The 212,179-nt window shown below is 44.3% G+C and overlaps 1 protein-coding gene across 1 annotated transcript; it reads right to left on the bottom strand.

Annotated features, from left to right (window-relative positions):
- Window positions 1-34,270: 34,270 nt before the first annotated feature.
- Window positions 34,271-147,506, bottom strand: ELOVL6 (ELOVL fatty acid elongase 6). The gene is made up of 4 exons (XM_060246932.1): window positions 147,208-147,506; window positions 48,404-48,535; window positions 39,990-40,141; window positions 34,271-35,064 (listed from the first exon to the last, which is right to left on the bottom strand). The coding sequence occupies exons 1-4, from the start codon at window positions 147,294-147,296 to the stop codon at window positions 34,640-34,642; spliced, it is 798 nt and encodes a 265-aa protein (XP_060102915.1). The 5' UTR covers window positions 147,297-147,506; the 3' UTR covers window positions 34,271-34,639.
- Between the last annotated feature and the right edge of the window lie 64,673 nt (window positions 147,507-212,179).

Here is a 212,179-nt window from a genome sequence, read left to right as displayed (position 1 = left end):
TAAACTTGCTTGAATTAAAAAAAAAGATTTTTTTTTTAATAATTACCAGATAAGAATTTCCAGATTACATTTTAACACAAAATTAAGACAAACTTCAGAAACTTCTGTATTCTGTATAGACAGTCTTTTGTCAGTTATTGGGATGGAATTATTTTTGCAGTGCTGTATTTTTTTAAAAAATACTTTTTACTAGGATCTTAATGTTTAGCCAGCTAGTTTTTCATCAACTAAATTAGATAGCAGATTTTAAAAAATAAATTTTGATTATGCACAAAATAGTGGAATAGCTGGAACCAACTTGGAAGACATTGTGAAAAGGCACAAAGCCATTTGCATTGATAATGGCAAAAAAAGACCATCCTTTTGTAAATACAAGATAACTACTATGAAAAATCCCAGAACAGAAAATATTGCAGTCCAAAACAATCAATGTGTAAACAGTATAAGCACAGTGCAAGCTGATAGTTCGTTGACTTTTTGTTCCATTTTGATATCTTCTTCAGAATGACTTTGCTATATCAAACATTCAGGCTTGTTAATCTGTAGAAATAGAAAACCAACAACTACTATGTACATGTTTCCACATTCCACCAATATGGAATGTGTCAGCTGTAACAGGAGATAATATACATAAACACGAATCTGTAACAAAAGTGAAATACAAACCAGTCAGTAGGATGACATGTACACAAAATGAAAAAATATATATATATTTTCTTTCCGACTGTCAGAGGTGTCTCCCTTTTCCTTTTTACCACTTCTTATTTTTAAATTGTGTCTTTTTTCCACAGTGCTCAAGATGACGTATGTGGTCTCTCCATTTCCTCATAACAAGTCCTCTGAGTAGATTAGGCTGCAAGTTGTTATCAATACTCAACAGAAGTCCAATGGTACCTTAAAGACAAATATTTTCCTAGCATGAGCTTTTTTGGGTGATAGCTCATTACCTCAGATACAAAAGAAAAGAAGATAACAATTTTCCTCATTTTTACTCAGGCAATTACAAAAGAGGGAAGGGAGATGAAACACCTTCCATTTCTGAATAAAAATTAGGAAAATGATTTTCCCCCGTTGCATCTGAAGAAGTGAGCTCTGATTCATGAAGGCTAATGCTAGAATAAATACTGATAATCTTTAAGGCCCCAATGGACTTCTGTTTTGTTTAGCTACAGTACTGCTCCACCTCTGAAATAACCAAGATTATAAAATCAGTTTTTATTTTAACCTTCATGCAGGAGAGACTGCCTGTTTTAAAACACATGCATGCATCAACTAAAATTAAAGTATACCTTTTCTTCTGGTATATTTTATTCATACACACATATATACAGTGTGTCTGTGTATGTTTGTGTGTGTGTATATACACACACACACACAGATATAATTCATTAATTTCTTTAAATGGGTGACAGCTCCACTTTTTATTATGTGAAATTACATTAATCTAACTTGTATCACACAATAAATTATAGTACAATTGTTTACTTAGAAGTAAGTTTCACCAGTTTTGGTGTAGCTTATTCCCAAGTATGTGTCTACCATAAGACTGATGCCTTATTTCTATTCTAGTTTCCTGTCTCACCAGCCATGTCCCCACTTCTTTCAAACTAGCACCTGATGATTATCGGAGATGCTCATAAACAGTCCCTCAGTGGTGGGACAGTCTCATCTATCACTAGTGAGGGACTCATTCAGTTCTAACCAGTGTGCTGTTTGTCACCAAGATACATTATGACTTCAGAACTGAAGCTGAAGACATTCACATTGATGTTCAAACTTTTATGCCATTTATCTTTAATATTTTATAAAAATGATATTGCTGCTCATTTACTAATTATCAGGGTCAGACGTTTCTGCAAATAAATGATATGGAAACTAATTGGATGTCTCTTCTCATTTTATAAACTTTGTCTGTAGAGAAAGTAGCTATGTGGACATCAAACATGTCAAGAAATGGCCAGAGATTTTTTTTTCTTTGTAGAAAAGGCTGTTGACCAACAAACAAACCATTGTAGTTTTGGCCTTCAGTTTCACTTCTACACATGCTGGGCACCAGTTTCCTTTAGTGTTATGACTCATGTACTAACTTCCAACAAATCTCACTATAATTATAATCAAGGCATCCGCAAAACTCCAGGTACCAAGAATTTAACATCCCATTTGAAGACCACTCATTTAGGCATCAGTGTCAACAGAGAGTGACTGTTATATCCCAGACAGACTGGGGACTTCCTTATGCTGAGCATGGGATGCATTTTTGGATTCAGATCCCTGTTCTGAAATAAAGGGAATGTAAGTTATTCTAAAACCACCCTGTTTGGTGAGGGGCCCTGGCTCAGCAGGACAGCACATTATTTCCAGGTTCTCTCTCTGGCATCTCCAGTCAAAAGGATTTCAGATAGCAGGTGCTGGAATGGAAAAGACCTTCTGCTGGTGAACAGCTGTGGAGTCAGACTAGGTACCCACTGAGTTAGATAGACCAATGGTCTTACAGCTGTATGTAGGTTCACTGTCAGCTGCATGTAAATTCACTATTGCAGAGAATTCCATCCCTTCTTGCTCTTCTCATTAAATGTGGTTTCTAGTGTGGTAGGTTTCACTGGAGCAATCTGCTTTTGCATGTTTTTAGCATTTTAGTTAGTTTTAGCTTGCCCCTCCTCATGGCTCGAACCATGATATAAGGGATTCAAGGCTTGGACTTTATATAAAATCTCTTCTTTGTATATGTACATGCCATTAAATCACAGCTGATTTATGGTAATCCCAGCAAGGGCTTTCAAGGCAAATGAGAAATAGAGGTGGTTTGCCATCTCCTTCTTCTGCAGAGCCTTCCTTGGTTGTCCCTTCTTTATTCATTATACAGTTTATTTTACAAAGCAGAATAAATTCAGCATCTGATAATAATGATGACAACAGCACAAGACAGTCATTTTTAGATAACACTTGTCAAACAGAAAGTTTTTGGCTCCTCAAAAGGACCCTGCTTGTTCGCCTGTGTGCATTGATGAGTTTAACATGGGAGAAGAAGAATTGCAGATTTATACCCTGCCCTTCTCTCCGAATCAGAGACTCAGAGCGGCTTACAATCTCCTTTATCTTCTCCCCTCACAACAGACACTCTATGAAGTGGGTGGGGCTGAGAGGGCTCTTACAGCAGCTGCCCTTTCAAGGACAACCTCTGCCAGAGCTAATGGCTAACCCAAGGCCATTCCAGCAGGTGCAAGTGGAGGAGTGGGGAATCAAACCCGGTTCTCCCTGATAAGAGTCCACACACTTAACCACTACACCAAACAAGGTTCCTTGAGATATATTAGGCAGCTTGATTGTATCACTAGTGTTTTGTAGTTTTTGCTGCGCTACCTATTAACAAGAATAGTTTGTATCAGCAGAATTGTTCTCTGTGCCAGCTCACTGGCAGGCCATTAAGTCATATAGCTGTGGATAATGGCTGCCAAAAATTGGCACAGTAACTAAAGTCTGCAACAGTGCTTTTATTGTGACTTATCAAAAGTATGTTCATCCTCACTACACCATTATATATATTAAAAGAGCTGCATGCAGAACCATTCTTTTTGTGTTTTTGTAGCCCTTTGTGCTATGTCAATCATACCATGGATGCTGCATAGGGTGCTGCAAGCATTGTGGGAAATCCATGAAGAGCATGAATTGCTGGGGCTCCCTGCTGTAAGCAGCATATGAAGCTGCCTTATCATAAGTCAACCCATTGGTCTAGCAAGGTTAATAACGTCTACTCAGACTGGCAGCGGCTTTCCAGGATTTCAGACAAAAAGTCTTTCATATGACCCACTGTCATAGCCTTTTAACTGGAGATGCCAAGGATTGAACTTGGGACCATCTGCATGCTAAGCAAATGCTCCGTCATTGAGCTCCATCCCAGCAATAAATTCCACTCTTGCAAGGGGACCTTTGGATTCAGCCCTTGAAGATTCTGGTGAGTCATCAGAAGGAGGAGGAAATCAGGAACATTGTTCACAGTCAGCAGTGCTAAGGTTTCTGACTGAACCTAATATAAGCATTTTTAAGGTCAAAAATACCCTCAGGAGCTAGAGAAGTGCAAACTTCACCCCCATGCCCCTGATGTGTGATGTCAGAATTGGAATGGCAGCTGTGATCACCCTGTAACAACTACATGCTGCCCAGGGTGATAAAAGTACTGAAAGAAAGGCACTGATTGTAAATCACTTCTCTAGCGAATAATTCATTCCAAAGAATGTAGGTAACAATACAGTAACTTTTCAACAAAAGAAAATGAAAAGACCAGTGAAGGGTTGGCAGATCAGTCCTTGGAATATAAAGCAACATGAAACAGAGATTTAAAATTTGTAGAATATGGGTAAATGGCAAGTTCTGGTCTTTTCCCATTAGAACTCTCTTTTCCTTCCTTACTGCATGTTCTAATGTCACTGCATCAAAAGGTCATTCAAACCTGGAAGAAGCAAAACCATTTGCTATACTTTTAAAAACCGTTAAAAACCGTTTCAAAACAGGCCTAGGGAGGCTTGGTTCAGTTAGAAGCTGCACTTGTTGCCACTGCAAAAACAGAAGTATTGAGGGTCTGCACAGGAATATTCTCCATGATACCCTCTTCTCCCATGCTCACCATTTCCCACCACCAATGCCAGAGTGTTCTTTGCTGACTTAAAAAGAATTAGTAGTACGTATATTGCTATAGTAATTTAATTACTATATTATGCCCTCATTATGCCCTCTACCATTTTTTTAAAGCTTGTAATTGTGATACATAAGATAGGAAAGATGCAATGTTCTTAGGGTTGCCAGCCTTCAGGTGGGGCCCGGAGATCTCCCACTTATACAACTGATCTCCAGAGATCAGCTCCCCTAGAGAAAATCAACTGATCAAAGCCACCAAGTATTACACTAACTTTCAGTTTACAAAAAATATATTATAAGTGTAGTGTACTGAGAGACGAGTCGTGGTGAAGGCATAAGTATTTAATAGCTAGCACACTACCGAACTGGTTAACACGCGGTCGGGTCCGCTAATATATACAAGCATCCCGGAACATCCCCCTTGCTGGCCAGCCCAATCCTGGCCAGTTGAACTTCCCGCCCTTGGAGCTGATTGGGGTGGCTTTCCCGCGCTGCGCAAGGCGACCCGCGGGCGGCTCGGGTTGCGCGGCGCTGTGCTGATTCCAATACTCTACACTCCTCCCCTCCTAGTTTAAACTACATAATCCTGTAGGTACGTTGGTGCCCTGCGTTCCCGGGTTGATCTCCTCGGGGTTGCTATTGGTGTGGGGCCCGACCCAGCTGCGGGTGGCTCCGTTTCTGGCGGTGGATGGTCCGGGTCGGGTAGCGGCTCTGGTACGGGTTCCGCGGCCCCGGGGACCTCGTATATGGGCTGTTCTTGAGTCGGCGGGGCCCCTTCTGGGGACTCCGTTTCCGGCAGTTCCCTGATCCCGGCTGCCTCCGGCTCTTCGGGCAGGGTGCGGCGGCGCAGCTGATCGATGTGTCGCCGCAGTACTTGGCCCCCTGCTGTGGTCACTTCGTAGGATCGGGAGCCGGTTACTCTCAGGACCCTCCCGGCTACCCACTCCGGGCCGCTTGCGAAGTTTTTCGCGTACACCGGGTCGCCCGGAAAGAATCCCCTTACTGCCTCGCGAACCTCGGGGGACCCGCGGACCTCCGGCGCCCTGTCCGGGTGGAGCCTATCTAACTGGGTGGTCAGTTTCCTCCCCATGAGCAGCTCGGCGGGGCTGAAACCAGTTGTGGGGTTTGGGGTGATCCTGTTGTGGAACAGGAACGCGGAGAGGCGGTGGTCCCAATCCCCCTGGACAATGCGCCCTAGGGCTTCCTTGGTGGTCCGCACCATCCGCTCCGCCTGGCCGTTGGTGGCTGGATGGAAGGGAGCGGATCTTATGTGCCTTATCAGGTACCTCTCGGTGAACTCTCGGAATTCCCGGGAGGTGAAGGCCGTGCCGTTGTCCGTCACTAGGGTGTCAGGGATCCCGTGTGTGCAGAGAACCCTTCTGAGTGCCCGGACGGCTGCTGCGGTGGAGGTCGAGGTGACCGGGATCACCTCCAACCATTTTGTGTGAGCATCTACCAGTATAAAGAAGAGTTGCCCCTGATGCGGCCCCGCGAAGTCTAAATGGAGGCGGGACCACGGCCGCCCGTTTGACTCCCACCTGTGGACCGGGGCGGACGGCGGATTGGGCCTGGACTCCTGGCAGGGTTGGCACCTCCTAACCCACCCCTCTATTTCCTCGTCCATACCTGGCCACCACACGTAACTCCGGGCCAGGGCTTTCATCCTCACGATGCCCGGGTGGGTCTCGTGGAGATCTTCCAACACCTGTCTGCGCAAGGGGGGGGGAACCACCACCCGGCTCCCCCAGAGTATGCACCCCTTGTGGGTCGATAGCTCGTCCTTCCTGGACGTGAATGGCCTGAATGCATCTTCCACCTTGCCCGCTGGCCACCCCCTTCCCACCCAGTCCCTGACCCGCGCTAGGATTCGGTCTCTGCCCGTAGCTCGAGCCACCTCTTCGGCGTGTAGTGGGCGCTCGGGGAGGGACTCTATAAGCATCACCCCGTGGGCCGGGGCGGGATCTGGGTCTGTGGCGGGCAGCGGCAGGCGGCTGAGGGCATCGGCGTGCCCCATTGCTTTCCCTGGGCGGTGGACCAACGTGTAGGTGTACGAGTTCAGGAACTGGTTCCACCGTAAAACCCTCTGTGAAAGGATTTGGGGGGTTTGCCGGTCGGGGGCTAGGAGGCCGAGGAGTGGCTTGTGGTCCGTGGCAATGGTGAAGCGCCTACCGTAGAGGTAGTCGTTGAACTTGTGGACTCCCGCCACGATCGCCAGGGCCTCTTTATCGATCTGGGCGTAGTTCCTCTCGGCTGGGGACAGAGTCCTGGAGTAATAGGCGACCGGCACTTCCCTCCCGTCCGGGAGTTGGTGCCCCAGGACCGCTCCCACCCCGTAGGGAGAGGCGTCGCAAGCCAGGATCAGGGGAAGGTTTTCATCGTAGTGATGAAGAACCGCGTTTGAGACTAAGAGGTCTTTGACCGCCTGGAACGCCGCGGCTTGGCGCTTTCCCCAGACCCATGGGGCTTGTTTATCGAGCAAACGGTGTAATGGTTCCGCCACCGCGGCTTTGTGCGGCAGGAATGAGTGGTAAAAATTCAACAATCCGAGAAAACTCTGTAGTTCTGCTTTGCATTTGGGGGCAGGGGCCTGGACAATGGCCTTGGTCTTGTCCGCGGTTGGGTGGATTCCCGCTGCGTCCACTGCGAAGCCCAGGAACTCCACTCGCGGAACACCCAACAAGCATTTTTCTTTTTTCACCTTCAGCCCCGCCGCCTGGAACCGTCTGAGGACCTCTCGCAGGCGGCGGCTGAACTCTCCTTCGGTGGGGGCGGCGATCAAAACGTCGTCAAAGAAGGGCTGGACTCCGGGGATCCCTTTAAGGAGAGAGTCCATTATGCTTTGGAAAATCCCCGGAGCCACGCTCACCCCGAACTGCAGCCGTTTAACCCTGAACGCCCCCCTGTGGGTCACGATTGTCTGTGCCTCTGCTGTCTTAGCGTCGACCGGCAGTTGCTGGTATGCCTGAGCTAAGTCCAGCTTCCCAAAAACCTTCGCCCCGGCTAGCGCTGCGAGGACATGGCTGACCACCGGGACTGGGTAGGGATTGTCCTGTAGAGCCTTGTTGATCGTGCACTTGTAATCAGCGCAGATCCTCACCTCCCCGTTGGGTTTTACGGGTGTCACTATAGGGGTCTCCCAGTCGGCGTATGTGACTGGCTCTAGGACGCCTTGGGCCGTGAGGCGGTCCAGTTCCGCCTCTATTTTCGGTTTTAGGGCGAACGGGACGCGTCTCGCCTTGAGCCTTATGGGCCGGACCGTTGGGTCGATCGGTAGGGTGATGGGCGGCCCCTTGTAGCTCCCCAGGGACCCGTCGAAGACCTCTGGGAACTCCCGGCAGACCCCGTCGAAATTGCTGGTCCGCATGTGGTCTACCCCCACTAGCTGGATTCCCAGAGGCTGGAACCAAGCCAGCCCTAGGAGTGTGGTCAGTTGGCGCTTGACCACCAGGATGTCTAGGGGTCCTCTAAAACTCCCTCGTTCCACATTCACCCGGGCCCACCCCACGATGTGTACCGGGTTTTTTTGAAAGTCCCTTAATACGAAGTCCGCTGGCCTCGTATGGAGGCGGCGGCGGGGGCATAGTCTCTTGAGGGTTTCCTCCGAAATGATCGAGATGGAGGAACCCGAGTCTACTTCCATGAGGCATGGGGCGCCCTCGATCAGGACCGACATTTTGACCTTGTCGGGGGCTGCAAGGGGCAGGTTCAGTACCTGTAGACTGGTGGAAGCCGTCGTGTAGGCATCCAAGGAGTCGTGATGCGCTGACGGTTGGCGGCGGCTGTTTTTGGCCCGGCAAGCCCGGGCGATGTGGCCCGTCTTCCCACAGCTGCGGCAGTCCAGGTGGCGGTACGGGCAGTCCCTTCGCTCGTGGGGGTCGCCGCAGCTGGCGCACCTGGAACCGGTGGTGGCGGTGGGCCTCTCCGTTGCTCGTGGCCTCGCGGGGGCCCGTGTGTCGGTTCTTTGCGGTCGTCGGAGCTGGAACGCGTCTCCCTCTGCTCGGACCTCTGGCTCTGCTTCACCCTGGTGTACTGCCTCCCCGCGTTGCTGGCCGTACGCCTTGGTGGCCCTCTCAAACGCCGTCGCCTCGTTGAAGGCTTGTTGTAGGGTGAGCTCTTCTTTTGCGAAGAGCTTCTGTTGCAGCCGTTCGTCTCGGAGGCCCCAGACGAAACGGTCCCTCAGGGCTTCGTCCCTCTTATCAAAACTGCAGTTCCCGGCGATTTGCCGAAGTGCCGCCAGGTAGACCGCCGCTGTCTCCCCCGACTTCTGGTCCCTCTTGTGGAAGAGGAATCGGCGGGCGACGATGGAGGGTTGGGGCGCAAAGTGGCCCGTGAGGAGTCTCACGATCTCCCCGTAGGATCTCTCGGTCAGCCTTTCTGGAGCGGAGAGGTTTCGTGCGATTTCGAAAGTCTCTTCCCCACAGACGCTCAGCAGGACGTCTCTCTTCCGGTCATCATCAGTGATCAAGTTCGCCCTCAGGTAGCACTCGACCCGTTCGGTGTAGGTCTCCCATCTCTCGGGGTGCTCTGGGTTGAATTCAGCCAGGTGGCCCGTCGTTACGCTAGAGTTCGCCATGGTGGCGGCGGGCTGCTCGGTCGTCGGTCTCTCGCCTTCCTCGTCTCCGGCCAGGGCTGGTTCCCCGCGGGGTGGCCTGGCCTAGCTAGATCCCACCTTCGTCGCCAGTGTAGTGTACTGAGAGACGAGTCGTGGTGAAGGCATAAGTATTTAATAGCTAGCACACTACCGAACTGGTTAACACGCGGTCGGGTCCGCTAATATATACAAGCATCCCGGAACATCCCCCTTGCTGGCCAGCCCAATCCTGGCCAGTTGAACTTCCCGCCCTTGGAGCTGATTGGGGTGGCTTTCCCGCGCTGCGCAAGGCGACCCGCGGGCGGCTCGGGTTGCGCGGCGCTGTGCTGATTCCAATACTCTACAATAAGGATATTATAAGGATTGTGTACAACACATAACACAATAATGATACAGGCTGGTGGTGCTAGAGCCTTTTAAAGTAACAGAAAACCCCAAGGGGCCAAAAAATCTCCAAATGAAAAGATATAAGTCCAAACTTGAAAATAGTCCAACTGAAATTCACAAGGTGGGTGTTCCTGAGGAGTGCAGCTTCAACGCAGCCGCTTTCTTAAAAAGATGTCTCTCTAGATTTTGATGACGTTTCAATTCTTCCTTCAGTTTGACGGCTTAATTATTTAGGAACCCTGTTCTACATTCTCTAATCACAGCATTAAGCTTCTCATTTCAGTGTGAACATCGGGCTCTATTATGTGTTGTACACAATCCTTATATATTTTTTCAAACTGAAAGACAGTGTAATACTTGGTGGCTTTGATCAGTTGACTAATTACACCAAATGCCCTTCAAGCAGCAGCCCCTGGAGAAAATGGCTGCTTTGAAGGGTGGACTCTGGCATTGTACCATGCTGAGGTCCCTCCCCTCCCCTCCCCAAACCCTGCCCTCTCCCAGATCCACCCCCAAAGTCTCCAGGTATTTTCCAACCCAGACCTGGCAACCCTGAATGTTCTCATTGCACCCAAATATTGGCTGTCTTTTTAACTGCTGTCCAGATGGGCCAGCCCTAGACTGTCTGGCACCCAGGCAAGGCTAACTTCTGGTGCCACTCCCCCAGCACTAATAACATCACCAAGTCACATAGGGGGGCACCCAATCTAGTACCCCCAGAAGGCCAGCACCCTATGCAATTGCCTAGTTTGCCTAGTGGCAGGGCTATGCATTTTACAGGCTGGTAATCAGGGCTTTTTTTTTTTTTTTTTTTTTAAAGCAGGAACGCACAGGAATGCAATTCCGGCTAGCTTGGCATCAGGGTGTGTGGCCTAATATGCAAATGAGTTCCTGCTGGGCCTCTTCTACAACAAACCCTGTATAAAACAATGGTGGCACCAGGAGGTGTGACCTAATATGAAAATGAGTTCCTGCTGGGCTTTTTCTACAACAAAAGCCCTGCCGGTAAGTATGATTATACCTATTTGATGCAGCAAGTAGGGTATTGTGCAGGCAGCTACATGTTTGTGAAACCAGTGACAAAAACTTTTTGAGCAGTAATCATTGGAATATGCAGGACACAATCCACATTGCTGAATCCAGGGTGATTAGCCATTCTTATGGCACCTAGCAGGAGGTTTAGGATGTCCCCCAAGGTTCCTCAGCATGATCATCCAGCTACATGAAGACCAGCGAGGCCAAGTCAGACACTGCAACGACCTCTCGGAGCCCTTCCCAATAGGCACAGGTGTAAAGCAAGGCTGCGTTCTTGCGCCAACTCTCTTTACGATCTTCTTTAGCGTGATGCTTCAAAGAGCCGCAGTAGATCTAGATGATGATGATGGTGTCTACATCTGCTATCGCACCGATGGCAGCCTGTTCAACCTGAGGCGACTAAAGGCTCACTCCAAGACAATGGAAAAACTTATCCGAGAGCTACTATTTGCTGATGATGCTGCACTCGTCTCCCACTCGGCATCAGCTTTGCAGCATATGACGTCCTGCTTTGCAGAGGCTGCCAAGCTATTCGGCCTAGAAGTTAGTCTGAAGAAGACAGAAGTTCTCCACCAGCCTGCACCCCAGGAAGATTATCACCCTCCCTGCATCACTGGGGGTGAATCAGTTCTGAAGACAGTCCAGCAGTTCAGCTACCTGGGGTGCATCATCTCCCCAGATGCCAAGATCGACAAGGAGATTGACAACAGGCTGGCAAAGGCAAACAGTGCATTTGGCCGACTGCACAAAAGAGTGTGGAGCAACAAGCATCTGAAAAAAGGCACAAAGATCAATGTTTACAAAGCGGTTGTGATGACAACCCTCATCTACAGCTCCGAATCGTGGGTTTTATACCATCATCACCTGCAACTCCTTGAGCGCTTTCATCAGCACTGCCTTCGCACCATCCTCAACATCCACTGGAGAGACTTTGTGACCAACACTGAAGTCCTCAAGCGGGCGGAGGTTACAAGCATCGAGGCACTGCTGTTGAAGACGCAGCTGCGCTGGGCAGGGCATATTTCTAGGATGGAAAACCACCGCCTTCCCAAGATTGCTCTGTATGGCGAACTTTCCACCGACCATCGAAATAGAGGGGCACCAAAGAAGAGGTACAAGGACTCCTTGAAGAAATCCCTTGGCACCTGTCACATCAACTATCACCAGTGGTCTGACCTAGCCTCAGATCGCAAAGCATGGAGGCACACCATCCACCAGGCTGTCTCTTCCTTTGAGAACGCACACATAGCTGGTCTTGAGGACAAAAGGAGATTGAGGAAGAATCGCACTGCTACAGCACCAACCCCAAATCAGACTTTTCCCTGCAGCCACTGTGGCCAGATCTGCCTGTCCCGCATTGGTCTTGTCAGCCACCAGCGAGCCTGCAGCAGACGTGGACTACTGCACCCTTCTTAAATCTTCGTTTGCGAAGTCAAGCCAAGAGAGAGAGAGAGAGAGAGAGAGAGAGAGCAGGAGGTTATGTGGATGAAGAGTTTACAGGTCTTTGCGTCCTGGTGGTTTTGACCCATCTGCTCCACTCTCAGCAGAATGCTTAATTTTTTTAAAAAATAATTGTAATTAAACTATAGCTCACCTTTTTCCAAGAAGATGATCTCTCAACCTTGCCTTTTATTACTTAAAAATCCAGTTTTTTCTTTAAAAGTATTTTTAAAATGTCACACTTTGCACACCCAGTTTAGTTTACCGTCTTCCCCCCCAAAAAAATGTATTTTGACTCTCTCTAAAAATATTGTAAATAGAATTGTCTAACTACAGTAGTACACATCTGGCTGTGCACAGGTTTGGATTCTTTATTTTAAAAAAAATTCCCTTCCATATTCATGATCAGCCCAATATGCAGAACACAAAGGAGAACACTATAAGTGGAAAAGTTACCTATGGCCGTTTTCGCACTAGCGTTTGCTCCGGCGTAGCGCCCCATTTACCTCCGGATCTTCTCTTGGATTTCGCACATGTTGCTCCGGCGCTGCGCTTTGCTCCGGCGCTTCAGGGATTTTACGCCGGAGTATGTTTTTCAGCAAGTTGCCGGAGTTTCCGAAAACCTCCGGATCCACTCCGGATCCACTCAGCGGAGTTTCCTGTGCGAAATCCATCCACGCCGGATCGACTGCTTTGGGGGCGTCACCCTCTCCCTTTCCGTCCTCCCACCCCATCCACCCGCTTGGCCAATCATCAGCCTTTCGCGGTGCTTCCCCAAAGTGCCGGCACGGCCATTTTTTTTTTAAAACTTCACAGTTTTGTGTAATAGCGATATTTCGAAATTAACAAATAGAAAAAAAAACCCTCCTGGAATAGCCTCAATTGGCACTTCAATTGGTTTCGTTAGAATTTTTTTTTATTATTGACTTTAGTTGCGTTATTCCGCTGTTGCGTTATCTCGATAATGCGAAAACGACCATTGCTGGGGGGGGGAATGTAGTGCCGGTGCGGGCCAAAGCGTCCATGTGTGTGTGTTTTAAGAAGGGAATGCCTCCCTCAGCTGTGCCACCAGGATTTCTGGACCTGCACAAAATCGCCATGTATAAAATGGGAAGTTGGAGTCCTGCATTCTTCTCCCTGGCTACATTCCGCTCGGTTAGAAAGTAGACGCGAGCGAGCTCCTCACACGCGCCACAGAAGGGGAAGGAGAGAATGGAGCGGGGGGGGGGAGCTCTGGCAGCAGGAATCAGTCAGGTCCCCGTTGCAAGCGCCAGCCGGGGAGGGGAAAGAGAGCGGAGGAAATTTGGGGGGGGGGATCTAGTGCTTCAGAATTTGTGGGGGGGGGAATCTAGTGCTAGGATTCTCCACTGTGAATGCTTCCGTTAATACATAAAGGGCTGTGGAGGATTCTACAGCTGCAGCCAATCCATAAGCAGCAGCAGCACACGTGATGCAGTTTGTCCAAGAAAAGAAGGGGAGGGAACAGCTCGATGTTACGTTAGTACGTTAGTACGTCATTACGCAACCAGACTTGCGCTTAAAAAAAAAATGATTGACAGGGCATCGGACTCAAGCCGATGCCAGTGGGAAAACGATTTGAGCCGGGGCTTCAGGGAAGGCGACTCCGCAAAGAGTCACTAGTGGGAAAATGAGAAAAATGATCCGGACATAATTGCGCCGCGGAAAAAGGGGAGCAAACGCTAAGTGCGAAAACGGCCTATGTGTTCGTAGCACAGGTTTTTTTTATTGCTGGAGAGAAAGAGATAACTTATTATGCTACCCTTTTTCCACCAGAGGGAGAACACTTTTTGCAAAAGCCACTGCCTCCAAATTGGACCTTTCTATTTCTCACAGAAGCTCAAGCTGGAATAAATGCTTTTGGATTTAAGTATGCCACTGGATTTCTTTTTACTTTTGCTACCATAGACCCATAGAGTCCCTCTGCAAGACTCTCTTTAGTCACCATGGCTAGTGACCATGAATCTGTCAATCTCTGTTTAAAACCATCTGTGCTCATGGCTATCACTGAATCCACTGGTGGAGAATTCCAATATTTTCTCACAGAGTAAAAAAGTGTTTCATTTTGTCTGCCCATTAGCATCATTGTGTGCCCCCTTTCTAGTGTTATGGGAGAGGGAGAAAACACTCTATCTGCTTTCTCCACTTCATGTATAATTTTCTAGGTTCTTCTGCCTTTTCTTACAAGATTTTAAAGGGTCTGGTAGTGGAACCAGTTTAAAAGCTGTCAGCTGGTGTACTGGGGAGGGGGTTAAGTCAAGGGTAGGAACAGACATCTCTCTACCTTTATCTTTGCCCTATTGAACAGAATAGAGCTAGCCAGTTACAAAGCCCTGAAAAGTCTAGAAAATCAGGAGATGAGAATGCATGGCATTTTCCATACTGAAATCAACATAATATGGGAAGAGAGGGCTTGAGGAGGCTAGAGAACGGAGCAGGGACTGGCAATGAATTCAGAGGAGGGCCTGCAATCTTCCCAGCATAATTTGAGAATTTCCTAGAGATTCCCTGTTCTTCCTCTGGGCACACTTCTCTGGTGGTGTGATGGCGGCTTATTATTTACACCTGAAGTACCTTGAGGGTGTGTGTGTGGGGGGAAGCCTTTGAAGGAGCTGGCATTGCAAACGCTAGTAGCTCAATTAGCCAAAGTACTTCTTGCATAATAGAAACCAACTCCCCCCCCCCCCCCAATATGGGGTTGGGTTTTTTTGCTCCCTCTTATGTTCACTTCCATTTTTCATAGCTGATCCTTGAAGATCCTTTGGATGCATTTTTCATAGCAGGAGAAGTGAGTAATTGGATTAGCACTGAAAGGTGAAACAAGCAAATAAAAACTATGGTGTGCATTTACCCCATATTTTAGATAACCTTGAATAGGCATGCTCATGGCAGAGCATCTACTTTGGGTCCAGGTTCCCTGGTGTCTCTAGCCAAAAGGAGCAGGTAGCAGGGGATGTGGAAGACCTCTGGTTTGAGGCCTTGGAGAACAGCTACCAGTCAGAGGACATGATATTGACTGTGATAGACTAACCAGTAGTCTAGCTCAATAGAAAGAAAAAACATTTGCACATGCTGATCCATGGATTGAAGATGGTCAATATGTTAAAGACCTAAAGACATGTTTATATCAGATTAATTATTCTATTTATATGAGAGTAGCTGTTCTTCAGAATCCTTGGCAGTCCTGCCTTCTGTGCTTCTGTTAAGTTATGCACTTTTGGAAAATATGGCCAAATGATCAGCTAAAGGAAAAGGTGCACCCAATGTCACATTAGAGCACTGAATAAATACCACATGGGGAAAAGTCCTCTATGGATCGGTACCAGGATGTTTGAAGGATCATCTTCTCCCATAAGTTCCAGCCTGGGAAAAGTTCACAGGGAGAAGCCTTCCTGACTGTCTCATCAATCAAAGAAGCTTGTTTGGAGGGCTTGATTTTCAGTAACAACCCCATAATTATGGAACAACCTCCCCAGGGAGGTGTACCTGGCCCCCTTGCTCTTGCTCTTTAGGAGCCAGTTGAAGACAGTTTTATGCAGGGCTGCATTTGATTCAGTTACTAGCAATCCAAAATGTGATGCTGAATTTTGGTTTTTATGTATTTCATATATTCTTTTATATATTTTACTATAAGCACCCCTACTGACTCAAAGGGATTAGAGTTGAACTATACGTCCCTTGCCAGAAGTTTCAGGGAACTTACCTAGCTGCTGCAGGGCTTCATTTGGACTGGTACCACAGTGCTGGGAGAAGAGGGGTTCCTGCCCCTGTTGCTTTCCTGAACTGAAACTTCCTGGGGGGTGCTTGTTGCCCCATTCTGCATGTGTAGCCCTGCAATGGGGCAAATGCTGCAGCTCCCTCCCCACACCCGGCAAGCAAACACCCTGCAGCTGCCACAGGGCTACAGGGAAAGCAAATCAAGCGGTGAGAACCCCCAGCCTGACCCAAGGCCAAACACACAGTGCTTTAGAGTTGTGGCTCACATTTGGACAAACAATGATAGCTTTGTGCTGTGTTTGAATGGATCCCTATGGTTCCATTCCCCCATTTTCTGTGGAGCTTTGATACCTTTTTGCAAAGCTCAGCGGAAGTTTCAAGGCTTGAACCCTGACCTGAACCCTTTCCTCAGCTGCCTCCCATCTATCTCACAACAAATGTAAGTAAAAATGCCCTTGTGACAGCAGCGGCCTCATAGTTCTTGGTATTTAGAATAATATTTATAAATTATTTAAAAACAAATATTTAATTCTAGGAGCTATTAATGAATAAAACAGGAGTTTTCTGTAGAAGTATTTGATCTGTTTCCCTTCCCCAACCCAATGAGAAAATCAGACTAATCATATTGATTTAGTTTTAGAGGGTAGCTGTGTTGGTCTTCAGTAGAACAGCTAGATTCAAGTCCAGGAGCATTTTAAGAGACCAACAGGAATTTTGGAGCGTACGTTGGATATCTGGCAATGGGAACTTTGACTCTTGAAAGCTTTTACTGCAAAATTCTTGTTGGTCTCCTCCTGGACTGAAATCTTGCATATTTATTTATGTACTTAATTATTCAACAAAGCGGGCGGGGGTGTAGAAAAAGCCAAGCAAGAACTCATTTGCATATTAGGCCACAGCCCCTGACATAGCCATTGTTTCATACAGGGCTTTTTTGCTTATTAGGCCACACCCCCTGATGCCAAGCCAGCTGGAACTGTGTTCTTGTGCGTTCCTGCTCAATAAAAGCCCTGCAACAAAGTACACCCAATCTATAGCTCCAAAGGTAATAGACAAATCTCCATTAACACAATTCAAGTTTTTTTAAAAACCAAGAATTACAAAACCATAGTGCCCAGAGTTACAGTCTTCTAAATTCATTGAAATTAATGGGCATAGAAGGATGTGATTCTATCTAGGATTGCAGTTAAAATTTTAAAAGTGTAAACAACTGGTATAGCAACAGGCCGCAGAAACAAATGACCAATAAATATTGCCAGTGGCTATAAAAGTAGTTCAAGATGCCATGGTAAATAGGATCCCCTGCCCTCAACTGGGGATTGGCAACCCTAGTTTGTGTATTGAACCACCAAGTCTTTTGTGGGGGAAACTAGTGGCCCTGCTGAATTTTTTAATTTTTTGCATGCTTTCAGTAAGTGGATGAATGTTTATTGGGTGGTGAAGTATGGAGTGCTCAGCCTTTGTAGAATTTTAAAACTCACAAGAGTGGATCAGTTGTCAAGGGCAGAGTGTGTAGTATTTCATAGTGATCTCATTGGGTCTATTCAGTGTGGGCCCATGACACTTGAACAACTTCCTTCCACAAAGTGTTAACAACAGCAATATTTTTTAATGAGGACAGTGGGCATCACACATGGAAGAAAAAACAAAGGTTTCAGTCCTGGGAGAATAGGATCTGCTGTTAGTGCTCAGTGCAACCTAGCCAGTAGAGCCAGAGACCATCTGGTTCCCATATACAAGATTGACAAAACTTGTCATATACAAGCTGACAAACTTGTAGGTTTTTTTCTGGCAAAATAAATAAATAAGCTTGTGTTGGAGGACCAAGAAGATGTTTGAGGATGTTCTCAAAGGATGTTGCCAGTGCAAGATCCACTTATAGATTGACAATAAGAGCCATGGCAGAAAATACTTCTCATCACACTATCAAGTATTCAGGTCAACATCCGTTTTTAGGTTTAGCTTGGCTGTTTCCCAGCTCGTACCCACCATTGCGTTGCCATCTACATCCCATTTGTAAAGCATGGTAGGAATTTGTTTTATTTTTCTCATCTGGCTTTCATGAAGGACAGATCTACCTGGCTGTTAGCCAGGGTTGTTAAATGGAACCTTTGTACTCAGAAGAAATATGATCCAAATACCAGTTGCTGTGGGAAGAGCAAACAGTGGGGGATAGCTATGGCCTTCATGACCGACTTGTGTGCTTCCTGGAGTGTTCTGGCTGGACTTTGCTGGTAACAGGATGCTGGACTACGTGGACTCTTGGTCTGCTCCAACAGGTCTGCTCTTCTGACCCTCTTATGGAATCTGTTCATTCATAGACACAGTGGACTTATTTTCTAACTGCATATAGGGGTTGATTATGTATAGCAAAACAGTAAAATATGTATGTAGTGTAAACAATTAATTGCAAAAAGAGTGTGTAGTACTCAGCAATTTGGCATCCAGGATTTGTTTAGTTCAGTACATAAACTATCATACACTAAGCACTCAATGGATGCAAGTGGGAACCCTGATCAAAGACAGGCAACATAAAATGTTTATAATTAATTAACTAACTATGTCCAGGAACGTGTGAGCTGTTTTAGCTGTGTTTCAAGAACACAGTCTGTGGAAGTGCAACAATATGACACAATGCACCATATATCTGTATGGGAGGACAGATACACTCCTCAGTCTTTCTTGTTAAGTCAGCATTGTCATCAGTGATATTCCTTTAAGCTACTCACACATACAAATATTTGTATCAGCAGAATTTAATCCAGCAATTGAGGACTGAGGATACAGGATATTAAGGATACAGGAGTTAATCTGGCAGCTCTTCTGAATAAAGTCATGGAGTGTTGGACACGGAAAGGATGGTGAAGATCACCACATTCAAACAACCACTCAATCCATGAATACATCACATCCAATTGCCCATTCAGTCTTTGCTTTATGACTGAAGGAGAGTCTAATACAACCCAAGGCTGTCTTTTCTACTGTGGAACAGCTCTTACCATTAAGGAATTTATTTTACCATTTAGTTCAAAGTGTTTCCTCATCATGCTTGCCTTTCGTTCTAGACCAGCCCTCTTTCATCATCCCAGTTTAAGATTTCAAATGAAACGAGCAATTCCTGTTGGGCACTTTTGAGATTTGGTGGTGAAAAGGCTGTCAAGTCACAACTGACTTATGGCAACCTCACAGGGTTTTCAAGGCAAGAGACGAACAGAAGTGGTTTGCCATTGCCTACCTCTGCACAGCAATCTTGGATGTTTTTGGTGACCTCCCATCCAAGTACTAATCAGGGCTGATCCTGCTTAGCTTCTGAGATCCAAAGAGGCTGGGCTAGTCTGAGTCATCCAGGTTTAGTCCTTGACAATTTGATATGTTTTAGTTTGTTGAGAGGGCAGTGGCGTTGCAACTGCAGAGGTTTCTGGATGATGCTTCCACCCTAGACCCTTGCCAGTCCAGCTTTCGCCCGGGCCATGGGACGGAGACAGTGCTGGTCGCCTTGGCGGATGACCTCCAACGGCAGCTGGATCGAGGCGGCGTGGCGGTGCTGATGTTGCTAGACCTGTCAGCTGCGTTTGACACGGTCGACCATCAGCTACTGACCCGCCGACTCGCCGACATAGGGGTTAGGGGGCTGGCCTTACAATGGCTTTCCTCCTTCCTCAAAGGTCGGGGACAAAGGGTGGCAATCGGGGGTGAGCTCTCCCTGAGGCGCACACTAGATTGTGGGGTGTCTCAGGGAGTGGTTCTCTCTCCGATGTTATTTAACGTCTACATGCGCCCCCTTGCCCAGATTGCCTGGAGGTTTGGGCTGGGTTGTCATCAATATGCAGATGACACCCAGCTCTATCTGCTAATGGATGGCCGGCCTGACTGCGTCCCAGGGAATTTGGACCAGGCACTGCAGGCCGTGGCAACCTGGCTTAGGCTGAGTGGGCTGAAGCTGAATCCGACAAAGACAGAGGTCCGTTGCATGGGCCGCGGTGCTCTGGGAGGGGAAATACCTCTCCTGGTTTTTGATGGTGCGCCGCTGAAAGCGGCGCACCAGGTCAAGAGCCTGGGAGTTCTACTGGAGCCTTCACTATTGATGGAGGCCCAGGTAGCTGCCACTGCCAAGTCGGCATTTTTTCATCTGAAGCGGGCAAGGCAGTTGGCCCGTTTCCTGGAGCGCCGGGACCTAGCAACAGTGATCCATGCGACGGTCACCTCAAGATTGGACTACTGTAATGCCCTCTACATGGGGCTGCCTTTGTGTCGAACCCAGAAGCTGCAGTTAGTGCAGAATGCAGCGGCCAGGCTGTTATTAGGACTCCCGAAATGGGAGCATATACAGCCAAGGCTGCGCGAACTGCACTGGCTACCAGTTATATACTGGATTTGCTACAAAGTGCTGGTTATTACCTTTAAAGCCCTATATGGCCGAGGACCTGCCTACCTGAAGGACCGTCTCTCCCCATACGAGCCCCAAAGAGCACTGAGGTCAGCAGGGAAGAACAAGCTGACTGTCCCTGGGCCAAGGGAGGCAAAATTACAGAGCACTCGGGCACGGGCTTTTTCCGTGGCAGCCCCGTGCCTGTGGAATCAACTCCCGGAGGAGGTGTGGGCCCTGCGGAGCTCAGACCAATTCCACAGGGCCTGCAAGACCATCCTCTTTAGGCAGGCCTTCCCAGACTGCTGACAGAGGATGGCCGAACGGAGGATCCAAAAAAGTAACTCTTTAATGATTCTTGCCATTATTTAAATATGTAAATGGATAAATAGCGCCCGGAACATCTCTGCTGCTGTTAAATTAAATTATAGATTATATATGCTGGATTAGTTATAAAATATGTATTAACTATGTATAATTTTAATGTTGTTTTAATTATTGTATTTTGTATAATGTTTTATTGAATGCTGTTAGCTGCCCTGAGCCTGCCTAGGTGGGGAGGGCGGGATACAAATAAAATTTAATAATAATAATAATTTGTTCAGCTCATCAAGACTTATCTTTTTTGGGTTTTCTGTTGAAATTCAACTGCCAACCTTACCTATTTTGGACAATGTAGACTAGCTAGTATGCTGCCTTGTTCTTTAACAGGATCAACTGACTTTTTACATTCTTGAGCATTATAGTAGATAGGGGGTGGCCATCTTTTTACAATAGCAATATACCAATATATGACACCTACGTGTGCAAAATGTGTATTCCAGGTTTTATGGAAGCGCACATTTAGAAGATAATATTTCAAGCATTTTTTGGCAGGGCATGCTCTCAAACCTTATGGAAATGGCTCAGTCATTTAATTTGCTTGCTATCAGTCTATAAATTCCTTGTTCACTTAACGTAAAATGTACAGGGTGTATCTGTTTTCCTCTCAAAAACGTTGGAGGGCATGCACTTGATGTTTTAGCCAAACCAAGATCTTTTCAACATGGTTTTCATTTGGTCTTAATGAATAATATTTAGAAGTATCACATCAGTCTTTAGTGCTGTCACAAAGCAGGAAATATTGAAGGTCTATTCATGCTCTTAAAGTTCAGTCATAATCCCTTTCATCTGGATTTCAATAAAAGTTGTAATAGGCTCTGATTCAGGCTGTGCGGTCCACAGGTCTATTTTGGACTTGCATGGTTCAATCCCCCTTGACAATGGCCATATTCATGGCCAGTGTGGCACAGTGGTTGAAAAGTCAGACACGGTTTTGGAAGACCCAGGTTCAAATTCCTGTTCTCCTATGGAAACACGTAGGGTGATCCTGGCCCGGTCATATACTTTTAGCAGGGTTCAACAGGTTATTAGGAGAACAACATTTTTTGCTTTGGATCCCCAATGGGGGAAAAGCAAAGTAATTAGTAAATTAGTAAATATTCAGTTACATTCATTATCGGTTCAATTCATTTGAAAATCTTAGTAGGTAGATTCTTGAGTACCCACGTTGTTAAGGAGAGATAGATTTGTATTTGTTATTTTACTCTTTCCTACCTGATACTTTCTGTGACAAGATTATTAGATTTGTGCTGAATGCTTCCTTGTTTGCTGGGAGTAGTTTTGTTGACTTTATGTGTGATAAGACTGGGCTTTTGACCAGGAAAATGACACCTGATTTGCTAAATAGGAGGATTCTCCTAATGACATACCAGAGATATAGAACTGGTTTTTTTTCTTGACTATGAAGAGTTTACCTGGGATTAAAACGAATCTTACTTTTCACCTCTGGCAGTGATTATACTGAATGAATAAAACAAAGGGTGGAATGAGGAATAGAAATATCTCCAACCTCTTGTGACTGACCCCCATTGGGGGCATGAAGAATATTCAGAGAGGTGGCTGAATAAGGCTTGCCCCTGCCTCTTGGCTCTGGTATTTCAAGAAGATCTCCCATTCAAATACTTGCCAGAGTTGACCCTGCTTAGTACTTTTAAGATCTGATGAGATTGGGCTTCCCTGGGCTATCCGGGCCCAGGCCCTGTGAATGACTCTATTAAGCTGAGCCAGTATAGTTCAGCACTGTTCTTGCTGGTATATACCACCAATGTAGTCAGCAGCTATGAATTATCAAACAGCACTGCGCTGCCTGCTTCACACCTTGTGCTTTTGAAATGCAGACTACTGAACGGAAGGACTTGATGGCTGGAAAAGAAATTGAGATAAATAACACACACTCGGTTCTCTCCTAATGTGTACAAAGAAAATCTTTCAGCAGAGGGTAATATTGGTATTAGTCTTTGTTTATTTATCAAATAAGCTGTTCCACTCTAGCAATTAGTCTAATTTCCTCAGTAATAGGGTAAATATCCTAGGCTGGTGATTTCAGTTTATCAAAAATGTTGATGGGAGGGAATAGCTGCCAGGGCACTGAGAAATGAAGGGCTTTTGGTGTTCCCTCGTGTTTAGTTACTTAAATATATAACCAGCTCTTTATCTAATGTTTGAACCTGGCACTATCATTGACAAATATTTCATAATATGAAAAAAAATCTAAAATATGGGTTGGATCCAACCAGCTTTTTTTTTTTTTGCTAGTGAAAATGGAAGGAAGTGTCCTCTTTGACCCCCAACTGTGGCTATGCTAGGGATTGTGGGACCTGCATTGAGAAAAGCCATGTGAGATAAGAAGGCAAATGGGCTTATATAGAGCAAAAAAGCTGGTGAGATCCAACCCTACATTGTATTGTATTGTGAGATACAATACAATTTACAATTTACATCTATGTACAAACAGTTCCTGAATATTCAATCAAATCAAGAGATTTCTCAGAGCTGAATATAGGACCTATATATAGGACCGGCTGAATATAGGACTTACAACAGATCCCAAAGTGGGATACATGATAGACATATTTCAAGTTCTTGGCCTGTATGAGAATTCAAAAAGGAGTGCCAAGTTCTGTGAGCAGCCAGTGAAAGCTCAGGAATACTTAAATGGATTAAATATGATAGACCCCCCCAGATCTACACATACATGTTTTTTCACATGATAACTGCTGAAGAATTTTCAGAACGATACTGGGGTGGTTGCTTAGACCCTTATGCCCAGATCTTCAGGCCTCTTTCTTCCTCTTTGCATGCTTCATAATGCTTGCTAATATATTTCAGTCTTGTCTGGCTCCAAGATCAGGGTCTAGTGATGTGTCCCTTTGAGACCACATCCCTCATCTTTTTCAGGCATACCTCCAGCTGCCACAAAGAAAATTCAGGCATGTGTGTGTGGCTATTAATGCATTTCCCCCCCATCAAATTGCAGCCAATGGTAGTTTGCCATTGCCTGCTTCAGTGTGGCAATTCTGGAATTCCTTGGTGGTCTCCCATCCAAATGCTAACTAGGGCTGACCCTGTTTAGCAGCCCAGATCTGATGATATTGGGCTAGCCTGGGCTATTGAGGTCAGGGCAACTATATAAGTACATAAGAGAAGCCGTGTTGGGCCAGGCTAATGTCCCATCCAGTTCAACTCTCTGTGTCACACAGTGGCCCAAACCCACGTGCCATCAGGAGGTCCACCAGTGGGGGTCTTTTACTTCACAGGATTCTTTCTTTGGTATTTTTTATCTTGTGTGTGTGTGTGCACATGTACACCTGGAAGTCTGGTGACTGGCCCCTACTGAGGGCCTGGAGGATATTCAGAGAGGTGGCTGAATGAAGCCTGCCCCTGTCCTCTTAACTGCTGGTATTCCAAGAAGATCTCCCAACCAAGTACTTGCCAGAGTAGACCTTGCTTAGCTTCTGAGATCTGATGAGATTGGGCTTGCCAGGTCAGAGCAACATGTACTGCTTCAGACCAACACGGCTGCCCACTTGGATCTATCTACACAGGATTGTTATGAGGATAAATTACCACAAGGGTTGTAGTGGTAGAAACCATGTTCACTGTCCTGAGTTCCTTGGAGGAAGAGCTCATTGCCTACATTTTGTTGCCCTGTCTTCTTTCCCAAGGCCAACTCTTTTCTGTCAGTCACCTGAAGCCCAGAAAAACAACTGGGGACCATCCACAGTACAAGTGATGTGAGCCCGCAAAGAAGGATAGTATCAGGATGTAATTCTGCGTTCACCAAGAATAAAAGCAGCCTCAGAAAAAAAGGAAATTCTCCTTTTGCCTAATTCCAGGCTATTAATCAGGTTCTCTCATGGTACAAAGAAAGGATCATGTTGTATTAATATTTCTGTCAACAAAGACCTGGACTTAGCATCTTTGACTGAAAGGTTTTCTTGTTATACTGCTTGACTGATGTGCTTTCCATAACTCCAAGCTAAGTGAAGTAACTAACATGCAATCCTAAGCAGCTATGGACTTTCTAAGTCCTCTGGCTGCCCCTAACATACCTCTTCCCTGCCCTCTTTACACCTTCTTCAGAAATGTTTCACGAGTAGCCCTCCTTTCTGCTTTCTACCAGTCAGGGAGCATGTCAGTCAGCATATCTGTATTCTCCCAGAAAAACTAAGCTTGTTTTAAAATTTAGATTTCAAGCTTCAAGAATGTTTCTCTAAAGGTTTCATGTATTTCTTCTGGTATCTCTTCTCCTGGCATGTGTTATATGCCTGCTCACTTCTCTTATGTACATTAGTGCTGTTAAGTCACAACCAACTTAAGGTTACCTCAGCAAGGGGCTTTCAAAGCAAGTGAGAGGCAGTGGTGCTTAGCTATTGCCTTCCTCTGAAGTGTCTTCTTTGGTGGTCTCCTATCTTGCTTAGCTTCTGAGATCCAACAAAACCAGGCTACACCATGCCTCCTTCCCTCGCCTTTAGTTCTTTATACTCTGCATATATGCTTGAATTGTCCCTCAGAACTTGGCAGAGTTCATTTCTGATAGGGTTGCCAGGTCCAACTCAACAAATATCTGGGGACTTTGGGGGTGGAGCCAGGAGACTTTGGGGGTGGAGCCAGGAGCAAGCATGATTGAACTCTGAAGGGAGTTCTAGGCAATCACATTTAAAGGGACCACACACCTTTTAAATGTCTTCCCTCCCTTTGGGGCTCATAGAATTGGACTTCCTGGTCCAATCTTTTTGAAACTTGGAGAGGTATCAGATGCTATACTGAAAATTTGGTGCCTCTACCTCAAAAAACAGCCCCCCTTGGAGCCCCACAGGTCATTTCTCCATTATACCCTATGAGAATTGGTCTCCATAGAGTATAATGGAGTGCCCAGCGGACATTTCCCTCCCTACCCCTGCTTTCTGATGACCCTGAAGTGGGGGGAGGGCCTCCAAACTGGGGGATCTCCTGCCCCCAGCTGGAGATTGGCAACCCTAACTTATGATCTGCTCCAAACCACCTGTGTTTGTACAGTAGCTCAAGTCTCCCATAAGATTAGCTGGACTTTGCCACTCTGGCTTTGAATTATCAGCTGCCCTGGTGTTTGAGGCCCTTGCCAGAAGATATAGATCTTTCCCTGGAACATCTCAGAGAAGTAACCAGAAGCCCCTGCTTCACTCTTTGGCCATCTTCAGTAAAACACTTTGTACAGTGCATGAGGACATTCAGGGCACTTGCATAGTTGTTCACTGCTTACCTGTGCTAATTATTCTACTCAGTAAAGCTACCAGTAATTTCCTATTCAAAGTCTTGGTACTTCTAAACTTGCACTAGCACCTTTGTTGCTTTGTCAAAAGGTCCCTTCATTGTTATTTGTGCTGGTGTGTCATTGCCTAGACTGAGTTGTGCCCTTAGCCAGCAGCTCATAGGAGTGAGGCAATTAATTTTATTAGACTTATAGCCCATCCTTCCCCATATAAGGCTCAGGGCAGGGAATACTTTGAAGCTGAGGCCAACTTTTTCAAGAATTTACAGGCCATGTTTACTTTAGACTGAGTTCTATAGCTGTCACAAATCCCATTTCGCCACATCCCATTGCTTTCAATGACATTCCCTATTTAGGAATTCTCTTGGCTTCAGGTGATGCAAGACATTTGATACAAATTTTTTGTAATTAATTCATGGATTATGGTGTGTTAAGGTTACTTTCCATTTGTCTTCCGCAGCGCAGAAACATGAGATATTAATTACATTTTTATCCTATCTGTCTCCCAAAAAACTCAAGATGATATACATGGTTTTTCCTTCCACCATTTTACTCTCCTAACAACTCTTTGAGATAGGTTTTGTCAAAATGGTTGCCTAAAGTCACCCAGTAATTCTTGAGTTTGGGTCTCCCATCATAGTCCAGTGGTATCTGCTCAAGAGAACTAGCTTGGTGTAGTGGTTGAGTGGTGGACTCTAATCTGGAGAACTGGGTTTGATTTCCTAGTCCTTCACATTAAGCCAGCTAGGTAACCTTGCACCCATCAGTTCTCTCAGAGCTGTCTTGGCTTCACCAACCTCACAGGGTGTCTGTTGTGGGGAAGGGAAGGTGATTGTAAGCCACTACCCTTTGGGTAGTGAAGAGTGGGGTATGAATCCAACTTTTCTTCTACTACAGCTCCCAATGTTAGTAACTACACCAAGAATAGAGTGTTAGGGAGACTCCAGTTTATGGTAATTAATTGCCCATATTACCAGCATCTGATGGGCCCAAAAAGATAAATGATCGTGCTGGCAGGTTTCTATGTAAGTGTATTAAGAAGTAGGACCTGAAAATGCTCATGAATTAAATACAGGGAGAAGAAGATTAAATGTAGTTTGATCAGTCTCTGGATCCCAAAGGCAGTCCTTCCAGACATCAGCCATATGCATATAGACAAGTACCTAGTCCCATGGAAGAAAAAACAACAACCCCCCCAAGTGCAAGTTAAGAAGACACAGGCATATCTATCATTTTAAACCAAAAATTATTTTATTTTGAATATTTATATACCAAAAATAAAATAAAATCAAAATTCCTTTTGTGTTGTGAAATATCAATTTGGAATGGGAAAATAAAGCTATCCTTAGTCATTATCTCATAGATATTATACAGAACTACTTGAATCTGAACATACAGCTAGTTCAAGCTTTAAGACACAGAAGAGCCTAAAGCACCCAAAAGGCTTCAGACAAAGCAGACAAGGTTAAGTGAACTGCATGTTTCGGCGAGAAGGCTTGTGTGTTGCTACCCAGCACTGGGGAACATGTAGGGCATTGCCAGAAGGATATGAGTCCATCTTTGACACCAACATAGACAGAGATTCTAGAAGAAATGAGCCACTTTAAACATCATGGAAATCTACTGCTGATAAGAGACACTTATCTCTCAGTCCCAGATGATATGTTGAGGCACTCTGCCCTCACCCTAACAAGAGGGCCAGTGCCACCATCTGAAGAGATTTGCTAGTACTCTAGGATAGCAAAACAAAAAAAACATACAATCTGAGCAACAGTCTTTTTTGGAGGCACCAAAGGTCCATGTAGCAATGGGAATGAAAAACAAGCAGGACAGTTCATGCCCTCTCCACACTATTGGCTACAGCTTCAGTCCCACTCAGTGCAAAACAGCATTTGTCTCACTAGAGCCAAAGCTGATCCTCAGGACCACTGAGCAAGTGTTTATTCCTCAGCAAAGCTGCTCAGAGTAAGCTGACATAGATGGCAGTACATATTAGGTGGTATTATCTGCTGTAGAAAAGATAACATAGCACTGTTTAGACACTACAACAAATATATATTATTTCTACACACACACACATAAATGGACCTATGTAACATAGACTTGGTCTGTCAAAACAGGGCTCCTTGAGCTATTGGATCCAGCATATTGACTGTTGAACCCTTCCATAACTAGTTGTGTAGGGCTCCAACCATCTGACTTGTGATATGTCTTCTGTAACACAGATGTGCATCCCCTTCTGCAACAACCACACCCATCGACTACAACAGATGTCGTATTGGGATGCACATCTACATTGGCCACCTGTTGGATGAGGATGACTGGCAATGAGAAAGAAGACTGAGTTGTTATGACATGCTGTACAATCTCGGCTCTCAAATAGGTCTCTGGAGAGTGAGTGTCCAATAATTTTCTAAATTTTCTTCCAGAAGACATGTTCACAAAGTGAAAATAACGGGGGCAAACTCACATCATCTGAGATTACTACATCAGCGGTGTTGTAAGATGTGAGCCACAGCAGAGTTTGGCATTGTCTACAGAAAAGCAAACGTCTGGATCTGAATTCAGTACATGGTAGAGAATTCTAAAGCTTAAACTAGAGACCATAGCAGCAGTTCTGTGTGTTTCAATATCAAATTTCACAAGCCCTAAAAACACTATGACGAGTTAACATTTTCCTAAAAACACTATGACGAGTTAACATTTTTAACAGCAACAGCAGTGGGCATTTGAGGTGATGAACTCTTCTTGCCTCCACTATTTTCTCCAAGATTCTGTCTTCTGGGTCTGATTTAAGAGAGATCCTGGGAAAATGTGCAGGCATCCATTCAACCCAGCATCACGATTAAAGGATGCTTGCTGATACATATGTACTGTTTACCGAACAGCAAGGCACTGATGTGCAGGCCCACAATGTATAGGAGATGGTGCTGGTGAAAAACACTATAAAATGCACTGCCAAGCTGTATATAACCCTGCACAGTTAAACATTTGGTGGATGACTGCAGTCTCATTTAAATTAGCTGCCAGAGACAGTAAAGCGCACAGAATTGGAATCACTAGACTTGGCTTCAAGGCATTTTCACTTTATAGGATTTGGCTTGAGCCAAGTCTTTTCACTGGTTTCAATAGGCTTTGCCTGAGATCCTTGTTGTGTCTCAATGTTTCCCATCTACTCATTTAGACGTCCCATCAAAGCCATTTTTACTTTATACAGAAACAGAAGTCCCTAACTTGGATAGCCCAGGCTAGCCCAATCTCATCAGATCTCAGAAGTTAAGCAGGGTCTGCTCTGCCTAATATTTGGAGACCTCCGAGGAATACCAGGGTTGTGATGCAGAGGCAGGCAACGGCAAACCACCCCTGAATGTCTCCTGCCTTGAAACTTGAAAACCCTGCAGGGTTGCCATCAGTCAGCTATAAATGGATGGCACTTTGCACTTCCTTATGATGCTGCCATTCAACAAAAAATATGTGCCTCATAGCGTGTACTGTGTTATATATATTTTTACATCACATGAGAAGGCTATTCTCTTGATTTTAGCTAACCATTTTCATTTTATAATAGCTGCAAAGACTAAGCTAAGCCTCCATGTTCAACAGCAATGCAATGTTTCTCAAAGCATTCTGAAGTAGAAAAGAAGTCAGCAGCAAAGGCAGTTTCCATTGTAGATGACTAAATACCATGGAATGTTGACTTGATCAGCAAATTAGCTACACCACCTGACAGAAAAAGTGCTCCCATAATGCACTGTTCTAATACTCATCACATCACCTCTTCTGCTACATACCAGCTATTGTGGAGTGATTTTTTAAAAAAAGATTTTTTTAAAATATCAATTCTTTTTTTTAAAAAAATCATAACCCCACATTTTACAGCCAGTTCAGATATTAATGTGCACTATTTTTACATTTGGAAGTCATTGATTTTCAAGCGCAACACTATAGATACTGCTGCTTGGTTTGAGATTTGTGAACATGTTTGTAAAAAAAAAAAGTTTTGTGAGGGAAAAATAGCAACTCAGCCTATGTGGGACAGAGTGATGAATAAAAGCAGACACATGCAAACCATTTTCTTAAAGTACTGGAATGAGTAGGATGCAACTGTTTTTTTGTGCCAGTACTGGACCCCCGATAAAGAAGAAGAGATTGGATTTATACTCTGCCCTTCACTTGGGAGTCTCAGAGCAGCTTACAATTTCCTTTCCCTTCCTCTCCCCACAACAGACTCACTATGAGGTATGTGGGACTGAGAGAGCTCTTTCAAGAACTGCTCTTAAGAGAACAGCATGAGAGAACCTGTGACTGACTCAAGGTCACACCAGCAGCTGTATGTGGAAAAGTGAGGGATCAAACCTCAGTCTCACAGATTAAGAGTCCGTGCACTTAACCACTACAGCAAACTGGCTTTTGCACTCAAAGGTTATGCTGGGGAATGATGGCAGCTGCCTTATGAAAAGCCATGGGGACCAGTGGCTATAGTAAAATGGGAATTGGAAAAGGGGGCTGGATCCAATGCCATGTGTTATTCCAGACGTGGTGCTGGCATAGTCTTTGTGTTTTTTGCTCATTTATGTAATATTTTTTTAAAAGCTGTGGCAACAGAGTCTATTTTTCACCCTGTAAGCATCTCTGAGTCGAGAGGCCAACATATACAGAATGCATTCACAAAGTCTTGCTGCCATAGAACAGCTAAGGAACATGTACTGCACCTGGATAGCACAGCTAAGAAATCCATATACATCTTTAACAGCAAAATCCCTTAAGGCGCTTTCCCTCAGAGTCCCACTGGTTTTCAGAAGATTCTTCAATATGAACAGAATATGTGGAATGCCACAAAATCTGTGGGATCAAAACCTGAAATCATTTACTAAACAAGCAATTCCACTGATTCTAGTATGATATTTGATAGACAAGTTGGTGCAGAAGCTTGCTGTTAAGCCCTACTTCACACAGCTTGGGAAGCAAAATGTGTTTTATAAAAAGTTGCCTGTTTGTCTGAAAGTACTGAACACCCAGGCAAATGAAACAGACAGAATTCAAGCCAAGCACTTAAAACCCCCAATTGGATTGGATCCGTGGGGTCGCGGGAGCATAGCTGAACCCAACCCCATTGATTTCAATGGGAAAGTTGTGCTTAAATTCTATTATTTAAACCAGTGGGATTGAAAATTTGGGGTATTGTGCCTTTTTTAAAAAAGAAAAAAGAATTACTTGCTAATATTTTCCCGTAATATTAATTTTGGAGCTCTGTATAAATTGCTGGTTTTAAACTTCCAAAATATAATTCAACAATGATTATCTGAATCAAGAAGAATTAAGACGTTTTCTTCACAAGGGATACTAAGAACACTTTTTATTTATGTCTCTGAAGTTGTGTCACTGCTATTAATGCAAGTCTCAAAGTGGGAGAATATTTTTTACAAACTAAACGTATGTTCAAATCAATGTAGTTTCTTCCTTTTGCTTACAGAAGCAAGAAATTATTAAGCAGTTCTTAGAGTCCTTTGTGAAACTTTCCCCCATTTGTTTGAAGATAGATTTGATGGAGAGAAATCTGTCTCTCAGCCTACGCAGAAAATTAAATGAAAAGTGAGAGATACAGACATGAATGGCACAACCGGAAAAAATGGATGCTTGCAGTTGCTTCCCAATTGCATTGCCCTTCTATACTACTTGATCTTGATTTATTTCAAATATGACAGGCTAGGAAAAATATTTAAGCATGAGATTGTTTTTAAAAAGACTTATTATGAAATATCATCTACTTCCAAAGCTGTAAAATAACATTGCTTACATTTCAATTGATATTTCCACTGATACAGGAGTCCTAAAGTTTAAGATCCTATAGTTTAAGACCATGTTATATTTTATATGGAATATAACATTCTGCTATTCTTTTTTAATGAATAACAATGTCAGAACATCAATAACTTAAATGACACAGATATATATTTTTTTCACAGTTATAACAGCTCTGGGGAGCCTCTGGATCCCTTGTTCTTTAAAAGACTATCCACATAATACAGAATGTAACGGGTTTTGTTCTGCACATAGTGAAACACTGAAAGCCCTTGTTATGTCTAACAAATATCACATCAGCTCTGTGTCATGAATGATGGACAGCACAGTTGAAGCAAAAAATATTTTGTATTGTACAGTCTCAGATTCAAGGAAGAAAGTTAATGGCAATCCTTAGCATTTGCCCCGGGGGTGGGCAGGTGAAGCTGATTCTTTCCCTCCCCTTCCAACTTCTTTGTGTTTTGACAGCTCACATAATGGGTGCTACAAGTATAGTTATAGGTGTGTATGCATTTTCTACATAGAACAGCAGTTCCTAATCTGTCCCTCTAAGTTCTGCTAATTGGAAAGTTCAACTACCAAACTGATACAACTGAGAATACTATGTCAACACACAGTTATAACATTAAGTTTACATACTTGTTTCTTTGAAGTACTAGGAATGCGTAACACATTTTATTTGGCTTTGTAAGGTCTGAAATCTTACAGATAATGCAATCTACTTTTTTTTTCTTGTAGAAAATATGGCTCTTTTCAGCTAATTCTCTGAGTTTCAGAGTGGAATAGTTTGTCCTTTTATCTGCAGCTGACCGAAGAACCAGATGTCTTTTTAAGTGATTAAGAATGCTACAGTATATTTTTCTACAGATTCTTTAAAAAGTAAAGATAGTTCTCTCTAGACCACACAGTTAATGTGTTGCAGCACAATCATTCTATTCAGTCCCTTCCCACCCCATGTAATAAAGCTTCCATATGACAATTCCAATACTTCCACTTGTAATATCTCCACATGACCAGAGGAGGGCACTTTAAACATCTTTGCACTGCAAATGCAAAAGCACAGTGTTACCTAAAGTCACATATAGTACTGTAGAATGTTATTAAGGTTGCAGATATCTATTCTTTGAAGTTCATAAAAATATAAAATATGTACCGTATCACAGGTTTCTTTATTCCTGAAATTCCTATCTATCCCCAACCACCACCTTCTAAAAGGCTGTCTTGATTTTCTTTTGTTTTTGCACTTTTCACTCAAATTGCACTTAAATGCTGTAATTTCAGGGCTATGCTGTGCTTGTGGCAGCTGTTGGCGTCTTCTGCCTGCGATGGCTCCTTGTTCATAGTTAATTGATTCTCTGATGTATTTCCTACATACCGAACCTGCAAATACTGCATGCCAGAACAAACCTCATCAAGTTTGGGCTGTAGAATAGGATACAAAAAAATGCAGGCTCATCTTTGTGTGTGTGTGTGTGTGTATGTATGTGTGGCAATAGCTATGAACTTGAAAACACAGGTGGAAGAAGAAAAAGTACAGCCGCTACAACTACAACAAGGGCACACTTGTGCGCTGGCTCCTGTTACCAAGACCACACCCACCCTCATATTTTGCATTCACAAAATGGCTTTTTGGGATGTTTCCCATGGCCACATGCACAGGAATACATTGTTCAGCAGAAGAGGTTATCCATTCAGCTTTCCAAAGATATCACATGAACCACACTGACTGAGCTGATGGAACTGACTTTGGACAAGAGAGATGGGCAATCTGTATTCCAGCTAAACTTATCCAACGGCATTCGTGATGAAAGACATTCTGCGCATCTAAGACAGAATGTTAGAACTGGCCCCGGGGGAACACTGCAATCCTCAAACTCTTGTTGACAGGATAGGACAAGGATCTGCAGAGTGCTTTGAGAAATGGCCAGCCCTGATGCATGGCTTCTTCCTCTTCCCTCACATTCCTTTCCCCTGCTCTACTCTACTTTAGACTCAGGTCATTCCACCAAGACTAATCAGCCACATAGTAGCCTGTTCTCCTTCCTGCCTTACTTTTGAGCAAGGAATGGACTTGAGCAAATTTTGCTGACAAATGCATCTTAACAGGACGTGTCAATGGTTGCATCAGTATCTCAAGGAATAAGGTCTTTGGCTGACCTCTCAGATCTGTTTACAACGTAGTGACACAGTATGAAAATTAACCAATTCTTCCCCATTTATTATCTTAATGGTATTTAAATGATTTTCAGCAGCAGTCAGCCTTTCATTAACACACTTGGGCTTTTAGGGGCCAACCCTTTCAATGGAAAAAAAGCCATTAAGCTTTGTAAGAAAACTGGTATCATTTGGGGAGGAGCCATAGCTCAGTGGCAGAGCAGATGCTTTGCATGCCGGAAGTCCCAGGTTTAATCCTGGAATTTCCAGTTTTAAAAGGATCTCAGGTTGCAGCACATATGCCTGAGACAGTGGCTGCCAATCAAACTATATCAGGCTGAGTGGACCAATGCTCTGACAGTACAAGGCAGCTTCATATGTTCACCTGACACAAACTATGTCTTTCCTCAGCTTAACCGTTGTTCAAGTGTTACATTTTTTAAAAAGTTTAGAAAGGATATAGAAATAATTAGGTTTTTAAAATAAAAGTCATCTGTTATTAGGGAAACAATTTATTTTTATATTTTTATTTTGCAAAATCATTATCTTCTTTTGCTTTTCTTTCCTTTTTTAAAATTTGCATTTTAAGAGCGGATAGATGCAAGAAGGAAGATGTCTTGTCAGCAGTCTTTTTGTGGGTTTTTTTTTTGCGATGCAAGATATTTCAGTGAGTCCTCACCCAGACGGATCATAAACTTACTGGTTTCAACAAGCCTAGCTGCCCCCCCCCCCAGCTGTGGAGTTTTAGTTGCACCATATACAAATATTTCCTTGTGCCATTTTTGTTTTTGTTTTCCTCAAAAATTCTATGTTGTTGTTTTTTTGGGTGACCTGAGCTGCAGCTTCCATCTTGCTTTTGTAGGTTCTACTCAGTCTTCCTTGCTTTTCTGGTTTTGCCGATGTATGCCTCGAAGAAGAAATGGCAGAAGAGCACAAAGTAGCTGACATACATGAGAGAACACCATACGACGTTGGAGACGTGTGAAGGGCATTGGCCCTGCTGCATCCAGGCAAAGACCAGGTAGTTGATGATGCAGCCCATGAACATCTGGGTGATCTGCGACAAAGTGATAAACATGGCGAACTTGCGGGACACTCTGAAGCCAGCAGCCCGCAAGGCATAGTAAGTGTACATGACAGCATGTACTCCATAGTTCATGGTCATAAACCAGCCGCCACCAGCCACCATGTCCTTGTAAGAGTACCAAGAATATAGTAGTACCGTAATGTGGTGGTACCAATGGAGGAAAATGAGCTTCTGTTTCCTAAGAATAATAAATATTGTATCACCTGTTAAAAAAAAAAGAAAAAGAAATTAGAATTGAAGCTTGAAGACAAGTACTGCACATTTTTAAGATGAGGATACAAGGTTATAAAGAATTAACATTGGTACATTACCCTATTGTCAAAACTTACAAAAATATTAGGATGTTTGGGGATTCTTATATTCAGTTTAGGGCTGAGAATGATTTGTGAAGCTATTGGAAAGAGATTTAGACTCCAGAGTCAACCTGTTTTGGGGGTTTTGTGAAATAAAGATAAGGAAAAGATAAGATTGTGCTTCAAAATTCCATGGTCACCACTGTTTAAGAAACGACTTGGACTCAAGACATTTTGATGATAGAATGTGACACATGACCTAAACATGGGTAATGATTATGTGTCTAACAGTGAGCCAGTGTGGTGTGGAGCTTAGAGCAGCAGCCTAGGACCTGGGAGACCCTCTACTTTGCCATGGAAGCTTGCTGGGTGACCTTAGGCCAGCAACACTCTCAGCCTAGCCTACCTCACAGTGTTGTTAGGCTAAAAACATGAGGAGAGGAAAATGATGCAAGCCACTGTGAGTCCTCACTGGAGGGAAAGGCTGGGTATAAACAAAGCAAATAAACAACAACAACAGTGTGGATCGCTCACAGGAGTCATCATGAGTGATCTCCTATGTCACTTATTTCAGTGCTTATAATGACATCTGCAGAGAGCAACTGAGACAGACCACTGCACTATATCAAAGTCAGTACTGTATACTTGGCTAGATTACTGGATCAAGCTGACTGGACCAGTATCCATGACAGTATCTTCCCAGTGTCTCTTTAAACTAAATTATAGCAATGCAAGGCCCTGATTAAGAATGGATCTGAATGGGGAGGGTTTAAAATTCTTCACACCCCTCCCCCACAGTTCCAGAAACGAAAACTGAGCTCTCCACTAATTTAAAGGGGGAAAACAAAGAAAAGCTATACATTGGTACCTGCCCCTCTTAGTTTAAAAGCTAACAGGATTTTTTTTTTAATTAGCAAAACCATGTGGGGATAAAAGGGTCCCTATTTCCCCTCCCTGATTCCAAATCTGACCCTTGTAATTTGTCATAAGAAACTGATACAGTTTCAGGATCTCCATGGCACCTGTTTTGACCTTCTGACCTATTAAAATAACATTCACTGGCCCAATGTGTAACTGCCCGCACACACCACTGTACCAGTTAAGCATTCATGAAAGGAGGTGATGCTATGAAATCTCCCCAATATGAATATCACATCCGCATCTAAGCTTACCACCAGCCTTCTTGCCAGTGATATATAGCATGAACAAGACATTTCAAACAAGGACTCTTCATTATGAGCCACACCCTACTCATACTGAGGAGCTAAAGTCCAATGACAGGACTGTAAGGCCTCAGGGTGTGACCACTTGAATTAGCCCTTCCTCTCAAAAAACAGCTGTAATACAAAGATCCAGGTGTTTTATTTATATTTTTACTCCAGCCGTTCCCTGCCAAACCACAGAACACCTTTTAAATAAAGCAGAATTTTACACACGGTTGTCTGTTTTTTGGGCTGTTAAAAAGTAAACAGAAGTCCCTGGCTCTGAATGTGCTAGTTTTGGCAAACACAGTAGGACTTTATGGATTGGTGCCAATGGACTAAAAGACTGCGAATGGCCTTGGAAATGGCTTGTGCTGGCACGACAGCGTTTTTAGCTTATTTTTCTTCAAACATCACTACCCTCCCAGAAATGTCATATCATAAAGTGCTTTTCAAACACCCCTCAATTTTGAAAAGCACTCTGCTATGTGGAATGGGCAGGAAAAAACACAACCCAATAGCTCCCAAGGGCTCACACAACTCATACATGGTTTTGTGAATCAGGTCAATGCGTTTAAGATGGAAGCGTTAGATTTTATTATATCCTGCATACCCTCCTTTTTCAATTGCAGAAATGTGCCTTTTATTCTGTTAACATCTCTCTCTCTCTCCATGTTCAAACCAGTCCCTGTTTTTACTACATCTCTTAGTACCTGCCTATTACATATCAATCAATGTAAAGCCACAGAGGTTTGGAGGAAGAAAAGAGCCCGGAGCAGACTCCAAGTCCCAGAATATATTTTTCTGCATGTGTATTCTTTGAAACTCAAATAAAGAATATCAATAAGGCATGGAATGAAAACTGGGCCTCAGTTACTAATATTTCAATCCTAAACACATTGTATTGAAAAAAAGTCAGTTGGGGGTTACTCCAACAGTATGAACGCCCTTAGTAGAACAACCTAAATCAGCAATAAAGCCCCCCCTCACCTCCTGACTGCTTCATTTGCTGCAGAAATGCTGTCACATTTCCATAAACTATCAGAGGGCTAATTTAACCAAATCTCAGTTGGTTTTCACATATAACAAACAGTAGGGAATTCAAAGACTCTTGACACATAAAGGCTGTATATTTTTCTCTTCCTTTGCTCTGTGATGAAGAAAAAAATCACTGAAACAACGTAATCTTAATATTCATCATTATGCAGTGAAGTCTGCAGCTCTAGGAGGTTTCCTTGTACAGTCTGCTGAATCATTGTTTCCTGTTTCTAATTAGAATCACATGGAAACCTCAGGATAAGCAAACACTAACGTGCATATTATGGCAAACCTGATGGCTTTGTTGCTTACAAGCTTTCTGAAAGGGCTGGTGAAGAAATGTCATAAAATAGAAACTAAAGTATGGCCCACACTTAGAGTTGCCAATGTCAGGTTGGGAAATACCTGGATATTTGAGAGATGAAGGGCAGGACGTGGGACTTGGGACCTCAGCAAGGCATAATGACCCTAAGGCCATCCTCAAAAGCAGCTGCTTTCTCCAGTGGAACTGATAGTTGAAGTCTGGAGATGCATTTTTCAGCTATCTCCAGTCTTCACCTGAAGGTTAACAACCCTACCCACAGCGTCCCTGGTATTTCTGCAGAAGAAAAGATTTCTCTCTTTTACGGTCTGATGTTATGCATGCATGCCCAAACCAGTTTCCAGTGCTTTCAGTGGGACTTACTGCCAGGGACATACATATGATTGCAGCAATAGATGCTTTACAGATCCAAATTTAGCAGGGGCGGGGCGAAGGAATGAAAACAGATCTTTGGAAGAATCAAGCCCCCCCCCCAGTTTTTTTTTTTTTTTGAGGAGTACTGGGTGTGGAGAAATAAATAAATGGAGAATTCTCTTCTGCTTGGATAGAAAGATACATTAGCCAGGTGTATGCTACATTTAACCACCTGCCTGGTGCAAATAACCTTACTGAGCCTGCTTTCGTGGGGAGGGGAGGATATAAATTGAATAAAATTAAATTTAAAAAATAAATAAATTTATTTCTCGATAAGTAACTTGTTAGACCTATTTTTAAGACTATGTTGTGATTTGGGGGTCTAACAAGAAAGATTTTTTTTGTATGAACCTATAGCACTGAAGCTCTCTTCTATGGTTAACACTTCCAGGACATTTCATGGAAAAGGTGAATACTAAAGATTCCGCAAAACACTTCTCTGAAATCCATTTAAACTGCCCTCAAAGTTTTCAATTTCAGCTGTCTCAGCAAGGTTCAAACTTTACTTGGCAATGTGAGGGAAGCTTTTAGGATGCACGCCAACAACAGAGAGCAACTAGGAGCCCAATTGGAGGTGGGCACCTAAATGTGTACAGGATGGGGCTGCTTGGCTCTTTTCTCTCCTAAACCAACAAGTCTTTCTTCTCTGTGAGAAGCTGTGAAGTTGCTTAATTTTAGACTCTGGACTTAATGGTCTTACACCATCCTTTGAGTGCTTTCATTCAGACCAGGTTCTCAAAATATATTTTTAGAAATAAAATTTAGAGCTCTCTCTAATGTCAAAACCCAAAAGCCAACCTGCAGTTACCTGGACTGCACAAACTTCCTTATTATGGAAGCTGAATACTTGCTTTGTATATATTTTTTTTCCTGTTCTGTCAGATGTTATATAACTTGCAGTTGACAACAGAAGGTGGTTCGCATTACTCATCTATGTGATTCTGGTGAGACTAGTCCAAAATAAATAACAGCAGAATGCAAAAGGCTATGGGAGACACAGAAGTATCCCTGCAGCAGTGAAAGCTTAAATTTGTGGTGGCATTGACTATTTGCTGGTTAGGCAAATGGCCACCATATTGCTGCCAGAATGCCACTTTCCAGATCAAGGACAAGACTAGAACACAGTGAAGCAACAGCAGTGCTAAAAGAATCCACAAGTCCTACTGATCCAAATCAAAATGGAATGGGCTAAGGATACAGGTGTATGGAGATGCCCTTTTTCATTTCTTTCTGTTGTTGTATGCAACATGAACACACATGAAGCTGCCTTATACTGAGTCAGATGGTTGGTCTATCAAGGTCAATATCATTCACTCAGACTAGCAGCAGCTGTCCAGGATCTCAGGCAGAGGTCTTTCACATCACCTACAACCTCCTGGTCCTTTTAATTGGAGATATCAAGGACTGAACCTAAAACAGATGTTCTTCCCCTGAGCCACGGCCCCTTCCCAATTGCAAGTCTTTTTGTTCTGCTCATTTTTATTGCAGGTTTTCTTGATTCCCTTGTTTATATATGGCTATTTGCACACTACTGATACATAAACAACACTGAACAGGCCTCAGATTCAGCGAGAGCTCACAGGAGCACATCTCCTGAAACTTTCTGATAGTTCACCTCCTCCTTCCCACCTTGTACATTGAATAGTGGGTGCAGCTGCATAACAATCCCTGGATGAGCTCCACCACCTATTTTTCTACAAAACAACCTCTGACTCTGAAAAGTGTGTACATATTATGGAGAAAATTAAGTGCAGGGAAACAGAAAAAAATTAATATATTCAAATAGTTTTGAGTTGCACAAGAGGGCAGCTAAAGCAAAAATACATCCCCAAGAAGAAGTCAATAGAAGAGGCACTCACCTAGTTCTGGTGCTTTGCTTAAAACAAATGCATACGCCCAGAATTTGCTGACTGGTCCATTGTAAAAACTCTGGTCACAAACTGACGTTTTTAACCCTTTGGTCATCAAAATGTATAGCATATAAGCACCCGTTCGAACAGCACCAAATATACTTCATCGCCATAAAGAGAAAGAATAGGTAGTGATTAGCATTCCAAAAAGCTAGACAGGTTCATAGAGACAAGGGAAGAGGTTCTAAGCAAAAAGATGGGTAGGGGTTTTATACACATGGACACATAGCATCTCTTTGGGTGCAGTCACACATCACATTAAAAGCGGGTGTATAGCGCTCAAATTTGAACCGCTGAATATTGATTTGATGCAGGGCCATTCACACGAGCATCCAAGAATGCGACTCATTCTGTTGTTGAGCAATCAGACATCCAATACTATCACGCTCTTTTCTTGGAACATGCATGATCAGATGGTGATTTCTGGGAGGGGGGTCCATTGAACATGCGCCCAACTGTTTGGAGGTGGGAAATCAAACGTTGTTTCAGAGGCGGGGGGGGGGGGGAAAGGGGGGAACATTTTTGGAATTAATGTTGCCGATTCAAACCAGAGAACTGCCAGGAATTACTTTCCTAGAAATTGGCAGTGACAATGATATATGGAAATCCTCCACATTGAAAAAAAAGATTTTTTTTCCTGTTCTGAATAGTGGGATAACGTTCCCCTCCCTCCCGATCCTGTGTTGATTGGAGAAGCAGAAGCGTCACCTCAGATTCCCGGATGATCTGGCAATGCGCATGTCTGCTGGGGCTTTTTTTTTTTTTAAAGGTGGGAGGGGCGGTAAACATTCCAAGGGGCAGTATCACATGTGAGCTGTCCAAACAGGAAAAAGCCGATCTTGTGTTGCTTTTTTGAAAAAGGGCCAGATTTTCTATGCTGTCAAATTAATGCGGCATTGAGGCGCAGAAAGCTGGGATGACCCTGGATGATGCTCGATTGCCAGATGTGGATGTCTGAAGGAACACATTTAATCCGTCAGCGAGACGGAGCTGTGTCACCACTAATGGTACGTCTGACTGCACCCTTTATGAGGCTAAATAATGCTGAGGATATTTACAGAAACTTGTTTCTCTGCATCTGTGACTTGTGCAGATCTTGTGAGATTGATTGGAACTGATAACCCTGGGCAGATAACCCAACCGTATATTGACTCACCACACAGGGAGGAAAAGAGAGCCCAAGTGCACCAGCCTTGCCCTCTTCCCCTGTGCATCTGCCAAGTTGTCAGAATGTGTGAAGAAAGAGCCCACAGGCATGCTTCCCTCCCTGTGATCAGTAGCATTTGGAAATCACTGTTGCTGATCACTGGGAGAGGGCATTCATAGGGTTACTTTCTCCATGAGCTCATTGTGCAGATGATTCAGCAATCCCATGAAGGAAGGGTTGGGCAGGTGTTCTCCTGCTGTCTTCCTCCCAACATGCTGAGTTCACACAAGCATCAGGTTTTCTGCATGGGGCCAGGGCTATTTTTGTAGGAAAAGCCCAACAGGAACTTATTTGCATATTAGGATGCACACCTCGACACCAAGCCAGCCGGAACTGACACCAAGCCAGCCGGAACTGCATTCCTTGTGTGTTCCTGCTAAAAAAAAAAAGAGCCCTGCATGGGGCTAATGAGAAGTAGTGTTAGAGCAGGACAAGGTGTCTATGGTGAGAACACAGAATATTGTCCCTGCCGTTCCCCACCCACCAAACAAAGATGTTAAAGACAGTACAGACAGATATAATTGTTTACATTTGTATACTATGCATTACCTTTTTATTATATTAATCTTGAGAATGACTACAAATAACATAAAGACATATTTCATTATCTTTTTCTTAAAGCAGACTTTCACTATCCAGACTTGCTTAAGCCCCCTTCAAGCAGTCTTTAAAAGAGAGTGACAAACGTAATATGACTCTTCTCTTTTCCTTCTTTTTTTGTTTTGCAGTTGCTCTGTGTTTTGGATAATTTTATCCCACCTTTCCTATGACACAGACTCATCATCAATAGGAAAAAGTTTTTTTTTGAGGCACAAATATGTTTCAGTTCAATTGGGACATGCCTTTACACACACATACATGCACACATGCACACACACTCTATTAGAAGGAGAACGACTAATATAAAATCATCTCACACAAGACAACAAATAGTTAAAGAGAAATACAGTCCCTGATTATTTTCCCCTCTCTTTGCACCTTAACTTTTCATTCATGGTGAGTGATCCCAGAGTGAACCTCAATAGCATTCCACAGAACAATCACTTTGCATTAGTTTTCCCTCCTTTGTTAGGAACAATAGATGTGTGGAAGACTGAACACTTTAAAAGGAATAGAACAATTAAACAGATTCGGCAATATGACATGCTATGCGGGATAGCACATTTTGTATTACTGAGCTGCTGTAAGGGAAAGATCCTATTGCACTTTTCCTTTCTTATTTAAAACAGGTGCATTTTAAACAAATCACTTCCATTTCCCAGAGTTGCATAACTCCCTTTCAATCAGTCTTTTACAGGAAGTACATGCATGTTTTTGTAAAGGAGGAGGGGAGATTACAGTAACAGGTCCAAACCCAATTTATGTACTTTCACTAGACTGTTGGGAAAGAATTCCTATATCATTTGAGTGCCAGTCAGGGGTGAATGACTGGGATATACATTTGTTAAATAAAATAAATGTATTTATTGAAAACATTTCTATCTTGCCTTTCCTTGGATTCAAGGCAACTTACAATAATGGTTAAAAAATTTTCAGTTAAAACCAAAATAAAATAACAAACCCCAGACCCCACCATCCCCTCCTCCTGGAAGTAACTGTATGCGTTCAGAAGTCTCTGTTCACGTTTAGGAAGAACAGGTTCCTGATCACAGGAGCAGAGCCTTGTGCATGTAGAATGATATGTATCAGTGTGTGTGTAGGAGGTCTATTCCAATAGTCAGGTAAAAGTGAGAACCTTTTCAAACTGCCTTTGTATTCCATTTTAGTAACTGGTGGCTAATGGATTTTTTCTGTCATTTCATACAGACCTATTTTAGTAACCAGATACTAGCAGAATTTATTTACTTGTTCATACAAATCCATTTGTGTCAGGTTAGCAGTGATGCTGAGCTGCTTTTGAGGGCCACTGTTTTCTTCCATTTTCCACCCCTTTGTTGCACTTCTGAATCATTGTGATGTGCTGTTTAAAATGTCCATAGTGCTTCCTACAATCCCCCTCCCGCCCTTTTTTGTCATGTGATCTTTCTCAGACTTTTTTTTAACGTTCTAAGTTGAGTGCTATAGTGCTAAACCAACAAAGTTCTTCAGAGTTATAGTGGAACCACTGAGATGTCTTCTCCATTAACTCAATGGAGTCATGGTATCTCAGTGGCGCTGTTATAGCGCTGAAGTGTTATGTTGGTTTAGTGGTATAGCACTCCATTTAGAGTGATTTAAAAAAGTCCAAGGAAGGTTGAATGGCAAAAAAATGCAAGGGAAAAAAGCAGCACAGTTTGTAATGACCATAGCACTTCAGCGATGGCTCATTAATGGGAGGAAACTTGGTGTATGAAACCCCCGTCCCTGTATTGCTTTACTCAAAATCAGGTCAACAACGAATTATATCCAGTTTAGAATGGTAATGTGAAAGAGGTCTGAATAGGTTGGCAGAAAAACTGTCATTCCCCCTGCCTGGTGCATATTCACTATCCTTAACTGTCCGAGAGGAGTATGATGTATTAGATGGTCCACCAATCTGTGTTTAAATGTCTGTTTGGTTCATTCTGAACCACTGGAACCTCTGTCAAACAGTTTGCATGTTTTTCTTCAAAACTGAGCATGTGCCCAAACACTGCCAATCTAAACAAACTGGTAGCTATTACCATTGCTAAGGACCGCCTAGACAAACATTGAACAGTATGATTTTTAAAAACACACAGCATTTATTTACAACTGATTTATATGCTTTTTGGCTGAATTAACTGTTTATGGCTGTATCCATGACAGCGAGCCCCCATTTCCCCTGTGCCCATCAGAGGACTTCCTTTGAAAACTGGTAACTACTAATGCCAAACGGTGTGCTAACATCCTAATGTTCTGATGCTGCAATCTCTGAATTCCCAGTTTTTATTTTAAAAAAAGCCTTGAACTCTTTTTCTTGTGTGCCACAATAGCAATTAATTTTTTTTTAAAAGTCCCTCCAAAATCCTCTGAGGTCCATGGCTGCATAAAAAGCTTCTTGTCCTGTCCTGTTAGGAAGGGATACAGTGAAGTGCCTGCTGTAGTTGAACCAATAATCAAAGAATCCCCTCCCCATTCACAGTCAGTGTATATGATGTGAACCAGTGGATGTCTCATAGTGCTAGAATGGCTCATAGTGCTAGAATGATATACCAGTATTCAATTTGTTGATATGCTCTGACTTCTTCTTAATAAGCGTTTTTTTGGACAGAGCATATCAACAAATTGAATGCAAGCATATTATTGGCCCCCACTTCACTGGATTGCCAGCTGGACATTGCTGTCACCTCCTCCCTCTCTTGTAGGCCTCGTTCCTTGGAAGGGTTGAAGTCTGTGCTGCTTCCGTTGCACTAAAGTGCTTCTCCTCCCACTTTTGCCCACTCACTAGATGGGTTCTTAGCTTTTACTACTTCCTCCTCTTCCCGCTGAGGCTGGCTCCTGTCGCTTAGTGGCTTCTATGGAAGCTGCTCAATCTCCTTTCACCTCAGGAAATTGGTTACTGCAAGGAAATAAAGTTCCCTAATAGGATCACCAGCAGGAGGAGGTGGCATTGTCCAGGGGGCTAGCCCAGTAGAGCTGTGACATTCCAGCATTAAATGTACAGGCATACTACAACACATTTACATTTTCTTTTCATTTCATCTGTTTGCTTCTTAAATGAACAGGTAAATCCCACCTATGTGTTTTCTGAAGGTCCTGACCTGGATAGCCCAGGCTAGCCTGATGTCATCAGAACTTGGGAACCAAGCAGGTTTAGCCCAGATTAGTATTTGGATAGGAGACCACCTCTGAACGTCTCTTGCCTTGAAAAGCTTGCAGAGTCGCCATAAGTCAGCTGTGACTTGACAGTTAAAAAAAAATTCTCTAGAATCTCACTATACGTAGATGTGTATGAGATTTTCCTCAGGCAGCCTAACAGAGCTTGAGTGTGCATGCACATAAAAGCTTTCAACTGGAATAAAACTTTGTTGGGCTCAAAGATGCCACCAGACTCAAACTTTGTTCTGCTGCTTCAGAGCAAACACGGCTACCCATCTAAATCTAAGGCAACCTAGTAATTCAGGACAAAGGTGATATTTAAACCAGATAATGAATTGTCTTGCTATATAAAAGAAAGACTATGCTTTCCTTGCATCATTTGTAGCTGCAACATTTGCTCATCCACTCCTGTTATATCAGGGTGGAATAAATGAAAGTTATAAATCAATGTATCAAAGCCAAGCATATTGTATACCCAGAGTTGTGGTTAGAAAAGGACCTGAGAGACCCAGATTCGAATCTCTGCTCTGTCCTGGTAGCTTGTTGGGTGACCTTGGGCTAGTCATTCTTTCCCAGCTTAACCTACCTCTCAGTATTGTTGTGTGGGAGGGAGAGAGGCATAATGTTGTAAGCTGCTTCAGGTTCCTTTCTGGGCAGAAAGCAGGGTATACATTGATAAAACAAATAAATACGACTTTAAAGCCAGGGGTCCCCAACTTTGTTGAGCCTGTGTGCACTTTAGTAATGCTGAAGAAGGGTAGTGGGCATTCCCATAAAATGGCTGCCGGGGCTGGGATCACAGAATTGCTGTTGTGAGAGGTGCAGACAATAACAAAACGTCTGTGATGGAGGTCGGGTAAAGACCAGCTCTTTGCTTTGGGGAGAGATGCTGTACAGTTTCAGGTTTCAAAGGAAGGGAAAGGTCTGTTCCCTGCATAGTCAAGAAGAGAGGGTACCAGCTCCAGAGGCATTAAAGTCTCTCTATAGCCAACCTGAGTGTGCAACTGATGCATACGGTTACCATCCTGTAGGTGGTGCTTGGAGATCTCCCAGAAATTACAACCCATCTCCAGATGCCAGAGATCAGTTCCCCTGGAGAAAATGGCAGCTGGAGAGGCAAACTCCATGGCATTATATACCAATGTGGTCTCTCCCCAAACCCTGCCCGCCTCAGGCTCTACCCTTAAATATCAGGTACTTCTCAACCTGGAGTTGGGAACCCTACTGATGCATCTGACTAGGATAAATTCAGTGGTTTGCTAGGTCAGAACTACCCGAGTTTTCTTTTCTCTTCCATTCAAGTCTATTTCAATGTTATCCTTGGGACTCAAGAATTGATATTCAGGAGAGCATTTTTATAGAGGAAATACTGACACAGAAAACCTAAACCTGCACAATCTAGAAAGGTAACTGGGTTCTGATTTTCAATGCCTGTACAAATATTAGGCAGTTTACTTCTCCTCTCCTCTCCTGTTATAGTTCATTGTTGGATATGCTATTCTGTCTTTATTGCAATGCTGTCTAATTGTGACATCCAGGTTATTGCATCAATGGTCTTGAATTCCAATTTATGGGATGTTACACATTTCCCCCCATCATTCTTTAATTACATAATCTAGTTTTATTGCATTGTTTGTATATATTATACCGGCCTTTACGGCACTGCCTTGAGGCGCAGCATGAAAAGTGGATGATGAATGAAACAAATAAATAATCAGGCAGCAAGAAACACACTGGCAGGCACTATGGTGCACAGAGGCACCACACTGGGGATTGCTGCTGTAAAGTAACACATTCAAAGGGAGAAGCAAACAGATTTATCTTTTTTACACACACAAGGATACACACACACCTCGGCAAGATTCGTTTTTTTATATTAAACACCATGTTTAGCAAGAAATATCCTAAGAATTAGTGAAGGCATTTAAGAACCTTTAAAAATTACCTCAGAGGAATTCACGCACATGATTATTTAAATAATCCTTAAAGGATTCTTTTGGGGGAATAGATGTATTATTACTGAAAAAGCCTTTGTTCCTAACAGTATTTCTTTGGAATAATGGCAGTAATCTGGAGATTTGAAGCATAATCCCCCTACTCGCTGGCAGCAGAATACCTGTTCTTAAGAGGAAACTTTTAAGGTTCTTACAAGATCAAAGTTGTTATAGCAACGATAATACTGGCAGCTTCAATATATTCTCAAACTGAAAATTATCTTAGGCAAATAATGTGAAAAATAAGAAAGTAAGAAGACAAGTCAACCTACTCAACAAGTCTAAAACTATAAAACAGAAAATAAATGAAACAGAAAATACTGAGAAGTTTGGGTGCAAGCAATTACAGTGAATTGACCACAGTCATAAAACAATTGGCAATTACAGTGCCTTAAACTAATAGATTTCCTTATGTCTTGCTTATCCTTGAGCCTGGTGAAATGGTCATTAGCAGTTCAGCTTGAATGAAAATCTGAAAAACTGGCCTTGTAACAGATCAGTAAGGAGAATTCTAAAATAACTGTTTCAGAATGTTTTAAAAGTACAAAATGGAATACTAAAAGTGCAAATATTCATTTATTTCAATGTATCTTACTTAACTGTACAGCCATAAAGCTCACTGGATAATCTTTGGGAAGTCACACTGTCACCCTAAACTACCTCATGGAGATATTGTGAAGACAAAATGGAGGAAGGACTTGATAGCAACATGAAAGATAAACCTGTGCCTATAAAGACTAGTGGTTTAGCAATCACCTCTGCTCTATAAGGTGGAGTTATACAACTGACAGGGAATTCTTTTTGTGATTTAAAGATCTATAGTCTTACCACATGGTGGTGCTTTCACCACATGAGAAATATGCTTCCTCAAGAAGACCCATTTATTTTGCTGGAGCTCTTGCCAGATTTATCCCCAGTGGAGCGTGGTCAGTATAGGCACATCTTTGATGCCAAAGTCTGCAATGTGTCTGATTTTTTTTTAAATTAGGTGGGGGAATTAGCACCCCAAATAATTCACCCAATAGGCCATCCATAGCTATAGTCTTGGGCAGTGCAATCATCAGTTAAAAAAAACAAACATCCAACTCAACCTTGAGAACATCAGCAAAGTTCAGTTCTTTCTTTTACTATAAAAGTGCACTTTTCAGAAAAATGTACAAGTTTATGTGGAAAGTTTATAATGTGAAGGACATCTGGCAGCTCAATCAAGTTTTCTCATTCATATCTGACTTGGTTTTAGGGATCACTCATTACTATCCTGTTGTGATATGCTGGAAAAAAGTAACAGCCAATATTTTAAAGTTTTAAAAACCCAGTAATTATAGAGTTGCCACAGTGTTCTTATTTGCCATTTCAACATGTCCATGAATGCATATGAACAATTCCTTTAAGAAGGGGCTTACCTGAAGAGTGCAAGACTCAGAGACCAGAGCACTAGTGGTTTCCTCAGTTCAAATTTTGCTCTCTTATTCATTACATGCCGGCCACCAAATATAAAGGCAGCATACAGAGCAGAAAATAGGAAAGATTTCTTCCTGTAAAAGAAAAGCAAAACTATAATCACTCTATGATATTCAGTCAGTGTTTCACCTGCATGCAGCAGAAGCAGACATCCGCAGAGAAAGCTGTCTGTTCTGCTCTACTGATCTGTTTAAAAGGGGTAATTTTGCATCTTTGAATTGGGTATGATTAATCCAGACACTGCAGAATGATCTGACCTCAAGAGCAGGTTGTTCAGTATTGGTATGAGTTACTGGTCTCTTCCTTCCTGTCAGGATCTCTCTCTCTCTCTCTGTCATCATCCACCCATTCATAATATAGCAGAGTTACACACAGGAAGCAACTCTGCACCATTCCATCAGGATCAATGCTTAGAAGGGGTAATTCAAGTGGTGCATCTGAATGTGGATTATTCTTATGTGGCATTATAGGTCAGTGGATGAGCACACTTTTCACATGCAGAAGCTCTCAGGTTCAACTGCTGGTAATAGCAATTTAGGTAGCAATACCTTTTTGACAAAACCTTGGTTTGCCTGTGACCCTGAAGCCAGTTTGGTGTAATGGTTAAGTGTGTGGGCTCTTATCTGGGAGAACCGGGTTTGATTCCCCACTCCTCCACTTGCACCTGCTGGAATGGCCTTGGGTCAGCCATAGCTCTGGCAGAGGTTGTCCTTGAAAGGGCAGCCGCTGTGAGAGCCCTCTCCAGCCCCACCCACATCACAGGATGTCTGTTGTGGGGGAGGAAGGTAAAGGAGATTGTGAGCTGCTCTGAGACTCTTCAGAGTGGAGGGCGGGATATAAATCCAATATCATCTTCTTCTTCTGAAGAGCCACTGCCAGGTAGAGAAGATAATACCACATCAGATGCATCAGTGGCATGACTTTGTACAAGGCAGCTTTGAATGTTCATATGTTACTCTTTTATGCACTAAACTAAACCTTTCAGCATATCAGCAAGTGAAAGAATTCTGCCATGTCAGATTGGCTGGTAATTTGAAAATTGTCACTTCTGTGTAATACATGGTATAACCATTTTCATGAGATATCTTGGTTTTATTATATTTATTCATGTCAAACAGACCTTGATCACAGCATGCAACTTATTTGCTTCTGGTTTCTTCTAGTAGCAGGCTATTAACATGGAAGATCATAAGGAGAGGTCTTTTGTTATGCAGAACCATAAATGTTGGGTGTCATAGAGGTGGCAATGTCCTCAGAAGATTATAACACTTCCTTGTCTGTAATTTAATTGCATTTGAAAAGGGAATATACTAGCCAAGCTACTATTGTTTTGTATTCAGATTGATAAGGAGAGAGCCAGTGCTGTGTAATGATTAAAGGTAACGGTAGTCACCTGTGCAAGCACCAGTCATTTCCAACTCTGGGGTGACGTCACGTCATGCCGTTTTCACGGCAGACTTTTTAGGGGGTGGTTTGCCATTGCCTTCCCCAGTCATCTACACTTTCCCCCCAGCAAGCTGGGTACTCATTTTACTATGCTCAGAAGGATGGAAGGTTGAGTCAGGCTGGCTACCTGAACTTAACTTCTGCCAGGATCGAACTCAGGTCATGAGCAGAGAGTTTCAACTGCAGTACTGAAGTTTTATCATGCTGCACCATGGGGCTGTCAATAATGACTTTACTTAGATCCCTACGCAGCTATGAAATTAATTGTCTTGGGCCAGTCACTCTTGCTCTGTCTACCCAATTTCTAAAAGTTTCTTGCAATGAGAACATGGAGCCAACCTGAGTGCCTTGGAGGAAAAGCAGGACAAAATGTGAGAGACAGATGCAATTAAGATCTTGGTTAGGAACTGAGCCCTAAGCAGGCCTTGAAGCCACAGGGGGCCCGTAGGGGCCCTGCCCCCAACTTCCAAGCAAGCCCCCTACTTCCAGGGTGGGGCTTCTGGGGGCGGCAGTCTGCTCCCCCCCTCTTTTTTTGCCATGGCTGAGCCACTGAAGTGTCATCAGAGGTAGCTGGAGCTGGGAGAGCTGAGCAGGGCACAGTGCACTGCAGCAGAAAAAGCAGCAGGCTGGAAGAGGGAGATGGAGGAGCGGGAAGCTGAGTGGAATGGGCCAGGAGAGGGGGGGAGAAGGATGGAGTTGCTGGCTGCAAAGTGCCAGGGTGGGGGAGAGGGAGGTGGAAGGAAATTCCCCTTGCTTGCACGCAAGGTGCAGTCCCTTCTTGATTCCAAAGTTTTAGGGTTGGCTGCCTCAACTTGGCTGTTTTCAGAGCCTCCAGTTTTTGCCTTTACCCCAGAAAGCTTCTGAGAAATGGCAAGCCCTGCATTGGATGGGAAAGGGCGCTCCCCAACTTTTAAAATCCTGGATACGGTCCTGGCCCTGAGCGTTCTGATTTCTTCCAGACACTCCTGAAATCCTGGCTGGATTGCTGGTTAGTCTATAGAAGCAAAACTAACAGGAGCCACTGGCATCTTAATACAGATTTATTCCTTGAACAGTATAGGTGCTAATACAAAAATGCTTCTAATAAAAGTGAGTTATGACTCAAGGAAGCTTATGAAGGAGTATTATTTATTTATAATAATTTATTTATAATTCAAAATTACCAACTGCCCTACCCCTGCATACACACAGCTCAGGGCAGTGAATGACATGATAAAAACATTAATAAATAATAGAATATAAATTACACACATACATTCTCAGATGGCATTTAATGTATCAGATTCTAATTATGTCTCTGCCCCACAAGAAGTTGGAAAAGTGGCAGGAAGAAAAAGGAGAGAGAGGAGGAGGAGGGGGGGGGAGGGAGTGCTAGCGGAACATCTCTGCCTTGCAAGCCCTGCAGAACTGCATTAGGTCCTGCAGAGCTCGGATGTTGTTCGGCTGAGAGTGTCACCTGGGAATTAGCCTGGCTCTGGTTGAGGACAGCGGGACGTCTTTTGAGCTGGGGATCACCAGTAGATTGTTCTCTGTAGAGCATAATGCTCTTCGAGGGACACACCAGAGGAGACAGTCCCAAAACTCCATGGGTCCCTGACCACTTAAGACCTTGAAGGTCAGTACCAAAACCTTGAACCTGACCCAGTACATCACTGGAAGCCAATACAGCTGACATAGCACAGGCTGAATGTGTGCTGTTCATGATGTTCCAGTCAGGACCCGTGCCACTGCATTCTGGACCAGCCAGAGTTTTTGGATCAGCATAGAGTCAGTTACAGTAGTCAAATCTAGAGGTAACTATTGCATAGATCACTGTGGCTAGGTCAGGGCAAGACAGGAAGGGGACTAGTTGTCTTACCTGGAATAGCTGAAAGAACCCCACATTGGCAACATTTGTGATCTGGGCCTTTGCTGATAAGGAAGCATTCAAAACCACACCCAAACTCCTGATAGTCTGTGTTGGTGTTAAGGGTGCACCATCAGGAGTAAGGAGGTGGTACCCTACCCACCCAGCCACAGAACTTCCAACTTGGCTGGATTCAGTTTCAACTGACTCTTTTTCAACCATCCTACCACAACCTCTAGTCCCTCAGCCAGATTTTGAGGGGTGGTGTCTGGGTAGCCACCCATCAGCAGATACAGCTGGTGTTATCAGTGTACTGGTGACACCCCAGCCCAAAACTCCATACCAGCTGGGCAAGGGGGCATATATAGATGCTAAACAACACTGGAGAGAGGATTGCTTTCTGAGAGACCCCACATATCCGGGGTATCTAGTTGACACCCTCTCTCTTAGCACTACCCTCTGTCCCTGACCTTGAAGAAATGAGATGAGCTACTTCAAGATTTCCCTTCGAATCAAAATCCCCATGAATACTGATAGACATAGGGGGGTCCTATATTTCCCCTTTCTTCCCTGTGATGTTTTTGGAGACAAAGTAAGTGATTTGGTCCATTACGAGTCAGTACATATACAGAATGCTTGAATGTGCAGACTCCCCACAAAGAAAATAATACTTCCCTCTCACAACCCCAGGTTGTTTCAGTTGCTGAAAGGAGGACAGGGGAGAAGGCAGAAATTCCTCCTCCTGTACAGCAGTCTCAATCCAGATCAGGCTCTGCTGTACCTTTACTCACAAGTTGCCACTGGGAATGAGCAGCTGCAGTTTAGCTGCAAGTCTCTGTGGAGAATTTATGCAGTTTGCAACATCTAGTTAAGTTCTGAGAAACCATGGATCAGGCTTGCTTGTGATGAGCATGAGAGCATATTGTTGCACTCCATTGCTCATACTCAGAATTTCAGACAGTTTTCCAAACATGAAGTAAAGGAGGAAATCATGTGAAGCAGGGAGACTGCCTTAGACGTATAAAGTGATGGCACTCTACTTCCATCTTTGGACAGAAATGAGGTCCAAGTCCTCTTCCTCTCCATAAGCTCAAGTGACTAGCTTGAAAGGGGCTGCTTTGTACCTTCCCTAAGGTAACTATCATATTTTGCCTTTGCAGGGGCTGAAAATAAAGCTATGTCACTCAACAGCTTTCAAGCCAATACCCGGTTTCCCCACAAACCACATCTTTGTCAGTATAGTCAGAGTCATCTTCTAGGACCAATGCATTAAATTATATTATCCACAGGTTCAAATATTTAAAACCCTTGTGGCTGTATCCAGTCTTCTGAGAGCATCTTCTAAATAGCTCTCTAGATCCCAGGCTGTTATGAATGTATATTGAATACCACAGAATTACAATCCCTTTTCTCCTGTAACAGTTGATACAACAGGACTTGAAGTATTTACTAAATAAATTTAAGATCCCATCAAAGTCTAAGTTTTTAATGAGCAGGCTGAACATTCTTAACAAAAATGGAACCAAAGCAATTCCCAAATTTATTCTGTGTTTCAACAGACTTAAATAGGTCAGCAACTATATTTAATCTAATTAGTTTATGAGGTCATTTAACAAGTTTTTAATTAGCTATTTCTCTCTGACTTTTAAAGGTCATAAATACATTATCTGCCTATCTACATTATCTCTGCAAGACAATTGTAAGAGGTTTGGTCAGTGCCTTGATGGGCCATCTTCTCAGAACCCTATGTAAATTGCAGTGAGTTTCTCTGCAGAAGAAAATAAGGCAATAAACAAATGTGAAACCCTGGAATAATGCTGAGGAAATCTATGAAACTAAACTTTATAGTAATTGCTGTAAAACATATGATCAACACACACCCCACAATTTCATTTAAAGAAGTCATCATATTTTCAGACATGAAAGAATGACTGTCCTTGGTACTACCAGGATGTATTTGCAGTATCTTTCATGAGGTACTGACACTTTAAAGCTTTAAGAACAATATAAGGAAAAGGAAAGGTCCCCTGTGCGAGCACCAGTTGTTTCTGACTCTGGGGTGACGTTGCTTTCACAATGTTTTCACGGCAGATATTTTACAGGGTGGTTTGCTATTGCGCCTTCCCCAGTCATCTACACTTTCCCCCCAGCAAGCTGGGTACTCATTTTACCGACCTTGGAAGTATGGAAGGCTGAGTCAACCTTGAGCTGACTACCTGAAAACCCAGCTACCGCTGGGGATCAAACTCAGGTCGTGAGCAGAGCTTAGGACTGCAGTACTGCAGCTTTAACACTCTGCGACACAGGGCTCTAAGAACAATACAAAACCCTAGATAAATGTAATACATTTGGATACCTAGTTGTTGATGTCCCAATTTATAATTGCTTTTAGTTTCTTGGGAACAATAATAGACAACACACAGAGGTACACAAAAGGGACTTCAAAATATTCATTATAAACATATATCAAAATGTCCCCCCCATCCCCAATATTCTTTTTTGAATTGAGGTCTTTGTTGTTATATATTTAACATCAATTTTTATACAACCCACACTGTTAATTTGCTATTTAAAACATATTTTTCCCTGTGTAAACAGATGGTCCCAGTGATGTGAGAAACACACAAACATTAGCAAGATGATGAGCGGCTTTACATGTAAACATCCATACCATACTGCTTACAAATGTTCATTGAGACTGAGAGATGAGATTCGAGACAGTCTATCCAAGTTGCATGAAAGAACAAGGACAGGTTTCTTACCTGTAACTGGTGATCTTCGAGTGGTCATCTGTGCAATCACACATATGGGGTATTCTTCCAGAATGGCCCTGACCTCGGAGAGTTCGAAGCAATCTTGATCGTAGATCTGGCGCGCCTCCCCCTCGTCCTGGGGCGGAGCCACCGTTTGCGCATGCGCGGACGAGGGGGGAGGCGTCTAGCCACTCAGTTTCTTCCCGCCACCGGACAGGTGGAAGACGTACTAGGTGAGTGTCCAGCAGCGGGGAAGGCTGGGTGGGTCTGTGTGATTGCACAGATGACCACTCGAAGATCACCAGTTACAGGTAAGAAACCTGTCCATCTTCTTCGTGGTCTCTGTGCATTCACACATATGGGTGATTAGCGAGCTATCCCTTCGGAGGCGGGTGCTGGATCTGTAAAAGGTATGCAAGGTTAGACCAGAATGTAATGAGAGTGGTACTTACGGTGGTCAGTCGAAGATGGAGCGAAGTACAGCCTGTCCGAAGGAGGCATCACGCCGGGCACGAACGTCAAGAGCGTAGTGCGAGGCGAAGGTAGACGTGGAGGACCAGACCGCTGCATCGCAGATGTCCTCTATAGGGATGCCCTTCGTGAAAGCTGACGAGGTGGCGACGGCTCTAGTAGAGTGAGCTCGTATGTGTTGCGGGACTGGTTGTTTCGCCAGTTGGTAGCAGAGTTCTATGGTGGCAACGAGCCACTTAGAGAGCCTCTGAGTAGATATTTTGCTGCCCTTATTATGGGTGGCGTAGGTGACAAAGAGTCTCGGATCCTTACGGAATTCTCGAGTTCTGTCTATGTAGAAAGCTAGCGCTCTGCGCGCGTCCAAGTTGTGGAGAGCCCTCTGGCCTGCGTCCGAGGGGTGCTGAAAAAAGGCTGGTATGGTTGACTGTTTCCCTAGGTGGAATGGAGAGACGACCTTTGGTAGGAAGGTCGGGTCGGGGCGAAGGACCACCCTGTTACTGTGAAAGATTGTGTAGGGTGGGTCCGCCCGCAGGGCACAGATGTCGCTAGCCCTCTTGCCTGTGGTGAGAGCCGTGAGTAGTGCTGTTTTCCACGATAGCAGGTGTAGTGGAATAGATGCCATGGGCTCAAAGGGTGGTTTCATGAGCTGGCTGAGCACTAGAGAGAGGCTCCAGGTTGGAAGGATTTGTCTGACAGGAGGGTGTAGGCGAATGATGCCCTTGAGGAAGGCCTTCGTGGCATGATGAGAGAAGACTGTTGTTCCCCCGATGTGGGGGTGGAAGGCAGAAATAGCTGCGAGGTGTACCTTCAGGGAGGAGTATGAGAGGCCTGTTCTTGAGAGTGCTAAGGTATAAGTTAATACCTGAGAGATGGTAGCGCAGTTAGGGTCAAAGTTGTGTTGAGAGGCGTAGTGGGTGAAGCGCTTCCATTTTAGTAGATAGGCTTTCCTAGTGGATGGTTTTCTAGAGTTCAGTAGGACTTGGCGAACGTCCGGGGGAAAGTCTAAAAACTGATTCTCCAGGCCGTCAATTTGAGGGATGCCGGGTTGTGGTGTAGGACCTTCCCGTCTTGTTGGGAGAGGAGGTCCTGTGCTTGTGGGAGGATTAGGAATGTCCTGTTGGACAGAGACAGGAGGGTGGTGAACCAGGGTTGGCGTGGCCACCATGGGGTTATGAGGATGCAGTTCGTGCGGTCTGTTTGGATTTTCTGCAGGACCCTTGTGATGAGTGGGATGGGGGGAAACAGGTAGTGTAGTTTTCCCTTCCAGGTTTGGAGGAATGCATCCCCTCTGGAGAGCTGGGATGGTGGACCTCTCATGTAGAAGTGGGTGCACTGGGCATTTGATGGTGAGGCAAATACATCTATGCTCGGGGTTCCGAAGGTTTTGAAGATTTGTTGGATGTATTGAGCGCTGATAGACCACTCGTGGTTGTTGGTCGAGTGGCGGCTCAGGGCATCCGCCTGGGTATTCTCGGTCCCTGGTAGGTGAACGGCCGTGAGGAAGATGCCCTGGGTGATGCTCCAATGCCACAATGCCAGGGCCCTCTTGCAGAGTCTGATGGAGGCGGTGCCTCCCTGTCTGTTGATGTAGAAGACCGTGGCGATGTTGTCGGAAGTGACCTGGACGTGCTGATTCCGTAGCGATGGGAGAAAGGATCTCAGCGCTTTGTGTACTGCAAGGAGCTCTAGGCAGTTGATGTGGAGGGACCGCTCGTAGTCCGACCATTGGCCTTGGACTGTGAGGGTTCCTAAGTGGGCTCCCCATCCCCACCTGGAGGCGTCCGTGGTGACGATCACTGAGGGGGGAGCTTGTTTGAAGGGCATGCCCGTGCGGAGGTGATGTTCCATCGTCCACCATTTGAGGGATGTTACGATGTGCGATGGAAGGGTCAAGAGTGTAGATTGGTGCTGTGTGTGAGGATGAAAGGTCCTGACAAACCACATCTGCAGGGGTCGCATGTGAAGTTTTGCGAAGCATAGGACTGCGGTGGTTGCTGCCATTAGGCCTAGCATCCTTTGAAACGTTAGGGCTGTCTGGGAGCGCTGGGCAATGATGGTGTTGGCCAGAGATTGTATGCTGAGTACTCTGTCGTGCGGTAGAGAGGCTGTTTGGGAGATTGTGGAGATGTCTGCTCCTATGAACTGAATTCTCTGAGTGGGGGTTAGTTTGGATTTTGATAAGTTGACCTGGAGGCCGAGTGTGGCCAGGAGGGAGAGGGTAGTGGAGACGTCCAGTTGGAGTTGTTCCCTTGAATGGGCGACGATCAGCCAGTCGTCTATATATGGGTATATCGATATGCTCTGTTGTCGTAATGATGCGGCAACCACTGCCATGCATTTGGTGAAGACTCTCGGGGCCGTCGATAGGCCGAATGGGAGAGAGCGGAACTGGAAGTGTTGCTCCCCGACGGCGAATCTGAGAAATCTTCTGTGATGGTGGTTGATTGTGATGTGGAAGTAGGCGTCCTGTAGATCTATGGACGCCATCCATGAGCGTTCTGGGATAAGCGGAAGGATTGCCTGGAGTGTGATCATACGGAATTTCTTGTAGGTGATGTGGAGGTTTAGTTTGCGAAGGTCGAGGATCGGGCGGAGACCTCCGTCCCTTTTCGGCACCAGGAAGTAGCGGGAATAGAACCCGGTGCGATGGTATTGGGGTGGGACTGGTTCTATCGCGTTCTTGTCTAGCAGGGACGCGATTTCTGTCTGTAGCGGTGCGGACGATGGGGTGGTAAGAAATCTGTGATGTTTCGGGGTGGATGTGAATTCTATTAGGTATCCTCTCTGTATGATGGTGAGGACCCAAGCGTCCGATGTTATGTCTCTCCAGGCGGAGTAAAACTGTTGTAGACGGGTGTGGGGGTTTGGCTGAAGGAGGGAAACTGGACGTCTCGTGGCAGGGTGGTCAAAGAGACGGTTTTGAGGTAGCTGCGGTCTTTTTGGAAGTTTGCGTGCGTGGTCTGTATTGAGATGACAGCTTGGACTGGGGGGTTTTCCGTCTCCATGAGGTTTGCTGTCTGGGGGACTTGGTACCCTTATGGTAGGTGGACTTCCAGTTCCTCTGCCTGTTGAACTGGGGTTGTTGTTGGGAGACCCCCAAGCGTTTCGCCCGTTTCCTGCCGTCATCGACTGATGTGAGGATGTCGTCTGTGGCTGCGTTAAATAGTCCAAGGCCGTCGAAGGGTAAGTCCTCAATCTTATATTTAATGTCCGGTTGGAGTGACGAGGACCTAAGCCACGCATGTCTGCGTAAGGCTATAGCTGAGGCCAAGGCTTTGGAGGAGCACTGTGCAGCATGGCGAGCTGTGTTAATCTGCTGCTTGCTCAGTCTTGCTAATTCCTGTAGGGCGTTAGAGGCTGGTTTTCGTGATTCCTCGGGTAAGGAGGGTATCAGGGTGTTGAGATAGGTGGTTAGGTTGTATGCATATGCTGAGAAGCATGCCGTGTAGTTTTGTATCTTTGTTGCAGCTGTAGTGAGCGAGTATATCTTTCGCCCTATAGTATCGAGCTTCTTGCCCTCTCTTTCCGGGGGTACCGGGTGTCTCGTCTGTTTCGATTTCGAGGAGGAGTGAACTATTATGGAGTTGGGAGCCGGGTGGGTGAACAAGAACTTTGCATCCGGCGCGTGGATCTTGTAAAGGGCTTCGACTCTTTTGGAGGTTGGAGGTACCGATGCCGGCTTGTCCCAGGCTTCCTTGAGTGTCTCGAGGAGGACGGGAAGCATAGGGAGAGAGGAGCTTGCTGGGAGGTCTGAATGTACGAGGTCAAAGACGACGTCCGAGACCCTGGGTGCGTCTGTGTTAAGCTTCAGGTTCAGCGAGTTCGCCATATTGGAGACTAAGTCAAGGTAGGATTTCGGACCCTCTGATGGAGACAGGTCCGCCGGTTTAGCTATATCGGAAGCCGGGGATTGTAGGTCCGACCCCGAGGAGCGGTCGGATTCGGAGAGTTCGGCTTCGGAGTCGTCGTCGGATTCGTGCTGTAGGTCTGGTTGGGTTTCTACAGGTGGCAGCTGTTTGTTTGTCGCAGTGTGTATGGAGCCCGGTGGTGAGGGCAGTTTCGGCTCGAGGTCGAGGCGACTGCGTTCGTCATGGAGCTGAGCGAGTGTGTCGTAGTCGAGGTGGTGTGTGCGCGGGGACGCTTCGTAGTGTCGGGTTCGATCGTGTCTGTCCGCGCGGTCTCGGTACCGAGGGGAGTCATGGTAGCTGTGGTAGTGGCGCCCTCTCGAATCCGAGCGGTAGCGGTCGTGAGAGGGGGATCGTCGGTGCCCTCGTCGGGTCCGGGGAGAGCGAGATCTAGATCTCGACGGGGAGTAGTAGGAGTATCTCTCTCTACGGCGGCTGTGGGAACGGTGACTGCGGCGGCTGCGGGAACGTTGGCGGCTGTCCCTACGGCGGCTACGGGAACGTTGCCTACGGTGGCTGCGGGAGCGTCGGCGGCTGCGTGAGCGTTGGCGGCTGTGAGCTCTTGGTGTGGGTTGCCGTGGTAAAAGGACTCTCGGAGTTGAAGGTTCCCTGGTCAGGGATTGGGCTTCCAGCGGCTTAGAGAGATCTACGAAGGCGCGGGGGTCGAGTGGTTGGTGGCTCTTTGCAGGGGAGTGGACCTCGAGTATTTGGTCGGGTGGAGAGGTCGTGATTGACGGCGACTTGGAGGAGATGCGCACAATCTCCAATGGTGTGATGTTCGGCGTCGGCGTCGATTTCACTGTTGGTGTCTTTGGAGCCGAGGCGGAACTCGTGGTCGGGTTCGATGTCGATCTTACTGCGGTCGAGCTCGTGGCCGGGTTCGAGCTCGTGGGTTGCCCAGATTGGTCGGAGGGTCGATGCGCAGACTTGGTTTTCTTTATGCTGGCGGTGCTCGTCGGATCCACGTGGGCGGACTCGGAGCGGTGACGCTTCTTGGTGCCGTCCGACTTTGTGGTATGTTTGCCGGACTTAGGCTTGCAGGGACCTTGAGCCACGGAAGCTGCCGGCTGCGCCGTTCCCACGTGGAGTGGGGAAGATGGCGGAGGCTGGTTTTGCGCGCCATGCGGTCGGAGGGAGGCTTCCATTAGATGGCTCCGGAGTCTCGCGGCGCGATTCTTGCGGGCCTGTTTGCCGAACTGGCTACAGTGGACGCAGGAATCCGTGCGGTGGGTCTCCCCGAGGCAGAAAAGGCAGAGGGAGTGCCCGTCAGACGATGGGATCTTGGCAGAGCAGCGCGTGCAGCGTTTGAAAGTGACCTTGTCCCTTCCTTCCATCCGCTCCCGGGGGGGGGGGGGAGGGTGAGGGAGAAAGTCCGAAAGATAGTGAGGAGGTTTTTTTTTTTTTTTTTTTTTTTTACGATACCAGGTGAAGATGAAAGACTGAAGTAGGTTGAAGAAAGAAGTAGTTTGCTGAAGATTGCAATGAGGAAGTTGGAGATCAACGAGGTAGGTGCGATCAGGTCAGCGGTAAGGAAGAAACTGAGTGGCTAGACGCCTCCCCCCTCGTCCGCGCATGCGCAAACGGTGGCTCCGCCCCAGGACGAGGGGGAGGCGCGCCAGATCTACGATCAAGATTGCTTCGAACTCTCCGAGGTCAGGGCCATTCTGGAAGAATACCCCATATGTGTGAATGCACAGAGACCACGAAGAAGATCATAACATTGACTGTGGTGGTTTCCCTTTGAAATTCCGTCTGTGCTCTTCTCCACAGCAAGCTGACATTACAGAGAAACTGATGGGGATAAATGTTAGTCAGCTTTGGCAGCAGCTTCGTAGTTCTTTCAAATGCTTTATGAAGAATTATAGGATTGTAAAAACAGCTAGATTTGAGTCCATTAGCACCTTCGAGACCAACAGGGTTTTGGGGACATAAACTTTTGAGAAGACAAAGCTTGCTTCATCAGATACGGATGAAGGGAACTTTGACTCTTGAAAACTTCTACCCTCAAAATCTTGTTGGTCTCAAAGGTCCTAATGGATTTGAATCTTGCTTATCTACCGACATGGCTGCCCTCTGAACAAGACTGTAAGTAAAGCAAACATACAAGAAGGACCTTAATTTACTAATTAGATTGGAATAATCTGGTTTATTTTTTATGGCTAAAGGTCACTTAGCATTTAAACTTTGCACAAGGCAACATATAACTCACATGAATAAATCCGCTCTCATTATTGCATTGCTTAACATGTGGAAGCCCCCTTCTACCTCAAAGAAGTTACTTTTGTCACAAAGAGACATTTTAAAAAGATTCCTCCCACCCCTGCAAATTTCAGCCATTAGAAGATGACCAACATTCCTTCACTCCATCTCAACAGCCATTTTTAGTACCGCAACCTGTGATGGAAGATAAAATGAATTCTAGCATTAAGAGCCATTTTCAGAAGTGCAGATCGACATGGAAACTTCAGACTACTTTTTTTTTTTAAAAAAAACCAATAGTTTAAGATGTAAAAAAAATCAAATAGTTACAGGGGCACAGTCAGTTTTCTTCAGTAGGTGTAGCAGCCATATTTACAGAGAGGGTTCAAAGAAATTATAGCAAATGACTAATTTCTTCATAGCTAACAAATATTTCTGTAACCCTGTCACCAAGCTCAAGTGTATCTGGGATTTTATTTTTTATGAATTGTTAAACTAAGTGAAATAAAAACAGGTTATAAGGGGGGGCCCATGAGGGTGGGTCTTAGCAGCCCTGGCCAGACTAGGTATGGTGGGGGACCAGCATGGTACAGTGGTTAGACTATAACATGGAGCAGGGGTGGCCAACGGTAGCTCTCCAGATGTTTTTTGCCAACAACTCCCATCAGCCCCAGCCATTGGCTATGCTGGCTGGAGCTGATGGGAGGTGTAGGCAAAAAACATCTGGAGAGCTACCGTTGGCCACCCCTGACATGGAAGAATCAGGATCAAATCCCCACTATTTTTGTATCTTTTTTATTTATTTATTACATTTCTCTTTCCCAGAGGCTCAGGGCAGATTACAACAATATCTATCATGGAAAATTACTGGATGACCTTGGATCATTCTCCTACTCCCAACCTAACCTACCTCACAGGGTTGGTGTGAGGATAAAAATAGGAAAGAACAATTTGAGCCACTTTGGGGTTGCCTCTGGGGAGAAAGGGTGGGTATAAATGAAGTAAATAAATAAAGGATCTGCATTTTTCAGAAGATAACAACAGCATGTAGTTAAATCAATGTAAAAATAATCATAGAATCATAGAGTTGGAAGGGAACTCCAGGGTCATCTAGTCCAAACTCCTGCACAATGCAGGAAATTCACAAATACCTCCACCTAAATGATGAAATGAAACCTTCAGATCACTTTGTGAAGGACAGGAAAATAGGGGAAGCTTTTAATGGAATGACAGAGACTGTCATTTGGACCATGCAACCAGACAATTTGCTAAACTGTAAAAACTATTGAACGATTTAGAAGATTTCCCACTGAATGACATATGGAACCATTATAATCTAGATGACAAGGATCACATTTTTTACTTGATGCTTCACAATTCTTATGGAAACAAACATTGCAAATTGACTGCAACACTCTTTATAGGCAGCTCATCCTCCTCTGATGTTGCAATTCTCCCTAGTAATGGCAGTTGAGTAACTGGTTGTTTTTGCAGGAGATTATAATACTGGATAATAGACAAGCCATTCTGAATGTGTAAATACAGCGGTTGTTTTAAAGCAATAAACAAGAATATTCTACTGTTCTGAAAAGGCAAAGTACTTGAAAAATTGAGAAAATGATGAAGGAAGTTGGGGTAATACATAAAATGATGGGTTCTGCAAAAAGTACAAAGGAAGGAAGCAGTTACATCTAAGGAAGAGCAAAAGAGAAGGGGCGGGAAGCCTTAAGACATTTTAAGCAAAAGTATTCAAGAACAGGCAATAAGGCAGATCGACTTTTAGATAATACACTGAGAACACAGCAAATTTAAAAAAAATGCAAGTTACACCCATTAAAAAGAATAAATCGATGTGCTGCCTTTCTGTCAAAAGAACTTCCCAACTGTTATCAGCTACTGCACACCTTTGATTATACCAATTATATTAAAAATTGTGGGAGCCTATATTTTGTATGGAAAATACTGATGTTTAGGAGCTTTTCATCCAACAAGTCTCAGATAATGAAGCAAAATTAGTAATTTTTCATTAGAAAAATAAGCCCTTGGATCTACTCCAATGACTATGGAATGTAAGATGATCTTCATTATGTGCATTATGCTGTTTTTAACATGGCCCTCTGCTTTGAATCCAGCTTTAGCCAGTCTGTTACTTATTTTTTTACTTCATTTACACTTCACCTTTCTCCTCTATGGGGACCTCCAAGAGCCTTACAGGATGTTTTTTTCTCCATTTTATCCTCACAATAACCCTGAGAGATAGATTTTAAAAAGATCCATTACTGTTAGCACTTTCTACTCAGTCTGTAAGATCTAACCCAATATAAGAAGGACTAAAGCCAGTGGACTAAAGCCACAGAACAAACATTAGCACTCAGTCATGATAAACAACTCTAGCAGTAAAGTAAAAAAGAACAGTTAATACTAAAATGGGAAGCAGTAGCAGAACTAGGGATACAAACATGCACTTTATGTCTTGGCAGTTTATTGTGAACCTCATTGTCATACAGACAAAATAATTGAGAATGAACCCCCCCAAAGCAACTATTCAGTGGAAATGATGCATTCATTTCTGTCTTACAATGCACATCATTTATTACAATTAGTTGTCAGAGTTACGTTATGTTTGCATTCACACAGAAGTAAAACATTATAAAACAATCCATTTTACTGTTCCCACTTCAACATTAAAAACATATGTTAAAATCTTCAAACCAGACCTTCAGTCTCCATTTGCAAAGCAGAAGTATGTATTAGGCATGTATGTTCCCTAATAAAACTAACTTGATAGAATTAATGAAGCAACCATCAGAGAAAAATGGATAGTTCATTAACAATTATATTTAAACCAAACAGTAAAATTAATCAGGAAGCAAGATAATTAACATCCTGTATAGTTTTTTGTACATTGTGTTCTGCTTCTGCTCCTTAAGGCATAAAGAGCAGGAAAAGAGGGGAGGGAAAGCATGGGGAAACTGATTTAGAAGTTAAGTTCTTTATTGGGACATCATCCAACCAAAAAAGTTTACCAATAGGGCCATCCACTCCATCCATCATTACACTCTCTCAGGGGCATGGGGAAGCTTTCTGATTTGATAAACATTGATCTTATCTGTATGAGCTACTTTAGTTGGTTGGTGCTTGGTGAGCAGTTAGGGAGGGGCTTGGAGATTTTCTTAAACTCACAGGTAGGTACAGCCTGGGCTGCAGAGGCTTGAAGGCAGTAGGAGAGCTAAGATTCTGTGCCCCTTCCTCAGTGTCAGATAGCTCACATTCTTTGTGGGAAGGAGGAGAGATTAAGGCTTCCCTAATCTACAATTCAAATTGTAAACTCTCTCTCTTACACACACACACACACACACACACACACTGGACAAGGCACAAATCAATTATGAGGAAGGATCGGATCATTTCTTTGTGTGTGAGAGAACCAGTGATTCAGGATACTTGTATGTTCATCTGCACTAAGCTATCTTTACTTGTATGATTCTCAAAATTAGTCCCCCTCCATTTCTCCTTAAACATGACAAGAGCAGACAAATGAACAATGCATGTCTGCTGCTGTCATCACTTGGCCCTAAGACACTGATTCTCTTCTCCCACCCAGACCAGGCTCTTTACATTCTCACATTATAACAACTTTGATTCCCAAGCACAGGAACTTTGATTCCAGAACTGTGAGTACTATTTCTTCAGCCACATATAAGTGTGTCACTCTCAGCACTAACTGTTCTGTCACATTCTTTGGCGCACACTATAACCCCTGAGAGTGCCAATACTTTTTAAAATGTTCTTAATAATGGCCGGTTTTATGGACCTAAGTTGCTGCATTTCATGAACATCCTCCAAAAGCAGTTGTTCTTTTTAGAGCTGATGCCAACTGTAGAGATGCTGAACTGCTCCTGACTTCGCCCATACCTTTGGAAGACAAGAGCCTGGGCTGTAACATCTGCCCTCCTTCCACTCTGCCTGTCCATTGGGCAGCATGATTGATCTTGATAACTGGAACAGTGGTAGTGATGCTAGTTCCTCCCCACCCCACCCCAGAACTGGAATCATCTGTGGCTTTATGCTTTGGAACTGCTTGCCCTCTTTTAGCTGGTGCTACTTCTAAGGGCACTGGAAGGCTATCACCAAAGGAACTGTATTCCAGTGTGACATTCACTGGGTACATTCACTCTACACTAACTAATCAATTTTACATCTGGATTTGTGATATTCTTACTCAGTAAAAGCAGTGTATTCACACTACTTTAGTTCATGTAATGTGAATGTACCCACTGGTTCACAGATCATCTTTTCTGTTGGCTAGGATTGTTGCTTTAGATATTGCTGGAGCATCAATTATACTTGCTAGTTAGTGGGAGGAGTGAAGCTGTACTTATCAAGGGCTGGGCAAGTTTGGGAAATACGGTGGTGGTATTCTAGGTGAAAGATAACAAAGATTACTTGAGGATCATTGTTTTGAAGTGGAGCCTTCAGCCACCTGCTGTGACATATTTGGCAGATTCTTGGAAGATAAAACTCTCACCTGTTCCAAATGGGACATCAGACTGAGAGAGCTGGTCTGTCAGATGTACTTCCTTGTTCAGGTTGCTTGTTTTGTGTGCTCTGCTTGTCTGATGTTGATAGGATTCTTGGCTACCACATGTAATTCACATCTCCCTCCTGGCTAATTTGTTTGTTCATGTGTCTTAGATCATGTTTCCAAGATGAGATTAATTTCTTTTGAACAGGTAAGTCAGGGGAGTTTCTGAAAAGTTCTGAAAGGGGTTGTGGTAAGACTTTTATTTAAATAAGCTCTATTTGGATAAACAAATCCTAGTTAATTACATGCCAGTGTCAAATCTCACTTTCCAAGTAAAGATAATTGAAAATGTGGCAGAAGAGAACAACTTCTGACATGCTTCTCATTTGACTTTTTTCAGTCAGGATTCTGGCCTGGCTCTGAGATAGTATCTCTGGTGCATGATCCAGTTCTTCAGGACAAGGGTGATATTCCTCTGCAGATTCTGTTAAATTTATCAGCAACCGTTGATGCAGTCAATCATGCCATCTTATTAAATAACGTGGGGAGGGAATTCAGGATTCCTGATCCAGATTGCCAGTAGTTTCTCCCCTCCCCCATATATACATATGGTCCCTCTAATCAAGAAACTGAACTGTAGTACACATGAGGGCCCTCAATAGTTTTGGGGTTGGGTGCTATCAATCAGCTGAGAAAACTCAGCTCCACATCTCTTTAACATGACTTCCAGTCTCTGTTCTAGGCCAGTGTTTGGATACTTTGGTCAAGTGGGTGGGGGCAAAATGTGCTAAAATTTAACCTAGACAAGACAGAGCAGATGATGACTGAAATGATGAAAGGAATCATATTTACCTCCGTTATCCTTTTGGGTTAGGAGCTTTGTGGTGCTTCTTGACACAGCTCTGTTCTTGGGGGAAAATGTCAGGATGGCTGAAAGACTTGCTTTTCACTATGTTCACATGGTGTGCAAGTAGACTCTACTGATCTTGCCATGTTATTGAGACATTTAAAACTTCTCAGTTGGATTATGACAATGCACTGTTTGTATGGCTGCCCTTGGAGATACTGCAGAAGCATTCACTGGTACATGATATGGCAGTTATCCTAAAAAGGTTATTGGAGAAATTCTGGTGTGTCTCCTTCTGTTTATCATTTTGATAAACCTGTAAAACTGTACTTGTTTGTAAGGCTTTTGGTGCTATGTATTGTGGCAGTTTCTATGAACTGTTTAGTCTGATTTTTGATGTATTGTTTGCCTGCCAGTTCATTGTATTTTATGTATATTGATATCAACTTCATGTATATAAAATAAAGTTTGCCTAACAGTCATATTTGAATACCAGAGTATGTTACTTCTAAGAGTATATCTGAAATAGCAGAGGAGGATTATTATTTGGTCTCAGACAATGAGTATGAGAACAGTTCCTATGAGTGAGAAGATGAAAGCGATGTCCCAAGAAGCTGAGCAAAATTACAAGTAGTTGGCCTCTGCATAGCTTTTTGCTATCCAAGTTTAGGAAACATAATTAAACTTTTGGAAATATTCAGATCACATAATGCCAGCTCTGTACTTAAGAAGCTCTCATATAGTGTTGATGGCCCCCTCTGGCCACTGGTGGGGGATGGGGGGACAGGGTTGCCAGAGCCAGACTGGGAAACTCCTGAAGATTTGGGGTGGAGTCTGGGGAGGACAATGACCTCTGTGGGGTACAAAGCCAGAGTCCACTCCAAAGCACCCATTTTCTCCAGAGGAACTGATCTCTATAGTCTGGAGATGAGGTTTAATTCCAGAGAGATCTCCAGGTTGCAACTGGAGGCTGGCATCCCTAGGTTGCCAACTCTGGCTTGGGAAATTCCTGGAGATTTGGAGGGGCACTGCTTGGGGAGTGCAGACTTTGGGTAGGGAAATCCATAGAGTCTGCTTTCCAAAGCCTTTACTTCAGGGGAACTGATCTCTGTAGCCTAGAGTTCAGTTGTAATCAGGCCCGTAGCCAGAAGATTTTGGGTGGAGGGGCCCCCAAGGTAAGAAATTTGGTGGTGGGGGGACTGCCGGCCCAGATGGTCCCATTTGCAATGAGGGCTCCTCTTGAGTGCAAACTCCACCCCTGTTGGGCTTTCCCATGGTGCAGTAAAGGCCAAATGGTCCCGTTTGCACTGAGGGCTGCTCATGAGGAGCCCTTAGTGCAAACGCCACCCCTGCTGAGCAGCAGGAGCCCTGGAGGCCCAACGAAAGGGCCCTACAGGGGGAAGGGGTTTTTAAATAGAGGAGCCGTGCCCCCCTTTGTGGCTACAGGCCTGGTTGTAACTCTAGGAAAACTCCAGGCCTCTCCTGGGAGATGGTAACCTTAAAGTGGGTCTCTAAAGCATCCACAGAATATTTACTTCCATCAGGATTTATTGGAAATCACTATAAACAGCCTTCCAGCGCTTCCTCTTTTCATTCAAAGACTTGCAACTGTGTATTTGTAGCTTTCACAAGATAATTTGTAGATAATTTTTAAAGATGGTAATTTCCACCCTGGTGCGTTCTGTAATTTTTTTGCAAGTAAAACAGAGTTATGTATAATGTCTTTTGCTTTTTATTTTAGGGTTTTTCTGCTGGGGAAAAAAAAATCAGTTTTCCAGGGATTATGATATGCCACGAAAATAAAAACCATAAATACATTCACCTTAATATTCATATATTTATGGCCAACTTTTACTTTATACTTTGGTCTAAGCAAATGGTCCTCCAATTTATCAGACTATTTTGCCATCTGATACTAACTTTGTATCAGTTTACACTCTTAACCCACCAGCTATATGTATTGCAGCTCACTGTACCCCATCCCCTTGTCTGAAGAAGTGTGCATGCATGTGAAACCTTACATTCTGAATAAAACTTTGTTGGTCTTAAAGGCGCTACTTGACTCCTACTATGTTTTACTGCTTCAGACCAACACAGCTGCCTTCTTGGATCTATCTTACTTTATAAGTTACTTAACCTAAACTAAAGAAAAAGGAGAGCTTTACAGTAAGTTTTGCATATGACCAAATACTGCATTGGATTTGTGCATTAATTTTTTTTACAAAACACTGCATTCCTAGGCAGACTCAAGTAAAATATGTGAAAAAAATAAGTAGTTTTGTGCAAGCAAGCATTTTTAATGCCTGTTCCAAAAGAGATTTTTTGTGACTGCGTAGTCAGTTTATGCAGGAAGAATGTGTCCAAAGGCATCTTGCAAGTGGTCCTTCAGCAGAATTTATCAACCCCTTTCAATTAATAAGGTGGAAGAAAAATGGCCAGAACTGAATAAATTCCACCTTTGTGAAGCTCTTGCCAAACTTCCAGGAGTGGCTTGTTCTTCAGGTTGAGGTGTTACTTCAGCCCAGCCTCTAAACTTTCTGCTTGGGAAGGAAGAGATACAGTTCCTGTTCCCATAGCTGAGAAGACTTAATAGATATGTACCTCTGCCTATCTAACTCAAAAATGGTGACGTTCAAGGCACATGGCTCCCATGAGGTGTTGAAATGCTAGTAAAAGTAGCTCTTCAGACTCATGGTTGAACACACCCTAGATGTGTTAAGCTGCCAGGCTTGCAGCTATGAATCCTGATATTGCAGCACAGGCAGAATTAGGGTACAAGACAGGACAGGACTGCAGCCACTAAGGAAGTTTATCTCACCAGTTTTAAAGTCCCTGCCCACTACGGGTAGGAGAAGGATGCACAGGAAATCCTGGGGCTTCAAATCCAAAAATTAGAATCTCCACATAGGACCTTCATCTCTGGAAGGCCTGGATGGTGCATCACTTTTGCCACACAGAAGGTGAGAAGCTTGGGGGTTATCCTGGATGCCTCACTTTCTATGGAGGCCCAGGTCACCATAGTTGCCAGGTCTGTCCTTTTCAATTTCTGGCAGAATAGGCAATTGGTCCCCTACCTCCCCGCCCCCCCCCCCACCAAGACTTGGCTACAGTGACCACGAAATGATTACTTCCTCCAAGTTTGATTACTGCAACTCCCTTTACTCAGGCTTGCCCTTGGTGTTACTTCAAGGTGTTGGTATTAACCTTCAAATCCTGGCACAGCCTGAGATTGACATATCTGAGGGACCACCTCTCCCTATATGTGCCCCTTGCACAGGCAGAATTAGGGTATTAGCCTTGCGCTCACTGGACCAACATCTACTGGTTTCCCCCAGCCCAAAACATGTCCAATTGGCCTTAACCAGAGCCAGGGCTTTGTCTGCCCTGACTCTGATCTGGTGGAATCCGCCCCCACTGGAGATCAGGGCCCTCAGTACCTTTTACCATTCCACAGGGCCTGCAAAACAGAGCTGTTTTGCCAGTCCTTTGGTGAGGCAGCAGGATTCTAGCTCAGTCGGTCTTCCCACTATAGTTCCCATCTTGCTGAGGCATCCACTTGATTCCACTTATGAAGCCCAAAGAGGTCTTTATGTAATTGTGTGGTTACCTGTTTTAATTTATTGTTTTAATGATCTTATCTATCATTAATTGTATATTGTAATGCACCATTGACTCTGTTTTTGTTGTGATCCACCCTGAGCCTCTTTGCAGGGAGGGCGGAATAAAAATCTGAATAAATAATTTTTTTTAAAAAAACATACTAACTGAACAACCCACCTGTTCTTTGCTTCAAACAGTGTGTAATGGTAACAACTAGAGAAGGCTGTGGAGGCACCAGCAGGGGAGCAGGTAAAGAAGCCCTTCAAAGCTTCCAGTAATAATGTCAAGTTGAGGTTGCTGATAGATGGATTCAAATAGCACTTTGACCTATGCTATACAGATGTCTTATTAATGGCTCCAGATGTGCTCTGTGACCACTGGCTCCTAAGTTTTAGGGAGCAAATATCTCACTATTGAATAAAACTGGCATACTGACATAAATTTCAGAACTCCTAATTTTCCGATTGGGAAGTATGAGAGAAAGTCCTTGGAGGAAAAATGGAGATAACCTCCCCCCACCCACCACCATTTCTGTTTTTCCCACCTTTATATTTTTAGATCTGCTGCTTGCATTTTGCTCACTTGACTTCCCAAGCCAAGCATGCTGGAGCACTCTAACCCACAACTCTGTTATGTGTTCGCTGCTGTCACCTCGGAACTGCAGTTGGATCCTATAAATCCTGATTTTGCAGCAACACGGAGAATGTCAGCTATGCATGCACACAGAGTTAGCACATACATGCAAAATGCTGTGGATTTTAAATGATTCACAACCTGCCCATGCTCACCTGGAGGCATATGTAAACCCAGCAATCCAGTAAATTGTGAATAAGTGGCAACAGCAGCTATTCAGTTCACTGCCACATTGAATGCAACCAACTGCACAGATGCAAATCTACTCTAGATGCTGTACATTCCAAAATACAAACAGATCATCAGATCATGGGATGCTCAGCTCAAAAGACAAACTACAGTGTATGAAGAGTAGGCTTGATTTTTGGGGGAAAAAAATTGTTGCAAAAACAGAATAAACACTACCTTATGTTTTTTAAGCCACTGGAGGCTACTATCTCCATCCTGAGTCAGTGCCTGAATCTGAACAAACTGAATCTGAATTTAAACATAAAGTAAGGTTGAATATTTTGTTCCTTATCTTCCATGGGGTATAAGTGTTTCTGGATGAGAACTCTGAAAGCTAATGTAGCAGCAAGAAGTGCCCTTTCTCCTCTTCATCTGGCTCATAAACTGGCCCCTTCCTTGGACTCAGCCCAACTGGCCACACCATGCCACAATAAACTTGGGACTGGGCTACTGCAAAGAGATCTACTTCAGATTGCCCTTGAAGACAAATTGAAATCTTCAGCTGAAACAATGCAGCAGTTTGCTTGTTAGCTGGAGCAAGTTACCATGTGCACAGTATATCCATGCTTAAATCTTTATACTGGTGACTTGTTGGACTGAGTTCTTTATACTAGTGCCTGTATACTGGTGAATTGTTCAATAAGGTGCTGGTTGTTGTCACCTTTGTTGTCTCCCTTAATGTCCTAGGTTATATCTCTTCTGACACGCTCCTTTGCAGCACCACAGAATTGGGACTGTTGGCCATGCCATCTTGCATTATTTATTATTTATTTATCGTATGGCAGCCCGGTGAAGACAGTTACTTCCCTTCCATTTCTATAAGACAGCCATTTTGTGGAGTGGTGTTCTAGAAGGCCCTGTCTTTTTTAGTTTGTCACAGATTCTGTAAAGGCCAAGTTGTTTAGATGGGCTTTTAAATGAATACTTAGGCACTGCAAAGGACTGATTTATGGGTTGGAGTTCTTATTATTGTTTTTGCTGACTGTTGGCATTGTAAGCTTATTGTGTATAGTTTTATTGTTTTAATTTAACACTGTAACATACTAGAAATTCCTGGAAAGCAGAAAACCAAAGCTAAAATGCCATAAACAAACATGTGTGGGAGTCACTTATTAGTAAGCAACATTTGGGAGAGCATCTAATTGGCATTTAAACATGCATCTCTAGAGTGGAAGTCCCTAATTACAGTGGTACTATTTAGTCCTGGTTCATGCACTAGCTCATTGCTGTCCAAGGAAAAGGACCATGAAGTAGGGCTTCATCCACTGATTTCCACAAGTGGAGTGGAACATCCTACAAGAAGATTCGTGAAGGAATTTGGCCCTTTTTAACCCAAAGAACAACAACAACTTCCCTTCAACTAGCTAGAGTTCCCATTCCCCAGGTACTCCTCAAAAGCAATGTCCTGCGCAATGTCATCAAATGGAAGTGATTCATATTGGCAATGTCACACAGCGACACTCTACTTTGGGGGAAGAACTCTATGGTTTGAAGGCAATTTTACCATAGAATTCTGCTCTTAAACCAAAGAGTTACCGCATGTCCCCAATGTGATGACATCTCTTCTGCATGATGTCATCATATTGGGTAAGGATGTAGCTGTTTGGGGACAGAGCCTTGCCCCACTCCTGGAATGTCCCAGGGACCTGGCAACCCTACACCCAGCAATTTTGCCAAAGTTTGCTCTAGCCTAAATTTGATTCATATTTGATACGATTTCTGAATCATAATGTGACTGGCATCTGCTGTCCCAATTTTTAAAATGTTTTAAAGTGCATCTTTATCATACAGTAACTAGTAAAAGTGTTCAATTCAGGTGGGTAGCAGGGTTGGTCTGAAGCAATAGAACAAAGTTTGAGTTCAGTGGCACCTTTTAAAGGCCAACCAAGTTTGATTCTGGGTATAAGCTTTTGTGTGCATGCACACTTCTTCAGATATATTGAAAACAGACTTTGCAAACCATTACAGAGAGGGTGGAGATGGGGTTAGTTGCCAGGAAGGGCTAATTACAGTCAAGATGCATAACTAACTGAGTGATAAGTATAGTTATGACTTAGATAAAAGCAGTTGGTAAGACCTGTGAATAGCAGCATACAGTGAATAAAAGAGTTAAACAGATGTGAGAACCGAGTGATTTAGTGAAATAAGAACCCAATATCTTGGTTAAGCTCCGGCGGTTCCATTGTCCTGAGTGTTGTAATAACTTGTAATTCAGCAGTCTCCTGTTCTAGTCTGTTTATGAAATTCCTTTTGCAATAAAACAGCTACTTTGAGGTCTCCCATTGAATGTCCTGGAAGGTTGAAATGTTCTCCTACAGGTTTCTCAATTTTGTGATTTCTGATGTCAGATTTGTGTAAATGTATTCTTTGGTACAGGTTTTGACCTGTTTGCCCTATGTAGAGAACTAAAGGGCATTGTTGCCATTTAATGGCATATACAATGCTAGAAGATGAGCAAGTGAATGAGCCTGAAATGGTGTAGTTGATGTTGTTAGGTCCGGTGATTGTGTTGTCTGGGTATATATGGCAGCAAAACTGGCATCTGAGTTTACTGCAAGCCCTGGTACCAGTGTCCATGTTCAAATTAGATGTGGCATTATTGCAGGTGAGTAGTTGTTTAAAATTGGGGGAGGGGGTTGAGGGTGGTCTGTGAGCATGAAAAGGGTTACCCTCCCCCAGCGTTAAAATAGTGTTAAGAGTACATTACACAAGTTGCCAAATGCTTATGGCACGAGAACGTAAGGCACCACTGTGCAAAAACATAAACATGCACCAGAAGTCCTGAGCCTTGCTCAGCAAAATAACTACACAAATGGAACAATCAGGATTCTAGAAAACTGGGCAAGCCTGTCGCTGACACATCTCAGGCTTCTGTGCTTGGTCAGAATATCTCTTACTGGAATTTTTAGAGTAGGTAAAATGCAAAGTGAAGTTTCCTTTGAAAAGCTTTGTTTTGACTGAAGGACAGACATTAAACTTAATCTTATAAAAGTATTAATACTGTTAAGCACCTGAGATTATTATATTTAGTGTCCCTCCCGTACCTATATAAAACAGTGACTATTCTAAAGGCCACTAAAGTTACTAAATTCCAAATGGGTTAAAATCTTTGTTAAACTCGGTCTTAATACTACTGGCCTTTTATCTAACCATGCAGTTCCTTCAGTGGACCAACATTTCTGCCTACAGAACAGGGTGGCACTTTCTGCTGATTCTGCAGTGAATGAGGCCCACCCTCTCCAAGTGCCATTTCCTTCAGGGATATGAGCTTTGTAATTTGGAGAGGAATCGTAATTCTTGAGAAATGTCAGGCCACCCTGCATGTTGACAACCCTAGTTGGGGCTTCTCTTTCCAGCTGCAGGCTACTGAGCCCCCCCCCCTGCAAATTTCATTCACTGTGAGGGGGTCAGCGAGCAGAGCAGGCAAAGTAAAGGCTGCAGCAGGAGGAAGGAATCGGCAGAAAGTGCCACCCTGTTCTGTAGGCAGAAATGTTGGTCCACTGAAGGAACTGCATGGTTAGATAAAAGGCTAGTAGTATTAAGACCGAGTTTAACAAAGATTTTAACCCATTTGGAATTCAGTAAAGCAAAGTAGGTAGGTAGTTAGGAGTTAGATGAAAGAAACCAGCTGGTTATCTCCATACATATCTACAATTTTTTTGTATCTTTTATTGTATATTGATAGATATGGGGCATCTGGCTTACTGCTTTTGGAACATATTATTAATATTATTAATCCCATATTGTAGCCTCTTTCAAATGGTTATCACTGCAGAAGATTATCTTATATCTAATATAAACCACCATTAAGTTCAAGCATTAATGCAGTCTTCTAATAAGATCATGGCTTGTCCATTACAACTAATGCAAATATATCTGAATAAATGTAACTCCATCACTACAGCTTATGGACAGAAATAGTTGCCCCTTTTCTGTTTCTTGTATGTAATACTGCACAACATATTTATACCCACTTCTAAAAGTGTGATAGGAGGCTAGGAGACATGAAACACTTTGTGTAAGCCTAACAGTGAAGCATGTGACTGAGCCAGCTCCACTTACAATAAAGGACAGGTATTACGGACGTATCTAAGAAGAGATAGGGCATACTTTCAAAGAATTTGGGTTCTTTGTATTCCTGAAAACCATGGTGATGATCCAACTCCCATTATCTCTAGTCAACGGCCAGTTCCAACCCAGATACTATTCACATTCCCTCTTTGTAGGGGTCCCAACCCTCCCGCCCTGGCGGGGGACCCCCGGGTTTGCACCCTCCTCCCCCGCTGTCCCCAAAAACGGAAGCGGGGGGGCGGGAAGAGGGGAATGGCGCAAAGGCTGCAAGTCCGGGTCCTTTGGAGCAGCAAGTTGATGAAGAGGCAGCAGTGGCACACAGCAGCGGCGTGGGCCTGCTCCGCTCCCCTCCCCTCTGAGGTCAATCAGAGAAGGGGAGGGGGCAGGCCAGGACTCAGCAAGAGCGGGCAGCAGCGCGCAGCGGTGGCGGCCTGTTCCAGTCCTCTGAGGTGAGGAGGTCTATCAGAAGGGGAGGGGGCAGGCCAGCCAAGGACTCATGCAGCAAGAGCGAGCGGGCAGCAGCGCACAGCGTCGGCCTGCTCCGCTCTCCTCCAGTCCTGAGGTGAGGAGGTCTGTCAGAAGGGGAGGGGGCAGGCCAGTGTGTGCGTGCGCGTGAGTGAGAGAGTCTGCTAAGGGGCCAGCCGCAGCGTGTGGGAGCCATGGATGGAAGTGGGGGGGGGAGCCATGCACGCTCACTCTCCTTTCTCCTCCTTCATCCCATTGAAGCACCAACAAAGTTTTTTTCCCCTTCAGTGAATGTTTGGAGGTGTCCTTTTTCTCCCCCTCAACATCCCGTTCCAGCAGCTCCTTTAGAATCAACGATCTTCCCTGATTTGTTTGTGTGTGTCCTCGGTATCCCATTCCAGCTTCTTTAAGATCAACAAAAATCTTCCGGTATTTGTTTGTTTGTGTGTGTGTTGGAAGGGAGACTGTCGTCTCTGTTTCTCCCCCTCCCGTTCCAGCGCCTTTCAGTTCTCCCCCTATTCCACTTTCTTTCAAATCAACAAAGATCTTCCTTGAGTGTGTGTCGGGGATGTTCTAAAACCTATGACAAGATTGTCCATAGGGAACAATAGCAGAGCGTGGATTGTCCATTGACTTGCATGGGCTTAATTGAAATACACTGAAACACAGAAACAGCTGCAACAAAAACTTGGAATGGATTCTTTCAGGAAATTCAAAAGATACTACAAGTGTCCTGGAATGGAATTGTCAGGGGGAGGGTGGGTTGCCACACTCTGGGACTGCATTGCCAGGGGACAGGGTAGAAGGGCAGCCTTGGGGACTGGAGGTTGGCAAAGTACATTTTCCCCTGTCAATCCAGTCCTGGAGGATGGAAAACTACCTTTTCCCCTGTCAATCCAGTCCTAAAGGCTGGCAGATTAGTTTTCCCCCTGACAATCCAGTCCCCTAGCAATGCAGTCCCAGAGTATGGCGACCCACCCTCCCCCAGGACACTTGTAGTATCTTTTGACTTTCCTGAAAGAATCCATTCCAGGTTTTTGTTAAAGCCGTTTCTGTGCTTCAATGTATTTCAATGAAGCCCATGCAAGTCGATGGACAATCTTCTCTCCCATTATATCCTATGGACAATCCAGGCTCTGCTATTGTTTTCTATGGACAATCTTGTCTACATATTTAGTACTAATTACATATTTAGCTTTTCTTAAAAGTTTGTTAAAGATTAGATAGAAATAAAGAGTCTGTAACTGAAGAGCAACAAATTTCAAGCCATTCCTCCATTTACTTCAACAGTATATTGGCTACTGTGTTAAGACATTACTACTGATTGAACTTAACAAAGTTTTATAAAGCAGTGGATTTCATTACAGCTCTACTATTGTCATTTTTTCTCAAGATTTCACTGTCTCAGAGAACTCAGCAGTTCCTCTTCTTGCTGTCTTAGTAGTGCATACAAAGTTGTGACTTCTCTGTTCGTATAATGAGAACTTCAGAATTAATAGGAGGGCTTATTTCTATGAGTTGATGTCTAACTAGCATTCTTTGATTTCTTTGCTATTAAGTGTTCATCTCCATATTTCTGAATACTGTTTATTAAACATACAGGTCTGGTTCAAAACTCTGGTTTGGTGGTTTTAGAATACCAAATGAGCAGGGGAGTCCTGGGGAGAGAAGGTGACAAGCATAGGTTGTATCTTTTGTCATCTTGCAGCCCACCCTTCTCCAATGGTCAGCAAAGATATTCCACAGCCATTTGGAGCTGGGGTTGGGGGTGGGGAAAAGACAGTAAATCAGTTTTGCTAACTATTTAGAAATCAAAGAAGAGAACTGCCTATGTAGCTGGAATTTTATTTCAGAGTTCTCAGCATCAATTAGTTCCAAATGCCCTCAAACACAAACCTCTGTGCAGTTTTCAGTACACTTTGCCTGGTTAGCAAAAGAAATTCCTGCAGTGAAGAGTACAAGCAAAGCTCCTGCTGTGCATGGAGTAGTTATTTCCCTTCATATTATGTACCCATCCTTTGGATTCCAGCTTTAGAGTGCTGGACTAGGGTCTAGGAGACCTGGGTTTGAATCTCTACCTTGCCAAGGAAGCTTGCTGGGTAACATTGGAATACTCTCAACCTCTGATGGAAGCAGCTTGGGTTCCCACTAAAAGTAGGGTATAAATCAGGATTGCCAGCCTCCAGATGGTGGCTGGAGATCCCCTGCTATTACAACAAAGGTTTGAGGGTCAGAAATCAATGTAAAGTGAGAAATTTAAATTTGGAAGGGGGAAATGACGTCACAGGAAGGCGTTTGGATGCAATATTCTGGAAGTGACATCATTTGAAGGGGCGGTGCTTGAGAAATGACATCACTTGACCTTTGACCTGGAAGTGACATCACAGGATATGACATCACAAAGTGGTGTCACATCCTTTCTCCTGGCTCCACCCCCAAAGTCTCCTGGCTCCACCCCCAAAGTCCCCAGATATTTCCTGAATCAGACCTGGCAACCCTACCTCTTTGACAGCATCAGGAAGGGGCTAGTCATCCAGATGGATTTCTCCCACTTTAGACACTCTTGTTCCTTTCAAGATTAATGTGAAGGATTTCTATTAATGTAAAGCTTGAAAGATTTTCAGTTGTTTTATTTTTAGCTAGATATGATTCATTCAAAGCACATACTATTGAAAGGATGATTCACATGCTGATTACTGTACTTCCTTTATTGTGATGATTTTCCATTTTTATACTGGCATGCACAGTCAGTTTATGAATGCAATTACAAACTATGACACTTCAAATGACTAGCCTCTCATTCTAAACCCATCTAAGCAATCTGTACAATAGTTATTACAACCAGCTACTTAACAGTCTCCATGTTTTGAATTGGGATTTGGGCACACCAAGGTTTACAATGATAAAAATCTGGGATGCAGACACAAAAGTAATGTATTTAATGATGGTCATATCATTAAATACATTACTTTTGTGACTACATCCCAGATTTTTATCAGTGTAAAACCTTGGTGTGCCCAAATCACAATTCAAAACGTGGAGACTTTTAAGTAGCTGGTTGTAATAACTATTGTACAGATTCCTTAGATGGGTTTAGAAATTGGAAGCCTAAGCAGTTGGGTGGGAGAGCCAGTTTGGTGTAGTGGTTAGGAGTGGTGAAATATGGTTGCCAATCCTCAGGAGTTCATTCATGCTTGTCACAACCTTGTTCCTGGCTCCACTCCTAAAGTCCCCTAGCCCCAACCCTAAATTCCCCAGATACTTCTTGAGTCAGACCTGACAATCCTAAATCTGGAGAACCGGGTCTGATCCCCCACTCCTCCACAAGCAGTTGCAGTTCTCTCAGTTCAAGAGCAGTTCCTGAAAGAGGACAGTTCAAGAGCAGTTCTCAAAAGAGCTCTCTCAGCCCCACCTACCTCACAGGGTGCCTGTTGTGGGGAGAGAAATGGAAATAGATTGTGAGCTGCTTTGAGACTCCAAGTGAAGGAAGGGTATAAATCCAATCTCTTCTTCTTCTTCACGTCTGAGCATCATACTCAAGTCTGTTCAATGGGCTTGCTCTCATGAAAGAGTTTTTAGGATTGCACTGTGTGAATACCATGCCAGAATAAAAATTCCTTAAACCACTAAAGCATCAATATGAAACTGAAGAAAATCTTTAAAAATCAAACCAGCTTGTAGTTGGACAGGTAACAAGAAATCCATGTATTATAGTAAGTCCACCTGGGTGTTACAAGAGAACAGATAACTCTGGCAAAGCCAGCCCTTTCCAGGAATGTTTGGCGGCTGGCACAACAAGTTTGAGGGTGGGGGGAAAGGCTATGGATGGGACTTACGGATGGATCCAAAAGCAGAGCTTTATCTAGGAATATGGTCAGGGTGGGAGCCTTACTTAGTGCAGCCCCATCCAGTTTCCGTTGAATACCAGATGGACAAGAAAATACAAGTTGTATGTGCTTCTTCTCCCTCCTATTTCTACAAAAGTCCAAAACAGCCACTTTGTCATGGAACAGCTGCAAGGATTAATGAGATAAGGACTTGGTAGCATACTGCAAGTGCTAATATAACTAACGGGGAAAAAAATACCCTATGTGGTCTCTATTAACCAGACACATTTTCCCAAGTAGTTATTTAATGGATTACATTCAAAGGAATCAAGACTTTGTGCTCTGTGGCTTGGATTCTATACAGCACAAGGAGAACTGAGATGTATGAAAGCTGAGTTTCCTGTCTCCCCTCTCTCTCCAGTTTGCTGTAGTGGTTAAGTGTGTGGACTCTTATCTGGGAGAACCAGGTTTGATTCCCCACTCCTCCACTTGCACCTGCTGGAATGCCCTTGGGTCAGCCATAGCTCTGGCAGAGGTTGTCCTTGAAAGGGCAGCTGCTATAAGAGTTCTCTCAGCCCCATCCACCTCACAGGGTGTCTGTTGTGGGGGAGGAAGTTAAAGGAGATTGTGAGCCGCTCTGAGACTCTGGGATTCAGAGTGGAGGGCAGGATATAAATCCAATATCTTCTTCTTCTTCTCCTCCTCCTAAAATTGTGCCCCCTTGGCTCTGTGGACCCTGAGTAACATCCTGGGAATCAAAGTGGAAGAAACTGCAAAAATCTCCCTGTTCCCCTTCCGCAAGCAAAAATGCATACTGCAAGCAGAAAAGATACTGGGTCCAAACTTATATTTGGAACACACCTTCAGTATGTTGTACAAAGGCAGCTGTCAGCTTCATAATTTCAGCTGGTTTTCACTGTGTTTGCGCTAAGAATACCATGTTTATGCAACAAAGACAAGAGTTGATTCCGCAGGACAAAGTTAGCTGCCTCTGTTCCTAACAGATGCACTTCCATGTAATTGGTTTCATGACTATTAATGAAATAAACCATTTGAGCTTTTCTCACTAAAATGTTAATGAGAGGGACTGAACAGCAGCTTCATAATGAGATCTAGATCCTTTTACCTCTGGTTCATTAGTTCAAATCTGTCCACTATCTACAGGAACCGTGTAGGGTCACTTTTACCTGTAAAATATTTAATCTGCAAAATGCAGCTACTGCTGTTAGTGCTGTAGTACACTGAAGCTTGATTTAAAAAAAAAAAAAAGCACTAGAATTTGACCAAATTGATGCCTTCCAGTCCAGAATCAATACCAAAACCACTACCAACTGAATTCTTCTATGGCACATTTTATCAAGGCACTTAAGGTAGCTTACAACCAATGTTTTCTCTAAGCTGCAGAGTCTTGTGAGCAAAAATTCTACTTTGCGAATTACTGGTATTAAAGTTGTGAGCTACTAGCATTAAAGTTGTGAGCTACTGAATAAATTATTGTGCTCTGGGGTTATCCTTCCTGAGCTAAGTAAAAAATGTATGAGCTGGAGGCTAAAAAGCTGCGAGCTAGCTCACACTAACTCAGCTTAGAAGGAACACTGCTTACAACCATAAAAACAAAGAATAATTATTGCAAAATAACCATATTTTAATACAGCATCAATCAACATTAGCACCAACCAACAACCACTTGGACTACTAACCACTTCCAGGTTCAATCACAGATTCAAAGACCTCCTGGAACAGAAAAATGTTCTGCTCCCTCCAGAAGTATGAGCAGCTTCAGCTCCTGGAGAAGGAACAACTCAATCAACTCCCACAATTCCTTGCTAATTTCACTTCAAACAGCACAGGTTCCTCTAAGAAGGCCTCATCTATTGAGCTTAAATGTCTGTCAAGTTGATATGGGAACAGGTGATACCTCCAGAACTTTGGACATAAGCTGTTTAGGACTTTAACTAGGAAAACCAGCATCCTGACCTGGGCTTGGAAACAAGCTGGAAGCTGCTGCAGATTAAACAGAATAGGCTTTATATGACTGCAGTGGCAGACTGTGACAGTAATCTAGTTTCTTTCTTTCAAATATATTTTATTGCATTTAAATCATCAGATACAAAGGTCATACATATCATGTAGTACGATCATGCACCAAACATATAACATAAGCTAAATAGTTTACTCATTAAGATTAATTATACAGTTTTAACTTTCATATGAAAATGTATTTGAACATTAACTATGAACTAAAGGAAGTCATAGTGTAAGTGCTAACAGCAGAGATGAGATAAAATTCTACCATAAAGAAAGATCATTAATTATATTAGGAATAGATTCTTATGAAGTGAGATATTATAAAATAGGAAATCAGAAAGCAGAGAAAGTAGAAAATAAGAGAGGACGTTCAAGTTGATTGATGTTATCAGAGATCTTAGCCATTATGTAAGTATTCCATAACTTTTTATGCCAGAGGCTTAAGTCAGGTGATTTATCCGATTTCCAGCATGTAGCGACTGCTGTTCTAACTGCTGAGAGAAGAGCGACAGCTTCTTTTTTATGAGGTGAACAATCTGGATCAATATCTCCATTCAAAAATAGGTGGTCAGGAGTAAATGCAATAGCTAGACCAGTGCTTTGTTGAATGCGCTTTAAGATTTTCCCCCAGAAGCCATTTACCTTGGGGCAAAAAGCCCAGCAATGTAAATAATCACCTTGTTGATCACATTTCTTCCAACAGAGAGGTTTCACTGATGGCATTAGATGTGTTAGCTTCTTTGGAGTCAGGTACCATAGTGAAAGTATTTGGAATGATTGCATTTTTATTTCTGCCACATTAGATTTGAATGGAGGAGATGACCAAATCTTCTCCCATTGTTCCATACTGATTTAATGACTACAGAGTTTAGCCCAGAAAGACTGATAAGTAAGTTTGATCTACGTCTTGCATTAAGAACCGAGTAAATTGAAGAGATCAGATGTTATCTAGATGAGTAGGCCTGTTTGATGATAAATTCAAAATCTGTCAAAGGCTGTTGACAGTAATCTAGTTTCCACATTTTGTTCCAGTTGAAGCTTCCATACCATCTTCAAGGAAAGCCCCATACACAATTTGTTACAGTAATCCAGTCTGGATGCCTACAAGAGCATATACAACAGTGGCCAGATCAGCTTTCTGAAGGAAAAGCTGCAGCTGGAAAAGGCAGCCTAAACGGCAAAAGGCACCACTAGCAATTTCAGCTAAACCTGTCTTTAGGGGTGAAGTGGCAGCCAAGACCATCCCCATAACTGCATAACTGTTCCTTCAGGGAAATGTAACCCTGCTGGGACTTTGCCACACACCTATTCCTATATCATTTTTATTCTCACGACTCTCCAGCAGCTCTATTTTGTCTGTATTGCTGAAGCAGGACTTGAGCCACAGGAAAAGGCAGCTTCAAAAAGAGGTTTGGAACACTTGGAGAGAGGTTAGTGTTGGTTGCAATCTTGAAACGAAGTGAAACACCACTAGTCTAAGGGAGTAACCCCAAGGAGGTCTACTCAGACTCTGACTAAGTTCTATTCAATGGGGCTTGCAGCAGGGAAGTTGTGCTGCAAAGTCACTGTAAGTTTAACTATTGTGGTGCACATTTAGTTATTAAAAACCCCTATAAATAAAAAGATACTTATAAACTGATTTTGAAACAGGACACCCAGAAATTAACCCAGAAGAAGAGAAGATGAGGTTGACAGGGGAACATGATTGCTATCTTGAAGTATCCGAAGGGCTGTCATTTAGCGGTGGGCAGGGAGCTATTCCTGTTGGCAGCAGAGGAAAGGACTTGCAATAATAGGTTTAAATTAAGGGTGGGAAGGTACCAGCTGGATGTTAGGAAAAACTTTTAAACAGTTGTTCAACAGTAGAATCAACTACCTAGGGAGGTGGTGAGCTCCCCCTCACTGGCAGTCTTTAAGCAGCAGCTGGACAAACGCTTGTCAGGGATGGGCTGATCCTGCATTGAGCAGGAGGTTGGACTAGATGGCCTGTATAGCCCCTTTCAGCTCTGTGATTTTATGATTCTAATTACAAAGTAATATAAAAAAATTGGGAAGGGTGTATGTTTGTGAGAGAGATTCAGAGATGGTTCATTTGCTGGATTGCAAGTGTTAAATTCTTTAATATTACATGATGTATTCACTGTCATTACTTTATCTGATGGGTATTGGGACTACTTTATTGCTTAGCACATTAGATGCCCACTTAAGAAGCTTACCTGGTCAGTTTGGCCCTGCCCTCACAGAGTTCCTGGGCTGGAAATTTGGGTGCAAGAGTTACTCAAAAGGAAAGCTCTAGGTAGTGCAATTTATCCCCCCCCCCCTTGCAGACAGCAGTTGTGGTAGGGTTGCAGCTAGGGGTATGGAAGAAAAAAAATCATTTTTTTCTTGGATTTGGGTATATTGGACCTGGAAAATGTCAGTATTTCCCAATATTCCTAAATCCCAATACTGGTATTGCTTTATTGCGCTATTGCTTTCAAAGCTAAACACACATTCTCACCTGTAATGCCCCTCCCATAGGACTGAAATTCTCAAATAATGTTACCCGCCTGCCCCCCCCCCCCCCGCCTCAGTCTTCTCCCTCTCAATATGCAAGGGGGAAAAGATGTTGTTTTATAAGATAATAAAGTTCTTCCTTGCAGAGTGGGCACCCAGAAGCACAGAGGATAGTTTTTCTACCCTTTCCTCCTGCAGGCATTGTAACATACTCTTTTTGGAACTACTTTCAGATAGAAACAGCAAGTGTAGCCAGATCCTGTATGCATTCTGCTAGAAGCCATTCTTCCAGCTAGGGTGGCCAGACCGTCCCGGTCTCCCGGGAAAGTCCCGGTTCTGGCCCCCAATTCCCGGCTCCCGGGCTGGCTATACCGGGACCATTAGAGGTCCCGATTTAGCCAGCCAGAGAGCCGGTGGGCCGCATGCGCGGGCAGGGAAGGCGGCGAGTGAGGGAGGAAGCGTCCCTGTGCGTGCGCAGGGCGATTGTGGTGGGCTCTGCGCATGCGCGGGGACGCTCCCTCCCTCACTCGCCGCCTTCCCCGCCCGCGCGCGGGGCCCAGCGGCGGTGGCGGAGCCCGGGGAGGCGGCGGAGAGGCCGGCGCTGGTCGCTGGAGGCCCTCCAGAGACTCCGGAGGGCCTCCAGCGACCAGCGCCGGCCTCTCCGGCTGTTCTTTTGAGGGGTTATAGAGTGTTTCGAGCCCATCCCTGTGGCATCGGCCCCATCGTTGTGGGACCCAGGGGGCCGGCGCAGCGGCCAGCTGAAGCAGCCTGTCGGTCACTTCCGGGTTCCTGTCCTGCATCTCGACCTGTGTTATTAGTGACAGGCTTCTTTGGCAGGCCGCTGCGCCGGCCCCCTGGGTCCCACAACGATGGGACCGATGCCACAGGGCTGGGCTCGAAACACTCTATAACCCCTCAAAAGAACAGCAGTCTAGCTCACTTCCCCCGAGCCCTGCCGCCATAAGCCTCAAGGGGGCTCATTTTGCGGCATCTCCCGGCAGGAGGGTGGCACCCGCACGGGACACATATCAAATGAAAGAGGGGGCGCAGGGCTATCAGAAACAGCCGGCGGAGGGAAATGATGTCATTTGGGGGAAATGATGTCACAGGAAGTGATGTCACTTCCTGCCTCTGGCAGGTGACGCAGGGAAAATGATGTCACAGGAAGTGATGTCACTTCCTGTTTCCGGTGGCGGCACGCCGTCACCGGAAGTGACGTCACTTCCTGCTTCTGGCAGGTGGCGCGGGGGAAATGATGTCACAGGAAGTGATGTGACTTCCTGTTTCCGGCGGTGGCATGACGTCACCGGAAGTGCCGTCACCGAAAGTGACGTCACTTCCTGTTTCCGGCGGCGCTTTGCGCGTGCGCACTCACATCATTCCCCCCTTAAGGTGTCCCTGGCTGGCCTCCAACTATTATGGCCACCCTACTTCCAGCCCATGTTTCTTCCAGCCCATGACTACAACTTATTTCCTGGTTTCCACTAAAGGAGGTGATGGGTTTGCTTCAAGAATGCTGCATATGCTGAGATAAGCTCTCTCATATGGTGAGCTCTCTCCCTCTCAGTTTCTCTTTCTCTCCTTACCCTCTGGTTGCCAAGTTCCAGCTGGGACCTGGAGATTTCCTGGAATTACAACTGATTTTCAGATGTTACAGATTAGTTTCCCTGGAGAAAATGGCTGCTTTGGCAGGTAGATTCATTGAATTTTACCTGCTAAGGTCCCTCCCTTCTCAAATGCTGCCATCCCCGGGCTCAACCTCCCCCCACCCAATCTCCAGAAACCTCCCAAGCCAGAACTGGAAACTCTACTTTACCCAAATATGCTCTTTTTGGGGGGGGGGGGAAGTGATCCATCTCTGCCTCTACTTTACAGGTGAACTTCTGCATAATCCGACCTCTCCCACAGCTGTTTTTAGACAGAGGAAGCAGAAGTGACCCTTTTCTTACCTTGTCCTATATACTGTGTGCATATTGCTTGGGGGCACCAAATTGTCAGGAGATGAGGCAAAAGGCAGGCCTAGCACCCTATTATTGCCTCCCAGTCCCCCTCCCCTTTCAGCATCTGTAGCCTCTGAGAGTGATAGTAGCATGAGAGGAGCCAGGCACACCCTTCCCCCCATCATTCACGTGAGCTCCACTGCCATTGTAAGAACGTAAGAAGAGCATTGGTGGATCACACATCTTGTCTGGCTGTTTTTTGTTTCAGCAGTCAAACAGTTGTCCTGGATGGCCAATCAACAAGCCATGGAGGTCAAGGCCCAGAGTTGGATTATGATGCTTAGATCTTGATCAGTGAACACTATCAATTTACCAATGATCACAAGGTACAGTAAATGCTGCTCATTTCTGATTAATCCAAGCCAGCCTGAATCATTTGAATCAAAACACCTTTCCTGTAGACAATAGAGCAGGGGTCCCCAACCCCCGGGCAAGGGACCAGTACCGGGTCGTGGCTTGTTTGCCACAGGCCGTGCAGCCTCACCTTCCCCCCCCCCCCCGCAGTGCCTCCTCCTCCCCCCATTTTCACCATTTTAAGGGAAGGGAAGGAGGCAAGGACAGCATTGCTTGCCACTGCTGCAGTGGTTTTCCTGCCAATCAGCTGATCGGCTGGGGGGGGGGGTCAGCCTTGGAGGCACCTCATGGTCCCTTCCCTGGCCTTAAAATAGTGAAAACGGCGGGGGGGGGGAGGAGGCAAGGCTGCATGGGAGGGGCGGTGAAGGAGGGAGGAGGAAATGGGGAGGAAAATGGGGGGAGGCGGCAAGGCTGCATGGGGGGGGCAGCGAAGGAGGGAGGAGGAAACAGGGGGAGAAGGAGGTGCCATGGGGGGCGGGGAGAGGCTGAATTGGGTGCCCCCACCCTGTCGGCCCTGGGGCTGCGGTCAGCGTGCCAGCCCTGGGGCCAAAAAGGTTGGGGACCACTGCAATAGAGGATAGGGTTGCCAGGTCCAACTCAAAAATATCTGGGGACTTTGGAGGTGGAGACTTTTCCATTCTTTAAAATAAATAAAAATACAGCAGGGAAGTTCCCCTGAATGGAATCTTCATTTCCTCATCTCCCCCCGCCCCAGCAGCTGGCTGCATTACCTCTCTCTCTCTCGCACGCGCACACACAGACACAGACACACACACACAGAGCAGCCAAAATAAAGAGTCTGCAAGTCCACACATCTGTGATCTTACTGGGGCAATTTACTCACAGGAATTAGTGAATGTAAGCCTCTGTTGCATTTCCACAGCTTCTCCAGAGTAACAGAAAAACAGAGAGCAGTCTTGGGAGGGGGAATTTTACTTCAAACAAACACTTTTCTTCCTTTCTCATACATGCTTCACAGAGTCAGGTTGCTCTGCCTGCTCACCTGGCCCATACAGCTCTACTCAGTGAGACTTAAAGGCACACACACGCAACTTCCAGAGATGATCTCCCTGGGCTTTTACAAGGCATGAGAGTCTTTCCTTCTCCCCATCCCAAAGCCAGACCAGCAGACTCAAGGTACAAGCGAGTCTTTTTCAACCCCCTGAGCTTTTGCAAGGAAACAGAATGTCCGAGCTCCCTGTGCTTTTGCAGGGCAAGGCAAACACATATTCTGATCTCCTTGGGCTTCTCCTCACAGCCCTGAAGAAGCAAACCAGCCTGGGGTCCCTAAAGTCATGGGGGCCCATAGGCCAGTGCCTACTCTGCCTAACTGTTAATCCAGCCCTGCCAAGGCCCTCTCCTGACACTGTATTTAACAAATTTACTGCATCTGATTATGGCAGGTCACTTTAGTCAAGGAAAACAAAAAAGCCACGGGGGGCGGCGGGGGGGGAACAAATAGCTAGTGGTGCAATGAAAACAGATATAACAAATATGTTTTTTAATAGCAACAGTATAATCCCTTATATAACAACATTGTGTTCTGGGGAACTTTCTCCCTTCACTGATCCTCCCTACCCACAGGGAGCAGAGACTGAAAGACAGCTTGAGTAAATGGGCACAAAAAGGAGAGTGCAACCACAGATACTGTGATGCTACCAAAAAAAAAAAAGATTAGATATGTTTCTGTAAGTCATTTCAGAAGGGATTAGCTATCATTCCTTGGTTATTATTAAACACAGCATGTTCAGAGTGGATTTTGATTAGCTGCTATTTGATTGTACACTCCTAAAAAGAAAACAGGATGCATGATGAAAACAGAAGCCTGTTTACAAGCACCTAACTGGTACTGTACTTTTAGGTATAGTGAAATGAGAAGGGAAGTCTGTGGAACATGTTAAGGATTACACAATGTATGGATTTTACTCAAGGTCATCATGTAAAATCTAAATTGGTAAGATTCACCCAACTGAATGAAGATTTCCGGAGAACAGCAAGGAGAGATAAGGAGGCTTTCCTGAAGGCACAATGCAAAGCAATAGAGGAAAATAATAGAATGGGAAGGACAAAAGATCTCTTCGAGAAAATTGGAGAAATCAAGGGAACGTTTTGTGCAAAGATGGTCATGATAAAGGACAAAAATGGTAGAGACCTAACAGAAGCAGAAGAGATCCAGAAGAAGTTGCAAGAATACACAGAAGAATTATACAGAAGGATCTCAATGTCCCGGGCAACCATGACAGTGAAATCGATGACCTTGAGCCAGACATCCTGGAAAGTGAAGTCAAATGGGCTTTAGAAAGCATTACTAACAACTGAATGAGTGGAGATGATGATATCCCAGTTCAGCTATTCAAAGTCCTAAAAGATGATGCTGTTAAAGTGATGCACACACTATGTCAACAAATTTGGAAAACACAACAGTGACCACAGGATTGGAAAAGATCGGTTTATATTCCAATCCCAAAGAAGGGTAATGCCAAGGAATGTTCAGACTATCACACCATTGCACTCATTTCACATGCCAGCAAGGTCATGTTAAAGATTCTACAAGCTAAGCTTCAGCAGTATGTACATCAGGAACTACCAGAAGTTCAAGCTGAGAGGTACAGGAACTAGAGATCAAATTGCCAACATTTGATGGATTATGGAGAAAGCACGGGAGTATCAGAAAAACATCTATTTCTGCTTCATTGACTATGCTAAAGCCTTTGACTGTGTCACGGGCTGGGGCCAGGCCAGGCGAAGTCCAGGGGCAGTCCAAGGTCTGTAGCTGGGTAGCAAGGAGGGTCCAAAGCGCCAAAACCGAATCACCGTCCAGGTATCGTAGGTCAGAGGTTCAGAAGTCGAAGTCAGGGGGTCCAGAAGTCAATGCCAGAGTCAGGGGGTCCAGAAGCCGAAGTCAGAAGCCGAAGTGGATGCTAGAACATCAGGTAAGTGACTAGTTGCTTCCACAAAGCCTTCTCTCAAAGCCCACAGCTATATAGCCCTCTGCTGTCTGTTGCCCATTTGGGCTAATTGCTGACTCAGAGGGCAGCCAGGATCCTGCTGAGACTCAAGCACCCTCACTCCTAGAAGGGCCAGAATCCTTTCAAAACTCAGGGCTCAGGGAGCGTCTTGCTCATGAGCATGCCACCCTCCTCCAATCCCTGAGGTCCTGACGAAGGCGGTCACGCACACGAGCCACCCGAGAGGGCGAGGCAGGGGGGCTTGGATCTTCTCCAGCAGAAGGCAGGGGCACTGGTGCAGGTGGCAGGGGCACAGTTTCTTCTGCAGGCTCGGGTTCTTCTGCAGGGCCCCCAGCACCCATGACAGACTGTGTGGATCACAACAAACTTTGGCAAGTCCTTAAAGAGATGGGAGTACCATACCACCTCATATGTCTCCTGAGAAACCTGTATAAGGGTCAAGAAGCAACTATCAGAATGGGATATGAAGAAGAATATTTTGGATTTATATCCCACCCTATATTCTGAATCTCAGCGTCTCAGAGCGGTCACAATCTCCTCTCCCTTCCCCCCCCCCCCCACAACAAACACCCTGTGAGGTAGGTAGGGCGGAGAATGCTTATACAGCAGCTGCCCTTTCAAGGACAGCTTCTATGAAAGCTATGGCTGACCCAAGGCCATCTCAGCAGGTGCAAGTGGAGGAGTGGGGAATCAAACCCGGTTCTCCCAGGCAAGAGTCCACACACTTAACCACTACACCAAACTTAACCAAACTACATTAAATATGGAACAACTGATTGGTTTAGAATAGGAAAAGGAGTTTGACAAGGATGTATATTGTCACCCTACTTATTTAATTTATATGCAGAGTACATCATGCGGAATGCTGGCTTGGATGAAGCACAAACTGGAATTAAGATTGCCAGGAAAAACATCAACAACCTCAGATATGCAGATGACGCTACTCTAATGGCAGAAAGTGAGGAGGACCTAAAGAACCTTTTGTTGAGGGTGAAAGAGGAGAGCACAAAAGTAGGCTTGAAATTCAACATCAAAAAAACTAAGATCATGGCATCTGGCCCCATCACACCTTGTCAAATAGAATGGGAAGACATGGAAGTAGTGATAGACTTCACATTTCTGGGATCCAAGATCACTGCAGATGGTGACTGTAGCCATGAAATTAAAAGATCTTTGCTCCTTGGGAGGACTGCTATGGTGAATCTGGGCAATATAATAAAAAGTAGAGACACCACCTTGTCAACAAAAGTCCGTATAGTCAAAGCGATGGTATTCCCAGCAGTAATATATGGCTGTGAGAGCTGGATCATAAGGAAGGCTGAGTGCAGAAGAATAGATAGTTTTGAGATGTGGTGCTGGAGAACGATATTAAAACTGAAGGAATAAGGAAGGAGCAAACAGAAATGGAAAGAGTTCTGCTTGGAGATAATGAGAAATTAATTTCAAAAGTATATAAATTACTTTTACAATGGTCTACAGAAGATGAAGTAGTGAAATCTCAAATGATAAAATGGGCAATTAATGTAAACAAAGAAATAAAGATGGAATCTTGGGAATATCTGTGGAAGAATTCTATGAAACTCGCAACATGTCATAGTATTAAAGAAAACTGTTTTAAGATGATGTATAGATGGTATATGACTCCAAAAAAATTAGCAAAGATGAACAATAAGATGCCAGATAGGTGTTGGAAATGTAAAAAGCATGAAGGCTCTTTCTACCATATGTGGTGGACTTGTGAAAGGGCTAAAATGTTTTGGCAGATGATTCAGCAAGAGATTTCTAAGATTTTGGGATATGAATTCAACAAAGTGGCAGAGACTTTTCTGCTGGGATTACAAATGGAAAAAATTCCAAAAGAAGATAGAATTTTAATATGGTACTTGCTCTCAGCTGCTAGGACATTGTATGCGCAGCTGTGGAAGCAAGAAAAGATAACAGAGAAAAGGGATTGGATTACAAAAGTTATGTCATGGAGTGAAATGGACAAATTAACAAGAAAACTAAGAGACTATGATTTGGAACTTTTAAGTTGGAGTGGAAGAAATTCAGAAGATACGTAGAAAAAGAGTGGAAAATAAAAGGACATTGGACAATCTTTGATGATGATTAAGGTTTTTAAAATAAGAATATAACTTTTGGGGTTTTTTTGTTTTTTTTAATAGTTAAGGGTACCTTTAATATTTGCTTTCTTTAAGAAAATAACACTGGCGGGGATCAAGTAACGGAGGAAGGGGTGGGGGAAAAGTAAGATATGGGGTAGAAAGATCTTTCTCTTATTTTAAGCTTTTATAAGTTGTAGATAAAGTTCTGCTACCATATGTTACTAATAAAATTGTTTATACAACGAGATGTGGTGCTGGAGAAGAGTCTTGAGAGTCCCTTGGACTGCAAGAAGATCAAATCAGTCAGTCCTAAGGGAAATCAACCCAGACTGTTCCCTGGAAGGTCAGATGCTGAAGCTCAAATACTTCGGCCACCAAATGAGAAGGGAGCACTCCCTGGAGAAGATCCTGATGCTAGGAAAGACAGAAGGCAAAAGAAGAAGGGGATGGCAACAGATGAGATGGCTGGACAGTGTTACTGATGTAACAAACACAAATTTGAGTAGACTTTGGAGGATGGTGGAAGACAGGAGGGCCTGGTGTGACTTTGTCCATGGGGTCGCGAAGAGTCGGACTCGACTGTGCGACTAAACAACAAAAAACTGATACTGTACTTTTAGATATAGTGAAATGAGAAGGGAAGTCTGTGGAACATGTTAAGGATTACACAATGTATGGATTTTACTCAAGGTCATCATGTAAAATGTAAACTGGTTATATCCATCCAATTTACCAAAAAAGAATCTATTAGATTTTTCAGGTGAATTGTGTCACTGCTATACCATCACCCCCCCTCTCAAAAAAAAGTGAAATTGCATATCTTTTTCATTTCACTTCTGTACCCAAAACTGAGCTTTGCATCATGTTTCCAGACAAATCTGCAAGCATGTTCTAAGGGTACGCTCACAATATGATCTACTTCTGTTTGGGGTGTCTCCAATATAACTTTAAATGTCTACAAGAGGATGTAAACATATTTCTGTTTTTGCTTCTTGCATTGCTAAATCCACAAAGGAACCTGTGCAGAAGAGATGCATGATGCTGTTCATTTATCTGAAGTTTATACACCTACTTTTTCAGGATTCTTCCCTTGGTTGGTAGGTAGGTATTTGAATTTTTATTCCACTCTCCCCAAAACAGGCTCTCCAGAATGGGCTCTATTACAATAGAAGCATATGGCAAGAATACATTTTTCATTTATCTTGTTTGTATCCTATCTTTTCTACACAATGGGGACCCAAAACAACTTGCATAGTTCTCTGTTTTATCTTCACAATACCCTTCTGAGGTAGGTTAGCCTGAGAGTGTGTAACTATCCCGCTTGCCCAGCAAACTTCCATAATGGAATGGGGATTCAAACCTGGGTCTCCCAGAACCTAGTCCTGCTCTCTAACAACTACATCACATTGGCTCTCAGAGGATAGCAGAATGGCTAATGGCAGAGAGTGGTAAGCTGCAGTACTGCAGTCCAAGCTTGGCTCACAACCCCAGTGAAAGCTGGGTCCAGGTAGCCGGCTCAAGGTTGACTCAGCCTTCCATCCTTCTGAGGGTGGTAAAATGAGTACCCAGCTTGCTGGGGGTAAAGTGTAGATGACTGGGGAAGGCAATGGCAGACCACTACGTCAAAAGTCTGCCATGAAAACGATGTGATGCAACATCACCCCAGAGTCAGAAATGACTGGTTCTTGCACAGGGGACTACCTTTACCTTTTCAATGGGATCTCCAGGCATAGAAGCATTGCTGTTGAAGCAAAAAAATAGGGAAAGGTTCAGGAACATCAGGCCCTCTATATGAGCACTTTGAGGTAGATGATTTGCAGCTGTTGCCAAGAAGACGCTAGGCTTGGGTAAAGACAACTGTTTGGTTCTTATAAACCCTGGACACATGGACAACAACATGAGAGAAGGAGAAATATCAACAGTCTGCTGTTCCTTTTTATATTTCTCAGAATAAGCATATTTTGCAGTATTTAAATGCTTTTGCTTAGACAAAAGCTGCAATATTGCCGAGAGTAATATTGCAAATAAAATTAAAAGCAAATAAATTTAAAAAGCAGTATGACGCCTTTAAAAAGAATACACTCCCAGGGCAAACAAGCCTGAGGGGACAACAGCAAAGCTAAAACCAGCAAAACCAAGGCATGCTACTTGTGACTGCTTCCCTGCAGCCACACCTGAAGTAGCTTTGCTTGAGATGCTGCATTTCAATCTGTGTGGCATGTTAGTTGTCTGCTGATTTTGGAGCTTTACATACCAGGTTGCCAGAACCAGGTTGCATGTTTAAATAGCCCCTGGAGTGCTACAGTGATCATAGTCTTGTTCATCAAAACCAAACACTGTTGTACATCAGTGGATTGCCCACCTTTTCATTCCTATATAGTTTTCTTCTGAAACTGGTCACAACAAGCCAGCATTCTCTGTACCTTCCAATGACATTCCTGAAATAACTGTGGAGAGGGAATAAAGAGTCTCCTCTTTACTTTATAGTGTCTCTAATACGAGGTAATCAGCTTTACAAGGCTTAGCTTGTCTCTGCTTACCTAACTCTATACTTTCCTTCTACAATAAGCCAACATCAAGCAGTTTTCCCAAGACAACACAGATCTCCTTGGGGATGAAAGATATGCATACTTTCTCTCTTCTACATTCCCATAAGTCATGCACTAGTTTCATTACCAGTCGCAATGAGAGATACACCATTCCAATAAACTACAGAAAGTAGGTTGGGTGGGTATTGACCTTATTTTTTCCTCTCACAATTGCTTTGTATTATGCTTGTTTTCACCCTGCATGGGCCTCCAAGTTCTTCATGGCTGGCACTACATCAGAAGGAAACCTTAACACTGTTGGGTTTAGGCCTTGAATTCAGCAGGAGCTCACAAAAGCACAGCTCCTGAACCTTTCTGACACCCTCCCCACCACCTCTCTATCTTGCCCACTGAATAGTAGGTGCAGCTGCATAACAATCCCTGGATGAGCTCCACCACCTATTTTTCTACAAAACGATTCCTAGTTGTGTTTATAGAAGAGAACCAAGAAATGAAATAGCATCACCTCTCTGAAACAGCATGTGGTTCTTTCGCTGAGCAGAGCAACTTGAATATGGATGACTCATTCCAATCTCCTTAGAGGGTGGGATGAAAATCAGCCAGTGGAATAGAGATGTGAAGGGCTTGGAGGCTGTGCTTTCCCCATTCTTGCTCATAACAACTAGATAAACAAAATCATTAAGTAAGGGGGCCCCCCCACTCCCTCAAAAAAGAGTTGAATTGCCATGCCCTGGAAGCTAATCTAGTGACCCCATTCTCCGCGTGCCTTGGATAACCTTGTCAAGGCACTTCTGGGGTCCTCATATATAGTATCTACACAAGCTTGCAGCCTTCTTTCTTTCATCCATGTTATCAGCTGAGACAACATAGACTGAGGATTAAAGGAAAGAGAGAGATGACTAAAATGGCCTCTGCTGAGGAGCAGACGGGTCCTTCCAACAACTGAGTCCAATTCTTGGCATATCCCCCCACCATCTGTCCAGACACCAGGAGTTAACAGTGTCACCACATCATCAGGCTTGCCAACTCTGGATTGGCAAATGTCTGAAGATCGGGGGGGGGGGCAGAGTTTGAGGAGAGACCTCAGTAAGGCATGTGCCATACAGTTCCCCCTTCCACAGATGCCATTTTTTCCAGGGAAGCTGATCATTGTTGCCTGAGGATCAGCTGTAATGCAAGGATATCTTTAGGCACCACCTGGAGGTTGGCAAGCCTATGCGTTGGGCCTTCTGGACTACTTATAAGACTTCACAGGCGTCGGAGTCATCAAGCCCCCTCCCCTTGTCTTGGTTACAGTAGGGAAGGTTGGGAAGGGGGAGAGAAAAGGATTTTGTTGCTGCCATAAAATAAGGATCAGACCTCCTTCATAGCCAAGGGAGTAAAGGGTGGCGGCGACCGGGGTGGGGGTGGCATCAATCTGCATAGGAGACAGAATTTCTTTTTTTCCAAGGAAGGAGCTTAAAAACAGTCCTTCCTCCCATTCTTGAGGGAGATCAATGTAATCAAATAATGACTTCCTTCTCCATCCTAAGAATGCAAATCCTGAAGTTCAGGGTTTCATCTGCCACCCTCCCTAATACAACTTTCCTGCAGCATGCAAAGCCATTCCCCGCCCCAAAAACACATCTCCTAATGATATATGGAGCTTTGTTTTTAGCTTTTAAATGCCACTGCATTATTAAAGCTCATGTTTCAGTGAGTCTGTAGTATTTATCTATCTAAACAACAGGGATGCCTTGTTTCCTTTTCTTTCCCAAGGCTATATTGTGTAGACAAGCAACTAATAAAAGCTACTGTGGTTTGGAAGCCCAAACAGGACTGTTTCTGCTGTGTATGGCAGCGATGCCGGCTAGAACACAGTAAAAATGTTGTCACTCTGCTGTGACTGGTCGGTTTGAATGATCAGATTCTTTACAGGGTGGGGTGGCAACCAGTGGAGGCGGGCCAAGAGGCAGGCGGGTGCAGAAGCAGCAGCGCAGGCGAGGCAGTAAATAAATATCTGATATTGTGGAAGGCAAAGAAATCCACGCCCAAATAGACGACATACTATAAAATGATTAATCTGAACAGCGATCTGAATACACGCAGATAATGAGAGGTTTAGGTAAATAAAAGGGCTAACTCCCACAAACCTACACATGAAAACACAGTCATCTTTGTACTATTTTATTAGTTTAGTTTATTAGTTATGCATGAGGGGGTTTTGTTGCTGAGGAGGGGGGCAAGAGATGATGATTAGAAGAGTGTAGTTAAAGGATTTGCTTCCACCTGCCCCTGAGGCTCAGCAAAACAGGAAATGGATTATTTTCTAGATGCAAAATATGACTTGTTGCCATTCAGTAGCTCTGTACAGGCAATAAGAGTCATGTCAGCTGTATTTTTTGAAGTATTTTAAAAGTATTAAGAACATTAATCAATGCTGTTGTCTATTGTTAATAGTTTCTGCAAGATATATATATATAATAACAGAAGGGGGAACACACAGATATGATGACCCATCCATGCACACGCAGTTCTACATATGTGAAGGCAGCTGTTCCAATAATTTCATCCACAAATACAAAATGAGCCCAACTGGTTGCAGTTCAAAATGTTTTTCTTGTAGCTGTATGAGATCTCTTAGGTTAATTAAGACTGGGACTGCTAATATGCACAGTGCTACAAGCACTGCTTGATCTTTTTGTCAGTACAAGTTAGCATTTAACCCGCTCCTCTTTCTTTGGCTTCCCCTTTTAGACACAGGCTTGTCAGTGTTCCAAGAAAATGAAAACACTGACCTTTAATACAAAAAGCATCTTTGGGTGCATATTTAGAACTTAAGGGTCTTGGGGCATGCTTGCATATTTATTTATTTAGGTTTCAATTTAAATCTCTCCTTGATTAAAAAAATTCAGTGGGTGATCTCAGGTTACTCATTGGCTCTCAGTTTAACCTACTTCAAAAGATTGTTGTGAGGATGATTTTTTAAAAAACAACCACCACCACCACCACCACACACATCCAGGACTATAACCTTGAGTTCCTTGCAGGAAACATGAGAAATATGTTTTCCTCATTTTCCCCCTCCCACATAGAGGAAGAAAGCTGTCAAGATGCCACTGAAGAGCAGAAGAAGCCTCAGTCTTGGAAAGTTTTTCCAAATGTATTTGAGGAGAGTTAATACAAGGTAGCTAAACTCAACTCTACAGAAAGGCCCTGAACTCAGCAAGAGAAGTAAAATAATGGCTGTTTTCAGCTGAACAAAAGCAAAACAGGGACCTCTGCCATAAGACACCCTACTGAATTTGTATGTGGCATTCAGCCAGAGCTACAAAATCCAGGAAGCATTCACTTGGCAGGTATATAAGGCAAATTGCCAGCCATTTCAAAATTTACCAAGTATGCTGCTGACTGTCCTATAAACCTCCACCTTGGCATATACAAGTCAAAAGCTGCTGGGTTTTCTCTCCCCACTTCCCCACCCACCTCTCTTTAGGCAGGTTAGTGCTAGTCAGCCTCAGGTGCTCTTTGGCAGTCAAAGTGCAATCTACTCTGCGTGTTTCTCTTTTTGTTTGCTTTTGTCATGGACCTGTTTCTTTATTTGCCTTCTTAACGGAAGTCATAAACAACAATTGCCAGGGCAAACATGGCAGTTGCTAAGAGGGAAGCTATTGTTACCTTTTCCCCAGTGGTTCATGTGGCTTCACTTCTTACTTAAAATATATATATATATATATATATATATTTTGTGCTCAGTCTCAGCTGGTCAAGTCTGTTCCAAGGCCTCCATGGGAAGCTTGTTCGGAACTGCTACATAAAATGACTTAAACTCTATGATGGAGGGAAAATGGTATATAAATACAAGGAGGGAAATATCACATCACAGAGCACAATCCACCCAGCTTTCCTGCTGCTATGAAAGGGAGGAAGGTTATATGTGCCTTTCACATACACAGAAGTCCTACTTCATATTTGATGACAACAGTCACTGTGTACAGAACAAGTGACTTGGCTTTGAGGTTTGACATACAGCGAGGCACTGACGGTACCTGTAAATCTTATCTACATGCTCAGACTTGCTGCATGGATTAGAACATTTCTCCACACCACTGGCCAACTTTTTAAATGACTTTCAAGTCCCTTGCCTGAGAAAGCAAGCTTTGAGATGGGACCTAATTTTCACACAATGGAATTTTTAAACACAGAACACACATAAGAACTTGCTACAGTCCTATAATAAAGTTCTACCATCTCTGCAATGACTATTTAAAACAGTCATCTAGAAGATTTTGAGGTGTCATTTCATAGGCCATCACAATAAGATGCCATGTATGCCCAACACGTGTTCTTTGGTGTCTGTGATCTCCTTAGGTACCGAGTGGATTACACTGAATTCTGTTGTACAGTTGCTGGCTTGAATCTAATTTGCCAGAATTTTAAAAGCTGAATATGAAGGCCTGTTTCACATATCAAGGGATTCACTGAAATTGTACCTGTCATTCTGTCAGAAAACTTATAAACTCCACCCCTTCTTTATTATTTTGTGCATCTATTTAAAGAAGGAAACTAAAAGATCCTTCACTGTGAACATGTGCAAAGAAGTTCTGTTCAGTAACCAAATCAAGACATGCTTTTATGTGACTTATATAAGCTTGAGCATGCTCAAAGAGTTAATGCCCTCCCTCTTAAGGCTCACTTGGTACCTACCTTGCTTGCTTTTTAGCACCAGGCCATTTTTTTTTCTCTTTACCCAGGCTTTTAACTAAAAGGTTTCTTTTTTAGTTACTTTGTGGTCCACTCCTGGCATTGAGCCCTGTTTTATTTTTATTATTTATTAATTTTCATTCAATATTTAATATCATTTTAGACCACTGCAGTTTATCAGAAATGTGCATGCACACAAAAGCTCACCCCCTGAATAAAACTTTGTTCTCTTTTAGACCGCTGTTTGTTTTTATGTGCATTTATGCCCTGGCTTTTAAAAAATTGACTTGGCTTGTTATTTATTTGTTCTACTGGTTTGGTTATCGTATGGACTTGACATTGCATTATTTCTTGTACTGTACTGATCAGTTTTGCTTTATTGTTCTGGTTGTGAGCTGTCTCAAGCAGGTCTGGCAGCATACAAATTTCCTATGTAAACAAATTAAGTAGACTTAGCCATGAGAACAAAGGAGTGGTAGTTGATTGCTGGCTTTCTAGTACACCAGCAGTCCTTTCTTCTGCCTTCAGTCCCATAGAAAAACATGGGCTTCTCTGCCCTTAGCTGTCAAGTGAACTGGGAATGACCTCCTCCTGAAGTTATAGAAGGTGAGTTGATGTTCAAGGATGGCCAATGGTAGCTCTCCAGATGTTTTTTGCCTACAACTCCCATCAGCCCCAGTTGTAGGCAAAAACATCTGGAGAGCTACCATTGACCACCCCTGATGTAGAGATGGCATATGTGTGGATGCTGCTGACTGATGGTTTACGAGCAGGTCATAGGGTTGCCAAGTCCAATTCAAGAAATATCTGGGGACTTTAAGGGTGGAGCCAGGAGACACTGAGGGTGGAGTCATAAGCAAGGTTGGAACAAGTACAATTGAACCTCCAAAGGGAGTTCTGGCCATCACATTGAAAGGGGCACCTTCTTTGGAGGCTCATAGAATTGTCTCCCCTGGTCCAATTCTTTTGAAACTTGGAAGGTGTTTTAAGGAAAGGCATCAGATGCTTTGCTGAAAATTTGGTGCCTCTAACTCAAAGAACATCCCTGCCAGAGCCTCAGATACCCACGGATCAATTCCCCATAGGGAATAATAGAGTGCCCAGTAGACATTCCCCCCCCCCCGCTTTCTAAACCGGGGGGAGGGCCTCCAAAATGGGGAATCCCCTGCCCCCTCCCTCTCTCTCTCACACACACACTTACTGGGTCTGGTTCCTCCACAACTTTACTTGCTTTGAAAATGAAAGCAAAACAAATGGAGGGTCTGTGCTCTGACAAAACTGACACATCTCACAGAGGTCTGAGAGGAGCAGAGCAGCTCTGATAGCTGAGACAGCTGGAGAAATTGCTTAGAATTTCTGAGTTTTGAAGGACTTCATTCTAAGGTTTGTGGGGCTGCCTAAAATTCTAAGGTGTGATAGCTGGGGAACTGCTCTTTGTTTGGTTGACTGCTCTTTGTTTGGTTGACTGGCCTAAGGGTGAAAGAGATTGAGAGTGATTGCTGCTGATTGCTGAGGAGTGCCTCTGCTCCACCTCTTTGCATTTTAAGCTGCGCCTTGCCAAAGGCGCGAGCCGAAGGGCACGAGCTAAAGGGCTCTTGGCCTGTGGCTCTTCGCCTAGGGGCTCTCTAAGGACCAGGAACCCAGATCCCTGATTTCCTTGTTCTCCAAATATGGTAAGTTCCCAATAAGGTAAGTTGAGGTAAGGTAAGTTGACCCTCCAGAAGGGGAGCCACTTAAACAAACAGCATTTAAAGAGGACTGTATATTTTATATATATATATATATATATATATATATATATATATATATATATATATATATATATATATATATATATATCATGAAGACAGAATGCCAGCAGGGGGTTGGGGGCTTTCCAGTGTTTTGCACTGAGTGTCACATATATGACTATCTGCCCAAAGGACAGAAGTCTTGGGCATGTGCTCGATGCAAGGAGCTCCTGGTCCTCAGGGAACGAGTTCGTACCCTTGAGGCTGAGGTGACTGCCCTGGAGAAGCAGAGACGGTCAGTTAGGCACTTGGGGAAGACTCTCGGGGGTGTATTAGATGAGCCCCGCTCTGAACGTAGCAGCCCCGTTGCTGCCAGAGAGCGTGAGGGTCGAGAGGGAACAGGGCACTGGGCTGAGGACAAGGGGAATGCGCCCTTAGAAGGGACCTCTTCTTCGGTTGGTGAGCGGGTATCCTTTCACACCAAGGAACCATCCCTGAGCAGGGGGAGAGGGGGGGGGGGTTGGTAGTTGGTGATTCGATCCTTAGGCAAGTAGACAGCTGGGTGGTGAAACCGCGTACTGACCGTATGGTGACTTGCCTGCCTGGTGCGAAGGTAGCGGACATTACGCGTGTAGTAGATAGACTGATAGACAGTGCTGGAGAGGAGCCTGTGGTCGTGGTGCATGTTGGCACCAACGATGTGGGGAAATGCAGTCGTGAGGTCCTGGAGGAAAAATTTAGGCTGCTAGGCGGGAGACTTAAGGCCAGGACCTCCAACGTAGCCTTCTCAGAAGTGCTACCTGTTCCACGTGCAGGGCAGGAGAGACAGGCACAAATTAGAAGTCTCAATATGTGGATGAGACGATGGTGTAAGGAGGAAGGGTTTAAGTTTGTTAGGCACTGGGATGCTTTCTGGAACAAGCGGGAGCTGTACAAAAGAGACGGTCTCCACTTGTCCCCGGATGGAACCAGGCTGCTGGCGCTTAAAATCAAAAAGGTGGCAGAGCAGTTTTTAAACTAAATCTTGGGGGAAAGCCGACAGGAGATGAAATGTCTCTGGTTCGGGAGGACTCGTCTCAAAGAGATGAAGGGTTAGCTGCTATTTTTCTACCGGGTAACAGACCAGAGTTGTCCACTGTGAAGGTGACAAACAATATGGACTGTCTGCCAGAGTCTCGAGGCGGCAGGAGGAAGGTGGCGGGCCTAGCTCGCCTGGGAAATTATAGATGTTTGTATGCAAATGCTAGAAGTGTTCGAAGTAAAATTGGTGAATTGGAATGTTTAGTGTTGGGAGAAAACATAGACACTGTGGGAATTTCAGAAACTTGGTGGAATGAGGAGAATCAGTGGGACACGGTGATTCCTGGATATAAGCTATATCGGAAGGATAGAGAGGGAAGGGTTGGAGGTGGGGTGGCTCTGTATGTCAGAGAGGATATACGATCCAGTAAGACTGAGATCAGAGAATTAGATTCACTTTTAGAAATGCTTTGGGTTGAAATAGAGGGCCCAAAAGGAAATTTAACTATGGGAGTTTGTTATCGCCCACCAAATCAAAAGAGAGAGGACGATTATAATATGATGGAAGGCTTAAAGATAGCAGCTAAACGTAAAAACTGTGTTGTAATAGGTGATTTTAACTACCCGCAGATTGATTGGGTCAATATGTGTTCTGGTCGAGAGAAAGAGATTGAGTTTCTTGATGCTCTCAATGACTGTGCTATGGAGCAGATGGTCTCAGAACCTACCAGGGGTGGGGCGATCCTGGATTTGGTCCTAAGTAATGCCCAAGACTTGGTGAGAGATGTAAAAGTGATTGCGCCACTTGGGAGCAGTGGCCATAATGTTATTGATTTCACCATTTGTATAAATAGGGAGTTGTCCAAAAAGACCGCCACAACCACATTTAACTTTAAAAGGGGTAAATACACTGAGATGAGGAGGCATGTAAGGAGGAAACTGAAAGGAAAGGTACATACGGTCAAAACCCTTGGGGAAGCTTGGATGCTATTTAAAACTATAATCCTAGAAGCTCAGATAAAATACATACCACACGTTAGGAAAGGCACAAACAGGCATAAGAAAAGGCCTGCGTGGTTAACAAACAAAGTAATGGAAGCTGTAAAAGGTAAGAAGGACTCCTTTATGCGGTGGAAAACCAGTCCAAGTGAGATTAGTAAAAGGGAACACAGGCAGTGGCAAATCAAATGCAAGACTGTGATCAGGCAGGCAAAAAGGGACTATGAGGAGCATATTGCAAAAAACATAAAGACCAACAATAAAACTTTCTTCAAATATATTAGAAGTAGGAAACCAGCCAGGGAGGCAGTGGGGCCCTTGGATGACCATGGGGTAAAAGGATTACTGAAGGAGGATAGGGAAATGGCTGAGAAGCTAAATGAATTTTTTGCCTCCTCTTCACTGTGGAAGATGAGAACTTTTTGCCCGCCCCAGAACCACTAATTTTGGAAGGGGTATTGAAAGACCTGAGTCAGATTGAGGTGACAAAAGAGGAGGTCCTACAACTGATAGACAAATTAAAAACTAATAAGTCACCGGGTCCGGATGGCATACATCCGAGAGTTCTGAAAGAACTCAAAGTTGAACTTGTGGATCTTCTAACAAAAATCTGTAATCTTTCATTGAAATCTGCCTCCGTTCCTGAGGACTGGAAGGTAGCAAATGTCACCCCCATCTTTAAAAAGGGTTCCAGAGGAGATCCGGGAAATTACAGGCCAGTCAGTCTGACTTCAATACCGGGAAAGTTGGTAGAAACCATTATCAAGGACAGAATGAGTAGGCACATTGATGAACACGGGTTATTGAGGAAGACTCAGCATGGGTTCTGCAAGGGAAGATCTTGCCTCACTAACCTGTTATATTTCTTTGAGGGGGTGAACAAACATGTGGACAAAGGAGACCCAATAGATGTTGTTTACCTTGACTTCCAGAAAGCTTTTGATAAAGTTCCTCATCAAAGGCTCCTTAGAAAGCTTGAGAGTCATGGAGTAAAAGGACAGGTCCTCTTGTGGATCAAAAACTGGCTGAGTAATAGGAAGCAGAGAGTGAGTATAAATGGGCAGGACGGTAAGCAGTGGGGTGCCGCAGGGCTCGGTACTGGGTCCCATGCTCTTTAACTTGTTCATAAATGATTTAGAGTTGGGAGTGAGCAGTGAAGTGGCCAAGTTTGCGGATGACACTAAATTGTTCAGGGTGGTGAGAACCAGAGAGGATTGTGAGGAACTCCAAAGGGATTTGTTGAGGCTGGGTGAGTGGGCGTCAACGTGACAGATGCGGTTCAATGTGGCCAAGTGCAAAGTAATGCACATTGGGGCCAAGAATCCCAGCTACAAATACAAGTTGATGGGGTGTGAACTGGCAGAGACTGACCAAGAGAGAGATCTTGGGGTCGTAGTAGATAACTCACTGAAAATGTCAAGACAGTGTGCGTTTGCAATAAAAAAGGCCAACGCCATGCTGGGAATTATTAGGAAGGGAATTGAAAACAAATCAGCCAGTATCATAATGCCCCTGTATAAATCGATGGTGCGGTCTCATTTGGAGTACTGTGTGCAGTTCTGGTCGCCGCACCTCAAAAAGGATATTATAGCATTGGAGAAAGTCCAGAGAAGGGCAACTAGAATGATTAAAGGGCTGAAGCACTTTCCCTATGAAGAAAGGTTGAAACGCTTGGGACTCTTTAGTTTGGAGAAACGTCGACTGCGGGGTGACATGATAGAGGTTTACAAGATAATGCATGGGATGGAGAAAGTAGAGAAAGAAGTACTTTTCTCCCTTTCTCACAATACAAGAACGCGTGGGCATTCGATGAAATTGCTGAGCAGACAGGTTAAAACGGATAAAAGGAAGTACTTCTTCACCCAAAGGGTGATTTACATGTGGAATTCACTGCCACAGGAGGTGGTGGCGGCCACAAGTATAGCCACCTTCAAGAAGGGTTTAGATAAAAATATGGAGCACAGGTCCATCAGTGGCTATTAGCCACAGTGTATGTGTGTATATAAAATTTTTTGCCACTGTGTGACACAGAGTGTTGGACTTGATGGGCCGTTGGCCTGATCCAACATGGCTTCTCTTATGTTCTTAAAACTGCTGCTGACCCTTCCTCATGAAGCGCTTCCTGTTTCCTGTTTCTTGCTCAACTTTAAAGGCACACATTTTAATAATGGACCTGTTTGCAGGTTTCTAAACCTGCCAGAGTTCTAGAGGTACATGGTGACTGTGGGGGCAGGCCATCCCCTCACCGGCCAGCTGTCTGGGGGAGGGGGGAAGCCTGTAAAACCAGGGGATCCCCTGCTGGGACCTGGGAAGCCTAGCAGGGCAGCTTCTCTTGGTGTGTATTTATCAGGCAGTAGCAGGGAGATCCATGGATGGATGCTAGCCGAGGATTTTTATTCAAGCTAGGCTGATCTTAAAAGAGCCCCGTGGTGCAGAGTGGTAAAGTACTGCAGTCTGAAGCTCTGCTCACAACCTGAGTTTGATCCTGGCAGAAGCTGGGTTCAGGTAGCCAGCTCGAGGTTGACTCAGCCTTCTATCCTTCCAAGATCGGTAAAATGAGTACCCAGCTTGCTGGGGGGAAAGTGTAGATGACTGGGGAAGGCAATGGCAAACCACCCCATAAAAGTCTGCTGTGAAAACGTTGTGAAAGCAACATCACCCCAGAGTCAGAAATGACTGGTGCTTGCACAGGGGACTACCTTTACCTTTTTTTTAAGGCTGATCTTGTCAGATTTTGGAAGCTAAGCAGGGTCAATCCTAGTTAGTACTTGAATGGGACACCACCAAGGAAATGCTGGGTCACAATGCAGAGGCAGGCAATGTTAGTTTCTTGCATTAAAAATCTTATGGGGTCACCATAAGTAAGTTGTGACTAGAAGGTGCTTTCCACCATCCACCTATGGATGGATGCTAGCTGTAGATTTTTACTCCATGCAAGGGAAAAGGATATATAGGGGAGGGAGGCTTCTCTCTTTTAAAATTGTTTACGTACTTGTTTACTTTGTGTCAGCCTTTCTCATTGAGACTCAAGGTGGGTTGTGATCAATGTTCCTCCAAGGCCTCCTTCACCTTTCATATTACTGCCTGCTTGCTCAGTCACATGTCAAAATGCACATTCTTCCTTTCCTCCCCTAAATGCAATAATCTTTCTCAAGTCCCCTGCAATAATATAAACATGCTTTTATATCTCTTGTCAATAAGGTGGATCCAACCATTCTTCTATCAGCCTCCTCTAGCCTGAGGAGGCCAGACTCCAACTTAAGCAGCTTTCCCTTCAACAGAAAAGTTACTTAACTTGGAGGAAGGCTCCTTAGACTAGAGTAAGACTTCAAATTTGAGGTGGTGTATAAATAGTTTAATAACACATTTTTTTCCCCTCAGTGGAGTAGCAGGATCCATCCCATTGGGTCCAGACTCATCAAGCCGTACCTTTCTCCTGTTCTTTCCCTCTCCTTCCCAAATTGCCTAGCCCCTCTAACCGTTATACATATCCCTGCTCTCAATTTCTGCCTGCCAGTACCTGCATTTAGCCTATGGAACTCTCATGTATCAAACAGGATGGATACCCTTCTTCTCTAATTCAGCTAAATGGATGATGTGACATTGCATTGAGAGAACTATATTCTGCACAAATGGCTTGTTCTGGAAATGTCAATACAGCTGAGTCCAGAATATGATAAATAAACCTGCAGGCATTAAAAATGTTCCCTTTTGTCCAATTATTTAAGGTATGGGATCCCTTTCTGGCAGTATATCAGACAGACACATTCATTTTCTGGCCATAGCCAAACCCTTCTCTCTAAACCTTACTCATCTATCAGTACAGGGGAATTAATAGTAATCACAGACCAATTATATTTAAGGATTTCATGCCACAGACAAATCACTTTTCCTCCATCTCTGTTAAATCTGGAGGAGTTATGTAGAGAGGAACTGGGATGAGAAAAGGGAACGGGGCACAATGGAGCTGTCTGTATCATATCTTTTCAGGGTGCCAACTACAATAGAAAATTATTTTTATGCAATCCATATTTGTAAGTAATGATGCATTTAAGAAAACACTTTGCTGGTACAATGATTATGCAACTCAGCTGAGATAAATGCTTATTCGCTACTTTGCTCTGGTTATAATAATTATACACACATTACCAGGATTTAGATTTTTATTTACAAGTCAAGATATATTACATGTGTGCAACATTCATATCTTCCGTTGACCCTTTCCTTAATTCCATCAATTGATGCAAAATCCAGAGTGGGAGGAGGCTCTTCAAAGTGTGAGATAGAAGTCACTAATAACAGTCAACTCTCATAAAAGAAGAGCAAGATTCAAGTCCAGTGCCACCTTAAGAACCAAGAAGACTTCCACCTTTCTCCCTTCAGCAGAGCTTTGCCTGGGGGTGAAATTCTGGCAGGAGCTCCTTTGCATATTAGGCCACACACCCCTGGTGTAGCCAACCCTCCAAGAGCTTACAATGCTCTTTTTTGTAAGCTCTTGGAGGATTGGCTGCATCAGGGGTGTGTGGCCTAATATGCAAAAGAGCTCCTGCTGGAATTCCATACCCTGGAAATCTTGTTGGTCTTTAAGGTGCCACATGAGTTGAACCTTCTTCTCCTGCAGACCAACATGGTTACCTATCTGAAAAAAAAAAAAACATTTTCTTTTAAAGGAAGCTGTCTTTTTTGCTTGAGTGGAAACTTTTAGGTTCTACTCAGGGTCAGAGAACAACAGAATACGGACAATCCATCACACCATATAAAAGAGCAATATATTTCTCCTGAGGGACACTGCAAGCACACCTATAAAAGTCTCTGAATCAAAATGCATGCTTCAAGGCTGACACAACACCTCATCTTGCATGCTACATCAGCACTGAAATTTATTTTCAAACAAGGTGTTATTCTTTGTTTAGGCTAACAGTGATTCAAGCAACAATATTTTGCAACCTAAGCAACTCACCAGCAATCTGGTTAACTGCAACAAATTGGGATGTTGTGTAATTTTACCATCTTAAGCTTTCCGGTGTCTAATCATTTTTACATCATCTAAATTATAATTTGATCTTATAAATTGAAATTCTGATACAAAGGAGAGTCACCCAAAGTAGATCTACTTAGATGTAAATCCTATTATATTAGGATTACAGCCATAGTCACCATAAACTCTATAGTAACAGTGGATTTAGCTGCTCCAGCAGCATTATTCTCTGTAACAGAATCTGCAGTTAAAGGAAGGTGATACAGTTGAACAAACCCTTCCAGAAGCTTGTAACTGTCTTTCTCCCGGTCAATCCCTTCCCATATCAGCACACAGTAGGCAGTTACAGTGCCAAAAGATGTAACCCAGCTGTCACACAGCATGCCAGATGTAGTTCTTTGATGACCCATAGTGAGAACCAAAAAGAGTCAACACCTCCCCCAACCCCCTTCCCGGCAACTTCCATACCTGCTGTCACCCAGAGGGGAAGCTTTACAGGACTTGCAAGCAGTGTTCCCTCTAAATTGAGTTAGCATGAGCTAGCTCACAGATTTTTAGCCCCTGATTCACACATTTTTGTCTTAACTCAGGAAGGATGATCCCAGAGCATGATAATTTATGCAATCGCTCACAACTTTAATGCCAGTAGCTCACAAAGGAGAATTTTTGCTCACAAGACTCTGCAGCTTAGAGGGAACATTGCTTGCAAGCCTTAATTATATTACACACTCCATGTTCTCTGGATGGGTCTGTGGCAAACATAATAGAAGCATCTGCTTCTCTTTCTAACAGAAGGCCACTTTGCTGTACTTCTTAAGATGGATCCTTGAAGAGATATCTAAAGACACCTTAACATTGCTATACTAAAAATTAAATAATTAGATGGATTTCAAATTGTATCACCAACTTCAGTGAGGTCCAAAACTCATGTACATATAAGAATTATCTTCATTGCAGGAACAAGATGACACAGGATAAAATGTACCAGGTAAAGATAGGTAAAAGTAGTACTGGGATGCTCATCAGCTGCAGATGTGATAACATGGTGCAGCTTACCAACAGTTTCTTACATTTCTTCTAGATATGCAGGCTACACATACCCTTTGGGAGTAAAAATATATATATACATCTGTTTCACTGCTTAGACTGTATTTGGGTGCCACAAAAAGCTGCAATTAAACTTCAGGTTGAGTACAGTTTGTCAAAATGTGCATCTGGTGCTCTTTACAGCTTCTGTGGCACACAGAGCTTAATTGAACATTTGCCAGCTGGATCAAATGCCAGTTGACTGCAAGTCTGAATGCAGGTGGCTGCACACAAACTGAGATTCTGAACTGGGATTCATCTGAGCTGGAAGAGGAGAAAGGGAGCAGAAGGCATATGCCCACACAGTAGCTTGTCATGACATATCAATGGAACCTTATACACCACAGGTAAACATGTTAGCAAATCACAGAACAATCTCATAATTGCTCAGATCCAAAAGAACAGGATTACCAGAAGGTTACAAGAATGAGAACTATATGAACACAAACAGAACGCTGTTGAATCGTACCAGAAGAGCGTTGGGTTCTTAACAGGGGCCAGCTTTGGACAGAGCAGAAGCAAAAGCTGTTCCCCACTACCTGGTACTTGGGAAATACTTTCTTAAATTTGTCTGTAAAAACATTAAAGGTACCACACTGAATCACAGACCAGCAGCCTGTTTTCAAACAGTGGCTAGCCAGTTGCTCTGGAGAGCCAGCAAGCAAAGCATAGAGCAAATGACTTTGTTCCGATGTCATCTGCTCACACTGGTATTCTAAGGTCTGCAGTCTTCAGCTATGGAGAGTCCGTTCAGACAACATGGCTAGAAGTCACTGATGGATCTAGTCTTTATAGATCTCTCTAGTGCCCTTTTAAAGCCACACATGCTTGTGTCCATCACTGTATTTTCATAATTGAATTATTCATTGAATATTTTTGTCTATGCTGTACCTATTGCTCATCAACATCAATGGATGCTCCCTGTGTTCTATCATTACGGGAGAGGGAGCAAAAACCCTCCATACCCCCGTTCTCCACACCATGCATAATTTTGTAAACCTCTCTTATGTCCCCCCTCCCTTAATTTTTTTTCTCCCGCAAAGCATCAAACTCTTCTCATAGGAAACATGATCACACTATCTCCTTGAGCCACCATCTGATTAATATAAGAGAGTTTGAAAGTTGGAGTACACCTTTCATGAGACCAGCTCAGGGGAGTGCAAATGTGGATCTCCTTCTAGACCCGCCACCCTGATTCAGAACATGAGTACAAACAGCTATGCATTTTGAAATATTTCCCCTCAGGCATAAAAGCACCAACTATTATTCTATCTTATTTATTTCTCATTAAAAGCAGAGATGCTAATGATTTCTTAAATGCTATGCGGGAATCAGATTTTTATTTTTATTAATGCCTATTAAACTGGGCCAGTATCAGCATGCCCTGGGGTGGGGCAGCTACACAGGCCAGTCCTTCTAGGAGCATCCATTGCTGCCAACCACCTCTCTTACACTTTTGCTAGTATTCTACCACCTCTATTCCCAGCTGTGTGTACTTCCACATGCTACCAGGGAAAGGGCTGCAGGCACCTGTGAGCACAGACAGTGGGAGCTCTCACAAGCATAGAGAAGAAGGACACACAGGCAGGTGGAAGACATGAGAACAGGTGGGATAACATGAGGGTATGAGCAAGGTCTAGTGGTGGGCAGAGGAGGGGAGTGGGCCCATAAAAACATAAGAAGAGCCTGCTGGATCAAACCAGTGGTCCATCTAGTCTGGCATCATATCTCATACAGTTGCCAACCAGTTCCTCTGGAGATCCAACAATAGGGCCCAGAGGCTGACGCCTTCTGCTGATGTTGCCTCCTGGCACTGGGATTCAAAGGCTGACTATCTCTGAATGTGGATGTTCCTTTTAGTCACTCTGGCTAGTAGCCACTGACAGACCTATCTTCCATAGATCTGTCTAATCCACTTTTAAAACTGTCTATGCCTTGGCCATTATTATATTCTCTGGCAGCAAATTCCATCTTTTAATTACTCGCTGGGAACTCTCTGTCTGGGGCCTCTGAAAACCTGGAACCACCCCCTCAGCAGACTGAGGCATTTCAGTTTCCCTTCTTCCAGCTACATTTACTATGAAACACCTCATTTCATCCAGAGCTGAGGTAATCTCTGTAGTAACACCCCGAGGAACAAGAAGATATTGGAAGAAAAAGAAGATATTGGATTTATATCTCGCCCTCCACTCCGAATCTCAAAGTCTCAGAGTGGTTCACAATCTCCTTTATCTTCCTCCTCCACAACAGATACCCTGTGAAGTGGGTGGGGTGAGAGAGCTCTCAAGGAAGCTGCCCTTTCAAGGACAACTCTGCAAGAGCTGTGGCTGACCCAAGGCCATTCAAGCAACTGCAAGTGGACGAGTAGGGAATCAAACCTGGTTCTCCCAGATTAGAGTCTGCACACTTAACCACTACACCAAACTGGCTCTAAAAGGGCTGCACCAGAAAGAAACTGCAGCTCTTCTCAAGCATACACAAAAGTGATTATCGTTTACTCATGGATACATGTGGAATGCTGGTCCAAAAATTGCAAAATCCCCCCCTTATGAGGTTCTTTACTTGATTATTATGCCAAACAACCTCACTCTGAATAATTTATTATACAGCAGCAGCTAAAGATACAGTTTATTTATAGGTTAAAACTTAAATATATATATATATTTACAACCCAGAGATTAAATATTACAATCACAGAGTCTGGATCCAGTAAACATTGCATATAAGCATAAATATTAAGAAAATAAAAATTTAAAAACCATCCTGTACTTATTAGACATTAAGAGTTTGGGTTTTCAGCTTCCTTGTGGATAAAACCTTGGCACAGAACTTGGCCACTTTAATGGAGGTCTCGTCTGACAGATCTGCAAGGAGGAGAGATGTATAAAATATATCTGATCTACCTGGGAACTTAGATAGAATAGGGGTTAGGTGTATAGAGCACATGTCCTTGTAGAATTTACAACATGGTAACACAAGTTTGACTGTTTTGACTGTGCCATACTGGTAGGGGTAAAGGTGCTGAGCGTATGGAATGCATAGCTATCTCCCTTCTAGAACTGCTGAGGGAAAAAGATTAATCCAGGCCAGAGTGAAGGCTCTGCTGTATTTTTTACAACAATCGATCAGATAGCACAGATTCTTAAGGACTGGGGCTTGGCCATCATTGTTCCAATATGCAATAAAAGGAGATAAATCTAACCTATCTAATTACTGCCCAATCAGTTTTTTTAGTATAGTGAGCAAGCTCTATAAGAGGCACCTATGTTGAACACTGAGGGCTGTGGCTGCCTTGATGGAGGAAGACCCAATGTGAGATGAATTTTGCTAATCTGCTTTTAAAGCTGTCTATGCCTTGGCCACCACTGGGTTTTTCTCTTTTTCTGCTGTCTTCAGCTTTTCCTAGCATTGTTGTCTTTTCCAGCAACTCATCTTCACATGTGACCAAAGTATGGTAGCCTCACTTTAGTCATTTTTGCTTCTAGGGAGAGTTCAGGCTTGATTTGGTCTAGAACTTACTTATTCATCTGTTTGTCCTGCACAGAATCCCCCTAAAATAAAGGAGAGCTGGGTAAGAGCATGGTAGTTCTTTGCCCAGGTCCTATTTTTGTAAAGAGGCTTGTATGGTTGGGGGGCAGAGTCATGACTCCAGTTTGCCATAGAAATTCATAGATGCATATTTAGACTTTTTCAGCACAGTAATTTCTGTCCTTAAAATAACTTTTATAAAAACTGAGACTATATTTGAAATGGATATTGTCGATAGCATTGATACGCTATTATGCACATAAAAGAGACAACCATAAAGGAAGAAAAGGGGAAACCATATGGTAGCAGATGAGTGGCAAAAAAATGCTCAGCACATGAGAATGCCTGTGGGAGAATGTGGGAGGAGGGAGACTGGAGGGTCATGCTGACTTTTAACTGGAGATGAATTTTACTTGCTAGGAAAGATGAGCAGAAGTTATTTGCATCTGATTTGCTCTGAGCTACTTTAGATTTTGAGGTACTTTAGTGATACACCATGGACACTGCCCAAGTATTTCACTTCAGCCAGTCAGGAATCAAACCAACTGCATGGAGAACTTTACCATAATATCATTGTCCATCAGATTCGACCACATGATGGTATCACAAAGCCAAACCAGAGTGAGGATGATATTTCTCCCCTCACTCTTAATAGACCAACATTTTATCCTTCATGAAATCACCAAAATATACACTTCAGTGTTTGCATGTGTGTCTGTGTGTGGTGGTGGCAGGGCCGGCTCACCCACTAGGCAAACTAGGCATTTGCCTAGGGTGCTGGGATGCGGGGGGTGCTGTATTGGGCTCTCCCCCTCCCCATACCCAAGGCAAATGCCTAGTTTACCTCTTTAATCCTAGACTAGAAAGGCCATCTGCCTCATTTATTACAAGAACGAAAAAAGAGAGTCAAGGAGACATATGCCCATTCAGAATATGAATGACAGGAAATGCAAACTGCACAGAACTAACTAGCTTGATTGGGCCCAAGGCCAGTCTACTAAAAAGATTTTTTCCTCAGGAACAGGATTCCCAGGTCCATGTTGGAAAATACCAGGAGACTTTGGGGGTGAATCCGGGAGAGGGTGGGGTTTGGGGAGGGGAGAGGCCTCAGCATGATACAATGCCATACACTCCACCCTTCAAAGCAACCATGTTACATACATTATATATTGATTTGTGAATGGGTGATTTATTGTCTGTACACAATAAATCACACACGCATGGTGTAAGTGTAAGATAATTTTCCAGTGGAAAACTGTAGCTTATGTTTTCCAGGGGAGCTGCTCTCTGCCTGCTGGCGATCAGCTGTAAAAGCAGGAGATCTCCAGGCTCCACCGAGAGGCTGGCAACCCTACAGGGAATAAGAGTTTCAACAGAAGAGCCAGCCTTGTGATCTTCTCAGTTTCAGCTACTGAACTCCAGCCTCTGGAAGGGCTTCTTAGGCTATAATAAAATGACTGATTTCTAGGTCTGATTTACAAGCCACATTAGGAACTATTGGAGGACAGTACTAAGGAGGAATAGCTGCAGCCAGAATTAGACTCCAAATTTGCATACATGCATGCACACTGTAGACTCCAAATTTGCATACATGCATGCAAACTGCCTAACAAGTCTCAACAGTGGCATTTACTATACAGTGGAAGGGCATAATATGAGAGAGGCCTCAAGCCTAGCTTGGAAGAACTGGCAGTGATTTTAAATGCACATCTCATCAGACAGCCAGGCAAATGAGGGTGTCCTGGGATTCAGGAGCTAGTGCATGGTCAGATAAAATTACATTTTAAATAATCGCATACATAAGCATGCAAGATGTGAGCACAGCCACTGACGCAAAGATTTTTAAAAAATCAAATCATGGGGGTTGGGGTGGAAGAGAGTAGAAATAGCACAATGGTGACTCAGCATATCTCATGTCTGTTGGGTTTACACACACTTCCAGTTACTAATATCAATACACACAATCAAATCTTTAGCCAAGTCTGCTGAATTCTGTTTGCACCATCTTGAAAAAGACATCAAAGAATGGCATGCAGAAAAGTTCAAGCAAATGGACCAAGGCATTGGCACATCTCCCCTACAAGAAGAAAAGCCAAGGTGCTTGGTCAAGTTTTTTGTTAAAGGTAGGAGGCAGCTGACCAAAAAAATCTCTCAGAGAATATTAAAATCATGAATGGTGCATGATTAAAGTCTTCTCCCTCAAAGTCTTGAATCTGGAACCATTTGATGAAATTGATTTGCATCACACACACACACACACAGAAAAGGCCATCAACATAATGCCCTATTCACTTATGGATGAAATGCCACAAATTGCATGGATGACCCTAGCCTAGACAGATTTTAAAAGGAGCAGGCCAAATTCACGGAGGAGTACAGTTCTATCAATGATAATTAGCCAGGATAATGAATCAAACATTTTTGCCTGAATGTCCCACTTGCGGATATCCTAGACCAGAGGTGGCCAAATTTGCTTAATGTAAGAGACACAGAGAATAAATGTCAGATGTCTGAGAGTTGCAAGACATGAGCGTTAGATGTTTGAGAGCCACAAGGAAGGCAGGCAGGCAGGCAGAAAAACAGATGGGGGAGAAAAGGTGGAAAACAAAGCAACTTTAACTTTAAATACATTCTCCAAGCTTGGCTTAGAGAAGTGATTTAAAGAGAGAAATGCCTTCTCCAAGCCAGCCGACAGAGTGGTGGGGGCTTCAAGAGCCGCACAATATTTGTGAAAGAACCACATGTGGCTCCCAAGCCACAGTTTGTCCACCCCTGTCCTAGACACTTCAAGCAGGTCACCAATAAAAACACTAAGACACTGGGCTACAGCAGCTTTCTTGTAAACGTCTTTAGCTCCAGAGATGTCAGCATTATTTACAATATACATATAATAAATCAACAAAATGAAATATCATTAAAGGTAAAAGATATGTTCTATGGGAAATTCTCATTTTTCTTGATTTCAAAGAAACTTTAGTGCACCAAAAGCTCTTTATTTTCTCTTGACGTGATGGGTAGCTGACACCATTTCCCAGCAAGTCTTCTTTGTCTTTTTTCACTTGGATGCCTGGTGCTAAGACTGCAGGTGAAGCACTATCTAATCCCTCTGCATGCATATTAAAATCCTTCAGCAACTGAGTTTCTGCTTGGCATCAAAAGAACAGGAGCCCCACCTTTCTCCCAAATAAGGTAGATCACCAAAGATTGCTTCCAGCAGTTTAAATGGGACTTTTCCAAGGGCCAGTTGCATTGAATAACAACCAGATAAGCCACAGGAATGCCCACCCCCAAATTACTTGTCATAGCGAGTGCACCAGAAACTTCAGTATCACAAGTGTATAATAATGGCAAAGCATTCAAGACACTCTTAGCTTCCTAGCCACTCTGGCTCACTTCAACTTTTCGCTTTCCTCTGCAGTTTTTCTTGATGGTTATTATGGAGCAGCCAAACCATTTTCATCCTGCATTCATTTGGATTGCAGAGAAGTTTTGGTTGCTCAGCATTCAATCTACATGTTGATATTGCTGGACATAGGGTGGCCATAATATCTGCTGGACATAGGGTGGCCATAATATCTGCAGGGACACCTTGAGGGGGGAAGGAATGTGTGTGTGTGCGCGCGTAGCGCGCGCCGCCGGAAACAGGAAGTGACATCATTTTCCCCAAATGACATCATTTCCCCCAAATGCCACTGCCGGAAACAGGAAGTGACTTCACAGCACTTCCTGTGACGTCCCCAAAAATCCCCCAAATATCACCGCCGGAAACACCAAGATTATTTATAGAGAGGGAAAGGGGGAAATAAAGTAAAATAAAACTTTTTTTACTTTTTTCAATGTGAGAACACTAGAGAGAACGGGTTCCACGCTGAGAAGCCAGTCAGATTCCAGTGAGATTCCAGTGAGACTGTGCTGCATAATGCAGCCTATTTATTTTGTCCTGTTTGCTCTGTTGGCTCTATCTGCGCCACCTTCATCACTTTCGGGGTGTGGATCCCCCAGTGGGGTGGTCTCCCTCCTACCTCCGCCGGCTGTTTCTGATAGCCCTGCGCCCCCTCTTTCATTTGATATGTGTCCCGTGCGGGTGCCACCCTCCCGCCGTGAGATGCCGCAAAATGAGCCCCCTTGAGGCTTATGGCGGCAGGGCTCGGGGGAAGCGAGCTAGACTGCTGTTCTTTTGAGGGGTTATAGAGTGTTTCGAGCCCGTCCCTGTGGCATCGGTCCCATCATTGTGGGACCCAGGGGGCCGGCGCAGCGGCCCGCCGAAGCAGCCTGTCACTAATAACACAGGTCGAGATGCAGGACAGGAACCTGGAAGTGACCAACAGGCTGCTTCAGCGGGCCGCTGCGCCGGCCCCCTGGGTCCCACAACGATGGGACCGATGCCATCGATGGGACCCGCACGGGACACATATCAAATGAAAGAGGGGGCGCAGGGCTATCAGAAACAGCCGGCGGAGGGAGTCGGGAGACCACCCCACTGGGGGATCCACACCCCGAAAGTGATGAAGGTGGCGCAGATAGAGCCAACAGGACAAAATAAATAGGCTGCATTATGCAGCACAGTTGAGAAAGTGCCTTATCCCATATACTGATGAAGTAAATACAGGATTTGAGAACAAAATTGCACCAGAAGACACAAACACAAAGCTCCCTTACACTGAATCAGTGCTTGCGTCCACCAAAGTCAGTATTGTCTACTCCAGGGGTGGCCAGAGTTGCTTAACAAAAGAGCAACAAAGAATAAAGGTCAGATGTTTGAGAGCCGCAAGACATGAACATCGGATATTTGAGAGCCAAGGAAGGAAGGAAGGAAGGAGGGAAGGAAGGAGGGAAGGAAGGAGGGAAGGAAGGAGGGAAGGAGGGAGGAAGGGAGGGAGGGAGGGAAGGAGGGAGGAAGGGAGGGAGGGAGGGAAGGAGGGAGGGAGGGAAGGAAGGAGGGAGGGAAGGGAGGAAGGGAGGGAGGGAAGGGAGGGAGGGAAGGGAGGGAGGGAGGGAGGGAGGGAGGGAGGGAAGGAAGGGGGGAGGGAAGGAAGGGAGGGAGGGAAGGAGGGAAGGAGGGAGGGAAGGAGGGAGGGAGGGAAGAAGGAGGGAGGGAGGGAAGGAAGGAAGGAAGGAAGGAGGGAGGGAGGGAGAGAGGGAGGGAGGGAGGGAAGGAAGGAAGGAGGGAGGGAGGGAGGGAGGGAAGGAAGGAGGGAGGGGGAGGGGAGGGGGGGGAGGGAGGGAGGGAGGGAAGGAAGGCCGCCCCCCCCCCCGCTTTCGGCCCCCTTACCTTCTCCCAGGGCGCGGCCTGGTGCTGCTGGTGGCACTGCTGGCAGGGCTGGTGGCGGCTGAGGAGTAGGCGGCTGAGCCCATCGACCCGGGGCCTCCCGCCATGCCGCCGCCGCAGGCCCGCCTCCAGCGAGAGGAGCCGGCGGGCCGCGCGTGCGGTCGGGGAAGGCGGCGAGTGAGGGACTGAGTGTCCCTGCGCGTGCACACGGCGGTGTGGCAGGCCCTACCCCGCCCACTCTCCTGGCTCCGTGCATGCGCAGGGACGCTCAGTCCCACACTCGCCGCCTTCCCTGACGGCGCGCGCGGCCCGCCGGCTCCCCGCTGGCTAAACCGGGACCTCTAATGGTCCCGGTATAGCCAGCCCGGGAGGCGGGAATTGGGGGCCAGAATCGGGACTTTCCCGGGCAACCGGGACGATCTGGCCACCCTAGCTGGACAAACTTTATTAGCTATTAAAGTGCTCCATGACGGGTGGGGAAGGGAGAATAATGTAGCGGTGTTACATTCTGATTATGCTCTTATTGTGCTAGTACCATGAGCAGTGTGTGATCATTTAAAACCACAAAATGTCACTAAAATGACTGTAAAAATCTGATGCATAAAAGTTTTTCTAAGTATTTGGCTCACTTAAAAGTCAGGTTTTAGTCTTCTCTTTCTTGTCAGCAATACCCTGCTTTATATTTGGATCTCCTTTGATAGGTTCTGGCTCTGAATTCTTGGAGCAGATAACTGTATTAATGGAGCACAGACCCTTTTTCTGTTACATATCCTACATAGCTTCGCAATGTGCATTATGGTTGCCAATCTCCAGGTGGGGGCTGGAGATTTTCCAGAACTGCAATTGATTTCTAGACTACAAAGATCAGTTCCTCCTGGAGAATATGGCCGCTATGAAGGGTTAGGTCTATAGCACTGCACCCTCTGAATTTCCTCTCCTCTCTCAACCCCACCCTCCCTCAGGTTCCATCCCCAAAATCTCTAGGTATTTCCCAACCCAGAGTTGGCAATCCTACTGAGAACAAAGTTTGAAAATGGGTATTTGTACATTTTACTGACAGCACAATCATATATTCATGCTCAAGGGAGGGAGGGAGGTAGTCTCATGGCACTTTTCAGTTCTTAGAGGTGAGGAGGGGAAGAAACCTAAGAGTACAGCTTACATTCTTTATTAGTGGAAGGGAGCAAGAGTCCAGTGACCCCTTAATGACTAACAAAATTTGTGGCAGGGCATAAACTTTCATGAATCATTGCTCATGTCTTCAGATACAGCTAGAATGTGAGTCCACCAGTCCTTATACCTTGGGGAGTAAAATGATTTCAGATGCCAAATGACAATAGCAATAATGAAAGAAAAAACCTTGCAATTCAGCAGCCTCTCTAATCTCTTTTTGAAATTCCTTTGTAAGAGAATTGCTAGTCTTAGGCCAGCAATTTAACGTCCTGGAAGGTTAAAATTTTCTCATACTAGTTTTTGAATGTTGTAGTTTATAACAGCAGTAGAAAGAGTAAGAGTCCATTAGCACCTTCAAGACTGACAAAATTTGTGGTAGGGTATGTGCTTTTGTGATTCACTGCTCACTTGTTAAGGCTTATTTCCATTTATTCTTTGCATCCTCCTGGACTGAATCCTCCTGGAGAAAATGGAGACCTAGGTTTCTATCCTATTGCCAATGCTGGCATCTCCTCGCCTACTACCCTTCTGTATATCACACCTAGTCCAATCAAACCTGCTATTGTCATTCACAGCACCTGAAATCAACTTTATAAAGTTTACATCTCCGGTACCTCATGTTATATTTTATGACACACATGGCCTGCCCATATGGGAAATGGCGGAATATAAATCAAATAAATAAATAAAGTCAATAAATTTATGTCAGATCTGTCCCTTGTAACAAATGAATTTGACATCTCTGTTCTAAGGTGTATGGTTATTTATTTATTTATCTGGGATTTATATCCCGCCCTTCCCACCGAGTGGCTCAGGGCGGCTTACAACATATATAAAACTAACATAAAAATAAATTACACTTTAAATTTAACATTTCATAATAAATAATTAAAATCCAACATTTGTTATAAATATACATATCGTTAAAAATCAGACAGAGGTCGTGAAGCTACACTCTATTCAAATTCAAATACTGATTCGCTATACAGTCTTCAGCATTCCGGTATTCCATAATCAATATTCAGTAGTCAGTATACAGGTATACAGGGCCGGTTAGTTGTGGGCCAGCCGGAAGAGGATTGTCTTACAGGCCCTGTGGAATTGAGTAAGATCCCGCAGGGCCCTTACCTCCTCCGGCAGCTGGTTCCACCAAAATGGAGCCATTACAGAGAAGGCCCGGTCCCTTGTGGTCTTCAAGCAGGCTTCCTTTGGCCCGGGGACAACCAAAAGATTTTGAGATCCCGATCGCAGTGCTCTCTGGGGAACATGCGGGGAGAGACGGTCCCTCAGGTAGGCAGGTCCTAGACCATATAGGGCTTTAAAGGTAATAACCAGCACCTTGTACCGAACTCGGTAGGATATTGGCAGCCAGTGCAGAGCCCGAAGTTCCGGCTGAATGTGCTCCCATCTTGGGAGCCCCAATAACAGCCGGGCGGCGGCGTTCTGCACCAGCTGCAATCTCCGGGTTCGACACAGGGGCAGCCCCATGTAGAGGGCATTGCAGTAGTCCAGTCTCGAGGTGACCGTAGCATGGATCACCGTTGCTAGATCGTCGCGTTCCAGGAAGGGAGCCAGCTGTCTTGCCCGCCTAAGGTGGAAAAATGCGGACTTGGCAGTGGCTGCTATCTGGGCCTCCATAGTTAAGGAAGGCTCCAGAAGTACCTCCAGGCTCCTGACCCTGTGCGCCGCCGTCAGCGGCGCACCGTCAAAACCCGGAAGGGGTATTTCCCCTCCTGGGCCGCGACGGCCCAAGCAAAGGACCTCTGTCTTTGCTGGGTTTAGCCTCAGCCCGCTCCGTTTGAGCCACCCAGCCACAGCCTGTAACACCCGGTCCAGGTTTTGTGGGGCGGAGACCGGCCGTCCGTCCATGAGCAGATAGAGCTGGGTGTCATCAGCATACTGGTGACAACCCAGCCCATACCTTCGGGCAATCTGGGCGAGGGGACGCATATAGATGTTAAATAACATCGGGGAGAGAACCGCACCCTGAGGCACCCCGCAGTCAAGCGTGTGCCTCTGGGACAGCTCATCCCCAATCGCGACCCTCTGTCCCCGACCTTCAAAGAAAGAGGAAAGCCATTGCAAGGCCAACCCCTAGATCCCCGTGTCGGCGAGGCGGCGGGCAAGTAACCGATGGTCGACCGTATCGAACGCTGCCGATAGGTCCAACAACATCAGTACCGCCGAACCGCCCCGATCCAGATGCCGTTGCAGGTCATCTACTAGGGCGACCAGCACCATCTCCGTCCCATGGCCCGGGCGAAAGCCAGACTGAAGAGGATCAAGATCTGCCCTCCTAAAACCACGTTGCTGGCTCCGATATGTGGATGATGTTTTTGCCATCTGGAATCATGCGATTACAAGTTCCACAAAGCAAGACACCCAAACCCGATAACAGGTCAACACAGATAAACCAACTACAATCTAGTTTTGTATTTTGCCACAAGTACAAAGCATATAACTTAAGCAACCAAGAATACTATTACTTAGTTACATATATAATAAGCACTGCCTTGACCTGGATGGCCCAAGCTAGCCTGATCTCATTGGATCTTGGAAGCTAAGCAGTGTTGGTCCTGATTGGTACTTGGATGGGAGACCACGAAGGAAGTCCAGGGTTTCTAAGCACAGGCAGGGTTTCTATTCATAGTGTCTTGCATTGAAAGTTCTAGGAAGTCTCCATTAGTTGATGGCAACTCGATGGCACTTTCTAGTACTATAGCAAACATGTATTAAGAAATTATACATTTAGCATTAAGCATTTAGAACTCATTTTAGAAAAACAAATCCTTCATTATACAGATGATGAAGAAGAAGATATTGGATTTATATCCCGCCCTCCACTCCGAAAAGTCTCAGAGCGGCTCACAATCTCCTTTACCTTCCTCCCCCACAACAGACACCCTGTGAGGTGGGTGGGGCTGGAGAGGGCTCTCACAGCAGCTGCCCTTTCAAGGACAACTTCTGCCAGAGCTATGGCTGACCCAAGGCCATGCTAGCAGGTGCAAGTGGAGGAGTGGGGAATCAAACGTGGTTCTCCCAGATAAGAGTCTGCGCACTTAACCACTACACCAAACTGGATCAACAAGTTTGAGTATGAGAGTCTCAAGTTCAAAAGGTATCAGTGAATCCATTGCACAGAGAACCCATGCAGAGCAGAACTCCTTAAGAAAGTGAGTCATGCTGCAAAAGAATAATTGAATACATAGCACAAAAGTACGGAAAACCCATGACAAGCAACAGATCCTTCAAGAAACTAAGACAACCTACATGAACTCACAGCGCAGATCCCTCAAGAAACTAAGACAACCTACATGAACTCACAGCGCAGAGAACTCAAACCCTATGCAATTATTCACAGGTTTTTTTACCATGATTTTATCACCTCCTGGATGCTCCAGATGGGGGCTGCTTCTTCCCCTCTGGCAGCCAGCTTTGTGCTTATATGCTTTCAACCATCCCATCCAGGAATTGGTGGGGGACGGGGGGGGGGGAGAGAAAAGAGAGGCAGAAAGCTATCAATGGGAAAACTGTGTGGGTGTGCATTTTTAAGAGGCCTAGATTAAACAATCAATTAGGATAGATAAGAGGAGGAAACACTGACTAGAAGGCCAAACCAGCTTCCCCAGACAAATATAATACTGTCTGAGTAACAGGCCTTAGACAAGAAAAACCAGGCTGACCACCCAGATTCTTGCTAGGTAGGAGACACATTTCTGGTTCCAGTCTACAACACGTGACACAGGAGATCTATGACTGCAGCTAGAGTGGTTTTTTAAAGTGTGAAAAGCTACCATGGGGGGGGGGGCAACTTGAATTGGACATAGTACATTTCACAGTGGGCCCCTGAGAGCTGTCTGGCTCATTTTAAGATACAGGACATATGCTGTTTTTTTTTTAAAAAAAAATTCAGAGCAAAGAGTTCAGGATGGCATGGGAGTGTTCTGGTTTATGTGGCCCCTTCCTCCATCCCACCCAAAACTCAAATCACCATCAGCTATGCTAGACTAGAAATCAAATAAATAAAGTTTCATAGGTCAATCTCAGCTACAAGTACAGTGCAGTCCTATACAGTTACTTCAGTCTAAGCCCCCTCATGGCTGATGCGTGGGAGTAGGACAAGTAGGCAGCCACCTAGGTTAGGGGGTACCACTAGGTACCCCTTTTCCCCAAGCACAACATGTGTGCTCTTTGGAGCCTGCCTTCTCCAATGGAAAGCAGGCCCCATGGAGAACAGATGCTGCCCAGCCAGTTTCGCAGTCCCTGGGTCTGTTACAGACCCAGGAAATGCGAAAGTGGATGGTGCCTGTGCTGTACACTCCTTGCAAACTGGCATGGATAAATTAACCAATTGTAAAAGCTGAAGAAGAGCCAATTACAGTTTCTAAAAATTGGCTCCTATGGAAGTTGTATGCTGCCACTCATCCTTCCTACTCTACTTTAACAGAGCCATGGGATGGGAGCCATAGCTCAGTGGTAGAGCATGCTAGTGGGCGTGCTAGTGGGCAGCTTGCCTAGGGCACCAAAAACCTTAGCACCAGCCCGGAACCCCCTGAAATCAGTTGAACTTGACCAGAATAACTCTGCTTCAGATTGCCCTGTGAGTTACTACGACCGGGGGGGGGGGGGGGGGAGGGAGGATTATGTCTCAAAGGAAACAGCTACTACAATCTGACCAATGGCTTTTTCAGTTTATATCTAGATAGTACAGAGAAACACAGTCCTACTAAGAACTTTGGAAGAGAGATGGGAAGCCCATGGTCACAATGAACATAGCATCATCCATCCATCCGTGCTCCCCAACAACTGATATGAAACGGCATACTGCATCTGGTACAGGAAGGAGTAAATATCCATCATAGATCATAACCACTGACAACCCCATTCTCTATGAATTTGTCCACTCCTCCTTTAAGGTCTTCCAAGCTGTCAGCCTCCACCACATCCTGTGACAGTGAGTTCCACAATTTAACTAAACACTGCATGAAGAAGTACTTCCTTTTGTCTGCCTTGGATCTCCCATTCCTTAGCTTCAGTGGATGACCCCAGGTTCTAATATTATGAGAGGGGGAAATTTTAGTTATTAGTAATTTAAGGAGCATGTTAGCCCAGTTTTATTTAATTAATCCTCAGAACCATGTTATGCAATGGCAAGAGACCAACCAAACACATAAATCAGATGATCCTCTAGACCAAGGGTGTCAAACATGCAGTCCGGGGGCAGAATCAGGCCCCCAGAGGGCTCCTATCAGGCCGCTGAGCAACTGGCTGTCATCTGCTTCCTTCTCCCCTCTTGCTTCATTCTGCATAACAGCTTGATTTGCCAGGCTTGCTCAATTGCACAGGAGCTACAGAGCAAAACCTTTATTTTCTTCTTTGGCTGAGGCTCCTCCCTTGGGGAGGAAGGAGGAGAGGCAGAGCTTGTTTTGCCAGGCTCTCTCAATTGCACAGCAGAGCTACTGAGCCAAGCCTCTCTTCTTTCTATTGGCCAAGGCTCCTCCCCTTCCTGGTCCCCAGGTGAAGGAAGGAAAGATCCAGAGTATCTTTTTGCCCAGTTCCCTGGATCCATGGGAAAAATACAAAGAAAGCACCTTTAAGACCAATGAGTATTAATGTTTTAAGCATGTTTTATTTTAGGTTTTAAAAATATATTTCATTGTGTTTGTCTGTGTCCTTTATAAAATTTATATCTCTGCTACCTAGTCTTAAATAGGTAGATATGGCCTGGCCCGATATAGCCCAGCCTGACAAGGTCTCATTTATGTCAGATCTGGCCCTTATAACAAATGAGTTCAACACCCCTGGAAAGGGTAGTCTGGGAATGTGCCAGGGCTCATTTTGGCAGGGGCAGCAAAAGCACAACCTACCTAAGGGGTGCAGGACCAGCATTTTTATTTACTTTTCTCTTTTTTTTTGCTTACTCAACTTATTTGTCCCACTTCTCTACAGATGGACAATTGGGAGGTTTGAAATCTCTGCTGCTGTTAGACAAAACATGTTAAACAAGAGCCTGGAAGATACCACAAAGTACATAAAACCTGTCTTTGATTTTTAAATGAATTTTAAAAACAATAAAAAGAGATCAAATTACTTTTAAAATTGTATTGGCTGCCCCTGTAACAAATGGCCTCTGAACTGAATGGAAACACATCAAAGCTTATATGATTAATAAGAAGCTGGGTACACTGATACAAAGTCAAGTTGTCTATGCAAAAGAGTAAAGCAGGAACAAAACTCTGCTACCTCTAAAGTAAAGCAATGTAAATAATTACATAGCTGAATTTTTATTCTGAATATTCATAACGACTATGTAAATCAGTGGTGTGATAGCTGAATGCTATTCTGATCATACTAGCCCTCGTTTATGGAAAGTTGAAGGCACTTGCTCTTCAAGTAAATCACATTGCTTAGTAACATTACATGTGCCTGCAGAGTGCAAACGATAAACTCTTAATTTCACATCTGCTCCTTGAGCAGATATACATGCTGTACTGTAACAGGCAGGTAGAATAACTAGCTAGGAACTGGCTTGGGAGTCACATGTGGCTCTTTCACATATGTTGTGTGGCTTTTGAAGCTCCCATCACCTCATCAGCTAGCCTAGAGAAGGCTTGGAGAATGCATTTAAAGTTGCTTTCTTTCCATTTCTCCCTCCCTCCTCTACCTACCTTCCTTTCTTCCTGCTCTCTGACATCTGACATTCTTGTCTTGCAGCTCTCAAACCTCAGAGGTTGATTCTATGTAGCTCTTACATTAAGCAAGTTTAGCCACCCCTGTTTCAGACTATACTGCTAGAATATAAAAAGCTCTACTAAATTACACATAGATATGTTTGTTACAGAAACCAAGTAGCATGCATGCTTGATTTGAAACTATATAAAGAAGTTCAAAATTCCATCTAAAATCAAATGCTTTCACAAAACTAGCACATTTAAGTGGTAACTGCATACCCATAACGAAATATGATTAGAATGCAATGGAGGGAAACTATTTTTTTAAATAAAGGGAGAATTTTAGATATCAAATCAAATACCTCTGTATTTTTACATTGAAGCATTAAATGAAGGCTGCCTTTAATAAAATTTGAGCCTTGCTTGGTACTAAGAAAGCAGCCAATTTTTTTTTTTAAAAAGAACATTATGTGTACGTGTCTGTTTGCACCGATTCGTGACGAGACTAGGCCTTTTGAGGCATATGTTTCAGATTACTTGAACATCTCTTTGTTTAAAGCACACTATCTGGCTAGAAAGACAGTGTTAATCTTATATTTAAAACCATGTTTTCATACTGATCTATAGACAACTTTGATTCCACATTATGCTTCTTATCAGAATTTAAAAGGGGGGGAGTCAAACCCTCACATGAATCTAAACACAAAGCTGGTCTTAAAAACTGACTCCCTTTGCAAAGCAGAGCACAGTGGTACACAGGGGCTTCACTGGCACACAGGCAAAGTTTTGATGGCATTTCAGGCAAGCTTCCCGGAGCCATAACCTCATATAATCTCTGAACAATCAGCACAGGCTGCCTGAGCTCCTACTGGTGTACTCTGCATCAGCAGACATCAGAAGATGACTGTTATTGGCTGGATTACTGCAAGGGGAGTAGCTGTCATTTCCTGCTGATAGCAAAAGACCGACAGTCTGCACAAGTGAAAAGAGTGGGAATTCCCTGCATGAATAGTGATTTGACTGTCGCTCTGTGTGTGCATGTGTTCCCCACCCCCCACCCCCCCGCTGTAAATTTTACAGTCATCTTCCTCAGCTCTTAGTTGTAACAGCAGCTTCAGAATCTGTTTCAGTTCTCACCTTATTTATGTGTAAATTTACCATCCACAAGCTGCATCTTAGCTAACTTTCCACAGAAGGAAAAATCAGATGAAAAAGTGGCTAAAATACTTATTAATAAAATTATTCAGCTGCTTAGGGAAGCAATAATCTGTGGAGGAGTTTGCTGTACTGAATATATAATTAAGGATTTTTTAAAAAAAGAAGTCTGAGTGTTTGAAAAGAGTGTGCCAAAATGTAATATGACAAGTTATGTTCCAGGTCAACTAGAGAGCCCCCAAAATAAAGGCAGAAAGGTCAGACAACACAGTATTTGGAAGCTGCCAGATTTGACTGTATGAACCTCATGCTGCCCATTAACAACCATGACCAACAGAATGTACCAAACACTTTTCATGACAGGACTTGATAAGCCTCGGAAGTCAAGAGACACACCTCAACAGCATGGTGTGGTGGTTAGAGAATCAGACTAGGATCTGGGAGAGCCAGGCTTGAATTCCTACTGGCACCATGGAATCTCGCTGAGTGATAGTCTAACCTAGTTCACAGGGTTGTTGTGAGGATAAAATGAAAAAAGGGAGAACATTTTACGTTACTTTGAGCCTCCACTGGATGTTATATAATTGCCAAGTATACTATACCTACCTATGAGGTGCAAGAGGAAGAAACAGTTTTTCTATAAACATATATATGCGCCTTGAGAGAATGAAAGACTGACTCGAGGCCCTCCAAAGAAGAAGATGCTTATTTCTCTTAGACTGTATGGAGCAAGCATAGGTATACATGTAGTACACAGGTTTTAGCCATGTGAATCATTCCTAATTTGGAGAGAGGGCAAATTTATTTTTATGTCATCCTGCAGACAAACTTGGGCAGAACAAAACTCTAGAGGACTGCACACAAGGTCAAGCTGAACAGGTGCCTGGCATCTTAATTGGGATGTTTGTATGTATCTCTCTCCTCGCTCTTCCATTTTGATGCTGAGCCCTGCTCCTCTTCTCCACCTTTGCCTAGTCTGATAAACAAGTCATGGCCCTTTACCACAACAAAGGCAAGAGCGCCAGCAAAGGGAACAGGGCTTTGCCTCATCTAAGCCTTGCCCAATCTTGAGCAATCATATACATGAGATTAAATAAGAAATACTGGAAGGGCAGAACTGGGAGAAGGGAAGTATGTTGGTTTGGCCCTGAACATGAAGCAGGGAGACCAAGTAGATGGAGGTAGATCTGTGAGTGGGCAAATCAAGAGGAGGAAAAGACAAGTCTAGGTTCACTGCAGTAACTTGGAACATTTTCAGGTGAGATTTCAAGAAAGTCAGTTTATAAAATGAAAGGTTGCTGTTTCTGAAACCACACAAATATAAATAGTTAAGGGCCTGTCTCCATGACAGGCTTAAACTGGCTAAATAGTTAGCTTCTCTTTCCGATGAATTCACTATTGTAATGTGGAGAAAAGATAACAGAAAATTCAGAATCCTCACCAAAATTCAATTGAGGGAACAATCTGGTGGAATCCATGACAGTTCAAATGTTATCATATTTTGTAATCAGCTTACTGAATAGTTCTATCGTTATCCAAATCCTAGTGAGAAAGGAGGACTACAGATGAAAACATACCGTATATACACACACATACATACACATACAGAGAGAGAAGAGAGACCAACCTATTTCAGATTGCCACTGTGATAAGTGCACAGAGGAAATCCACTTGTCATTATAATGACTCAGCAGCCAACATTGCCTTTATTCTGACTAGAAGAGCTCAACATCTAAAGCAGGAGATGATACAGTCAGTCATGAATCAGCCATCTTTAGTTAAATTTTAAATAATAAAGCACTGGTGGTTCTGCATGACACTATATTCAACAATATATGCATATAGAAGATAATGGGTTTGACCCAACCAGTTATTCAGCTCATGAAAAAGAGATGGTAGTCCCTTCTGGCCACCAATATCGCTTTAGTAGGCATCATGGGACCTGCATGGTCAAAAGCAACATACAGTGGGGCCTGTAATAAGGAGGGAGGTCAAGAATCAGTCAGGATTGAGCAAAAATTCTCATTGAATGCAAATCAATGGAAAACAGGTGCCTCAAACCCCAATGCAGAAAAATCAAATAATGTTCAGCTCAGGTACTAGAACTAGAGGCTTGACTTTGATGCAACAACAACCATTCAATGCATTATCTTAGTTCAAATGGGCTACAATCCTTAGGGCACTTTCCAGAGTATAAGACCCATTTCAGAATATGAAAGTTGTTTTTAAACTGTCCCTGCTTAGGATTGCTTCCATTGTTCCCACAGACATAGATTTAATTGTTATTCAAAGGAATTCTGGGAATTTTTCTGTGGAAAAAAATCCGGGTTTGATATGATTGGTTGTACAGATGTCAGATAAGATGTTCCTCAGACTTTGGTTCCATTTTCTATTTGTAATGTGAGTAATGGAATGGCAGAAGAGCATCCAAAGCCAGTTTCATCAATAGTAATTGCTTCCCACATACTTATTCCCACACCAGAATACACTATAGCAAAGGATTTCAAATTATAATTACCTCTCCAGGTAGGTAAAGCAACTCAACCAGATCAAATGGGAAACTGAACAGTCTTTAAACATTAGGGTTTGTAGAATCTTTCGGGCTCAAGTACCGTGTTCTACTGGAGAAAGTTTTCCTTCCAGACGTTTCGTTCTCAGCTGCGGAGAACATCCTCAGTGGCGTTGCAGCTGGAGCAGGCGCTCTGACCTTCTTGGCTGCTGTGCATTGAGTGGTACCAATGCACCAAGCCAAGTGAGCCAAGAAGGTCAGAGCGCCTGCTCCAGCTGCAACGCCACTGAGGATGTTCTCCGCAGCTGAGAACGAAACGTCTGGAAGGAAAACTTTCTCCAGTAGAACACGGCACTTGAGCCCGAAAGATTCTACAAACCCTAATGATGTTACCAGCCGTGAAAACCTGAAATCTTTGATAGTCTTTAAACAAGCTGTCACTGACCGTTTTCGCACACAGCTTACCTCGCAGTCACAATCCTGTTCCCTCCGCAGCATCTGGTCAGATTTCCCACCATCTGCGCCGAAGTTACAGGAAGTACCGCAGCTTTTGCGTAGCAAACGTAAACTGCTAAAACCCAGTTTACGTTTGCTAAGCAAAAGCCGCAGCACTTCCTGTAACTCCGGCGTAGATGGTGGGAAATCCGACAGACGCTGCAGAAAGAACAGGATTGTGACTGCGAGGTAAGCTGTGTGAGAAAACGGTAACCCATCACTCCCTAAAGAATCTTCCACAGCCATTATGGCCCCCTCTCAGACAAATATTTTCCCTGGAGAACCCATCCAAAAACCATATGAGAACAAATTGCATAACCTGCCTATACTCTGTGTGCCACCAGCGTGATGAAGGTCTCCAGATTTTGTCCCTCTAGGCCTCTCCCCCCGACCCCCACATTTGGGGGTGATGGTGGCATGTGAATCAAAAGCAGTATTTCCTTAAAATATTTATCTCCACCTTTGGTACATCCATACAGCATTTACCCAACAGTACAAACAGCATCTTGTTTAGCACTGTGGCAATGTAATTCATTTTATCAGACTGAAGGATTACAGCACAATTAATTCCAGCTAAGCCATCCCTACAGCTATTATTATCAGGACTGGAGTATCAACCTGTGAAACAGTTCTGCTCTTTGGATCAAGAGCTGTTGGCTATTCCCTCCTGTGGGGTAGGTAGGTAGGTCAGCCACTGCAGATCTAGGGCTGAAATTAAAACCCCTGAAGCTGGTAGAAAAACTTCTGCTTTGCTGAGATTTTGCAAGGTGGACTTGTTCAGGAGGCCTTTTGACACCTCATGTTTTAGTGGATTTTAAAGTGCATTATCATTTGATGTGAGTCTGGGATCAAGGAAAGGAAGCTAAAAATAGGCTGTAAATAAATAAAGTTTGATGAACAATAATGTTGGGTTGGATCAAACCAGCCTTTCCACTGGTGCAAAAGAGATAATGGGGGTTCCCACTGACCTCCTCTCCCAGGCTATTCTTGGAACCATGGATCCCACATGTACAAAAGCCTTGCAGGACAGGGGCTGCAATAAGGAAAGCAACTATGTGAGAATGAGTGAAAAAGCAACCCAATGTTTGTCCTTAAGGATAGCAGGAGTTTGCTATCACATTATAAGCACAATATAAACATTTGAAACAAAAAACAAAAACACCCAGCTATGGTTTAGTAGAATGTATATCACCTCAGTATCCAAGAGACAAGCCTGGAAAGTTGATTCTAAATTCTCAGCTAGCACAACCTACATGCATTTCAATATCTGTGTTGAAACCAAACACTTCCACATTATTTCTCTAGCACCTTTCAACCAATTCTTTTTCAGCCCCTTACTTCACTGCCACAATTACTTGTACTGTTTGGCTTGGTAACCAGATTGCACCTTTTTGAGGAAGTTATAAGAAGGTTTACAGCTGCACAGAGATTTGAGTGTGTTCAAAAACTTCATCTAACATGATCTCCATCTCATCAACCTGATCCATGAAAAAGCAAGAAGCAGAAGAAGCAGGTTGCTCACATCACAACCAGTGTTTGTCCACAGATATTTTAAAGCTTTGCAAATCACCTATTATGGTAGGCTCCCCACTGCATTGCATCTCAAGAAATGAGCTCTGACTCATGAAAGCTCATGCTGGAAACACTCTTTAAGGTGTTGCTGAACTTCTTGTTTTGTTGTCACATGCACCTCTCACGCAGTAAGCCACTGGTTTTCAAACAATGTTCCAAGGAAGCGTGCATTCCTTAGGATCTTATCAAAGGGTTCCTCTATGAGAAGTTAAGCAATGGATGATTTTTACCATCATGATTAGTCTTCTTACAGTGCCAATTGCTGAAGAACATTGTTCTAGGGGTATACGTGACCAATACTCCCTCTACGCTGTGGAGTCTTGTGAGCAAAAATTCTACTTTGTGAGCTACTGGCATTGAAGTTGTGAGCTGCTGCATAAATTAGTTTCCTCTAGGGCCATTTTTCCTGAGCTAAGGCAAAAATGTGTGAGTCGGAGGCTAAAAACTGTGAGCTAGCTCACACTAACTCAGCTTAGAGGGAACACTGCATGTGACATTATTTCAAGCAATGCGATGACAACGTACAATAGGACTCACCAATATCTTTGAGCACAAACTCATTGGTCTCCCTAAAGCATGATCTCAAACTGGCCACATATTGATTGCTCCCCAAGGACGGAATAAAGAGTCAGACACAGAGTATCGGTATAAAATTGGGCCACTTTATTCAATATTCTAATAAACAGCAAGGGCGCCCCACCAGCGGCATGGCCAGGGCTAGGGGTCACCACGACCGTTCCCCTGCCATTAACGGGCGAGAGACCCAGCCCCCCAGCTCCCTCCAGGCAGGCCCAGCAGGGAGGCACGCACCAGAGGGCCCAAACCCAGATGCACATCTCAACAGAAAGGCACCCTCTAGCCGAGCCTCCCGGACAGTCTGCATTTTCCAAACCCGGGTCTTCAAACCCCAAGGTTGATCATGCCAGACCCCAAATTCCCCAAAAGGGGGATGCTTCACAGTCCTCCCCTAGCCACAAAGTGCCCTAAACCCCCAAAACCTGCCACTAAAGTGATCGCCTATTTAACAGCGCCTCCCGATAGCCAAATCCTCAATCCACTGCACTGCTATGTAGGGTAGGCAAAAAACGCACCCCGGCCACTGCCAATCAGCCAAGGTGTCAAAAATTCCTACCCGGCTCCTCCAAGGAGGCAACCAGCAATTGCCCACATAACATGCAGGGTGGGCGGGAGGGCCGATCGTCTGCCAAGATGAAGGAGCCGACGAGGTGCTGACAGTTAGACTGTCAGATCCCACCTTTTTCTCTGTGCACCGAAATGGATGCCCCCTGACTCTTCCTATCCAGGGAAGCAAACTCTGCTCATGCAGCCTAGCAACTACGCTGCAGGCTGCAAGCATAAGAATCTTCAGCAGAAAAGGCAACAGAGAAGAGGGTCCCCAGGAGATATAAAGTTTTAGGATCCGTACAATAAACATTCTTCCCCATTAACTGGCAAATGGGTAGTGCTGTCCACCACCATAACAGATAAGACACATGGCCAATTAAACTTTAGTTGATTTTATTCATTCAAATATTAAATTTGCATGTGCATAACAATTCTGGAGAAAAGTACTCTTAATGCATTTACATCATCTAAGATTCTGCTGCCTCATTCATCAGATACAACCTTTGAACTAATTATTATTTGATGAACAAATGACTAAAAGTGCAATTTTGCGTTACACTAGGTTCACTGAAGTCAGTGGTGTGAGTTTGATTAGGATTACTGCAAATGGTGTAACCCACCACAGGATCAAGTTGTACAACTGACAGCAGCTGTAATGGTTGCAACTAGCACATGAAAACTTGGCCACATGAATCCATCCTGCTCTGTATGTATGTGTGTGTCTCCATCCTGCTCTTGTTGCCTTTCATACTTTAAAGCAGGATCAGACCAATACCAGAATACCAAGTGGATAGTTTCAGCTCAATACATAGATCACATTTCCAATTTGAGGCATGTCTGTTATTAGTATTTACATAGCTTTGTGTGTGCACACTCCATGCCACCAAGTCACTTCCAATTTAAAGTGATCCTATGAAGTTACTTCCAAAACATTTTATCAACATCTCTTGCAAACTAAAGGTCGTGGCTTCCTTGATGGAGTCAACCCACCTCCTGTTGGGTCTTCCTCATTTCCTGCTACCTTCCACTTTTCCTAGCATTATTGTCATTTCAAGTCACCCTTGTCTTCTCAGAAAGTGACCGTTTAATAGCAGTCATTTCAGCTTCTAGGAAGCTTTAGTTCCAAATAATTTTACACACACACACAAATCAGATAGGGAAAACAACAAGAGAACCCTGACATCCAGCAGCAAATTTCTTTTAATTCTTTCTATAAATCGTTCTTTGACAGAAAATAAAATTATGTAACAGATTAAATGTAAACACTGGATTTCAGAGGCCACCCTCACACAATCTCAGCTGCTGAGCTAGTGAACATTCTGAAATATCATTTCAGTTGGGGGTTTTTTACTGTCAAGGCAAGGATGATTTGTGGCAACCTGACAGAGTTTTCAAGGAAAGACTCATTTCAGAGATGGTTTGCCTTTGCCTGCTTCCACATCACAACCCTGGTATTCCTTGGAGGTTTCCCATGAAAATACTGGTCAGGGTCAACCCTGCTTAGTTTCCAAGATCTGACGAGATCAGGCTAGCCTAGGCCATCCAGTTCAGGGCTAATATCAATATAACACTAAAAAGAAAGAAAAGCTCACCACTTACGGAGGACCAAGAGGCAGGGATTTAAATGACAAGGTAGAGCACAAAGACCCCTAGCAAAGTATGTGTGTGTCTCACGGGGAAACATTGTCCCAAGGTCAAGGTACACGAAGAGCTGTATCAACTAAACAAGAAAGCACCACTTCTGTAACATGATCATGTTGAATATCAACTGCAAAGATGAAAATGTTCAAAAGTGGCCTGTGGGTAGAGGACCTGCATTGCCATCTCAAATAACTTCCTGTGCAATTTTTCCCTGGGGGTGGGGGGAGGCTGTTACTACCAGAACAGCCTGCCTAGGGGTTGGGAATGCCCACGTACAAGCTGGTAATGTCAACTCCATGTCTTACCAAAACCCAAGGACACCAGGCCAAGCCGCTACCATTCCAATTTATTTATTTACTTTAAATTTCTATCCCGCCCTCTCCGCAAGCAGACTCAGGGTGGCTAACAACATTCATATTTACAAGTTAAAGCTAATAAAACATAGTTACAATTTAAAACCATTTCGGGGTGCTGTACAACTGCAATATAAGCAAATTCTTCTTTTCTGATTTGAAAGGGAATGCAGGATACTTACTATTCAAGACTGGTGCATGTATGCAAGCATATGAAGGGGCAACGAGCAGGGTGGGGTGGGGGGACAGAATGGACTGTACCATTTCAGATTGCAGACCCAGGTCCTTCACATTAAAAGACGCCTCCATGCAAATGGAAAACAGGAGTGTCTCCTCTCTTTGCTTGCTATGCTGGTTTTCTATGCAGTTTTAACCACAGGGAGCATTCCCTGCAATCTGAAGGAGTGCACTTCTTTCTACTACCTGTACTATTTGCCGCCTCACTGCCACCTCATTCCCCCACATGTGCAAACCAGGCTTTCCAGCTGCAGCAGAAGTCCTTCAAGTGGCTCACCTTGAGGCGATATGGAAAGAAAGAGCAGCTGTGGCCAGCCAGATGGAGCCAATTCTGAACTAAAAAGGCAGTGCCAATGGGTTGTTTGTTCTTTTAAAGCAAGAGTGGACATTTCTTGACAGCAGGCATCTGTATGGAGATGAACCCACATGCCTTAGCTGCCTTACTGGGACAACAGCATGGACAACAAGCTGGAGAGACATTTGACATTCAGTTTTACTGTCCAACAATCAGAAAGTGGATATGCCCCCCATACAGTTTGATTGGAATATCCATTCAGCTCTATATGTATGTAAGTGCTGTCAAGTCACAACTGACTTATAGCAAGGGGCTTTCTAGGCAAATGAGAAGCAGCGGTCATGTGCCACTGCTTTCCTCTCCAAAGTCTTCCTTGGTGGTCTCCCATCCAAGGATCTCCCATCCAAGGCCATGCCGAGGACGTCCATGCCGAGGACGCAGCGTCCACTCGTGCGACGGACCTAGTGCTTTCCATGGCAGCACTGGGACTTTCCCAATATGTAACAGCGCCCACACACCAGGCTGGGCACACACTAGACCTGATCTTTGCGGCGGGAGTAACAATGGGTCAGATATCTGCTGAGGCAGTGCCATGGTCTGACCAGCAGGTCCTGAAGGCCGGTGTGGACATACCACCTCTGTCCCGTTTAGGCGGTGAGCAGATTTTGGCTCGCCCGCGTAGTCAGATGGACCCATTGCGGCTTCAGATGGCTATGCGGGACCCTTGGCCTACCGGCGACTCGTTGGATGGACTGGTGGAGACCTGGAACAACCAGCTCTCCGAGGCCATCGACGAAATCGCCCCCAGACGTCCTCTTCATCCTCGATCACGATCCGCCCCGTGGTATACCCCGGAGCTGCGATCGATGAAACGACGATTAAGACGACTAGAGAGACAATGGCGTCGCGCTCGTGACGAAGCCACGAGAACATCATATAGGTCATTTATGAGGGCCTATGAGATGGCTATTCGGACTGCAAAGAAGGAACACTTTGCATCCAGAATCGCATCTGCGACCTCGCGCCCAGCACAATTGTTTAGTATAATTCGGTCATTAACAGAATTGCCACAGGGCAAACAAAATAGTAGAGAATTGGAAATAGGCTGTGAGGCTTTTGCGAGCTATTTCGCAGATAAGGTCTCGTCACTCCGACACGACCTACCCGCCATAATTAATACAGTAGATGAACTTGGGGCACCGAGCACGTCTTCTGGTTCAATTCTGGATTCCTTCAGTCCACTCAGTCTGGAGGAAGTCGACAGGACCCTTGCAGCTGTACGCCCTACGACCTGTAGGTTAGATCCGTGCCCGTCTTGGCTTATAAAGGCTAGCCAAACGTGGCTACGTGAACCACTACAGGACATCATCAATAGGTCCCTGATTGAAGGGGTCTTTCCCACACCTCTTAAAGAGGCAGTGGTCCGTCCCCTCTTAAAAAAACCATCAGCAGACCCGGCCACATTGGCGAACTATCGGCCGGTGTCAAACCTTCCCTTCCTGGGTAAGGTCATAGAGCGAGCGGTGGCGACTCAGCTGCAGGGATTCCTGGAGGACACTTCCGCACTGGATCCATTCCAGTCCGGCTTTCGGCCAGGTCACGGGACGGAGACAGTTCTGGTCACCCTCATGGATGATCTTATGCGACATCTGGATCAGGGCAGCTCTGCAGTGCTGCTGTTATTAGATCTGTCAGCCGCTTTTGACACGGTTGACCACCAGCTACTGACTGACCGCCTCACCGATGTGGGGATACAGGGATCTGCCTTGCAGTGGCTGACTTCCTTTCTCCAAGATCGGGGACAAAGGGTGGTGATAGGGGAGGAAGCATCCCAGAGGCACTCCCTTAGTTGCGGGGTGCCGCAGGGAGCGGTCCTATCCCCGATGTTATTTAATATCTATATGCGCCCCCTTGCCCAGATTGTCAGGAGGTATGGACTGGGTTGCCATCAATATGCGGATGACACCCAGCTCTACCTAATGATGGGTGGCCAGTCTGACTGTACCCTGGAAAATCTAGACCTGGCATTACAAGCCGTGGCCTCTTGGCTCAGACTGAGTCGGCTGAAATTGAATCCGACGAAGACGGAGGTTCTCTACCTGGGTCGGGGCGGTCCGGGGAGAGAGATCCAGCTGCCGGCCCTTGACGGGGTGCCACTAATACCGGTCCCCAAGGTCAAGAGCTTAGGCGTGCTCCTTGAGTCCTCCTTTACAATAGAGGCTCAGGTGGCAGCCACTGTTAGATCTGCCTTTTTCCATCTTCGGCAAGCACGGCAGCTGGCCCCTTACCTGGACCGCAGCGACCTAGCGACGGTGATCCATGCTACGGTCACCTCAAGAATAGATCACTGTAATGCTCTCTACATGGGGCTACCCCTGACGCTAACCCGGAGACTACAACTAGTGCAGAACGCTGCGGCACGGCTGTTAATGGGGCTACCACGACGGGGGCACATTCAGCCAGTGCTGAGAGAGCTGCACTGGTTGCCTGTTGTGTTCCGAGTTCGCTTCAAGGTGTTGGTATTAACCTTTAAAGCCCTTTATGGTCAGGGACCTGCCTATCTACGGGACCGCCTTTCCCCATATATCCCCCAGAGAGCACTGCGATCAGGGACAAAAAATCTGCTGTCTGCCCCTGGCCCAAAAGAAGCCAGGCTATGTGCAACAAGATCTAGGGCCTTCTCGGTGGCAGCACCAGAACTCTGGAACACCCTCCCAGAAGCTATAAGGGCCCTGCGGGATCTGTCGGCGTTCCGCAGGGCCTGTAAGACCAAACTGTTTAGACAGGCATTTCTGGTTGACTGAAAATGAGCTGCCACCGGACATCCTACAGAAGCTGGTGGTCATAGTCAGAACCCAATACCGCCAGACTGGATCGAGATAGCGTAATAGTTTTAAACTGATAAATGTATTATGGTTTTATATGTTTTATGGAATGATTGTTTTTATGATACTGTAAGCCGCCCTGAGTCCGCTTGCGGAGAGGGCGGGATATAAATGCAAAGTAATAAATAAATAAATAAATAAATAAATAAATAAATAAATAAATAAGTACTGACCCTGCCATACTATACTGCCTTCTCTTCCAAAGTCCATTATTTCATTCATAATTCAGCATAGAGTTGCCTAAAAGTCAGTGCAGAGTTATGAACCCATGAATATGTGCTGGATTAAAATACTGATCCATAAATCAATATTATCCTCATTTAGGAGTTTGTTGCCTTTGACTACATTTTATTCCAGCAGTGGAGCAGCTGACAGGTCCTACAGGCTGCCTCCAGCTCCTGAAGCAATGTAATCTGTCCTTCCAGATACTGATGCGCCAACTGGAAGAACGATTGTGCAGTAATAGTTTTGTCCTTTGTTAGAGTATTATGCTGGGGAGGGGGTAAGAATGTTTTACTTTTACAGGTCTCCAGACACCAAATGGAAAACAATGTTGACACCCTGTCAACACAGAAGCTGGCTGCAAAGGAGCAGCTTTTTTTTTTTAAATCATTGAATAAATTCTGCACAAGTACACAGAAAGTTGTGGGAAGAAAGATTCATTAGTCTGGTTTCTCTCATAAAGAAAGAAGCAAAATCCAGATGAGACTTGAATCGAAAAACCCAGCAAGTGAATTTGGGTCTCTTTCCTGGTATATTCCAAAAAGCTGAAGAACCAGTTTCTTAGGTAGCCAAATGGGTTTCTTATATTAACAAACTGAGTGTCCTCAAATAAGAAAACACATTTCTAGTATTTTCAAGAAATGTAGTGAACAACTCTAGAGCCTGAACTTCATCTTGTTTTCTATAGTATTTGAGAATTAATTAAGTTGCATCCACTGCCAGGAGGTTGAAATGGTTGACAGAAAGGCAAGAGAGAGATTTTTAGGACCCCTATAACTAGACACATTCAACAGAAATTCTGGGCTGGATCTAGCAAATGCACCATTGTGGCCAATCAACTTCCTTCCTACAGTCCTTATCCCATGTGGTCTTTGTGCATGTGGATCCCATGATCCCTATTATAACCTTTTTATTAGTGAAAGGGGATCCTCTCCACCCTTTTTCACCAGTGAAAGATCAGATTTGATCGAACCCTGTATTTTGAATCCAATATGTAACAGATCCAGTATCTGAAGATGGAAAGAAGTAGCATGAGGTGAGGATCTCCCCTGTGAATTCGTTAATATCATTATTGAGATCCCAGCACATAAACTCTTGCAGCAAATTAAGGAACCCAAGGGATTTTATAATGATGACTGTTGTTTCTTATTCTTAATATGCCACACCACATTCTGCATCCACTATGCTCACAGCAAAGTCCAAAAATATTAGGCAATTAATCCTCTTTGGGATAGGGATTAGTTTGCTCGTATTACAGACAGAGAAACAGAGGCAGAAACAGGACCCCTGGCAAGGCTACTAGCTAACAGTGCATTGTTATAACTTCAAACCATGCTCTTAGGCCACAATGTCTCATGCCAATTTCATAGACTTGATGTTCTACCTTCATAAGGATTTAAGATTTTTATGCTGACACTTTACACTGCATGGAATATGATCTGTAACTACAGTATAGTGATGGTCTCTTTAGTCACATGATGCAACCCTTAATGTCATCATCTTCAGCTGGTGATCACAGATTATTATATTAAGATCCGATAAGATAACAATACTGTATAATTATAACAAACCTTTTCAGATCTGAATGCTACTGGAGCACATAAAACTCTGTTTCAAAGTGGCTGCACATGGCATGAAAGTACCTAAAAGATTTACAGTGCAGTCCTGCATTACTAACATAACAAACATGAATCTGAGCAGAATTCGGAGGATGGTGGAAGACAGGAGGGCCTGGCATGACTTGGTCCATGGGGTCGCAAAGAGTCAGACTTGACTGTGCGACTGAACAACAACAACTTAAGCAGAGTTACTACTTGTCTCAGCCCACTTACAGTGGACTTAGAAAAGCACAACTCTGTTTAGGACTGGGACTAGCAGTTCTTTTCCTGAAGCTAAGCAGGCAACAGAACTTGGCCAGCATTTGGAGAATGGCTACCATTCCTATGGATGGCAGAGGAGAATACAATTTAAAATATAAGCAACAGATTATCTACTGTAAATATATCATGCAGTTTTTATACTAAAAGGTTTCCTCTGGCAATAAGCATGAATAAAGATTGACTTTTTTTTTCAATTTTCTTAGCATTCAGCTGCAAGACCACCAATATGGGTTGCTCTTAACCCATTGAAGAACCAAGAAAACAAACAGCACACACCCAAAAGATCAGGAGTCATCTTTGTTCCCTTCCCAAGCTCACTTCCCACATTATTTAGAGGAACACAGTATTACACACAGATGTGACTCTATCGCTATTGTTTTTCAAGAAATCATAGAGGCCACAGTGCAACCTCTAAAGACGTTACTACAGAAGGAAAGAGACTGTGTAATACAGTAAAACAAAAATGAGCTATTAAATCTGAGCCAGCTCTCAACCACTATTCCACTCTAGAATGGCAACAGGTGAATAATGGACCGAATTAAGAAAGAATGCAGCCCAAACATTCCAGACATTATCATATTGCGACAACAAACAACTAGAAACCAGACATGGTTGGAACTAGATGGGATGCCTTAAAGGACAAGGGCAAAAAACTGTAGGTCAAGGGTCACATAAGGACACATGGTGTGGAGGCAGAAATGAAGAAAGGGCTTAGACTGCAATGTTTAAACAGAAGGGAGCATAGAAACCAAGGATGTTGGATAAAGGTACAACAGCACATGAAGTACAAGTTTTGTGGGAAATGGCCAGCTGTACATCTAAGCTGTGCTCCTACCTCCTTCCTGGTTGCAAGCACCTGTAAGTCTCAGAGTCTCAGAGCGGTTCACAATCTCCTTTATCTTCCTCTCCCTGTAGGAGAGCCAGTTTGGTGTAGTGGTTAAGAGTGTGTACTCTTATCTGGGAGAACTGGGTTTGATTCCCCACTCCAACACTTGCACCTGTTGGAATGGCCTTGAGTCAGCCATAGCTTTGGCAGAGGTTATCCTTGAAATGGCATCTGCTGTGAGAATTTTCTCAGCCCACCCACCTCACAGGGTGTTTCTTGTGGGAGAGGAAGATAAAGGAGATTGTGAACCGCTCTGAGACTCTGAGATTTGGAGTGGAGGGCGGGATATAAATCCAATATCTTCTTCTAATGGCTCCTGGCCCTCTGACTCTTAGCCCATGGCCTTCAGCTGGCAACTCTGGATAAGCCAGCTATGAAATCCTGGGTCAGACCCAAACATATTCTTATTTTACTTTTTGTTTTATTTATTTGTCACTGTTGTGAGCCACTTTGGGTCCTTTTGGAATCAAATATTTAAATCCACAAGCCAACATAACAGGGTGCATACGTGGCAGCTCCAGGAAGACAACAATATGCACAGTAAAGAAGAACAACAACAGATGGAGGGGCACTGAATGGCATTCCATATGGGAAACTCAAATGAATATGTAAATACTGAGAGAACAGCAACAGAAGAGACCAGAGGAGGGTAATGAAACTAACAGATATCAGAGATAATAACCATTGTGCTCAGAAAAGGTTGCAGGAATGCAGATACAAAGATGTTGGGAGAGGATTTGAGGCAGCAATTTTGTTTGGTCAAAGATGCATCTCAGCGGACCTAGGGCATGAATGTCATTAATAAGATTGCCTGCTGAAAGAGGAGTACCTCCTTCATTTATTCTGGACCCGTCTTCCAACTGCCATGTGTTTCTGTCCTGTTGCATCTTATATCCCCTTCCTCCTTTCATTTTGGAACACGCATCCTCTTTCCCTTCATTCACAAGCTTGCGTATTTGTGGAAATGCTCACACACATTGTACGTGTAGAACTTCCTTCTCTACATTCATTGTATAGCTGTTCAATACTGGGGCAGAGTAAATCTCCCAGTTGGGAATAATGGTCTTTCTTACAATGTAAGGGAGCCCAGGACACTTTCAAGACTGTATACCAGGAGTCTCCAATAGGTATCTAACAAGGTTTAGCCCCAGGGCTTAAACAGCCTCTTCCCATCTTTGGCAGGTTCAGCATCTAGTCCCTACCTTTCCTCCCACAATTCAGCCACAGTGATACAAGCAACAGACACTTCCAGGTTAGACTACTGTAACTCGTGTTACATGGGGCTGCCCTTGTACCAGATCCAGAAGTTGCAGCTAGTGCAAAATGCAGCAGCGTGCCTGCTGACTGTGACATCTACGCAGGTGCATATCTGACTGATGCTATGCCAACTGCACTCATAAAATTCTAGATCTATTTCAAAGTGTTGGTTTTAACCTCTAATTTAATTTATCGATTTATACCCCGCCCTGTCCTGCAAGGACCAACATATCTGTGGGAAATCTCTCCACATGTGTCCCGAAGAGCTCTGCACTCAGCAGATCACCATCTGCTGGAAATTCCCAGCCTGAAACACGTTTGCCTCACTTCAAACAGGACAAGGGTGTTCTCAGCCCTGGCCGTAACCTGGTGGAATGAGCTCCTAATGGAGATCAGGGCCCTATAGGATCTATTACAGTTCCACAGGGCCTGTAAAATGGAGCTATTCCAGCAGGCCTTTAGTTGAGGTGGAGGACAGGCAACTGATCTGGCCCCTCCTGTTTAAGCAGCCATTTGTGTTCAATAGTGATGACTCTGATAACCCAGACCATTCATGCCTCTATCTACTTTGGACACCATAGGGTTTGAAAATCCCATTCTGTGATTGAGCTGGACTCTGAAATAGTTGTTCTCAGGTTTTTAAATTGTTTTATTTCTTGTTCAGTTTATTGTAACCTGCCCTGAACCCGCTTGTGGGGAGGGCAGGATAAAAATCATATCAATCAATTAATTAACATGCACAGATCTTAGAAGAGGAGGAGGAGGTTTGTAGGCAGCACAGTACTTCCAAGTATTCTTGAAGCCCAGATCCACCTACATTAGAAAGAGCTGGGAAGAGTCGTGAAAGGAACAAAGCAAGAACAGCATTGCCAGGTACATATGAATTATTGGACACACGTGAGAACTAAGGGTCACTGCATGACATGAGACCCTTTCCACTCTCAGGCACAAGTATAAGAGAATATACTTATTTACTTAATTTGGGGCCCAGCAGTTTACACCACTGTCTTCTCCTGCCTTTCAGCATCACATCAGTCCTGTAAGATAGGTTAGGTTGATCCTTTATTACTGGCTCAAGGTCACTCAGCACACTTCCATGGCAGAGTAGGAATTCAAACCTGATACGCTGCCTAGTCCTAGGCCAGCACTCTCACCACTACACCACACCTGTTTTCTCTAATCGATAATATGGGGTGGTCAGGGCAGCACCTAGGGCATGAATGTCATTAATAAGATTGCCTGCTGAAAGAGGAGTACCTCCTTCATTTATTCTGGACCCGTCTTCCAACTGCCATGTGTTTCTGTCCTGTTGCATCTTATATCCCCTTCCTCCTTTCATTTTGGAACACGCATCCTCTTTCCCTTCATTCACAAGCTTGCGTATTTGTGGAAATGCTCACACACATTGTACGTGTAGAACTTCCTTCTCTACATTCATTGTATAGCTGTTCAATACTGGGGCAGAGTAAATCTCCCAGTTGGGAATAATGGTCTTTCTTACAATGTAAGGGAGCCCAGGACACTTTCAAGACTGTATACCAGGAGTCTCCAATAGGTATCTAACAAGGTTTAGCCCCAGGGCTTAAACAGCCTCTTCCCATCTTTGGCAGGTTCAGCATCTAGTCCCTACCTTTCCTCCCACAATTCAGCCACAGTGATACAAGCAACAGACACTTCCAGGTTAGACTACTGTAACTCGTGTTACATGGGGCTGCCCTTGTACCAGATCCAGAAGTTGCAGCTAGTGCAAAATGCAGCAGCGTGCCTGCTGACTGTGACATCTACGCAGGTGCATATCTGACTGATGCTATGCCAACTGCACTCATAAAATTCTAGATCTATTTCAAAGTGTTGGTTTTAACCTCTAATTTAATTTATCGATTTATACCCCGCCCTGTCCTGCAAGGACCAACATATCTGTGGGAAATCTCTCCACATGTGTCCCGAAGAGCTCTGCACTCAGCAGATCACCATCTGCTGGAAATTCCCAGCCTGAAACACGTTTGCCTCACTTCAAACAGGACAAGGGTGTTCTCAGCCCTGGCCGTAACCTGGTGGAATGAGCTCCTAATGGAGATCAGGGCCCTATAGGATCTATTACAGTTCCACAGGGCCTGTAAAATGGAGCTATTCCAGCAGGCCTTTAGTTGAGGTGGAGGACAGGCAACTGATCTGGCCCCTCCTGTTTAAGCAGCCATTTGTGTTCAATAGTGATGACTCTGATAACCCAGACCATTCATGCCTCTATCTACTTTGGACACCATAGGGTTTGAAAATCCCATTCTGTGATTGAGCTGGACTCTGAAATAGTTGTTCTCAGGTTTTTAAATTGTTTTATTTCTTGTTCAGTTTATTGTAACCTGCCCTGAACCCGCTTGTGGGGAGGGCAGGATAAAAATCATATCAATCAATTAATTAACATGCACAGATCTTAGAAGAGGAGGAGGAGGTTTGTAGGCAGCACAGTACTTCCAAGTATTCTTGAAGCCCAGATCCACCTACATTAGAAAGAGCTGGGAAGAGTCGTGAAAGGAACAAAGCAAGAACAGCATTGCCAGGTACATATGAATTATTGGACACAAGTGAGAACTAAGGGTCACTGCATGACATGAGACCCTTTCCACTCTCAGGCACAAGTATAAGAGAATATACTTATTTACTTAATTTGGGGCCCAGCAGTTTACACCACTGTCTTCTCCTGCCTTTCAGCATCACATCAGTCCTGTAAGATAGGTTAGGTTGATCCTTTATTACTGGCTCAAGGTCACTCAGCACACTTCCATGGCAGAGTAGGAATTCAAACCTGATACGCTGCCTAGTCCTAGGCCAGCACTCTCACCACTACACCACACCTGTTTTCTCTAATCGATAATATGGGGTGGTCAGGGCAGCACTCCCTTGGGTGGCAGAACAGTAACTTTGTGTGGCCAGTCTCACGCAAGAGAGCAAGTGAGAGAACAGGCTGAAGAGTGACCTGTGATTTCTTTTCCTAATTTATTGCTGTGGTGGGGGGTGGGGAGAGGAAATATTTCTCCTCTCTCCCCTCTGGTAACAGCACATACAGCAGCAGTGTGTGCATATGGGGGGGGGGGGGGGGGCTTCTTTCTCATCATGCCTGTCTACACGGATGTGCTATTGAAAGACAAGCACAGAATGAAATACACCTTCTTTTTAAAGGCAGCACATGGAAAGGGAGAAGCCTCAGGTTTTTGCTCCCTGTTACAACAAGGAGGGGTGCAGGATGAATCCATAGAGTTGCCTCCTCCACGTTGGGAAATTCCCGGAGATCTGGGAGTGGATCTGGGAAGGACAGATACTTAAGCAGAGCACAGTGCCAATGCCATATTGTCTACCATCCAAAGCATCCATTTTTCTCCAAGGGGACAAATCTTTGGAGATGAGCTGTAATTCTAGAGAATCCTCAGGTCCCACCTGGAGGCTGGCATCCCTAGGAATCCCAAGACTTGAGTTTCTTTTTCAGTACCTCCAGAAAGATCAGAGTGAGGGGTGATGAATTTGGAGATTTGAGGATTATCAAATTTTGAGCTAGAGTTTAGGATTTAAAGTTATGGTTTTAACATCTTTGGAGAAACACAGTAATGTGGACTAAAGATGGACTATTTACACTAATCAAATCAGCTTCTATCCCACCCCACCCCCAATAACCTGGGCTACAGCAATCACCATCAAGTGATAACCATTCCTTTCCCTTTCCTATTTCTGCATGTCTCATTAAAAGGAACAAGTGCCAACCAGGCCGCGATTTTTCTGCTGGCCAACTGGCAGACTTCTGAAGGAAGCGCTCCAGACTAATAATCTGGCAGCTGGGAGCCAGCCAGCCAGCCAGGTGGGCCAGGGATCAGCCGGGCAGCGCCTGATGTCCAAAGGCTGGGAGCACAAAGCCATGCAATCCCCTCCTCCCCTTGGAAAAGGAGCGAGCTGGTGGTGATCAGTCAGTGCATGGTCCGTCCTGACCCCCCGCCTTTTGCAATGGTCCGCTGGTTTCTCCGCGATTGGGCCCAGGCACCTCACCCCACACTCCTGATCTCCGGCACGCGGCCGCTGCCCAGCCAGGGCTGGAGAAAACTGCGTGGCCGGGTGGGAAAGGGAGGGGCTGTGGCCCGCCTGCGCGAATCTGCCGCTTGGCAAAGCGCGGTCAGTTTGGCGGCTACGGATTTGCAAGCCCGGCCGTGGGGGGAGGAGAAAGAAGCGGGCAGGGCGGGGTGGAAGATTTAAACCAGAGGGAGCGTGAACGGGCTGGGAGGGAGCACGTGTTGGTGTGAGCGAGCGGAGGATGGCGGCTGGCGGGCCGCTCGGAGCGACACAAGCAGGCCGGAGCCGCCGGGCCCATCGGCTTCGTCCTCTGCTGCTAACCGCGCCAAGAGAGTTTTATCATCCCGCTTCCCGCCGGCACAGCTCACAGGGAAGGCGCCGGCGCTCATCCCCCAGCCCAGAAACCCCACCCTTTCACCTAAAGCCCTTAATCCGCGATTGAATGCAGGAAGCCGGGGTGTCTGAATAGATTGGGGGATGCGCTTGGCTCATGCGCAGAGGCACCCGCCCTCTTCAGGGCCTTGCGCCCGGCTTTGCCATAGATGCCCAGATGCAAGACTCCGAAGCCGGTGCCTCATTTGCAGCCTCCCGCTGGTTAGTCGCTCGGGGGCGTGCTGGAGAACGGCACGGCACACGCAGTCCTCTCTCGCTGGCTGGTCCAGGCTGGATGTGGGGAAGCTGCCCACCGGTGTCTGGAAAGACTTTCCCCCCTTCCCTCCCTGAGAGGCATATCGCCGTCCCACTGGATGCCTTCGTTCTGGGGGAGCCTCTCCCTTCTCTCCGCATAACCCTTCCTTGCAGAAGGGCGTCAAAATTTCGGGGAGTCAAGGGCATTCAAGTCTGCCGCTGGAATAGGGATCATCTATGGAGATCAGACCGGGGGAGGGGGTCACTATAAAACGGGGCTTCTATTGGAGAATCTACACAGCAGAGTCCTGCTGTATCAACGGAAGCAATGTGGGTAAAATACAAGTGCTCTTTCCTTGCTGTGCATACCGGCTCTAGCAAGCCAGCCCCACCACGACTCCTCTCCCAAGTTCCCAGCCTTCCTTGGCCTCCAAGCCACCAGCGCCAGACGCGACCATCCCTCCTCATCCCAAGGGACCATGTCAGAGACACATTAATAGTCACCACCAGCACGCCTAATGAAAAAGTGACTAGCAGGAGAGATGCGGCGGAGCGGCAAGGCGGGTTTTTGCACTGGCTCGGGGGTGGGGCGAGGTGGAAGGGGGTCTTCCTCATCCCGCCTTCTGCCAGCTGAGTGGGGAGAGGGGCTTGCTAGAAGAAGTGCCTGCTTGAGAACTGATAAAAGGTGAAACCAGAAGGCCAAATGTAAAGCGGAATGCGAGGAAGAAGCCAGTTGGCTTCCGTTTAAATTCTTTAAAACATTTTTTTTTTTAGGGGAGACATTCTGCATTATATAATTTGACCCCAGAAATCAACAACGGGATTCTACCGTAGACACCAGTTTCATCTGCGAGGTGGTCCAGCATTGGACCCATTCAAAGAAAGCAGCCCCTAGACGTGAGATGCGGACCCACACACGGTGTGCGCGCACACATGCACTCCCAGCGCACGCACGCAGACGTACAGGCTCGCCCCATCCTTTCGCCACACGTCTGGTGCTTCTCCTAATCCTGCCGCGCGAGACACTGGCTAGCCCCAGACGGCCCCCGGCGTGCACGTTCCCTGTACCGTGGAGTCCCACGCGAGCTGCCGCCACCTACCAGTTCTCCTGCATCCACTGAATCGCTTCATTCTCATTGAATTGCTTCTCGAATTCGTATTCTTGCAAAGTCAACACTGACATGTTCATTGGACCGGCCTTAGAGAGAAAACGCTTTCCTATATGCCGTCTGCGGGAGACCCTTTTTTTCGGAACGCCTCTGGGTCAGGTATTGCCTGGTCTTCTGCCTCTCTCTCTCAGCTATATCCTTGATGGAGCATTGCTTTTTCTCCTCTTCCTATAACCTCCTCTCGTGTCTGGAGATCTCTCCTCCTCTCTGCTTCTGCAATCCACCCTAGGCGGAAACCGAGCCGTGGCGGTCTTAGTGCCGCTCGCTTTCCTCCCAACTCATTCATTTCTTCTAAACGGAGAGTTCGCTTTCCTAGGCGCGCAACGCTCCAAGCGAGGCGGGGGGGGGGGGGAGGGAAAAAACCGGAGCTGGCAAGAGTCCCAACGAAGTCGCCCGTCCGATGACTCTTGTCACCGTCTTTTCACGTTCGCCTTCCACACGATGCTGGATGAGAAGAGACTCACCCCTCCCCCAGGAAAGCTACTAACGGATGTAACCCACCGTTTGCAAATTCGAATGGTAAATCATTATACCAGAACGAAGCGTTGTTAATTAACACGGCGAGGTTTATTCGAGAAATTCCAAGATTACTGTCCTTTGGATTATTTCTCTGGGCTTTGCCTCTTCCCTGGACAAAAACAGATTTATTTTTTTTTAAATGGTGTAATGTACACTACAGGTATTGAATTGTATACAGAAAATGCCACATGGGGATGGGGTATCTTTCTCCGATCTCCTCTCAACCTTGTTTCACTTGATATCAATTGGAAACAACATTTAAAGATACAGTCTCTTTTTACGTATTGACTTTTATATGGTTGACTCAGCCTTCCATCCTTCCGACGTCGGTAAAATGAGTACCCAGCTTGCTGGGGGGAAAGCGTAGATGACTGGGGAAGCGAATGGCAAACCATCCCGTAAAAAGTCTGCCGTTGTGAAAACAACCTCACCCCAGAGTCGGAAACGTCTGGTGCTTGCACAGGGAACCTTTCCTTTCCTTTCCTTTAGGGACTAATGGAACTCCATGGAGACTTGTGGTAAATCTTCCTTCACCATACCAGTCTGAAATAAATATCACCTCCTGGTTTTGTTCTCCGATGAGCAACACTTAAGATTCACAGACCACCATGCATCCTCAAGTTTTCTTACATTAGTTTTAAGCAACCTTCTGAATACAAGATCAATAATTTTAGCTACTTTTGAAGTATAGAGAGCTGGTATGCTGTAGTGGTTAAGAGTGTTGGCCTAATATCTGGGAGACCTGTGTTCACATCCCCACTTGTGCCATGATAATTTGCTGTGTGGCCTTGAGCTCATACAGGGCTGTACCAAGGAGAAAAGAACTATGCAAGTTGCTTTGGGTCCTCACTCCCCACTAAGGAGAATGCCAGGGCTAAATTAATTAAATAAACATGTTTGTGGTAAATTCTTGTCTGTCAATTACCTGCGTTATGCCAGATCACTAGATTAGTTATTGCTCCAAATCTTCTAAGTTAATTGGGGGGGGGCTCTAAATCAGCTTAGAAGACTCAGTTGATATGATAACTCTCTTAATGTACCGTACTTGAAGGGCTGTTATATAGAGGATGGTGCAGAGTTGTTTTCTGTTACCCCAAAAGGTCGGACCAGAATCCACAGGTTGAAAGTAAGTCAAAAGAATAAAGTTGGAATCCAGTTGCACCTTTAAGACCAACAAAAGTTTTAATGAGAATGTAAGCTTTTGTGTGCTACTTGTCATTCCTTTCAATTTGCTAAAAACATTTTCACTATTTTGCATACTAATTCACTGCCCATTCTCTCTATATGTAGGACTGCAAATTCCATCCCATACTATTGTCTGATGAAATATGCTTTTAGCACACACACGTTTACATTCTCAATAAAACTTTGTTGGTCTTAAAGGAGCTACTGGACTCCAACTTGGTTCTAGTGCTTCAGACCAAAACGGCTGCCCACCTGGGTAAATCAAGAGTTTCCAGCTAAACATTAGGAAGAGCTTCCTGACAGAGCAGTTCCTCAGTGGAACAGGCTTCCTCAAGAAGTGGTGGGCTCTATCTCTTTGATGGTTTTTAAACAGAGGCTACAAGGCCATCTGACAGCAATGCTGGTTCTGTGAACTTGGGCTGATCATGAGAAGGAGGGGTTGCATCAGTGCTTAGTTCTCATAGCCTTCTCACACACACAATGAAATGCTGTTTGCCACTTTGGGGTGAGGCACTAATTTTTCTCCAGGCCAGTTTTGCCAGGGATCCTCGAGAGCCATCTTCTGGGTTTGGATCAGGGGTTATGGGGTGTGTGTGTGCGCAGAAGGGAGGTACTTGTGAATTTCCTGCACTGTGGAAGGGGGTTGGACTAGATGACCCTGGAGATTCCAACTCTATGATTCTACCAGAACTTAATGTCGTTGTTTTCAAAATTACTGAAAGCAGAATTATACAACACTAAAGACAATAATATCAAGTGCCATTCCTGAAATATGTTAGTAGCTATTTCTTCATATTTAGTGACCCTGTGTACACATATGTTGATTATTGCCAGAGATCAATATTGGGCAAGACTGTAAAAGTGCCACAATGTCATTCTTGAGATGCTTCAGGAATGAGGAGGTAACCAGCTGATCCGAAGGTAGGAGGAATATTATCTCAGTTCAAGCAGCTTTGGGCTGGGGATTTTCCTTCTAGTTATGATGACCTATTTATCCAAAATCTGATTTATTTATAGTCCTATCAATTGTGTAGAAACATTGTGTATGATGCAACTTGGTTTGCTTTTCCATTATGCTCATGACTAAGGCAGCCAACTTGAAAGGGGATAATATCCTGTCCAGAGGTTACATTTGTGAAAATGCACAGCCAAAGCTTGGGGCATGGAATAAAATCACCTGATAATTGCTTGCTAATCAAACTGATGTTAAAGGTTCAGCTAGAATGACCAGCTGAAAAGTTGGCAATCATATGCCAAAGTATTAATCTTTGATGAAACTTGTTAAGCTGATAGGCATGATTAAGAAGAATTCCTCATTGTAAGAGCTAAACTGAAGGGGGGGGGAGGGAATGGATTTGCTCTCAGAAAAGTGTTTAGGGGGGCAGCATGGTGTAGTGCATCAAGGACCCAATTCAGGCCCTGGAAGATTCAGGTTTGAAGGACCACATCTGCCAGCAGGTAGAGGAGGTGCAGCACATCTGCCTGCAGTCCCAATGGTGCCCAGCCTAAGTCCTCCTCCATGGCCCAACCAGTCATGACTAGAGGGAGGGAGGGAGGAAAGCCAAGCTGCAGTGCAGCTGCAGCTGGGCAGGCAGAGGGAGGAGCGGTCGCAGCAGCAGTCCCTTTTCTCTGGGCCTATCAGCATCAAGCAGAGCGCACCACCACCATCCTTCTCCCTCTCTCTTGGTTGCAGCAATGAATTGGAAGTCACGGTGGTAAGTAGTGAGGCCAGGACCCTGGCCTTGGTGTTGAAATAGTGGGGCTGGAACCCTGGGGGCCCCTCTGTAGCTATGGGCCTGCTTATGATTGAACTGTAAATCATCTTTGCTGCACCTGGTGGTGTTGGAAAGAGCTGTCAAGTCACAGCTGATTTATGGCGACAAAGTAGCATTATCAAGACAAGATGTTCAGAAGTGGTTTGCTGTTGCCTGCCTCTAGGTCACAACACTGGTATTCTTTGGAGCAGTCCCATCCCAATACTAGCCTTGCTTAGCTGCTGAGATCTGATGAGACAGGGCTAGCCTGGACTATCCAGGTCAGGGGTGGTCACAGCTTCAAAGTCATGATTTTAGAAGAATTTCCTCCATGGACATTTTCTTAAAGGTGGGTGTGTGGAACTTTAATGTACAAAGACAATGTACCTCTGAACTGAGGAAGCAGATTATGAGGGAACAATTTAATGCCTTGCTTGTGAGAATCCAATGGAACGCCTACAGGTGGATGCCTACAGGTGGAAACAGAATGCTGGGTTAGATGGATGTGACTCACCAAGGTTTTTTGGGGTTTTTTTTTTCAAACAATGTACAGTTCATCTCAAAAAAAGGACAGAGACAGAAAAGGTACAGAAAAAGGCAACCAAGATTACTAGGGAAGGGGAACACCTTTCCTATGTGGACAGACTGACGAATATGGGACTCTAGAAAAGTCAATTAAGAGGGTCATGAAAGGTTTATAAATGTATAGATGGGATAGAGAAAGTGGATAGAGAATGCTTTTTCTCTGCGTCCCATAACATTAGAATTCAGGGGCAACCAATGAAGTTGATGAGCAGTAGGTTCAAGTGATACAAAAGGAAATAATTCATCCAATTAGTAATTCATTTGTAGAATGCACTGCCATAAACATAGATGGTTTTAAGAGAGAATTAGACCAATTCCTGAAGGAGAGATCTGATAGTGGGCACTAGCTATGGGTGACTAAAGGGAACCTCTCTAGTCAGAAACAGTGGGTGTCTGAATACTACTGTTAGTAAGCAGTATTAGGAAAGGCCTTAGTTTCTGTGCCCTTTGTTTGTTCTGTGCCCTTTGTTTGTTCATCAGGGCAGCTGGTTTGTCCACTATATGAGACTGAATGCTAGACTAGATGGAACCTTGGTTCAATACAGAAGGGCTTTTCCTACACTTTTTCTCAAAATATTTTTAGGATAAGTCCTCAAACAGCAGGGGTGTTATTGTGTGTAAAGTGCCTTTGTCACAGTTCACTTATGGCAGCCCATAGGTCTTTCAAGGCAAAAGACTTCAGATACAGTTTGCCATTGCCTGCCTCTGCATAACAACTTTGGACTTCTTTGGTGGTCTCCCATCTAAGTATGATCCAGGACTGACCCTGATTAGCTGACAAGATCGAGTTAGCACAAGCTTTTCAAGACAGGGTAAACTGTGGATAGCAAGCAATGTATTAGTAGTGGTATTCCTGATGCTTATGAACAAGAGTGTCTGGGAAAAGAAGAAGAAGAAGAAGATATTGGATTTATATCCCGCCCTCCACTCCGAAGAGTCTCAGAGCGGCTCACAATCTCCTTTACCTTCCTCCCCCACAACAAACACCCTGTGAGGTGGGTGGGGCTGCAGAGGGCTCTCACAGCAGCTGCCCTTTCAAGGACAACCTCTGCCAGAGCTATGGCTGACCCAAGGCCATTCCAGCAGGTGCAAGTGGAGGAGTGGGGAATCAAACCCGGTTCTCCCAGATAAGAGTCCAGACACTTAACCACTACACCAAACTGGCTACACCAAACTGGAAAGGGGAAGAAGATCCATCTGACCATTCTAGAATGTAGCAATTGTGTTTTCATTCAGTGGGGTCCATGCTAATCTTTCCTTGGTGGTGGTTTTGCCAAGACACAGCCAGTACATATATCCAATGGCCTTTAATTTTGTGATGACAGCAGCCAAGTGACCTTAACCTTGTTAGTACATAGGGCAGCTAGAGCAGAGTTCTTTGCAGTCATAGGACAGCTAGAGCAGAGTTCTTTTTGGCAGACAGATGAAGAAAGCTTCTTTTCAACTGCTTGTTCTCTGGCCGGTAGCCAAGTCTAGGCAGGTCTCTTTCTCATGGTGGTGTTTCTGGTTGCCCAACCTGTTGCCAGAGTACAGACCATTGTTTCCATTGCAGTTGTATAATTAGCAACCTCAACAGACTCTGTTGAATAGACTCTAATATATATAATTGTAATATATATACTCTAATATAATTGTAATAAATGTTGTAATATATATCACGTGTAATAATATATTATTATTATATATTATTATTATATAATATTATATGTATATATAATGTAATAATATGTATCATATAACATTGTAATATATAAAAGTAGATGTTATTACACCGAATAATCATGGCAAACTTTTAAAAGATATTTCCAGTCTCTTTTGTTTGAGTTGATAACTTTAAAAGGTAATTTCTCACATTCCAATTTTTTCCCTTTTAAGGCTCATGTAAAACATTAACATTTTTACATCGCCATTTACATCCATTTTTAGAACAAAAAATGAATCTAGTGGTACCTATAAGACCAACACAGTTTTATTCAAGGTATAAGATTTCATGTGTATGCTCACTTCTTCAGATAACAGTGAAATGGGTGTTACCAGTCCATACATATAGGTAAGAGGATGAACAGCAAATCAGCATACAACATAATGAAGATGTTTAACAAATCCAAGGACCAAACAGGAATAACTAGCTTTTTATATGGTCAGCATTGCTTCATACTACTATCCTGGCTACCCACCTGAATCAATTTTTTAGTCTTTCTTTTGGCTCTTTCTCTCTTTTAAACCATTGTATTTGCTGATTTCAGTTGGGGAGCTAAGCACATGCTTAAGGTAACAGTCCTGCCCACGTTTACTCGGAAGTCAATCCAAATTAAATTCAATGGAACTTAATCTCACCTGCTGAAAACTTCAGAATGCTAACTGAATCCGACTTGATCTTATTCTTTGAATTCTCTCTCCCCCCCGCAAAGAAGGATGAGAATTAAAAATAAAAAAACGAGCCTTCAGATCGAGCAGCCCCCTCGACCTCTGCAGTCGATGAAGCAAAACAGGTTTCCTTGAGGAATGACAAGAATGGACTGTACCACCAAGATCTGGAAAGGGGATGTGGGGAGGAGGGTTTATGCTGAAGGCATCTGATAACATTGAACGGACGATGCGGAAACAACAGAAAACAGGTGTTTATTTATAACTCTCGCAGAGGTCGATTTGCTTCTAGCGTGTGTTTGGAAACCAGCGTTACCAGTTCAGTTGCATTGATCAACTGTGGGAAGAGGAAGGGGGTATCGAAGCCAGACGACCCAACATCCCCACGCCTTTGTTCAAACGCTGCCAACGTCTGGACAGTTCCGTAAATCTAGGTATGAAGTGACGTCACAAAGGGGCGCGTGCTTGGGAAAGCAGCCCGGCGGGAAGCGAGCAAGAGGACCGCTGAATGCTTGCCCGGCTGTTACATCGGCCCCTGTGGCGGCGGTGGCGTCGTAACCTCAGGGGCGTAGTGGCCATGTGCTTAGGAAATGAGGCTGTGCAGTTTGATCCTGGCCCGCAGTAACCCTCCATTGGTATCTGTGGGATTTATTCCCAATTTTTATTTGTTTAGGCAAGCATTCTTGGGAATACTCTGTCTCCCACACGCACGCACCACCCTTCTGAAAACCGCTTACAAAGCAGACCTCCTAGATAGACAGTCGGTAGTCCCTGAGGCTGTTGCTCCTCTAACAGCAACTAATCTGCACCAACTCGCAGCCCGCTGTCTTTTAACTCCATCTCATTAAAAAATCCTCACAGGCTTTTTTTTTGTTGTAAAAAGATCCACTTTACCCTTAAAGTGACAAGAGAGGTTGGTGTCCTCATTCCTCTCCTACAGGGCAGTAAGCAAACCTAATTGTAGATATATCCAAGCGGGCAGCTGTGTTGGTCTGAAGCAGTTGAACAAAGCAGGAGTCAAGTGGCACCTTTAAGAGCAACCAATTTTTATTTAGAACGTAAGCTTTCGTGTGCTCTTAAGCACACTTCATCAGATGAGGAATCCAGCACAGTGAGCAAAGCCATACATAGCTATGTATGGCTCTGCTCAGCTATGTATGGCTTTGCTCGCTGTGCTGGAATCCTCGTCTGATGAAGTGTGCTTAAGAGCACACGAAAGCTTATGTTCTAAATAAAAATTGGTTGGTCTTAAAGGTGCAACTTGACTCGTGCTTTGTTCAAACCTAACTGTAGAAACGGTTGAAAGTCCTGGAGCTTTCTTATTACATTTCAATTTACAAGTGTGTGACTAGGAATTTTCCAGTATGTTACTTTCTTACCATTTTATCCAACTTCCCCAGAGGCTAAGGTTGCAAGCTACAAACCAGTTTAACCAGATTACTTGGAACGAACCCAATTTGTTCAGTGCAGCCAAACCAGAGTAATTTCTACCATTCCAGCTAAACAAGCTTGCCCGTCTTGTTTTACAGTTGTTTTCCTCACAATTTCTTGCTTCTTGATCTAATTAATGGTCCGATCCTTAACAGTTCACTCAAAGCAATCCCAATAGTTTCACTAAAATTTAATCTCTAGTTACTGAATTTAAAATATATCTGCTGCAGCTCATTGTATGGGAATGTGTGTAAAGCAGGCCAACCCAGCTAAGTCATACCCAGGGCCCTCAAAGCAGTCTGCTAGCAGCTTGACAGTTCCCCATTTTTTTTCAGACTCAAAAACTGGCTTAAACGTGTCTCTGAGGGTTCTTCTAGGCCACTAAAAAGGATATATGGGATTTCCCCCCCCCCCCCAAAAAAAGGCACGTTCCAAAGCCCGTTTGTATTGATACCCAAAAGGCATGAGGGGAGATAAGAAATGGGGCTTTATCAGTTTATAAAGTATGTATTGAGGAGGGACTCAAAGCAGCTTTATCACAGCATCCTCCACTCAATTCTCCCATCACCAGTGTGAAGTAGATTAGGCTGAGAAATTGTGACAGGCCCAAAGTGAGCTTCCGTGGCAGAGCAAGGTGAACATGTTGTCCTTGTCTTGGGTTGCCAACTGCCTGGAAGGGGAAAAAAATCATCCTGTCCTTTAAAAGAGACTAAAGGGGTGTTTTCTATCAGGTGATTTTTTTTTTAAAAAAAAATCTCCATGCCACAAAAAGCCTCAGCTGCCCATTTTCATACATTAAGCATCTGTTAAAGGGCAGGAGTTTTCTCCATGCCAGTTTGCAGCCCTACAGTATGCTACACCCACGCATTCTCACTTTCTTCCCCTCCTACTTGTACTTACCTTACAGCTGGAGTGGTTAAGTATTAGATTAGGATCTAGGAGAGTGGGTCCAAATTCCCATTCTGCCACAGAAGTTTCCTGTTTGATTTAGGACAGTCACTGGCTGGTTTCACACTGTGAAATTGACCCAATATTACCCAGCAGGGAAAAAAAACCACTTGAGTTTGGTCCATTTCCAGGCTATCAGAAAGCAGCAGTTGAGGGGACAGGATCCCAGCAGCTGTCTGTGGTTGCCCATTCACACTGCTAGTGCAGTTCAACCATGGATCCACTGCAGAAAGGGCTGTTCTTTTTAAAAAAGTTCTGTGTGAGTGAGAGGGGTTAGGAAAAAAAACAAACCCTACCATAGTGGAAATGGCTTGGCATGATCACACAGCTCTTCCACTTATGAGTCGCCCTGGGGCATTCAGACAGCAGCTGATTATGAGACCCACATCCGATTCAGTGGGATGCTACTGAGAAAATTCAGATAGCTTTTTAATGCGGATAGGAGGCTTCTGGAGATGAAGTGAGAATGTGTGCAGCTCAGAGGGCAGATGTGCTTGTGTGATCACACACTTTTAATCCACATGGGTGGCAGGGCTAGGTCAGGCCAAATCTCCTGTGTGAAACCACTGTTCTCTCAGCCTAATCTACCTCCCAGGGTTAAAATGGAGAACAAAACGGAGAGAGAAGGATGCTGCTGGAAGCTGCTTTTGGGTCCTCAATGGGTAAAAAACAGGATAAATGTCTAAATGAAAAGTAATAATTCAGTTGTGGGCAGTGGCAAATGCTGCTGGGGGTGGGGCTACATTATGCTCTTCAATGCCACCACAGATGATATTCTAACCACTGTTGATGACAGTAGGAAAACGGCTAAAAGATTGGGAGTTATGCTCTCTGTCTGTCTGTCTGTCTGTCTGTCTGTCTGTCTATCTATCTATCTATCATCTATCTATCTATCTATCTATCTATCTATCTATCTATCTATCTATCTATCTATTTATTTTTATTTTTTTTATTTATTTATCTGAGATTTATATCCCGCCCTTCCCACTAGGTGGCTCATATATAATGTTTGTTATATACATAAAACATTAAAATCATTCAGCGGTCTTAAGTTACGCTCAGTTCAAATTCGATGTTCAGTGTTCAGTACTCAGTGCCGGTCAGTTGTAGGCCAGCTGGAAGAGGGCTGTCTTACAGGCCCTGCGGAATTGGGTAAGATCCCACAGGGCCCTTACCTCTTCCGGCAGATGGTTCCACCAAGATGGAGCCATTATGGAGAAGGCCCTGTCCCTTGTAGCTTTCAAATGGGCTTCTTTTGGCCCGGGGACAACCAGGAGGTTTTGAGTTCCCGATCTCAGTGCTCGCTGGGGAACGTGTGGGAAGAGACGGTCCCTCAGGTAGGCAGGTCCTAGGCCATATAGGGCTTTAAAGGTAATAACCAGCACCTTGTACCGAACTCGGTAGGATATTGGCAGCCAGTGCAGAGCCCGAAGTCCCGGCTGAATGTGCTCCCACCTTGGGAGCCCCAATAACAACCGGGCGGTGGCGTTCTGCACCAGCTGCAATTTCCGGGTTTGGCACAGGGGCAGCCCCATGTAGAGGGCATTGCAGTAGTCCAACCTCGAGGTGACCGTAGCATGGATCACCGTTGCTAGATCGTCGCGCTCCAGGAAGGGAGCCAGCTGCCTTGCCCGCCTAAGATGGAAGAATGCGGACTTGGCAGTGGCTGCTATCTGGGCCTCCATTGTTAAGGAAGGCTCCAGAAGTACCCCCAGGCTCCTGACTCTATGCGTCGCAATCAGCGGTGCACCGTCAAAAACCGGAAGGGGTATTTCCCTTCCTGGACCCCGACGGCCCAAGCAAAGGACCTCTGTCTTCGCCGGATTTAGCCTCAGCCCGCTCTACTTGAGCCACCCAGCCACAGCCTGTAGTGCCCGGTCCAGATTTTGTGAAGCGCAGACCGGCTGGCCATCCATAAGCAGATAAAGCTGGGTGTCATCAGCATACTGGTGACAACCCAGCCCGTACCTTCGGGCAACCTGGGCGGGGGGATGCATATAGATGTTAAATAACATCGGGGAAAGAACCGCACCCTGAGGCACCCCGCAATCAAGCGTGTGCCTACGGGACAGCTCATCCCCAATAGCGACCTTCTGTCCCCAACCTTCAAGGAAAGAGGAAAGCCATTGCAAGGCTAACCCCTGAATCCCCGCGTCAGCGAGACGGTGGGCCAGCAGCTGATGGTCGACCGTATCGAACGCCGCCGATAGGTCCAACAACATCAGTACTGCCGAGCCGCCCCGATCCAGATGCCGTTGCAGGTCATCTACTAGGGCGACCAGCACCGTCTCCGTCCCATGGCCCGGGCGGAAGTCGGACTGAAGGGGATCAAGGACGGAAGCGTCATCCAGGAAAGTCTGTAGCTGCATCGCCACTGCCCTCTCGATAAGTTTGCCCTATCTATCTATCTATCTATCTATCTATCTATCTATCTATCTATCTATCTATCTATCTATCTATCTATCTATCTATCTATCTATCTATCTATCTATCTACCTACCTACCTACCTACCTACCTACCTACCTATCTATCATCTATCTATTTAAATTTCTATCCCGTCCTCTCCGCAAGCAGACTCAGGGCAGCTAACAACATTCATTTTTACAATTTAATCAATAAAAACTACAGTTTAAAATTATTTAAAAACATTTCATTTCATGGTGCTGTATCACTATAATATAGTATAAGTGGTGATCATGGTACTCTATAATGATGTAGGGTGGCAGCTCTCTCCCGGTTAGATCTCAAAGGCCTGTCGAAACAGTTCGGTCTTACAGGCCCTGTGGAAAGTAGAGATCCCGCAGGGCCCTTATGGCCTCTGGGAGAGCATTCCACAATTCTGCCGCTGCCACCGAGAAGGCCCTAGCTCGCGTCAGCTGCAACCTAGCCTCCTTTGGTCCAGGGATGGACAACAGATTTTTTGTCCCTGAACGCAGTGCTCTCTGGGGAATGTGTGGGGAAAGGCAGTCCCGCAGATAGACAAGCCCCTGACCATAGAGGGCTTTAAAGGTCAATACCAACACCTTGAAACGGACTCGGAACACAATAGGTAGCCAGTGCAGCTCTCTCAGCACTGGCCAAATGTGTTTTCACCGGAGGGAGCCCCATTAACAGCCGCACTGCAGCGTTCTGCACTAGCTGTAGTTTCCGGGTCAGCGCCAAGGGCAGCCCCATGTAGAGAGCATTACAGTGATCTATTCTTGAGGTGATCGTAGCATGGATCACCATTGCTAAGTCGTTGCGCTCCAGGAAAGGGGCCAACTGCCGCACCCGCCGAAGATGGAAAAAGGCAGATCTAGTAGTGGCTCTCAATGGGTGGGTCTCTTCCTTAGCATCTGAGATGTCTTTTCTGCAGAATTTGAGGAATTGTAATTCATAAGAAAGGTGCACCTCCTTACTAAAATGTTACATACCCCAAGGATGAAATTTCTCAGTGTTGTGACTATGGAGCATATTTTTGTTACAGAAACTGCATCAAAGCAGATGGGATGGGAGATACTTGCCTGCCTGCCTGGTTAGCTGATACTGCAGAGTAAATTTGGGAGTGGGGAGAAGAGGAGGTATCACACTTGTTCCCGCTGAAAGAAATGGGAATGAAAACTGATATCAAAAACAGTCATGAGAAATATTACTTAGAAAAATTTCTATGCTGCGTCTTCACATCTGCTCAAGGCTGTTTATAAAACAAAATAATAAAAACACAGTGCAATAAAAAGTTAATTAAAATCTCATCCAGAATATAAACCAACAAATGGCTTAAAAATAGCCTCAAAGAAAGCTAAAAAGCTGAGTGTACATATTAAATACTGGGTTCAAGATGCATAACAGTAAAACAACTCTGCTTTATTAATGAAATCAGCAATATAGACTGAAGACTCAGGGCAACTGGCCCTGCTTAAGTAGCCTCCAAAACCCACACCCAGTTCCCACAACTATTGGTACAATAGCCAAGCCATTAGTTCCCGTTGGCCACCACCCAGAATCCAGGTGGCTATTGCTATGGAGCCTCAAGCTCAGCAAGTCTCTGGCAGAATATCATTGAATGTGCTTGATTTAATACACAACAGTACAAATAATGCTAAGAGTAAATAATCAATGCTAAGAGTAAATAATCAATCAAATAATCAATTATTAATTAAATAATCAATAATTGATTTCATTAATAAATAATCAACCCCTTAATTAAGAGCCAGGCAATAAAGAAACATTTTGGACAGAAGGCTAAAGGAGTAGGATATCCTACATGCCAAGTGAGTCTCAAGGGGAAAGGCATTTCACAGGTGTGGCACCAATACAGAAAAAGGCCTGTCACAGGTTACCATCTGCCCAGGCTCTGAAGGAGGGAGGACACAATGTGGGGCTTGTGAAGACCTTGTGGGAACACGTGCAGCCTGGGCTGCGGGACCTGCACTGGCTGCCGGTTGTGTACTGTGTTCACTATAAGGTGCTGGTTATTACCTTTAAAGCCCTATATGGCCGAGGACCTGCCTACCTTAGGGACCGCCTCTCCCCATATGTTCCCCAGAGAGCACTGAGATCTAGCTCTCAAAATCTGTTAAAAATCCCTGGGCCAAGAGAGGCTAGATTGAAAACAACCAGGGAGCAAGCCTTTTCAGCAATGGCCCCCCGATGGTGGAATCAACTTCCAGAGGTGGTGCGAGCCCTGCGGGACCTGAATCAGTTCCACAGGGCTTGCAAAACCACCCTTTTTCAGCTTGCTTTTAAAATAGAACCCGGCTAAACTGACCTGTAGCCACCTAACCATCTTATATACGACTGTGAACTGTAGCACCTTAACTTAATTTTAACTTATAATAGCTGTTTTATCTATTTTAACTAACCTATGTAACCTAATTGTATCTTAATCTGTTTTGTCTTGATTGTATTTTATTCAAATCATGGTTGTCCCATGTCTGTGAGCCGCCCTGAGCCTGCCTCTGGCGGGGGAGGGCGGGATACAAAAATAAAATTTACTTTACTTTTACTTTACTTTACTTTAACTGGTGAGCTAGATAGTGTAGGAAGAAAGGATACTGTGGTCCTAAGCCATTTAGGGCCTTAAAGGTAAAACCCAGCATTTTGAATTGTTCTGGGAAACAAATAACAGATGTGAATGAACAGAAGTTTTTGAGGCTAATATAAAAAGGGTTTTAAAGTTTCCATATTCCATCACATCATGTATGGTTGGTGAATAGTGTTCAACTGAGCTGATGATTCAGCCCTTCTTTCTGCCCCACTTGCCATTGTGGGTCATTATGACAACTTCATTCACACAAATGCTATATGAGTCCTAAGCCCATTCATATAAGCACCCATTGTGCAGTGCCTCATGCATGAATAAACAGTTGCAAGCATCTTCTAAGCCTGCCGAGGTATAAAGACACATTGTGGCTGCTGAGACCAGGCTTTTCCAGGACCTCACGACTGCATTTCCCCACATTGTTGGTGCTGACATGTACCACGACCACTGGCTCCTCCCCAGCACTGTCTATATGTCTATGTAGAACATGTGTAATATTCATTACCTTCTCACCAGGCAGGCAAGTCACCATACAGTCAGTATGCAGTTTTGCCACTCAGCTGTCTACTTGTCTAAGGATCAAATCACCAACTACCAAGGCCCGCTCTCTCCCAGAGCTCAACTGTTGATATGAGAGGCAGCAGCTGATGGAGCATGCTCTTCATGTGTGTGTTGGTGGATGGTTGGGGGCTCCATCCAGCATCGGGCCTGGAGAAACTGTCCCAGTTGCCCAATGGCTAAGACTTCCCTTGGTATATTTAAATATTCATTGAGCATCTGTTGTTTTTTAAACCACAGATGGTTTGTTTTTAAGCTGAAAACTGCTTTGAGAAGACAGAGAAGATGAAGTCAGAGGATGCCATTCCTGGGGCTGGTGGAGGGATGGGCAGCCTAGGGGAAAGAGCTCCTTGTATGAAGCTGCTTTTGAAGCAGCCAATAAGAAAGGGTCTAGAGGCATCTATTTAAGTAGCCGTTGCCCCACTTACGACATCTTTCTACAGACGCAGCACATACCCTCTCTCCCAACTCTGCAAAGTGGGCCTTTGACCAGTTACCTCTCTGGAGCCAAGTAAGAGTTCTAAACCTCATGAACTGGATTAGCCTTGAACCATCATTTTGTTTAACCCCTTCCTGACTATTTAACTCCACAGGTCAAGACAGGGACTTTTAGACTCTCAGCAGAGGTTGAGAGAGTTGTCTGGTCACCACGAGCGAATGCAGTGCAGGTAATGCAGTTAGAAGCACTATATGATCCGTGGCATCAATTCAAAGTTGAAGAGGAGGTTCTTCAGACCAGAATCTCAGCTAAAATGGCTTCAGAGTCTGGTATGGGAACACCCCTGTGACCCAAAGACCTAATGACTAGTAAGAAAGGACCTAGCATGCTTCCCTCATACATCAGAAAGTGTTTGACAAGGAGGCTCCCACACATGACTGTCCAGCATCATGTAACCAGAATGGAATTGATCAGATTTTAGGGATGCCTATGTAGGGGAGGGGGATGTGGAATGGTATGGTATAGCTCAGTCTCATCAGATCTTGAAAGCTAAGGAGGGTCATTACTTGGAACAGAAGACTTTATAGAGGAAGGCAATAGCAAATCATATCTGCTTAAAATCATAGAATCATATAATTGGAAGGGACCTCCAGGGTCGTCTAGTCCAGCCCCCTGCACAATGCATGAAAATCACAGGTACCTCCCCCTGCCCTCCCTCTCATGATCTGCCTAAGTTCATAGAATCCAAAAGAACAGTGGCAGCACAATATATGAAATACAAAAATACAAAAATACAAAATATTGTGCACAAACACTCTTAACTGGTGTATATAAAGTTCTACTATAATGAAATGAACAGCCTACAACAGTGGGCATACATTCATACAGTATAAATAGAAATAGAAAACAACAGTCTCAAAACAATATTCCAAGGAGGACCCCACACAGTCACAGAGTTTTCAAAATGAGTACAATGACTCAAAAATAAAGTTCCACAGGAGTCCCTCCGTTGTTTGTTGACTTCTGAAGGACAAATTCTAGCCTTCACGCAAACCCCGGATTTGATTGCGTTCCGCTGCTCCTGCAGCTTCCTCGTAAGTCAACTGTAAACAACAAAAGTGACCGATAAAAACCACCCTAAACCAAAGTGATTTTAACAAAAACATACAGATACAGTAGGTCAAACAACCTGAAAAATCCAGCCAAGTTCTTTCTCAAACGCCCATTTTGATATCTTAATTTGCAGCTTGGGCTGCCAGAGCCCACGGCTTTTTTTAAAGGGACGGACACAGCTGTTGTTACTTAAACATTTAAAAGAGACCACACCACACTCTCCAACATACCCAAGAAACACCAAACATTATATATAACAAGAGAAATCATTGTGTTGGTTAAGGCCAGAGGGTTCAATGGTGTTTAAACGATGTATCCACCGTGCCTCTTTTTGTAACATGGTCCTTTGTAAATCACCACCTCTACTATCACCAATTTTCTGAATCACAAAGAATTTTAAGGCTTCTAAGTTATGATCAGTCTCAGTAAAATGTTGAAGGAGAGGAACACCAGGAACTTGATGGCGAACCCTTGAGATGTGTTCCAAAACACGTGTCTTAATAGCCCTACGGGAACATCCTATGTACATTTTAGAGCAATCTCCACAGACCAGGGCATAGATGACTCCTTTAGAGTCACAATTAGTGAAACCTGTCAATTTAATGGTTGTTTGGGATCTAGGATCCACATACTCTTTTATTTGTAGAGAGTACTTGCACGCTTTGCAACCCTTGCAACGGAAATGACCAGGGGGCAATCGAGAAGACGTCTGTGCAGTATTCAAATCCGTATGCACCAAATAGTCCCTTAGATTCCTAGATCTACGGAAACCAATTATAGGTGGGGAGGCACATCCTGCAATGCTGGAAACAATACCCCAATGGCGCAAAATGATGTTTTTAATCGCTAATGCCTTCGGAGTATATTGTAATGAACAAAATAATCTTTGATTTTCCCTAGCCTCTCCATTCTGTTTGATCGTGCGCTGAAGCATAAGGGAACGTCCTTGTTTGGCAGCCCTCGTCTCCGCCCCTTTGATGACTGTTTCTGGATAACCCCGTTCCTTAAACTGCACTGTCAGTTGATTACACGATTTTTCATACTCAGTGACTGAGGTGCTGTTTCGTTTCATGCGTAAGAATTGCCCATAGGGTATATTATTCCGCAAAACGGGAGGATGGAAAGAGTCATAATGTAGATTGTTCATTACAATATACTCCAAAGGCATTAGCGATTAAAAACATCATTTTGCGCCATTGGGGTATTGTTTCCAGCATTGCAGGATGTGCCTCCCCACCTATAATTGGTTTCCGTAGATCTAGGAATCTAAGGGACTATTTGGTGCATACGGATTTGAATACTGCACAGACGTCTTCTCGATTGCCCCCTGGTCATTTCCGTTGCAAGGGTTGCAAAGCGTGCAAGTACTCTCTACAAATAAAAGAGTATGTGGATCCTAGATCCCAAACAACCATTAAATTGACAGGTTTCACTAATTGTGACTCTAAAGGAGTCATCTATGCCCTGGTCTGTGGAGATTGCTCTAAAATGTACATAGGATGTTCCCGTAGGGCTATTAAGACACGTGTTTTGGAACACATCTCAAGGGTTCGCCATCAAGTTCCTGGTGTTCCTCTCCTTCAACATTTTACTGAGACTGATCATAACTTAGAAGCCTTAAAATTCTTTGTGATTCAGAAAATTGGTGATAGTAGAGGTGGTGATTTACAAAGGACCATGTTACAAAAAGAGGCACGGTGGATACATCGTTTAAACACCATTGAACCCTCTGGCCTTAACCAACACAATGATTTCTCTTGTTATATATAATGTTTGGTGTTTCTTGGGTATGTTGGAGAGTGTGGTGTGGTCTCTTTTAAATGTTTAAGTAACAACAGCTGTGTCCGTCCCTTTAAAAAAAGCCGTGGGCTCTGGCAGCCCAAGCTGCAAATTAAGATATCAAAATGGGCGTTTGAGAAAGAACTTGGCTGGATTTTTCAGGTTGTTTGACCTACTGTATCTGTATGTTTTTGTTAAAATCACTTTGGTTTAGGGTGGTTTTTATCGGTCACTTTTGTTGTTTACAGTTGACTTACGAGGAAGCTGCAGGAGCAGCGGAACGCAATCAAATCCGGGGTTTGCGTGAAGGCTAGAATTTGTCCTTCAGAAGTCAACAAACAACGGAGGGACTCCTGTGGAACTTTATTTTTGAGTCATTGTACTCATTTTGAAAACTCTGTGACTGTGTGGGGTCCTCCTTGGAATATTGTTTTGAGACTGTTGTTTTCTATTTCTATTTATACTGTATGAATGTATGCCCACTGTTGTAGGCTGTTCATTTCATTATAGTAGAACTTTATATACACCAGTTAAGAGTGTTTGTGCACAATATTTTGTATTTTTGTAAGTTCATAGAATCAGCATTGATGTCGGATGGCCATCTAGCCTCTGTTTAAAAACCTCCAAAGAAGGATAGCCCACCACCTCCCAACGAAACCCGTTTCATTGAGGAACTGCTCTGTCAGGAAGTTCTTCTTAACATTCAGACAGAAACTATTTTGATTTAATTTTAACCTGTTGGTTCTAGTATGACCTTCTGGGGCAACAGAATACACCCCACTCCATCCTCTATATGATGGCCCTTCAAGTACTTGAAGATGGTGATCATATCATCGTCTCCTCTCCATACTAAACATACCCAGCTCCTTCAACTTTTCCTCATAGATCTCCAGACCCCTTACCATCTTTGCTGCCCTTCTCTGGACACATTCTAGCTTGTCTATATCCTTCTTAAATTGTGTCACCCAAAACTGAACACAATACTCTAGGTGAACTCTAACTAGAGCATAGTGATACCATCACTTTGTACAATCTGGACACTATACATCTATTGATACATCCCAAAATCTCATTTGCCTTTTTAGCTACCACATTGCACTGCTGACTCATATTCAGTGTGTGGTCCACTAGATCCTTTTTGCACATACTACTGCCAAGACAAGTCTATGTCAAGATCCCTTGCCATGTTATTGTTGTCTTTCATTTCTATGCTGTTCTGAAACACCTGCTTTGCTGAGAAACAAAAGTATGTGAGCCTTCTAACAGTCTCTGTTCTCCAAGGTCATTACTATCTGTTAGGATGTTATGCTAACCACCTCATAGTGTAAGAATGTCTGCTTTGTATCAATTTATAGTTTTGAACTTATCTTGCACCACAATATTGAGCGTGCATGTAACGGCTAACTGTCTTCCTATATATATACAGTATGCATTCCCTGACACCCTGCCCTAATTTCATCACTGGCTTTGACAGTGGTACTACCCTGTCTTACAATAAACACTAATTCAAAAGAAATTGAGAGTTGTTATTAATTAAGATCAATGCAGACTTGACAGTCTCCCCCATCCTACAATTATGCATTTGATTTTTCCTACCTAAATGCTGAACTTTACATTTATCCCCGTTAAAATTCATTTTATTTGTTTTAGTCCAGTTTTCCAGCCTGTCAAGATCATCCTGTATCCTGCCTCTGTCTTCTATTGTATTTGCTACCCCTCCTAATTTAGTATTGTCTACATATTTAATAAGCATTCCCTTTGTTCCTTTATCCAAATTATTTATAAAGATATTAAACAAAACAGATCCCAGCACAGATCCCTGAGGCACTCCACTTGTCACTCCTCTCCAAGAGGATGAGAAATGATCTCACTTGCCTTGAAAGTCCCTTGCTGGGGTCACCATAAGTTGGTTGTGACCGGATGGCACACAGCTGCATACATATATAGAGGAGACCTGAATCCTCTTCACCCCATTAGATAGCTTTGTACACTGCACTGAAGTGGAATTGTGGTAGTCTATTAAAGATACTTTTCTCTACTTCATAAAGTTGTGGCCTGTTAACATATTTATTATTTATTTACAGAATTTATATCCTGCCTCACAGGGGCTGCCAAGGCAGCTAACAAATTCAAACACACATAATAAGATCTCATTTAACCTCCCCCAAACCCCCTGCCATTAAAACATTTTAAAAACAGAGCTAAAATACACTGCTTTAGAAGAAAGGGTCACTGGTGAGAGAATGCCAAACAAAGCAAAACAGTCTTACAGTTTTCAAAAGTTTTATTAGTTTCATAAAAAAAAAAGATAGGGAATAGGGGAGATAAAAAGCACAATACATTCTGACCTTATTTTGGCATAAAAATACTTTCAAAGACTACAAGGTTAATTCTACAATATTTTCTTTACATATATGGTCCCATATTATTTTGTCTAAACTGTACATAATCCATTTTAAAATTGCATAGTACAAGCCTTTTGTTTCAATCTAATAATTTTGACAATTCCAGTAAAGGTAAATTTTATAGTATAAAATACAGGAAGAAAGAGAAAAAAATCAGTTCATACCAAAGAATCTTAAGAGTCTTGAATGTCCAACCAGGCATAAAATTTCATCCAATGTTTTCTTGCTTCTTCTTTAGATTTCCCAGCCATCAGCTGGAGCAGAAAGTCCAGCTCTGCTGTCTCTAGAACTTTTCCCACCAAGTCCATTTTTGTGGGAATTTTTTGAGATTTCCATCTCTGCGCCAAAAGGATCCTAGCTGCTGTGTTAAAGTGTGCCAACAAATGTCTCATCTCTTTAGAATAGTCCTCAGGAAATATGTTCAATAAAAATAGTTTTGGTTTGAAATGAATCTGAGTTTTCACAATCTTCTGTTACATTTCATGCACCATTTTGCAATAATCTTTCACCATCTCACACGTCCACAACATATGGTAAAAGGTACCAGTTTAGCGCATTTCCAGCATTTGTTAGACATATTAGTATAAATCTTACACAATTTCTGTGGGGTCAAGTACCATCTATAAAACATCTTGTACAGGTTTTCTTTAAAAGTTACTGACCTAGTTAGTTTAACGTTAAACTTCCACAGTCTCTCCCATTCTTCTAATGTAATATTATAACCAATTTTTTTTTTGCCCATTGAACCATACAGTCCTTTACAACTTCATCTTGTGTTTTCATTTGAAGTCGGTATGCATATAGTTTAGAGATTAACTTTTCTTATGGGCCCAAAACAATTTTGTCAAATAAGTATTGTTCTGTATTAAAACCTGTTGCCTTGTCTTTGGCATATCTGGATTCAACTTGCATTCTCAGCCACCAATTCATTTTAACATCCATATTTTCCAGCTCTTCTTTGGTTTTCAATTGATTATCTTTTCCCAACAGGTCATCATACCTATAGCTCTGATGTAATTTTAGGAGATTTGGATGGGTAAATGCTTCTACTGGTGAAACCCATCTTGGAATTTTTTGATAAATTCTAATCTTTAACCATGACCACGTATGGTACAAGGATTTTTGAAACCAATGATTCTTAAAATAGGAGTGGCCTTCAAGTCTTTGATACCACAAATATGCATGCCATCCCATAGTCAAATCATGTCCTTCTAACAGCAATTGCTCTTAGAGAATTCTGACCATATTTCCAGCTATCATCATAGGTCTATCTCTTACTTGTTTCAAAATGTCATCTTTAGTCCTCTTTCTTGTAAATCTCAAATGAACTTCACTAGGTAATTTGTTTCATCTTGTGTAGCTTGATGTTACCCGTCTAACTTGATCAAACTCTTCTCCCAACCTCTGAAAAGTCACCTGTAAAATTTCAGCCAAGGCTTTACTTAAAATTTTCTGTAAGTCTTCATTTTTCTCTTCTGGTATATTTTGAAACCTTATCATGTAGGTGGCTCTATATACTTGCAGCTGCAAGAGTCTAGAATCCTGCATACTCTGTTCTTTTTCCAGATGTTCCACCTTTTGGATAGTCTCCATCACCTGGCTATCTAGTACTTTTAAGGCTTTGTTGGTCTCAGCTGTCTGCCTGCTATTCTCCAAAAGCTCTTGTTTAATCTCTGCCATCTGCTCACCAATATTGTCTACTTTACTTGTTAGCTGTGTTATAGCAGTCATTAAGGTAGCTTGCATTTCTTTCATATCTCCTTGCATGATCGTAAATTTCCCAGGCCCAGGTAGAGCGTTAGGTGAAAGAAAGGGTGGCTTTCCTTCTCTAGTTTCTTTGTTTTTTTACAGTTTCTTTGGGAGCAGTCCCAGCTTTATTTTCCATTCTTATTAAAGTAAACACACTCACAGTCACAAGTTCAATAAGGCCCCTTCAATGTTTGTTTTAAAATTCTGTGTTCCTGTTTGTAACAGATAGGCTAATCTCCTCCAAGCCATGCCCTTATTATAAAATAGTTCCAAAAAGAAAACAACCTTCTAGCTTCTATCAACAATTTGTGGTAGCCAAAACAATGCTAAGAATAATAATACACACAGTTTTTCAGTTCACCACACTGGATAGCCAATACACAAAACAGTTCAGTTCACTAAAAACGCAGCAATTCACTGTTAAATGTCTTCCAGCAATGCTGATACAATCCAGATCACCACCACGTCTTTCAACTACTTTCAAAGTTCAGCAGCTATAAAGTATAAATTTGTAATCCAGGGCTGAATGTCCTATTTGTAATCCAAGAGTGAAATCCAAAATTAAACAATAAAGCAGCAATCCAGACACAAGGGAAAGAAATCCAGCAAACCAAAAAAATAAGAACAAAAGATAATAAAAAATAGGAAGAAATTCTCCTATTTGGTGATGCAAAAAAGAATGAAAAATGAAAGGTGCATAAAAAATAAAATCCAAACCAAAAATGTTTAAACCGTGTCAAAAAATAATCCAACCACAGAAGGACAACAGGCAAAAAAGAAAAAAAATTAAATGCAAGCTTAAAAGGTTCTATCCATATCATCCACAAAATATAGATAAAAATCCACTTTGGAAATTTGTAAAGATATTCTTCTTACAACCAAAGATCCTGCAATACTTTATAAATCAATATCTGGTGCCCACCAGCCTTTACAAGTTAATTAAAATTCTTATAAATTCAGTCAGAGCACTTCAATTTAGACTTCGAAGTATCTTTTAGCCAACTGTCTTTCACATCCATGTAAACTTGTCAGCAAGCATCTTTCCCAAAATCCAAAGCATTTTTCACCCCCAGGGGGGTTTAAAGTAAATCAGTTAGGTTCAGCCATCAAGTCTCTTATAAAGCTACACATTGGTGTAATCTCATGCAGGTATTTTAAATGTTATCAGGTTAGACAGAAACTTTTGCAAGCCTTGAAAAAGAATGGGGGAGAGTTTCCCCTCCCCCTTCTCAGTCTTTTGCCCCACTTGAAATCTGCTTCAGTCCTGAGTCTCCTTTTTCCTGCTTCTCAGAGATGTTACCAATCCAAAAGATAGTAAAGGAAAGAAACACTTACAGTAGTAGAAAGATCAATGTCACTTGTCTTGAAATTGAAAAGCTTGAAAATTCAGAATGTAGAGTGTTGAAGAAAGGGGAAAGAAGCCGGTGGCTGACCCTCTTGCCATTTAAAAATGGCGATTGGAGTGATGAGGCTAGGGAGAAGTGGGATCGGGAAGCAGCCGCCTCCACTGACACCCCCGATCTACCGCTCAAGCTCCCCTACCTTCTGGGACCCTTTCTGGGCCCCAGAATTGAGTTGTCCTTCGGGGGCAACCCCTCAACGAGCCGATTTGAAAGCAGCTCAGGAAGCAACGGTCTGAGCCGCTTTCAACAGCGCGCCACCAAAACCGGAAGTCCAAAGCAAAACAGTCTTCACCCCACCACACATGCTGGTGAAAGGCAGCAACAGGAGAGAGAGTTCTAGGGTTTTGATGCCACAACCAAGAAGGCCCTAGGGTTGACAATCCCCAGTTAGGGGCAGGGGATCCCCTGGTTTGGAGGCCCCCCCCCGCTGCAGGGTCATCAGAAATTAGGGGAGGGGAGGGAAATGTCTGCTGGACACTCTATTATACTCTATGGAGACCAATTTCCACAGGGTATAATGAAGAATTGATCTGGAGCTCTGGGGGGTGTTTTTTGAGGTAGTGGCACCAAATTTTCAGCATAGTGCCTGGTGTCTTTTCTCAGAACACCCCCCAAATTTAAAAAAAGATTGGAGCAGGGGGTCCAATTCTATGAGCCCTGAAAGAAGGTGCCCCTATCCTTCATTATTTCCAAATACAGGGGAAGGCATTTAAAAGGTGTGTGGTTCCTTTGGAGTTCAATTATGCTTGTCACACCCTTGTTGCTGGCTTTATTCCCTAAGTCCTCAGATATTTCTTGATTCAGACCTGGCAACCCTAGAGAAGATCCTCTCCCAAGCTGGTACCTGTCTGATCTCAGAAGGTGGTGGCAGCCTAAGCAGGACCTCCAAAGATGATTGTTGTGGTTAGGCAGGTTCATAATGGACTAGGTGGGCCTTTGGATATACTGCATTGCTTCTCTGCATTGCCTTCCACCAAAGAGAAGCACTACTCTAGCCAGGGTCCAGCTACTCAGCATTCTGTGCAATCCTTTCTGCTTCAGATTGGCAAAACTTGTTTTCCCTGATTGTGAACCATAAGACAAGACTGTACATGTGACCACATGAACACACTTTTCAGAGTGAAATGGCTTCTGTTATATGCATGTCTCACCTTTCATCTGCTTGCTTGTGCAGGCCTAAGAATTCAGGATAAATATATAGATAATAAAGAGCAGCTGTTTTATTGCACAAGAACTTCAGGAACAGACTGGAAAGGGAAACTACTGAATTACAAGTAATAAATAAAGTTAAAATCCAGTGCTGCTTGCAAACAAAATAAATAATAAAGGCAAAGACAGATACAGGGGATGGTCAGCGTGGAATGAAATTGACATAAGATGTGAAGAGACAGAAAGAGACTGGGATGGGAAGCCAAAAGCTTTGAAAACATTTTTCCCTTTAATGCTTTACTGAACAAAGTTTGGGGTAAAACCATTTTGGCAGTCTCTGGAAGCCTCACATTAAAATGGTGGCTGAGCTATGTGGATCTTCTGGGAACTGCCAATCTTAAGAATCGCTTGGGATTGATCCATGTTGAGGAAGAGTGAAATTCAGAGAGGACAGGCTTTTAAAAAAACCTGCCAAGCTCACAACCAGTGTGCAGGATCAAATTAGAGAATCACAAAAAGAAAACCATGCAAATTTAAAGGAAGGACAGGAAATTAGCATTACTATGCAGCCGTGCTAGCACATTGGCAAAACTGCCCTTCTGATTTTTTTCCCCAATTTAGTGGCACAAGGCTAAAAAAGCTCTCCAGAGCTTCTGTCAGAGGACTCCTCCCTCATACAAACTGCAGCCCTGTGCAAAGTGTAGTGGAGTTGCAGCCAACTTTGCACAGGGGCACATGCACTCTCTCTCTCTCACACACACACACACACTGCCAACAATCACAGTTTGAAATGCCAATGTCAGTGGGTTCTGTCATGCATTCTGCACACTCAACATGTTCCCCTATATTATGAGACTGTGTGACTCTTTTCCATTTGGAAAATGGGGCTTTGCAGCTGCTTGTCAGTTTCAGAAAAAAACATCTGGTCAGTTTCAACAGTGGGTTTGCCTGCCTACCCTTCTGTTCCTTTCAGTCAACAAACCAATATGAAATGCATGTGCAAAACCTGAACCATGAGAATTTAAATGGAAGGCACTTGCTGGATGCTACTGCATAGCTGCAATAGGATAATTGTGCATTTTTTTTTTTAAAAAAATTAGATACTGCCCCCCAAACATCACAAGTGGTGTTCTACTCCAATTTAGAAAATGTTGGGGGGTTTTTATTGTAGCTGCAGGATACATACACTAGAGGGGGGAAATGGTGCATAAGGTGGGTACAGAATCCAAAGTGAAGATTAAAGGCTTACTGCTTTGAAAATCTGCAGTAAGGTGTGTATGTGTGTGTAATGGTTCCACTGAACTGAAACTTTGATTTTCATATGGTTACTCATAACCTGTCTCTGCTATATTATTTAATATGTTTACCTATTAATCTTGACAGAGATTGAGCAGAAACCTATGCTCAGTGGCATATCTAGCCTATTTGGTGCCCAGACCACCAAATAACAATGCAAAAGAACAATGGCAGCACAATATATGGAATACAAAAATATTGTGCGAGACACACACTCTTGAATAGTTTATACAAAATTAAGTATATTGTATTGTGTCATATAATGAACAGCCTACAAAAGTAGGCATACATTCATACAATTAGAAATTAAAGCCAAACAAGAGTCTCAAATACAGTATTTCAGGGAGGACCCCTCACAGTCTCTTAATTTTCCAAATAGAGTACTAAGACTTAATAATATAGTTCCACAGGAGTCCCTCCGTTGCTTGTTGGCTTCTGAAGGAAAAATTCTTGCCTTCACGCAAACTCCGGCTTTGATTGCGTTCCGCTGCGTGACCTTGGGTGACCTTGGGCCAGTCACATTACTCTCAGTCTATTCCTGACCTGGATAGCCTCAGGATAGCCTGATCTCATCAGATCTCAGAAGCTAAGCCAGGAAACATGGAGGCAAGTAATGGCAAACCATCTCTGAACACCTCTTATTTTGACAATCACCACAAGTCAGCTGTGACTTGACAGCGCAAAAAAAAAAAATCCATCACACCACTCATGTTCTGAGTGGGCACTCGGAAGGGCTTCTGTTCTCCATTTTGAAGCCCAAGAGCTGAACTTCTCAGCCATCTACAAGGCAATTTTGAGAGCTAGGATACCACCTTTGTACTAAGTTTTACTAACATTGGCCAAAGCATCACAAATATTGATTGCAAGCTTTACCAGACTGTATGTTAAGAAACACACTACCCCCCAAAGAAGGTGGCCCCATCCTCCAGAAGGCTAAAGTCAAACCAGAGAATCTCTACAGTAGGGAGGGCGGGGTATAAATAAAAATTTACTTTACTTACTTACAGTAGAAACTGAAGGTTGAGGGGCATTTTTGCAAGTCCAGCAGAACTAGTGCAATGTACAGAGTACCCAGCAATACCAATGCAATCACTGTGCCCAGCAGAACCCGGAGTCATTGTGGCAATGCCAGCTGATGTCAATCACAGAATTACAGTCCAAGCAAGGTGGGAGGCTGGAAGCCAGCAGAAACAGTGCAATGTACAGTGTCCAAGAAACCCAGTGCCTTCTGTTTATAATATGAGCAAAGGTTTGTTACTATACTACTCTTAAATACATTCTGTCACCAAGGAGGGTAAGGATGAGAAGATCTTGAGGCTAAAAAGTGAAAATAAAGAGAGGGGGGGGGATGGAAAAATTAGAAGGGAGACAGAAATGAATGAGAAACATGTGGAAAAGTGGAAAAGACATTAAGAGAGGGTATACTGCCTATACCATCGGCCATCCTCCCCCCCAGTGACAGTGATCTGAACAGTGATCTGAACTGCCATATCAGGGTCACTAATTTACCCCAATCTGTATTATCTGTCTGTCACTTTGTTACACTGTACTGTATTGTGTGCTATGTTAATTGTATTTATTGGCTTTTGTTGGTTTTTATTGGTTTTATTGTATTGCATTTATTGCATTATGTGTTGATTTTATATGTGATCTGCCCTGAGCCCGCTTGGGATAGGGTGGAATATAAATGAACCAAAATAAAATAAAATAAATAAATAAAGGTGGTTTTATCTTACTGCGGCACACTAACTACTGCTTTCAAGATCCAGTTGCAAGGAAAGGAAGAAAGGATAGACCAGGGGTGGCCAAACTTGCTTAATGTAAGAGCCACATAGAATAAACGTCAGATGTTTGAGAGTCATGAGGGAGGCAGGCAAATAGATGGGGGGAGGGAGGGGGAGGAGAGGTGGAAAGAAAGCAACTTTAATTTTAAATGCATTCTCCAAGCTGCTGGCTGGCTTGGCTTGGAGAAGTGATTTAAAGAGTCAAATGCATTCTCCAAGCCAGCTAACAGGGTGGGGGGTGGGGCTTCAAGAGTCACACGATATGTGTCAGATCCAAGTGGGCAGCAGTGTTGATCTGAAGCAGTAGAACAAAGTAGGAGTCAAGTCTCACTTTTAAGAAAAGTTTGTTGGTTAAGAAAAACTTTGTTGGTCTTAAATAATAATAATAATAATAAATTTCATTTATATCCCGCCCTCCCCGCCTAGGCAGGCTCAGGGCGGCTAACAACAAATTCAGATAAAAAGTTATACAGTATATACAGTAATTTTAAAACAACATTAAAAGTTATACAATAGTTTAAATCAACAGTGTCTTAAAAACCATTCCAGTTTATATAATTTAACAGCAACAGTGATGTTCCTGGCGCTATTCTGTTTATTTGCATAATGGCAGAGATCACTTAATAGAGTCACTTTGATGGGTCATCAGTTCGGCCATCCTTTGTCAGCAGTCTGCGAAGGCCTGCCTAAAAAGGATGGTCTTGCAGGCCCTGCGGAATTGGTCTAGGTTCCGCAGGGCCCGCACCTCTTCAGGGAGCTGGTTCCACAGGCACGGAGCTGCAACGGAGAAGGCCCGTTAAAGGTGATACTTGATTCCTACTTTGTTCTACAATATGTGTCAAAGAGCTACATGTGGCTCCGGAGCCACAATTTGGCCACCCCTGGGCTAGGCTATTGGAGAAAAGGACCAGCAGACTGGCAATTACTGTAGCAGCTATCAGCATGCGGGCTTGGTTGTACAGTAAATTAAGCAAGTTTGCTTCAGTCTTGGGGAAAGGGAAGTCTAGCCGATCGTAGGTTGCTTTTTGCTATGCTCAGACTTCCCTGCGCCTCTAATGGCTTCAGCCAGAACTGCAGTTTTAAAAAATTAAAGGAAAGATGTTCAGCTGAACAGAGCATGATGCTGACTTCAGGAGCCTTCCTCAAGTTGCATCCAGGGTGGAGCACACATCCTGTCCTTGGTACACCACTGCCTACACTAATCTTACAGAAGCCCAGTTTAGGCCTTGCTCCTCTGGCCTAGCCAGAGCCTGATTTTCTTTGTCCTGTGGACTTGGCCTCTACTGTTATTTTATCTACTTATCCTCCTAGGGTAAGCTTAAGTCCACAAGACTTTACCTTAGCTCCAACATTGTATCCATAGCACTGAGTGGCATGATCCTCCAGAACTGTCAGCATTGCCGAAGACTACTTCAAACCTGTTGGTAGCTTACCAAGCAGTAAGACCAACTTAGTTATTATTAGCTAGAAAAATAGTCATAATTTTTTTATCTCCTAGAAGAGATCAACATTATCAATTGATAAGAACAAATCACCTGACCTTGTTCAGGTCTTGTAACAGCCTCATCTTCAGAAAGAAGCAAGCAAACCTTTTCACAGCATGGTGGTAATTGCAATCCCTTGCTAATGTCTCTAGATAAAATGAGGCTGAAATTGATTTCCAATTCTTGCCTTCTTATTTTTTGATGCAACCACCACTTTTATTGATATTTATAAACAGCACCATATCCCTAATTCAGTTTTAGATAGACCAAATACATGCTCAGAATCTCAAAAAATGGTACCCTGCAAGGTCCATGAAGTTGTGTGCAATCCAAAGCCCATTTTTTGGTGCAAAGTGCTACAAAGTTGAATACCCTCAGGAATCCCATAGGTCTGCATTCCTTAGTAGTGGAGGAATAGCAGAGGAAAAAAAATTTAAAAATGGCCATTGGATTAATCATGTGACATCACTTCTGTTTCCCTCCAGAAGTGATGTCATACATACATTCACCAATGTTCTGCCTCCCATACTGTCTCCAGTCTCCTGCAGGTTGCCAGCCAACCAACCATTAAAAAAGAGCAAATGGCCCAAGGTCACTTGGTGCCTTTAATGGGAAGCAGGGATTTGAACCCAGGTCTCACAGATCCTAGTCTGATGCTGAAAACGAGAGTTAGAGTCAGGGGATCTGCTCCACTGCCAAGGGACTAGCAACCATAAAAAAGTTACCATGGCTTTCCCTTGCTGACCTTTGGAGAGCAGCTCTTGATCAGTGGCAGAGCATCTTCTTTACATACAGAAGATCCCATGTTCAATCCCTGGGTTCTCCAGCTAGAAAGATCAGGTGCTGTGAAACACCTAAGATCCTGGGGAACTGCTGTCTGTCAGAATAGACAATAATAGCCTTGATAAACTGATGGTTCGACACAGTATAAATAGCTTCACGTGCCCATTACTCCTATTATTTTTTTCCCCATATACCTCTCCTGGGTTGTTGTTGTTTTTGAGCAGGAACGCACAGGAATGCAGTTTTAGCCGGCTTTGTGTCAGAGGGTGTGGCCTAATATGCAAATTAATTCCTGCCGGGCTTTTTCTACAAAAAAGGCCCTGCCTCTCAAGGCTGGAAATATGCCTTTCTCTCCATCCATGTAGCAATCTTACCTCAGCTTTTACATCCCTCCACAAAACCTAGCTCATTAAAGTGAAGTGGATTCCTTTTCAATAAATGTACTAAGTTCTACGATGATTTGATTTTGGGGGATGTGGTGGTGGAGGAGAGATGTGAAGGCAAAGCTTTTTTTTTTTGCTGTTCTTTGCTTGATTGACAAGTTGTGCTAGTTCTTGAGAAGGTGATAAATAGCAGGCAAAAAACAGGTTTCTGTTTCAAGGCACCTGCATTAGTCTCAGCAGTTTCCAACTGCAGATTCATTAGTTCTGCTGCACCTTCTGGAATCTGTAAAGAAATAAGAAGGGAGAGGCTTGGCAAGTAACATTTTTTAATTCCTGCAGTGGCATCACCCTCCCTCCTACAAGTCCAAGAAAGGAAGTCTAGGAAAGCAAACACCACCTTATCATTAACAGTCTTGTTCAGTTCTGGCAGACTGAAAGCCATGGATTCCTTTGTGGAGTCACTCCACCTCATGTTGAGTCCTCCCCTCTTCCTGCTGTCTTAAACTTTTTGTAGCATTGTTGTCTTTTGTTTTCCAATGAGTCTTGTTCTGGCCAAAAGATTACTGACCCTAAAAGCCAAATTTAGGATTGTTGGTATGGAATCTTGTGTCTTGAGCTGCTACACGACAGGCAGAAAAGTTGTGAACCTGGAAAAAGAGCTAGTTGTTGATTTTGGCCTGTTGTAATGTCACTAATATCATGAACTTTTGAACTTACAACATTTGGAATTCAATGCAACATTTGATAGTAAAGTACTTCTGCAGCTTCCAGACCTGACACCATGAACCAACTTCTGCCCTTATCTCAGTCATTAGTGCTATTCTCTCATACGTGAGCAAGTTTATTTCACAAGCTTTAATGTTTGAGGAGTTTTGGAAAAGATTTTTAACTTGAGTAAATTTTTGAGATTCAGCATGGAGATTGACTTTTGAAACTGGATTCAAAAGAATCTGGAGAACTAGAGGGTATACATACAATTCAACATGAACAAAACGTGTGGAATTAAATGTGTGGTTAAGGAGTGTTTAAGATCTAACTGCATCTCTCTTAAGACTTAATAACATGTTCACAAATTTTGCAAACTGTCATGAGAATATCTAGCTAGGAAACAATTATGGTATAAGCTTTTCTGCATAACTAATTATTACACGTGTATCCCTGCAGGAATCTGTGTAACAGTTAGTGTCATAACACAGGTAAAAAAACCCTGTACAACATAAATAATGGTAGAAAGGCACATCTCAAAATAATCAGTTCTACGACTAGAAGTGGTGACCTGGAACATTAATAAGTTTAGGCTCACTAACCTGAAGGGAAATATCTGTGCTCATTTGCTAGACCTGAACCATTCATCTAAACCAAATTGTCTATATTAAAGTCCAACGCAACTTGAACTAATAAAAAGAGTGATTAGTATAATGCAGATCAACAAAGTATTCCTATGATTTAGCAGGGTTCCTCTAGGTTGCAGGGTAGGGGAGAATATAAATTTGAATAATAAAATAAATAGGTGAGACCTGGGGATCCACCAGTATTACAGCTCTTCTCCAGACTACAGAGGTCAGTAAAAATTGAACAAATGGATGTTCTAGAGGGTGGACTCTATGACTTTGTAACCCCACTGAGGTTCCTGTCCTCCACAGGCTCTATCCTCAAATATTCTGGAGTTAACCTGGATCTGGCAATCCTATCTCCTACCCCTTCTGATGGCCAGGGGGGAACTGACAACTAGGGTTGCCGGTCCCCAGGTCCTAGCATGGGTGCCCCCAGTTTTGGGGCTTTTGGCCACAGGCCAGCTGGCTGGCAGGGGAAACACAACCCCCAAACAGTGATGTTACTGCACAATGCTCCTGACATAATAACACCACCTGGAAGTGATGGTGTTATTGTGCTGCAATGGTCTAATTTGAGGGCAAAACTCTACAGTTTGAAGCTGGTGTTACCATGGAGTTTTGCCCGAAACATCCCCAATCACTTACAGGTGATGTCGTCGTGGGATAGCTTCTAGTGTCCTGGCCCAACTGATGGATCTCCTGATGGCACCTGGTTTTTTGGCCACTGTGTGATACAGAGTGTTGAACTGGATGGGCCATTTGCCTGATTCAACATGGGTTCTCTTTCTGTTATGTTCTTATCACATTGGGGATGTCCCAGAACACCCCCAAATCCCCTCACCAGCTCAATGGGGGGATCTAAGCAACCCTACTACGATTAGTCACCACATTACACTTTCACAAACCACAAACAACATCCAATAGTTACTGTTTAAGCTTCAAAAGACTTTTTGAAAGCTTTTAAATTCTTCTCAAATCCCCTGAGATGGCAGTGTTTCTGTGAATTTTCCCTGTAATAAAAGCACTGTGGGATCGCCAAATGTAGATCTCCCCATTGGCTGAGGGATGTGCATCAACCATTGGCTCATCAACCACCACTCAAGGTCTGTTTTGTTCTACTGGCTGAGGATTGAGGCACTGCTTCACACAGGAGAGAAAGAAAGCCTTCCCTAGATTGGCACTTTTCCTCCTTCTCCCTCCCTCAGCCAAATGAGAGAAGGCTATTTCTGTGGCACTTTCCACCATCTGCTCTCCCTCAGCCATTCAAGGGAAGGCTTTCTTTCTCTCCTCTGCAAAACGGTGCAACAGGTAGTTCAGCCAATGGGAGAGTAGGGAAAGCCAGAAACTGCCAGAACCAAGGCTGGTTGCCTTTTGCTTGGCTGGCTAGCAACAGCCACTCAGGCGGGAGAGAGGAGCAGACTCAAAATGGCACACAAGTACTCTTGATTGATGGTTTGACAGGCCAAAGGTGATGGAGTGCAGCTCCAACCAATGGGAGGGCTCTGTTTTGCCAAGATGAAAGGTTTTCTATATTGATAGGATGATTCAGGAAGACATTTCAGTAGAGGGAACCAGACTGGAATAATATGAATATGCATTATCTGTTGCTGTATTTTTTTTTATTTTACTCTCAGTGCATATTACTATTTCTTTCAGTGTGTAAGATTTTTGCTTGCTTAATACCATTTCTTAAATTGGTCAACAAGTCATGTTTAATACTTATGCCATGTTTCAGATTTCTGCAGTCCTATTAAACTGTTAAGGTGATGCCTCCTCATCCTTTTGACTGTATTGACCTACATTATATAATCTGGCTTGAGCCTCCACAGAAAGATAGACTATAAAACAAAGAGCCAGTTAGGTGTAGTTGTTAAGAGCAGCAGACTCTAATCTGGATAACTGTGTTTGTTTCCCCACTCCTCCACATAAAGCCAGCTGGGTGACCTTGAGTCAGTCACAGTTCTCTCAGAGTTCTCTCAGCCCCACCTATCTGCCAGGGTGTCTTTTGTGGGGAGAGGAAGGGAAGGAAATTGTAAGCCACTCTGAGACTTTGAATGAAGGGCAGGGTATAAATCCAACTTTTCAAACTCATAAATAAATGTAAGTTAATGTCCTATTACTTTGCGCAATGGATTGGGGGGTTATGTCATAAAATGTGGATGTTTCCTACCCTGATTAAAGTGGATAACTAAGCCAAAGCCTTGAGGACCTATTAAGCAGAAAAGGGCTGGCCACAGCTCTGGTCCCAAGTGCTGTTTTATTTGGTACCCTCGAACTAAGAAGAGATGAAACAGAAAAACTGCAGTTTTGCTGCAGTTTTCTTAAAGGGCTTATAACTGATGCTTTGCTTTGCTTTGCAGGGAGAAAGGGACTGCTGATTCTGTCCAAACTAAGAGCTGATAGGTTTGGAGACTCAAGACTACTGAAGAGCTAAAGTCCACTTTGCTGACCAGAATGATCTAGTGCTTACAAGAAAATGGAGTTGAACAGCTGGTGGTTTCCAGAGTGCTGAGAGGAACAGCATACCTTGCATTTCTTTGGTGCAGCTCAGATCCTGCTGATGTTTTCTGTGGCTGGCCAGCGTAAGGACACAAGAGACTCTGACAAGCCATTTGGGTGATTGTGCTAAGCTACCCAGTCAGGGACTGTTTTCAGCTGCTTCTGCTAAAACTCTTAGGATTCTTTTAAGTAGCTTTATCTCTTTGGGATAATATTGCATATTAATAAACCTCTGTTAATTAGCTCACCCTTGTCCAAGTGTGTGAACAGGGCAGTTTTTTTCCTGAGTAGGGCTTTCTGTCCTGGTGTAGAGAAAGATGCCCTCGTTATGAAATGTTCAGAAGGAGCTTTGTCATGTTCTTGTAAATCTATCAACAATTTTATTCTGACAGAAACTGAAAAGAAAACTACCTTGAAAGGCTTGTCTGGTTATCATTTGCCATCTCTGTATCTATCCTAGGGGTGGGCATGAATTGGCTTGTAAACATAAGTTTGTGATGAATTTTGGCTGGTTCATGGTTTGTGAAGCAAAGTTTGTCAGATGAAGAACTGCCACAAACTTCCATGAATTTTAATGCTGTTTGTGGTGGTTCATGAAGAACAGGAAGTAGGGATTTAAATGGCTCTGGGCCACTTAAACCCTGCTTTATGCTGTTCACAAAACAGCTGAGCAGCGGGGGGGGGGGGCAGAAAGCAGGGGTTTAAATGGCTCTGAGCTATTTAACCCCTTGCTTTCTACTCCCCACCACTTTTCATGGGGAAACCCCTGCTTTCTGCTCCCCATGACAAGCAATGAGGAGCAGAAAGCAGGGGTCATGAACTGATACAAACCAGTTTGGTTTGTGAGCCAATCTCCCAGTTCATGGTCTGGCCGCAAACCATAAACTGACCCAAACTGCAAAAATGCATTTCATGCCCATCCCTAAACTGTCCACCTGTATCTATTTTGTCTGATGGAGAATGTTGCATCACTGAAAAGCTTGCATATTGCAATATGGGTGACTCTGCCCCACTGTGTATCCAACCACATAAAGTTCACAGAAATGTGCAGTGGATCACTGGAAGGAACCAAATGCTTTTCAAAGCACAGGTGTGAAACTAGTGTGGAATGGAACAAACAATGTTCATCCAACCCGACTACAAAGTTGACTTCTCTGGTGTCTAGTCTTAAATTTGCAAGTGACACTGGAGTGGAACCAACCATCCTTTAAGTGGCCTTCCTCTAACTTAAATGGCATTTCCTCCAGTGGAGGAAGACTTCAAACTTGATTCCAAAATTATAAATAAATACATAACCTTTCCCAGTGGAATGGTAGGAGAAGTGTTGATTCTGTCTCATGATGCCTGTTGCCTCGCCTCAGTGGTCAAAAGACCCAAAGCAAAATTCTTCCTACAAAAAGGAATCCATCTGAAGAAAGCTTTGTTTCATGCCAACTTGGTACCCCTGCCCAAACACCAATCTAGCTCACCTGCCATTTGCCAAAGCCACTGAAGCTTCACTAAGCTACCGAAGCTTTTAATTTATGGTTTACTTACAACTCATATTTTTCTGTATATCTGAGAAGTCCTTCTGAGTATATAAAGATATTCAACTTGTCTGTGGTCTCATTGTTACATTTTTGTAAGCTACATGGGGGTGCGGTCAGACAGTGTGCTATCAAAGTGCAACTAATTTCATTATTAATGTAATTCCTGACTACTTCCACTGATCTCACTCTCTGCTTAAATATCTCAATGAGATGCACCATATTTCAACCCACCCAGGTTATCTTAAAGATCATTTAGACAAATAAGTTTGGGGGGCAATGATACCTGTCATCTGAAAATAGAGAAAACATGATACTCAGGAGCTTTATCATATATTAAACTTCTCTAGTTCTGTTGTTGCTATTATTAGTAATAGAACTACTACCCCAAAGTTTTGGTAACGCTTTGCATCACATGTGGGCTAACCTATGCCTAATAGCTAGAATACTACTTTCGCATGGTATACATACAGACAGCAAACCCAACTGCATTAAGTTAAAATGTATTTGCTCCTCTCAATTGATAGGCTCACATATCTTGTCTGCCACCTTCCCATACAATGCACTGTGAAGCAATTCTGGTAAGAAACTAATTCTGCATACTCGTGACATACACATGTAGGTGCACAGGTTAGCCACAGTTAGTTCTGCTCCCCAGCAGTTAGGATTTTCATCCAGATTTAGAAGCCTGGTTTATGGAGGGAGATCTAGCACTGTTACCCCATATACTTGTATTTGTATTTCATGGATAACTGGAATCTAACTAGGATTCCTTCATCATGCACTTCAGGAGAAGAAGCAAGATGAATAGTACTTAAAGGAGCCCAGCATCGGATCCATACTCACGTTAACTTCGCCAAGGCTTTTTTGGTAGAAAAAGCCCAGCAGGAACTCATTTGCATATTAGGCCACCCCCCTGACACCATCATCATTTCACACAGGGCTTTTTTGTAGAAAAATCCCAGCAGGAATTCATTTACATATCAGGCCACACCCCCTGACACCAAGCCAGCCAGAACTACGTTCCTGTGTTTTCCTGCTCAAAAAAAGCCCTGAACTTCCCCTTGGTTAACTCTGCCATCTGATTGCAGTCTAATTCTCTTTTCTCACTCCTCAGACCCAGCAGTGACCAACATTTTGAAACAGTTATTGGAAGTTTGCTCTCATCAATAACAGAACAATGACAAAATCCTACAAGGACAATGGAGTGCATAGGGATCTATTTCATTATAAATGAAATCAGAATCTTCCTATCATTCTTCATTCTTTTAAGCAACTCCCATTAATAGTTTTATTGTGTGATTAATCACTTGGTGCCATGAGAAATGGAAAGTTGTTGAGCTTTAAACTGTAAAATTAATTTCTCAGCGGATTATACTTTGTTGTCACAGATGACTTTTAGAACTGGAACCAAAGTTCTTCCATAAAGTTGCCTCAAAGAGCCCCCTCCCTCCACACACACCTCAGAACCTTTCCTGTAATGGTAGTCAGTAACTCATTCATTAAAATATATTTTATATAATTACAACACATTTTATTTGTGAAATTTACCTTACATTTTGGTCATAGGTTCTAGACATGCACAACATCTTGTGACTGCTCCCCTCATCAGTGGAGACATGCAAAATCCTAACTACATCAAAAGACACATCTAGCCAGTTTAAAGGAACCAAGGACACTGCATTCAACATGATGCAGATCTGCAGCCACGCCAACAGAAACATGTTTCTACTTGTAGACCACCCATGCTAGATCAAGGCACTTGCTTCCCAGCAGAATTTTGTCCCAGAGTTAACATTTGCTGCTACAATGCCTGCATCAACATTATGCTGTTATTATTAGATCTGCCAGCCAGATATGATACAGTTGACCACCAGCTACTGTCTAGCCGCTTCACTAATGGGGGATCCAGGGGGCTGGCCTCTTTTCTTCAAGGTTGGGGACAAAGGGTGGTGATAGGGGAAGAATAGTCCTGGAGGAACCCACTTATAGGTGGTGTGCCATAAGGGGCAGTTCTGTTCCTGATGTTATTTAACATCTATATGCACTCCCTTGCCTAGATTGTCAGGAGGTATGGGCTGGGATGCCATCAATATGCAGATAACACTGAGCTCTATCTATTGATGGGTGGTCAGTCTGACTGCACCCTGGACAATTTGGACCTGGCACTTGGCATCTTGGCTCAGACTGAGTCGACTGAAGTTGAATCCGATGAAGGCTAAGGTTCTCTATCTAAGTCGTGATGGCCCAGGAAGGGAAATCCTTTTGCCAGCTTTTGACAGGGTGTCTTTGATACCAACCCCTAAGATCAAAAGCCTGTGAGTGCTCCTGGAGTCCTCTTTGACTATAGAGGCCCAGATAGCAGCCACTACCAAATCCGCCTTTTTTATCTCTGGCGGGTACAGCAACTGGCCCCTTTTCTGGAACACAACAACTTAGCAATGGTGATCCATGCTATGGTCACTGAGAATAGACCACTGTAATGCTCTCTACATGGGGTTACCCTTGATCCTGATTTGGAAACTGCAGCTAGTGCAGAACACTGCAGCATGGTTGTTAATGGGGCTTCCTTGATGGGAGCACATTCAACTGCTCCTGAAAGAGCTGCACTGGCTACCCATTGCATTCCAAGTCCGTTTCAAGGTGCTGGTATTGACCTATAAAGCCCTATATGGTCAAGGGCCTACCTATCTATTGGATTGCCTTTCTCTATATGTTCCCCAGACAGTACTGTGTTCAGGAGTACAAAATCTGTTATCAATGACACTGGAAAAGCAGACCAAGGAAGGCCAGACTGTGTTCTACATGGGCTAGGGCCTTTTAAGTGGCAGCACCAATGATGTGGAACGTCTCCCAGAGGCCATAAAGGCCCTGCAGGATCTCTCCCAATTCTGCAAGGCCTGGAAAACTGAATTATTTTGACAGGCCTATAATTCCTAAATGGGAGAGGACTACCACTTTACACTGCTGAGCAACATCACTTATGAGAAACTATGACCACCAAAGAATCACTGTCAGAAAAAGAATGGACTGTCAAAGAAAGAAAGTTGTGATCCTGCCTATACCCAAAATTTCTGAGTAGCACCATGAATGCATTTTAATTGCTAAGCTTTATTGTTTTTAAATTGTAACCTCAAATTGTGTTTTAAACTGATTGTTAGCCACCCTGAGTCTGCTTGCGGAGAGGGCGGGATAGAAAACTAAAGTAATAAATAAATATGTAGGCAGTACTCTTCTGTTAATAAAACATTGTGGCTAAAGTTTCATTTGTTGTCAAATTATGCATTCCATTTTCTTCATAGCTCATATTCTTTCTCCTGTTATAAAAAGTGATATATAATAACTAGTAACAAGAAGTAATTCATAACGTAGGATATATATTGTTAGATAGGCTAAATGTTTATGGAGCAAGAACTATTGCATAGGCCTTACAGCGCAAGACGCTGAACATCAGTGGACATCTTAGCTATTCACACAAGATACTAACATGAAAATCAGGATCAATTCCTGTCTCTGAATGCTTAAATAAAGTATAATAAATGGGGAGGGGAATAATGGGTTGTTACACATTGAAGTCTAACAAAATGTACAAGTGTAATTTTCTGTGGGCTAGAGCCCCATGTCTTTAGATGCAACAAATGCATTCTCACTATGTAGTCGCTGCATAGAGTGGCTATGAAAAGGATGAATGCACACAACCATAACCTAACTCAAGAAGTCACAGAAAGCAAGGAAGCTATTGGCCAGGCCTCAGATTCAGCAGGAGCTCACAGGAGTGCTAGGGTTGCCAAGTCCAATTTAAGAAATATCTGGGGACTTTGGGGGTGGAGCCAGGAGACTTTGGGGGTGGAGCCAGGAGACACTGGGGCGGAGCCAAGATCAAGGCTGTGACAAGCATCATGAACTCCAAAGGGAGTTCTGGCCCTCACATTTAAAGGGACCACACACCTTTTCAATGCCTTCCTCCCATAGGAAATAATGAAGAATGGGTCACCTTCTTTTGGGGCTCATAGAATTGGATCCCCTAGTCCAATCTTTTTGAAACTTGGGGGGTATTTTGGGGAGAGGCACTAGATGCTAAACTGAACATTTGGTGCCTCTACCTCAAAAAACAGCCCCCCCAGAGCCCCAGATACCCGCGGATGAATTCTCCATTATTTCCTATGGGAATACATCTCCATAGGGAATAATAAAGTTCCCAGCAGACATTCCCCTCCCCTCCCCCCCCCGCTTTCTGATGACCCTGAAGTGGGGGGAGGGCCTCCAAACCAGGGGATCCCCTGCCCCCACCTGGGGATTGGCAACCCTACAGTGGGAGGAGGAGGGCCCAGACCCCCCTCGGGCGACCCCTACCCCCCCCGGGCAGGGCGAGGAGGGGATACCTTGCTCGCTGGGGATGTCATAGTCTTCCCCCAAGATGAGCTGGTCCCCGATCCAGATGGCGGTGGCAGGACCAGCCATGGCACAGCCCGCCCACCAGCGACTCCCCCCTCACCCCAAGTGGACCCAGGGGGCAGGCAAGGAGCCACCCCCACCCACCCTCCCTGGGAGCCGCGCTCCCACCCCCCAGGAGGCCAAGCCAGCAGCTGCCTGGTGGCGGGCGAGCGAGCCTCTGCTTGGCATTGCCCCGGAGACCGAGCAGGAAGGGGAGGCACTTCCGCGCGCAGCCTGGAGCGGCCCTCTCGCTTTCCCTCCCCCCCTCCCAGGAGGCCGCGCCAGAAGGTGGCGGGCGGGCAGCTAAGGCATCTGACTTGGGTTGCCCAAGTAGGAAGAGGCACACTCTCTCTGCCACCACCCCCCGCCACGCTCCTGGCCCACCCCCCCACTCCACCTCAGAGGCGGAGTGGGCGATGCTGCTGCGCCGCCGCCCCCTCTCCACCCCATCCCAGAAGCGGAGAAGGGGCAGCTCGCCGCGCTCCTTCGCACCGTTTCTTCCCCCGCTTCTGTTTTTGGGGGGAGCGGGGGAAGAGGCTGGAAAACCTGGGGTCCCCTGCTAGAGCGGGAGGATTGGGACCCCTAAGGAGCGCAGTTCCTGAACCTTTCTGATGGCTCTCCCTTTTCCTCCCCATCTAACTTGTCCATTGAATAGTAGGTGCAGCTGCATAACAATCCCTGGATTAGGAGAGTGGGCAGCCTGCTGCCAGGGGCTTTGCCATGCCCTCAGCAGCCCTCATTAGCCCCTGGAGACGTCCATACCACCCTTTCTCCACTTCTTATGTGATTTTGGGCAGCGGGTGGCTTGCTGGTCTTTTGATTTTTTTGGGGGGGTGGTGGCCCAGGAAAGCCTCAGGTGAGTGAGGCCTGCTTGGGCTGGCTGGATCTCTAGCCAGCCCAAGCAGGCCTCGCTCATCCAGGGCTCTCCTTTCTGGTTGCTTTTGGTTGGGGTGGGGATGGCATATGCTAATGAATTATGCTAATGAGCTCCACCACCTATTTTTCTACAAAATGACCCCTGCTATTGGCCACATGTAGAAGTCAAAGGCACTCCCTTCTCTCTGTGTAATTAGAACCAGACCACACCAGATTAAGAAAAAAGGCTTCAGGAGGGAATGTTTTTCAGAAATTCCATCAACAAAATGATTTTTTTATTTATCACTAACTGTGTAATCAGATGAAGTGTAATCAGTGTAATCTGATGGTGTGCATGCACATGAAATCTTATATCCAGAATTAAACTTCGTTGGTCTTAAAGGTGCCACTGGACTCAAACTTTGTTCTAGTGTAATCAGAATCTTTCTATGTTAAACAGGATTCATTTTCAAGCAGGTATGTACAGAAGGATTATAGCATGGGATGAAGAAGATTTGGTTTCTTTTGCAAGGAAATCTTTAGTGGGGGGCAAAGAAGTTCTCTTCAGCTTCTCAGCCCCTGAGATCCCTAGGGCATAAGCACTTCTGAGCATTCTACAGGTGGATCACAATCATATGAAAAAGTGGAGAAGGATCCTAATTTCTTATTTAAGTCACTAGAAGCCTGGGAGTTTTGCTGGTTCAAGAGCTTCCATAAGACTTACTGCCTGCTGATGTTAGGCCTCTATTGTGCTCTGAAAGATGACTCATTTGCCTTGTTGCATGAAATTTTTAGGGCCAGTTTTTGTTTAGACCAATGTAACCATGTCCCCAAGACCACAATAGGTGTTTTGTTCTAGGGAATGCACTTGAATCAAATGGGTGACTTGGTAAGACAAGTATATATTTAGAAATGAATTCTGCCAGAGTTACCTATGGAATACATATTTGGTATATTATTTTATACTATAGTATAATAATTTTACATTACAATATAAAATAATTAATGGCAAAGCCTTCCCAACCCCTCTGACAATTGTGTCCTTTCTAATTACAACGGAAAAGGTATTCTGTAGATATGTTGTCTACATATACATTATATTTCCCTCTGATAAGAATAAAGTGATAATCTTGCAAAGACACCTTCAATCATTTTAGTTTTCTTGTCGAGTCTTTGGCATGATGCAGCCAACACAATTGAGGGTGATCAAGTTGGAGACTGAATTTTCTTTCTCATAATGACACTTGCAGATTAGCCAGTGTCTTTCATCCTTTTCGTAAGTGTCTCTCTCAGGGCAAGGCTATTTTTACTCATTCCATGGTCTTGCTGGATTTTGTATAATTCCACTGTTGCTAACTGGCAAAAACTCAATTCTGTCTTTTTAAAGGTTTTATCTTTTTATTGTCTCTGAGGAATGAGAAATAGAACTTTAACAGCCAATGTGGTCCTTTTAGCAAACCAGCTCACACATTATGCAAATTCTTTAGTAGTCTCTTATTTATATTCAAATTTATAATTTGCTTTTCCACCGTGCAGTCATCAAATCAATGCACAATAAAACAAATCACAAAGGTCTGCCTAATGTATCCAAAGAAGTTCTGCAGCTGGGATTCAGTTGAAGTTCAAAAGCTATCTGGTTGAATTTTAATACTTCTATTTTTTTTATTGTTTTTCACTTGAGAGAGATGAACCTGTCTTTGTATCAGTTTCTTCAGTTTTTTGCTGAAGTTTTGAACTACTTACTTCATTAGAAACCTAACCAACCACTATGGTTACCTTCCAAGCATGGCCGGTGCATGGGAGTAGGCCAAGTAGGCAGCCACCTAGGGTGCCATCTGAGTTAGGGAGCACCACCAGGCACCCCTTCTCCCCAAGTGCAGTGTGTGTGTTCTCTGGAGCCTGCCTTCCCCAATGAAAAGCAGGCTCCATAGAGCGCAGATGCTGCCCAGCCAGTTTTACGTTCCCTGGATATGTTACAGACCTGGGAAATGCAAAAGTGGATGGCACCTGCACAATGCACCATCCAGCAGGGATAAATTAACCCATTGTAAAAACTGAAGAAGAACCAATTACAGTTTCTAAAAGTTGGCTTCTGTTGTATGCTGCCACTCATCCTTCCTATTCTACTTTAACAGAGCCATAGGGTGGGACCCATAGTTCAGTGGTATAGCATCTTTCTCACATGCACAAGGTCTTGTCAGTGGCACCTCCAGCTAAAAGGATCAAATAGTATTCTCACAATTTTTATTGCTTAATCTCACAATTTTTTTTAAAAAATTAAAATTTTAAATAAAAAACTGTAAATTAAAAATGTAAATAGTTTCAAGTTTCTTCTTTTTTTCCTACAATTTTTTTAAAAAAATTTTTTTGGGGGTGCTAGTGGGCAGCTTGCCTAGGGCACCAAAAACCCTAGCACCGGCCCTGCTGCCAAGGCCCTGTTTCAGGTGCTCCCACTTTTTGAGACTAAGTGCATGAGAACCTGGGAGAGAGCCCTGTTGCTCATGACACCAAAATTCTGTAATACTGTCTGCAAAGAGACTTGCCTGCTACTTTCTGTTGCTGTCTTCTGCCAGCTGTTGAAGACTTTTTTGTTCCTTCTGGCATTCCCTCACTGATCCTTCTGTGCAGCCCCAAAAATGTTTTAATTGTTGTTTTAATGCCTCTGTGTGTATTTTAGCTTGATTTTAATGATATGTATTTGTTTGTTTTTAATAGCTTTTAAGATGTGTTTTTATTATGTGTGTTTTTAGTCCATTAGCTGCCTTGATGGCTCAGATGTGTGCTAGAGTTGCCAAATCTACCTGACTCTGGGCAGGGGACTCTCCTTGTACGTGCAAAGCATGCACGGCATGGTGACATCACCTGGAAGTGATTCCATCACACTGAACACATTGCTAGGGGGGTGCTCTATCACTTAGGAAAAAGCTCTATGATTATCACAGAGGTTTTTCCTAAGTGATAGATTGTTCCCCCAGCAACATGCCTAGCGTGATAGCATCACTTCCAGGTGACGTCATCACGCTGGGCACATCATAGTGCACTGATGTTCTTCAGGGGTGGGGCTCCCCTGGCAGCCAGCTCTGTGGCAGTGGGTTGGGGCCCCCAAAATTGGGGGAACCCCTGCCCCCAGCAGGAGGCTAGGAAGTCTAATGAGTACAGAAAGACAGAGTTATAAATTTTGTAAATCTATATGAAGAAATAAAAACTTATTAAAACTGCATAAAAGAAACAATGGAATAATCAAGATTAAAGAAAACACAGCAAACTGAAGCCAACAGAAGAGACAACATGCAAAATTACAAAGAAACTGATAGTGCAATCCTAAACAGAGTTGCTCCCTTCTAAATGCCTTGAAGTCTTAGAAAGGTTAAATCTTGTTTAGGATTGCACTGTAAAACACTCATGTTAGCTCCTCCTTGCTCTTGAGTAAGTGTCATAATTTAAGCATTTTCAGATGAAAGAGATATTTGCCCCACCCCCAAATATTTTTATTGCAGTATTTGTCCAAATGATCACGAGAATGTCCCAAATAGTTAAGACACATGAGATGACCCCAAAAGATGGATAAACAGGAAATCAGAGAAATGCACATGGCATAATATTACAGTAATGTAATTAGTACACTGACATTGTTTCCTAATATAGTGCATGATCAGATGGAACGACACAAAAGGCAGGTTAGTCAGTGTTAAGACATTTGGATTTTGTAATAACGACTAGGGAAGGCAGCAAGGAATCACAGGTTGGGAACTAAAGACTCCACCCACTTTCCCCATTCCAAATCTCCTACTCTAGGATACACCTGCGAATTTTGTATCTGGTTATGAATTGATCTATTCTCTGAAGTGGAGCTAGAGTCTATAACAACAACAAAACCTGCAATGTTTCTTAGTGATTGTATATGTTTACTCAGTGGGTCTGCATTTGAATGGTTCTGTCAAAGCAATCATCAAAGTAAGTTTGCTGGGTACCCTTAGGCCAGTCACACACACTCAACCAAACCAAGCTCACAGGGTTGTTGTGAGGATAAAATGGAGGAGAAGAGAGCAAGGTAAACCTCATTGAGTCCAACTGGGGAGAAAGGTGGGTTAATAAACCAAGTAAATAAATAAAGAGGTGAATAAATAAACATTCATTGTCTCAGCCTAATCTATTTCACATAATTTTTCTGAGGGTTAAATGTATACTGCCATAAGGTCCTTGAAAGAAAGAGTCGGATATAAGGCTGGCAGGTTGCCCACTTCATCTCTTGGCTTCTGCCACTGTTCTCATGAACAATGGGAACAAACATGTAGGGAAGTATGGTGTTGCATAACACTGCAATGTCATTTTCAGTCAAAAAAACGAAGTGGCAATGTCATGAGCCCTGATGAGGGGGGGCTGGAAGGGTTAACAGTCATGGAAGAGTTGCCAACCAGTTCCTCAGCTGAACAAACAGCAGCTGGTCCATCAATCACTCTCCAGGCACCAGTGTCATCTGTTGATGATCAGTCTCCTCCAAGCTCTCCCCCTCCCATCTCAAGAGTTGGAAGAAGGCTCCGGAAAGAACTTTCAGAGCGAAGACATGAGGCACGCCGATGCTTCAGATCTCTCAGCCCTGAGTTCTAGCAGAGTCATTGCCACCCAGGGAGCAGGCTGATTGAGGCTCCCATATAGCTCCCACCCAAGACCTGATAACCTTGTGGTAGCAACAAGTCTATTTTCTGGCTTGCATCCACACTCCTTCCTGATCCCTGATCCTGACCTGCTTGATTTCCTTGGCACCCTGACCATTTGGCTTTTGAACATTGACTTCTGATCCCGGTTTGTGATTCTGCATTGGTGACTTAGCTCCTGCTTGACTTCCTGGACTTTGACCTTGGACTGGCTTTGGACTCTTGCCTGCCTGCTTGCACCCTGAGAACATGACAGATTGCTTCCACCACACACACTCACTCCACAAGATGGATGAGGAGGCAAGCGGAAACTCTGGGCAGCTAGCAGCCTTGCTCGCTCAGGTACAGCACCTCACTCAAATGGTGGCTCACCTGCAACAGCAGCAACAAGCCACTGTAGCTGCCCCATCCAAGTGCCCGGTGCTTCCCCCAGAGAAGTTCTCTGGGAAGGTGGAGGAGTTTCCTGCATTCATGGCACAGTGCAAACTGCATATTGAACTATGTGCCAGAGATTTCCCCAACGACAAGACCAAGGTATGCTTCATTGTCAGCCTCTTAAAGGGGCAGGCAGCTAAATGGGCTACCCTCTTACTTCTAGCCCCATCGCCTCTGCTGATTGACTACCAGGGCTTTCTGGATCATATGGCGGTAGCTTTTGCTAACCCCCAGCAAGCAGCCACCACCAATCGGAAGATCCAGACCCTGAAGCCGGGTGGAGACTCGGTTTCCCAGTATTCCACTGAGTTCAAGCTTCTGGCCCAAATCCTGGCCTGGAATGAGGCTGCCCTCATGGACCAGTATACGGAGGGGCTGGCTGATGAAGTCCTTGATGAGCTGGCATGAGTAGACTGACCGGCCATGCTGCAAGGCCTAATCATGCTGTGTCTCCGCATCGATGGCCGCCTGGAAAGCCACCGACAAGCGCAAAGCAGCGCCTGTCCCTCTCAGCTGCCCCGCAGCCTAGCGACGGTGACAACCCCGATGCACAACAGTCCCGAGACGGACGATGCTGAGCCCATGCAACTTGGGGCTGTGCTTGTTGGAGTTTTCAAAAGAAGCCTCTGCTGCCTGCTGCTTTCAGGTTGAAAGCGACTGGGCAGGCGGCACCTTCCCATTGCGCTTGTCAGCTCTTCGGAGCTGTGCTGTGACAGGCACAGGCAATGTTTGCCCTGCGAAGAAAAGCAGTAGTGCCCAGGGCTCTTGGCTTGCCTGCTGGCTGGCGCAATCGTGCCACATGGGAAAGGGGACTAAGGGGGCACCCAGCAGTGCCCTTTGGCAGGGTGGCACCCTAGGTGATCACCTACCCCACCTACTCCCATGCGCTGGCCCTGCAGAAGACACTCTGTGTCTGGGGCATTGCTGTTGGCTGAAATCAACAGAAGCAACCGCCTGGTAACCAGAGGACTGTAAGAAGCTTGAGGCTCTGTGAGGAGAAAGCTACAGCTTGGAACTCTTCAGAGAAGTTTGTGCAGTTGTCTCAGTGCTTCCACTGTCCTGACTTGAACTGTACTGCTGAGAGAGAAACTGCAAACAACCTTGAGAAGCTGCTAGCTATAGCAAGTATAGGCTAGGATAGACTAATAAGATTTTTTGTTTCTGTGTTTCTTGTTTGTCTATACACCTCTATTTTTTATTTTGTCTTGTAAATAAACTGCATCCTTCTTATATTTTAATTGGAAGGAGTTCTGATCCTCATTACTAGTCTAATTGGGTGAATTCGCACTAAGTAGCAGACAAAAAGGAACCCTCTATTTTTATTAATTGGAATTTTTCTCTACATTAGAAATTCTGGACCCTCCCAAAAATGTGATGTTTTGACACCTCCCTACTCTTCTCCTCTCCTCTCTTCTCTTCTGTCATTATGCTTCCACTGTCCCCTTATTTTTATTCACCCCCTTCCCCCCAATTGCACTCAAGGCTACTACCACCCCCCTGGATCATTCCAGCACCCCCCAGGGAAACTTTGGGAAACACTGGTCTACGCCACGGTCGACTCTGGGGCTGCCTGCTGCTTCGTTGATGTAGCCTTTGTGAAGCAACACCAGATCCCAGTGCAGGACAAAGACATCCTGACCCTAGTCGAAGCCATCAATGGGCACTTCCTCTGCTCCAGTCCGGTGACCCAGAAGACCCGTCCGGTCACGCTCCAGATCCAACACCATCATGAGCAAGTACAATTTGATGTTGCTCACATGCCCCGCTTTCCCCTCATTCTGGGACTTTCCTGGCTCATAAAGCACAACCCCCTCGTGGACTGGGCACAGGGAAAGCTGAGCTTCAAGGACCCTTGTCCTCACCAGGCCCGGACGGTCACCTTGGCTGCTGCCACCCCAGCTGCTGGTCCTCTACTCCCCCTAGCCTACACATACTTTGCCAATGTCTTTGAGGAAAAGGGGGCCGACCAGCTCCCCCTGCACCAGCCTTTTGACTGCGCCATTGATTTGGTACCAGTGGCACCCCTACCCATGGGGTGCTAGAATCAGAGCTAGCAGCCCTGCAGGACTTCCTTGCCAAAAACCCGGAATGGGGTTTCATCCAGCCATCCACGTCCCCGCTGTCTGCCACTGTTCTCTTTGTCAAGAAGAAAGGTGGCGAGCTCTGGCCCTGCAATGACTACCGGGCCCTGAACAAAATCACCACCTGGGACTGCTACCCATTGCCACTGATCCCAGAACTACTGGATTGCCTTAAGGGGGCCCAGGTCTATACCAAGCTGGACCTCTGGGGTGCGTACAACTTGGTGCTGATCCGCACAGGAGATGAATGGAAGATGGCTTTTGGGACCCGCTATGGCCAGTATGGGTATTTTGTGAAGCCCTTCAGCCTGACCAACGCTCCCGCCATCTTCCAAAGGCTGATGAACGACATCTTCCGCGACCTGTTCAACCGCTTTGTGATCATTTATTTAGATGACATTTTAATTTATTCACAAAGCCCCGCCCAGCATGCAGGGCACATCCTCCAGGTCCTGCAATGCCTGCGCAAGCATGGTCTCTACGCCAAGCTAGAGAAGTGTGCCTTCGACTTAACAGCAGTTGAGTTCCTTGGCCACAAAGTCAAGGCAGTCATGACCTGGCAGACACCGTGGAACTGCAAGAATGTACAGCGGTTCCTTGGCTTTTTTAGTTATTACTGCCAGTTCATCCCTGCCTATGTCGACATAACCACACCTCTGACCCAGCTCTTCTGGCCCAAAGAGCCATTTAATTGGACTGCAGAGGCAGACCATGCCTTCACCACCCTGAAAACCTGCTTGACCACCTGCGTTACCCAGACCCGCAGCTGCCGTTCACCGTAGAGACTGACGCCTCCAGCATGGCCCTTGGTGCAGTGCTATCCCAGCAGGAGGACTCCTTCCAGCCGCTACAACCCTGCGCATACTACCCACGGCAGCTGATGCCCACAGAGCGCAGCTACACCATCTGGGAGCGGGAACTCTTGGCCATCAAGACCACCTTCGAAGTTTGGAGGCATCACCTTGAAGGGGCCTGCCACCCCGTCCAGGTCCTGACTGACCAGCGGAACCTGGAGCATCTACAGACTGCTCGCCTCACCCAGCATCAGATCCGGTGGTCCCTCTTCTTTTCCTGGTTTGATTTCTGGATCACCTACATCCCGTGGAACCAGAACTGGAAAGTGGACGCCCTCTCCCGAAAACTGGAGTACCAGCCTCTAACGGAGAAGGCCCCAAACGGGGTCATCCTTGCACCCTTGGTCTTCACTGCCACCACAACTCACCCGACCTTGGCTGCAGACATCCAGGCCAGGCAGGCCCAAGACCCCTGGGCTCAGCAACGCCTCCTGGAAGTGCAAGATGGCCCAACCGGGGGTCTCTCTACCCGCCAAGGTCTCCTCCTGCACCATGGGCACCTATATGTGCCTTTGGGGCCCCTCCGGGCCGATGTGCTCCACCTGACCCACGAATCCCCTCCTGCAGGGCACTTTGGCCAACATAAGATCCTGCACCTGCTCACATGAGAGTTCTGGTGGCCACGTGTCCATGCCGACGTGGCCCGCTATGTTGGTTCCTGTGAGGTCTGCCGGTGGGCCAATGATGTACTGGCCAAGCCCCCAGGGATTTTGTATCCCTACCCACGCAGGACCCTGGGACACCGTCTCCCTGGACTTTATCACCGAGCTCCCAGGTCCAAGGGGCACACTTCCATCCTGGTGATGGTGGACCTCTTCACCAAAATGGCTCACTTTGTTCCATGTCCCAAGCCGCCCACGGCTCCTGAAACAGCTCAGCTCTACCTCCAGCACGTCTTTCACCTGCACGGGCTCCCGGCACACTTGATCTCAGACCAAGGCCCCCAGTTCACCTCCTGATTCTGGCAAGCCCTGTACTCCAGCTTAGGCACCAGGTGCATTTGTCCTCAGCGTACCATCCTCAAATGGCTGGGCAGACTGAACGCACCAATGCCATGCTGGAACAATACCTGCATTGCTACACCAGCTACCAGCAGGATGACTGGGCCGCCTTGCTACCCCTGGCCGAGTTTGCCTACAACAATGCCGTACTTGCATCCACGCAACAGACCCCATTTGCAGCCACCTATGGATTGCTGTCTTCTGCCAGCTGGTGAAGACTTTTTTGTTCCTTCTGGCATTCCATCACTGATTCTGGCATTCCCTCATCCTGAGAACGTGACAGGCATCCCCATGTCATGCAATGCTCTAGGAATCCCCTTGATCTTTGTAGTAAAAATCATAGAGTTAAGGGGGATCCTATAGCATTGTTTAGCGCAATGACATCACTTTTAGACTTTCAGATGGAAATGATATTGTAGCATCACACAACATATTCTTGCATATATCCATCCACCCCCCCGCCCCAGGGCCACCTGCCAGCCCTAGTGGGATAAAAGTGTACTAGAACTGCCTACCTTGCCTGTTGAGCTGCTTTCATGACTCAATAGAACCTGACTTTACTGAAGATAGATTTAAGTGGGTAGCTGTGTTGGTCTGAAGCAGCAGAACAAAGGATGGGTCGAATGGCACCTTAAAGACCGACTTGACTTGACTTTATTTGATTTATATCCTGCCCTTCCCACCGAAGCAGGCTCAGGGTGGTTCACAACAATAAAATCACAACAAACAATAAAAATTTCACAGCATTTACATCAAAATTTAAAAACAATCTGGTGCTAACATCATTTGGTATTGTTTCACTTCTGCTGGCTTTAGTATTTCTTAAATTTTCTCCTACAATAATGGTTACTCATGAGTAATAAACAAAGTTTTATTCAGGGTATGAGCTGTTATGTGCATGCACACTTCCTCCGATAAAATTAAATTGAGTTCACCAGTCCAAATAAATAAGGCAGAGGTTGAACAACAAGTTAGCATAGAACATAATAAAGATATTTTAAAATAAGCAAACAGGAATAAGTTTGTAAAGGTAAAGGTAGTCCCCTATGCAAGCACCAGTTGTTTCTGACTTTGGGGTGACGTTGCATCACAACATTTTCATGGCAGACATTTTATGGGGTAGTTTGCCATTGCCTTCCCCAGTCATAAGGCCCTTATAAACTTAACTTGTCATTCTTGTTTGCATCTGTTCAGACATCTTCACTATGTTGTATGCTAATTTGTTGTTCAACCTCTGCCTTATATGTATGGACTGGTAAATTCAATTTCATTTTCTTGCAGTATGGACTGGTAAATTCCATTTCATTGTATTCATTGTATTTTGTGTGCACACAAAAACTCATACCTTGAATAAAACTTTGTTGGTCTTAATGGTGCTAATGGACTCAAACTTTGTTCCCTGACTTTACTATTAGCAATGAAGTGATGGTGGTAATTGAATGGTCCCATGAACCTCATTTGCTTATGCTAGATCAAAAGGCCAGTAGGACAAGCATCCTGTGAGGTGAAGGGAAGGCGGTAAATGTGAAGATGGCTTCTCACCTGCCCATGGCTATTAGCTTCAGTAGAGCTGGATTAACAATTAGGCCAAGTAGGCACTGGTCTATGGGTCCCCAAGCCTTTAGGGGCCCCAGACTGACTTTCCCCCCATTTCTCCCCCTGCTTGCAGCCAGCAACTGAGCTGCTCTTTGCCTGATTTGCCTGGTATGGTTGCTGCTGGTGTTGTCGCCAAGTTTGCCTCTCTCTCTGCCTCTCCTCCACAGCTTAGTAAAAGGGACTTTTAAGAGGGGCCTGCAGGCTGCAGCAGGGGCTGTGGATGGCGGGACAGGTGCTCAGACTCTGAGATAATTTGCAAGGCCCCCCCCCCCCCCAAGATTTCAACTGCCTAGGAGCCTCCACAGGGTTTAATCCAGCACTGAGCATCAGAGCCTGACTTCCCCAAACACAATCATGGTGAGGAAGGGAGGATGTTTTATGGACAGAAGATGAATCCTAAACTGGCAGATTTGGAAGCAAGGGGTCAGTCCCTATATGATATATCTGCAGCAAAAATAATGATGGGTGTAGAAACTAAGAAGTAGGAAGTTCTATTTTGGGGTAAATTAGGGGCTTTTAGCTGTGATTCATGTAGCAGCTGTAATAGCTACACTGGCCCTGAGTAACAGTGACCCTTCTGAGGTAAGTGAATGTTACATAAGAGACCATTGCTTTCACTGCTTTCCTTAGTCTTACAGAACTACTTGAAATGAAATGAAAATTAGTAGCTTTGGAGAGCATGCTCTGTTTCATTTTTGTCCTCAGCATTTACATTCAGGAAGATGAATCACCTATGTTCTGCAGGTGGGACGTACTTTGCCTGAAAAGCTTATGGTATATGGTTTCATCTGGCAACCAGTTGCAATTTTTCTGCTAATAAATGGTTTTCAAACAAGCCTGTGTAAAAAATAAGCCAGTTATGCAACACCCCCCAACTATAAAGTAAAAACAAACAACAGAGTATGTTAACAGCCTATAACTATAAAACTTGTGTCATACAGGAATTCCATGTAAGTCATATTAAGTATTACTCTATTTAAAGGCTGATGGAGCGAAAATAGCTACTGCCAGAGCTTTTTTTGAGCAGTAATGCACAGGAACACTGACTTGGCATCAGGGGTTGTGGCCTAATATGCAAATTAGTTCCTGCTGGGCTTTTTCTTTTTTTAAAAAAAGAATTATTACAAGGTTAGCTGGGGAATAATTCTTTGTATACCAGCAATATAATGGCAAATCTCTACTACCAGTGCCAAAAGTTGTGGGAATGGACGTTCCTGAGGTCCAAGGGACTCACCCATGATTTTCATCCCCTTATGGCCAATTTTGTACCATCCCATGTACACTCATGAATTTCTCTAGTGAACTACACAGTATGCCCTCAAGACCATGTCAGATTAAAAAAGCAGAGTGGGTGGGAAGGCTAAAGCCCCTTCTCTATGTGAGTCAGGCTATCCCAATCAAGCATGTAACAACTGAGAAGCTGAAACTCTTGTGTGACTATGGCACAGGATGCAGGATGGGGATCCAGGAGCAAAGTTGTGTCCTCTGGTGATCAGAGACAAAGTGCACTTTCTCCATATGGGTCAGATCCTGCACTGTGAATGTATGTTCCCAGGCTCCCTGTGATAGTCCTCTGCCCATCACTGTTGCACCCCAACACTTAAGGGACCCTTCTAAGTTTAACTGCACAACTAAAAGCTGGAATTGACCCCATAAATCTCCTACCATGTCACTGCCAAAAATTGGTGGAAGAACTTTCCATTTGCATGTATGTCATATATATATACATGTATTTACTGTTCCACGATGAACTCATGTACAGCCATGGGCATTATTAACAATTAGGCCAAGTAGGCACTGGTCTATGGGCCCCCATGCCTTTAGGGACCCCAGGCTGGCTTTTCTCCTAGGTTTCCCCCTGCACACGCAGTCAGTAACTGAGCTGCTCTTTGCCCATTTTGCCTGGTGTGGCTGCTGCTGCCATCATTGCCAAGTCTGCCTCTCTCCCACAGTTTTGTCAAAGGGACTTTTGAGGAGGTGCCTGCTGGCTGCAGAGGGGAGCATGGGTGGTGGGGTGGGTGCTCTGACATTGAGATAATTTGTTAGGGAGCCCCCTGAAATTTTGACTGCCTAGGCACCTCCACAGGGTTTATTCCAGCACTGTGTACAGCATATGAAATGTGTCCCATTGGCATGCTGGGAAAAGTTGCACCATCTAAATTTCTGTTTTTGTCATACAGCTGTAAAAAAAATAAGAAAAGCTGGCATCCTTTTGCATATGGAAAAATATTGGAAGATTTGTTGAATATAGGAGAAAATAAAGTCAAGTGTGGGCTCAGGGGACAGGGACAGAGAAGAACTTTTCATTGAGGGAAGGCCAGTTCAGTATTACTATACTGAACAAGTATGGTTTGGTCTAGAGACACACAGCAGAATGATCTGTGGATTGAGTTGACAGAATGTATAGGTTTACTTCAGACTGAAGATGACCTTCTTGTTTTTTTTTTAATATAGAGGTGCCTTTCATTTCATTTACTTCCTTTATACACTACTTTTCTTTCCAATGGGAGCCCAAAGAAGCTTACATCATTCTCTTCTCTTCATGTTATCCTCACAAAGCCACTTTCAGTAGTTCAGGCTGAAAGTGTGCGACTGGCTCAAGGACATGCAGCAATCTTCCATGGAAAAAGGGAGAGTTGAACCTGGGACCAATTTCCCACTCAGTCTCACCTTATGCTGCTCTCACGTTCGTCTTCTCAGTGGGGCTCCTTCCAATTTCACACTATCTGCCCCGGGGCTGCAGCAAGCATTGGTATTTTCACACAGCAAAGAGAAACCGCTAAAAACTAGTTTCTGCTTGCTATGTGAAAGCGCCAACACTTGCTGCAGCCCTAGGGCAGATAGTGTGAAATTGGAAGGAAGCCGTGCTGAGAAGACGAACATGAGAGTGGCATAAGGTGAGTGGGATATTGGTCTGGGTCTCCCAGATCCTTGTCCAAGGCTGCAATCACACACATGAAATAATGCACCTTCCAACTGGATTTTGCCAGTTCACACAGTAAAATCCAGTTGTAAAGTGCATTGAGAGTAGATTGAAAGTGCATTATTTCATGTGTGTGATTGCAGCCCAAGGCTCTAACCTAATTCACTCTCATTAATCATTCCCTGTTTATGAAAAATTAGCACAGGATGTGTAAGGCTAGACAAGAGCCTCACTACCTGAAGTGCTGACCTTTAATTTGTAGGGCATTTTTACATGAGAGAACATCCCAAATTAAACTGTCCTCCCACAGTCTGAAGTAGTACAGACCCTTCTGTGGTTCTGAAATTCTACCACTGTGTTCTGTTACTTGTGTAGATCAGCCCTGCAATACTGCTATTGCAGTGAATAGCACTTACTTGAACCTTGTGCATATGTACACAGTACCAAATCCAGATTTACATTTCCATGGTAATGCCAAGTTTCAGTTTCTTCACAAATTCTGGATGGGGGCTATTGAGGCAATTAACTGCAATACAATTCACATTAAATAAATGCATCTCTTCAACAATTAGTGTGCCCAAATTGTAAATAGAGCAGAAATGAATCCATTTTTTCCATCAGCCTGCACATTCTTGCCCCAGAAACACTGAACTATGACCCTCCCCCGCCCTGTTCTAAAGCATAGTGCAGATCTGTTTGCATATGGGCCAGATATATTTGTAGTGGAGCTTCAATGGCCTTTTACAAGGAACAAATCTGGCCTATGGGGTTTGAACCTTAGCAATAAATCAGTCTTGCATTAACAGAAATCAACGTTGTTTTAGTATGATGTACAACTGAAGTGTTGGATTCTGGGGATGTCAACTGAAAATGAGTAATATTCTGTAAAGTCACATGTGAATTGTGCAGGTTATCGTAACAATTCAGTCAAAGTTTACAGAAGGTGGTGATTTTATTCTGGTGCTTTTAGGATAAGAAAAAAGTACACTATTTGAGGAAGTTCACGTTTGCAAACGTTTTAAAATAATTGCAACTTAAGTTGTTTGTTATTTGCAGTTCATGTTCATTACATTTCTTTTTTAAAAGTGAAATGGTTGTAATAATGCTGAGTTCGATCCCAACAGAAGCTGGGTTCACGTAGCCGGCTCAAGGTTGACTCATCCTTCCATCCTTCCGAGGTTGATGAAATGAGTACCCAGCTTGCTGGGGGTAAAGTGTAAAAGACTGGGGAAGGCAATGGTAAACCACCCTGTGAAAAGTCTGCTGTGAAAATGTCATGATGCAACGTCACCCCAGAGTCAGAAACGACTGGTGCTTGCACAGGGGACTACCTTTACCTTATATATATATATATAAACTTGTGTGTGTGTGTGTGTGTGTGTGTGTGTATATATGCATCATGACATTTTGTATACTTTAACAATCATAGAATGTATGTTCTTTTCCCTATAAACTTTTAGAAATGTTCACTGATCATTTTGTTGGCTGGTGACTAAGGGAGAGAGCCTTTATCTTTGAAATGGCAGCAACCATGCTGTTCCCTATGAATCTCATGCATGCGTAGTCATTAACAACAGAACAGAGACTGCTATGTCATTGAAGTTTTCCAGTGCACTGGGTGAAATGTGAACTTCCTCCAGTAGTGTAATCTGCTGAGTGTGGGTCGGGAAGTTTGAACAAAGAATATTCATCAGCAGAGGGGAGGATCAAAGAGGCAGTAGTGGACCTGAGCAACCATTTGCACTCAGGATCTGTTTGTTACTCTTTGGCTTTCTTGAAGGCAACCAATGATGTCTTTGAATACCAAGCATAGTGGTGGAAGGGGGGGGGGTGTATCTTGGCATGAGAGGGAAATGCTAGATCTTCTTTCACTCTGGGGAGAAGAGAAGGTTCAGGAGGCACTTGACTCCTGCCATAGGAACATAGATGTTTTTGAGAAGATTGCACAGCAAAAGAAGACATTGGATTTATATCCCGCCCTCCACTCCGAAGAGTCTCAGAGTGGCTCAATCTCCTTTATCTCCCTCCCCCACAACAGACACTCTGTGAGGTGGGTGGGGCTGAGAAGACTCTCACAGCTGCTGCCCTTTCAAGGACAACCTCTGCCAGAGCTATGGCTGACCCAAGGCCATGACAGCAGGTGCAAGTGGAGCAGGTGCAAGTGGGGAATCAAGCCTGGTTCTCCCAGATAAGAGTCTGCACACGTAACCACTACACCAAACTGGCTCTCTCCTTGGAGTGCAAAGAATTGGTGCCGGCATGCTGGATGAAAACAAAAGCCAGGATACAGTAGTACAAATGAATAGCTGCTTATAATAGCCATTCAGGGAATGCTCCCACAACTTGCCTGTATTGTAAGCTGCTGGATCACATATCGCATGAAGATGCAAGTGTATGGGTGGCTAGGAGCCTGAAAATAAGGTTTGTTCCAGCTGTGCCCAAGGTACCAGCAGAAGCAGCACCTGGGTTGGAGGAACTATCCTCACATGACCTGTTGACCATCAATCCAGAGTACATTCATTGTTCCACACCAGTGGATTTGCAAGTAAACAGGTTTGGGCAGATGGTTTTTGAGAGATTACATGTTTGATTGGTTGGTCAATATAAAGATACATTACATTCCAGATGTTGAATCTATGGTGTGTTCTTGTTGTATTTGCATCTTAAAATGTGCACACAATCCATTTTTCTATTGTATTGCCTTCAACACCTGTTTGTGTCATACTACACCAGTTTGGTGTAGTGGTTAAGTGTGCAGACTCTTATCTGGGAGAACCAGGTTTTATTCCCCACTTCTCAACTTGCTGGAATGGCCTTGGGTCAGCCATGGCTTTTGCAGAGTTGTCCTTGAAAGGGAAGTTTCTGTGAGAGCTCTCTCAGCTCTACCCACCTCACAGGGTGTCTGTTGTGAGGAAGGAAGATAAAGGAGATTATGAGCTGCTCTGAGACTCTGAGATTCGGAGTGGAGGATGGGATATAAACCCAATATCATCATAATCTTCTTCTTCTCATTTTGAACACAGGTGAAAACACCTCAGATGGTGGAGTGGATAACCATGGGCCTTGATGAGACACAAATCTCCATACAAGAGGATATAAGTAAATGCAGCCACTGGTCTGCCCGCAGCCATTAATAGAACAAATCAAAGAAAATAAAAGTCCCCCTGAAGTCCCCCAAACCCCAGCAGGGAAGAGGAGTTCACAATCTGGAGAGAATAAATTAATGTGCTTTGCTGGTTGGTTTTTAATGAGTCTGCAAACAACAACAACAAAAGGGGGTGTGAGCTGAGTGCTCTCTCTCTCTCTCCCTCTCATTCTAATCCCATAGAGCAGAATGGGAACTGTTATTGGCAGCCAGCAGGACTTGCTAAGCTTTGGCGGGCTTCTATTGGCCTTCCACAACTAGAGAATTCCACTCCCCCTGTTGCTTTGGCGTTTTGTAAACAGTTTAATTGAGCAGAGACAGTCTGTCTGGAAATGTATCCATTCACAAACCACCATGAACTGCCACAAGCAGTACCAAAGTTTGTGAAATGTTTTTGCTGCTCGCCTTTCCACTAACATCACTTTGTGAACCACAAACAGGCCAAAACTGAGCCAGTTCGTGCCCATCCCTAGTCACAATGAACATAATTAAAAAGACAACAGCAAATTAAGACCAAATCCAGTTCTCCACATTTGCTTAGGTTACATGTATGGGCAATTCCTGATGGAGAATGGCTGTCACTCCCCTCTCCTTATATCTGTATAGGCAATACTATTTATTGCAGAAGATATTTTTAAAGCTGGCTGCTTTTTCAGAGCAGTGTTTTTTTTTTAAAAAAAACTTCCCCCCCAAATGGAAAATGTTTCATTGAACACATTCTGTGTATATTTGGAAACAAATGCAAAGACTACAAGTATTGTGAGTGGAAGCCACACAGAAGGCACATAACCAACAACAAGTTTATTGTAACCACAAAGACACATCAGGGGGAAAAAAACCACCCAAACCTTGAATTGAACCTGGCTGCTAGCCAGAGCCAAATTGAACTGAAACTGGAAAGTGAAACTGTGAGAAGACTGAATTCCAGTAACTCTGAGGGCCAAACTAAATGTGATGGTGTCCCCAGATCAGGCCTGTGCTGGCCCAGTCATATGGCTCACAGTACAGCAGCCTGAGGAATTCTCTCCCCCTCCCCCTTGCCTTCCAAGGTCCAAAACAGCTGGGTATGTTTGGTCTTATTGGAACTTGAAATGGGAGTTGGGGGGTGGAGTATGTGACAAGAGCATCTCAGCCTGCTGTGTTGCTTTGCAGCATTTTAAAATCCATTTAAAATGGTGTCATCCATGGGTCTGACCTGTGGAGGCATTCATGTCTGTTTGGTACTGGGTATAGCAAGCCAAGAGGGTAAATGCACAAACATCGGTCTGTTAACTAACACAGAGAGAGAACAGACTAAACCATGGACTCCAGGAACCAAGTAGGAAATATTGATTACACTGTCACATCAATGCACTTAACTGGTAGAACTACCAGCGGCGTCACTAGGGTGGGACCAAGGGGGCCATCGGCCCTCCCCCAGAGCATTCTCATTGGCCCCAGGCACTGACCCATGACCCCCCCCCCAACAGGAAGGGGCTGGCCCTGGGACTAGAACGCTGCTGCTGTGTGGGCTGGCCGGGATTCTGAAACCGGGGCCGCGCTGCTGCCTCTACCACAAGGGGATCAGCATTCTGTTCAGCGGGGGTGAGTGGGCGGGCTGGCTGAGCTTCCCAGCTCACGCTGCTGCCGAGTTGCTTGCTTTCTGTGCAAGGGGGGGGGGGCTGGGCTTCCAAAACTCCAACGGTGCCTCTGCTGAGTGAGTCCTGCCTGTTTTCTGTGTGCCTGGGGGGTGGGGGGGGGCAGAGGGGCTTCCCAAACTGGTGCCGTGTTGCTGAGTTGCTTGCTTTCTGTGCATGGGGGGGGGGGGTGGGCTTCCAAAACTCCAACGGGGTTGGATTACGGGGGCTGGTCATGTGACCAGAGGGTGGATGAGGGAGGGGCCCTGTGAAGTGGGCGGGGTTGTGTGCGGAGGGGGTGACGCAGCCCTCCAAAAGGGGTGATGCCCAATGGGGGGGGGGTGACTTGAATCAGTTACACCCCAGGGTGCCTAGTGACGCCTCTGGGAACTACCACATTTTTATCCCACCTTTCCTCTAAACAGCACAGGGTGGCAAACATGATTTTAATATCTGCCTTTTTATTCTCATGGCAAATCTATCTGGGCTAGTTTAATGGCTGAATCAGTCTAAAAATGTAGCTTGAGCATGGCTGATTTTCATGTCCATTCCTCCCAGCATTGCCAGCCCCTCTCCAACAAATACTGGGAGATCTGGGACGGTGGTGTATGAGGAAGTCTTGACCATAGAGATTGGGAAAATTCCTAGTGTGGCACAGAGGGAGTACTTCTGGGCAGAGGATTACCAACTGTGATGGCATTTACCATAGAGACAGAGGAAGACTCAGTCATAATTGATGCTGTTCCCTTTTTTCCTCTCCCCAATAAAATTAATGATTGTGGGGAACTGAGGCATGGGAAGGAAGTTGCCCAGTGCCACCATGCAATTTCAACCCTCAATTTCATTATTGCTCTCTTAATCTGAAATTTGAATCTGTCACAAATGTTAATTAGTGACATTCACAAAGATGTTTGTGACGCGGATGCTTGTCTATGAAGGAAAAGACTACCAATTCAATTTGTTTAGTGACTAGACAGTTGCTACTGACTTGAGTCAGATTTCATCCAGTAGTCTGGATGGGCAAGGCTCAGTATTTATCATCCATTTATAGAAGCAAACATTTCCCAATCAGTTGCTATATTCACCTTTCTGCTCTTTAGCTGGAAGCCAGTGTTTGATTAGAGTATAACACGTAACGTTTGCTTCTGTTTGAATTGTTTATGCAATTAGTATCACTGATGAAATACTGCACATATTCAGCAAAGTTCATCATTTCATATGCAACTTTTATAATAGGAATTGCTGGGCTCAGATCACATGCTTTGCATGTGAAACGTCCCAAGTTCAGACCCTGCCTTTCCCAGTTAAAAGGATCAGAAAATGTGTGTGGGCCCTGACCTTGATAGCCCAGCCTAGTCTGATCTCGTCAAATCTTGGAAGCTAACCAGCCCTGGTCAATTAATTTGGTCAGTTTTTGGATAACAGAATTGCTACACAGAGGGAGGCAATGGCAAACCACCTCTGAATGACTCTTGCCTTGAAAATCCTGCGGGGTTGCTGTAAGTCATCTTTCTCTGCCAGAAGATGGATGCCTTTCAGATTAGCCAATAATACTAATAATAATAATAACAACATTTAATTATAACCCACCCTCCCTGCCAAAGCAGGCTCAGGGCGGTTACTGAAACAAATGGGTTAGTGATGGTAAGAGGTAATGTCATCATATTAATAGGAACAAAAGGGGGCTTCTGCTCTCCATGTTGAAACCCAAGAGCTGACCATCCCAACCATCCATCTACAAGGTATTTTTGAGAGCTAGAAGTCTGTTTTTGTACTAACTTTTACTAACTAACACTAGCCAAAGCATCACAAAATAATGATCAAAGCTTCACCTGACTGGATGTTAAGAAACACATTACCCTCCAAAGAAAGTCAAATCAGAGAATCTCTGCAGTAGAAACTGCAGCGGGGGGGGGGGGGGGCTTGCAGCCTAATGCACCCTAGTGGCTGCAGCCAGAACTTCATTTAAAAAAAATAAAAGTAAAGGTGTTTGGCTGGATGCAGCATGATGCTGGCTTCAAGGTCCCTCCTTCAAGGGCCTTCCTCAAGCTGCATTCTGGGCTGGACACACCGTCCTCTCAACTCTTGATATGTTACTGTATATGTAATATTTGTTCTGTGGTGGCCTGTTTCAGGATATCTTCTGTTGCTACTTTGGTATAGGCTACCAGTAGAGCTAAAACCTATTGCTTAGCAAACATTTTAGTCTACCCATCTTTCAAGGAGTGCAGAGCAATGTACATAGCTCATCCCTCCTCCATTTCATCATATAACATAGGTTACACATAGAGATGCCGTGAATTGTGCATTAAACACGTTAGACATTTGAACTTAACTTGAGCAGTTTTGTTTGGTATGGCACCAAATAACGCAAATGCTTTATGTTTACACAGTTTCAAGGTTTATGATGAAGAAACTGAAAATATTAAATATTTTCTATTCCTTGGCTCCAAGAATTCTCTTGCCTAAAAGTGGTTTACAATCACATTCCCTTCCTCTTCCCACAATACTCACCTTATAAGGTAGGCGGGACAGAGAAAGTTCTATGAGAACTGTGACTGGCCCAAGGTCACTCAGCAGGCTTCATGTGGAAGAATGGGAACAGAAACCCAGTTCTCCAGTTTAGAGTCCCCCACTCTTAACCACTACACCATGCTGGCTCTCACAAAGGAGAGTGACACTGGGAAGGGCAGCCACAAAGGAAGTAGAAAAGTTTGTTAAGCATAAGAATCTCTTATTGGCATTCAAGATCAAGATCATTCATACCATAGTATTCCCCATTGCTATGTATGGGTGAGAAATTTGGACAATGAAAGTTGAACACTGAAGAAAGTTGAACCATTGGAAATTTGATGTTGAAAGAGAGTTTTAAGGATACCATGAGCCACCAAAACCCCCCAAATAAGTGGGTTCTAGCTCAAAACAAGACTGAACTCTCCTTGGAAGCTAAAGTGACAAAACTGAAGCTATCATACTTTAGTCGTATTAGGAGAAGGCAGGGCTCAGTGGAAAAGACACCAATGCAATGAAAAGTTGAAGGCAGCAGGAGAAGAGGAAGACCCAACATGAATTGATTCAATCAAGGAAGCCACAGCCCTCAGGTTGCAAGAGCTGAGCAAGGCTATTAACAACAGGATGTTTTGGAGGTCATTCATTCATAGGGTCACCATAAATTGAAAGTGACTTGAAGGTGATTAACACACACACACAACTCAAATACTTACTGGTAGGTTTGTTTTTTTTAATTTAAAAAAAAGATGTATTTTTGACTCATTTTTCTTAAACAATTGCCTGCTGATTGGAGCAGCAGTACAACAAGGAGTGAGGCTATGTGAGAAAATGCATGACCAAAAAGTTGATGTTGTCATATTGCACTATTCAGGAATTTATGATCAGCTATGAACCTAATGATCAGCTGTGAAAATTCTGTCCATCCAGCAAAATTCAGTCCATCAAAAAATGGGCTCCTTGTCTGCTACTGGTAAACAGGATGTGATCTGAACCAGGCAGTACTCAAGAATCTCTAGTTACCCTGAAATATTAAATAGTGACTGAGACAATCTAATTCAGGGGTCCCCAACCCCTGTTAGCAACCAAGCCATGGAGTGAGGCAGAGGTGCTACACTGCCCCTTTCAGGGGAGGCAGTCTTGGAATGAGGCAGAGTAGCCCTGTCACCCCTTCTGCTTGGCCGGGACCCAGGCAGATGAAAGAGCCTAGCTCCAAAGCACCACCTCTTTAATTCGCCTGGGTCCCAGGTGGGCAGAAGGGGCAGTGGGGTAGTGACCTTCACCTATCCCTCATTTAAATACCCCCATGGGGGCAGCAAAAACCCCAGCACCCCCACCGGTCCATGGAAAAATCACCTTCCATGAAACCAGTCCCTGGTGCCAAAAAGGTTGGGATTACCATCTTCAAGTACTTGAAGGGCTGTCTTATAGAGGATGGTGTGGAATTGTTTTCTGTGGCCCTGGAAGGTAGGATCAGAACCAATGGGTTGAAATTAAATCAAAATAGTTTCTGGCTCAACATTAGGAAGAACCTCCTGACTGTTAGAGCAATTCCTCAGTGAACAGGCTTCCTCGGGAGGTGATGGGCTCTCCTTACTTGGAGGTTTTTAAACAGAGGCTAGATGGCCATCTGACAGCAATGGATCCTGTGAATTTGGGGTAGGTATTTGTGGGTTTCCTGCATTGTGCAGAGGGTTGGACTAGATGACCCTGGAGGTACCTTCCAACTCTAGGATTCTATACTGCTCTAATACACCCATTTGTGAGGGTGTGTTGCCATAAAACAATCATATAGAAACTAAAAGTCTCTTTGGCTGAACTAAAGCAATACATTAATCATTAATAATCACTGCACTGTGCATTAAACAAACTTTGTAGTGTGCATCTGGGAGGCACAAAACTCCCATTGCACATGTGCTGCAAACTCATATTGTTCCCCAACAAACACAAGGACCTTGTAATGTGTAGATGGAGCCTGATGAGAAAGCATGAGCCTTAGCTGAGGTCACAGGGACCAGTTAAACTGAGAGCACTGTTGATGTTACCTGGTAATATCTGTGGAATCTAAGCATGTAGTCCTTCGTTGAGGGCAAGTTTCTAGCACTTATGGTCACCAAGAACAACTAGAAAGTGTGCAAGTAGTTTCTGTTGAACAGTTAAGCTGCAAGCGGTCCCTAAATAAAGGCTGACTCGTATGGCCACTGGGCTTGTGACGGCTGATTTTTGGGGGTTTTATACTGAATTGGAATGACTTTGCAAGGCCACCTAGTGGAAAAAAATTAAGAACTGTTTTATCTCAATACTCAGCAAACCTGTTAATGCATCATCCACCAATAGGTTGACTCAGGCTTCCATCCTTCCAAGGTCGGTAAAATGAGTATGCAGCTTGCTGGGGGTAAAGTGCAAATGACTAGGGAAGGCAATAGCAAACCACCCCATTAAAAGTCTGCCATGAAAACATCCTGATGCAACATCATCCCAGGGTTGGAAACGACTTGTGCTTGCACCTTTACCTTTTTACCTTGTCTACATTATTATCCAACAAATCATCTTTTCTCCCTTCCCCTCCTCCCTTTTTAAAATTAAGGAATGCAAGTAATGGAACTAGCTAGCATATCTGCTCCTGTAAGGAACTAAATATGTCCTCTGTCGCTTAATCAGGTATATAGAAAATGGCAGGGTTTTTTTGGGGGGGAAGGGGTCTTTTTCTATTAAAAGCTTCTTCAGAGATGAATCACTTGCACAAGCATAACTCGAGGCAATTAAATCTATCAGGAGAAGAACTTGAAATTTCTTCCATTTCTAGAGTGAGAGATTTTTTTTAAAGAAGTCTATGAAAAATACTAGTGTTTGCAATAGGATTACAACAAAAAAGCTGAGACATCTTTATCAACCTACACTTGTTGCATAAATTACTGTTTACTTATTATTATATCTTTATTATATTTCAGGAAAATGTGTTTTTCCAAGTTATATTAGTGCAGTGATTACACAAGCCTAGAATACAAGTGATGTATTTGTCATCAAGTTCCACAGAAACCAGCCTGCTTCTGTGACGCTCATTATCTGTCAACATCTATTTTCAACAGCATCAGAAGTTTAATTAAGTATCCCATAATCACCTAAGAACATCAAGATTATTCAACAATGATAAAAGTACATTGGCTGCTTCCAAATGCTGTGTAACATCTAGGTTTATAATAATTCCATTAAGTAGTAAACAAGCAGCCTCCTGTACAGATGATGAAAGCTGTACAATAGGTCCACATACAAACAAGGTTTCTTCAGTTTTGAGGAATTCCTTGG

The sequence above is a fragment of the Heteronotia binoei genome, chromosome 9, assembly GCF_032191835.1.
Source record: "Heteronotia binoei isolate CCM8104 ecotype False Entrance Well chromosome 9, APGP_CSIRO_Hbin_v1, whole genome shotgun sequence".
Lineage (NCBI taxonomy): Eukaryota > Metazoa > Chordata > Lepidosauria > Squamata > Gekkonidae > Heteronotia > Heteronotia binoei.
The sequence above is the reverse complement of the archived record's forward strand: the minus strand, read 5'-3'. Positions and strand labels throughout refer to the sequence as shown.

Bases quoted from the DNA above. Each gene is read 5' to 3' on its own strand.
- ELOVL6 (XM_060246932.1), bottom strand. From the start codon at position 147,296: ATGAACATGTCAGTGTTGACTTTGCAAGAATACGAATTCGAGAAGCAA. The intron at 48,536-147,207 runs GTAGGTGGCGGC...TTTCTTTTACAG, and splicing joins CAGTGGATGCAGGAGAACTG to GAAGAAATCTTTCCTATTTT. The intron at 40,142-48,403 runs GTAAGCCCCTTC...ATGGCGATGAAG, and splicing joins CTGAGTCTTGCACTCTTCAG to TATATTTGGTGCTGTTCGAA.